The sequence below is a fragment of the Cyprinodon tularosa genome, unplaced genomic scaffold, assembly GCF_016077235.1.
Source record: "Cyprinodon tularosa strain WSP-4 unplaced genomic scaffold, ASM1607723v1 ctg199, whole genome shotgun sequence".
NCBI lineage: Eukaryota > Metazoa > Chordata > Actinopteri > Cyprinodontiformes > Cyprinodontidae > Cyprinodon > Cyprinodon tularosa.
In genome coordinates this window covers 1,773,830-2,057,461 of record NW_024038729.1, presented here as the reverse complement: position 1 = coordinate 2,057,461, position 283,632 = coordinate 1,773,830, and the positions used below count along the sequence as shown (strand labels likewise).

The following is a 283,632-nucleotide window of genomic DNA, read 5'->3' as shown; positions in this document are numbered from 1 at the left end:
TTATGCAACCTCTAAAATAAGCAACCAGTAGTTCAGATTGGATTAAGGAAGAATGTGTCCACCCATGTAAATATCACTATCTGATCTAAGCAGTATTTTATTACTTATTTAGAGTCAGTTTCTAAAAGTAATAGACTTAATTATCCTAGTCTATAAAAAACCTCAAGAAACAACTGATATTAAGCTCTTTTGTTTTTTTAATTAATCAGTAGGGATATAGGTTGGCTTTCATGATGTCTTCAGAAAAGGATCAGATTTCACAGAAATCCAACTTTTACATGTTCAGTTTTGTATTTCAGTCAAAATGAGTTACATATATACAGTTCATAATAGTTTCTTTATGCAGCACCAGTTCAAAATATCTCAAGGTACTTTGCAAATTATTTCAGTTTTTAACTTGATTGACAAACATTTTCAAAAATCCAACTGATTCAAATAGAATTTTATAATATAGCTTCAGTGTTGGTGCAGTTACTGTAGGGAGGCGGTGTGGTTAAAAGGACATTAAAGAAAACAGAAGGACAAAACAGAAAACAGAAGAAAAAAAGTATGAGCTAGAAATTCTTCTGTAGGTAGAAAAAAACAGCAAAAAGTTAAAAACAGGCAATGATCCATCAAGATTTTGTGCTTTTAGAAAACAGAAACAATAAAAAAAGAAGTACTCACTTTGGAGTAATTGCGAGGGAAATAAAAAAAGGAAAGTATATAAAGTTAGTGGTAGGCAATAACACTGGTAATACCATTTGAAAACACAAGCACTGAAACAGGAGTTCTTCTCATGGGAATAAAAATCAGACGCAATCCCCGGTAGCAATTGCTTCTGCAACGACTTGAAATGAAATGGATGCAGCTTGACCAAAGAAACACTGGGCCACATATACTTTTATAGAAAATAAATAGAACAGGTAAAACACCATGTTGGTGACAGCAATAGATAAATAAATAATTCAGAGATGGATGTGCCATCAGAAAACCTATTCTAAAAACAACATTCGATATTCGTCATGCCCATCTGTTCTCGACAGCCTCTGATCAATGTCTATGCAATATTTACTGAACAGAGTTGGCATATTGTAAAATAAGTAACTTACACTCACCGGCCACTTTATTAGGTACACCTGTCCAACTGCTCATTAACACTTAATTTCTAAGCAGCCAATCACATGGCGGCAGCTCGGTGCATTTAGGCATGTAGACATGGTCAAGACAATCTCCTGCAGTTCAAAGCGAGCATCAGTATGGGGAAGAAAGGTGATTTGAGTGACTTTGAACGTGGCATGATTGTTGGTGCCAGAAGGGCTGGTCTGAGTATTTCAGAAACTGCTGATCTACTGGGGTTTTCACGCACAACCATCTCTAGGGTTTACAGAGAATGGTCCGAAAAAGAAAAAACATCCAGTGAGCGGCAGTTCTGTGAGCGGAAATGCCTTGTTGATGCCAGAGGTCAGAGGAGAATGGCCAGACTGGTTCGAGCTGATAGAAGGGCAACAGTGACTCAAATAACCACCCGTTACAACCAAGGTGGGCAGAAGAGCATCTCTGAATGCACAGTACGTCGAACTTTGAGGCAGATGGGCTACAGCAGCAGAAGACGACACCGGGTGCCACTCCTTTCAGCTAAGAACAGGAAACTGAGGCTACAATTTGCACAAGCTCATCGAAATTGGACAATAGAAGATTGGAAAAACGTTGCCTGGTCTGATGAGTCTCGATTTCTGCTGCGACATTCAGAAGGTAGGGTCAGAATTTGGCGTCTACAACATGAAAGCATGGATCCATCCTGCCTTGTATCAACGGTTCAGGCTGGTGGTGGTAGTGTCATGGTGTGGGGAATATTTTCTTGGCACTCTTTGGGCCCCTTGGTACCAATTGAGCATCGTTGCAACGCCACAGCCTACCTGAGTATTGTTGCTGACCATGTCCATCCCTTTATGACCACAATGTACCCAACTTCTGATGGCTACTTTCAGCAGGATAATGCGGCATGTCATAAAGCTGGAATCATCCCAGACTGGTTTCTTGAACATAACAATTAGTTCACTGTACTCAAATGGCCTCCACAGTCACCAGATCTCAATCCAATAGAGCATCTTTGGGATGTGTTGGAACGGGAGATTCGCATCATGGATGTGCAGCCGACAAATCTGCGGCAACTGTGTGATGCCATCATGTCAATATGGACCAAACTCCCTGAGGAATGCTTCCAGCACCTTGTTGAATCTATGCCACGAAGAATTGAGGCAGTTCTGAAGGCAAAAGGGGGTCCAACCCGTTACTAGCATGGTGTACCTAATAAAGTGGCCGGTGAGTATATATCAAAATAGTCTAAAAAGTCTAAAAATAATAATAATAATCAGAGCAAGAAAAAGAGAAAGCTCTGATCAATATGCTTATAGATTGTATTTTTATTTTTGTATCTTCAGATATGGAAAGAAGATTCATTTGATTTGTTTTCACTTTAATAACAATTTTTATTGAGTACTTTATGTTTTTTTGTTACTTTATTGAACAAAAAACATTAAGTTACATTTCAAAGTGGGAATCTCCACTTCTTAAGAAAAAAAGAGAAAATAACAGTTATATAACTTAACTTGTGCAAAGCAACATAAATAAATGAATAAATAAATAAACAGGCAGTATTATTACAACCAATGGCAACATACCAAACCTATCTCGAAAAGTATAACTATATAAATCATGTGTAGGTTTTAAAATCAACAATTAAAAGAGACAGACTCATTCTGCAACAAGACAGTTTCTTGCATCATGTTAACTTTAGCATTTTGTCGAGTCAAAAAAAAAACAGAAATTGTTGACTACTTTATGTTATCAGGCAGGGTGAGAGATTCTGCAAGTTAGGCAGTAATAATGCCTGGATAGTGGTAGTAATTCAAATCAAATATATACTGTATGTGTGTGATATGCAGTACTGGGGTTGAGGGGGGATTAGGGGGGGATGGCATCTCCCTTCTTAAAAAAAAATCTTAAAAATCATCCTCCTTCTTAAATGACCATCACCCCCATATCATCTCCTGTGACATTTTATTACTGAATGTGTAAAATTTCTACTATATATTAACAGTAATGACAATAATATTGGCCTTTCAACATTTGGAGAGCTGTAGACGTACGAGTAGGCTGAATAAAATGATAGAAGTGACCTACCATGACTATAAAGCCGATCCCAGTGCGAAATTTGTCCCTAACTGTGTAATGATAGCCATGCCAGTGCAGGGACAGACTGCAGTTCTACTGCAAGGTGCCTTGGTCAAGGTCAATGACTGGCATGCCTGAAATGTTAGAACCTTACCACGAATATTGCTTTAGGTTAAAAGAATATATTAATTAGGCTATGTATGCTTCCAAAATAAAAGTTAAAAAAATTCCACCATCCCCCTTCTTTAGTTTTACAACTAGACTACTGGTGATATGTGTATGTGCATAGTTAATTTATTATTTAATACAATAAGCAACAATAATTTTACATCACCCCAGGTTGATTTGCATTGCTTCATAACAGAAATCATTATTAAGCTGTTGCTTGTAATCACATGGGCTTTCTCTGCCAGACAGTTTTCTCTTATATTTTTCAGATACCTGTTTCAGGGGCTGTTAAACTGCTATATTACACTATATTTCTTCTTGTTGTTTTAACTGGTTTTACTTGTTGCTTTTATTTGTATTGCTGAATACTTTTAAGTACTTAAATGTTAAGTGACCAAGAAAATAACACCATCCTGTTAAAGTTTATCAGTATTTAGAAATCTAATTGATTCTGGTTTTGAAAAAAAAAGCAGAAAACCACTGCTCTCTAAATCAGAGAGCACTAATAAAACAAAAGCAATGAACATGTTTGATTATTTTTTGTTCTTTAACTTGTAATCGTTGCTTTGGTCAAATTTTTTGTTCATATTTGACAGAAGGAGCTTTTTTTTTGACACAGCTGTTTAAAATTCATGCTGTTCTTGCCTGCCGTGCTGTGGGTTGTGAAGTGACACAGGCACAAATCTTCAGAGGATTTGTTCATGCTGATAAATACACAAGCCTTTAGGATTTCAAATATGTGTTATAGACTTAGCTAAAATAGCACTGCTTGTTTCCGTTCACACAGAGCAACAGATGGATGAGTGGGCTTCTGGGTTTTTTCCACACAGAACATCAAGATGACATTAAGAAATTAAGACAAAAAGGCTCCGTTTCTTGTTTCATTTTTCTTTTTTTAACCTTTAACATTTTCTGAAGATTATGAAGTGATAAGATTTTTAGATATCATGTCAAACATTTGCATTATAACTGCCATAAAATCTTCAAAAATTATGCAATGCAATACAGGTGGTTAACATCAATGGGTACTCTAAGTCACTGTACATAGGTGTACACATATTTCTGCTATGATAGCAGTCTAATGAGCAATGACTGCATGAATGGAGATGAGTGTAGGTACATTTGATTGTGTATATTTATGTTTATATGTACAGAAATTGATTTATTTGCTCATTCAATAGACTTTACAGTAATATGAGCATGTAAATAAAATAACATTCCACAAAATTCAAGCATACAAACTATTCCCCCTGCATACTTTCCTCTGCTCCCTCCGAAAGCTTTCTACAAAAATATGCTTTTGAAAAATAATTTGGCCATAAAAAATATTTTATGATGTCTTTCTGTACAGATTTGGCTATTTTTGGGGTTTGTTATTCTTTTTATTCCTTTATTTAACCAGGAAAAGTCCCATTGAGATTAACAATCTCTTTTTCAAGGGCGTCCTGGCCAAGACAGCAGCAAAAGATTACATTACAGATTACATTACAGTTTACAATTACATCTATCTATAATTAGAAATTCATAAAACAGTTACAAACCATAGATCTCATTTCCAAACCTTTGAGCAATCGTTTAAAATGTCAGATTGGAATCAAATCCTTCAATTTCCAGTCTTTCTGAAGATTGTTCCATGCTGTGGGGGCAGAGTACTGAAAAGCTGTCTTTCCAGCTTCAGTGCGGACACTAGTTACAGACAGAAGCAAAGACTCTTGAGAACGTAGAGAATACGGTCCAGTTGAATGTACTCATAGAGGTATGAGGGGAGCAGACGCAGAATACCCTTATAAATGATCATATACCAGTGAGTGAGTCTACGAGTCTCTAATGCTGGCCAGCCCACACGTATGTAAAGTTCACAGTGGTGTGTGCGAGGCTTGCAATTTGTGATAAATCGTAGGGAGGCATGGTAAACTGAGTCTAACTATTTTAGAACTTGATCTGGGGCATTGATATAGATTGGGTCACCATAGTCCAGAGTGGGTAAAAACGTTGCAGCTACCAGTCTTAAAAGAGAAACAAAGCTTATTCCTGAAGAAGAATCCAATCTTCTGTCTGAATTTGTTAATCAGTTGTTCAACATGAGGTTAAAAATTTATTTTGGGGTTTATTTTCCTACTAAAAGATCCAAAGGTTAACCATTTTACTTGTCTGCTCATTTTTATTCAAAATGTCCAAGTGCAGTTTGGACCATAATTGTTTTATAGCCATGGCAGATATTGGTTTAATACCACAGGTTTTTTTTTTTTAGTTTTTTTTCTTCCAGAAATGTGATTGTGGCTGGAAAAACCCTCTGAACATTATAAACATTTTGGAGTGGCAAAGATAAAATCCTGATTTGAACCCCTTGAAGAATTTACGGAGGTATGTAAAGATTAGGGTGATGGCTAGAAGGCCTTCCAACATTAAAAGGCTAAGTTGTCAACCTATCTGTGAATACAATTAAAAAGCTGGTCAGCAGTTATAATAAAGTTTAAATATGATAATCAAATTAAAGATTTTTCTACATATTTCTGAGAAGGATATGCATAATTTCTGACAGAAACTGCAAACAGCATCAATGTAACAATTTATTGAGGTTGTTAGGAACAGTGATGGTTCTTTATAAGTACTTCTAAAGTACTAATAAAGTTATAAGTGCTTCGATTTGTCTATAAATCACTGAATAACTTCGCTCCAAATTAGATTGCAGACTAGTTGTTTGTGTTTTACCCCCCCAGACTTCTCAGATCCTTTTGCTCAAGTTTACTCTGCACACCCAGGACCAGAGCAAAACATAGAAAAACAGCTTTTAGTTCTTATGCTTGGAAAAATCTGGAACAACCTTCCAGAAAACTATAAAAGTGCTAAAACCCTTTAACCCTTTATAGGGCAAGTTAGCGTTTTTCATCACTTGCATACCCCTTACAAATGGAGCCCCCCCTCTTGTCCCTCAGTGAGGTCTAGAAGCACAAGATCTATATCCAGCCATTCAGCAAAAATACTGCTACATGGCTGTACATCTTATTTTGGCATTTGACCAATTAGATGAGCCCTTGAATGATATATTACATATAAAAAAGTTAACAAGTCAAGAAAAAAGGTTAAAAGCTAATTGAAAAGTAAAGTGAAAACGTTAATAACCCTAGTTAACAATCATATTTAGGTTTATAACCTAAAAAATGTAAGAGCCAGTATCAGTATCAATGCCTCTAAGGTTATGTTATCCCAAAAAATTGTTTTTCTTTTACTCTCAAGAGTGTTTTTCATAATTTCTTATAGAAGCACTTATGTAATTTTTCTTAATATATTCGTGCAAGTTGGCGTTTCTTGTTATTACACTGACATTAATTTTTGCCATCTAAATATCCATATTTTTTAATGTTCCAAAGGTAATAAGGTATTTTCCTGGATTCCAATAACACTATTGGCATGAAGAAGTATTTCACTGAGTGCCCTATAAAGGGTTAATTACAGATTTAAAAACTGCAGGTAAACTTGTCTTGCCTTATATTTCTAGTTAAAGTCCAAGTAGAAGTCAAAGATCTCCACGTGGTTCTGTTTCTGATGAATGGACAGAAAAGGCGTTTTGTAGCTGTTTTATATCTTTTTCTCTCTGGCTGGAGATAGAGGCATGTTAGCGTCAGCAGCGGCTTCCACTTCCACTTGTTTTTCTTTAACAGTATATGTGCTTGTTTCTCTGATTTTTAGAAGTGGCTAAGAAAAAAGGAAATCTGTGTCAAATCCTATTTGTACCCTTGAGAAACAGGATATCAACAGTAAAAATTCTCATTCTGTTTATATAAAGAACATGTTACAAAAATGTTTGAACCAAAATGACATTGATGGATTGATGTTGGTTATAGGGTAAATGAGGAACCAGAGAAGCTACTTGTAGTAAATTTAATTTAAGTATAAAACGATGCTTCTACAATACCAGATGAGTTTATGTTTTCAGATTCCTTTACCAGAGGTGCAAAGAAATAAAAAAGGCCAATTAAAGTCTGTAGATAAAATAATGCAACAAGTAAAAAAATTAAGAGTATGCATTTTATCATCCAAGGCCACTAAATGGTTTAGCAGAATTGAGAGGGAGCAGGGAAGCTTGGAGACTCTTCATCATGAGTTTCATCACTGCTTCCCTTTCTACACTAGAAAAATATCGAAATCTAGCTAAGTCATTTTGTTCTAAAATAAGTGCATTTGTTCTTGGATTGAGGAGGTAAAAGAGACATATTGCCAGTGAAACAAGACAATTTACACTTAAAATAAGAAAACACAATTGCATTGTCTTATGTCAAGTGCATATTATCTAATTATCATATTTTAAGAGTAAAAATACTCATTCCATTGGCAAACTATTTAATTTACCTACTCAAATAAGGGTAAATTTTTACTTATTTCTAGATCGTTTTTCCAGTCTACAGGGAAACTCCGTCCAGACACAAACACTAGGGAATCAGAAATGCATGAGAGGTTTGGAGCCAAACCACATTGTTTTTATGACAGGAACTCATTACAATTGAAGCCACCTCAACCCTCTTTGAATGTGTTGTTCAGAAATAACCAGCCTATTCAAAGAGCAATGAATCAAACGTTGGAGAGAACAAACTGAATCTGAAGAGAGGATGTTTGTCTGGGAGTTAAGGAAAAAATTAGAGTATGTGCTGAAGGTCTTAACAAAGAAAAATAAAGGTTCATTGTTTGTTTTAACTGAACTTAAAATACTTCACATCATAGTCATGGAGGTTGAGATATTGGTTTACACTTCAGGCCTGATGTTTCCAAGGAATACTTTAAGATTGTTGCCTTTGGAAAATCTGAATGACGTTACAGAAGAAGCTTGAAGATGGATGACTTATTTTTTTTTTTTATATTACTCATTTTTATGGCAAAGCTGGAACACAGGATTCATCAGCACACACAATGGAAGGAATGAACAAACTGAGTTATGGGTTAATAAAAAAGGAAAATGTTGCAGATGCTGTCCTCTGCTGGCTGTGAGTTGTCTGTTCTCCTCACCAACAACCCTGTGTTCAGCTTGATCAGCTCTATCAGCCCCTTTCTAAAGTATTCAGATCAGTTGAGCCTTTCACATGGCGTTATATGCTACAAACACAAACTCTATCTTATTTTTATGATCATATTTCAGACAATTAGAATGCCTACATTTTTCTATAATGCTCTTTACATTTCTGACATAAACAGAATGAGAAATGTTACTTAATAATCCATTATGTTATTCGTCTGGGGTGTAAATATGATGTGACAGAGATTGAAATATTTTTTAAGCAACTCCTAAAAATCAGAAAGACAGAAAAACATACCGTTAAAGAAAAGGAAGTGCAAGTTAATCTCGATAAAGAAGTAGCAACAAGAATATAATTGATACCATTAACTTCCTTCTCTCTCCAGTTTTTTTTTTTTTTTTTGCAAAAAAAAAAATGCACTTTTTGCATTTTTCTTCAGTCCAGGGGTTATACAGGAATGAATAACTCTAATTTAATGCTTTTTAATGCTCTTAGAAATAATTTTAATGCCTCTAACAGCTACCCGTCAATCCACTTTTGTTGAAATTGGCATTCTTCCCCATTCTCTAGTTTTTTCTCAGACTCAAGTTTCTTTTCGGACCATACGTCTTTGCAATCAACCGGGAGCAGTTCCACCCAAATATATCGTGATATATGGCTGACGAAATTGTTTTCATAACAAAATTATTTTTTTAAGAAAGCATTTTAAATGCCACAATAAACACATTTATTGAATTTTAATGCCAATTAAGGCCTTAATTTGAAAAACAACAATTTAATGACTTTTAATGATTTTTAATGACCCGCGGAAACCCTGTCAGTCTTCTTTTTCTGTGATTAAAATTCATTAAAGGTTGTCTTTACCAGCTTTCAACATAAAGCTGAAAGAAAAGCAAATAGAGACTGTTATTTTCCCATTTAGAAAATGGCTCCATGTGGGTTAGACTGATTAATAGAACCTGTTGCCAATATGTTGTTCTACAGATTATCAGTTAGATTCAAGTCTTTACTTTGACTGGACCATGCAAATCATGAATATTCTTTAATATGAACCATCCCACTGTAGGGTGACCCCCGGTACCAAATATTTGCAGCCTTTAAGGTTTTATTCCAGTGTTGAGTTTACAGCCTCCCCAAATCCTGATGTTGCCACCATGTGTCTATATTACAGCAGAACAAAGAGTGCTTTGTTCAAGTAAAATGAGGATGTAAGTTAAAACTGGTTATTTTAAAGGTTTTCCCTTTTTGTGAGGTTTTCAGGTTACCTATAGAGCAGGGGTCTGCAACTTTTCATATCTAAAGAGCCGTTTTGCCCAGAGTACGACCAAATAACAATTGTTTAGAGCTGCAAAATATACCATGACTTTTCTAGAAAACCTTTTTTTTTTTTATCTCGTATAGGAAATTAGTTGTTGCCATCTCAAACAATCAATTTATATATCTTTAATGTTAAAACATATAATTTTCAAACTAATTCATAGAAAAATGTCTCTTAAAACATATTTCTGGTTCTTTTAATCTTATTCTTTTCCATCTTATAAAAAAACGCTAAAGCTACGGTATATATTATAGTAAATTATTGAGCTCTTAATATACATTTTAGCCACTAATAAGAGCCGCTGGAGAGGGTCCAAAGAGCCATATGTGGCTCTGGAGCCGCAGGTTGCAGACCCCTGCTATAGAGGAACACATCACAAAGCCTATCCTCTCACTGATAAATATTACAAATATCCATGTTCTGTTACAGCATAACATGGTTCATTTTCAAATGAGTCCTACTTAACCTGTGATTAGAACAAATTATTTGTTTAATGACAGGTTCCATAATCCGTTGACACACATTAAATTTATATCACCTTTAAGTAGTTTTGTCCAGATTATATCACGGCTTTGTAAGCTAGAATTTTTACTTTCATCTGTTCAACAAATGCAATTAGAAACCCTTTTGACATTTCAAGCAGTCATAGCATTCAGGAAGGAGACAGAACTGTGTTTTTGGTACTAAATGTGCAAATAAACCACAAAACAAAAGCAGAACACCATTAAGAATATAAGATACTGGTAGGAAGGTGTCATTATTCATAGTACACATAAAAGGGTTACCGTATTTTCACGACCATAAGGCGCACCGTACTAAAAGGCGCAGTCTCAGTTATGTGTCCCATTTCTGTATTTAACACACACATAAGGCGCACCGGACTATAGGGCGCATTTTTTATATACAGGTACATGTCCTCTACTCCCTTTAAATAGCTCTACTGCGTATTTTAAAAATACAGCGGGGGCAAAACTGAGTATGACTGTGCTTTATTCATGTATTTATTACAAATTAATCAAACCTGCGTGCTGGCCATGAGACAGACACATCGCAGATGACACAGCGCTGTGATTACTCCTAAATTAACTTAAAATCCTGAAACCTGCCGACGGAATATGTTCGCTTTTATTGCCGGTATCCTGGTGCCTGCACTGTAAATTATTTAGATGAAAAACACCTGCCAGCCGCCGTGTGAGGCTGCTGTTGAAGGGATTTACTGTCGGTGTACCGCTGGTATGTGGGGGTCTGAGCGCCTCCGACAGAAATAGATAATCTGGATGAACTGACTGCAATTAAGTTTTCAGGTGGCCTTTCTCACTTAAAAACATATTAAAACTACTTTATTCCCACTGATCACAGCAAATATAGCTGCAAGATTTAGATTATTTAGATGAAAAAACACCTGCCAGCCGCCGCGGTGAAGAGGAGGAGACGCGCCCAGAGGCTGCTGTTGAATTAAGTTTTCAGGTAGAAAAATAGAGCGGGAGCAAAACTGAGTATGTTTGTGCTTTATTCATGTATTTATTACAAAGTATTAATCAAACCCATCAAAGTCATCATCCTCTGTTTCTGTATTAAACAGCTGCGCTAAATCAGACATGCCAGTTTCCCCTTCTTCGCTGTCAGTCACTTTCTGTGCAGCGCGGCTACTCAGAAATAATGCCGGCTTTTGCGAAAGCTTGAACAATAGAGCCAGCAGACACATTAGTCCAAGCATCTACAATCCATCCGCAATCGGTGGCGTAACTTGCCCGGCGCTGCCTTCCACTTATCCTGAAACTGTGGTCTCCGTCTGTCATCCATCGCTCCCACGCCGCTCACAGCCTTACTTTGAACGGCCGCTTCACACCGATGTCGAGCGGTTGAAGCTCCTTTGTCAGACCCCCGGGATAACGGCGAGCACAGCGTTCATTTGATTCATCTTTTTTTTTCACATCGGCTGTGAGATGGGCACGCAGCGATGGTGTTGCGTGGAAAAAAGCACCTGGTCTCCTCACATACACCTGCCTTTCATCATCTCCCCAGCCCGTTTCATTTGCGTTAATATAATATGTCATCAGAGCGCTGTGTCTGTCTCGCTGTCAGCTCCCAGATCAGCTTCTCTGATTGGTTGATGCGGCGCGTCCAGCAGCAAAACTTCAATTTTATGGCAAGCCAAGAAGCGGCGCGCTCCCGACGCGCTGCACCTGCAGCTCAAAACGCGCTGCAGGACCTTTTGCTGCACCTATACGCGCGTCAACCATTGACTTTGCATGTAAACTCGCTGCTTCTGCTGCACCTGCTGGGTCCGGTTCACACCGATGTCCAGCGGCTGAACAGCGAGCACAGGGTTAATTTGTTTCCCCATGTTTTTCACATCAGCTGTGAGATGGGCACGCATGGAGTTACATATTAACAGCGATGGTGATGAGTGGAAAAAAACCCCACCTGGTCTCCTTACATTCAGCCACTCTTTCATCATCTCCTCAATGAGGTGGTCTCAAAAGTCGCAGTTACAACACACATAAGGCGCACCGCACCATAGGGCGCACCGCACATTTTGAGGGAAAAAAAAGACGTTTAAGTGCGCCTTATAGTCGTGAAAATACAGTAACTCAACAGGATTTCAAGTTCTAACTCAACTATCCTTTTTACCCAAAACAAATCCCCTGAACTGATCATCGTTAACACAGGTTGGTATTTTATTTAAAACAACTGTAGAAGTGGACAGCAACGCCCAAAACCCTGTGTACCGGATGGGGGCGGAGTCATAGTCACATGCTGCACATCTACAGTCTTGTTATTTGTCCAAACAAATAGAAATGAAAAAAAAAACAACAAAAAAAACAAAACAAAACAGCAACTAGAAAAAATATAAAACAACACAAACTTTTAACTAAATCACAAACTTGACATAAATAAATTTTTACTGCTATCTTAACTTGCAGCACTGGTCAATTACTACTTCAGGTATACTTTGGCATAAAATGAACACAAGTCTTTCTGGTCTGCAGCAGTAATGGGTGCAAAACGGTGCATGGAAAGCACCTCACAAACAACATTCACTCTTTTTATCTCAAACATTAAGAAAAGAAACATCCTCATGCAAGCTGTGCTCTGCAAACCAAAGCAGAGTTGACATGCTGCACACTGTGGAGCACCCGAACGACTTAAGGTGCTGCACAAATCTGATCTAGTCTCTAGAAATTAAAAACAAGATGTTGCACGTTCAAGCAAATCTAACTGTTACATCTGGTTCTCTAGCAATTTGAAAATGTGGCGATCAGGCGTCATAGCACGGTGCAGTGTAGCTGTAGTGCATGCTCACTGGGTAAGACCTGCTGGGAACGCTAGGCTTGGACTCTGTGGAAGTGGCAGCGGCTTGTGTGGCGCTATGCTGGGGTCCATTGGGACCCTGCAAGCTGCTAGTCGAGTGGCTGAGGTAGGACCCAGACCTGTGGTTCGCAGCTTTCTGAGGGTACTGCATGGAGGGGAGTTGGAGGTACTGTGTCACAGTGGCCTGCTGGCCAGAGCTGTGGAACGCTGTTTGGCCCTGCTGCTGTTGCTGCTGTTGGCACTTCTGCTTGTTGGCCTCTTTTAAATCACTGTCATGGGCACTGCAGAGGGAAAATGAAAAGTCGATGAGTTTCAGAGTTTGTGCCTTTAAAGATTCACCTTTAATTCTCGTTTATGTGAACCATGTGATCTGTTCTCTCAGTAAAAAATTATTCCTATGGTGCTACTTTGAGATGCTGTCATCTCATCTTGCAGAAGTGTGCATACCTCTCAAACTTCAATGTTATTTGTTGGTATTTTATAAGATGCACAAAATATAACATGAAAACTGAATTCACATTACCCCTCTTTTATTTTTACTAGAAAAAAAACATCTAGCAATGAGTCCACATTTCTTAAATAAAGAGAATTTTCCCTTAAAGGTACACTATGCAACCGGTGTTGATTTTCCAGCGAGACTCCCCCCAGAGGGCGAAAGTAAAAGTGCACTGTCGTAAATATGCACAGCTGTTCTCCTGGTTTCTCCGTCAAGCCAGGCGCGGTTGTTTTGAGCTTAGCAGACAGGCTAACGCAACGAATGACTAATGCTGCGTTCACACCGCAGCTGGCGCGACAGAAGCAGCGAGTTTACATGCAAAGTCAATGGTTGACGCGCGTCTGAGCAGCTGAAGCAGGGAGAGAGACACAGCGCTGATGATCAGAGGCTATGATCTCTCCTCTTAAACAGTTTATTGACGCCTAAATTAACTTAAAATGCAGAAATCTGCCGGCAGAATATGCAGTTTGGATTATTTAGATGAAAAACACCTACCAGCTGCCGCGGTGAACCGCGAGGAGGTGACCTGGCCAGAGGCTGCTGATGAAGGGGTTCCTTCTGTCGGCGCACCGCTGGTATGTGGGGGTCTGAGCGGCTCCGACAGAAAAAATATTGAAGGCAGGATAATAATCTGAATGAACTGACGGCACTGATTACGTTTTCAGGTGTATTTTCTCATTTAAACACATATTAAAACTACTTTATTCCAAATGATCACAGCAAATATAGCTGCAAGGCAGAGAAAGGATAGTGAAGCTCCGCCCAACGCGCGTCAGACACACTTTTGCACCGCACAGCCAGAGCGTCAGAACTAACTGGTTCAAGCAGCAAAAATGAAGCAGCAGACACGATTTTGCTGCTTTTGCTGCGTGAACGTAGCATAACTGCACAAGGATCGCCACTGTGCTAGCAACGAGAATGCTTTTAACTGGGGGGTGTAGCAGTTCTCGGCCGTAAAGCAAGACTGACTCTCACGAGACTTCTGAGCCTGTGGGTGCGGGTCGGTGCTCCTGCAATTGCAAGTGCAGTATTTCCCCCACAGACCACCAGGGCGGCCGAGAATACCTTTGTTCAACCTGAAATGACTCATTTAATCATCCAAAACGTTATGGAACACATTAATTAACTGAAAAATGTTGCATAGTGTGCCTTTAATTCCAGCAGGTAAATAAGATGATCTGCCAATGGAATTTGTATTTTTACTCTTTGAATAAGCTAGTTACATAGAATACACTTGAAATAAGATAATGCAAATGTTTTTTTTCCTATTTTAAATGTAAATTGTTCCATTGTCAAAGAGTTTTCAGAAATTTTAAGAAAAAAATGACTTACCGGTGCATAGATTTCTTTTTTTCAGTGTGCTAATCGATTAATCTGACTATTACGGTATGCTTTCAATTCACCAACTTAAATAGATAAATAAAGCAAAACGTTGCTTAAAGAAGATTTTTGTTTACAGAATTAAAGGTGAAACTAAAACTTTTCCAATTGAGGATTTCTGGATAGAGCATATTGACCGACCAAAATTAAAACATTTTTTTTTTTATATCTTACATGCAAAATGCTTATATATATATATATATATATTTATTTCTTATCTGGGTATAATTACTACTCTAAGTGGATCACTCTGTCAGCTAAAGGCATGTTTTAAAGTCTCCATACCCCAGTTAAAGATAAATCGATTACTAAATTAGTTGACGAGAATCCATCAGAAGACAACTATAAGTTGCACATTTCAAAAATCTGGCATTTATGAAAGAGCAACAACATGTTTAAACACAGTGAATAGAAGTTTGGTTTGGGACAAACCATGTAGACGACTCAGCTAACATTTGGAATAAGGGCTCTGGTCAAAAGAGAGAACGTTACGGGTAAAATGTGTGGCAGGCAGTAACCCATAAACGTGTTTTCACATTGGAACATGGTGATGGCTGCACCATGCTGTGGGGGGATGAAGGGCAGAGAGGCAGTTTAGAGTTAGGGGGAAGATAGCTTCCTTAAACTGGGTTTGCAATCGAAGGGTTTGAACCAATCATGGTCAATTTTTTACAAAAAAAAAAGATCTAATTATCAAAAATACAAATGTCAACAAAATAAAAAAACAAATTGAAATGAAATAAACAACAAAAACTCAGCATTAGATTCACCTGCTAGACAATAAACAACACGTACAATACCTTAATAATCAAAGAAGTCTGAGTTTACCAAGTAAAGGAGAGATAAAAACTGAGTCCTGCACTTTTTGCTTATTGATAAAATATCCCCCTAAAGTTTTTTTTATTTATTTTAGATTAAACCCACTGTGCTGGTGGACTAGATGCTGTTGCCATGGGGTCAGGGGGCCGCACAAAATCCTTCTAAGGGTCAAAATGTCCCTCAGGCCATAGTTGGCACTCATATTTATTGGTTAGAATGGCCAAATCAGAGTTCAAATGACAAATTAATTTAGGAATCTTTCCCAAGACTTAAAAAGTGATGATTTGGACACTGTCTAATGTGACAGAGCTTTTGCCATTTTGCAGGAGAAGAACGGGAAAAAATATTCAGTGTGTGTGCAAAAACACAGAGGATCAATGCTAGGTGGCCCTAAAGCTTTAACTAAAGCAGAAACTGACTAAAATGTACCAGCTTAGGTGGAGCTCAATATAAATGCAGGCTACTAGTTTCATACTTTTAATTGAAAGGAATTAGGAATCAGGTATACCTTTCTCTTTAAATCATCTACTGCTTCATCTAGGCCCATCACATAAATCTTAACAAAACCATTGAAGTTAAAGTGAAACGAATACTTTTTGCCGGGAACCATAGGTACGCACATAAGTAGTTTCTCTACACACGGCATGAGGTTCTCCCATGGGTAGCCCGTGAGGCACTGCAGTCGGGGCGGCCAGCTTGGGGAGAGGTGGAGGATGAGGCGCGATGCGGACAGGCAGGCAGCAGCCACCAGCGAGGGGGTAAAACACAAAAAGAAGTGATCTATGGAAAGGAAAAAAAAAATGTGTTAAATTTGTTAAATGTGGAACCTCAGAAAAAACAAGGATTGAAGGTGGAACATTAAAATAACTTTCATTAGGGAACCTAAAACATTAGATTGAAGCCAACAGATTGTTCTGCCTCTAGCTGTTAGAATACTGAAGTGCTGTTAAGAAACTGCAATTTACACTTCTACATATATTTTACATTTTAGTTTTCTTTCGTGTCTTCTGCTATCCATCAATATCATTTTTTTCACTTTAATGGTGTATTTTCCAAAGAAAAACTCTTGTTTTTTTTATGTAACTTAAAGGTACAGTGGAGGATGCTCTTTTTCTGGGTGGATCATCAAAATAAGTGGTCCTCCTAATTGTCAATCATTCTGGTGATGCGTTTACATAAAGCCGTCGTACGCGCTAATCCCCATTTTCGTTTACTGGTGGTGAGTTTGACATAGTGGAAAAATTGCAAATCTTCTTTTGGAAAGTAAGCTTGCGTGAGCGATGCAAACTAGAGCCCTGCACTCCTGCGGGACTCGTGGGACCCAACGCAAAGCAGTGCAGCATGGGACAAATATTGAAAGCTCAATGCGGGTGGGAGCGGTGATAAGCGGCAGTCTGGCGAACTAAAAACGTGTTTTAAAATGTAAAATAAAGTCATAAATTATGGGATGGGACGATAGGGATGGAACGATTTATGAAAACCGTCCGAATCGTTCGGTTCGACTGTCTTGGTTCGATTCGTGTGTGTTTTGTTCAGTTCATGCGCTGCTCCTTTTTCTCATAGGCGAAGCGTTTACACTCAAGAGCAGAAGGTGGCGGTACTGCGACCAAAGCCAACCACCAGTAGTAAACAAGAAGAAGAAGAAGCGAAGCAGTGTAGCAGAAAAAAAATCAGTTGTTGTGGAGAATTGTGTCGGAATGGCGAGTGGGAAAGAACAGGAGTTGGAAGACGCGCCAGCAGCACTTTATAGGTCTGCTGTATGGGACCACTTTGCATTTAGAGTGACCTACGATGACAGCGGAAAGAAAGCTGTGGATAAAAGTGCAACAGTGTGCAAGCATTGTGCAACACGTTTTGTTTTTGCTAACAGCAACATGTCCGTCAGCAACCCCCGCTGCGCTCCAGACCGGCTGCACAAAGCAAAGCCTACAGCCTCCACTGTGGCTCCCGTCCGCTCCCCTCTGAGTTCCTAGGAGATCGTAGAGAGCATGCGCGAGATGATTAAATTCAAAGCAGCAAAACATACGGAAATTATCCAGGGTTTCCGCGGATCATTTAAAACAATTACAATCCATTATTTTTTGGGGGATTTTTTCATTAATTTCATATATTTTTATGGGATTTCGGTGTAACAATCAACATTTACAGAATCGAACCGAACCGAAAACCGTGACCACGAAACCGTGAATCGAACCGAACCGTGGATTTTGTGAACCGTTCCACCCCTAATATATACACATCACAATGTGCTGGGTGGGGCTCCATCATACGGTGATTAAAATTATTAATTATGACTTATTATATTTTTATTTCCTACGTGAATGTGATGAATAGTGGCATATAAGATTATGCACAATATATTATTCTTAATATCCTCAGTAGATTTTGGTAGGTTAGTTGGGTATTGCTGTGAAGCAGCAGCTCGTGCCACCTAATGCGTGTCATGCAGCTAAGCACATCGTATTTAATTAATCAAACTAATGACACGAATTGCCTTGAGCAGTAGGCGAATGTCGGAATCATGCGGGAATTGCGGGTGGTAGTGGCACAAACTATTACAGGTGCGGGCGGGAGCGGGACTGAACACTGCGGGAGCGGGATTGGAAAATCTGTCCCGAGCAGGCCTCTAATGCAAAAGGCATCTTTTAAGCAGAGCGTGCACAAGGAGAAATGGGCTCATGCACGCTCTCGCAAACTTTTAATAGCCGTACCCTCTCGGGAGAGGTTACAGGGTTGTGCATGTGCGTTTTTATTTTTATTTTTTAAATGGAGAGGGCATGTCTTTGTGAAGATCCTTCACAATACCTTAAACATTCTAAGCTGATACGTTAGTCCAATGAAACAAACATCTTTAGAAAAAAAAAAAGTTAACATCTAGCCATCAACAGTTTTGCATTATTTTTCAACATACCTTGCAAGGAGACTTCTAGGAAGTAGTCGGCATACTTGTTCATATACAGCTTAGTCTTCTCCAGACTGGCCATTGGCCAGCCATCATGCAGATCTCCAGCCAAGACGGCAATAGACAAATAGTAGTCGATGAAATGAGCTGCTGTGGGAAGGTACAAATTCCAGTTGAACGTTTCCAGCAGAAGCAGCTCCATGTGGAGTAAACCCTGCCTGGTCAGGACTAGGTTCATGGAGCTCATGCATCCCAGGCCGTTTAAGGTTTCCAGCTTTGGCACACGGTCCTCCCTTTCCTCAAACTTACCTGTAGGAATCAGGAGAAAATTGCCCCCATTAGTCCAATCAAGCTAGTATGAAACTACCCAAATGAAGCGACTGAGAGGTCACAGAGACACATACATGCCAGAACGAGACAGGAAAGAGAAACCATGTGAAGCTGCTGCACCGTGACATCGTAGCGGTCCATGAAGAGGTCCAGCAGGTAGACGGCCAGGTGTCTGGCTGTGGGACAAAGCTGGAAGCGGTTGCTGATGATGGCGATCAGGTCTGCAAAGTATCTTCTGAGGTTCAGCTGAGGGGACTGGCCTTTGTAGGAGGGCAGTTTGAGCTCCTGTGAGGAAGCAAATCCATAATCAATCCATTTTCGCCACTTTTATAATCTGAAAGATTCAACAGGGCAGGGTTGGATTATGCAACGAGAAAACTGATTTGAGGCAGATCTTTCAGTTATCAGGCTCTTCTCCTGTGGAACCAACTGTCTGGTTCTGCTGGAGGTTTCTTCCTGTTCAAAGGGAGTTTTTCTCTCCACTGTCGCTACAAACATGCTTAGTGTGAGGGATTGCCTTCGAGTCAATGAGTCGATGCAATCAACTGGTTTTCTTTAGATAGCAAACTTTGAATCAGTTTGACTGTATGATCTGGTAAACTGTAAAATGCCTTAAGATGAAATGTGTTGTGAATTGGCGCTATAGAAATAAACTGAATTGAATTTGACATAACATTATGACCACAGATAGATATAAAGTACATAAAAAATAAATTTTTAACTAAAGAGATGTACAGTCTGTAATCTTGCCGTCCATATTGGTGCTACTTGGACAAATATCACCATCATAAACATTACTCCAGATCATCTACATAATTTAATGGAAACATCACCACCTGTTTACACTTTCAGTAGAATATTGCACCGTAACTAAGAATCTACTGCTAAGATCTTGATGACAGATACCCCTGCATGTTTCTGGGTGTAGATGCTTCAACGGGTCAGGTTAGAAAAAAGGTATGTGGTCATATGTCTCGTCCGATAGGTAGAACATCAGCAGGGACAATAAAAATATTATAAGCATAATTCAATTCAATTAAATTCAGTTTATTTATATAGCACCAATTCACATCATGTCATCTCAAGGCACTTTACAGTTTAACACGATCATACAGTCAAATTGATTCAAAGTTTTCTATCTAAGATGTTTGCATCGACTCATTGACTCAAATGGCACTAAGCATGCTTGTAGCGACAGTGGAGAGGAAAAACTCCTTTTTAACAGGAAGAAACCTCCAGCACAACCAGGCTCAGTGTGAGCGGCCATCTGCTGGGGCCGACTGGGGTTCAAGGAGACAGAAGCAGAGATACAAAAAGCAACTGTAAAAGGCGTCCCCATTCAGAAAGAGAGCACATCCAGCCAGGCACAGTCAGAGAAACAGGACTACACTGGAAAACAGGCCGATCTCCAAAATCTATAAACAAAGGTGTAGATGGCAGAAGCACAGCAGATATTTTTCTATATATATATTTCATATATATATTTTAATAATCAATTCAAATACATATATTTATATATATATTTTTGTTCAAATTGCAGCTCAACTTGTGGCCCAGTAGCCCTTACTTTATATCTGAGCGCCTGGTAAATATCTGCAGCAACTTGCCCCTTCCACCATTGGTCCTCTAGCTCCATTTAAGTGATCTGGAAGCTCCTGGGTGTTAAAACAAAGGAAGGTAATTAGTAAATTCCTATAATGTGCTGAAGATGATCCTAACATTTAAAACGCAACTTTTGTAAACAAAATACAACCAGTTTTCAGTGGCGTGGACATACATTGTTGGAGCAGACTCACCCAGTTAGCACAGGTGCTGCTGAGCTCTGCGGGCAGCAGGTTCTCTGAGGGGAAACTTTAAAGCAGCGGCTCGCGCTTCGTTCGGACTCATTGTTTATTAGGCTGCAGCAGCGCGAGCTCAGCTACAGGTGCGCTCAAGTGCTGCTCGGAAACCTTAAAACACACCTAGGTGTTTTATAGCCGCTGGTACATTATGTTAACCTGACAACAGCCAGATGCATGTCTCGCTCCGCCTAGTGGAGCTAGACATGCATCTGGCTGTTGTCAGGTTAAAATTATGTTTGTTGGTGTTGTCAAAATTTATTAAAGATAAGGAAACTCAACTTTATGAGTTGTTTTTTTTTTTTTATTTTTATTTTATTTTATTTATTTTTTAATTTATTTTCATTGAACATTAAAAAATGGATGCATAGAATTACAGTGAACGCTTCTAGCGATAATGATATATTTTTTTGTTGACACTTGAAAGCATCACTACGTCATTGTGCAGAGGACACTAGCCCAGGCCATTATGACCAGAGGCGTAGCTAGGAATTTTTTATAAGGGTGGCCAGGCAGTAACCGATGTACACTGAGGGGGGGTTGAAAGTGGATAGGCACCAGAACCTCACGGTCAATCTATGCCATATGGGGGGGAAATGTTAGGACGATTCTAAGGGCCCTTGACTGAGGTGGAGGGGACAAAAGGAGAAGAAAAGATTTGTCCTGCTATATTCTTCAAATATAAAGAGAAAACCCAGCAGTAAAATAAATAATCTTCATATTTTCCATGATTTTTTTTTATCAGTAAACAGTGAAACAAAGCATGACTATATTTAACCCCCCCCCCCCCCCCCCTTGTGAAATTGAAATACATTTTTGGTCCTCGCATCCTGGTTGCATTGCATCAGGTCTCGCCGTCTGTCAGCGGCAGATTGCTCGTACTGGGGCTTAAATGCAATGCACGTCATTTGACGTAGCGACAACGAAATAAACAAGTGAACAAGAAAATATATAAAGAAGCAGCAGTGTGGTTAAAAACATCTGTGGCTGAAAAATGCAGCGTCCCAAAGTCTGGGTTTCAAAAAGGAAGAGAAAGGAAGAAGAAAGGAGAAAGAGGAGAGAGGGAGAAGGCGTCCGATACGTTCACCCAGTTTTTTTTTTAGAAACAATTTTTACCTGAATAGTTTAAATTAACAATAAATTATTAACCTGTTGAGTAAAATGAGACTGATCTGATCTGAAAATGATCTGCTGGGTACAACTACATAGTTATTCTTGCTCAATATCGGAGGGGAATCACATCATTAATGATGCTGCTCAGCTGGGTGCTGTCTGAAAAGGAACATGATTGCAAGTTTTTTTTTTTTTCATTATTTTGTTGATTTGTTTTTAACTTTGAAGAAAAAAACAGGATTAATCGAGCATTTATTGAGCCTATTATGTGTCTGTAAATAACAAAACGGCCAAACAACTGAGCCAGAAATCTCCCAGAGCTGAGAATTTAGCTTTACCAACCAGATCGGGCAACAGGAAAACACCATAGTTATCAGAGGTTTAACATCAGTTAAATGCTAATAGATGTTTAGCATGATATTTACATTAAATAAAATATGTGTCAATATTAAAACAGTTTAGTTTGATCTTTATAGGTAGATGAAATTACAACAATTAAAAGACATCTATAAATATTGATAATTCTCATAAGTGGCCTGAAGCAGCCACATAAAAAATACATGTTTTGTCATTACATGCACTGATTAATGAAAAATATGTTCTCAGGGCCAGCATAAAAGTTGAGGGCCAAATATCACTGACCAGATTTGTGTTCCTCTGTGCCACTTATTTTATGTTATTACTGGAAACATGGGAAAAAATTAAAGCACTTGAAAACAATTATTCTACTCATCTTAAAAAAGAAATGATCGCTTGTTTTTTTTTTTGGTTTTATTTATCAGAAAGCATGTCCAGAACTTTAATACAAGCTGAAAATGTAGGAAAATATGTAGCAAAGGACCGTAATCACACTGTAACATATGGCAAAGGATCAGTAATGCTGTGGGCCTGTTTTTCCACGCTCACAACATTATAAAACAAAATTTAATTCTGTTTAGAATTTCTGTTTTTAGATAAAATTATTTTTATTGTTTTTACATGTTTTTATTCAGGGTTTTAATACGTTCGTGTCTGTGAAACAATGAGCTTCAGAGATTATTTGCTTTCTCCTCAAAGACCTGTGTGGAAAATAATAGCTCTGATCTTCATCCAGCCTTTTGTACATCACCATCCATTGATCTAAATGTTTTAACAACTGTGTTGACCATAAAGTTGTGTGCAAGCAGCTATTTTCTTCTTGCCATTGTTTAAGTAAATGACCATCCACATATATTTCCCTTATTTTGATGACAAGTCCTTTTATCCTCCATATTTTAAAGGGTGACTATGGGAAATGGGCCACTTTCTAACTTTTTTGCACAGGTAAAACAGCATATATATAAACTACTGTATGGAACCAGCTTTAAGTTCAACTCGGATTGTTTTCTATGGTGCCAGCTCACCATATACAGGTGCTGGTCATAAAATTAGAATATCATGAAAAAGTAGATTGATTTCAGTAATTCCATTTAAAAAGTGAAACTTTTATATTATATTCATACATTACATACAAACTCATATATTTCAGATGTTTATTTTGTTTAATTTTGATGATTACAAATGACAACAAATGAAAATCTCAAATTCATCATATCAGAAAATTAGAATATTGTGAAAAGGTTCAAAATTGATGGCCCCTGGTGCCACACTCTAATCAGCTAATTAACTCAAACCACCTGCAAAAGCCTTTAAATGGTCTTTCAGTCTAGTTCTATAGGCTACACAATCATGGGGAAGACTGCTGACTTGACAGTTGTCCAAAAGACGACCATCGACACCTTGCACAAGGAGGGCAAGACACAAAAGGTCATCGCTAAAGAGGCTGGCTGTTCACAGAGCTGAGTGTCCAAGCACATTAATAGAGAGGCGAAGGGAAGGAAAAGATGTGGTCGAAAAAAGTGTACAAGCAAGAGAGATAACCGCACCCTGGAGAGGATTGTGAAACAAAACCCATTCAAAAATGTGGGGGAGATTCACAAAGAGTGGACTGCAGCTGGAGTGAGTGCTTCAAGAACCACCACACACAGACGTATGAAAGACATGGGTTTCTGCTGTCGCATTCCTTGTGTCAAGCCACTCTTGAACCACAGACAGCGTCAGAAGCGTCTTGCCTGGGCTAAAGAGAAACAGGACTGGACTGCTGGTGAGTGGTCCAAAGTCATGTTCTCTGATGAAAGTAAATTTTGCATTTCCTTTGGAAATCAAGGTCCCAGAGTCTGGAGGAAAAGAAGAGAGGCACTTCATCCACGTTGCTTGAAGTCCAGTGTAAAGTTTCCACAGTCAGTGATGGTTTGGGGTGCCATGTCATCTGCTGGTGTTGGTCCATTGTGTTTTCTGAGGTCCAGGGTCAACGCAGCCACATACCAGGAAGTTTTAGAGCACTTCATGCTTCCTGCAGCTGACCAACTTTTTGGAGATGCAGATTTCATTTTCCAACAGGACTTGGCACCTGCACACAGTGCCAAAGCTACCAGTACCTGGTTGAAGGACCATGGTATCCCTGTTCTTAATTGGCCAGCAAACTCTCCTGACCTTAACCCCATAGAAAATCTATGGGGTATTGTGAAGAAGAAGATGCAATACACCAGACCCAACAATTCAGAAGAGCTAAAAGCCACTATTAGAGCAACCTGGGCTATCATAACACCTGAGCAGTGCCACAGACTGATCGACTCCATGCCACGCCGCATTGCTGCAGTAATACAGGCCAAAGGAGGCCCAATTAAATACTGAGTGCTGTACATGCTCATACTTTTCATGTTCATACTTTTCAGTTGGCCAACATTTCTATAAATCCTTTGTTTTTATTGGTCTTCAGTAATATTCTAATTTTCTGATATGATGAATTTGAGATTTTCATTTGTTGTCATTTGTAATCATCAAAATTAAACAAAATAAACATCTGAAATATATGAGTTTGTATGTAATGTATGAATATAATATACAAGTTTCACTTTTTAAATGGAATTACTGAAATCAATCTACTTTTTCATGATATTCTAATTTTATGACCAGCACCTGTATGTGCACAGGATGAACAGCTTCAATTAAAGTTAGGGATCAGTTGTTAAAATATGTCTGCTAAAGGAAAGTCACAATTCAAATGATTAAAAAATATAGATTCTTAAAGATCTTTATATATTCTTGTCAGGGAGCATTTCTCACTCCTCATGGTTCATATTGTACATAATGCAGTGTTAAAGTACATTGACTCTTTCAGAGTTATTACAACAACTGGAGTAAGATATACACTATGTAGAGAGTTAATTTAACATTGCTTTAGAGTGGGACCAATGCATTCAGATTGGTGTTGAATTCAACTTTTTAACACTGCAAAATTTTACTGTGTAGGAAGATCATGCTGGTGGGAATTTACCAGTTCTGTTTCTATCTGTCATGAAAGTGAACATAGAAGTGCATTACAAATGCTTTCATTGACATCTTGAATGTTCTCTAATCCAAATGTGAGATAATTGTTAACAAATGTTAAATAAAAACAGTGTGATAGTGATGCTGAGCTCCATTTCCAGCAGGCAGATTAAAAAAATAAACTCCTGCCAGAGACTTCATTTGATTTTGCATTACTTTGCTGATCAATAAATCTCAGAAAAAGTTAAATATATCTTCCAAGGAGACCCTGTCAGATTAAAGTACCTTTTGAAATTTTGCAATTTACGTATGTATTAAACAAACCTATTTATTCAGCACACTTTAAAACTGAGGTCTTCAACAGGAGGTCCGCGACCCCTAGGGGGTCCACGAAGGTACTGAATGGGAGTTTTGGTTTATTACACTTCTTTTTATATTCCCCCCTGCAATTTTTTCCACTAATTGAAATGTCTTTAAATACACATTAACATGAATTCAACACACTGCAGTAAACAGATAAATGGAAGCAGATGTCTTTCAGTCATCAATGCACACATTCAGCGACACACAGGAGCTCTTTTAAGCTGGGCACCGTTTCATTCACAACACCTGTCCCATCAACAAGGAATCAGAATCAGAAATACTTTAATAATCCCAGGGTGAAATTACTTTCCTTACATTACTCCGTATTTAATAGAGTGACTATAGGACCAGTTTGATATAACACAATTTTATATCACATATATAATTAGGGAGTCCCCGCTCCATCTCTCCATCAGTCCTTGGCCTGGAAAACCTTGATTTAAAATATTTTCTTACTATAATGCTATAATACTTTAATTAGAAATATCATAATCTCATCAGCTCTAAGCAAAAAAATCATTTAGCCAAGTTAGAGTAAGTCAAAGTTTTTAGCAGTCATTAGAGAGATGGTGACAAAGTTATTAACATTACATTTGCTCACAACAAGATTTAACCTGTAAAGTGCTGAAGACTTTAGAAATTATTTCCTCAAGTTAATATTCAACTAACTAACTTTCATTTAGTCTGTTGTCATGTCTTAATGGTAATTTTTGGTACCTATGTAAAGGTGAGATACACCTTTTTTTAGTTAATTCTGTGCTAAAACAAAGTGAATTTTGTAGTACCTCTATGAACCACCAGAGGGTCGCAACCCTCCATGTTGAAGAGGGAACAGAAGATTAGAGCTGCTTTAATTTTTAAAATAGGAACAGAGGGAATGGAGCTGAGACACATCCTCTGTTAAAACTGATAAACTGATAAGGTTGTATATAAAGCAGCCACAGCTCAGAGTACATTTTTCATTTTAATTGTTTTTGTGATTCAAAAGAGCAAAAAAAAGAAGCAGAATTTCCATTTTTCCCTCTTTTCTTTAGGTTGTATTTTTAATACTGTATTGTTAAGACCTGCAGTACATGTCCAAGTTTTTTTGCAAACATATTTGTTTTCTAATGACGAACCAACAGACTTACAGATACTTTCTTTGAATGTGTTTTTTTTTTTTGTCTCTAACATAGCTAAGTCACATAATTGACTCTTTAATTGGTCTCAGAGCAGAAAGTGATTCAGTAACTTGATTCAGGTGTGTTGGGAACAGAGGTGTCAAGTAACAAAGTAGGCTACTTCATTACCTTAATTACCGTAAGTAGAACTTTTGGCTATCCATACTTTACAGGAGTATTTATTGCTTAGACAAATTTTTACTTGTACTTACATTTTTAGCAATTATCTCTACTTTCTATTCTATTAGCTTTCTTTAACTGAAGCTCATTCAGCCTGTTGGTATTCAAAAAACATAAAATCTGTTAAAATAATTAGTTTCATCCAGACAATTAATTTATTTGTGGTTATCCTCGATATTGCACCAAATTAAATAGTTGTTCAAGAGGATGCAAAGTTAAATTGGACAGTCTTACTATTTGTTATAAAAAAAAGTTATAGCTAAATTAAGAATTGTTTAAAAAAGGTTCCTTAATACAGTTGTCCAGTAACCAGTATAAGGTTTAAAGCTTCCGTCCTTAACATTTTTTCCTGTATTACTTTTAATGTTATACTTGTAGTTTTAAAAACTTTACTTTTACATGTTTACTAGAGTAAAAATTTGAAGTTAATACTCTAACTTCTACAAAAGTGTTTTTAAAAAGTAGGATTTATACTTTTACTTGAGTAATAAACATTAATACTTTTGACACATCAAAGGAAAGTAACTCATCAAAAAGTTGCAGGATAGTAGATCTTCAGGATTGGATTTTTCACACCTTTGCTATTTAAAAAAAAATAAACTGGTGGTTACATATTTTCTAAGCTGTAACAAGGCTTTGTTTTTGGTCCATTCTATAAAGCTTCGAACTCAACGCTATTTCTGACATTTTGAACTGAAAAAGCTTCCTGGATGGGAAGCAAAATGTCTTCAAACTTGGAAACAAAGATCAGTGGATTGTTTTTTTTTTTACTTTTTTGGACTGACTGTGACCTGGATGACTGACCAGCATAAACTGGTGGCTGATTTTGAATCTCAAACTCACCCAGTAGGAAAATTCTACTGAAAGTTATTTTTCTGGCAGGGACCTTTAAAAAAAATGAGGATTTTAAATGTTGAGAGAATACATCAATAAACCTTAACCCATTAACTGTGTTCCTTGGTCCTTTTAATGTTGTACATTATTATTTATTTTTTTAGCAAACCGTTTGAGGCCTTCACAAAAGGCTGCACTTATGCTCAGTTTGTTTTTTCACATGCGTGCACTGATGAACGACAACATTTGGTTTTATTTAAAGTTTTCAAAGTGAGACAGAATAAATGCAAATTAGCATGTCAGTTTTTTCGGATTATGTCTGTGAAACATTCTGAAAACCCTATAAAGTTTTATTACATCTTTTAATGTTATTACATGAGACTGCAGCATGTAGATTGGAAACTGACCTCAGCGAGATTCATCTTTTCCAGACAGATTTCTGTTTTTTGGAGTGTTATGTTTTATCCAAGGAACAGAAAAAAAGAATATGATTTGGTATGGTATTAATTGTAGCAATACAAGCAGGCAGTAATGATCAGAGTAACGGACTATAGTGTGTCCCACGGCACACACCTAATTTTAAGTAATCCTTGCCTTTTTGCATACCCAAATGGAAAAGCAAATAACTAACTGTAAGCCCAAATTACATGTCATACATGATTTGAAAGCTTCTAGTTTCTGAAAAATAGTGTGACTAAAATACAGCCTAAACTGCAGCAGTTAAAACATAATTGTTTTTTTCTTCTCGAAAACAATAGGTCTTTTTGACAGAATGGATTTGAGTTCTTTTTGAATAGCAGCAGCAAAGATATGCATGGCAATGTCTCATTGTATGATATATATTCTGCATTATTTCAACCACAACTGCAGAAAATTTCAGACCTCTAGGTATAACAGTTCCAGAGCTATGGGACTTTTAACTTCTGGTGTCACCAGCGTCTCCAAACCTCTGCAAATATGCCAGATTATGCCAAATTTTGCTTATTGCTTTTACACAAATTTGATGGCTACAAAAACTTTCTGAAGCAAACATTTTTCAATTTTTCCTAACTTTCCATCTATTCTCTAACAGTGTGCAACGATCAGGATCGAATCTGCCTGTGTGATACGCCTGGCAAAATATTTGTGCTGCACTATTCAAATTAGCCATGCTTACCCTTGTTTTAAAGGTCATTTAATTGGCTCTAGAGCCAAACATTGACTGTGGACTTACACAATAGCAGCCGGACTTTATGTGGAATAATATTAGGGGAAGCATGCATAAAGATGGTGGCTGAGAGGGAGCACATGTGATGCTGAGATGATTGTCCCGGCATCAAATCTCTACAAAAATCGATGGGTACACTTTTGTTTTGTAGGCTGGAAGGTGAGGAAAACAACCACACCAAAGATAACCAGACATGTTTATGATTAAGGGTAATTAGCAAGACGGTTAACATTAGTTATAAGGATAGAACTTTTGTGATGGGAAAAAAAAAAACTGACATTGTGTGGCAATTTTCTGATGATGGAATGTTTTTATTGCTAATATGCTGGATTACTTTTTATTTGTAGTCCCTTACAGACAAATAGAATATAAACAATCTAAGATTGGATTTATAATACGGCCTCAGGATCGCTTCAAAAGCAGGAAGTCAAAGTATTTATTTAAAAAAATTCAGATTTAACATGTTGCTATATTTTTATTAATTGTGCTTCGGTGCTCATGGTGTCCAATGAACTTGGCGGTTGAATTGCAAAGAATCTAAGCCAGGTATCCCCAAAGTCGGTCCTCGAGGGCCGCTGTCCTGCAGGGTTTAGAGGTTTCCCTGCTTTAGCACAGCTGATTCTGATGATTGCAGTTCAGCAAAAGTCTGTTAAACAACTATCAATGTAAATCAGCTGTGCTGGAGAAAGGAAACCTCTAAAACCTACAGGACAGCGGCCCTCAAAAGACCGACTTTGGGGATGCCTGATCTAAGCCTTCTAAAGATGTATAATGTATCTATATTGGTAAAGCTTAACCGGTGTTATTTTCAAGCGTACTGCTCTGTGTAATGTAAATATACAAAACAAAGCGCCGGTGATCGGGTGGATGTTAAGAGTTAATGACATAAAAACTTTCAGTAACATTAATAAAAACTTAATTCCTGGATTTTACACTATGTTATGAAGCCACTTTGGGTAAGAAGCTCCAATCTGCAAGAGGACCCTTTACATTTTCAACTGGAATGCCAACCTTAATGGGCAATCTTTATATTCGGTATTTTTCTGAGCGCACAGCATTACTGTTTTTTTGATAGAATCTTGGTGAAATCCAACTTTAGTATGTGAAAAGAAACTGTGAGTGGTGGCTTATCTGCTGGTTGTATGTTTGATTTTTTATTTCTTATTCTTTTTTCTTAAGCTGTTTGCTCATTAATGTTGCCCCCCAAAAAATTTGAGTGACGAACTGTAAGACATTTGTGACATCCTTTTGCCAGGGCTCGGTAACAATTTTATTTTCATGAAATAATTCGATTCTGATTCTCAAGATTTAGAATCAATTCCTTTCAATCAGATTTAATCTCACATTTTTAGTATTAACATTTATTTGTTTTTCATTTTAATGAATTACAAGACTGTGCATTTATGCAACATGTTGATACTAGAATGACATTACCATTCAGCAGTAAATGAATAAAGTAATAGATAATGGTGGTGAAATGACAGAGGCAAATGTATTAAAAATATTGTGTTATAGTATTCTATCTTTAGAAATTAATACAGAATTGGAAAAGCTTTTTTTTTTAACCCATTCTTACCTGTTACATCCTTAATACACAGTTTAGCTCAATTCAGTTTATTAATATAGCGCCATATCATTTTGAGGCACTTTACACGGATAATTCAGTCGGATCACACAGTTAGATTCCTTAAAAGTTATTTATCTAAGGAAAACCAGATGATAGAATTGGGTCATTATGTTTGCGGGATTGTCTCCTCCTGGATGAGCGTGTGACAGCAATAGATATTCATTACATAGTGTCATGGATTCTGCAGCAATCCTTCACACTAAGCATGCAAATGGCAACAGTGGAGAGCAAAAACTCTCTTTTAACAGGAGGAAACCTCTAGCAGAACCAAGCTGAGTGTGAGAGCCGTAGCCAACTGCGGGTTCAAAGTAGGTTGACCAGATGTCCGGCTTTGGGCCGGAAAGTCTGGATTTTTATTGCACTGTCCGGCGTGCGCTGCAGCATTCAACCGGATGTGAATTTTTCCTTCTTTATGAGGCATGAGGCTTGAACAGCAGGTTTATTTTCCATTTTTACTGGACTGCAGCACAATATCCAATCATAGAAATTTTTTTTTTCCCCAGCTTTTTTATTGTCATTATATTGTCACAAGTACAAAAAGACAAAATTAACTCTCTGCATTTAACCCATCCCCTTGGGGAGCAGTGGTTGCCTATGTTGCCTATGCGGTACCCGGGGAGCAGTGTGGGGTTAAGGGTCTTTCATTCAGGGACCCAAAGTGGCAGTCTATGGGAGTGGGGCCTCTGACTCAGAACCTCAGGATTCCAAGCTCTATGCTCTAACCACTAGGCCACCACTCCCTGCAAATGTAAAAAATGTATCAACTATCTGGTCTAACAGATGATTGACTAGGAGGGGTGCTGTATTAGATAAATATATGCTTATCATATATGTTAAAAAGTAAACAAGGATCAGAGTGCTATCAAAGTACATTGAAAGAAAGTTAGCATCATGCCAAAACACAAGACATCACTTAACTCTGAATGGATAGAAATGTTTGAATTTGATTAAAAGTAGTCAGCAATCATGTCTTCTGCACACTTTGTGGATGCGGTGCGAATGTACGGTAAGCAGTCGAGGGAAAGCTGCAATTGAACGGTATGCGAGTGTAGATTAATGCAGACGTAATAAATGTGTGGCAGATAACTCTTTAAGGAGGGCTTTTTTTCATGAAGTTTTGTCGCCCCTTGATGACAAAATACCTGCTGCAGAGCTGTGGATGATAGACCATAATGAAGCACTTTAAAAAAGCCATACTTTTTGAGCAGTTGAATGTGTTTTTTTACAATCTCTGCTGTTCCAAAAAAGTTTAAAAAAACAATCCACTGGACTTTGTTACCAAGTTTGAAGACGTTTCACTTCCCAACCAGGAAGGTTTTTCAATTCAAAATGTCAGGAATAGTGTTGAGTTCGAGGTTTTATACAGCAGCCCAACAAAGCCTTTTTTTGTTTAGAAAACATGCAATTAGAAACGGACGAACGGGTCCACTCCTTTGGAATGGGGGTCGTTTTGCTTCTTTTGTTAGCCTGCAACGCCCCATGTATATTTTTTCTTTACATTTTTTGAGCCTACTCCTCCTTTGTTAACATTCAAACTGTTTTCTTGTTTCTTTATCAATATATATATTTTTTACCCTTATGTATATCTGCTTCCATTTACTTTGTTTTTGCACAACCTACAGCCAATGTAAACATTCCTTTTCAGATTAGAATATAACATTTAACCATTTAAGAGCACATTTACTAATGCAGTAATGCATAATGCCTGTTTATGGGGTGTTACATCCAAAAAGTAGTGTGTATCTAGCATTCATATGCAACAGTTTTCAGGCACTTAATTCATTTAAAGTTTGCCCAAGGCTTTTAATTTCTACAGCTACTTTTATCTGGCAAAGGAGCCTCTTCAGAAGCCATATTCTAATGTATTATGACTGTATAAATTGAGATTAAATTACACACAGGTAGTCTTTTTAGTAATTGGACAGGGCTGTCAACTCTCACCCATTGGGAGTGTCTTCACACACTCTCACTCCATATTCCCAATTTTTCACAGTAAAAAATTACAGACACTAAAACTCAACTTCGTTCCACTTGTTTATGTATAAAAACACCAAGGTGATCAAAATCCAGTCTGCGTTTCTAATGCAACCTTAGTGCTAACACACAAGGACCATGTTTTGCTCACAAGTAAAATAATTATTGGTCTAGTTTAATAATTTCCCGTTGGCATTTAGGAGTAATTAAACCAACACAAATATTTTAACTCTTAAAGCTTTCAGGTTTGCCTCTCAAACCCATAGGAGGTCCACAAAAAGAAAAAGAAGCATTGCATTTTATTTTTCAAAATATCAGCCACCCAAGAAAAGACCTACCCCATCCAGAGAGGATGTGCAGAACAACTCATTTATCCTGGATTCACAGAGGAGAAACCACAAGGATGTTCTTCTTTTATTATTACTTATTCATGTATCTTTATTTTGGTCCATTGAATATGTTTATAAAACTTTCCATCACACCTTCCAAATGAAACATCCAGAGAAGTACTGTCTCCTGTCATGGTGAGCTTTTATAATATCTACAGCCTCCTAGAAGGTCTGAATTGTTTACTGTTTTGTCAATTGTAAGAAAAACTAATAAAATAATGAAAGTGTTTTATGTCTTAGCCTATTACCATTTTATACACAGCGTAGTTTGCATAGGTTTCGATTGCACTGGTTCCTGTATCAGTGCCAGTAATCCAGTAATAGCTTATTAGTTCCCCGTTTTTTAATTTACTTGAACTGCAGAGAATAATTAATCAACAAAGTTGTGAAGTTCTTAGTTTAAAGTATATTTACCATGCAGTTATTTTAGTAGGGCCCACTCTGCTTTATTTCAATTCTCTAAAAATCACCAGAATGTAGAAAATAATGTATATTGTGAGAAAAATGTTGCACATAACTACAGATCACTTATCGTTACCTAATAATTCTGCACAGTAATATGTACTTGCACACACGGACATCCTCATAAAATGGCCAAATCTAAAAAAAACAAACACATCAACTTAAAAAATATATATGAAACTTGGATATTAAGGAGTCTTTTGGGTTGATTAAGAAAGCAATTGTGCCCCAATAATAAGAATAATCCTCAAAAATACAACTTGCCTAATAATTCTGCACACAGTGTATAGCTGCACCTGTCCTCATCTATATGAAATAGCAATTATGAGAACGTGACTTTATTTAGGGGTGTCAGAGTAAAGGAAGCTGATTATAAATGCACGCCCCACCTTTTCGTTCAGTAGTTTCTAAAAAAAAAAAAAAAGAACATAATCGTTCTTTCCTCCGCCTTCCATCGCTTTATGCCTCACATTTATCCTGATAAAATACACTAAATTGTGTGTTTTGAATTAATTGTGGACCTAGTTAAAGAGGAATGGATATTTTAGTAAAGGGGCGTTGAAAGCGGACATGTACAGAGCTGAGTGTTTGTGGAGCTGCAGGCCTGGGACAGCAGCAGCAGGGAGGAAGCTAAAGGCTAGCTCAAGGCTAGCAGCTAACAGGCCTAATCCCCGGATGAAACTATCATGGCCGCCACTCGCTGAGCTGTCAAGCTCCCCACAAAAGAAAAAAAAAGGTAAAGAAAAAAAAAAAACACCCGAGACAACTCTTTATTCTGAATTTAATCCCACCCGACTGCTTTTCACGGACTAATAACTCGACGCCGCGTGAAACCGCGATAGTTTGCGGGAAGTTTATCGTCGCGCTTTGTGCTCCCTAAGTTATTTGGTCTTTGTAAGCTCCTCTTAAGCGTCACGTTAATTCAAACCGCTCCGTTTCTAACAGATAACCACCTCAGATGCGTGTTCGGATATAAACCGAGAGGCTGAGGCGCTCACGTTTCCTCTAACTTTACATCTATGGTTGTAATGCAAGTCTTTATCGCTTTGTTGTGGTTAAGTTTAACTAAACAATAGACTAACACCCCCCCCCCCCCTCGTCTGTTTGTGCTCCGTCGTTTTAAGTCTTGTTTTCTTGTATTGCTTTGCTTGTGAGATAAATAACAGTTTTATGGTGCATTTATTTTAATAAAGTGGTTTCTAATCCTGCAGGTGGAGATATAGCTGTTTGTTTTACTGCTATAGTTGCTGAGGAATGTCCTTGTTTGTAGTAATGTGACAGCCTTATGTCCACACAGCAGCATTTAAAACCTGGGCAAAGCCACAAGTGGACTTGTTTAAAAGAAAGAGAAAAAAAAAATGAAGGAAATGCTGTGTTTTTATATGGCTGTTAATTATGAACCTGCTTTTTAAATGTATCATCCTTCTTAGTGTCATTATAACAAAAGTAAACGGCATTAAATGTGTTTTTACATTTAAGTAATGCTGTGTTTTTAACTTTTCTGCTGCAGAAACAAGAAGAAACATGGATATTTGCACAGCCACCTCCACAGGCCACGCAAAACGGCGTGTCAACAAGAAGAATAGAAGCTGGCAGAGACAGCTCCACCTCAGGAAAACTGTCGTTCAGCCCCCAGCTATGCAAAGCCAAGATAAGAATGGACCAAAGAAGATAGTGAAGAAGTGGGAGAGAACCAGCGTTTGGCCCCCATCAAAGGAGCCCCCCCAGGAAGCCCGGCTGACAAATGACGGGGGAAGTACCCTCAGGTTCCCCTGCTCTCAATGCGAGGACAAATCGGAATATGCACCCAAAGATTTGGTGAGACACTTTGTGGAAAAACACAGAGGGAGTCTTCCAGTTTTCCCCTGTCAGATGTGCACCTTTAGTGCCCATGAATTCTCCTTGCTCCAGGTTCATCTTCTAAGCCACAAGGACACTTTTTCCAGCTGCAGCATGTGCAACGACAACGTTCAGCGCACATGGCCTGAGTATAGTGCACATTTGACCATGTACCACTGCTCCGAAGGCAAGTATTCATGCGAAACTTGCAAAACATTCTCCACATGTGACTTTCGGGGGTTTCTAGAGCACATATATAAACATAATTTCAACGTTGAAGAAGTGGTTGTGGATAGTTCGCTGCAAAGAAACGACAAAAGTCGCCTTCCAGCCTCTCAGACTCAGTGTTGTCAGTTCTGCAGCTTTGAGGCTTCTGAGAAGTGGCTGATTAACAAGCACATTAAGACGTCCCATGTTTGCCAGAATGCCAATCAGACGAAAGACGCGAGGCAAGTTTGTACCGTGGCGATGAAACCAAATGATCCAATCCCGAGAGTAAAGACGAGGTTGACGAGAAGTGCAGTGAGGAACACGTGCTGGCTGACACAGGACTACATTTCTTTCCCTGGAAAAGAGTTTCTGGATAAATACTGCCACCTATCTGATCCGCAAACCACATTGGAAGAGACACAGCAGTTTTTGATGCAATCTGTTGCCGGGGAAACCGACGACCAGAAGTGGACCAAAGCTCTCAAATCCGTTCTGTCGAGCGTTCCTCAGAAAAACTCAGAAAACGGCATCACGCCAAACACGTCGGATCTGGCTGTCCTCACAGTCAAAAACAAGATAACAGTGGCCCAGAATGGCGCTGCTTATCCTAAAAGGTTGAAAATGACCTCCACGGATAAGGAAGCCGCCTGTACCGACAGCGCTGATGGCAGCTCTCTGTGTGCAGGTAGCCAGAATGGATTTGATCTCAATGTAAAAAATCAGGCTGAAATGAAACCCTGCAATGACTTCTCATCGTGTGGCACTGGAAAACAGGAAAACAGAGAGAACCATGAAGTAAAGACCCATTTAGAAATCCAGGAAAACGGGCAAGAACTGGAAAAACCTGTCGAGATCGAGGGGATCTTCACCTCGAGTGATTTAAAGTTAGCAAACGAGAGTGAAGAGAAGACATCTGTAGGTAGAGCCTCAGCGAAAAGGAAGACGCAAAAACGTCGATGCAGAAGAAAGGCTCGATTTAGAAAAGTGCAAAGAAAATCACAAGGGGAGGCCTTAAAGATAGTCATAAAGAAGAATCAGGTGAAGGGGAAGCAGTGGGTGTCTCAAAGCTCTTTGTCTCCCAAGGAAGAAGTGGAGTTAGGTCACAATTTGGAGCTACCTAATCCTCACCTGGTGGAAAAAGTCCAACCGATGCACCATCCTGACCAAAACTGCATAGATGTTTCCCTGGCAGCGTCTCCTCACGTGTCTAAGAAAAGTGAAAACTGTGAATCTTTTCAGCGCAAGGGGGCTGAAGATGTTACTGAAAACCAATGTGACCCGCTTGTATACGTTCCGTCAATACATAAAGAGACTGAGGAAAACGTGGAGAAGTCGGGGGATTTCACTGACCTAAACGGGTCTGGTGAGGAGACGCGCCGCTTAAAACTAGTGGCTCCATCATTGACTGAAGAGGGGACGCCTAAAGATCTACAGCTGCAGAAATCGCTTCAGAAGGATGATCCTAAAGTGACGGAGAAGAAGAGTCCTAATGCTGTCCTCCTGCATGGTAAGATGGTCAATTGTTTTTCCTACACAGTAGACATGATTTGAGAAAATTACAGTTTCAACCTGCCAACAATGTATTTTTTTCTGTAAGTTTCTTCTGGTTTTTAATCCCTTCATCATAAGGATAGTAAGGCAGTGCTATCCCAGTTAAATTTCTCTGATTTGGATATTTGGGTTCATGAAGAAAACATTAAAATCATATATTAAATTTGTCAGATTGAGAGTTGAGCTATGCAATTTAGAATATCCTAAACAATAAACTGTAAAAACAATAAAAAAAATGGTGTTAACACGGCCCTCTAAAAGCATTAATACCCACTGTTTTTATATATGTCATCAGACGAATAAAACCTCCAATATGTTATTGATGTTTTATGATGGCTTAAAAGCGTAACAATCAGTGTAGGTGGTCGGATTTATTTTTTATTTCAAAGTAAAAATCTAAATACTTTGGGCGAGCTTTAGTTATGTGGGTTAAGACTTTTTCAGGCGAACATTTACTCGTTGTTGCACCCTGAAGTTTTTCAGGGTTAACCCGGTTAGTTGGCTAGAAGTCTGTAAAGGTTGAATGCTGTCTAGTCTTATGCTACGTTCACACCTAAAGCAGCAGGAGCAGCTAGTTTACATGCAAAGTTATTGGTGGATGTGCATCAGGGCGCAGCAAAACGTCCTGCAAACGCAGCAGCTAGAGTTGGAATAATTGAACTTTTGCTGCTCAACGCGCCACATCAACCAATCAGAGAAGCTGATCTGGGAGCTTGCAGGGAGACAAACACAGCGCTGCTGATGCAGAGCGCTATGATCACTCCTCTGAAATTTTTAATTAACACCTAAATTAACTTAAAATGCAAAAATCTTCCAGCAAAACATGTTCGCTTTTATGATCCTGGTGCCTGCAGTTTGGATTACGTACATGAAAACAGCCTTCTAGCCACCCCGGCCAACCGCGAAGAGGTGACCGCGACAGCGAAATAATATTTAAAGGAAGGATGGTAATCTGGATGAACTGACTGCACAGATGAAGTTTTCAGGTGGACTTTCTCACTGAAAAACATATTAAAACATTTGTTTACACACCGATCACAGCAAATATAGCTGCCATTGTTACAGGCTAAGAAGGAGAGGGTAGCTCCGCTCAACGCGCACCAGACCCACTTTTCCACAAAGCAGCAAAGATGCTTCAGCCGCGCGCCAGAACTAAACTTGCACGTGCTCTCGCTGCTTGCGGTGTGAACATAGTCATTTCAGCTGCAATGATGCCTTCTATTGTCTCAAAACAGCTGTTTATATTGTTAATAGGGGTGGAACGATTCACAAAATCCACGGTTCGGTTCACGGTTTCGTGTTCATGGTTTTCGGTTCGGTATATGTTGATTGTTAGCCTGACATGTTGGTCGTGTTGCTGTTAGCATAAACAAAACGTGTTGCTCAATGCTTGCACACTGTTTTTATCCACAACTTTCTTTCCGCCGTCATCGTAGGTCACTCTAAATGCAAAGTGGTCCCATACAGCAGACCTATAAAGTGCTGCTGGCGCGTCTTCCAACTCCTGTTCTTTCCTGCTCGCCATACCCACACAATTCTCCACAACAACTGATTTTTTTCTGCTACACCCGGCTACGCTGCTTCGCTTCTTCTTCTTGTTTACTACTGGTGGTTGGCTTTGGTCGCAGTACCGCCACCTTCTGCTCTGGAGTGTACACGCTTCGCCTATGAGAAAAAGGAGCAGCGCATGAACCAAACGCAACACACGCAAATCGAACCGAGACAGTCGAACCGAACGGTTCGGACGGTTTTCATAAACCGTTCCATCCCTAATTGTTAGAATTGTAATAACTTGTTGTTGAGGAGCTTTTCTTAAAAAAAAAAAAAATAAATAAAATTATTGAATTTGGGCTCTACCAGTTCCTACTCAGACTAATATGTCAGGCTGGATGGGCTATTTTAGGTTATATCTCTACCAGCGTTGTCTGTTGGCTTTATTCTCATTGAGATCTAATGAAAACTAATCTAGAACATTAATTTCATAGAATCCCTCTTGAATTTATTACGAGTTTGTTTCAAAAGAGGAATGTTATTTGATCTAGCAAACTATTCCTCATAAGACGGCATCCTGGATGTTTTTAATGTTTCCCATGGAACAAATGAAAGTTGCAGGAGGAGGCTGCTGCACCACATGATGATGTTTACACCTGATGTAAACCATTCCTGCCTCCATAGTTCTGCTGGATGAAGAACCACCACTCCAGTGTCAAATATTTATTTTTTTTAGCCGTTTTTTTTTTTTTTCAGTTAGTCCTGTATTGAGTTTGATGTGACTATTAATCATATATATCCCCAAGCCTGATGCTGCCTCCGCCATACTCTAAAATCCATGCCTACTTTGAGGTTGTACAGAATGCAAGAGTTTTAATTTTTTATAAATGTTTTTTGTTACAGGAACGTTGCATTCTGTACATTCCTGCCATGAAGCAGAGCAGCAGGATCAGACTGATGAAGGGTTAAGAAACGTCGAGGCGTCAGCAGATCTCATCAGCAGCATCCGGTCTTGTCAAAGTAAGACGAGCGTAGACGAGTCCTCACCAGCTGAGAGACGTCAGTGGCGGCAGGTCCCAAAGCACCAGCCCAGAACCTTGAAGTTAGTCGCCATAAATCCCTCCCAGGCGGTAAAGCGTCCGGCTGGAGACCAGCCGGTCGTGGTGCTGAACCACCCAGATGCCGACATCCCGCAGGTGGCCCGCATCATGGAGGTGGTGAACAAGTACAGGGAGGTGCGGAAAGTCCTGCTCTCCCGCCGGACCCTGATGGCTCTCTCTGCTGCGAGCGGCGAGGCTTCGGAGACGGACGTCCTGATCGAAGATCAGGGGGAGAACTCTGTACAGGAGAGGTTCCCCCTGAGGCTGAAATTCCGCCGACTGAGCAGGAAGAAGTACGAAGTTGTGGGCTTGGCCTCCCCCGGCAGGGAAGCCTCCGGAAAGTTCTCCTGCTGGTTCTGCGGCCGAGTCTTCACGAGCCAGGAGCAGATGATGGTCCACCGGCAGCGGCATCTGATGGAGTGGAAGAAGCCAAACTGTGAAAAGTCTTAAACGTCACGCACACTGGATGGAAAAAAAATAATCTGGAAAAAAAAAATGTTATAGACTTTTATTAGGTCTTATGATTTGTTGATTTATTTGTATAAATTGCTGAGGCTTCCTGGAAGGTTTACATTCTCAGGGTAAATAGTTACCTTTTGTTTCTCTTCCAGTACGGCTCAATATAAAATGTTTTGATCAGTAATTATTCGTTGGGTGTGAACAATTGTTTTTCTTTGTCTTGTCTCCAAGGCTTTATTTAAGATGATTTAGGTACACTGTCATGTGGAATATTTTATATAAAAGAAAAACACTGTAATCTGTTAATTTGCCATACCAACTGTTCCTCGGAGCAGGTTACGTACGGGTAGGCTCTGCAGTGTGGTAGCTGTCATATTTATGTTATTGGAGGCAGAGAGCTGTAAGTTACTCATATACCAAATATGTGTATAAAAAAAAAAAAAAAAAAAAAAAAGTACAATAAGCTGTTTTATCCGACATTTATTTATCCTGCTTAGATTTAGTCTTTTTAATGCTTCTTTTATGCATTATTTTTGGACATCAAAGGAATCATTGTATTTCTAAATTCTTTTGTATAAACTTTAAATCTTGTTCAGAAAATATATTATTTACTGTGAGAGTTCTATATTTGACATGCATGTATGATGTGGATGTTAATATCCCTGATAGTGAGACTATTTTTACTTTTTTTCCTGATGTCAAATTTGACAAAAACAAAAGATTTATCAAATTAGATGATTTTTTTTTTTTCCTCAGAGGATTTGAGGTTTCATTGCTTTGGACTTGAAATGATGCTAATCATTGAATTGCACTATAAAAGGTGGATTTATTTTTTTGTCCCCTGTTACCTCACCTTATTGGGCCTTAGCCTTTGACAATCTCAAATCGGTGTCCTGCTGTGACCTCTAGGTTTCCCTAATGTAGCCACTCCCCCTTTTTAAATGGGAAATGTGTGCAAAGATCCCCTTTTTCAGAGGGTCATCAATGATTAAGAAATAAAGTTGTACATAGTCCTGCTAGAGGTACTGTAGAAAGAAAAATGAACCTGAGAATACTCACCAAGTGCCTGGTAATTACTATGCAATAAATCTGCATGGGCGTGATAGCATTACTTATTGAATAATTAACGAAACGTGCTTTTGTTTCCCGTTTTTGAATGATGAAATAAGAAATTTTTATTTAAACAAAAATGTACAATCATTGTTAAAATAAAAAGTCAACCTTCTCCTTTCCTGCAGCAACACTGTGTCATTCCTCAATATCGATGGATTGTTTCCTGACTGAGAATTTAACAAAAATCCTAATAAAATATGAGTTAAAAAGTCTCCTGAGTCTGTGACGCTTTGCTTCTGTGTGGCCAGCTGCTCAACTCACAGGACCTCAACTGAACAAAGAAGGAAGCTGACGTTTAGAGATGGGTTGTAAACTCGTCTTACTTCCTCCTAGTTGTAGACAACACCTGCGCTCAACACATTCTGACTGCATATCCTTATTTAGTCATTTGCATTATTTAAAAGAACGCCATGAAACATCTGTTGCATATAACAGTTTATGGTCTGATAATATAGTAAAATCAAATACAGATTTTTGAATTTTGGTTTTAAAGATAATAAAAAAAAAACAGCTGTCCCAGACAAATTAAAGAAAAAACCGTCAACAGGTGCAGAAATCTTAGTGAACATTTCTTGAACATTGCAGAAAACACCTGATTTCAGCGGTTGCCTCAAAAAGTTGCTCAACAAAATGTTAGTTCAGGAGCTCCATTAGGCTTTTTGTGAATAGAATAGAACTGTATTGATCTCACAATGGAGAAATTCACTTGTGACATTGGCTTTTATAAACAAACACGAAGTGCACAAAGGAGGAAAAGGTGCATGAAGTGCATAGTTTTTTTCCTCCAACATTTTATTGTCACAAGTACAGTACAACGAAATTCACTCTCTGCATTTAACCCATCCCCTTGCAGTTTGGGGCAAAGGGACTTTGCTCAGGGACCCAAAGTGGCAGTCTGTGGGAGTGGGTTTCAAACTCACAACCTCAGGATTCCAAGCTCTATGCCCTAACCACTCCCCTCGCCTCCACTCCCCCAGAAGGTAACACAGACTTAATAATATTTTCAAGGTGTTGCTTTATTGTATATCTCGTACCATGTCTTTCGGTTGTGCTGTTCTTTTTTCATCTCGTTACAGGTGATGAAGCAGACGGAAAATGTTTTGTCATTGTCTCCTTTCTGTCTCCTCTTTCTTTCATCTTTTCTCTTTTTTGTCTTTTTTTTCTGCTCTATTTACATTGCAGTGTCATTATAAACTGTAAAACTCCCTGCATAATTATAATAAAGCAATTTATATGCATGAATCAAGTGGAGCAGTATGGCAACTGCCATACTGAAAGTAAAATCTGTTGGGCTCTTTTTGGCATCAAGACAATTATTCTTATTGTCACATTGCCAGACAGGACACTGTAAAAAAATAAAAAATAAAAGTTTCTTTTTTTTTTTTTTTAAAGTGCAGCCGTGATAAAGGTAATCAGCAGTGATATTGTAAACATGCAACTGTATTAAAGTTACAGTTCCAACATTCAGGTTATATATATATAACCTGAATGTTGGAACTGTAACTATAATCTAAACTATAACTGAACGAAATTTCTTTTTGTGTTAAAGATAGGCTCTGTGTCTGCACCCTCATGCTCTATCTTTACAGTTCCTTTCCCTGAAAAGAGATCACTCGGGACAAACTCTTCAAATAACACTTCATAACTTATATGTATTAAATAACCAGAAGCCAACAGCTCCTGATAGAAATTGTAATGTTGCTTAGATCAGAGAAATTGCTTAGAATGTACAGAAGGCAGCAGCTCACCTCTCAGCAAGTGGCCTCGATTAACAGTTAAAAAGTCTGAAACATCATCTAATTTTACATCTTACACATTAGCAGATGATTAGATATCCATGGCTCCAGCCTTATCAAAATATTACACTTTGTTCTTAGCTGAAGGACACCGCTCTTATTCCATTTCCAGATCTTTGTCATGTACAGATTGAAGGTTATAGCTGTATATCCAGTCAGAGGAACTGCCCTAATTAGATTAAAGGCACACTATGCAACATGTTTCAGTTAATTAATGTGTTCCATAACGTTTTGGATGATTGAATGAGTCATTTCAGGTTGAACAAAGGTATTCTCGGCCGCCCTGGTGGTCTGTGGGGGAAATACTGCACTTGCAATTGCAGGAGCACCGACCCGCACCCACAGGCTCAGAAGTCTCGCGAGAGTCGGTCTTGCTTTACGGCGAGAACTGCTACACCCCCCAGTTAAAAGCATGCTCGTTGCTAGCCCAGTGGCAATCTTTGTGCAGTGCTGCTTTCACACCGGACGCAGCAAAAGCAGCAAAATCGCGTCTGCTGCTTCATTTTTGCTGCTTGTACCAGTTAGTTCTGACGCGCGGCTGAAGCAGCTTTGCTGCTCTGGCTGTGCGGTGCAAAAGTGTGTCTGACGCGTGTTGGGCGGAGCTTCACTATCCTTTCTCTGCCTTGCAGCTATATTTGCTGTGATCAGTGGGAATAAAGTAGTTTTAATATGTTTTTAAGTGAGAAAATACACCTGAAAACGCAATCAGTGCAGTCAGTTCATTCAGATTATCATCATGCCTTACAATATTTTTTCTGTCGGAGCCGCTCAGACCCCTACATACCAGCGGTGCGCCGACAGTAGGAATCCCTTTATCAGCAGCCTCTGGCCGGGTCGCCTCCTCGTGGTTCACCGCGGCAGCTGGTAGGTGTTTTTCATCTAAATAATCCAAACTGCAGGCAGCAGGATAATAAAAGCGAACAAATTCTGCCGGCAGATTTCTGCATTTTAAGTTAATTTAGGCGTCAATAAACTGTTTAAAAGGAGTGATCATCAGCGCTGTGTCTCTCTCCCTGCAAGCTCCCAGATCAGCTTCTCTGATTGGTTGACGCGGCGCGTCGAGCAGCAAAAATTCAATTTTTCCATCTCGAGCAGCAGCGCGTTTGCGGCGCGTCACGCGCGTCAGATCATTCGTTGCGTTCGCCTGTCTGCTAAGCTCCAAACAACCGCGCCTGGCTTGACGGAGAAACCAGGAGAACAGCTGTGCATATTTACGACAGTGCACTCTTACTTTTTGCCCTCTGGGGGGAGCCTTGCTGGAAAATCAACACCGGTTGCATAGTATAACTTTAAAACGTCAGTTCTGACATGCAACAGGCAGCCAATACCAAGGTGTAATAAATTCAGACATCTTCAATGATAATTATCTTAACTTATCCTAACTTAGACAATAAAAAGTCTTTCTAAGTCTAATATATAGTAACTTATATACAGTAAAGGGGTGGTGGTAATGTGTGGTTTCTGGTTTGTTAAATAAATAGTATAAGTTATTGCAGAGTTAATACGCCAGGTTATAGTGCAGCGGCATTATAAGGTCTGATGGCAGCAGGGATGAATGACCAGCTGTAGCGCTCCTTTTTACACATGGGGTGCATAAGTCTGAGTCTAAGTATAAGTCTGTGCAGGAGGTGAGAGGTGATGTGCATGATGGATGTAAGCTTGGACAGCTCCCTCCTCTCAGCCAGTTCCTCCCCAGAGTCCAGAGTGCAGCCCTGGACAGAAGTGGTCCTCCTCTCCAGCTTGATCAGCCTCTTTCTGTCCCGCTCTGCGTTGCTTGAAGCTCTGCAGACAATGGTGTATTTATTCATATATACATATCTATATAAACATATATAGATATGTATATATATACATATATACATTCCAAGTAAATATGATTTCCAATTTTAATTATTTTCATTTATTATTACTTTTGTCAATTTCTATTTATTTTACTGGCAGCTGATTTTTTTTTTAGCTTTAATGGAAGGGGATGTAAACTTTCAAGGTGTCGGTGTGTTAAAGCAGAATTGCATCTAAATGTGAAGGACAGCTCTCCACGACCGGAGTCTGACATCCATGCTGTAAAGATTGAGTTGTTTACCAGGATCGGCCTGAATTTAGCTTTGATGTCCACTCCTTTAACTCCTTGATGCATTTTTCTGGTCCCTGCTGAAGAAAACTACCCACAACCTAATGGTGCTACCACCGTGCTTCAGCATAGGGACGGTTCATTAAAATATATGTGCTGTGTTAAGTTTTTTGCATGTAGACCAGAAAGTTTCCTCTCACCAGAGCTTATTCTTCCAGATATATTCTTGTTACAAACTGCACTCAGAGACCCTCATGACTTTATGTCAACAATTGCATTCATTTTTTTATACCCTTTGATAAAGATCAGATGCTGTTTTTCACTACTAATTATGTCTGTCAATGCTTTTGAATACATGTCATTCACCTAACCCTGATTTAAATGTCTCCATAACTTTATCACTATTCTCTTTGCTTATAACTCTTTTGTCTTCATAATCAGCTCTTAACAGACCAGCTGGACTGAGATTGAGCTTAAATCACACAGTGCTTTAATTATTCCTTATTTCTTAGTGAAAGTGAACTCTTATTTAGAGGTATCAGAGTAAAGACAACTCTACCATGTATGATTTATTCCTTTTCTTTTTAATTTCGGCCTGAGCTTTGTTAGTTGATACAGATAAAATACCTTCGTGGTTTCATAAGTATTTCACTAAATCACTTTCTGTTATAGTTGAAATAGTTGTGCACACATTACAGTTCAATCACTAATATTGATCTGATTCTTATGCAATAGTTTATTTATAACCTCTCTAAGATTTTTCTCCATTGAATTGAATTTAATATTGTATTTTCTCAAATTCTATTGAAAATTATTGTAAAAGGTCTGCTAAATATTAAAAAAATTTATGTGATTTGGATCAAGACTTTCATAATCCAACTTTAACAATCCAACGAAAGATCCTATAAAATCATCATTTTATTCACACTCTGCTTTATTTGTGATTCCAAATCATTTATTTTCTCAACTTTACAGCAGGAGTTTTATATTCCACTCAATCTACAGATAAATAATATGTCTGTTTTGCACAGCAGAAATAAAGACATGCTTGCTTGTTGCGTCTGCTTTGTCGTGCTACATTTCGACATGCTGCTATAATTGTGCTTTGGTGCTCGCTATGTCCATAAAATGAACTAGGTGGTTGAATTCTGGAGCATCTAAGCTTTCCAACGATTTCTAACATGTTTATATTGGTAAACATTTTATGAGTGTAATTTTCATGCATTCTGATTATTATTTGTAAAAGCATTAAAACTGGGTTTTAAGAGTTAACCTCACTATTGGGTCAGGAGCAAACTTTCGCCTTATGTTGAAATAAGATTTTTGGATCATAGAAACATGCTCCACACTCAAGTGTTCAGGACAGTTTTAACAGAAACGAATAAAGTCAGCTGATTTTTTTGGGAATAACATTTTTGCAACGCACTTCAACTTTAGAGGGAGGTTGAAAAAACGTCTTGCAGGCTTTTATTTGCATTTGCTCTGCCACCGCCACACCTGAATTTCCCCACCGTGGGAAAATATGTGTTATGTCTATTCTATATAAAAAAAAAACAGAAGATCATTAACAAGAGATTTTAATACAATGTGTAAAAAAAGAAAATAGCACCACGACAAACTTTTGGTGAAAGGTTTTACAGAGTACGTCTACAAATCACCACTTCATGCATCTATACAAAAATCATCTCTGAATAAAAGTGCCTGATCGAAGAAACCTCTACAGGAGGCGGGCACAAATGCAAACATTCTCATCACTTCATCCTGCGATCTTTTTCATTCAGAAAACCAAGGAGAGAGGTCACAACTGGGAAAAATGATCGATGAAAGAAAATGAAATGTACAATAAAATGTACACTTTACAAAGAGGACCTGTAATCAAAGAGCGAACAACAAAAAAAGCTCATATTTAAACAAACAAAACTATAAAGAATGATGAATGAGGAAGAAGGTCTGCCGGGGGGAGTGGCGGGTCTTGGACAAGTTAGCCAGGGTGGGGTTAGATTTTTTCTTTTTTTTTCACTAGAACACAGAACAAAAGAATGAAACCAAAATAACAGGGCGATATTATATATATTAAGTGAGCAGCAGAGCCAAAGATCCACTTGTTGCTTTGGATACAGAGGAAAATTGGGATTCCGTCTCAGTATGAATGGATTAAGTTATTAATAACATTAAATTATTCCAAAAGATTATTAATTTTACCATAAGAAATGGATTTAGTATTATTCACTTCAATGCCTGGGGAATGACAGAGGTCAGAATCTGTATGGGACACTGGCCCCTGTCGGCCCCTATCTAGAACCTATCCTGGAAATTGCTTTATTAATCAAAGAAAGCTCTGTGTTTTCTACAAATTAAAAAAACTTATTAAGGCATTGAAGGGGCACTGTCATGATGCTTTCATGTATTTGCTTGAACAAAAATTAACAAAAATAACTATATAGTCACATCACTATGAGAACAGAACTGTCCTATTAGAAGAGCAGGCATCCAGGCTATTGCTTTACAACCATCCTCCTTCCTAAGTGTCTTTGAAGGCCAGTCTATTGTCCCATGTGGGGAAAATCAGGATCTCCAGCAGTTCTTGGCTGTTTTTTTAAAAATATAACTACCATAGTGCTCAGTGTTTACTTTAAAACACTGATGGGCAGGGAAGTTGTAAAGTGAAAGAACACGGGCCTCGGATTGTGAAGCTCAGAAGTTCTGAATCAGTCGTCTGACTGATGGAGTCGTCTACGGCTTTACAGGATGACACAGCTTGGTGGCGTCTTTGGTGTTGCTCTGACTGTCGATCAGGACCAGAAGATTCCTCTGGTGGTTCTCTATGATGTGGGAGACACTGCTGAAGTACTGGAGGATAAAAAGAAAATATTTAAACTGTTAAAGGTGGGTTTATTAAAGCCAGAATCCTGGACAGTTCAATGAAAAACTCCTATTTTCTATCTACCTGAAACATTATTCATTTATCAAAAATGAAAATCTTAGGGTTTTTACCGATGACACAAAAATACATTTACTTAAATAAAGTAAGTAAAAGCAATAAATAGGTGGACAAATTAAATTCAATGTGGATTTCCTTTATGCCAAACTGGATTAGACGTATGAGCAGGGCTGTCCCAAACTAGGATGGGCCCCAAAGCAGAAGTTGATCAGGGGGTGGGGGTGGTTTTAAATTGGCTGAGCTTCAAGGATCTTTTGTCTCGGCCTCCATTAGACAGTTTATTATTATTATTATTATTATTATTACTTTAACCAATATGGTGATTTTTTTTATCCTATTTTATATGTTTTTATCTTTGCTGTCAGGCAGGTGAATTTCACCTATCAGGGATTAATTAAGTGACTATCTTAACATCATACCAATGATGGACAGCTGGTTCTAATCTGCTGCTTTGTCAAACTAAACTCCAAAAAAAGGAGAAAAGATTACATTTAGGACTGTAGCTGTGTTAGCACAAGTGTAAAGAATACCAGGTATTTACTTTATTGTTGAACAATCTTCATTGATTGTTGAGAAGTGGAATAAATCAGCCACTTCCTGTAAATGTTAATTTTCAATTCTAAAAAAAACTAAGAAATAATTTAATTTATCTATGCTAGGACCATTGAATCAAACTGAATCATGTCTTTAACTTTAATAAAAAAGCAACAAATTTAATCAGTGGTCTTTATTAAAATGTAAGTATTTATGGGGATCCCTGATTGTTCAGCTCTCTATATGAGCCCAAGTATATAAAAACATAAACCTCTAACGCAATGATAAATAAACTCCAGGTGATCTGCTATATTTCTGGCTGGATGCTCGACCGCCCACCAATATAAATTAATATTCACCATTGAAATCAACATGTTTCCTGGTGCTGGACAGGATTCTCCTTTTTTAAAACCCATATTTGTCAGAGCTTAAAAAATCTAGTTAAATATTCTGGCCTTCAGCTAAAAACAACAGCTGTTTGCATTCAGTTAAAGATTTAGGGTGAAGCTATAGAATTTTGAAGTGCTCAGTTTTTCTGCAATTTATTGAAGCAGGTCCTTAGCATGATGACAAGGCCACCCTGCAGGATAGTAGGCTTAGTTTTGAAAAGCCTCACTTTAGTCCAAATATTTTTTGGCCAGTTAGCTTAATCTGTCCGTTTGACCTCAAAGGTGTTTAGAGCAAAGGTTGGTTCCCCTTTTACGGATCCCCTCTGATGACATGGTCAAAAAAAATGTATAATTGTGGCCACGAAGTAGTATTTCGTGCGCATAAAATACTACTTCTTGGCCACGCAATAAGTTTAACGTGCGCACGAAATACTTATTAATAATATTAATATCATTCCTGGAGAACTGGGTAAGCAAATCAAGCGCGCCTTAGACCTTAGAGAAGGTGCGCTAGATTTGCTTACCCTGTTGTCCAGGAATGATATTAATATTATTAATAAGTATTTCGTGCGCACGTTAAACTTATTGCGTGGCCACGCAGTAGTATTTCGTGCACACGAAATACTACTGCGTGGCCACAATTAAAAATTTTTTTTGACCATGTCATCAGAGGGGCTCCGTACCCTTTAGTCCATTTTGATGTAAATCTGTTTGGTTCCAGAACATCCTCACTAGATTCCTTTCAACCCTGCAGTAAAGAAGGAAAAACAACTCACATCCCTGACAGATTTAGTATACATTTTCCCATTGTGGGACAATAAAGGGATTTTCTATTCTAAAAAAAAAAAAAAGCCACTATCTGATAGGAAAAGAAACAGGTATAATAAAAAAATTGTGTATTAATGTTTGATAAAAAAAATATGGCATCTCTAAAAAATTATGGAATATTCTGAGATCCTTCTTATATTAGCTGACCATCTTTTTGCCTGTTTCCACTGTTGGCGACCTTAAAGGTTTACTTTAAGCCCAAATCTGCCAAGGATATAAATAACTTTGTGCCTTAATGTTGGTGTGCCTTAAAGGTGGTTTTAAGTTAGTCATTAATTTAGTCTTCGGTTGACCCCAAAGAAAAAGTTTAGCTTTAGAAAATGATTAGAACTTCCCTGATCAGCCTACTCTACGGCTGATCCCAACCCAATTAAAAACGTTTCCAGTACAAACAAAAGTTAAAAACAAAAACGACTAATTAAAAGGAACTCTGGATCTGTCAGGTAGAGGAATCAAGTGTCTAACCAGAATTATTTCAGGATGCAAGGTATAAAATGTATTGTTTTTAGGTTAAACTTAATATTTTCTCTGTAGTGTAGTGGGAGGAGACCCAGAGGGAGACGCAGGACACATTGGAGGGACTGTTTCTCAGCTGGCCTGGGAACGCCTTGGGATTTTCCCAGAGGAGCTGGCCCAAGTGGCTGTGGAGAGGTCTGCGCCTGCCTGAAGCTGCTACCCTCGCAACCCAACCCTGGATAAGTGGAAGAGTATAGATGTATGGGTTGAACTTTAGGGACAATTATCTGAATATTAGCAGGAAGCATATATGTCATGTTAAACCTAAGAAAGGCTGCAACAATCACTGCTTGCCAAAACAAATCTGTTCATTTTAGAGAAAATATAGAGTAAATCATCAATCTCCTAAACCTGCTCTTATGAGTTTTCTCATGTACTGTATAATACATGAGGTGGGCTTTATTTTTTTTAATAAAAAGTATGCAAACTTGTTTCCTAGAAGAAAAATACATTTTGTGAACCTAAAATATAATAGTATCTGCAAGTTATACACGTTATATTTGTGCAAATCAACTGTATTAATAATTTTAACTGGCTTTGACTTGATAGTGATGATAATCTATTTTTTGGTACCCATCCTTGCAGCTATGCTTAATGCATGTTTGTTCGAATAGTAGACCGAGACACATGGACACAGCTGCAGCTTTAAAAGTGCAGCTTTTCCCCTGCACCTAATATTCTGTCCAACTCCAGGAGGGCGTGTATGGCTTGCAACATTACACAACATGCATGAGTAAAGCACACAGCTGTTTCCAGCATTTTCCAAGCCAATTTATGCCATCCAATAGGGACAGTCTTTAAAAAAAGTAATTCACAATCTGTTGATCGTAATGATATTTATGAGCTAAATACTTATGTTTATATTTTTATACCCTCACCAGTAGGAGCTGTTGCTCAACCCCCATGTGTTTCTGCAAGCAGCTGTCCACATAGTTATCTTTTTTTCTAGATTGTGCAGACACGGCATAGAAATGCATGAAAGCTAAAATAACAATCTGACCACAACATTGTAGACTAAACGCAAAGAAATGCTGCTGAGGAGTGATTCTCAAAGTAGTACTTACAGGAAATCCCACTGACTCACCCTCTGTGGTACTGTTTGAAACAGCGCTGACTCATTCTGAGCAGCGATAACCCGCTACGAATCACCTTTTCAAGGTTGAAAGATTAGTCTTATATCTATTACCTGTTTTACCTTTTAGGGGACTTTTAAGCCGCTAGAGCAGGGGTCAAAAACCTGGTGCACCAAGGGGGCCTCTGCATCTCCTTAAAACAGTCAACTAATTTTATTTTATGCTGCTGCTCTTATTTTTGTTAACATTTATAAAGCATTTCGTCGTATCAATAATTTAGAACATGTAGGCATTTATTTGGATTTCAAAATGACAATATCTAAAAGCAAATGAGAAATGAAAAGAAATTATCGAAATGTGTTTATTAGCTATGAAATTCAGATGAATACTGACTCCTCCAGTTCATAGGTCAGTAATGGTAGCCCTTCCTATGACTCAGTACCAATGAAGTCACCCTCGGTCTTAAAAAGGTTGGTGACCCCTGCACTAGAGTTATGCTTAAATTCAGAGATGGCAAAAGTACTCACTTTCCGTACTTGAGTAAAAGTACAGATACTTGTGTTAAAAAATACTCTGGTAAAAGTGGAAGTACTGATTAAACCTTTTTACTCAAGTAAAAGTAACAAAGTAAAGGCTTGTAAATTTACTTAAAGTATAAAAGTAAAAGTAGAAACCACTTTTTTCATGCCGTTGCCAACATTTTAAATGGATGTCTGCCAATAGGACTAGATCTCCGTTGTGTTCATTTTCAATCATCTCGTCGTCCATACTACTATGCTAACGCCACCGCCACCAAGCTGCAATGATTTGCCGCGAATGAATACCGCCGAATCTGTCGATTCATCTTGTAGTGGTGCGTCAAATGCAACGTAGATTCCCATCCAATTAGATTGAATTTGGTTTTGATTACGTGAAAAATAATAACGGTAACTCCATTGAAATGATTCAAAACTAAAGTAACGAGCCAATTTTTTAAAATGTAAGGAGTAGAAAGTACAGATATTTGTGTAAAAATTTAAGGAGTAGAAGTGAAAAGTCGCCATAAAAATAAGTAGTAAAGTAAAGTAAAAATATCAGAAAAATCTACCTGAGTACAGTAACGAAGTATTTGAACTTCGTTACTTCCCATCTCTGCTTAAATTTAAGGGAAAAATGAAAGTAAAGCTCTGAATAACAGACTATGTAAGTGAAGGAAGCCATTTATATTGTAAAATTAAAACTGCATTGAATTGGACGATGTATCTTTTAGTCAGATCATTTTAATTTACAGATTCTAGTGATTCAGTTCATTCAAAAGAACTGATCCTCAGTTGGGATCCCAAGATTCTTTCTGCTATTTTTTTTTATTGCAAGTCAAAACATCTCTAACAATAGACACTCTTTGTCTGAGTGAAAAAAAACCCCGTAATTAAGGATTGGTCACACTGATCTCCATGTTTCCTCCTCTTTCAAATACTCAACTTTCTTTTGTGGACTCAATCAGCATGTTTTGTTACCAAGAAATATATATATATATTTTTTAATTTTTGTAAACTTTTTTAACATTTCACACCGCCTATTTACAATTACAATAACTATAAAATTGATGAGAACCAATTTTTTTTTTCAGTTTTCAAATTAAAACTGAACACACTCTCCAAACAGCTATGCAGCCTGATTAATTAAATTAATATTGACAACTTAATATGACATTTACCCAAATAGAAGTGTACTAGGGTATATTTCTGAATGTTACTACATAAACAATAACCTGTTTCTATTATTAAACGTACAAATGTAAATATTTTAATAGTCTAAGCTGTACCTCCTCTCCTTTCTTCTCTCTTCCCAGAGCATACTGCCTTGTGCTCGGCACAAAGCGTATTGGGATGTTGTAGACTCTTCCATTGTAAAAGACCACTAACGTGTAGGGCTGCTGCACATCCTGACCAGAGCTCTTTCTCACCAGGAACGCTCCGTCCTAAAACAGAAAACGCTCATGATTAAGCCTAACAGCTTTACCGACAAACACATATTCTCATCCACTTCATGAATCAGCATTCATACCATGTTAGATCGCAATAAAGCGTCATCTGCAGTCTTGCGGTCACATGTGCTGGCAAACCAGGGTTTGTTGTAAACATCACCATCCTGAAATAGAATCAGTTGCTTAGCTGAAACATTGGAGATTATTCCTCCCTATATAAATGAGATTATAAATGAGTAGCACACCTTATCTTGGTCTGTTGAAGCATTTTCTGCAACAGTGCTGCCCTTCTCAGCTGGTTCTGGGATACAAAACAGAGGAACTTGCATCAGTTGATATTAAACATAAACTGAGTGTGAATGGTGGTGAACAGGAAAGAGGAGCAGAACCTACTGGGTGGTGTAATCTGTGGAAGAGGGATTCTGCAGCAAAAGATATACAAACAAACAGCCGTAAATAAATAAACAGCAAGACACGACTGAAGGCTTTAATTCATCATAAAATTGTATGTTTCCTGACTTACTTTGGTCGCTTTTGATCCAGGGAGAAAGCTTTTGGAGTTGGTTTCGGTTCAGAGTGCATCGAAGGCAGGGAGGCACCTTAGGAAACACAGACATCCTGAAATTAGCCATGTTTCGTCTTAGTAATTAGCATGAAGATGGCTTCCAAAAATAAACATGGACAATTCTTTGCAGATGTATTAAAGCCTTCATATATAGCCTTTATATTTTCTGTATACAGTAAGTCAAACACTAAATCGCTCATATACATGATTTACAGGGGAAAGTTAAGTTTTCTTGATGTTTTGTAAACAGACTTGATTGGACTTCATTTCATTTTGGGATATCAGAATAAGGAGAACTGAATAAAAAGGCATGCCGCACATTTTTTAGTGAACTATTTATCTGTGAATAAACTAAAAGCAATTAATCCATGTGAGGTGAAAGGATAAAGATAGTCGGCTCTTTAAAAATCTTCTTTTTAAATGACTTACTTTCAAATTGTCTTGGTTTCAAATCTTGCCTCTGCAATAAAAGTCATCATTAGTGATCAACATTAGAAATTAAAAAGTCATTTATTATTAGGAATTCAATTCAAACAGCAGTCCACCAATTAAAGCTTTGTCTACAGGACTTTATTAGGTTATTAATATATAAACACATTCTTACCGGTAATACAGGCGGCTTTGGTGACCTCCTGTAAATATAACAACAGATCAATATGCGTCTAGTAAACCATAATGACATGCTACAGGGTAAGCCATGCTTACTCTCTTGGAGTTGGTTTTGGTAGACGAGGCGGGGGAGGACCACCTGGAGGTTTATGATTGGAACCTATGAGAGATCAAAGCACACCGTTGTCTTTAAAGTGCCTTTTTACTTTTACAAAATTGCCTCTTTATATCACAGCAAGCTCAATTAACTCAAAGCATGGTTTTAAATGCCTTTTTTCCCCACAAGTTTCTCTTTTGAACCAATACTCACTGTTATCTTGATCACAAAGTTCATATTCATCATCGTCTGTGGGCTGCTGGGCCTGTGAAATATGCAGACATGCAGTTTGTGTCCAATTTCTGCACAGTCTAGAATTTCAGATCTACTATTTAACATCTGATAAAAACATACAGAGAGGGTGGATCCCCAGTTGTTGAGCCTGTGAGGAGAGATATTTATATAGGAAGTATTAGTAATGACATTTTCATTTTAGAATTAAAAAATTGAACGAGTCTGACATGTTTTCAGATTGAACAGTTCCTACCTTGGGCTGGGCTTTGGTACAGAAGGACACTGTTTGGAAGGAGGCGGACAAAATCTACAAAACAAGAAAGGAGATTTTTATGGTTTTCGTCTCTATAAAACAAACAAGGAGTTATGCTTTAAAAAAAATACTTAAAACTACAAGCATTTCAAGCAAACATTTGTCATAACTCTAGAAATTCCTATTTTTTTCCATTAAAAACCTTCAATTTTAAAGTAATATATAAATGGGAAGTTACTCAGGGGTCCACACTGGAAAAACAATCTAGAAATAAGTAAAAAAAATCTTAAATTTAGTGTATTTACCCTTGATTCTAATAGATAAATCACATAATATGCCAATCAAATGAGTATTTTTACTCTTAAAATAAGGTAATTAGATAATATGCACTTCAAATAAGACAATGAAATTGTGTTTTCTTATTTTAAATCTAAATTGTCTTGTTGCATTGGTAAAAAGTCTCTTTTACCTCCTCAGTTCAAGAACAAATGCACTTATTTTAAGAAAAAATTGCTTATCTAGATTTAGATTTTTTCCCGTGCACATCTACTGAAGGCCAAAAGCTCAGGGGTCACACATCTAGTATTTAAAACCATTATGTTAAAAAAAAAAAGAAAACCCCGAAAATATAAATGAATCAGCAATCCAAAGATATTAGAATTACCTTCCTACTTTTAAAGTGATTTATTCTGCTGCATTGACTCATAGGTAAAATAAAACAGTCTAAATTGTATGTAATTCAGAGAAATTCCTCTTCATAATTTCTACAATGTATATCCTTGCAGTAAAAGTATACAAAACTTAATGTAAAATCAATATTAATAATAAAGCTAATTAACTGTACCTCCTATTCAACAAACAAACAGTCAAACAACACTGATAAGGCAAATAAAATATTTTATTTTCATTTATCTTCTTTCAATGCAATTTGGGAGGATGATGATCATTATCTCCCAGTTTAATTAAAAAAGTTACTGCACTTTAACCCGTCAGTCTCAGAAAAGAATAAAATATAAATTGTTATTTTTTAAAGTTAGATTGACACCATAAATGTAGTGATCTAAACCCCTCTGCTGTAGCTCTGGCTGAATGCATAGAGATGCTGATCTATTAGATATTGAAACTCTGCCCTGTTCTTACTTCTTCTGGAGCCTCTAATATCTTAATAGAGTTTTTAGATTTTTCTTTGAGGAAAAAAAAAATCTTTCTTTTCATATTTATGGACCATTTTGTGTTGGTCTATAAAATCCAAAACATATATTGAATATAAAGGCTGTAACAAGACAAAATAATTATCAGACAATATCAGAAAGCTTTGGATAAAAAACGTACTGCCGTTTAATTTATCATACGAAAAATAAAAATATCCAACTGCGACAGTACTGGTCAGATGATGCAAAATGCTGCGTGTGGAGTAAAAGATAACGCCATCCTAACCATCCTAAATAGCATACACAGTGTATCTACAACCACGTCAATAAAGTCTGATACTGACCTGTTTCTCTGGGGAGGTGAAGGTGACTTCTGCAGAAAGGTTAAAAAAAATAAAATAAATTCTGTTTCCTATGTTGCTGGAATATTTGTTATTTATAGAACAGACAATGAGGTTACAGTACTTTACCTCTTTTTCAGGTTCTTCATATAAATCTGTCAAAAACAAAGGCAGAATCAGTCAGAAGAATCGACTTCGCATTAGGAGCCATGAGTGTTACCTTTATCCCTATCTATGTAGCAACCAAATCAGATGTCAGACATTATTATTAATATAATGAGTGTTTAAAACCTTGCAGAGTATAAATGCATGTAACGACATTTTTAAATGTTTAAACTTTTAGCCGATTAGCAAGCTTCACCATCAGCCTTTAGACACTTAGTTCATAGTCTTGTAGCGTTTAAACCTGACTAACAATTATAAGAATGCTAAAGATTAAAGGTTTGTTCTCAAAAAATGATGTGGATAATCTAATAAAAAAAATCAGACATTTCTAAAATGTTTATAACTGTTCTGTAATGTAATGATAGCAGAATATTTTCTTAACCACTGTTGGGGTTAATTTCTGATAAAAACAAACAGTTAATCAAAAGTGCCCGTCGACTGACAGTGAATTATTTTTTTCTTTTAATGAACCACTGCTGTGTAATTAACCTGATTACAGCTGTTTTAGATGCAGGTTTAAATTCTTTCAAGCTAAGCTTCCTCATTGAATCCTCAAAAAACTACATGTTTTGGTTGGGTTGGGTATTTCATTAAGTTGTTATTTATGCAGGTTCATCATCTAGAGTAAATGCTGTTGGTATTCTGGGCTACTCTTAATTTGTCATAAAAACCTGATGCATGCTTGTTTTTGTTGCAAGATTTATTAAGTTAATGTTTGAAATTATTGTAAACTTTGGGCTGTACATGCATGTATTAAGTCATGCATGTATTATGTTGTTTTATGGAGCCTAGGTGGAAGTTCAACTGAAGAAACTGATTGCTCTCCTACATCCACCTACGACACAGCCAATCAGCTTTCAACCACACCTTCACAAAAACCAATTGGCATCCAAAGTTAATCTCAAAAGACCTCGGATCCGCAACTCGTCTGCTACCTAGTCGCAAGCGGTGGTTGCGCTGTGTGACTTCATTCAGATGACCCCGTTTCAACCCACCTCCAGCCCCTCCTCCACCATCGTAGCTAAAACTTCATCAGAGTATCATTACTCCCAGACTCTTACTGCATTCCGCGTTTCATTTTAACCGGTCCGGTGGAAGACCGCCATGTTGAGCCTGGTTCTGCCAGATTTTTCTTCCCAACCGGGATTTTTTCATCTCCACTGTCGCTACACTCTTGCTCATCATAGTCAAGTTCTCTCAACTTGTGCAATCCAAACTGGACTTCCATCTCCAGGTCCCTGATAGAAGCTCTAGTATCAGCTCACGCAGTCCACTGGATCTCTCCATAAAGCTCAGCATACCGTCTCGCTAACCAGCAGTCTACAGACTGACCAACTTCATCTATCTCCACTGCAAACAGCCCTTTTCTTTACTCCTGTTCATGTATATGTATCAAAATTAGGCACTATGTTTCCTGCTGAGGTCTGAGCGCCAAAGACCAAGTATCAATAATTTTCTTCTAATTGTCTTTTCTCTTTGTGTGAGTTTTTCAGATTAAAATGTATATGACCTCAGCTTATGAATATCTTAGACATCTTTTATTGTCATTTTGTATACATACTGTAGAGTGTATACAAAACAAAAATTCATTTTGTTCATTTACAGCTTTCATGACATTTCCATTAAAAGTGCAGCAGTGATCAAATGCAAACAGTGTGGGAGAAAAAAGATGGTGCAAAAAAAAAAAAGCATTGATATGGACATTCGGAGCATTAAGAGTTTTATCGGTTGCAGTAGTTTATACCATGGATAAATGAGACTGCAGTTTAGATTAGAGTTCCATGACTGATCTGCACACTCGCTGGATTTCACTTTCCTTGCAGCCAATATCCAGCCTCTCTGTCAGTAGAGGATTGTTAAAACTTTTGTTCTATTGTTCAGTCCATTTTAGTTTTTTTTTGGGGGGGGGAGTGTAACTGTGTAAAAAAATAAAATAAAAAATGCAGCCCCAAAGGGGACTATAACCTATACAGGACAGCCCCAAGCCCAGATAAATGCAGAGGATCGTGTCAGTAAGGGCATGTGGGGTAAAACTTTTGACGAATTGAAAATACAGTTCAATCATGTGATTTCCATACAAATCCTACAGTTTCTACACAAATGACTCACTGTGGGAACGCCTGAAATAAAAAAAAAAGCCAAAGAAGCAGAACTGCACAACACTGACCAACTTGTACTGGTCCATCCCAGCATCCATTCCATCATTACATGCCTACGTTTCTGCATACTGTCCGGTTCGTCTCCACAACCCAGCATACAAAGGGGTTAAGTTAACTTTAAAAAGTTGAAACTTTCATTGAAACAGAACGTATCCTTAATTTGAATAAAAGCATAACTTATGCCACAAACTTGACTGTAAATATCCATGGCATCCGCTAGATAATTAGTCATAATGTTCTTGGTACTTTAACACAGGATACTAAAAACAGCTCCAGATAATGAGAGTTTTCAAAAAATCTATACTAGGAACTGAAATATCGATATTATATCGGGTAGACAAAAATTACATCATATAGGCAAATCGATTTTTAACAGGGGACTGGTGGCCTAGTGGTTAGTTCATTGAAATCCAGAGGTTCTCAGTTCAAGCCCCACTCCCTCAGAGTGGGAGTGGGTCCCTGAGCAAGAGCCTTAACCCCACACTGCTCCCCCGGCGCTGCACAATGGCAGCCCACTGCTCCCCAAGGTGATAAGTTAAATGCAGAGAGTTCATTTCATTGCTTTGTACTTCTGACAATGTAATGATGGTAAAGTAGAATTCTATTTTATTCTTTCTAAATCAGTAAATACAGATTCAGCTGGTTTTGAGTTATTTGTTGGACTACAGCTGGGTTACTGGAAGTCCTGTCATGAAAGTGGGACTTGGACTTCCCCCCTCACATCCAACTAGGACTGATAAACAAATATAAAGGCCATAAAATCCATTCATCCCTGCATAACTCTATAGTACTTCACAAAGTTGCACATTTATGAAAGAAATTTTCCCTTTTAAAAAATAATTTTTGATGTAATAACATTTCAGAACGAAACCCTCAATGATTAATGATGGATTATTTGCAGGAGGTTCATTATTTTTTGTATTTTTTATTTTATTAATTTGTTGATGGCTTTTATATTGACAGAACAACACAACAGATTGGAGAAAAAAATTATAACAAAATCACACATAAAACCAAGCAGAAACTATAGACTTTTAACGTCGTACTAACTACAGACAGAGGTGATGCATTCTTTAAAGAGTGACTATTTTATTTCCAAAAGTTAAATGTAAAATATTAGGTTTCAGCTGATTATAAAATCAATTACTGCGAACTGGTACCCACCATTAGGACTGGATGGACGGTCTGGTAAAGCTGGAGGTAGAGTGGGATAGTCGCCTCCTGCTCTCTTTCCACCTTCAAACATAAAAATAAAAAAGCAAAACTAAATTGTTGAATTTTCAAAATTAGATATGTGAGTTCACATTTTCTTGTATCCTTGATGTTCTTTCTGCTTTTTACTGCACATCTTACTTGTGGATGAATTGTCTGTGGGTTCTATGTAGTCGTCCTCACCATTGGGATCTGGGTCTATGTAGTCTTCCTGTGGGAAGAAAAAAAGGTGTTCATAGGCATTTAGGAATGTTCAAGGCAGTTTAAATGGCGGCAAAGAAAAGTGCCTTACATCTTTGTCACTATCTGGTTGGGAGGGTTCAGGAGGCAGTTGTCTGGAGGCCTTATCAGGCCGGAGCGGCTTCCTGGGTGGTCGGCTTGGTCGAACATGACAACTGTCTGAAATGAAGAGGAAGAAAGAAGGAAAGAAACATCTCATTTTGCATGACTACATATTTCTGGTGTGTTTTGACAGCATTTCAGGAAATTTAAAGAATGTTTATTGCAAAATAATTTGGAAATGATTCATATTTTGCAGAAAGGATGAGTCAATAAAACAAATCAGACTAAATTCAGTTCAGTTTATTTATATAGCGCCAATTCACAACATGTCATCTCAAGGTACTTTACAGTTAATCAGATCATAAGTCAAATTGATTAAAAGTTTTCTATCTAAGGAAAACCAGTTGATTGCATCGACTCATTGACACTCCCTCACACTAAAGGCTGATTTATTCTCAGAAACCAGGTCGTCTACATGTGTGTCGCAGACCTCTCCAAAATTGTAATGACAGTGCTGCTGACGTGGCATCTGATTGGTCAAATCTACATCAGTTCTACACTATCCATATTTCCTGTTTGGTACCTTACCGGTTTGCTCTGTTTGTATGACCGCCATCGTGGAAAACGACTCGTGAAGTTGGACCAGCTAGAAGAGCGAGGTGCGCGAGAACGCTGGGACCCTTTTTCCACCTGGATCCTCGCTCTTTTTCGCCCTCATGTCCCTCTGTTGTCACACAAACTTGCCCCCATTTCCTCAATGCCTCGGCTGTATCTAAAACCAGGGGTCACCAACCTTTTTAAGGCTGAGGGCTACTTCATGGCTACCGAGTCATAGGAAGGGCTACCAATACTGACCTATGAACTGGAGGGATCAGTGTTCACCTACAGTAAATCTCATGCATAAAAAGTCATTTTTATTCTTATTTTATTCTTTTATTCATTTCTTATTTTTATTTCGATATTGTAATTTTGAAACTACAGAAATATGATGAAATAGTTAACATGATGAAATAATACATAAATGATTAAAAAGAAGAGCAACAGAATAAAAAAAAAAATTTAAACTTAACCCACTGAGTGAGTTGTTCTGTTTTCAGAAGACGAAGTGGGCACCCCATGTGGTCCTTGAGGGCCCCTTGGTGCCCGCGGGCACCGCTTTGGTGACCCCTGATCTAGACCCACAGCTAGTTCATGATTGTCCCTCTTGCGTTGCGGCGTGGCGTTCAGACCACGCTTCAATATAGGGCATAAATCAAAAATATCTGCGACAAGCTCACTGCGACACACTGCTGCAGGAGTATAACCAGCCCTTAAGCATGCTTGTAGCGACAGTGGAGAGGAAAAACTCTCTTTTTACAGGAAGTAACCTCCAGCAGAACCAGGCTCAGTGTGAGAGGCCATCTGCCGAGGCCGACTGGGGTTCAAGGAGACCAAAGCAGACATACAGGAAGAAGCAGAAATAAAAAAGGAAACTATAAAATGCGCCCCCGTCCAGGAAACAGACGGCCAGGCAGACGAGCTCCGAGCCACCTGCCATGTCATGTCCCATTACCAACCTAGATATTCCCCCCTTGGCAGGGCAGCAAAGGGACGTCCAGTGAACTCCCTGTGGACTGGGGGAGGCTCATAACTGTCATCAGGTGTGTCCTCACATGGATTGTTCTGGAAGCAACATACAGTACCTGTCATGCTTCAAAGAGTATTTTCAGCCAAAACATCTAAACATGACAGGCTTTTTATTTCTATCAGGATGACTTACATATTCTGGATCAGAGCCTTCATCATTTTCTCTGTGGTCTGCAAACACAAAAATTCGTTTAATCTTAAGTAGAAACAGAAACTCATTGAATTCCCAGGATACCTAAAAAAAAAAGAACCCAGCAATAACAGCTAATGGGCAGGTGTTGGAACATGTTTTCTAATTTTAGCAAAACACCTCGGCTTTGAGTGCTGTGGGGTAAGCGGACCGTGTCGCCAAACCCGCAGAACCCTGAAATACTCTTTCAGCAGAAGGATTCACATTATAAACAGAAACTGCTCTGAATTAGCTCCGAGGGTTTCTCAGACAATCGCTTAGGGAAGTGAAACTCTATAGAACCAAAGGCTCTTATCAATTAAGAAAAAAATAACGATAAGACATTTCTATTGCCTCATTTGAAACCTGTAAATTTGAACTTTGTTTTTTTAATCGTTCGGCATTCAGGGTTAATGTTTTTTATGTGATAACTGTAACTTTTAAGGTTGGTTTTAGGCTATTTAAAGGAATTGCTCTGCTAATTGAGCTCTTACCTTTGTAGTCTCTGGCAGGAAGGTTTGGACGTGGTTTGGTTTTCAATCTGTTATAAAAAAAACAAACAGTGGGAATACTTATGTATGATCAAGGGTTTATTGTCCTCTGCCACAACTGTTGGGACACATTGGCTGGCAATACTGTGAATACAGAATTTAAAAAGACATTTCTTCAGGTAACTGTTTGAAAAAAGGTAAAAATAACAGAATTATGGCTTTCTAGTGTTTTGTTTTATTTTTGATTATTATAATCTACCTATAATTAAAAACCCAACACTTTTTCTACAGAAAATGAAACTTGGTTAGGGCTCCTTTAGCCTGATGCATGTATTGGCGTCATTGAGGCAATCATTCTGCAGCTCCGAGCACAGCCTGCTTTACAGCTCTTAACGTCCTTGGAAGTAATTTGAGCTGACCTTGGACTTGATAAAACAGAGCATACCAATACCAACGGTTTAAAAAAAAAAGAAATCTCTATGTAAGCTTTAACCTGAACCTCAAACAACTTTCCTCCCACTCTTCCTTCAGGATTCATAGGACCCACATTTCCAAATAAAATGCATGTTTCAGCATGTCATTTTCATCTGAAGGGAGAAATTAGGTAATAAGCTTGGATCCACAAGGAATGTAGCAGATGTCGCCCATGTTTTGGATATTTCTGTCTATGGAGGAGTTTGAGGGACCAACTGCAGCCACAATCCAAGCATTGCTTATCTCCACCAGACATACAAATGGGTTAGGTCATGTCTTAATGAATGTATATATTCTCACAGCTTTTCCTTCCACTAAATTCCCATTAATATTGTTTTATGAGAGATTCTATGAACATCTAACTACTGAAGCTGTGATATTTTGTGGATGTTCTCATCGACCGCCTGCTGGACATCTAGCAGTTAAACAGTTACCCAGTTACGATGAGATCTTTATCAAAAAATAAACAAATTATTTTTTCTGGACCTGTTCAATAATAGATTATGGTAATTATAAGCCATATAGTCATTGCAATTACTGGAAATAAAAGCTTGAAATGCTCTCAGTGTGATGAATCTATGCAATATAGTAGTATCACTTTTTGATCTAAATTATTCAAGTTAATCCGACTTGTGTGCACATTCACAAAGCAGAGTGCGGATGAATAGCATGTGCACCATGTGCTTGTGCCTCTGCTCATGTGTCTTTAGGCGGACTCATTTCAGGAAAGGAAAGTGAGAGAGCAGCCATCTGTTTTAGGTATTTTGGTCCATGTGCTGTTCTCTCTTTCCAATGTTTGTGAAAGAGGAATTGGCATTCTCCACTGATGCATGTACTGTACGCAAACCACATGGAGGATTTTTAGATCAGAAGACTTCTACAAAACCTTTCTTCCCATGAACAAATTTCAGTCTTGCACTTTTCTGGATTTAACTCTATTTATGAGCTCTTTCAAAGAAGTGCAAATGGTAAAAATACTGTATAGATGTTATATAAAAGCATTAAAGCACAAATACAAGAATATGGCATGTCACAGTGACAGCTGCAGAGATTTCAGAGACTGACCTTCTGATTTTATTCAGCAGACTGCCCTCATTTTTCTTGATGTCTTGAACCATTTTCTGAAGTTGCCTGAAAGACACAATACTATTAATCAAAGCTTTGTAATTAGAATAGAAATTCCTTTATTTTAGATTAAAATATAGTTTAAAAAAAAAAACTAATTTAGGTTGCTAAGTTCTGTTTTTAGAAATAAAAACACATACATCTAGTTGTTTAGGAAAAAAACAGCCTTACAATGTTTTGTCCGCTTTTTTTTAGTGCAGCTGTCGTAATTCAAAATCAACCTCTTACCTAATCTTTGCTGTGGCAGGCGCCGCAAGTTTAGTCAACGCATCCATATTCACATTTAATCCAAGAGTTGTCATTTTCTGATCCGTACTCCTCTCACAGATTTAGATTGTGCTGCCAGGTTATTCACAGGTTAGCAAATGAATGCTCTGTATGTCTGTCTTTAAAAAAAAGGGAGTGCTTTTGTTCCAGTTGCTTGAGTCGGAAAAAAAAAAACATCACTTCTCGTTTTTGACCACACTTTCTTGCATCACATGTTTTCTGATTTTCTTCTATGTTGCCCTTTTCCAGCCGGAATTTTTTTTTTTCTCACAACCCCATTAGACTATATCAAACATGATGAAAACTTGAAAATATACTTTAAATCACATTAAAATATGATAAGTCGAACAAAGGGAAAGTTGCTGTTTAGATGTGATGCGTCGAAACAATAGGCCATTAAAATATATTCATGCTATGACGAAAAAATAGAACCTATCAGAAGAATTCATATTTTTAATAGAGTGATAAAAGACATGTCTACGTGTAGTCTGAGGCATCTTTCAAAATCTGGTCATGATTATTTGTCATGTTGCAATACCAGGTTTTTGCTATTTATAGAGAATGTGTCTGCGGCCTGTCCTGCCACCGGAAGATGACCACCACATAACGTTATGCATTGTTATCACGGTGATTTTTTTTTTCATTTGGTAGAAAAAAAACTGTTGCCTCAGCACATAACAGCGGTCATTATTGACTGAGAAAAACATGAAACCTCTTTGTGATACATCCATATAATTCACTGACAAGCCTTTTCAGATGTTCACAAAATTGTTCCAATTTGATTCTTATGAGATAAAAAGTGTCAGGAAGCGTCATGTGGTTAATATGTGAGGCCACTGAATTTTAACATCCTGTTTGGTCATTTCCTAGGAAAATTAATGTCACAGCCTTAATATGAAAAAAAAGACATGCAGAGGATTACATCCTTTTTACATTTAAAGCCTAAAATAATCTCCCCAGATTATAGATTAACTGGATCCTTGAAACTCTAAAAGCTTAAAGTGGCAAATCTTTAAGGTTTGAGCTTCCTCTTCTGTGGAACAGACTCCTCGCTATTTTCTCTCTATTATTTCCATGAATCAGTGGTGTCAAAAGTACACACATCTGTTACTTTAATAGAAGTATAGATACTGCAGTTTAACACTCTGGTAAAAGTTGAAGTATCAACTTGACCTCTTTACACAAGTAAAAGTGAAAAAGTATGTGCTCCAAAAACTACTTAAAGTATAAAAGTATAAAGAAACCTTTAAAAAAAAAAAAAACAGCCAGATGCCAGTATATGAATTGAAAGCTCAATTTTTCGACTATTTGGAAAATTTCTTTGAGATAGGGTCAAGGATGAGGGAGGTCTTGTTGGTCTCAACTGTGTCCGACCTTTCAGACATTTCAACATCTTTTTCTCAACCCGACATTGTAGCATGGCATAGACAATTTGCAGTTTGAAGAACACCTGCTTGCTTCTGATGATTTCCTTTAGCTAACCAAAGAGTGTTTGCGTTGTATGACTCATCCAATTACACTAGTTTTCACTAGATGTGGATGGAGCCAATGATCTGCATTGCATGGCGCATATGATGTGAAATAAACATTTATAAACATTAAATCAAAGCCAAGAGTAACGAGTAACGTTTGTTTTAAAAATATAAGGAATAGAAAGTACAGATACTTGTGTGAAAATATTATGAGTAGAAGTAAGAAATAGGAAGAAAAATAAGTAACGGAGTAAAGTATAGATACCTAAAAAGTGTACTTAAGTACAGTAACAAAGTATTTGTACTTCGTTACTTGACATCTCTGCTATGAATGAGGATATATCTAACTTTAATTTTATTTTTGTTTTGACACTGATAATTAGAAAGTATCAGGCTAATCTGAGCGTTCTCTTTATTTATAACCTATATACATGGAGGACACTGATTGCTTTAAACTATTAATTGAATACATATTTTCAATTAAGGTATTGTTTTTTTTTACATATTTGTAGTATTTAACTTTGAGTTCTCCATTAGCGTTCTCTCACCACAGAGGTTATACGTTCTGGGTTTGGCTGTGACTATTTCCTGACCAGTGACTCACTTAAAAAACGATCTAAAAATTAGTAAAAAATTTCTTAAATTAAGTGTATTTACCCTTAATTTGAGCAGGTAAATGAGATAGTTTGCCAACGGAATGAGCAATTTTACTCTTAAAATAAGATATTTAGATAATATGAACTTGAAATACGACAATGCAATTGTGTTTTCTAATTTTAAGTGTAAATTGTCTTGTTCCATTGGCAAAATGTCTCCTTTACCTCCTCAATCCAAGAACAAATTCATTTATTTTAAGAAAAAATGACTTATCTAGATTTGGATTTTTTCCAGTGCTGTGACTGAACATCACTATGTGCTCCCTCTTCTCTCACACAGAGTGCTCCTACATTTCTATGATTCTTTTTGCTTCTTCCATGAACAAATACTTTAAATTTTCTGCAACTTGCATAAACTTTAGTTTTTAATTTCCATGCAATAAATCCTAGAATCTTAGATGTGTCTTTTCCCTACAAAGCCATTTATCTAGCATCTTTTTGTGTTTCTTTACCATAGATGACTTTTATTTTTATCTCTCCTCCCTGAAAAGAGACAGTGATGGAGCTATTACCACCATTAACTTAATACTATGTGAAACGTATACCTTGGTCTATTGCTCATGCCTTTTTTGTTTTGTTTTTTAAATCTGCTTCCTCTCCTTTAAACCTCATATTGGTTGTGGCAGATGATCATACAGAGTCGGGTTCGGCTGAAGGCTTCTTCCTGTTTAAAAGAAGTGGTTCCTCTCCAGCTTTACCAGATGTCTTCTCAGGATGTTTACTAATACAGACAACTTTTCACTGAGTGGTATTACACGCTCAGCTGAATTTGGCTGTATTGCATGGTGACCATAAAGCTGTAATTGATTTGGCTTAGAATTGGATTGTATATTATTAATAGCAGTTTGTCTTGTATAAAGTTCTGAAATGTTTGTTATATAAATCAACCCAACTGAACTGAGCTGCTTGACTATATCACCAAGTAGATTTGTAAGACCTACAGTATTCTATGTTGAGCCGTGTGAGCCAGCGGGACATGTTGCAACATCGCTTTCCTGTAGCATGTGAGGAATACTTTGAGTTGCAATGTGTAGCTGTTGCACAGAAAAATCACGGCACAATAAAACGGCAGGTCAGTACTTGCTGTGCGGCTTTTCAATTTTCAATTCCTGGTTGAGCAAGTGCACAATGAACAACAACAATACTGGAAACCAGAAGGAAACTGGTGAGAACAACAATTTGTATTCGCCCCATGGGAGTCAAGAAAAACCCTGAACTGAAAAAAAAATGCACTAGTTGAAGGAAACCTTTAATAGCTGGAGAGGTATGTAAGCAGAGTCCTACAGTTTGTGTTAAATAATACATCTTGTAAACATTTTGTAAATGTTTTTTCATTGGTTGCTTTGGAAACCTCTGCTCCAGTTACTCTTTGCAGCTTCTGCAGCTCTACTTGCGGTTGACTTAGCCTTATTCTCATCAACTCTGACCAGCTTTTCTGTAAATGCTGAAAGAGAAATATTTCCATTGCATGTGGTCACAAAAATCACCAGCACAAATATATTTTTCTTTTATAAATTATGATGGTCTTCAACAAAGGGCCAATTTGTGGGATGCTGATTTTCTACCTGAGCTTTGGATCCCAGCAGAGTTACTATAAGCCCCTTTGCCTATTTAGTATAATTAACGCTCTGCTGGTCGTGGTACGTCTGCATTATTACCATATTGTGAACATTTATATAACTAATTTTAGTAACTAAATGTGCTTTTAAATCTCTCCTCCTTCTTCTTTGTGATTCACTAATGTTTTCTAACAACCCTCTGAGGCATTCACAGAGGAAATTAATTTATACAGCTTGAATTACACAGAAGTGGACTCTTTCTCCTAATGAGGTGATTTCTAAAGCCAATTGTTTGCACATAATCTTTTAGGAGCAATAGAGAGAGAGCACAGCTTAAAAGATGCCCATCCAAACCTTTGGTTGTGATTGGACTAAATGAAAAAGGTTCATTAGCTATGCCTTTTTTTGCTGAATCTGTATGATATCATTGAGCTGAAGCTGCCCCTCCTGGGGTAGTTTTTATGTCTTTGTCTTTGAGCTGCAGATGTATTCCACAGTCAATTGTCAGGGGCTGCCTGCCTCTCAGTGGGACACATTCCTGTGAGTTACGCAGGATCTCAGACTGTGAAACTTTATTCAAATATCTATGGGAGGAATCTGGCTTTTATATTATTAATATAATCATTTTTTTTTACTTTCCTATGTCTTACAAGTTTTGGGTTTAATTCTTTTCCCGAAACAAGAGTAAGATGCAATTGATCTCCAAACTTTTTGAAAGAACTCCTGCTTGTATGTTGATAACTTTTCCTATATGTCGCATATCTTATTTAACATGCAATTAATTTTTATTTAGAGAGCACTTTATATTACTGAAAAGTTTGGCTCAGAATATGTTAAAAAACAAAAAATTGCATAACACAAACACAAAACAGAACACTCGAATACAAAATAGGTAAAAATAAAATGTTTACAGCATTTCTTTAATTGCGTATTTCTCAATCAAAGTTTATAAAGAACTATTTTTACTTACCCATGCAGGCTTACACAGGCAAATAAGTGGAAAATATGAATCTATCTATCTATCTATCTATCTATCTATCTATCTATCTATCTATCTATCTATCTATCTATCTATCTATCTATCTATCTATCTATCTATCTATCTATCTATCTATCTATCTATCTATCTATCTATCTATCTATCTATCTATCTATCTATCTATCTATCTATCTATCTATCTATCTATCTATCTATCTATCTATCTATCTATCTATCTATCTATCTATCTATCTATCTATCTATCTATCTATCTATCTATCTATCTATCTATCTATCTATCTATCTATCTATCTATCTATCTATCTATCTATCTATCTATCTATCTATCTATCTATCTATCTATATTTATATAAAAACACTACTAAACTATTTTCTCACCCCTCATGAGGTGGGTTGTATCATCCTCAAGCCCGGGCCTGGGAGTTTGAGGGTTCTGCTATATATCTATATATCTATCTATTTATATATATATATATATATATATATATATATATATATATATATATATATATATATATATATATATATATATATATTGTAAACACATGAATCGCCTTCTACTGTAGTTACAGTGAGCTTAGGGGGCTGACATCTCCCTTTTAAGTCTAATTCTACGTATTTTATTTCTGTAAAGATTGTATAATTGTGCATAACTAACCAAACTAGTTGTTCTTTGCAGAACCATAATTTCTAGTGAGATGGAGGTGTTGTTACCATTAATGGATCAGTGTTGAGTCTTGTTTTAACCGGCTCTAGCAATGAGCAATAGTTAGAAATGAAACTTCCTGTTCATTAAGGTTTGCAAACATCTTCCTGTACAGCTCCCCTGAGATACAAGCTTTCTTTCAAACAAGATAAGATCTGAACTTTGAGATTTTGCAAAGTCTTGACTGTTTTCTTTTTCTATCGGACTGTTGCTGTGTTTGAGATCAATGTCCTGTCCAGGACCAATTTTTACCTAAGTTATAGTTATCTGACAGAAGGCATCACTTATGAAACTTCAGTTTACAGAGGACTCAATAAGTATCTGAGAGGCTGTGGCTGCAAAATAATCCCAATTCATCACCCTCCTGCCATCATCATAAAAAGCTAGTGTAAGGAGTTTGTTCTTTTCTCCAAACATGAGGATATGCATTGCATCTTACAAGCTGTATGCATCGAAATCTAAAGTTTATAGCGACACATTTCTACTAACCTGTTCAGAGAAAGTTGTTCCAAAAATTGTGTGATTTATTCAGAGCAAACGTTACAAACTTGTGTCACACATCCATAATATTTATGGCAAGAAAACCATTTTTCATTTCAACTATCAAAACATCTGTCATCACATTGCTGTAGGAATTTTTGCAACCTCTCAGAGCAAAATGCAATCTGACCTAATGCTGCATAATATGCTTCAACAGTCAAACTAATTTTTTTATGATTGAGTTTGAATTACTTTTTACTTTCTTTATTAACCATTTTAACCAGTGTTTGTTTCTTTCTACCTTGTGGGATTGAGGCGGCAAACATGGAGGGTTTAGATAATCTTCTCTTATAAAGGGTAAGTAGGGCAAGGCCAGTTTATATGAATAGCACATTTAGGTTAAGATGGAAATCCTAAGTGGTTTACAATAAAAAACATAAAAAAAGGTGGCTTGCAAGGGTATAATACGAGCTGAAAAGAAAAGTGGGTCCCAACCTTAATCTGCAGTTTTACAGTTTTGCGGAAGTTTGTTGAGACATTAATCCTAATCCTGAAAATGTTCTTCAGCTGATATAAGGTTGACCCAGATTTCTGGCCTGATCAGTGGTTTTTAGCTGTAGCAATCCTTCTTTGGTCCAAAAACTACCACCACAGATTTTTTTTATTTTTTATTCAGGAGGAGAAAAGTTTTGCACACAACTGATTAGTTCTTTGAATCTACTTTAAAAATGGAATTACAGTCACCAGCTAAAGAGATTATTTACAGTTTTGTGCAATCAGCGTATATATGGTAACTTATCCTGTTTTCAATAGTTGATTAGATTAAAATGATAAAAAAAGACAAATTAACTTAATTTGAGCTGTTTTTATTTATTTATTTAACAATAATCCCTGGTTGGATCCTCATGTTTCCTTACAGCTTTTATTTGATATTAAATCATCCTACAAAGTACATATGAAAGGCTGAACAAAAAAGTGCAAGATGAATCTTTACCTGCTGTCCCTACTTTTTTGTTTTGTTTTCTTTTTCAAAGATAGAAAAAAAAAAAGGAGGGGTTACTTACGGCTGCTGAAGGAGGCTGAACTTCCTGATTTCATTCTCAGTCAGATTCTGTAAAAAAAATAAATAATGTAAATAATCTGAATCATTTATAAAATTATAGCCTTCACAAAAAATTGAACTGGTTTTATTTCAAAACTCTTCAAAGTTTCCCTGAAACACTTTTTTTCCTTCCACTCAACCTTCCATTGATATACTTGGATACAGCCTGCTGAGATATACCAGCTTCTTCAACCTTTTTGACCCATCCTCTTTAGATTTTAAATATTGATTACATTTTTTTAATAGAAATAGAGAAATAAATAATATCTATTATATATTCTAATTTATTGATATTTGCATTTTAAAGGATTTCACCATTAATTAAACCAGTTAGGGCAGATATATAAAGAAATGCATTGGTTCCTTAATAACAGTAGATGGCAGCACATGTCTGAAGGACATTTCACAAACAAAGCTTAGTTATTTCATGCAGTTTACACATTAGATATACTTACAAACAGTAAATATTACACTTATAATGTTTTTTATAGACTAGAATAACAACTAAATCATCAACTGAAATAGCTAAAAAGTATTGCAAAGGGGAACACATTACTAAACAATAAAATAAAACATATGAAAAGGGTGTTTGATTTGCTATTTTTGACTGAACTCTAAAAAACTCTGATAAAAAAAAAACATACCAAAATGATCAATTCAAAATGAGTTTGAATTCCTAAACCATTTAATCCCATTTCAACATGTGTGTTGTTGCAGAAAGTTAATTGTCATTCCTAAATGAAAAGAAAACAATTAGCATAAAATATGCAAGGAGCTCTGCTAAATTATGTATTCCCCTCTTCATTCATAATTCATAGCTGCGGGTCGTTATTCGTTCTAAGTCGCTTCTGTATCAAAATTGCTGTAATGTGATGAAGACCCATGACAGCAGATTTCTGAAAGACTTCGCATTTAAGTCTCCGGGATGAGAAACGACAGAAAAGTTTGTCGTAAGATGGTTATGCATTAGATACACATTAAAAACTATATAGATATCAATGATGTAGAAATGGGCCAATATGAGCTCGGAATCTGAGTGCTGAATGCACAAAGTGCTACTTTATAAGCCTTCTGTCAAAGCTGTTTAAAGATCCAATGAAATGTTTTATATAGAGGAGCTTCAGAAAGCAGCTCCCCCTACCTCAGGTTGTTGATATGGGAAAAGAAGCACAAACGATTGTGTTACCTCTAGGAATAAGCCCATTGCATAGCTGAAAGCCCTTTAGGCAAAGCTTGTGATTTAATCATTTGTAAATCAGAGAGAAGGATCACTTAATATGAAAGGCTTTGCTTTGTTCATATGACTGAACCTTGGCCTTAAAGAAACACACTTAATCATCGCACTGGCTTACAGGAGAGCAAAAAGCATTCGTATAAAATCAGACTTAGCCTTTTGACACAGAATAAAATATCAAACAGTCTGCCCCAGTGGATACTCAGGTACCTCTCCTTGCTTGAATTATTTATAGAAGTGTGTTGCTTAAATGACACACAGGGGCTCCTTTTTTGCTCTACAGAACTGGAGTCTTCACATTCAGCTTCATTTTAATTCTTAAAGTGCTTTTTCAGGTAACATCCAGTCAAATACGTGACCAGAAAGTGACTCTATGTAGTCCTTTACATCTGAAGTGTTGTAGAAAACACCTTCTTGGTGTTGCCACCATAATGTAGTCCTTATGTAAGCTATGTTTTACAAGACTTGAAGTTTCTGAAAATGGCCTCCATTGGCCAATTGGCCTAAGGGTATTGGTCAGACTAATAGAAAATAAGAGAAACAGTTCTTTCCCCTGACACTAACCATACAAGCTCAATTTATAGGTGATTAAATTAAATATTGTTTTTTCTATCTAGTTAAACTTCATTGATCTCATGTTGGAGAAGTTTACCTCTGCATTTAACCAATCCCCTTGGGGAGCAGTGGGCTGCCATTGTACGGCGCCCGGAGGGCAGTGCGGGGTTAAGGGTCTTGCTCAGGAGGCTGTGGGGATCAAACTGGTCACATGCAACTTTCTCAGAGCACAAGCGCGCTGCTCTAACCACTGGGCCAACACTCCCAGATGCACAGTCATGAAGCAGAGCCAGAGAGGAACTGGGGCAAGTTTTCATTATAAGTGCAAACTGCAAAAACAATGTAAAAATGAGTAAAGATTTCTTAGAATAGGGGTATTTATCCTTAATTTGAGTTCTGTAAGTAGATGAGTTGCCAGTGGAATAAGTATCTTTACCCACAAAATAATACAATTGGATATTAAACAATTGAAATGAAAGACTGTAGTTGTTTTTCCTTGATTTAAATGTAAATATGTCTTATTCCATTAGCAAAGAATGTCACTTACCTCCTCAGTTCATGAACAAATGCACTTATTTTAAGAAATATTCACTCATTAACAGTACATTTTTTGATAATTTTTTTGTGCAGGAGCTTAACCTGCCACACAATTTTCGGGGACTCCTGCTGACATCGGTCTACTACATGTTAGCAGGGAGAAAAGGAATATTTTAAATCTGAGTGACAGGTAATTTTGCTACTAACCGGTGCAGGAGTGTGAAATTTTCATTCACTTGTGCCACTTCTTGCTAACAAAGGAGAGACTAAAAATACTCCTAATGCATCATCTGTGAAAAACTAGAAAGACTGCAGAACTGAGAGATAAATATGTCTATTAGTACCAATTAACGTCACAGAAATGATGCTGCTTTGATCCTATGTGTAAGAAAGAGAAATATGATGATACAGATTAGATTTTAGTCAAAAATGATTTCTTATTTTTGGAGGAAATAAGAAGATAAAAAAGGAAACTTGAGAGCAAACTGTCTCTGAGTTTTTAACATGTTATAATCCAATGCTCTCCAAGTCTGCTGATTGAAATGGCTTAATTAGGTATTTCAGCGTGCCATCAAGTTTGGCAAATGAGCAATTCATTTCATTCAGGTGTTACTGGTTCAAGTTCACCCAGACGCTTAAAGCTCCCTCTCCTTTCCTTCTGATTATATATTAGACTATTTAGCACAGAACATGTTTTTCTAGTGTGAAATCTCAGTTTGAAGCAAACATGGATTGAGGCCATTGTTTCTGTTCATGTTCAGTTTGCTACTGAAATGACAACCAAACAGCATCATTGCCTTTGACAGGTTTGTTCAAGCTGTTGTTGCTAAAAATGAGTTTTCATTTGGCAACAGACAGAACGGTTTCTCAGCTATATGCCCACATTATTAGCTCCGGTTCTTTCACAGCAGCTGCACAAGGTCTCCTGACTGCTGTTAGCTGCTAGACCTCCAACATGTTCACAGGTTGGCTTTAAATGTCTGAAAATTACAGATGTGACAAGCTAATTCCAGGGCGATGTGTTTATTTCAGGTTATAACTCTGGCTTTTGGTCTGTCTTTGCCTTTTTTTCTCTCCATCATCCATCACGTTGTAGCACTAATGTATATATATATATATAAGTTTTTAAAACCGTTAATAATAAAGTCCACTCTTAGACTGGTTTTCTTGACACAATCATCAATAACTATAGAATAAATTCCCCTAACATGTTGCTAAAGATGTGTGCACGGGCTGTCCTTTTTGACTGGTCTTTGTTTGTAGTGTTCATGTGATACATAAAGCTAAAAGTGACTTCCTTACAAAGCTGCCAAACACAGGCAGCATCCCAAAGATACAGGGTGACACTTCTTTGATCTGCTACATGTATTTTTTTTTTACCTTGTCTACCTGTGTGAGCAAATCTGACTTCAAAAAGAGAGATTACCTTTATCTTCACTGCACTGACTGCCTGTCATCCCCAGCCCTGCTGTAGTATTCAGAATTAGTCAGTATTTTTCACACTTTTCATTCTCCCTTCTAAACTGACAGAAAATTGGAGGCTAACTTTTACAGTTTTTCATGGCAGAGCCTGCTGTTATGAGCAATATAACAGCATATAAGTTTCTATATCATCAGTATTGATGTTGATAATTTTTGACATTTGATCATTAACTTCTTTAAGTTAAAACAGCTTAAATCCTGTCAAAAAAAGTTTTAAGTTTATCTTCTGTTTAAGGGTGTCATAGGATGAAATAATGTTGTTGCTGTATGTTTTTTTAATTTGCATGCTTTTAACCAAAAATGAGTCCCCTTTTTACTTGAACGTGTTGAACCACGAATGAGGTGCAGCCAATGATTTGAATAGGGCTGAAACAATTAATGGGATTAATCGTGATTAATTTATTATTGAAATTATTGTCAAGTAATTTAGTAATCAAATAATCGTCAACTGGAGTATGGAGACTGTAGAATATGTCTTTAGCTGATAGAGCAACTCACTTAGAGCAGTAACTATATCAAAAGAGTAAAAAAATATATAAACATTTTGCATTTAAGATAAAAAAAAAACTTTTGGTCTCTTAATCTGCTCTATCCAGAACGCCTCAAATGGAAAAGTTTTTGTTTCACCTGGTTTAATTTAGTCAAATATCTTCTTTAAGGATTCTTTAGCTATCCGAATTTTGATTAATTAATCAAAGAATAACAGAGAGATTAATCGATTTGCAAAACAATTGTTAGTTGCAGCCCCAGACTTGAGTATCTAATAGGAAGTGTTTGAAATGAGCTGACAATGAGCTCTTTTTTCTTGTTTTTCACTTTCAAATGTTTTCAATATTCATATGTTTAAGTATCATTCAAAGTTTAGTAAAAAGATAAAACAGTTTTAGACAGAATATTATAGAAATTTCGCCATCTAAGCAAACCTGTGTAAAAAACAATTTCCTTGTTAAACCTTGTGGTTAATTACTTCTTAGCCCCTTGAACCCTACGGACCCACCGGCGGGTCCAGCTGCTACGAGACCTCGTAATTTTACCAAACCCCCAGTATTGATGTAAAAAACATATTTGGCACAGTTTGGTGACATTTATGGATAAATGTGCCAAAATGGCCTCTCCGCCTAAGAAATTTCTCACTAATACCTTTCTAAAATAAATATGATTCATCTGATTGAGTCCAAATTTGGTATATTTTTACACAACATTTAGATTCGAAAGTCTGTACTACTTTTTTGTGCTATAAATAATATTTTGGTAGTGTTTTGCAATGTTTATTTCAAAGAAAATTTTGGCGAGGTTCAAAAAATGCAAAATATTTTGTATTTTGTCCCTAATATTTCAGGCAGGGTCAAAGCTACAATGGTGCTGACACCAGAAAACCATTCTATGACATCTTACCTTTACAGACGAACCAAAAGTTTCTTCTTAAATCTAATAGCTTTGAGGCTATAAGTTATTTACTTTTGTGTGTTTTTGTCAGGCAGAAATTTATTTATACCCCCTTAGGGTGTAAGAGGTTAGGTTTAATTTTAATAAGACAAACATACTGCCATATCAGGACAATGAGTGTATCACTTAATCAGAGCTACTCTGACAACATGAAGTAGTCAAGATGGGGGTGGAGGTTGGTTGGGGAAATAAATGCAGATATTAGGGAGGCAGCGATGAGTTCTTGCAGATTAACGAAGTCAAAAGGGCAACAGAAACAAAATCAAATAACAAAATACTAGCAATTAAATACCAGGGTAAAGCACACATGAGGAGGCAAACAACGGCAAGAAACCAGCACTGAAGAACTGCATAGGGAGAGTATATATGGGAGAAAGAACAAAGACTGGGGGTAATCAGCTAATATGGAGCAGGTGTGGATAAAAGTGACTTGAAGGAGCTAGGGGAAAGGAGACATGCACAAGGCGGCAACAGAGAGTAACTCAAAAAATACAAAACTCCATAAATATAACACAAATGGAGAAGAAACCAATGAACAAGAAAACCCAGAATAAGATAAAATAAACTGGAACTGAAAACTTTAAAAATAAACTCTACCAGAAGTACACATGGGGAGAACCAGAACAGAAGTAGGCTTAAAACTAATAATACACAGAGATAATGATTTCCATTTGTCAGAATAAGAGCTGTTTTTAAGATAGTTGGACACCAGAAAACAAAGTGAAAGCCAATACTCTGTCATAATGTTGAATCTCTCCAAGAATGTAAAGCCTCGACAGACCTGCATACAATGCTTGCCTCGATACAGGACAGTATCCATGATACATTTCGAAAGTCACAGGCAAAATGGACATCCATTGTAGAGGTCAATGGTAAGAGACTTAGACTCAACTTTATGTATCCCTTGGTATTACTCCTTCAGGGAAATTCTGGTTCCAGTAGCTTATGTAGAGGACAACGAGTTAGAGCAAGATGCCATTAAAAATGGCATCTTGAATGGCAAAATGGCAAACGACAGACAATATAAAAAGAATGACTCCTGACCAAAAAGCACATCCTTTAATGTGGTGTGTTCAGTATGCTAGTTTCCGGAGCTCATACAGCCAATTCTCGAGTTGTTCTCTGACTTTCATATCAATGTCTTTTCATCTGAAGGTTGTAATTGGGGCCGGATGGTTAAAACTTATGGAGCTAAATCAGTAAGAGCTTGAAATGAGATGTGACATTGTAAAATAAAACACTGATAAACAAGACACTGAAAATTCAAACATTAAAAAGTCAGATATTGAAAATTCAAACATTAAGAGCTTGGAGATATTTAAGTGTTCTTAAAGGACAATGGCCCCAAACACTCTTTAAAAGTGGTTTGGAATAAATTACTTAGACAACATTTATTGTCAAATTTTGTATACACAGTGTGTATACAAAACTAAATGTTTTGTTCAGCTCTCATCGCATTTCTATTCCTTAAAGTGCAGCAGTGATGAAATGTTAACATTGTGGGAGAAAAAACATGGTGCAAAAAATGCATTGATATGGTCAGTTTGATGCAGTCTGTGACATGATTTAGAGTTTTTTCAACATTCAGCTGTCTGATGGTGGTGGGGAAGAAGCTGTTTCGGAACCTGCTGGTCCTGCATCGAACGCTGCGAAGCCTCTTCCCACAAGGCAGCAGTCAGAAAAGTCCACGTTGGGGGTTTGAGGGGTCATTGATGATGTTACGGGCTCAAGACAGGCAGCGCTGGGAAAAAAATGTCTTTTATGGAGGAAAGAGGAGCCCTGATCATCTTCTCTGCAGTTCTCACTACTCTTTTCACCTTCTTCCAATGTGTGGCGCTGCAGCCTCCACACCACTAAGTGTGGCAGCTGGTCAGACGGCTTGTGAAGACCAGTGAGTTGTTGTTTACAGTCCAGGTGAGGTAAATAATTGGTTAAAATGAAAGCCTTCCTAATTATGCATGACCAGGGTTTCTGATACTGGCATGTTTCAAGGAATAAAACATGTCTGCACAAATAGCGATAAAACAGGATTCTTTATGGCCAACAAAATGTTTCCCTCAGCAAAACTTCAGGTTGGGCTCTAGATTTCTCCACATCACATGTCCTTTCTGGGCTATGATTAGATCTTCACTGATGTAACACCAAATCCTGCCAGAATCTTAGACATGTTTTTGCAAAACAAAGGAACAGACTATTTATTGCCAGAGAAAAAATATTTAGGTCGTTGGTCCAAATTACAAAAAAAGCTGCTCACTTACCAATGAGCAGAAATGATGGAAAGTGTTCCAAATTCACTGAAACCAGGCATCTTTTACAGCAACAATGTAGCTTTAAAATGTACCTTTTATACACTGATATTTCTGATAAATCCTTATTTCATGTCTGATCATCTCAAAGTTTAGAAAAGCATTCTTAGGCCCTGTTTACACACAGATGTGGGTAGTTATACTTACAAAAATACTGTATATTATTAAGCAGCACATTCGCACAATTCTGCACTGCAAAAATATAAAAAATCTAAATAAGTAAGTTTTTGTTAAAATAAGAGATTATTTTCTTGAGTAGGTTTATTTAATGCTCTGAACTTCCATATAAATGTGTTTTTTGCACCATGTTTTTTGGTGCACCATGTTATCACTGCTGCACCATAGAGAATGGAACTGTTCTGAAGGCTGTAGAAAACACAATTTTCAAATAAAAGTTGGCTAAGTAAGTACCGTATTTTCACGACTATAAGGCGCACTTAAACGTCTTTTTTTTCCCTCAAAATGTGCGGTGCGCCCTATGGTGCGGTGCGCCTTATGTGTGTTGTAACTGCGACTTTTGAGACCACCTCATTGAGGAGATGATGAAAGAGTGGCTGAATGTAAGGAGACCAGGTGTTTTTTTCCACTCATCACCATCGCTGTTAATATGTAACTCCATGCATGCCCATCTCACAGCTGATGTGAAAAACATGGGGAAACAAATTAACCCTGTGCTCGCTGTTCAACCGCTGGACATCGGTGTGAACCGGACCCAGCAGGTGCAGCAGAAGCAGCGAGTTTACATGCAAAGTCAATGGTTGACGCGCGTATAGGTGCAGCAAAAGGTCCTGCAGCGCGTTTTGAGCTGCAGGTGCAGCGCGTCGGGAGCGCGCCGCCAACGCGCTGCTGCTGCTCGAGATGGAAAAATTGAAGTTTTGCTGCTGGACGCGCCGCATCAACCAATCAGAGAAGCTGATCTGGGAGCTGACAGCGAGACAGACACAGCGCTCTGATGACATATGATATTAACGCAAATGAAACGGGCTGGGGAGATGATGAAAGGCAGGTGTATGTGAGGAGACCAGGTGCTTTTTTCCACGCAACACCATCGCTGCGTGCCCATCTCACAGCCGATGTGAAAAAAAAAGATGAATCAAATGAACGCTGTGCTCGCCGTTATCCCGGGGGTCTGACAAAGGAACTTCAACCGCTCGACATCGGTGTGAAAGCGGCCGTTCAAAGTAAGGCTGTGAGCGGCGTGGGAGCGATGGATGACAGACGGAGAGCACAGTTTCAGGATAAGTGGAAGGCAGCGCCGGGCAAGTTACGCCACCGTTTGCGGATGGATTATAGATGCTTTGACTAATGTGTCTGCTGGCTCTATTGTTCAAGCTTTCGCAAAAGCCGGCATTATTTCTGAGGAGCCGCGCTGCACGGAAAGTGACTGACAGCGAAGAATGGGAAATTGGCATGTCTGATTTAGCGCAGCTGTTTAATTCAGAAACAGAGGATGATGACTTTGATGGGTTTGATTAATACTTTGTAATAAATACATGAATAAAGCACAAACATACTCAGTTTTGCTCCCGCTCTATTTTTCTACCTGAAAACTTAATTCAACAGCAGCCTCTGGGCCGGGTCTCCTCCTCTTCAGCGCGGCGGCTGGCAGGTGTTTTTTCATCTAAATAATCTAAATCTTGCAGCTATATTTGCTGTGATCAGTGAATAAAGTAGTTTTAATATGTTTTTAAGTGAGAAAGGCCACCTGAAAACTTAATTGCAGTCAGTTCATCCAGATTATCTATTTCTGTCGGAGGCGCTCAGACCCCCACATACCAGCGGTACACCGACAGTAAATCCCTTCAACAGCAGCCTCACACGGCGGCTGGCAGGTGTTTTTCATCTAAATAATTTACAGTGCAGGCACCAGGATACCGGCAATAAAAGCGAACATATTCCGTCGGCAGGTTTCAGGATTTTAAGTTAATTTAGGAGTAATCACAGCGCTGTGTCATCTGCGATGTGTCTGTCTCATGGCCAGCACGCAGGTTTGATTAATTTGTAATAAATACATGAATAAAGCACAGTCATACTCAGTTTTGCCCCCGCTGTATTTTTAAAATACGCAGTAGAGCTATTTAAAGGTAGTAGAGGACATGTACCTGTATATAAAAAATGCGCCCTATAGTCCGGTGCGCCTTATGTGTGTGTTAAATACAGAAATGGGACACATAACTGAGACTGCGCCTTTTAGTACGGTGCGCCTTATGGTCGTGAAAATACGGTAAGACACTTCCAATGGAACAAGACATTTTACATTTAAAATAGGAGGAAAACAATTGCATTGTCTTGAAGTGCATGTTATCTAATTAAATATATAAATTGAACTTTATTGATCTCACAATGGAGAAATTAACTCTCTGCACTTAACCCATCCCCTTTGGTGGGGGCTGAAGGATGTACAGTTACTCCACCCGAACGCTTTCATTAGGTTTTTGTACTTTCCAAGAATGGGCTCAAACATATACACTATATTGCCAAAAGTATTTGCTCACCTGCCTTGACTCACATATGAGCTTAAGTGACATCCCGTTCCTAATCCATAGGGTTCAATATGACGTCGGTCCACCCTTTGCAGCTAGAACAGCTTCAACTCTTCTGGGAAGGCTGTCCACAAGGTTTAGGAGTATGTTTATGGGAATTTTTGACCATTCTTCCAGAAGCGCATTTGTGAGGTCGCACACTGATGTTGGACGAGAAGGCCTGGCTCTCAGTCTCCGCTCTAATTCATCCCAAAGGTGTTCTATCGGGTTGAGGTCAGGACTCTGTGCAGGCCAGTCAAGTTCATCCACACCAGACTCTGTCATCCATGTCTTTATGGACCTTGCTTTGTGCACTGGTGCACAGTCATGTTGGAAGAGGAAGGGGCCAGCTCCAAACTATTCCCACAAAGTTGGGAGCATGGAATTGTCCAAAATGTCTTGGTATGCTGAAGCATTCAGAGTTCCTTTCACTGGAACTAAGGGGCCAAGCCCAGCTCCTGAAAAACAACCCCACACCATAATCCCCCCTCCACCAAACTTTACACTTGGCACAATGCAGTCAGACAAGTACCGTTCTCCTGGCAACCGCCAAACCCAGACCCGTCCATCAGATTGCCAGATGGAGAAGCGCGATTCGTCACTCCAGAGAACGCGTCTCCACTGCTCTAGAGTCCAGTGGCGGCGTGCTTTACACCACCGCATCCGACGCTTTGCATTGCACTTGGTGATGTATGGCTTGGATGCAGCTGCTCGCCCATGGAAACCCATTCCATGAAGCTCTCTGCGCACTGTTCTTGAGCTACATGAAGTTTGGAGGTCTGTAGTGATTGACTCTGCAGAAAGTTGGCGACCTCTTCGCACTATGCGCGTCAGCATCCGCTGACCCCGCTCCGTCAGTTTACGTGGCCTACCACTTCGTGGCTGAGTTGCTGTCGTTCCCAAACACTTCCATTTTCTTATAATACAGCTGACAGTTGACTGTGGAATATTTAGGAGCGAGGAAATTTCACGACTGGATTTGTTGCACAGGTGGCATCCTATCACAGTTCCACGCTGGAATTCACTGAGCTCCTGAGAGCGACCCATTCTTTCACAAATGTTTGTAAAAACAGTCTGCATGCCTAGGTGCTTGAATTTATACACCTGTGGCCATGGAAGTGATTAGAACACCTGATTCCAATAATTTGGATGGGTGAGCAAATACTTTTGGCAATATAGTGTATTTATTGAATGCTTTCCTATTGTTGAGAACACAATAGAACCATCATACACTGATATTTATATTTATAGATGTTAGAGAGATGCCTTTTAGTGCAATATATATATAGGGCCCAAAAAGATTAATGTATAAAAAAAAATACTGAATAACAGCCAATTCTGATGCCAAAATCCATATATCATGCACACTAGAAGTACAATCTCAATTCCATCCATCCAGAAAAATATGGATATGCTGCATTTTAAATATAGCATAACATATTTTTTTTCCATCAACACCCTTGTTTATAGATGTTGGAGATCGGCTTGTTTTCCAGTGTGGTCCTGTTTCTCTGACCGTGACTGAGTGGAAGTGCTCTCTTCGTCCTCTGGAATGGGAGCTGGCTCGGAGCTCGTCTGCCTGGCTGTGTGTTTCCTGGACGGGGCCCGCCTTTTATATCTGCTTTTTGTGTCTCTGCTTCCGTCTCCTTGAACCCCAGTCGGCCTCGGCAGATGGCCGCTCACGCTGAGCCTGGTTCTGCTGGAGGTTTCTTCCTGTTAAAAGGGAGTTTTTCCTCTCCACTGTCGCTACAAGCATGCTTAGTGTGAGGGATTGTATTTGAGTCAATGAGTCAATGCAATCAACTGGTTTTCCTTAGACAGAAAACTTTGTATCAATTTGACTGTATGATCTGGTTGAACTGTAAAGTTCCTTGAGATGACATGTGTTGTGAATTTGGCGCTATATAAATAAACTGAATTGAATTGAATTGTAAACTTTCTGGTAAACTTGGAGATACATTTTATTGCATGCTGCATATCCCAGTAAATCTGTTTCGCCTTTAAATCTGCAGCTCTCCCTGCTTCTCTCTGTGCTCTGTTTAAAAAGATTTATGAACCTATTTACTTATATAATGATGCCAGAAACTAAATTTCAAGATATGTAGAAGCTCTGCAGTCTGAATCTGTCTTTAGAATAAGAAAACGTGTAAATTTTAAGCTGTAACTGGAAGTCATGGTCCTCTGAGAAGCCGAGCTTTTTTAACTAATGAAGTTTTCTCAAGCTTCTTGCATTATAATACTAACTTGTTTAAACTTCCATTTTTAGATGAAAAAGCTCTGTATGTCAAACAAACAGATTTCCAGTGGCATGATCTCTAATTTTTTTTAACCAACCCCTCTCCTAACTTTTCCTCAAACCACGTAACTACTTTGTACGCATTGAAATGCAACCACAAATCAGAAGTCTCAAAGCGACAGATCCGATGATTTTACACCGAGATGAGGGACAACGGAACAGCAGGAGAGAGGAAAAAAGAAACACTGACTCCAAACGCTCTGAACACAGATAGCTGCAAACAACTCTGTTACCTTTGGCCAAAGTAAATGAGCAGAAAGGGGAAAATGGTGGACTGTCCCCACCAGTCCTTCAGAAAGTTACGCCTGTGAGTGGGCTGCAACTGTGCCGGGGTTAAGAGTGGCAATGGGATTCAAATCACAACCTCAGGATTCCAAACCCTAACCAGTAGGCCTCCACTTCCCCATTAAAGTATCTCAGTTTAAGTAAAAATACTAATTTAATTGGAAATCCTTTTATTTACCTGCTCAAATTAAGGCTAAATACACTGTTTAAGTTAATTTCACTTACTGTACATCCAGGTCGTTTTTGCAGCGTGTTGTTTTGAGAAAACATAACAAAGTACTTCTGACACCAGAAGTGAAACAATATCAACATGCCAGTTTGGGGTTTCATCATGTAGATGTCAGCTGTATCTTTTTTTTAAAAAGATGACTCATAGATGCATCTCTCTATGTAACCCAGATGTGCCTCTTTCCACCCATGTTGCTGTCTTTAGCTCACATGATTTGTCTCTGCATGCTCTGTGTTTTGTTGTCAGTTTTGGTGTCTTTATGTGACATTGTCACATTGGCATTAAAGGCATACTTCTTTTCAGTGGTGCTGTGTGCATTTGTGTGAATGTACATGGTTTAAAAATCCTTTATTCGAGGTATAACGCTTGTTTTTGTGTGGACTAGGCCTCAAACTGCATTCCTCAAAGACCTGCAACCTTTCAGTATGTCTGATTTACCACAGCTGATTCTAAAACTAGTTTAGCTCTGTAGAGCTTTAGTACAAGGAATGGAACAGATCTGAACGTGGCAGGACTACAGGCATCAAAAGACCTGAGGTTTTTTCCTCCACTCATACCTGTTTGACACCAGGGTTGACTTTCTGAACTATTTTACTACTGTTGTTAAATAAAGTGTTATTTCACTGCTCTTCATTTAGTGCATTGGTGTTTTATTGCAAAGTATGTCAATAAAGTCATCTTTTACATTGCTCCTATTAAAGCTAACAAAACTTCTAACAGATTCAAAGTCACTTATTCAAACTGTGAGCTTTTATTCATGGTAAAAAAAAAAAGAGGTTTTACATATGAGGGCATCCTAAAACTTATCTGGTCTTTACAAGATTCTAAAATTACTGAAATTGAGCCTCAATTAAAGAAAAAAAAAATGCTGTAGTCTCTCAACCGTCATGGATTTTCTAAAAAGAAGTCCTGATGAAACAGATTGGAACTAATCAGATAACTACAGATGTAAGGAATAAATGTCTTTTTAAGATAAAAAAAAGCTCTTACAGCGCTGGGTTGCTGAAACTTTAAAGATATATTTAAAGATATATCCAGGTCTTTCTGGATAAGATAAAAGGCATAAAAACATTTCTCTGTGGTTGCAATCATGACTGTTATAGTTACAGAAAGGCGCTGTTGTTTTATGTGTAATCTCATGCAAGCCTTAACTCCTGTCTCCTGTACTATGATTTCATTTAATTATTCTGTTTTACCAGGAAAGCAATCCGTTGAGATTTGGACTCTCTTTTACAAGTATGATTGGTCTGGTCGGATTTAAATCAGAGTCTGAGTCTTATCAGACTGACTAATGCTCTGTTTAAGTCAGTCTGTCTGTCCAGGCTTGCTCAGAAGTCATTTTTTGTATAAAATTCCCAGCCTTTTACATGCATCAGGAGGATCATTGCTTCAGAAAAATCTTCCTTTTAACACCAGCTACATAAATTTATTCAATGCGATCTAAATCTTGGTTGATTGGAAGTTTAAAATCTCTGTTTACATGGAGACTAAAAAAAGATGTGATAATGACATCTGTACACATGTACCAGTCTTTCGATCCGAATAAATCATTTGAGCATGCACAGGACCGTCTTGTTTTCTTGAAACACTACTGCAGTAGAAGAAGAAGCTGTTTTGTTTTGCAAACAAACCCTTACTTGTCCACTCATTGCCAACGTTAGCTACACTTTGTGCCCGCTTGCACATTTCTTTTTCTCCGGTTCTTCAGTCATGTCTGTTGATGGAGATGGTCTGACTCCAAAGATGCTTATAGGTGAGTACATGGACGGCAATTAGAATGGCGATTGGATGAAATTACATTTCTTTCCGATCGTACATGTTTGCATGAAACAAAAATGTTTCATGCAATTCTAGAAATGGGACATTTGGATTAGAATGTTATTGGTTGCCATTTAATGTTGCTAGTACACTGGAAAAAACGATCTAGAAATAAGTAAAAATGTCTTAAATTAAGTGTATTTACCCTTGATTTGAGTAGGTAAATGAGATAGTTTGCCAATGGAATCAGTATTTTTACTCTTAAAATAAGATAATTCGATAGTATTCACTTGAAATAAGAGAATGCAATTGTCTTTTCTTATTTTAAATCTAAATTGTCTTGTTCTATTTGCAAAATGTCTCTTTTATCTCCTCATTTCAAGAACAAATGCACTTATTGTAAGAAAAAATGACTTATCAAGATTTAGATTTTTTGCAGTGAAAAGGCAGGGTTATTAATCCATAAAATCGATTGATCAAATGTTGTGTTTCTGAATGTTTAATTAAATATTATTAAAAAACAATATTTTTTTTATCTATCCAATGTTGGGCTTCCATAGGTCAGGGTGACATCAGTTCATCACTTTTTGTTCCTAGATGTGTTGGTCTACTTATAATTCATAACACCATTAGCTGCAAACACTTAGTTTGTTATATTTCACAACTGGAATTCCATATCCTATCAATTAAGGCTTTCTCCCAAAGGGGCTGATTAGAATAAAAGCTAGCTTTTGAAAATAATCTATTTCATTTGACATTTTTATGAGATAACATAAGGGAGACAAATATAGATTTATCGGATTCGGAAGGGAGAAAATCAGAGATTAAATTTTTAAGTCATATTACCCCGCCTCAAACATGTATCTAGGTAACCCCGTGCTACAGTATGCAGCTCTTGGATTTTTAGCAATGTTTAAAAGCATGTTAAAAGCCCTGTTCAACATCGGTATCAAGTTACTGGGATTTTTCACTCATGGGAAAGTTGACAAGCCTCGCATATTTTTTTTCTTTTGTAAGTAATTTTCTCAGAGTGAAAACTTCAAAACGATTTGACGGGAGCGAACAGCCTTTCCCCGATTGATGAACAGCAACAGCTGCTTTTCTAACCTCAAGCTGTTGCCTTTTTTTGTTCTTCAGCAATACTATGTTACCACACACCTACACATCACAGACAGTCATCTTTACATGCTTTGCTTTAAGACACATAATCAACTAATAAAGTGAATTAATTACACTAATTAAGTTCAGTAAAAAAAGAGTGAAACTTTCTTTTTTAAATTGTGTGTTAAATTGTGTTGCGTTTATTATGTTGTGTTGTTTATTTTGTGTTATATTTAAATGGCTAACCTTAATTAAGATTATTTATTTTTTATGCTTTGAACTGAAAGAGTCTGAATTCATATTTTAAACAAAAACAGAAACCAACAGTGTTTTCCAAACGGTTAAAGATGGTTCCTATAGCCTGTAGGGGTAATGTTAGCTTGTTGTACCTAGCAACTGTTAACAAAGATGTCCCTTGTCAAGGACTAGGGGTGTAAATCACATCCATCATGGCGATTCGATTCAGTATCGATTTCCTGACCCAACGATTCGATTATTTTCGATACTCAAGAATACACCATGATTCGATTCGATTCGATTAATTGATTAATCGGTTACATTTTTTTTTTTATTATTATTATTTTTTTTACACCTTACAGGCTAAACAAAGTTTCAAGTTTGAAATAAATCAATGAAAGCTGTAATATCATTATGCATTTTCTTTAGAAACAACAGCAAATAAGAGAAGTAGAAAAGTTGCATCAAAAAATACTGCAAAAATACTGCACAATATCAGTGTAAAGAGTTCAATGCAGAAACTGTCCAACATATTTTTTTAGAATGTAATAAATATACTCAGGAAAGAGAGATGTTGCATAGAGAGTTAGACAGGAATAAAAATAAACTAGATATAAGGGAATTGTTTCAAAGGTCATCTGGGGATGTAGTTTTTGGGAGTATTTTTCATTTTCTAAGAAGAACGGGTATTTTAGGGAGAATATAATAGTTTGTCTGGTCCATACTCCATTCTGGAAGGTGGCGGTAATGCACCTATAAGTTGTTTGCCAACCGCCATTAAAAAAAAGAAGAAGAAGGCTCCAGAGTGACGACGTCACCGCCCCCTTGAGAGACGCTCCGCTGCACCTCTACCAGATTGTAGCTGACCGCAAACAGTGCAGCAGACAGGAGGCCGGCTTGTTTTGTTTTTATGACCGAAATTGCGGAAAACAACGCGTGAAGTTTGACCCGCTAGAAGAGCGAGGTGCGCGAGAACGCTGGGACCCTTTTTCCACCTGGATCTCCACTCTTTTTGGCCCTCATGTCCCTCCGTCGTCGGACTAAACTCGCCCCCCACTTCCTCACTGCCTCGGCCGTATCTAGACCCACAGTGTGTAGCTCAGACCACGCTTCAATACTGAGCATAATTTAAAAATGTCTGCGTCAAGCTTACTTTAACACACTGCTGTAAGAGTATAACCAGGAAGCGAGGTAGGAGGGCAAAATAGGTTTAGCGCCACCGCAGCACGGGAGGGAGAATTACGTCCAGGAGCAAATGGATAAAAATAGACCGGAGGAAAAAAAAAACATGGATCGATTATCTTGCGGACGTGTCGATGCATCGGATCGTCGGCTTTTGGATCGATGCATCGATACAAAACGATTATTATTTACACCCCTACTTTTAACTATGGTCTGGCTGCTGATTCCCTGCCTCTCTACCTTTTAATGTATGTGGGTGGACTTAAATTCCTCTTGTTATTCATACAGCATTGTAATATTATAATATAGGTGTCACGTTTCTGTTTCTGTTATGTTTTTCTTTTGAGTATTCAGTCTTACTTTACTCCTTGTTTTCTAGTGTTTAATCTTATTTTCTCCGTGTTTTATAGTCCTAGTAATTTAATTATCATTTTGTTGTTGTTTCCAGTTTTCCAGGTTTCTATCTTTTGCTCTCTGCTGCCCTCTTATGTTCTCCTTCTTCCCTAGCTCTTTCCCTCTCTTGTTCTGTGCACACCTGCTCCCAGTTTCCTCATTAGCCCCCTCTTTGTCTCAGCCTCCTTTAAAAGCCCTCTCTCTTCAGTTCCTCTTTGCTGGGTCCTCGTCAAACACTGCCAAACATGCTCCAACTCCTTCTCTCTGTGCCTTCCTCCTTATGATTCCCCTGATGTCTCCGTGGTTTCTGGTACGTTTAGACTAGTTTTCATGTTTTTGATTTCTGGATTTTTGGACTCCTGGTTTCATGTTTGTTTGGGCTTTGTTTTCTTTTTGGATTTTTGGATAACCTGCCTCTGTTTTCTGTTTAGTCATTATTAAATCCACAACAGATTCACCTCTGCCTCCCTGCCTCTGCTTTTGGGTCAACTAACCATAGCCAAATCGTGAAAATAGGAGGGAAGAAGATTTGAGCATACCCAGTTGTTTCATTACTATCATTGCTTTTACATTCTTTGATGCAATAAAAGCCTCTTAAAAATAATTGTGGTTTACATTAACATGGAAAGTCTGGAGATTTTCCTGTTTCATAACATACCTACTTGAACTAAATTTTTTTATTTAATTTTATTTTTTTTAACAGCTATTAAACCTTCAGCAAAAAGAGCGTTTATTTGTAGCACACCAAGCTTCCTCCTAAAAGCATTATTAGCAGATGGAAGCTGGTGAGAGGTAAATTAGAAATCTGAGCTTCGATTGTTTTGTTTTAAAAGAGAACAAATAATGTTCAGATTTAAATGGATAGCAAGTGTTTTATGTGTTTATTTCCAATTAACACATAACACGTCTTACATTAAGGAACAGAAATATGCTAAAACTTTGTGAAATATATGTCTACATCAACTTCAATCAGATTGCTCTAGATTGCTTTGTTTCTACAAATTTTGGATGATAAAGGACGAGGCAGTACAACATCATCTTTTAAGTTCACAGGGTTTTTTTTACTTTACGCCAGGCTGATTGCGTGAGTCATCAGCAAATATTCACAACATTGTCACAGCTCAGATTCTGTCAAGCTGGGCTCCAGTACAGCAGTGTTTTAGGTTATATGCCAAAATCAGACGTCGAGTGTTGCCACAGAGAAAAAAGTGTCTCAATGTTACTGACTATCAGCAGGATATTGCTGCTCTAGGGGTATTTGATGAAAGCAGGAGATCATTAGTGTCATTTGGAGAAGTAATTTAGTAAATACTATTACTGTCCGTCTATGCTATTGAGACAGGCTACAGACAAGGTAATACAGTGGTGTATTTATTTAAAGGTCCATCTAGTTTGGACTTGTCACAAGCTTTTAAATAAAGGATAAATGAATTATAATCATAATCTCACCAGATTGTAATCTAAATCGATTTCTTCTGTAAAGGAAAAGAGATGTGGCAAAAAAACAGGCAGCAGAAGTTTTGATGCTAGAAATATATAATCCAGGCTTTTCCTGTCTGGCACCAAGTTCCAACCCTGTTTTCGAACTGACCTGCTGTTTACTATTATTAACCTTAATCCTAGCGGTTCTGTTGAAGAATAGATTTTTTTTTTTTACAAAGACACAAGTTCCAAGTTGGAGCTGCAGTAAAATGGTTTGTTTTAGTATCAAATCTTATAGTTCAGTTTTTTTTTAAGAAAGCCATATTATTTATAACACATCATGATCTTTAAAGTTTGAAAGACTTTACTGTGAAAGTGGTCTTTTTTTGAGTACTAAATTACAGGGGTGGAAAGTAATGAATTACATGTACTCAAGTTACTGTAATTGAGTACTTTTTATGAGTAATTTGTAATTTTCTGAGTAGTTTTTGAAATATGTAATTTTTACTTTACTCGAGTAAATTTTAACCTAAGTAGTTTTACTTTGCTACATTTAAAACCCCCTCACGTTACTGAGTAAAAAAAAAAAAAAAATACTGATGGTGAAAAATTTAATGTGGCCCTGCCTTGCATTTACCCTTTGTATTGTCTCATAATCCAGTGCTGCGCTTCGGAAGATGGCAGTTGCTAATCACAACTTAGGGAGTATGGATGAGGAAAGGCCTGAAGAGGAAACATATTCTGGAGACGAAAGCCAGAAAAACCCTTTGCCATATTTGGAAGGATTATTTGTTTTCAAATGCACAAAAGGGAACAATGTGATAATGCAGTGCAGCATGTGCCTGCCCAGCAAAACGGAGCTTTCTGCATCAACATCCAATTTACGAAAAAATGTGGCGGTAAGTTAGTTATCATGGTGTTGTCTGTTGGACAGTAGGATTGAAAATTGTTTGCACTTTATGGTACAGGTTCTGACTGTCTTTGTGCTGAAGAAGTATGTTCTTTAGCCCAGCTGATCTTTTGTAAGTGTGGATGGCCACTGAAATACGCCTTGAAATCGATTAAAACACCTTGTGGTCAATTCGATTCATGACTCATCCTTTTTTTGCATTAAATAACTCAAAGTAACTTTTACTCAAATTACATTTTAAATGAAGTAATTTTGTACTTTTACTTGAGTAAATTTTGAGATGGGTAATTTTACTTTTTCTCTGAGTAGAATTTAGGCAAAGTAAAGATACTTTTAATCAAATTAAAATTTTTTAGTACTCTTTCCACCTCTGCTAAATTATAAACATACCTACAGCCATAGTTATTGCCGTGTTCAACCAATAAACAGGCGGCATGCAGACCTGTTTTAACATGCATACTTTTTGCTGTGTAGGAAGCTTGGCCTTTAAGCAAGTGAAAATAAACCTGTGGTGTTCGTGTTGAACCTGCTGGCAGAGTTAAAGATGGATTATTCCTGTAACAGGGGAATTCTCTCCCTTGGTTATCAACAAAGATGTTTCACAACAAAAAAGTTTGCTAGTAAACCCTGTAAGGGGGCTTGCACCATCAGGATAATCCCTCATTAAATGACATCCAAGCCTTCTTTAAATCCCCTTTTATATACTCAACCTAGAACAAAGAGCTACCTTTGAAAAACTGTCAAGTCATATACAACTAATGTGCTCTGTTAGATTTAAAAGTAATGAGAGCTGAAAATCAATAGTAAATAGAATATTATTTTTATCTCTGTTTTTGCCTTTTAAAGTTGGTTAGGCTTAGCAAATATATGCTGAAAATAAAAAGTTGCCGTCCATTTTTTGATCTCAAACCCAACAATCTTAGTAAGATATGATAAAGTAATTGGAAGGATTTTAACGTCCTGTTGAAGATGTACAGTAACAAAGCAAAACAATAGCCATAAGCGTTTGCACTATTTTGTCCACTATGCAAAAGAATGAGACCAAAACTTTGTTGAAAACACTGCCAAAGAAAACCCAAGTATTTATTAGAATTATTCTTCTGATGCTTTATTAGTTTGTCTTGTAAAAAAAATGAATTGTATTGTTGTATTCAATAAATATCCAGCCAGAGCTAACACAGACTGGTTTAAGCCGGGGGTACACTGTGCGATTTTTTTCAATTGTTACACGAAGCTACGGCTCACACTGTACGACTAAACCGCAGGATAGGTGCGATGTGCAGATGTGCACGATGCTCATGCTGCACATAAATCGCTCGGACTCAGCTCCGCAGTGAGATATAGCTGCTCTGACTCGTCTATCTGGAAGCCAAACAAATAGAAGAGGAATATGAAGCTCACTTAAGTAAAACGCGCTGCGTTGGCAATTTGTCCAAATTGGTGCTGAAAGCCCTAAAAAGAAAAGGCGACGACGTATTTGGACAAATTTGGAGCAAACGTGGCTACTACGGTCTGTCAATTTTACAGAAAGAACTCCATTTCACTCATTGCACCGCCATGCTTCTGAGAGGAAGAAGAAAAAGAAGAATCCTTGTTTGCCCACTGAGCGATTTGCCCACAACAGCCAGGAGAAAATCAAACAATCAATGAACTGCAGGTGGTCATGAGAGGCTGATAGCCCCTCTTTACCCCCACGACTCACGACGCACGATCAGGCTGAAAGTCAGCTCGATTGAAAGATTCTCGCACGACTGGAAAATCGCCCCAAAATTGCACAGTGTACGCCCGGCTTGAATATCAATTTGTTAAAATGGCCTACTCAAAGTCCAGACCTAAATGAATTCAAGAGACGGGTGCAAGGCCTAGAAATGTATATTCCTGATGTTCCCCACCCAGTTCTAACGATCTTGAGCTACTTTGCAAAAGCTATAAGCAGACATACCTCCAAAGACCTGCACTTAAATATAAAACAAATTCTAAGCAAATTTAAACCTGGGCTGATTATTCTGCTGCCATTCAACAAACTCAAATTCAAACTCACATATCATCATTTTTCAAGTTTGGAAACATTTGAATATTACAAGATCGCTGGACTTTACTGTGAATCTGGTCCAGCCTGGAGCACCTTATATTGAAAACTAAAAATGTATTTTAAAATCTTGCAACAGACATCTGCATGTCAAACAATACATGTGACTAAGATTTAAAAGCAAAGAAATGAGGCACACTTTGTTGATCAGGTCCTATCTTTTTTGTTAGGGTATGCAAATTTGGACTGACAGATGTGGAGTGTAAAATGTTCCAGTGCATCAGAAATAATTTACATTGCCACAACATAACCATCGGTCTTATTTTTCCTATAGCTAGTTATTACCAGAAAACATTAAAATTGAAGTTTAATGCGCTACGTGCAATTTATCACTGCCCTAAAGTCTTTAAATAATTACTAGCCGAATTCTTCAGAAAGCAAAACAACAGCCACAAGTGTTTGCACTCTTTTTTTTTCCACTTTGCAAAAGACTGAGACCAAAACTTTGTTAAAAACACTCCCAACGAAAACCCAAGTACTACTAAGGGGAAATAGTACAGCAATTTTCTGGCCATGGTGTTATAGAGCACAGTTGAATCCAATATTTAAAAATGGAAAGTGTATCTCTCAACTTAAGCCAACTTGGCCTTGCACTTTGATAGAAGCAACCAAGAAGTAAAGATAGTAGCTGTTGTCAGTTTCTGCCCCCACACTGTGAAATAAGCTGCCATTGCCACTTAGACAGGCTGACACACTTCATGTATTTAAATTTTCTCTATGAAAAGATGATTTCTTTTGTACGGAAGAGGATTAGGGCCACTGAAAAAAAAAAAAAGTTAACTGATTTTTAAATTTTATTTCAGTTTAACAGTCAGAATTCTGACTATTTTCTCCGAATTCTGACTTTAATCTCAGAATTCTGACTTTTTTCTCAGAATTCTGACTTTTTCCCTATACAAAACTGAAAAAAAATGTAAAAATCTGTTAACTTTTTTTTTTTTTTTTCCAGTGGCCCTAATCCTCTTCCGTACTTTTGGATTCTGATTGAGTGTCCAATTTTATAGAAACTAATAAGTCTTCTGAAGTTTTATTAGTTGGTCTTACTTCACTTCTATTAATATACAGTGCTTTGGTCAGTAGTGTTTAAAACAAACAAACAAAAAAATAATAATAATAATAATATATATATATATATATATATATATATATATATATATATATATATATATATATATATATATTTTTTTTTTTTTTTTTGTATTGTTGTATTCAATAAACATAAAGTACAACCAGAGCTAACACAGAGTGGCTTAGGTTAAAGAATATCAATCTGTTAAAATGGCCTATTCAAAGTCCAGACCTACAGCAATTCCAGAAATGAGTGCAAGACCTAGAAACGTATATTTCTGATGTTCCCCATCCAGTTCTAACGATCTTGAGCTATTTTTTGCAAAAGCTATAAACAGACATGCCCCCAAAGACCTGCAGTTGTTTAGTTTGCAAAGAAAGGTTACTACAGAATATTGATTAAGGGTTTCTGAAAACACTGCATACCACAGTTTACAGATTCTTATTGACCTTTTCAAAATGTGTACCTTTGAAAAAAAACAACATATTTTCCTTTCATTTCATAGCTTCCGTTAGTCTCTCACTAAATCTTAATCTAATGCAATCAAACCTGTGCTTCTAATGCCAGAAAATGTATAAATCTTTAAGGTGGTATAATTGTTTTGGCAATCCACATTATTAAGGATTAATAGTTTTATAACAATTTTACAGATACAATTGCAAATAGATCCTACAAATACAAAACAGTTTATGTCAAATTTCCCCCCCTTAATTCAGCAAACAGAAAGGTTGAGTTAAAGTTGTTTCTTTAAACTCCAATGGTTTTTGACATTTGATTAAAATAAGTGTAACCAAAGTCAGGACAGTGATTCTAAAAGCAGAAGTTACAACAGATTTACTGATATCTGTAGGAGGAAGGTCAAAGTGTGGGAAGTAGTGCAAGCAACTGGGTTCACATCATTCATGTCATGCAGTGTCTAACCTGTTTCTCTACTCGTTTGGATTCACACTGACAGCGAACTACTGTATGCTCTTCTGTTTTGTTAAATAAAGTTGAAAACAAATTGGAAAACACAAACAAGTAAGGTTATTTAAAATTTTATGAAGCAGGTTAAGAAGATTTGTTAGCTTTTATGTAAAATAAAATACAGCCCTGAATATATGAATGTATTCCACCACCTGTGAGATAAAATTAATTTCTGCAGAATTCAAGCAAGAATAATAAAAAAGGATTCTGACTTACCAGAAGTCGGACTCCATCAATTTTTAATCTGGTCACAGTTGCAGCACAGTCTTGCATATTATTCTGATGGTAATCACAAATAATTTAATTCAGTAACACTTCCTGTAAGCTACCTGATCCGCAGCATTAACCCTTGAACACTGAATTATTGAGTCAAAAATGCTTCCTCCAATTAGCTACTTATATTTTATGTCCTTTTTTTCATAAACTCACCTTACACATAAAAAGAGCCACTTTCACCTGGTCCCACCCTTCACACTCCTCTCTGGACGGCAAATTCATGGTTGTCACCGCAGGGATCTTCTGAGCAGCAGCTCGTCTCTGGACGTTGTGATTTCAAGAAGAGTTTTCATATGTTGATGGTACTTAGAATAAAAATACATACCCAGATTCATTCTTCATCATACATAAACATGGAATGTGATGGAACTGGAACTAAAACCCCGATTAACATTTCCCCGTTGACTGTCTTACGGCATCAACAAAAGGGAAGCTGGAACTTCCTGAAAAATATTCTATATTAAAACGGAAAGAAATCCAGCGTTACACAATACTGGAGATATATGTTTTCACATCTCTGTTAAGGGGATTATTTACTAATCTAATTTTAAATGCATATTTCTTTATATGCTCTTTTTCAATTAACTCTACAGACTTTTTTCTTACCTCTACAGTGATCATCACACAATTGAACTTATAGCAATGTCAGAAAGACCCACTATTATACTTTAAATTTCAAAAATGGGTTGCAGTTGTGTTTAATGAAATATTACAGTGATGAAAAATTCCCAAAGCTTATCCACAAGTGGGCTCTAAAGATAGTAACGTTTCTGATCTAGAAACAGTTTGAAAATTACAGTTTGACATGTTTTGCTTTTTTTTTTTTTTTTTTTACCCCAGATACTTTTTGACATCTCTGTCAACATCAGTGTTGCTAAAGCAGAGAGAGAAACAGTTTGAAGTCTTGCTGTAAACGAAGCACCATGATCACAGCACTCTGCTCCTTTCACAGTAGAAAAATGATGTTGACAAGGTATTTTGCATTTGCATTACTGGAATTTAGTGAACAAAGGTTCAGTCTTAAAGTCTTTCAAAAAAAAAAAGAAAAAGAAATAAAGGCATTCTCAACAGATTTAGTTAAATATCGAAAAAATTCTAAGCAAATTTAGAGCTGGGCTGATTATTCTGCTGTCATTCAGCAACTTCTCATTTAAAGTCTTGTTGTTTCCTGTGTTAATATAAAAAAAAACCTTTCATATCATAATCTTTCAAGTTTAAACTTTTGAATATTAAAAAAATCACTGGACTTTACTATGAAATTGGTCCAGCCTGGGGCCCCCAATGTCTAAAACAAAAACTTTAAAATCTTGCAACACATATCGTCATGTCAAACAATACATGTGACTAAGATAGAAAAGAAAAGAAATGAGGACGCAATTTGTTGATCAGGTCCCCTATTTTGTTAGGTTATGCAAATTTGGATTGACAGATGTGGCGTGTACATTGTTCCTGTGCATCAGAAATAACTTACATTGTCACAGCATCACCATCTGTCTTATTTTTCCTATAGCTAGTTTAGTTATTACCGGAAAATCTTGGAATAGAAGTTTAATGCACTACATGCAATTTATGACTGCCCTGAAGTAATCAAATAATTACTAGCTGAATTCTTCAGAAAGTACTTCAGGCTGCTGTCAGTTGGTCAGGCATTCTGCCTGCCCAGAACCTTCCTCATAGGAGCCGTGCATTAAATTAGGGTGACCAAACGTCCGTATTTCCCGGGACATATCCGTATTTCACGTCCTGTCCCCCCGGGTTTTTTTTTAGAAAGTGAGGAAATGTCCTGATTTCACTGCGCACGACGCTCCGTGTGACGTAATCCCTGAGCCGCGTCAGTGCGGGCAGCCCTGTTCTTAATCAGAGGCTCTGTTCGAAAACCTTGGCTGCATCCTCCAAGGACGCGGTCTACCTAGACTGGATCCTTCGAAGTCCTTGAAAATCAGGAGGCCGGAAGAGTTTTGGCTGTGAATTCGAACAGGTCCACCCTTCGGCGGGTTTTACCGCCGTATGCTCTGTTGCTTAGCAACCGTGACAGTTGACACGCAAAGCAGGAAAAGAATGAATCCGAGGTTTTCAAAACTGTTTGTTTATTTATTTATTTTTTAAAAAGTTAAAGTGAACAAAGACTGATGAGAATCCAGAGTGGAATAAAGATTCCAACCACCGGGAGCAGGAACAAATCAAATCAAATGTAATGATAGAAACCTTAGTCAGTTAAATAACCTGCTGCTGTCATTCTGCACATCTCTGATGTTGCTGCTATTTTCAAATATCCATTACTGTAAAAATGTCCATAGCTGCATATTGGTTATTTATTCTCCAGTTTTATATTGTTAAAACACTTTACAGAATTTTATTTTTTATATTTTAACTCTTCCCTATTATGTTATTCTTACACATTTTTTTAAGGTCCTCATTTGTGTGACCATTTTCAATAATCTGCTGTAAATTTGCCCATTGTGGGACAATAAAGGGATTTTCTATTCTATTCTATAAAAGGGGTAGAAAGATATAAGTAAATCTAAACAATGTATCTACAAAATGTATCTGCAAAATCTCTAATATTCAACAACAAAAAGTACTTAGTTAAGCATATTGTGCAAAACAACAATAAAACTAAACTCCTATCAGATTTATAGTTCCTGCAGATTTATTAGAATCTGTCCTTAAATTCCAGCCAAACTCATTTACACAGTAACAGATAAAAACCTTTAGATAAACCAAACATTACCGCCACATATCTGACTCTATAACCATTAAAACAACTAGTAACAAGTAACATTTCCTCTCATCACTGAGCAAATCCCGATGATGAGACATCTGTTCTTTCAATCAATCGAACCCCCCCCCCCCCCCCCATACAAGGTGTCCTGGTTTTCCCAAATGAAAATATGGTCACCCTAATTAAATCATTTCAGTAATATCACCAAATGTCTTTGTAGTTACATTTTTGTTGCGCTTTTTGTTGGTGCCGATATCCAGGATTCATAGTGACATTTTTCAAAAGAATAAAAAAACATCTGAGGTGGCCTGGCTTAACTGGAGATGATATTGGATATATTGGAGTATTAAACAGATCAAAAGAAGATGCTCAGGAGACATAGAAAAAATAGATTTTTTTCCTTAAGTTAGACAGCCTCTAAAACACTGCAAATAAAAATTGGGACACAGATGTTAGTGCATAATTGCAACTTTGATTGTACAACAGTATTATTGGTAATAACAAATATATGTTTGTTGTGAGAAACTATCTGCTACACAAAAAGTGTTTAAAAAGAATTTTCAGCATAGTTTAAGAACCAAGTATTTGCCTGGTTCAAATAGGGATCATGAAACATTATTTTATTAAATCTTGTTAGACGTTTGATTTAAGGTGAGTATTGATTTGTAAGGCAGATTTCTTTTAACTCTTTGTTCACTGTTTTGCTGACATGAGTTCCCATAACTTCCTTGATTAACAAAAAATGGAGATGGTGGAGAATTGGAGCACATTGTTCCTCTGAGTGAAATACAAGCCACTTATCAACAGGGTACACGAAAATAGGAAACATCTGTGGTCAGACGTAGGTGATAATTTGTTACATTTACTCAGTTATATTTACTTGAGTAACTTCTTTAAAAATTGTACTTTTAGGAGTACTTTTACTCCATTTTACTTTATAGCTTTACTAGAGTAAAAATATGCTTGATTTTAACAAAAATACACCAGAGAGAGACAAACACCTACAGTTTATATAAAAGTGGGACATTTTTTTGTACTTCAGCTTCATTGGTTTAAAGTTTTTGCAGTTGTTAACAGATACATCCCTATTTTTGTTTTTTGATTGATGGGCTAAGGAATTACCCTGCATTTGACAGGATATGTGTCGAGCTACTTTAAAAGCTGAAACACCCCAGAAATCAGGATCTTAAACTTTGTTACTTCCATTTCTTATGAATTTGTAAGAGCCTTGCACAAAAATTCTCTACCATTTGGTCTACTTGGTTAGATAAAATAATTAAATAAGTTTATTCATTAGAAAAAGACCAAAATTACGGAAGCCAAGAGCGGTCGTAATAAACTTTTTTTTCTCCTTTGCCTTCTTGAGATAATGACACAACTATCTTGTCATCACCGTTAAACCATTACTTATAACAAGATAATTATCTCGTTATTACGTGAAAACAGATATTGATTTCTTGAGATAACAAGATGAGTAACTTAAAGTACTTAAAATAGCCCTGGATTCCCAGTCCATCCATGCCTGTGGGGCCCGTAGTTGTGCAGTCGCGGTACCGAGTGTAGACAGATAATAATTTTTTTGTTTCCTTTTTCTATCCACTCATTGTCAGGTCGTGTTGGATGATTGCATTGCATGGAATACAGTAGAAACAAATCTGACTGAAAATCTTTAATCTGGACCCATTTTAGTGGTTAATGCATCTTATACCTGTTACAGGCGTAACACCAGGTCTGTTCAGAAAACAGACAGAACACTGCAGCTGAGGCACCAGAGGCATAGATCTAATTGCACATGAATCAGAAGTGGAAACAAATCATCAAACCAACTACGTTGTCTCTTTGTGTTGTTGGATGTGTGTATATATTATATAAAACTGTAACTGGAGCGTGTAACAAAAGTAATTTCCCTTTGGGATTATTAAAGTATTTCTGATTCTGATTCTTTACCTAAAAGTTAAACAGAGGATTATTCACATTATTACACATATAAATCCTCTCCCACTGTTGTGGCACTGAAGGATGTAATAGGTTTTAACACGCACCAACCATCTTGTAATGATGAGAAAACATTTTCTTTAGATGAGAAAATGATCATGTTATTATGGCAAGAAAATGGCTTTCATTATCTTTAGATAATTAGAAAATTAACTTGATTTCTTGAGAAAACCTCTGTAAAAAAAGAGGGACACGACCGCTTCCGGCTTCCGTATAAAATAACCCTTTGCTTACTGAAGAAAAATACGGTAAATCTCAAATGTAATTTTCTAACAACACACTTTGATCTTCCATGCAAGCTTCCAGAACTTATCTAACCCCTCTGTATTCAAATACAAATACATAATTCCTTTAAAAAATCATCAGCAACATAAATGCAAAGGACTTCAATGTTTCTTTATTAAACATACAGCACACACTGATATGGTTGTTTAAAAAAGGAAAATCTTTTTGTAGTCAATAAGTGGCAGTAAATCATTCAAGTACCTTATTTTTATATAACTCCAACCACATGGTCTGATTGTATGAGTGATATTCTAAGTTTATTTACTTTTTTAAATTTAGGTTGTAGAGCTTGAAATTACTTTTTCACTTACTGGTTAGTTTGACTTATACTTAAGGTAATGGAAAAAATAAATATGGTCTTAGGTTCAGGTGCACTTCCTGTTTTGTAGGTGCTGATCATACAGTGGAAATTTGTAAAAAAAAAAAAAAAGGGGAATGGGGATGTGCATGAGAAATGTTGCTCAACAGTCCGTGCAAGGCTAGAAGTGGCATGTACAAATTAGGCATTTGAGGGCAAAAAAGGCTGGTGACAAATAAAGCATATCTAAAAATACGCTGGTTATGTTCTATTCAACATCCCACAATGGTGGCATATTATCTGCAAACGTATATCAAGGCCCTAAAGAAGACAGCTTCAAATGAACAAATAAAGTTAGAAGGTAATTATCATGCTAATGATTCAAATAGTATATACAAAAAATAATTGCAGTGGGTTGATTCTAAAGGTCAAAATAATGATTTTTAAGGTTACCACAGTCTGAATGCAATGAGTCATTGGCTTTTGCTACCAACCCTAGTAACAGTGGAGAGGAACCACTTCCTTTTAACAGGAATAATACTCCAGTAGAAGCAGCTTCAGTTTAACGGTTGAGAAATCAAGAAGCAGACCCAGAACACTAGAGAAACGCTAGGTCAGGAGCCCATTCAGTAAAAAGAAAACTAATGGTACACAAAGTGAATGTTAAGCCAAAGCTTTATTGATTGCTCTGTCCAGGAAGAAGATGCAGTTAAAATAGAGGCAGGGGGCCATGTGTACTATCCAAGGGAAAGACCAACAGAACAATATAGCAAAGTTAAGGACAGCAATATCTCTGTTGGCAACTCAAGGAACAATCCGCAGCTATGAAGAATCATTGAGCAAAGAAAGCCTCGGCAGGGTACACAACGTTTATAGCAGAAACAGTTCCTACAGTGACCTTATCCAATAAAACACTGAGCATGGAATAACTTGGCCTAGGGTACTTTAAAGTAGTAGTTTAGAGTATTTTATCTAAGGCAAACACAACAAAACACAAAAGCACATTGCTAGAATTACTTTCCTGTAAGAAAAAACGGCAACAACAACTACAACAACAACAAAAAAACAGATGGACAACTCATTTTTAATTGCATCAATGAAAATAAATAATAGACTTAGACAGATTTGATCCGTCATTTTGTAAACACAAGTGTAAAACAAAAAGGAATTTCGTTTGTTCTAACATTTGTATATATATGTATATAAATAATAGATTATTTCAATGAAATATAGATTGAATAAGTGACAAGAGTATCAAACAGAATACTAGTATGCACTGGCTAAAACAGTCCAGCTTTCTAAGAATGTTTAAAGGTAATTAACTTAATAAACCTAACCTATTAGCAATCTATACTTACAGTGGATTCAGTTATAAATTTATCAGATAAATACTATGATAACAAACAAAACAAAAACAGTTGAGAGTATATCCACCTGCTTATACAGTTCCAAGTAAGATGAGAATGTACCTTTGTTTAGAGCTTCTTCTTCCTCTGCTTCTTCCCAATGCACTTCTACTTCAGGTTTCGACTGAAACGAGTGGGAAGTAGAAAGCTTAAGGGTTAGATTTATCCATAGTTTAACTGCATGGAATGAAATTCTATAGAAACAGGGTGTGAGAAAGAAACAGTAAAAAAGTAATGTACTGTAGAGTGCCAAAGCCAAGCTTTGAAAAACATTGATTTTGTTTTGTCAGTTTTTTTGTAATATTTTGTTACAATTTCTGTATAGTAATGAACAACATTTTACACGAAAGACAGAAAATGTAAGTCAGAATTGTGTGGGGAGCAGAAAAAAATAAAACAAATATTCACAAAAACACACATAGCTGCAACCCAAAATATTACAGTCAAATATCAAAATCGCTGGGAACGGTCCCGATCATGTTTGCTCGACCATGTTGTGTCAGCTGTTTAATTGTTAGTCAAAAGGAGAAAACATACAAGTGCTAGCTGGTAACTTTGTTATCTGTGTGTGGTGATGCAAACACTTTTACTCCTCATTTATTGAGGTATGCACATCACCTAAAACACTGCATAGCCACTATGAAAACCAGGCACTGCGTAAATATGCAAGGCTGACTGTGTGAATAATGATGAGGCTGACTTTGGAGGGGCAGGAGCAGGGTCCGAAATTAACACCTGCCAAATGCGTCTAAATATTTCATTTGGCGAGTTATTGCCTAGCACCATTGCTCCGGCATTATTCTTTCCTCTTTTACTTTAGTTAGTCTCCCCTCTGTCCCTTTGTTCCTCTGCTGTCTGTACCTCACATGCCAATAGAACAAGCATGGGCAAGTCCAGTTCAGGGGGGTTCATTTGCACCTTTGGATGAAATATTACTGAAATTCTAAATTACAACTTTATTTGATAAAACTACATTAGTTTGGAATATAACTTTGTTTGCTTTAAACATAATGCCTCGGTGAAACAAAAAAACATCTTCCTTAAAAATATTAAATTGTTAGAAAATTATTATTTCTTTTCCCAGCAGGTAATAATATGCTTGGCCGGTCCGCTTAGCCGGTGAGTCAAAATATTTATTTCTTCCCTTGGCAGGAATAATTGAACTTTATTGATCTTACATTGGATAAATGTACCTCTGCATTTAACCCTTAGGGCGGAGGTCTTCAACAGGGGGTCAGCGACCCCTAGGGGGTCCACAGAGGTACTGCATGGGGGTCTCGAAAGTTTTGGTTGATTACACTTTTATTTTTTCATATTCCCCCCTGCAATTTTTTTTCCAAATATTGTAATGCCTTTAAATACACATTAACATGAATTCAACACACTGTAGTAAACAGATAAATGGAGGCAGAAGATGTCTTTCAGTCATCAATGCAGACATTCAGTAACACACAGGAGCTCTTTCAAGCTGGGCACCAATTCATTCACAACACCTATCCCATCAACCAGGAATCAGAATCAGAAATACTTTAATAATCCCAGGGTGAAATTACTTTCTTTACATTACTCCATCTGTAATAGAGTGACTATAGGACCAGTTTGATATAACACAATTTCATACAATATATATATAAGTCGGGGGTCCCTACTCCATCTCGCCATCAGTTTGGGGGCCCTTGACCTGAAATACTTTGAAGACCCCTGCCTTAGGGAGTAGTGGGCTACCATTGAGGGGCGCCTGGGGAGCAGTGTGGGGTTACGGGTCTTGCTCAGGGACTCAGAGTTGCAGTCTGTGGGGCTTGAACTCAGAACCTCAGGATTCCAAGCTCTATGCCATAACCACTAGGATACCACTCTCCTATCTCTAACGAATAAAAAATCTGATTATAGTCTATGTTTTGATTCATTTGTGTTTTGGTTTTATATTTGGGCTTTTATTCTGATTATTTTTTGGGTTTATTATTATTGTTTTTAAAGAAACAGCGTGTAAATGATTTAGCTTTTTATTTGCAAACATCAAGGTTTACTTTCATGAATACATATTCTAAGTCTAAGCCTAAGTCTAATAACAGACACATAGAAAACAAAAGTATTTCATAGTTTAGAAGAAGTTATTTATAAACACATAGCTGGTTGTGCACCCAATAGAAGATGCTATGTCTCTGTCTTTGATTAAAGGTGGGGTATGTGATGTTTTCTGGAGCATGTTTTTACCATACTGATTGAAAACCTCCTCACGAGCCCATTGCGCCAACTGAGATAGAATGTTTGGAAAAAAAACGAAATCTTTTAGTCCAGTGTAGAGGGCGTAGTCAGAGGAAAACGCAAACCAATAGAAGTAACTATCATCCCTACTTCTACTGGTTTCAAGGACTTCGAAGGATCCAGTCTAGGTAGACCGCGTCCTTGGAGGATGCAGCCAAGGTTTTCGAACAGAGCCTCTGATTAAGAACAGGGCTGCCTGCACTGACGCGGCTCAGGGATTACGTCACACGGAGCGTCGTGCGCAGTGAAATCAGGACATTTCCTCACTTTCTAAAAAAAACCCGGGACGCCCGGGACAGGACGTGAAATACAGATATGTCCCGGGAAATACGGACGTTTGGTCACCCTAATCAATACTTCTTGAAATGACAACCGTGACAACTTGTTTACGACCATATTGAATTGTTCAACACTCTTACCGTACTAGGAGAAGACGACGCCATCATGGAAGTTAGCCTGTTATGTTGTGGTTAGCTAGTAATAGACATGAGCTTCTCGCCTCATCCCGAGTCACGTGCACTCGCGAGGTCTCGGCCTGTTTCTTTCTCGTTCTCGGGAACATCCGAACATTCTCGACTGACAGCAGGCGCGTTCATGTAATTTGGAGGCGTGGTTTCGTGGGGTGGGCTGAAGGTGTGTATTTTCAAAAATGTAGCTGGCAGGAACCGTTTATCCAGGATCATATACCCCACCTTTAAGGCAACCAAAAGGGGAAAAGCTGGTTAGTATTTTATGTTTACCAGTACATGAAGACATGTTGATGGTGGAGGAGAATTTTAAAACCAGCAAAGACCAATGTGCATCATTTTACTTGTTTTTTTTTGTGTGAAATGGAGAACCATACATACTCTATGCTCAGCGAGAGGGAAGAGAAAGTAATCAGGGAAAGAGAAAAAAAAAGTAAAGAAAAAGAGTCCTTATTGCTGTAGTTTTTACCAGGTGGAGACAATTTATGGAGAGCTTCAAAGGGGATACAGAGGTAGTAAGCATCTGTTGGACATGGAAGTACACTATATTGCCAAAAGTATTTGCTCACCCATCCAAATTATTGGAATCAGGTGTTCCAATCACTTCCATGGCCACAGGTGTATAAATTCAAGCACCTAGGCATGCAGACTGTTTTTACAAACATTTGTGAAAGAATGGGTCGCTCTCAGGAGCTCAGTGAATTCCAGCGTGGAACTGTGATAGGATGCCACCTGTGCAACAAATCCAGTCGTGAAATTTCCTCGCTCCTAAATATTCCACAGTCAACTGTCAGCTGTATTATAAGAAAATGGAAGTGTTTGGGAACGACAGCAACTCAGCCACGAAGTGGTAGGCCACGTAAACTGACGGAGCGGGGTCAGCGGATGCTGAAGCGCATAGTGCGAAGAGGTCGCCAACTTTCTGCAGAGTCAATCACTACAGACCTCCAAACTTCATGTGGCCTTCAGATTAGCTCAAGAACAGTGCGCAGAGAGCTTCATGGAATGGGTTTCCATGGTCGAGCAGCTGCATCCAAGCCATACATCACCAAGTGCAATGCAAAGCGTCGGATGCGGTGGTGTAAAGCACGCCGCCACTGGACTCTAGAGCAGTGGAGACGCGTTCTCTGGAGTGACGAATCGCGCTTCTCCATCTGGCAATCTGATGGACGGGTCTGGGTTTGGCGGTTGCCAGGAGAACGGTACTTGTCTGACTGCATTGTGCCAAGTGTAAAGTTTGGTGGAGGGGGGATTATGGTGTGGGGTTGTTTTTCAGGAGCTGGGCTTGGCCCCTTAGTTCCAGTGAAAGGAACTCTGAATGCTTCAGCATACCAAGACATTTTGGACAATTCCATGCTCCCAACTTTGTGGGAACAGTTTGGAGCTGGCCCCTTCCTCTTCCAACATGACTGTGCACCAGTGCACAAAGCAAGGTCCATAAAGACATGGATGACAGAGTCTGGTGTGGATGAACTTGACTGGCCTGCACAGAGTCCTGACCTCAACCCGATAGAACACCTTTGGGATGAATTAGAGCGGAGACTGAGAGCCAGGCCTTCTCGTCCAACATCAGTGTGCGACCTCACAAATGCGCTTCTGGAAGAATGGTCCAAAATTCCCATAAACACACTCCTAAACCTTGTGGACAGCCTTCCCAGAAGAGTTGAAGCTGTTCTAGCTGCAAAGGGTGGACCGACGTCATATTGAACCCTATGGATTAGGAACGGGATGTCACTTAAGCTCATATGTGAGTCAAGGCAGGTGAGCAAATACTTTTGGCAATATAGTGTATATTTTGCCATTATGTTAGATACAGGACCGTCTCCTTCAGCAGTTACTCTGTAAGAGATGGCTGATTTTTTGTTAGTTTGTTAAAACAGCTACTATTATTATAATAGAAGTCATAACGGGTGACCATATGCTTATTTTTGGCCATATTATCCCAGAAAGTTATTTCATCATTTATTTTTTCTAATTTGTCAAGGTTAATGGGGATTGATGTCTTCCCGCTAGTCAGAAAGAATAGACCAAAGTAATACCAGTTTCTGTTTATGATTTATTCACTTGAGGTGCAAGTATTTTAATGCTAATAAATGTGAATCCAACCCGTGTTTCTGAACACCTGAGAACATATCTCAATCGTGCTAACTAGCGTGTATATAAGGAGGCAACGGATCATATCCCAGATGATCACCCCTGATGGTATTCAAGCCAAAGACCTTAACCAGGAATATCTTTGTTGTTCAAATCTGTCATCTTGTGAATCTCTTTTAATAATGACTCTGTTATTGTTCCAGACAACCAGTGAACCTCGGTTCGTCTCTGATCTTCATGGAAAAGGTCTTACCTGTGTGCAGCGGTTCTCAGTCTTCACCACCTGCCTGTCAGCTCTCTAGTGCGACATGTCTTGTAAGTACCAAAGCTCTCGAATCTCACGCACATTCTACTGAATCTCTGGGGTAGAGTCTGCAAAGCCTACAGAATCAAACCCCTATAGATCCATGCAACAAAAAGCTGGGTCCAACCCAAGGGTGTAACTTTGTGATTAATGTTGGTGGGGACACTCGGGTGGGGGATGATGGACCTACAGTTACTCAACCCGAACTCTTTCATTAGGTTTTTGTATTTTCCAAAAACGAGCTCAAACATATATTTATTGAATTCTTTCCTATTGTTAAGAAAAGAAGAGAATTATGATACACTAATATTTACATTTATAGATAGAGAGATGTCTTTTAGTGCATTACATATATAGGACCCAAAAATATTAATATGTAAAAAAATAACGAATAGCAGCCAATTATGATGCCAAAATCGATATATCATGCATCCCTAGAAGAAAGTCCAACACCTCACTGACAAGCTGCATAGCCTCTGTACCCCCGCTGCTGTGTGTCTGGTAATACCATCACACTGGGTTAACGTTGATGATGTCAACAGTAAGACAGAAGTCCGGAAAGTAAACAATGGAGACCAACATGGAAGGAAGCCAGGGGAAAATCAGTGTGCTTTATTCTTTCGGTCTATTATCTGTCCGAATCCCTTCCACTAGTGCTGCACCATGTTTACTGAATGTAAACAGAGTTGTTTTGGCTTGTTATATCAGAAGCGACTGGCACGGTGTGTTGACATCCGTAAGTTGCTCTCAATGGTGTCACATCAATTCGCGGGCCACCCTGTTTTTGTTGTTCCCACACCATGCCGATCAGAGCCGAGGCGATATTAAAGCGGGTCGCTTACCCTAATGCTCTATAAACCTTGTTGGTACATGGTACTGCGAACTCCTTAATAAACCAGAGTATTTTTTATAAAATAAATAAGGTGGCCTTGGTCCTAAATCATTAAGAGAGTGTTATTAGGTCATTTATGCAAATACAGAGCCAAATCCAGGACAATAAGCCAAACCAACAAAAAATGATTCACACAATTAGGCTTGTTTAATGGCCATTTTAGTTCATTTTCTAAACACTAAAACCTGTTAACTGAGCTGAAGAGAAAATAGCAAAGATATAAAACTCAGGCTCTACTTTAAGTAGAGTGACTGTGGCCAGATAAATGGCCAAACATCCCTCTATGTGCTTTACCACACTTGTTTTAAAGGATCAGATACTGTCAAAGGGAAACTCAAAATTCACTATTTAGAACTACACAGTGCAGGCCATTAACACTGAGCAAGTGCAATAATCAGATAAGAATTATGATGAGAACTTTGCAGTGATAGCAGCAATCATTATAAAGACAATTTGTCTGAAAGATTTCAGAATGTTCTTCGTTTCATTTTGGATAGGGGCCAGCACCTCATCTACCGCTGACTGATTGGAGGGGTAAACAATCCACCAATTAGTCGTGTCTGTCCTCTGACATCCATTAACCCCCGGCACTCCGCACTAATGAGAGTCGTGTAATAATTCCCATCAGTTGTGCTTATTAAGGTGAAGAAGAGAACAAGGCCATTCTAATTGGATGAAGTATCAAGGTCTGTGAGGGTTTCATTTTGTACAAAACTAAACAACTCATTTACTATTGTGCATATTAAGTAGAGCTGCTTTGTACTTAATTACAGCTGAAACACAGGAAAACATTTTCTTGTGCATTGTTGTGATTGGTAGCAGAATGTCTCTTGTTGTAATTACCTCACTGGAAAATAAAAGCTATAAATTGGTCTTGCATCTCAAATCTATTTTCAGTCTGCGTTCGGACCACTGTGAATGTAGTCATATTCCCGCTGGCAAATGCTACTAATCATCAACAGCTTGCAGTACCTGTATGTGTGCAAAAGTCGTGTGTGAGCGGTGGACCCCTCTGGGGAAACGCACAAAAAGACTCACATCTTTTAACGCAAGTTTATTTAAAACAGAGAGCAGATGGTGCAGACTTGGTCTGGACATAATGAGACGGTGAGTGGCGGGACAAACCGGACATGGCAGGACAGCTGTGATTAAGTTCGGGAGGCGACCGGAATTCAGTCCTCTCCCTGGAGGGAAGTTTGCTGGTGCCAAGTGATGTTTTTACAACTTCATGAAAACTCCTGAGCAGATTTTTTCAGAAGTGTCTGGATCAGACCATATCTTCTGTTTTTTTAGACCAACCCTTGGCAAAAACTAGTTTATTCAAGTATACTAAAAGTGCACTAATTTCATACTTAAAATCTGGCAGTGCGCTTAGAGTTTACTTATTCTAAACTATATTTCATATACTTAACAACAGTATAGTCAAGTGTACTTGTCTATACTATTGTTTACATTTATTGTTTGCTAAAGTATACTTTAAGCATACTTTAGTAAACTTCAAAAATATCCCAATTTAGTTAGAAGAAGTATTACTTTAGTAATACTTCAAGTACACTAAAAGTACATTGTTCGGTATGCTTTCTAAACTTATGCTTAAATATTCTTAATAGAATTTACTTCAAGTATACTACTTTTTGCTAAGGGAAACAGTGAAGTCCTGAGTAAAAACAAAAAAACTATTTTGAAAAAAAAGAAAATTTTTTTTTGCCTCTGCATGGTTTTCTTGCATAAAAGAACGCTCTACAAACACATTTCAAATATATCTAGGTGCATCCTCTTCCTTTTCCTCTTTTTGGACATCCAGATTTGGACATTTTTGTGTGCTTTATTGGCGTGCTAACGTAGCACTGAAACACCTGGTAATATTTTTGCAATTCTTTCTCATGATATTGTTGTTTTTGGCAGAATAAAAGATTTTAATCAGTTGTGGTGGGTCATCCAGTTATAGTACTTTAGAATAAAAAAAGCCACACATCATCACAAAACCAAAACATGTTAAGGTTATCTCACCAAAAACTTAAATTAAAGGCATGCAGACACTCACTCAGTTTTCTAAATACGTTTCAATACCTATCCAGGAATCTTAATTAGTTTTGTCAGCTTTCATTAGAGCGATCTGTAATCTGTGACCTTGGAGCGCTGTTGTTTTAGGCATCAGGGGGACCCTTCTCCTAAGCACATTCCCCGTCACATGCAAACCAAACACCAAGTTGTTGTGAGTTTTTTTGCAAATGAATCATCTTAAATTTACTTGTTTCACTTCTTTGCATTAAGTTCCTGGACTGAATTATATATGCCTGTTTTTTTAAACCAAAATTTCCCTCCCCTTTTTTCATTTATGGCTTTAAACAAAAATGGCTTCCTTCACCCATCTTTCAAAAAATCTTTCCTATCTGACCAAAACTGACCAATAGTTTGTTCATCAAAGGGGTGTCCTTTGTTCTTGAGGTGCAAGTGTGCAGCAAAATCTTGCACAGACCTACTGGCTGTCCTGTGTTGCACCATTTGTTTATTTCCTTGATTATAGAAGTTTGAAGAGCCCTAACTGCAGTGGACCAGATGAACAACGGCGCTTATTTTTGCTTGGGATGTTCTGTTTTTGGGATGAACCATTTTTTGTCAGAACTTCTACTTTTGCTTTAAATGAATTAGTATGTTAGGTCTAGAAAAAATCATTCTGAGTTTCTCAGAATCTCCCGACAGAAATGGAAATACAAAAATATTGTGTTTCTGTTTTTTCGCCTGTGTTTGATGCAATGGCTCCTCAAAAAATGCCCAGTTTCAGCCTTTATTCCAGATGTAAGAGGACGCACATTTGTCAAAAGATTTTTTTTTTTCCTGAGGGCTCACATTATATTAACCCCAAATTACTGGGAATCGAGAGGTTGTGTTTGTGGAAGAAAGACTTAAAAACCTTTTCTGCCTAATCTCTTTCTTATTTTATCTTAAAATGCAACCCATTCATAACTTCATGCTATCAGTCTGCTTCTGTTAAATTAATTACTTGTTTCTATAGGTATGGTATTAATCAGGTGTGCTTAATGAAATAGAACCAGAACAGCACAGCTAATTTCTCTTATGGTGGAATTATGCTTTCATATCAGGCCATGTTTTCTAGATAATAAATTAAATAGTTATTTGTATTTTATATTAACAAGGATTTAATTGACTGAAATGTTTAACCAAAATAGCAAAAGACATTGGAACTCTGCTGGGAGGTAAAAACCTTTTCTTGACACCAAACTTCCAGCATGTAAGTCCCTGCTGAACAGCTTTTATCGAAAATGAACAACTGCATATCAACAGTGTTTTTATGTTTTCTCCCCCTCTGGTATTTTTAATCAGTCAATCTTGGCAGGTGGTTTTTTTGGTAAACACCAAATCCTCAACACCTGTTGCCAGAAGACTTCTCTGTCTGGCTTTCTGCAGCTTTGTTTTAACTGAAACACTGTCCCAGAGAGCAACGAGACATAAATAACCAACTGTGCCACGACCAAAGTGGGCGTTATTCCCTGACAGACGCTGCACACAACAACAAATAAAAAGATCATAACAGTAGGAATTCCCAGAGGTTCAGCTATTCTCTGAAGATATGTCTCAGGCTCCTGTTGCGCCCCGTCCGAAGAAGAGATCGAAACCAGAGGCTGGTTTTTCCAGGCGTGAAGAGGCAAGGTTTCAGGATGTTAGAATATTCCTGGTAGAGAGGAAAATGGGCCGCAGCAGAAGAAGCTTTCTGACCCAGCTGGCGAGGTCAAAGGGCTTTATTGTGGAAGACATTCTCAGGTTGGAAAAAAAAGATTTTGTTCTTGAATGACTGAGCAGTTGTTTGCCCCTAAAAGCTTTTCTTTTGTGTAGAGCTCAAACCCAGAAGAGCAGCCTTTTCTTGTATTTTTGGCACCTAAACTGAAGTTTCTGATGGACTTCTATGCAATTTTCTAAAAGCCTTGAAGATACGACTTAAAAATGTGCTTCAATCAGTCCAGCAGACAGGCTTATAAAGATACTAAATTAAAGCTTATCTTTTCTTTCATGTTCTTTTTCTGTATCTTTTGTGCCAACTGTGTCTAATTAGCCAGTTATCTCACCACTGAGACCTCATAAAGATCTATTAATTATGGATTTTGGTAAGTATTGTAACAATACTAAGGTGTCACAGTATTCAGAAACAGAAATTCAGCTGAACAACAAAACATATCTAAAAGCAGCCATTCCTCTTATTTCTTCTAAACCTAAATATTGACTTTAAGTATATAGGGATGTTAACTATATAATTTAACTATCAGTTGATCTTTTATTTTATATTGTTACATATAGTTCAGAAATTATAAAACAAAAGCTGAACTTCATCATTCATCATTCTAGGTAATTGTTGCACAGAATCTAACGTTTTTATTTTTCTGTACTTGATGTTTAAAGGCCTTGGGGAACTAAGTAAATCTACTGAAATAAAGCAGATAATTTGTCACTTTAGCTGTTTTAATGTGAGCACATATTGACCTCGCAAAAAAATAAAGTGCATTTCTTTACAGACATGAGGTCTTAACCTAACCGGCGACAATGAAGTCCAGCTGATTTTCCTGGTATTTGCAAATATCCAGAAATTCATGAGATTGTTCAGCTATTTTAGCCTTTATTCTGCTTACTGTCACAACAGGAACTCTGTTTTCTTGGATTTCTTCAGGGTGAAGAAAACAACCAGGGAGGCGAAGACAAAAAAGTCTGAAAAACAAAAACCCAAACAAAACAAAAAATTGTGAAATCAGCATTATTATATCCAAAAACAGAAAACTAAGAGGGGACAGAAAGCTCTTTATTCCGACTTAAATTCCTAAAAGATTTTTTTGCAGCCTTTTTAAAACACCATCAAATCTTATTTTTCTCCCTTTATGTAGACTGATGGCAAAAACGATCATTTCATTCTCTAGATGGCCTTTGTATGTATTTATTTACAAGCCTTTTAAAGCTATACTCTTTTATTTACCCACTACTTTGAAAAAAACAAAAACACTTCAAATTATAGGAATGATATGATAAAAAATATATGTCTGGTATGAAAATATAACAGGTTAAATATCTAATACATGTTAATAATGACATACACTATAATTTATATTACCATAAACCTTATTTCATGGTCCCTAAAGAAAGAAAATAAATCGAGTCAACCATCTTCATATTGCTGTCAGTTAGAAAACATCACAACAAAGGTAACAAAGCCCAGAAAAACTTTTCTAATGACTTTGGTAACACTTTTTTTATGCCAAGCCTCGCTTAAGAACAAAAGCTTTGTCTGCCTGCTCCTTGGAGTGATGAATCCTCCATTGTGTGGTAATTATGGAAGCAGCATGCCTTGTTCGGTTTTTCTGTCTCCGAATGAAAGTGTCTTTTAAATCACAGACTGTGAGCACAGCAGAAGTCCTCTGCTTGACATCAGCCACATTTTAGAGTTAGTTTCCTTTGAGGCCGGTTGATTCTCTAGATGCTTCCACCTTTAACTATCGCCTTTGCTGTTCAGTCCTGTAAAAAGGATGCTTTAGGTTTTTGTTTCCACAGCTTCACTTTCATTTAAAAGGAGGATATGAAAAAAAAAATGTAAGTGGGGTTGAAAATCAATGAGAATAGGCTCAATTAAAAAGCCCAGACATGTATACAGTACTTTATTAAATGTGCATGTGTGAGGAAGAGATTGTTTGAACATGTTTCTCAGCTTTCCTGCCAGCCGTACGCCAGCCTGGCCATGGCAGCATTCCCAGAAACACAGCTTGAGCGTTCCTACGGTTACACTTGGCTTGATACAATTGTTTGAAACCAACGACAGGAAGTGGAGCATGCCTGCCTCAAACTGACATTAATCCTGCAAGCTCACCAAACTGATATCAGCTGCAGTTTGATAGCAGCACCTCCCGTGTCCGGTCTTGCTCATGTTATAGACAGAAAACTTCGAACATATGGTCTGACACTGTGAAATGTGCTCGCACAGACACCACAAGCAGACACACGCGTCTCCCCACTGATCTGCGTTTCAGGTCCAGTGCACATGGATGTGGGTCCAAATATCGACATGTTTTTCCCGGTTGACTGATGAGCTGTTTCTGAAATGGGAGTAACCCAAATGTCCACACATGCTGCCTTGGAACCATTACTTTTTCTTTTAGCCAACAGTTGTAATAAATTTGAACAGTGAAAAATAAACAAAGGATTTCCAAACTTACTAATCAAGGAAGACTCTTAATTAATCCTTTATAAACTCTCTAAAAGAATGTAAAGTATTGCATTAAACTTAAAAATGTTTTTTATTTAAAAAATATTCAGTCAGAATTGCTTTTTTAAAAAGTATATTTTTTAAACATTGTTTGGAAGAAATATAAATATTTGAGTCATAGCCACCGAAAAGAGGATGGCTTGGCAGTAAACGGATGTGTCCATGAAGCTTGACGCTTTCTGACTGTAGATGGTTAGCTTAAAGCAGCCATTTATAATGAAATATGTAAAAGCAAAACAAAATAAAACAAAGAAGCATAAAAAGCTCTTTTGCTGTCAACCTGTGGAGAAAACATTGTTTTTACCCTCCAGCAAAAAAAAAAAAAAAAAAAGGTTTTCTCCAAGTGGAAAAGTTTATCCTCCAGGATTATACTCTTAAGGGAAATATCCCCTGGATTTAAAACTTTAAAATGACTTCAAGTTTTAGTTTGAATTTCTGTTTCTATGATTTTAATTATGATAATGTTGATTATTATACTCCATGTTATCGATGTACCTCAGCACCATTTGAAATGATGGCTAGGCTTCAAAGGGCTTTCAGAAACTGAAATAGAGAAATTGTGTATATAATAGAAACAAAATAATTTATTCATATATAAATAAGTTGGAGCTGCTATCAATACGTTTGTATAAGATGGAAATTGTTGCCACTCTGACAACTTTTCTGAAGTTGCTTAATGCAAATTTTTGGTAACATTTTCTTTTACAATACATTAACAACTATGTAATAACATGATAATAACATTGCAAGTCACACTATAGTACTTAATAACAAGAACAGCTTTTTTTGGGTAATTACCCCAAGATTACAGTATATAATTTCAAAATACTAACCTGCATGTAATTATTAGTATATCCTAATACCATTGGCCACCACCTATCACTGGCCTGCAAAGTAAATAACTTATGATCAGGTAAATAAAGCTTTATAAAACTGAACTCAAGATATATATATATATATATATATATATATATATATATATATATATATATATATATATATATATATATATATATATATATATATATATATGAGTTTAGTTAAGAAGATTGGCTTTGGTTTTCTGCTATATACCAAGTGATAAATGGCACTTTATCAGATAAGAACACATTCATTTATGGCTGTCTGCGAAATGAAAATGAGTTACCTGGTAATAACGGTTTAAAATCTAAGTCTGACTTTACTTTGTCTGCCTAAAATTTGAATCACAGCACTTACCAAAATTCTCCATAAAGTTTTTATTGTTACCTAGTAATATAGTATAACTTGCTATTTTATTACCATGTTATTACATAGTTATTGATGTACTGTAAAAGAAAGCGTTACCCACATTTTTTTATTTTTGTGAGATGTTTCTTAAATTTGTTCTTAGCTATTAATTAAACTATACACTTTAAGCTTAAACACAAATAAAATGTAAAAATGCATAAAGGATTATAAAATGAGTTTGCTTAAATACTTTTTTATCAAAAGCTCATTGTCATTTTATGCCATATGTTAGTTCAATGTGTTTTTACTTTGATACAACAGAAACACTAAATTCAATTTAGATTAAACTGGTTGATGTTATATGTATTATGTTGAATTTAAAACCGCATTTTCCAAGGCAGTTAAAATCGACCTTCACAGTTTCTAGTTAGTCATAAAATACTCTGCAGACATTTTCTGTAGCTTCTCCACCTACAGAAAACACCACTGATTAAGATAACTTTTGATGATGCAACAAAGATAATAGAAATGTTTTCATGACGATTTTTTTTTTTTTACATTTAATCAGTCAAGCAATTAAATTTTACCTTATCTCTATCACAGACACAGCTCAATTTCCCCAGCATAACAGCTGCAGGCTGAGGAATAGAAGATCTAAAAACCTTAGTTTAATGTTATTTTTCCCAGCACTGGTTGGATCATGAAAGCTGTCATCAATTCAACCTCTAATATATTCAGTTACAGTAATATAGTATAATTTCTTTCAGTATAATGTGCTTAAGAGGAAGGACATTTAATTATGATCTATATAGGGTAACAAAACAGGACGCTGCGGCTGAATGAAGCAAGAGAAGCGGAGGAGGAACTTTATGTAGAAGAAGCTGCAGAAAAAATGGCGGTTGTGGTAAATGTGTAAAAAAAAATTAAATAGAAAAAAAGACCTGGCTATGTCGAATCAATACTTTGACTTACCAATAATAAATGTGATGTTCAGTGTTGTAAAACGCTGAGGCCAGGTCCAACTCACCTCTCAACAAAAAAGCTTTGGAGAGAAAAGAAGTTCTAGACTAGCCATGTTCAAAAGCATCAAAAAATTGATAAAATCAGCTGTTTTTCCTTTGAATAAAAACTTAAGCAATCTGACTGTATGATTCAAGTGTCTGTAGAGATGAAGAATTTAAATTGGGGCTAAATAAATAAACCAAACTGAATTGCAATTCAAACCAGAACACCTACAAGCTGCAGAGCTGGAACCATTTCCAAAATCTCAGCAACAATTCTGAGTGATTTTCTGATCAGTATGAATATAGAGGCAGTTTAAGGAAGACAAAGATGATATTACAAAAAAGGCTTATTTTAACAAATACAACTATATCAGTTAAAGTATTCAACTAATTAAAGGTCAAGTAGTTTGTTTTTGTTATTGCTATTTTTGCTGCCTTTGCTAAGTTATAATACATGTATTCACAGGGGCCAAATGAGAGGCGAGAGGAGGCATGTGCTTGGGATAATTGCACAAGGCTGGATGCCTTGATTGGTTCTTGAAACGAATCAGAATCAGGGAGCAGGAAAAAAAAAAAAAATTAAGTCTCTCTTGAGATGAAGAGGGCATTGGTTGAATAACTTCAGAGTCTAAGTAAGAAAAGAGTCACTGACACTTCTTGGAGATTGTTGTTTACCCAGTGTCGATTGCCCAGCCACAGCATGCAAGGCGGTGATGCAGAGACTTGAACTGCATTTTAAAGGCTTAGGAATGTATTCCTTCACTCTGCTGAGACCAAAACGGACAAGGGATGGTGTTAAATTGAGCGCTGAAGAATCACATGAATCCTTTATGAAATATCTGAATGTCATTGCATGCTTTAAGAAAGTCATGAGTTATAAAAGAACACAGTGTTTTCAGTTCAATCAATCAATAGATTTTTTTGTGTGCCTTTATTGATGTTTGTATCAAAATTAGATTACAGCTGAGAAAATTCACTAATTTATATAGATTAAATCTTATATTTAACGCCATGCTCTGATGAGAACGATAATCTGACAAATGCTGCACTGGTGGTATTTATCCAGCACAATATGATATGCCAACGTTCATACAGATAATATTCTATAAAATATTCTATATTTCTATAAAATTCTGCTCACATTTTTAACATGTAGATTGCAGTGCTACCGACCATTCAGATAATTAGGATTCGGATATCAAAGCTGTTTTTAGGGAGCTGGCCAGACTCTAAATGAAACTAATGACATGTCATTGAACCTAATGGGTGTTTCTGTCACCCACGGAGTCAGTTCAGTGTGAGAGAAGGAGAGACGTTCATTGCTAAGTATTTATGGCTATTTCTGGAAGACTGAATGAACCAACAAAGGAATAAAAAAATAAATAAATCAAAACAAACCAAAAAACATGGAGAAAAAAGTAGTTTATCATTACTCCTCATGTTGACTGAGTTTAATGTCTCACGATACTAAACTTTTCAACTCGATACTGATACTAAGTAAAATATTCGATACTCGATGTTATTTTCGATACCACAAGGATAAAAACAAAGACTCCAAAATTCAACAGAAAAGTTTTCATTAATAAACAAAATACAATTAATAGATAAATAAATACAAGAAACAATATTTTGAGGTTGTATGCTGTGAACAATATTAAGCAAGCTTGATAAAAAACTTACAAAATTAAAATGAAGTGTTCCTTCCTTGGCTATGCTTTACACCAGGGGTCACCAACATGGTGCCCGCGGGCACCAAGGGGCCCTCAAGGACCACAAGGGGTGCCCTTAGAGTCTTCTGAAAATAGAACAACTCAACAGTGAGCTACTTATGAAATTTCACTGTATTCTGTTGCTCTTCTTTTTTTAATTGGGTTATAGAACATTTCATTGTTTAATCATATATGGCATTTAAGCATTTTTAGAGATTTCAAAATGAAAAAGTCTAAAAGAAAATTATAAATTTAAAGAAACAATAAAGATATGTTTATGATGTATGAAGTTTAGGTGAGCGTTGACCCTTGCATTGGTAGCCCTTCCTGTGACTCAGTACCCCTGAATTAGCCCTCAACTGTAAAAAGGTTGGTGACCCCTGCTTTACACACATAACAATGAAACTAGCCAAACTGGTTAAAAAACAAAAATAATTCTCAGCAGCTGCACCTGTTACAGAAAAAAGTCTGAAACTGAAAAGTGCACAGAATTATTCAATCACATAGTGTTCAGAAAGTGCATTTTCCTCTAATCTGCGCATAAGATGAATGACTGTTTAGGTGCCACTGGTGGTACAGTAGCACTGTATCGATACTTTTTAAAATGAGTATTGTATCCGGACACAACTTTTCAGTATCGATACTTTTTTGAGTATCGATACTTTTGACAACCCTAATAGAAACATAAGTTTATATTAGGGCAAAAGTAACAGTCTTAAACTGAAAATGGATGGTGAAATCTTTTTGAAGAATGACCAGGAATTCTTTCTTAATTTAAACATAAATTAGGGTGTTGTTCTTTAATTTGGTATTCAAGACTGGTAATCAAACTCTTTAATAAAGACGACACATTATTACACTTTACACCACATGGTTTAAAACTAACAACACTACAGTTATTTTACAAAATACTTACTTTATTTATGATCTGAAGCATGTTTTTAACAGTATCGATTTACCTTTATGATGATAAACCTTATAAGGGCATTGTATAGACTTTTTGTGTTTAGTGTATTTACACATTAAAAACTAGAATCTAAAGTAAAGCGACTGTTTTTTTTTTATCCTTTCACAGTGATGCAGTCACACACGTGGTGTCAGAGAACAGCCAGTCGTCTTCTCTCTGGGCTTGGCTGAAGGGTTTCTCTTTGTCGGATCCTTCCACAGTGAATGTGGTGGATATCAGCTGGTTCACTGACAGCATGAGAGAAGGACGACCTGTTGCTGTGGAGACCAGACACCTGATTCAGGTTTGTTGAGGTTATTGTTGATGAATCAGTATATCAAAAAGTTGCAGATATTTATTTATATTAGACACAACATATTATTCATTGTCGTGTTGAATGGTCCACATGGCCACGCATTTTCATACAAATATTCTACTTTAGAGCAGGCATGTGCTTAGGCAGGAAAACCTCACAAACCTGCAGGTCAGCGGCCCTCGAGGACCGACTTGGGCACGTCTGATTTAGACTCTATAGTTACATTATAAAGTGGAAGAAGTCTAACAAGCCTAGATCATCACCACTCCACCATAACATGTGCTGTTGTTCAAATGCCTTAAGGAAACATTTGAGTGAACAAAGTGAACTGAATCAATTCATTAACTGATTCTTTGCCACCTCATTAAGCTGAGGTTAGCGTGAGTGCGTTGGTCCCTGTGGGCCACAGAGCTGCCTTCAGCATAGCACTGCCACTGATGAATATTACACTAACTAGTAATGTTAAAGAAGAGGCTCTGACTCACACACTGACTGAATGATCTGCATTAAGTGAACTATTTAGTGAATGATTCTTTTGAACAAATCAGTTGAAAGACCCGATACTTGGTGTTCAGTACACTCAAATGAACTGCTGTTTCCATCACTAAAAACACAAACTCTGACAGCTTTTATGAGGTGTTTGTGCTAAAAATGCTCCTTTATACTTTTCACTGAATATAGAGCTTTGCACTTGCAGTTTCACTTTGGTCATGTTTGTCCAAAATCATTTGTTTTCAAGCACTAAATCTTTTGGAAGATTGTCTTCCTCTCTGAAGGACCCTCCATGTTCACATGAATTTTTAAAAACTTTTCTAAGAATTGTTACACCGGGACCTAATGATAAACCCTCTATAACAGGGGTCTTCAATGTTTTCCAGGCTAAGGACAAACTGATGTCGAGAAGGAGCGGGAACCCTAATTATATATATTGTATGAAATTGTGTTATATCAAACTGGTCCTATAGTCACTCTATTACAGATGGAGTGACGTAATGAAAGTAATTTCGTCCTGTGATTATTAAAGTATTTCGTTGATGAATCAGAATCAGATGAAATGGTGCCCAGCTTGAAAGAGCTCCTGTGTGTCGGTAAATGGTAAATGGCCTGTACTTATATAGCACTTTTTCAAGTCAGGAGACTTGACCAAAGCTCTTTACACTACATTCAGTCCTTCACCCACCACACTGATGGTGGCAAGCTACATTGTAGCCACAGCTGCCCTGTGGCTCACTGACAGAAGCGGGGCTGACACTGAAAGTCAGAGCCGGGGCTTAATAACCTGACTCCGCCAGATGGATTTGCTCCGCATATCCATCTGGAAACCTTCCGTTGAAGTAATTTTGGGAGGGGGCGAAAATACTGGTTAGCTGATTGGCCTATGTTGGTAATAGACGGGCCAAATAAACCAATCAGATCAACGAAGCATATGACGTACTAACAGAGCGACGACGAAAACACAACCACAATCCAGGCTACTCTTGCTGTTCTTGCCGAAACCAGTCGGGAGAAGAGCAAAAACATCTTTTCCTCTGAGAAAAGCCTCCAGAGCAGTGTTTTGCTCTTCTTTCAGTGAAGAAATACTCTGTAATTCCTATAAAACTTGCTCAATAGCCACGCTAACGCTAGTTTCATTGGCTGAAGCCGCCATGTTCTTTAGACTGAACAGTCGCGCTTCTCGTTGCGTCACACCTCAACCCGCCTCAAAGCCAGCGCTGATTGGACGTTCGTTTGGTGAACGGCTCCAAATTTTCTTTAACGAAGAGTCTCCAGACTGATTAGCGAGTGAAATCTTGAAAGCTCGCGAGATCAGGATGGTCTCACGAGGCTAGGGGCTTAAACCATCAATCCTTTAATTTCAGGGCAAACTCTTACATCCAACACCACTGTCGCCCCTGTGAATGTGTGGATTGATGACTGAAAGACATCTACTGCCTCCATTTATCTCTACTACAGTGTGTTGAATTTATGTTAATGTGTATTTAAAGAAATTTTAATTAGTGGAAAAAATTGTAGGGGGGATATAAAAAAAGTCTAATAGACCAAAACTTTCATGACCCTCATGCAGTACCTCAGTGGACCCCCTAGAGGTCGCGGACCCCCTATTGAAGATCTCGGCTCTATAACATTAAATCTTTTGGAAGATTGTCTTCCTCTCTGAAAGACCCTCCTTAGCCACAATGATCTATCATAATAACAATGATGGTGATCTGTCACTACATACATTGAATTAGCAGCTCCTATAGCTTACGCTCTTACTTTGAAACTTCTGCACTAGGCCCTGTTTACAGAGAAATATATGTTTTCTGAGGTTTTAAATATATTTAGAATATAATGGAATCATTTAAAAACAACAAGAACATGACTCCATAGAAGTAATGTCCTTTCCTTTTTATGTTATTCTCTATTTATAAAAGACATGACTAACACCAGTTGTCTCTTCTTATACTACTGACCCTTTTCCTCTCGGATAACAAGAACGACGTCCTCCGTATTGTGTGAGGGTATCAAATGAAATCCTTCACTGGATGTCAGGGCTTATAGCTTCCTGCTAATAGAGACATAAATACCATTTCACCGATGCATAAAGATTTTCCCTGTGAATGACGCTATGAGAGCAGGGTAGCACTGGTCCAGAAAAAAAGATACACCATCTATATTTCATACCGCAGAGAGAAAAAAAAGATGTCAAAGCGTTGCCAGTGTGAAGAGCCTGGGATCAATATTCAATTCAGTGAACTAATTACAATAATTTCCTACATTTAGAACAAAGATTCCAACTCTGACTTGAAGAGGTTCTTGTTTTTTATGTTTGTTTAGATGAAAGTAAAAAAAAAAAAAAAAAAAAGTATATATACTAGATGAGATCATTCCAAATTTGTCATATAGATTAAGCCTATTTCTTTTCCTGCCACTCATTTTCTTTCTACATTTTGTATTTGTTATTAAAACTTATAATGTCTAAATTTACAAATCAGCTTCTCGTATCCTTTATTGCTTATATTAAGAGAAAAAATAGACTCCTCCAAAAAATCTTAACAGCTATAAGCCCTACATTGTGTCCTTTCACCGTCTTATTACCATTAAGCCTTTCTTGATGAGATTTACCATTTGGTTTTTTTTGCCGTATGAGTAAATATTACACAGTCAAAAACACACAGTGATACTGACCAACTGACTGAAGGTTTAAGTTTCCTGCAAAATGTAGCTGGAGCACAAACCTATTATATAATTTTCCTAATTTTACAACTCTAAATTCCAAATAAATTCAGATTAGGTTGCCGCTTCTTCTGAGCATATTTGCTCTTTCTTCCTCCCAAAATTAATATAAAGAACTCAAACTGCAAAAAACAATTCACTATGACCTGATGGTTTCTCTGGTTTGGAGCCTGACCCTTCCCTTAATGTATTTAAGTCGAAAGTAACATAAAAACCTGGGACACTCAAGTTTAACCAAAGGGAGACTTAAAGGACTATAATCACTAATATAGGACCTCGCAGAGCTGGCTGTCTCTTTTGAGCCCAGAAGTAAACAAGCACAGCAGATGCAAAACATGCAGGTTATTACCGCTCTTTCTTTGTAAAATTTTCAAAGTTTAAAAATACAGAATAAATGTACCTTCAGTCACATCAAAATTATCCTTCTCTATATTTTTCCTCCTCACTAAACGTCATTCAGCACAAAGTTCTCATAAACACCAGCTTCACACAGAGAAAGTTCTGGTTCCGTGCTTCTGAATACATCTGTGTCTCTTTCCTGAATAGAGTCATTAGAAACGCCACTAACCAATTCTTGTCCACTTTTGTTCCCATAGAAAGTACCTCTAGTTATAGCTGAGCTGGTGCTTTCAGTAACTACCCAGAATACTCTTGGTTATAGTCCCATAGAAAGTACAGAAGAAAGTGCAGAGGTGGATAACCCAGGTCCAGAAAGTAAAACCTGCAGAGATCAGTTCCAACTGTTTCCAGCTCCACAACACAAACTAATCACCTGGTTAAGTGAACGGGATGAAGGAAAAACAAGGTAGTGTTTTTACTTTCTGGACCTGGATTATCCACCTCTGTTGCTAAAAGCTTAGGTGCTTTAAGGATGAGCTTGTGTTGCTTCCTTGAATGGAGCAATTCCTTCCCCACAGAAGTACTCCTGCCCCAATGCCTCCATGCTTTTTCTGTTCATCTGAGTCACTTTACTGGGCAGAGGCTTTACATAAACTACCGCTGCTATTAACATTGTCACTGGAGCCCTTTAATGGTGCCTCCCCATGTGATTTAAAGAAATTTTCCCTCCTCACAGTGACTTTTTGACAGCTGAACAAAGAAAAGTCTGCAACAGCAAAATATGCATTAAAAGTGTAATCTTCTTTAAGCAATAAAATGACTACTTTTCAAATTTGTATATTTTGCTGTGTAATTTAAAGGAATAGTACACCCAAAACATGATTAGCCTTCATTTTCTACTCACCCCCATGCTGAACAACACTCTGGAGTACTTTTTTGATATCTCAAATGCATCTGGAGATCTGGGAGGCTTCTTGCTGTCTGCTGACATTCAAATAATGGAGGTCCATGGTGCCCGAGACAGAAAGGTCCATAAAAGTCCACAAAAAACATGTAAATATTCCTCCATACTGCTCGTCCAATGTATTCCAAGTGTCCTGAGTGGGTAGCATCCAGAATTTACTCGAAACGAAGTCATTTAGAATGTTTTTAGAGCATAAACAGTAGTGTATAGGATTTCCTGAAAGCGCGCACATGCGCGTTCACGACGCTACGGAAGCCGGCAGACCACTTTTGTGGACTTTTTTTATGGACCTTTCTGTCTCGGGCACAATAGACCTCCATTATTTGAATGTCAGCAGACAGCAAGAAGCCTCCCAAATCTCCAGATGCATTTGAGATATCAAAAAAGTACTCCAGAGTGTTGTTCAGCATGGGGGTGAGTAGAAAATGAAGGCTAATCATGTTTTGGGTGTACTATTCCTTTAACGCAATATTACCATCAATATATAAATTTAAATATCCTCTCAAACTAAGACTACCATGCCCCATGCAGTTACACTAAGCCCCTGCAAGGGGGTTAGCCCCCCCACTTTCTGAACCACCATGTAATCTTTGTTTTTGATTGCAATTGAAGAGAGTGATGATTGTTCATGATTGTTCAGTCTGACTCTGCTTCTGCTGGAGCTTTATTCCCTATAAAAAAGTAATCTTTCTCTTCTCGCCAGATGGTTACTCAGAGTGCGTGGACGCTGGAAAGTCAATAATTTACTAATTTGCAAGACTTTAATTGTATTGTATAATAATCTGGATGAAAGTGGATTGTGTATAATTACATCAGGCTCTACACTGGAAAATATCTAAATCGAGAAAAGTAATTTTCAATATAATAAGTTCATTTGTTCTTGAATTGAGAAGGTAAAAGAGACATTTTGCCAATGGAACAAGACAATTTACATTTAAAATAAGAAAACACAATTGCATTGTCATATTTTAAGTGCATTTTATCTAAATATCTTATGTCAAGATTAAAAATACTCATTACAATGGAACATCATCTTTTTTAGCTACTCAAATTAAGGGTAAATACACTTGATTTAAGAAATGTTTATTTATTTCTAGATTGTTTTTCCAGTTTAAATCTATGAATATATTTTATTCAAATGTAACGGAAATTATTTAAATTATTTAAGCAGAATTTGATCGGAACTGGATTCCATGTAACTTTAGTTGAACTAGATCAGTTTTTCTTGCAATATTTGTGGGGCAATATTCGTGTAAGAGCCAATTAGAGACAAATTCATTTATAGTTTTAAAAAGCGTTAAAATACAAGATTGATAATTTTGTTTGTTGTTAAGATTATAATTTAATTTAAAAAACTCTAATATTAAAACCATAGAATATTGAAATGCAATTTGAAATGCATATTTTTGGGCTTCCTGCATGCTGTAATTTTATACGTGTATTTTTTATTTGCTTTTACGTACTGTACGTAAGGACTGAGGGGAAAACAGACATGCTGGAAGCAACTCAGTTTTTGACCGAGTTTATTTTATACGAATATGGATGTTCTCTTATTTTTGTTTTCTTTTAATAAACATCACAAGTTGAAGAACTTTATCTGGAATTGCTCGCGTTTCAATACTAGTTGCTAAACTGTTTTTCCATGCGGTACAGAAGAAACTAAAGGAGCTGGAGTCCCGCTACAATTTGTATTTCAAGGAGCAAGAAAAAACAATTGAAAAAACTAAAAGATTAGTGCTAAATCGATTTAAGAAGCATTGCAAAGTAAAAAATTCTTTAAAGCTTTACAGTGTGTAGACTTTACGTTTCAAAGTCAATGTTTCTGTAAACATTGTGAAATATGGTATTTTATTTTCCATTAAGCAGGGCGGCTGTTTGGCCCATTTAAGGAAAATGTGGTGAGATTCAATAATCTATAATTTGAAAAGAATAAAACATGTAAATCAAGTACTGGAGTTTGTGAGGATGTGTGTGCTTTGGAAGACACATGGGTTTAATGTCTCAAGAGGAAATGCGTAGGTGCAGGGCCAAACCACTTTCCACAGGAACTGGAATCTTACTGACCTTCACCCCAAACGCTGCTCTGAGAGGATTTCATTAACCCGCTCCTTTGTCAGTGTCACAGGCATTAATGTGGAAGGAGCAACAATTCTGGGCTGTATTGACGGTTTCAATGTTAACACAATTCTGTGTGAGATGTAGCAAAGCTTATGGTGCCCTTTCATCTCAGCATATGGCGTGCATGGAGAAACTAAACCCCAGCGTGCAGACTGCTCACATTAGCTTAGTTACATCTAAGTCGCAGAGCAAAGGTGGAGAGGACACCGGAGGGAAGCCCAGGAGGGGATGTGTTTCTACCTCTGAGCTTTAACGTCCTCCACTTGTACAATATGCCTGCATAATAACTGAGCCCAGATGGGAGAACCAAGCTCAGCATGCTGATGCACGGAGGTTTTTCTCCATGGACCCACAATGCCATGTTGGATTAAGCAAAGTGCTGTTAAGGTGGAATAGCAAAAGAGAACCCCATCCTGTTGTGCTTTAAGGAATCACAAATAAGAAATGTTAAAGGAGGAAAAGTTGTTGAATGAAATAAATTAAAAGCTTTTACTTATTTATAATTTTTTTTAAGGGGGGGAACAAACCAACCCATCAGTGTAACATCCATTAACAAAAACGGTTTTATTATCCCACCATCTTCACTCCTGTATGACGCCCTTACCAGAATTTTAAAGGTTTAAAGGTACCCAGGAATAGTTTTCTGGTTAGAAAGACTTAACAATATTTCACTGGGATTTTACCTCACCAATAAAGATCTCATAGAACGTAACTGAAGTTGAAGAAAAAAGGTCTAAAAAGGTCTTTCTTGATGGAAACATTGCCCTCATCCAAATCATGCCACTGCAGCTTACCCTGTGTATTTGGCTCTATCCATCTTCCTATCAACTCTGACAGCTCCCCTGTTCATCTCCACACTGTGATCTTTGCACCACTATACTTAACATTCAGACCAAACTGTGGTCTTGTTTGCTCAGATTACCTTCTTCCACATGTTTGCTGTTTTTCCTATACAAGAGACAGGACTAATTATTGCTTTCTTGTGATAAATTTATAGTTTGCTAGTCTTCATAAAAGCCGGATTTAGAAAAGAATAGAAAATCCCTTTGTTGTCCCAAAGTGGGGAATTTATACATAGTATAAATACCGGTAGTAAAAAATGGTCACACAAATCTGGACCTTAGAAAAGCGTTTAAGAATAACATAATAGTGAAGAGTTAAAAAATAAACAAATACTGCACTGTAAAGTGTTTTAATGATATAATACTGTGCACCCAGAGAATAAATAACTAATATACAGCTATAGACATCTATAGGATGAAATGGACAAGTGGGAAGTAATTAGTTACATTTACTAAGTTGTATTTACTTGAGTAACAATTAAAACGCAAAATGTATTAAACTTTTAGGAGTAGGTTTACTGTTTCCTACTTCTAACTTTTACCAGAGTAATAGTCTTCTAAAGTATTGCTACTCCTGCTGGAGTAAAATCTCTGACTAATCTGTCTTCTGTGAGTAATTTGAACTCAGGTAAACATACAGTAAACAATAGGATGGAAGTTTGTTACCCTGACCTAACATATATATATATATAAAATCATAAATCATAAAAAGTATTTCTTATGCACAAATTTGTTCCTGTATATTCATGATATTTATTTGTATTCTTTATGAATCCGAGTCTTTAAAATGCCAGAACTTGCACATATTGTCTGTCTGACAGCATAATTTGTAAACATTAAATGATGTTATTATCCAGCAGTTACTCTGTACTCAAGTAACATTTTTACTGAATACTCTTTTTACTTTTACTTGAGTAAAAATAAGGTCACACTTCCTCCTGAAAGACAGGTAAGGTAAGTTCACCAAAATAAACCACAAAAGTTAAATAATCAAACAAAACCTTTAAAAGTTATAACCTGATTTAAACCAAGATGTTATACTAAATGATCTGTAAAAATGCAAACATAAACAAAGCCGGGATAGTATATGAATGCAAACTACAGTATAATGAGATGGTTAAATCAAGTAAACAACAAAATAACAAATGTATAAACTGAGACAAATGGTCTTTGTCACAATGTGGATTACTATTTTTATATGGACCATGCTTGGTAAATTGCTCAGGCTTGGGATTCTATTTTATAACCTGAGCCACACAGGTGGACAATATTTGTTGATTATAATTTATTTTTCTGAATTTTTTCAGAGGTAAAATAGTAAAAGGGTATGTAAAACATTTTTACTGCACGTTTTTAAGGAGTAAGAAAATGTGAAGAAGCTCTGTGATTTTTTTGTGTGGCATATATCGCCTCCATGGATGGTTTTTAAAGCGATGACATATTACATTTTATGATGATGTGCAATTGTTGCCCCGAATATTAAAAATTAGTTTGGTAATCCTTTTGCAGCTTATATTACAAACGTGGAACGCTTTATTCGAGGAATGAAAAGGCAATTTACAGGAGGAAAATTGGATGATGACAAGCAGATTTGTAATGCCACGGGTTAGGTAGTGTAATGGATTTGGATGCCACCAGACTGTGAGATGAGTGTCATTAGCCTGTTGCCCCGGGGACACATAATCATAAAAATAACTTCTCCAAGGCAAATGGCTGCATTTAGATGTAATTGAATTTGAACTCTTGGCTATGTGTTCATCAGGAAATGGCTTTACACACATTTACAGATTTAGACTGTCAGCAGTTCGGACTCAGAGGAAAACATGACTATGAGTGTTAGTGTGAATGAGTTTCTGGTTATTTCTTGTACACAGGACATCCTGCCGGAAGCTCCTAAGGCTGCCCCTGTGAATAAGGTTTCTCAATACGCCTGCCAGAGACGGACAACCACAGAAAACTACAACAAGATTTTCACAGTAAGAAACTCTTTAAACGCATTGACTTTCAGCCACCTGAGGCCGACGGTCTTACTTTGCAATGGAAAACTCTCCCCTAATCTGTTCTGCTCTAATTGGGTAGCTGGCTTGATTCACTCGCCAGCACTCTGACACAAAACAACATTAACCTCCGAATGAGCAGCATCTGCAGCCACAAAACACTGGAGGCAGAACAGCTGACATGCCTGTGATCCCTGCCGCAGGAGGGCAGACATGGACACGCCCCGAAGCTCCGCTGCCATATCCATCTCCCACCTTGTCAGTGGATTCATGGATCTGTCTTTCTGCCATCTGTTGCTGCGGATCACAATGATAGGAAGGAGGAAAATCAGCAGCTAAAGAAGGGGTTACTCAGATTTACTAACTGAAGTGTTAATGAGTGGGAAAGGAACAGAGGCGGATGTTGCATTCATAACCATTTGCAGCAGCTGCAGGTGGTGAGTGAAAAATGAGTTGAGGAAGAAAGAAACAAGCTGGTGTCAGCATGTAGTCAACACAATTCCCTGATTTGAAATTAATAATTGCACATTCGCCGAGGCTTCTAGTGACAAACGGTTTAACTGAGTCTTTTTTTCCTTGGAATTAGAAAAAACACTCAGAAAATTCACAGTTACAATCAATGCAAACAAAAAAAAAACTCTCCATAAGAAATATATGGATTTATCTTGCATATACTAGTATGACCCACTGATTTTTATTGTGTTCTTTTTGAGTCAAAACAACCCTGATCCTTTGAGGCAAGGGCACCAGTGGTTATTTGCTCCTTAAATCAAGAATCAGGAAATATTGTTCCCAGCAAAGGGTGCACATGGTATGCACCAGTGCTTTGATAGGGGCTATATGTCAAAGTAACAACTACAGGGATGGCAAGACACAACGTTTCCAAGCAACACTGCTCAATGTTACACTGGTTGCCATGTTTGTCCAGGTAAACAAATTACGGACATAATGAACCATAAAATCTAAACGAAAACAAGATTAATCAGATCAAGCGGAATCTTTAATTACTCTGTGGTCCATTTCTTAGGCTCATGTTGAGACTTTGTTCCCATTCAGCTGTACACAGGGGATATCATCGCCACATAGAAACTCAAATATTCCATAAAAATAAAAGTTACTTTTAAGTCATACATCCCATGTTAATTTACAGGACAAATTTGGAAGACTGCTGACTTGCAAGTTGTGGACCTTCATCAAAACGCCCTATGGAAAGAGTACTCTACAAAAGATTGCTTTCAAAGAGGGTTGTAGAGTCAATCAGAACATTTAAATATTACATAACCAGGCTCAAAATGAATATGTTTCAGCCATAATATGTTTGCAGCTGTGGCCGTGCTGAGAAAAGTCACCTACATTGAGTGCAGCAGCTGACCCTGTTAGGCTGCAGGTCCGGCTGCAGAAAAGGTGCTAGAGAGAAATTAAGTTCATCTTGGTTCTTTCTCTTCTCTTGGTGGAGTGATGTTATTCTAAAAATCATCAGGACAAGGAATCATGAGATGCTGTAACTTTTCCCGGGAGATGTCTGCAAAACCAACAGATGACCAGCGCATTGAAATGTATTCCGAAGCATCTTAATAATCGACTTGACTCTGTGCCTCTCCACTCTTACTCTAGACTCTGAGACGTTGATTTTTAAGAAATATCGCTTACTTTGGTCCACTGGGCAACTGTCCAGATTTTTCCCCCCCTTAGCATAGGTAAGACACTGACCAGAGGTGGAAAAAGTACTAAAATATCATACTCAAGTAAAAGTACCAATACTTGGATGAAATATTACTCAAGTACAAGTAAAATTACCCATCCGAAAAATTACATAAGTAAAAGTAATAAGTAGCTAATTTAAAATGTATTTTAAGTAAAAGTTACCTAGTTACATTTAAAAAACAAGCTGTTCAACGGGGCAGGGGCATGTAGTGAAAATAGGACAAGGAGTCATAAATCATAAATCCAAAACTATTTAGTTGCTGCCAGTTCAGTCACCTTTGGCAGACACATATGGCATTGCATGATGATACTGTTGGCCCTCTTGAATTTAAATGAAAAGCAGTCTTTCAAATGTGGCCAAGGATTTTCGTTGTTTTGGGCAGCAGAATTCGATGTTTCAGCTAGCATTTCTAATGAAACGTTCTCTAAACCGTTTTCGCTCTCCTGGTCCACCTCCATCTCGTTCCCAATCTCCAGAGATGGGAAGTAACGATGTACAAATACTTCGTTACTGTAATCAAGTAGATTTTTCTGATATTTTTACTTTACTTTACTACTTATTTTTATGGCGACTTTTTACTTCTACTCCTTACATTTTTACACAAATATCTGTACTTTCTACTCCCTACATTTAAAAAATTGGCTCGTTACTTTAGTTTTGAATCATTTCAATGGAGTTACCGTTATTATTTTTCACGTCATCAATATCAAATTCGATCTAATTGGATGGGAATTTACGTTGCATTTGACGCACCACTACAAGATGAATCGACAGATTCTGCGGTATTCATTGGCGGCAAATCATTGCAGCTTGGTGGCGGTGGCGTTAGCATAGTAGCATGGACGACGAGATGATTGAAAATGAACACAACGGAGATCTTGTCCTATTGGCAGACATCCATTTAAAATGTAGGCAACGGCATGAAAAAAGTGGTTTCTACTTTTACTTTTATACTTTAAGTAAATTTACAAGCCTTTACTTTGTTATTTTTACTTGAGTAAAGAAGTTTAATCAGTACTTCCACTTTTACCAGAGTATTTTTTAATACAAGTATCTGTACTTTTACTCAAGTACGGAAAGTGAGTACTTTTGCCATCTCTGCCAATCTCCTACAGAAAGACTTGGCGCCTGGTAGCCTAGATCTACATGCTGATCACGTCACTCACTGTAGTGCTTCCTGGCCCGATTTTTTGTCTTCCTTTCGGTTTTCCAACGTTTTTTTTTTCTCAGTAACGGATGGGATTTGTAAGGTAACGAAATACAATACCTCACTCAAAACGTAATAGAGTAAAATTAAAATTACCGATTTTAAAAACTACTTGAAAAATACAAAATACACAAAAAACCTACTAGATACAGTAAGTTGAGTCAATGTATTTCGTTACTTTCCACCTCTGACATGTCTCTGGTTCACACAGGCTTTGACATGAGTAATGAGGCATTAGAAACTCATGTGTCTTATTTTTTTTGCATTTTGTTCTTGATGTCTTGACTCAAGCCTCAGTCTACTCCTCATGAAGCTTCTTAAATGCACAGTCCTCTGAAGGCTGTGATTATCCTTGCTGTTTGTACTCTTTTTGTATCATATTTTTCCTTGAACTCAACTTTCTATTTATATGTGTGAACACAGAATGACGTAAAGACCCGAGAATCTTTAACAATGACCTTGTGACTTATCCTTTATGTTGCTTTCTGTTTGCTGATCAACTTGCAGATTGGGATAAATCAAAATCCCTTTTCAATGATCTCATGTAATGAAATGTATTTCCCAAAATTAATATTTTGGGAAATAGAGATCTGACATATTTCACTTGAGTTATGATGAAACTGTTTCAGTCCATGAAATGAATGAAAAAACCATTCAAATCAGTCACAATATTCTTATTTTTTTTCTGAGCTTCTTTTTGTGGGTAATCTGTGAGTTGCCTTTTTGTTCCTAATTTGCATTTTGTTGAGTTATACAAAACATTTCTTTATTAATTTATTTTTTTTGGGAGGAATATGAAGCTGAGAAACGCCCATGTGTAATAAGGTGAGCCAACTGCCAACTCTAAGTGTGGGAGTATGGAGACCCCTTGATGAGTTTTTGTAAGACCTATTAAGCACTGCTTATGAGGGCCTGTGAGGCATCTGCTTCATAATGAGTCTTTGCTTCCCAGAGAGGCTAAATGTTCATATTCTTGGCGCACGTGCAGAGCAATTTGCCCACATGTTTTTGCACGTGTGTATTAAAACTCTACGACTCATACACATACTTTCACATGTGTTTGTCTACACCAATGGGCAGGTGTACATGTGCACAATCACCATGTTCTCACCTGAGGGAGGCGGCTGTTCAATTTCTTATCCACGGTTTCTTTCCACGGCATTAACTCCATAATTAGCAATCCCTCTCTGTTTTCCTATCCCCATGATTAACTCATTATCTCTGATAAAAACACATGGACAGAGTGTTTCTGATTATAGCAAAAGGTTTTTATAGCTTGGACCTGAGAAAACTAAAGGTAAAACACTTCTTCCTTCCAATCATCAAATACAGAAATATGAAAAAAAACAAAACAAAAACTGATTTATATTGACCTTTGAAGTTAAACCAAGTCCTTAGAAATTATAGTTAACTAACCAGACAGGAGCTCTGTAATGGAGTGGTGTGTGATGCTAATGAGGAGAAACCAATTGATCCATATTGATGATTCACGACGTGCTTCACTGCCTGCTTGGTTGCAAAATACTCTGACAAATGGTTGCCTCTCTGCCGTATTTACATTTGTATATCTGAAGCACTGGCTTCATGCTAACATCTACTATGCCTTGCTGAACTATTTTTACCTCTTTAACGATTTCTCATGTCACATTACAGCCACAAATCTCAGTGCATTTAATTAGGATTTTATGAGACAGACTCATACAAAATAATGCATCAACATGACACATGAGAAAAACTATACATGATTTTTTTTTTACACCTTTTACAAGTAAAACATGAAGGTGTGGCATGCGTTTATATTTAGTCCCTTTTATTCAACTGTTTTTCTTCAGGATAGATAGAAAAGCTGTTGAAAAATCAGCAGGAAAACAACGATATACATACAGCCACACAATAAAACCAGAATCAAAGGATATTAATCTGTAAGATCATTTGATGAGAGTTGAAAGTAAATGTTCATTAAAGCAAAAACCATAATCCCTCAACATCAAAGTTGACTTCATACCATATCACCCTTTCAGTGTATTTTTATAAGGTATCTAGCTACAGGATCAATGTAAATCAGTTATTTTACACTGGGTGAGAGAATTTGTTAAATGAGTATATTTTTTTACATTTGTGAATTAAAAATGTCCCTGTGATGCTTCTGTCCTTTCTGGACTTTTTTGGTTCTGTTTAAGTTTTCTTTTTGATTATTCAGTTACACTTTGATTAATGTCATTCTGTGTTTTCTGGGTCTTTTGTTTCGTTTCCGTTTTGTGTCATTCTAGTTGTTTTCTAGCAGTGTTATATTTCTTGAATTACTCTCAGTTGCCCCCTTGTTTCAGTCCTTTTTCCCCTAGCTACCTTCTAGTTGCCTCTACCACACCTGCACCCTATCAGCTGATTAGTCCATTATTTGTTCTATCTCCCATATATACACCCCAGTGTCTCCTAGTTTTTGGTTCCTGAGTTTCTTGTCGATTCTTAATGGGTTATGGCGTCTGTACTATTACTTTATTAAATTTAGCAAGAAATCATCTCTGCCTCACTGTCTCTGCATATGGACCCTCAACAAGTACACACTAACAGTGACAGTCCCATCAAAACAAATCAAAGCAATTCTAAATAGTGTGCAGTGGAAATTTTCTTGAACATCTATTAATTAGAGTTTGCCCCTTGAATTATGGAAGTCAGTAATGTGAGATAAAGAAAATAACCTGAATCCTTTGCTGTTCATTACAAGAGTTATTCATGTATTTTAAAAGAGAAGTAAATTTATCAGTGAAGATTTTGCCGAATTTTAAAGTCTTGTTGTACAGTTGTTAACCAACAGCATTGGGGCTGATGTTTTAATGAAGAAATGGGGGCAAAATTTTACAGCAATTAATATAGAGAGTGTCATGACTCAGAACAGAGGACCCAGTATTCAAGGCAAGACTGACAGTAGGATTACTCAAAAGCATTAATTTAAAACAGATCCGCAGCTGATGGGGTGTCTAAGGCAGAAATCTCTGCAGGAGAGAAACACGGGTTAGTGACCACGATAATTTAGGTGGGCTGCCAACAAGATGTTGCCCCACCCAGAGTGTCCCAGATGCTTCAGCCCCGGAGAACATGCAGGAGTCCGAAGCCAGGTCAGGCAAAAAGATCAGAACAGGAACAGGAAGGCTCAGAGGTCCAGGAGCCCAAAGACAGTTTGGTCAAACCGTTCAGAGGAGAACAGGCAGACTCAGTGGTTGAGAGGCAGAACAGGTCAGGGTCAGGTAAACAGAAACACCAAGGTAATGCTAAAAACACTCAACACTGGCTAGAGAGAACAAGAATAATGTGGCCCTGATGACTGGATTCAAGCGACTTAAATAGAGGCAGAAGCAGGTAGATCAGATGAGCAGTGATGAGCAGCCGGGCAGAATTGGACAGGTGAATGAAATGAGTAATTAAAATAGTAATCAGTGCCAAGATTGTGACAGAGTGGAGCTTGAATAAAATAGAAGTTGTGTTTTCTCTGACCTATTGCTTCTGAATTCTCTGGTCATCTTTGCTGATGAGGTTTCAAAAGAGCCAGAATCATGTGGATTCTTAAGTGTGAGGCTTTTATTTTCTCTTAGCATAACTCTGAATTAAGGATATTTTACCTGCAAAAACAGCTTAATTGAGTTGGATTATTTTTTTCATTTTGAGAGGTCCTAGTTAATATCTGTCACTAAGTAAAATTTTTAAGGTAAGTTTCATGTGCTGGTAAACTGTAAACGACAGACTTTAATATTGTGGCTCTTTTTATGGACACAGGAAACAGGAAAAAGTCTAATCACTGCTATGAAATTGATCTCAGAGGGGAGAAGAAAGGTACAAGTTGCTGCCTCCCTAGGCACCCAACTCCATTTCCTCTCTGACTGATTTCATTTTAGATTTTATTTCTTTTCAAACATTACATTACATTTTCTCCCACTTCGCTTTCCATCCATTCCCTTATTTGTCTTTAATTGAGGCTATTAGTTCCTCCCTCTCCCATTTATGTACGGTTTGCTCTACCTTTTCCTATGTTCTTCTCTGGATGTGGCGACGCCTATTAGTCTGGTTGCTGGTTTATTGTTAAAGACACTTCTGGTACTGAAATAAAAAAAAGATCACTCAAAAAACTTAAAACTGGAAAGGAAGTTGCCTTCGTACAATGAAAAGAAATTCCCCAAACTTTACCAACAAATCACAGAAACAAACTCCATGCGCTGCTGAATAATTATTCGATTCTTCTTTCATAATAATAATAAAATGGTTAATTTTGTGCATGAAAATAAAATAAACACCTAAGTAGTTATGGTTCCTCTTAGATTTTATTTTGTCTAACATCTTTTTAATTGTTACGAAATTTCATGGTAAAAAACTCCTCAAAACAACGGAGGTTGCAAAAATAACATAAAAACAAGTAATCTGCCTTTTAATGGGTTTGCATATAGAGGAGTTAATTAAAAACAAATAGAAAATAACTTGGAATCATTTCTGGCTTGAAGGGCTGAGAGGAGCATCTGGTGGAGCAGGAAATAGGTGGCGCAGAAAAGTGTCAGGTACAAAAAATAGGACGAGCATAATCTCTGCAAAATTGCCCAACTACTAAGACGTCAATCACACACTGTCTGCAAGCAGCTCTCCATTCCACAACCATGTGCTATTGATTTATTTATTTCTGCTCCCCCCTCTCTTTTACACCTGAATGACTCCTCTTTTCCCTTTTGTCGTTTCCGTATCTTCCTCCAATATCCCAAACTTTCATTGTCTTCTCCGTCACTCCAGAAAATCCTCAATACATTTACACACGAGTCGATCTCCCAACTTTTTTTGAGTATACAGCTGTCCTCACCTCACCACATGCCCGTCAAAAGGAAGCACAAACTGATGCTTATTTCCTCATTGATTTTGTGAAACAACTTTTTTGAAATAGCTGCAAAAACATTGCGGTGGATTTACTAAGAGTTTGAGCTTAAGCTTCTGAGCTGATGGGTTAGCTTTCTGCCTGGTCCTGATGAATTAACACAGTCTCAGGTCATCACATGACCATCATGCTGATATTCACTGCTGTTTAAATTGTTTGTCAGATGTAACAGGTCACATAACTTAAAACATTTCCCCTTTGTCCCGTCAGTAGGAAAATGTGAAATAGCCTTTTTTTCCCAGTCTTTCTTTTTGTTAAATCATGGAAGCTCTCCCTAAAGTACTTTTTTTAAAAAAATATATAAATACTTGTCCTTAAACATTCATAGAGAACAATTCAGCAAAAAATAAATAAAAATAAAAATAAATAAATAAAAAATCACAAGGATTATAAACAGTGGTGGACCAAGTACTCAACAGTAGTACTTGAATTAAAGATTAATACTGATATGAAAACTTACTCAACTACATGTAAAGTTAAACATATACATAAATTAGAATTGAATTCAACTTTAAAGGTATAGTGGAGGATTCTTGCACATTTTTGAATAGAGCCACCCTCTTCACTTTAAAAGAAATGCACATGCACAACCCTGTAGCCCTTCCGAGAGGGAACGACTATTAAAAGTGTGCAAGAGAGTGCACAAGCCCATTTCTCCTCTTGCACGCCCTTTCTATAAGTTACTGTTTGGATCGCTCATACAAGCTTATTTTCCAAAAGAAGATTTGCAATTTTCTACTTTGTCAGACTCACTGACATTGGTAAGTTTTCATTGGTAAGTGAAAATGGGGACGAGCATGTAGGACGGCCTTACGTAAACATATCACCAGAATAATTGACAATTTGGATGACCTCTTATTTTGAGGATCCACCCAGAAAAAGAACATCCTCCACTATACCTTTAAGTACAAAGCAACGAAATGTAGTTAGAGTACTGCAGTACTTAAAAATAATCATATTCAAAAGTACATGCTTTTAAAAATTACTGAAACCTTCAACAATACAAATGTAATTTTCTAATATCACTAAATTTCTTTATAATTTTCTGAGTAATTTTAAAGAACCTTGTAACTTTCATAAACCACAAATGTATTGATGTGTAGAACCACCTGCTACAGATATTAGAGAGCCTCCCCTGCGCCTTCACAATAAGAGCCTCTCCTTAGAGCACGAGGTTTACCTCTGTCGAAGTGTAATGGAGGGAGAATACCTTATTGGTAGTGGTGGCCAGTGGTTAGGGCATAAAGCTCGGAATACTGAGGTTTTGAGTTCGAAACTCACTCCAACAGACTGCCTCTCTGGCTCTTTGAGCAAAACCCTGAACCCCTGATTGCTCCCCGGGCGCCCCATAATGGCAGCCCACTGCTCCCCAAGGGGATGGGTTAAATGCAGAGGTACAATTCTCCAATGTGACATCTATAAAATGTAATACATTTTTATTATCTATAGCACCTGTAAAGAACTTCAGCATAAAAAGCCACAAAAAAAATAAGGGCGGCTATTTTTAAAAAAAATCTAAGATAAAAAGAAAACGAAAGTCTTGAGTCTCCTCACACTTTCAGCATCGAATAGAGATTTAAGGTTGAATCTACTACCACAAAGAAACCACAACTCTGATTTGAAAAGCCATCCTATTGAATAACTTGGCCACAGGCAACCACTCACACACTCATTGATAAAATTCAGAAACTGAAATTAACATCTTCCCCTTAGTTTCTCTCATTTGTGGTTTTGTCATGCAAATCTCTAAACAGTGGTGTCCAAATTCAGTTCTAATAGCTTCTATCTGCCATGTCGAAATTAAAAACAGCAACAGCGGATTGCAAAGCTAAGCTGAACTAAAAAGGAACAAGAAACTAACAGCTTCCTTGAAATGTAGTGGACTAGAAAGTACAATACTTCTAGCCTGACGTAGTCCTACTCAATTCTAGTCAGAATATGAGTCTGATACTGCTCCATGGAGCTGTGATTATGGGGCGTGTTTCGAACGAACCAGGAAAAAAAATGCCTCTGCACTCAATTGGATAGACCTACAACCAATAAGAGCAACGGAGAGCGTGACGTATGTTAAGCGACGCATAGTTGTTGTCAACAAAAATCAAAGTGTGCAGTTGCACGCCTAGAATAAGAAGATGAGCGTGAACGATTTTTGCCGGTGTTGCAACAAAAATGTATTTGCTGTTGATATCTTCTAGAACAGACCTAATAGCAGAACCTACACACCTCAACTCTCCAGCGGAAGCCATTGTTGTTGTCACCCAAGCGCGTTTTGGTGACGTGGTTGATTACGTTACTGTTGATCATCTGTCCATCATCGTATAAAGCCCGCCCTGACAATTTGATTGTCCTGCCAGCTATTGGGCGAGCATACTCGCGCTACTATTGAGCAATGCCAGACCGAACTTCCCGACCTGAAACGTTGTGGGCGGGACTAAGTTCGGAATGGCACCCAGGCTACAATACTTCACCCCCCAAATAAAATGAATCAAGTTAAGATACTAAATACTTGAGTACACAATCAAGTAAATTTACTTTTTATTTTCCACCACTGAATATAGGCAATGTTTTATTTTGCTTCTTGCTTTTTATTCACAAAATTCCACTGCAGGTATTTAAGAGGTTTATTTACACCTGTAAATATGCTTTCGACCATCTGTCATGTTTTCATCAGGAAAGGACAGAGTGGCAGGTTTACATGGAGATGCATTAAAGCAGTACTTTCATCCTGTGCTCTTTACTTCTCCTGCTGGTGACAGTTTTATCCAGTACATGTCCTTTTTGTCCCTCAATACAGTCTTGTTATGTTATGATACAGGAAGATAATAAGCTTCATCAACTCCTTTTATGTTATTCTTGCTGCCTGACACTTCAACTCAACTCCTTCAACAACACAGAAACAGAATATGGGGAAACTTGAGCCCCTTATTCTGTATTTAATAAACAAAACACACAAAGCATTGAGAGTTTCAGTAGATTTCTAGTTGAAAGTGTTTTTTCAGGCACCGTGTGAAGTGCAGAGGGCACAGTGTGAGCACTGGCCTATTTTAATCCAAGGTTCAGCTGTCACTTTATTCTTCTGGGATGGTGGCTTTACTTAAGCAAGCACACATCATCACAGGACATGGTCCACTGGAGCGGGTGAAGGGCCAAGCTGGCTTACTAAAAAGCCTTATTTGGTAGCCATCATGTAAAAAAACATTCCTACTTTAGCCACATCTAGTGAAATAACCTGATTCTGATGCCGAGGCCGTGGGAATGGCCCCCGCATCCTCCATCCACGTAACCATGATTTTTCTCATACTGATTATAAAATTATAAAATTATCTTGGGATTATCAATCTAAGACTCATTGAAAATGGATGGAAATAACATTTAAAGCAGCCACATCCTCACAGCAGCATATGGAAATCCTTTACAAATGATGCATTAAAAGCCTGAAATAACCTAGTGTGGTGTGTTTGTGGCAGTTTGAAATAAGTAACAGATGCAATGATTGCACAATGCAGCTGAACAAGAACAACATTAATAAAGTTAGACAAGAACGAAATCAACCTTTCATTTATAGACTTGTGTTCTCATTTAGTTCTTTGCTTTCCTTGCTGCGTCTCTTTTTCCACGTGCAAAGGGGCAGGGAACTGTGCAAAAAAACAAAAGAACTTAAAGGCCTGTCCATTATAAAGTGGTGGTGGGGGGTAAATGGGTGCACTATATCAATGTCCCTACACACCGAGCCTCCCTGCTGACCCCTATCTGCTCATTAATCAGATAAGCGCATGCAAGCTGGATCTGTAGCCTTGAGCACTAACACCACATAGCTGCTGCAACAGCATGACAGCTGACAAAACTTCACTGATCGCCCGTTTGTAGGAAGATCTGTTTTTCTACTGGTTAAACAATTATATTGACTGAGTTGTTTTCAGAGCTTCATTCATTTAAAAAAAACTTAGTAAACAAGGTTTAATTAGTTTTATTTGTTGTTACAAATTCAAGAAATGTCTTTTTACAATAGCTAAACCTAATCAGAAACAAATAACTTTCTATGGGTCTCTCAACTTGAGCCATTTTTGATAAAAAATGGCAGTCATGAACATTTTCTCATTGGTAATATTGCAACATTTGGCACAGCTTTTCTTTGAACCAAATATATAAACCATTAGCAATTTATCTTTAGACACCAGTTTACATCGTAAATTGGTGAGTGCAGATCAAAAGCATTACAATGAAAAAAAAAAAAAGAATCCTTAAAGAAAATATGCCTAATAAACTCTATAGAGTTTATGCATGGATTGATCTCTAATTTGTTGTGTGGAAATACCAAGCAAAACATAAGGGCAGTGCAATTTTAAAACTGAAATTCTTAAAATCTTAAAATGTTCTTTAACTAATAAAAAACAATAACATTACATTTTACATTTGATGGAGTGTTAGACACAAGATCATAAAGTTTAAAACGGCTTTAAAATTAAATCCAAACAGCAACTTAGCCACAAAAATCTAATTATTTTTTTGTTTATGTTTTATTGTCATTACACTGTCACAAATACAGAGCAGCAAAATTATCTCTGCATTTAACCCAGCCGCTTCCATTGTGCAGCACCCGGGGAGCAGTGTGGAGTAAAGCGTCTTTGCTCAGGGACCCAGAGTAGCAGTCCGTAGGAGTGGGGCTCGAACTCAGAACCTAACCACTAGGCTGCCACTCCCCAAAGCAGGCATTAGCGGAAAGGATCTTGCCAAAGGACCCACACTGGCAGCTCATACCCCTCAGATTGGATATGAACACAGGCCTCCTGTTTGCTGGACTGGTGACTTACCACTTGAGCTAGACAGGCGTTTGAGTAAATTCTAATAAATACAAGCGAGACAAAATTTCAGTTGTTCAAATTTAAACCAGACTGAAAAGACTCTCTGCTCCCTTAAAGACTTCTGGAGCTCCTAGCATAAAGAGACATGGACATATTTAAAGAAATAGTACACCCAAAACATGATTAGCCTTCATTTTCTACTCACCCCCATGCTGAACAACACTCTGGAGTACTTTTTTGATATCTCAAATGCATCTGGAGATCTGGGAGGCTTCTTGCTGTCTGCTGACATTCAAATAATGGAGGTCTATGGTGACCGAGACAGAAAGGTCCATAAAAGTCCACAAAAAACGTGTCAATATTCCTCCATACTGCTCGTCCAATGTATTCCAAGTGTCCTGAGTGGGTAGCATCCAGAATTTACTCAAAACGAAGTCATTTAGAATGTTTTTAGAGCATTAACAGTAGTGTATAGGACTTCCTGAAAGCGCGCACATGCGCGCTCCCGACGCTACGGAAGCCGGCAGACCAAACCAGCGCATTCAGCTCGGCAAAGAACTCATGCTCTTCCTCAACACTGAAGTCCTCAGACATTTTTCTTTCGTTGTTTCTTTCTTTGCACAGGTAAACAGCACATTTCTTCTTCTACGCTTGCATTATTGGCAGAGCAGACGCTGAATGCGCACTTTCATCTGGTTTGGTCTGCCGGCTTCCGTAGCGTCATGAACGTGCCGGCGCGCGCTTTCAGGAAATCCTTTACACTACTGTTTATGCTCTAAAAACATTCTAAATGACTTCGTTTCGAGTAAATTCTGGATGCTACCCACTCAGAACACTTGGAATACATTGGACAAGCAGTATGGAGGAATATTGACACGTTTTTTGTGGACTTTTATGGACCTTTCTGTCTCGGTCACCATAGACCTCCATTATTTGAATGTCAGCAGACAGCAAGAAGCCTCCCAGATCTCCAGATGCATTTGAGATATCAAAAAAGTACTCCAGAGTGTTGTTCAGCATGGGGGTGAGTAGAAAATGAAGGCTAATCATTTTTTGGGTGTACTATTCCTTTAATGCAAGTCCAATGGATGGTGTTGCTTCTTCCTCCAACACACAAATGGCTTAAAGAGATTATAATGCTGTCTTCATTTTCTCCTGTTAAACAGGTTTATCTGTTTCAGTGACTTACCTGCAGCTTAGTTGTCTCAGGAATCATGTCAGCTTCTTGATGTAGAAAATGTTGAACAACAACAGTTTCATGTGAAGATTAAGCCTGGTTGAACACCAAGAAGTGTAAATCTTAATATACAAAGACATTTCAGCATTTCAAAAAAAGAGTTGAACCACTATAGGCCAGTTCCACAGATTCCAGTCTTTCTTATTCTATTCTCTACAACATTTTGGTCAATGATTTTAAATGGTCTACCAACACAACGCTGTTTGAAATAGTCTTTTAGTCAGTTCTTTTTCTTTAGTTTGATTTCCTCATAAGAATATTGATAAAAAAATGAAGCTTTCAATCAAATATTTGAGGAACTTAATTCTTTTTTTTTTAATTATCCAGTTAAACATTGCCATAAAATTTTTTCTTTAAAGGGAAAGTCCGGTCAGCAAGGAATATTCAATGGATCATTATTTATAACTAAAACTAAAACGTTCGCGGGGATTTAATGAATCAGTAAAAAAATGAAAACAATAATTTTCGTCGTGATCCCTGGGTCCGGGAGCGGCCGTTTTTGACAAATTATAGTAACACCTCACTCCTGCCATCTTCCGGCAGTTATGTCACGGTGCGGTAAACTGAGCGCCATTCTCCCCGTTTTACAAGCAAAATCAATGGGAACTACTAGACACATTTGCAATCAACAACAATTATTGAAGATTTCCAGAGGACTTCACCATTGAAATTCACCAGAGCTATAGTGAAACTGACAATGACTATATGGATGGCAGTTGGATGTTGTAATACATTAGGAAAATAAAAAAAATTGTTATGTCACCTTTCGGATTCATGATTCACCACAGAAGGTTTGTCGTTTGATTGCCAACTTGAAGAGGGAGGATTTCGCATCGAACTGCTGGTCAGAGAAAAAACATGTAATATGTAGCCAACATTTGGAAGAAGAATATTTTCAAGATGACTTGGATAATAGCGCGGTGTGACAAACACCAGATACAGCACTGGGACTTGATCAACAGCCGATACCGCACCGTGACGTCACAAACCAGTAGGTGGCAGTAGTGTTCTTTGACAAACATGGATGCCTCCTGTAAAGCACATTCAAATGTTATATTTAAAGCACTTTTAGAAGTTTGAATTTTGAATATGACCGGACTTTTCCTTTAAATTAAAATTAAGAATTTGTTAGAAAAGCCTTATTTCCCCACTTCATTTTGTTTCTTCTACTTCCACCAAAGTGTTACAGAAGTTTGAGACAATTTTGTAAAATTGATGATTGCTTCACACTTTGTCAAATATGGTTTCATTATTAAGATAGTCTCCCATCTGAGAGTGCCAATTTAAAAACTTTGACAGGTAAAAGTAAGTAGTTATTTATTTTTTATTCACTTAGGGTGTGCAATATGATTACCGCTCCTAATGAAGGTATAGGCTGCAATAGTTGTGGAAAAACTTTGCTAATTTACACAATCCATATGTGCATATGGTGACTGGAGTAGAGAAAATGTGTGTGTGACAGATGTACAGTCTTCTTGGACCAACTGGCAGCACATATTTCTCCTTATTAACATTATGTTATTGGCTTCATTTGGAAAACATGGGATAGAAAATATCTTATCTTTAACAGAAAATAAAACCATAGCTTATTAGGGCACTAGATAATTCAATCCCATCAAAAACGCCCCAATTTTACCCTGTTGTACGGAAGCTGGTGTCAAACTTTTAGTCTAAACACATCTCTGCAACATGCTCATAAGACACCCTCCTACAAACCCTTGCTCAACACCAGTCAGCCTTATAACCTGTTAAGTAACAAGCTTGAATTTCCTATTTGTTGCATGCTGTGAAGAGAGCCCAACTGTTTGTGTGTGTGTGTGATGTAAAGGGTCGTTTTCTCCCCAAGTGCAACAGTAAACGGGTCAGTGCCTCTCTGGGGTGAGCAGGACTGAAGGCTGCAGCTCACTGACCTGAAGCTGCATGTCTACGCTGGACCACGGGTGGTGCAGTGACCTCATATCTGTGCTCAGCTGGAGGAGAGGAAAACCAGGAGGAAATGTGCTGAAGTTGAACTCTGCTTAGTTTGTGCCCTGGATTTCACTCCCCTCAACTTCAGTCCTCTTTTAACCACATCCGCTATTTGTTATTCAGGCATAGTGCATCAATGGACCGATTCAGCTGTTTGTTGGTTCATGGATTTTTTCTCCAGCATTGTGTGTCTTATAAATAATCCCTAATCATTCATAGGTTAGCTTTCCTTTGCTTACCTCAATGTCTTGAGGAGAGTAAACTAAAGTTCACCTCAGAGATAATGCTGAACAAGAAGAAACAAACCCCAACTGATAAGTCTTCATGTGGATACAGAGAACGAAACGCATTGCTAATACAGAATAAATAGCTCTACCCTTATTTTATCCCACGAGTTCAATCGTGGAGCAACATATTACGTACAATTTTATGCAGCTGCTTTTGATTTGAGTTGTAATGTTGTCAGATTAAATTTTTCTTTACTATATTTTGTGATCCATGTTCTGAAAGGTGCTGTAAAAATGACATGTATTGCATATTTGTCTTATAAATAATTTGACCAGCATTAAGTAAATACAGTACTCACCATCTTGACTTGTATCTCTGATAAAGCTTATCTTTTTACTTTTGTACTCGTCTGCTATGAGGACACCACTTAGGCCCTGATATTTAGAGGATATGAATAAGGAGAGCTCAATTTGCATAGCAAAAAAATGCGATTGCACGTGCAAAAATAGTTGGGTGTGTTGCAGGTGATCAAAGAAAAAACATTCGGTCCTAACCATCAAAATGAGAAAATCGCATGTTTTACTGACAGAGTGAGAGTGGCTTTAAAAGAAAGACTAACCCTTTGAAATTCTTCTTCTTAATCCCTCAAATTCTCCTGGACAGGAGATTCAAAATATGTTAATATCCAAGTAGCATTAAGAAAAAAATCCAAGTTTATGTTTATGATCATAGGACTGCAGGTAATGTAAATAAATGGTAAATGGCATGTACTTATATAGCGCCTTTATTCAAGTTAGGAGACTTGACCAAAGCGCTTTACACTACATTCATTCACCCATTCACACACACACACACTCACACACTGATAGTGGCAAGCTACATTGTAGCCACAGCTGCCCTGGGGCTCACTGACAGAAGCAAGGCTGCCGTACACTGGCACCACCAGGCCCTCTGACCACCATCAGTAGACAATGCAGGTGAAGTGTCTTGCCCAAGGACACAACGACACTGAGAGTCGGAGTCGGGGCTTGAACCGTCAACCCTTCGATTTCAGGGCAAACTCCTACATCCAACGCCACTGTCGCCCCAAAATAACTGTAGACATTGTCCAACTGTTTTAAAGACTTAAAGACACAAAAGGCTCAATCTTTGCTGTTTTTCTTTAAAGGAAAAGTCTGCTCATATTCAGAATTCAAACTTCTGAAAGTACTTTAAAAAATATGAAATTATCACATACTGTTTTATAAATGATAAGTGTTTTCAATTAAGAGTAATTTTCATTTGAATGTTCTTTACTGGAGACATCCATGTTTGTCAAAGAACACTACTGCCACCTACTGGCCGCTCACACTGAGCCTGGTTCTGCTGGAGGTTTCTTCCTGTTAAAAGGGAGTTTTTCCTCTCCACTGTCGCTACAAGCATGCTTAGTGTGAGGGATTGTATATGAGTCAATGCAACCAACTGGTTTCACTTAGATAGAAAACTTTGTATCAATTTGACTGTATGATCTGGTTGAACTGTAAAGTGCCTTGAGATGACATGTGTTGTGAATTTGGCGCTATATAAATAAACTGAATTGAATTGAATTACTGGTTTGTGACGTCACGGTGCGGAATCGGCTGTAGATCAAGTCCCAGTGCTGTATCTGGTGTTTATCACAACGCGCTATTATGCAAGTCATCTTGAAAACATTCTTCTTCCAAATGTTGGCTACATATTACTTGTTTTTTCTCTGGCCAGCAGTTCAATGCCAAATCGTTGTCAGTTTCACTATAGCTCTGGTGAATTTCAATGGTGAAGTCCTCTGGAAATCTTATACAATTGTTGTTGATTGCAGATGTGTCTAGTAGTTCCCATTGATTTTGTTTGTAAAGCGGAAAGAATGGAGCTAGGCTTACCGTACCGTGGCGTCACTGCCGGAAGATGGCAGGAGGGAGTTGTTACTGTATTTTGGCACAAATTGCCACTCCTGGACTCAGTGATCGTGAATAAAATAATTATTTTTTTAAACTTATTAACGCTTAATTCGTTAAATCACCACGAACGTATTAGTTTTAGGTATAGATAATGATTTGTTATTCCTTGCTGACCAAACTTTTCCTTTAACATCCATCTTTTAGAAAAATTTCTCCATTAACCAAAGCCTTTTACTGTAATGGAATATTTGTCTTTTAAAGCTTTAAAGAATATTTGGACTAAGTATCAGACAGAGGGAATCCCATTGCCAGTATATTGATGCTTTCTGCAGTTGTTGATTGTAGTTTTCAGCTGAGAGGCATTCTTTAATAAAGCAAATCTTCCTGAATTAATGCAAATTAGAAATTATGTTCTCACCATATACACCTTTATTATTATTTAGCTTTTTGTTTATAATTTCATTTTAAATATTCTTACCACTAACAAAGATGCTCTTTGTGTGTTTTGTTATGATATAGGTAAAGAATGTAAACGGTTGTAAGATAATGAAACACTATTTTCTAAAATTTTAAATGTAAGGAGATTTCACAAAGACAATGTGGCAGACAAAAAATTAGACTGCATAGACAACCCTTGGTTCTTTAGAGGCAGTAGAGCACTGCTTTATGTCAGTAATAATTAGTTGTGTGAAGTACTGAAAAATCATTTAGTCCAACTGTTTTAGCTTCTGAAGTCTTTGTTCTCTGTCTAACAGGACTGCACAGATATACTGTCAAACCTTTTTAAGTATAAAACATATTTCTTTGTAAAATGTCAGAATAAAATTGTCAGAAACTTTAAATGGAAAAATCAGATTTCCACGGCAGATTTTGTTGTATCATAAAAGGTTTTCTAATAAAAGTGGATGACAGGGAGGACATTATGTTCTCTGAGGCTAACGATAAATCTAAAACAAAATTGTTCTAGGAAACAGAGCCGAAAAACACTAAGATGGCTTATTTTAAAAGATCCCATAACACTGGGGAGAAGACAAAGAATGTTTCTGTTAAAAATCACATAATAATAGAGCTGCAGATTGGAGAAAGACAGAATTATAACTTTTTATCAAAAGCCTTTATTTCTTATTTGGGGAGGAACATGAAGGTAGCTTGATCTTATTAACTTTACTTGATATCTATTTCCAACTATATGCTTTAAATCAATATTGTGCAGCTATCTTTTCCTCTGAAGTGAGTGCTGACTTTTAGGAATAGCATGTAACTTGAACCTCCTCTATATGTGCTCTATCTTAGAAATGCTTTTTATACCTGACAGTGTCCCTTTGGGTTTGCGCTTATTTTACAAGATACAACAAATCAGCTTCTTTCTGATGAGAAAAGTTGAGCCTCTTGAAAAATATGTCCATGCCCTGAACAGAATAGGTCTGTCTTTGGGCTTATTTGGCATGGATTCCTGCATCAAAACATATTTATTTGAAGGTAGTTAGCCTGCGGTTCTGCAGAGATTCTTTTAATAATGAGCATTATCACCTGCAAAGATGGGTCCATTGTCTCTTATCTTTCTCTGGACCATAAGACCATTTTACTGGCCACCAAGGAGCAGTGATACCAGAGTCATTAAAGCACCTACTGGTGCTTTCACTGACACGGTGTGGGGAAGTTTCATCTCCTGCTGCAAAATAAAATCAACCCCTCTCAAATGTTTGTCAGCAGAAGGCGACATGTAGTGCTTTTAAATTCTTTATAAAGGGCTGTCCAGAATTTGGACCACTACCAGCAATCATCTCTGGCTGTGGAAATTTCAAAATTGACCTCAAGTACCATTGCCTCTGTGTATTTCTACTCTTCTACCAGCCATGGGAGCCTAATTTTTAAATGAAATGCAACATTTTATCTCATCAAAAAAGATGAAAAGACGTTGGTTCACTGAGGAACAATACAGTCCTTTTACCTCCACCTGATGAAAATGCTTTTAACACCTTCTTGACCGTAAATTGCAAGAGAAAATGAGTAAACAAATGGAAAAAGCTTTTAAACGGCCAAAGCGAATACAAAAATTGTTATTAGTTTTCGAAAGAAACAAAATCATCTTAAAAATTGAAGAACCAAGAAACTTTAACCCCTGGTTCTTCAGGCTATTTATAAGGAAAATGTGTCATAAACAACAAGGTCTTTTATAAATTGCTAATTAAAATGACCCAGAAAGTATCAATAGTAAAATCTGCAAGTAGCTTCCATTAGAAATAATGCATTGAGCTCAAAGAGGAAGCATCAAACCATAGCAATTTGACGCAAGACATTTTTTTTTTCTCCTTTTCTAGCTTTTCCATTTTTGGAAAAGTTAAATAAAAAATGACATACAGGGATTTGGTGTTGTACAGTATGGTTATGTACACCCCAGGATATGTTCAAAACAACTGAAGGACCTTTTAAAACCATAGAATTACACAGGGTACACCTTCTTTTTACCACAACGGTATAAAAATCTTTTTTTTTTTTGGGCCCAGACTTTGGCCTTTTTGTATGAATACTCGCAAAATGACAGGATGCTGCCTCATGGATCTCTCTGTGTGGTCATCCAAAAGAAAAGCAACATTCAGAGAGTCCTAGACAGCAACAGTGACAGAGAAAAGACACAGACTGAAGACAGAGGAGTGAAATGGAGCGTGCAGTTATCTGTGTCTAGTCTTCCTTTATGGCTGAGTGCAGTGAATACTCACCTGGAATATTTTTGCTTGACCTGATTCTATCTCTTTTTCTTATAAATCCCTCTTTTTTGAATCATCATGACTCTTAATATGTTATATTTTACAGGACAAAAACCTTCTACCCTCTCCTGCTTTATCCTTCAACCTTCCTTAATTTGTCCTTACCTATATTCCTTTAGGACGCATTTGAAGTTCTGGCTGAAAACTATGAATTCAATGACATTGAGGGACGGTGCTTGGCCTTCAGGAGGGCTGCTTCTGTCCTGAAGAGTCTTCCCTTGGCTGTGCAGTGTGTTGGGGCCACACAGGACCTGCCATGCCTGGGTGAACATACTAAGGCTGTCATGAAGGTAAGGCACAGAGAGACACCAGGAAACAACTTTCTGTCTCTGTTCTAATTTAACTTCAATATATTCACTGCTTTCCAAAAGTTTCTATATCCAATTTACATTTTCTTATCTAACTGTACACTATTGCTTGGATCATGAAATGAAATATATGCATGGCTTCATTTTTTTTTAAATAAAGAAATTCATTAATTTTTACTTAAACCTAATTTTTCTAAGACCCAGAGCAATTATCATTCTAAAATGTTCACATCTACATCCTCCTCCAGGACCTTTCTGTTGGTTGATACCAGGAGTTAGCATTTTAGGCATTTTACAAGTTAAGAAATGTCCTTTAAATTATGAGTGGGTATTAGGTGGAAAACAGACCCTTGGTCTTAAGAGGTCCATCCCACAAGTTGATACTTCTGTAGTCTCACAATTATATTTTGGAAGCATAAATCTGGCTACAGTTGAAGGTTATGGGCCTGTCAGAAACAGGACTGGAAGAAAAGATGTGAAGCAAGAGAAACTGGTGATACTGAACTGGTAAAACAATTTCATTGCTAGATTTTAGAGACTGAAAGTAGAATCTGAAACCAGTCTGAAAATGTCTTGTAGAGTTAAGGATGTGTTTTTTTTTTAATATTATCAGTTAATGCAGAACTCAGCCAATTCAGTCCCCAAAATAATCTGTTGCACCTGCACGATGTTTGGCACAATCTGAAAACCTCTGTGTGAGTTTGTGCGTTTGCATCACTCGGTCTGTTCTCTATACCAATGCATGGACCAGACCAAAAGTGTGAATGTACTTTAACAAATTTTCACTGACTTTGATCAGATTCCCCCTTACTGTTAAAGAAAGGCAGTAGTGGGATGATGGCCTTGGTGTGTTTACCATGTTCCTTTTATATCACATGGTTTTGAATGTGGGCTAAAAAATTCCCCTTAAAGGAATAGTACACCCAAAACATGATTAGCCTTCATTTTCTACTCACCCCCATGCTGAACAACACTCTGGAGTACTTTTTTGATATCTCAAATGCATCTGGAGATCTGAGAGGCTTCTTGCTGTCTGCTGACATTCAAATAATGGAGGTCTATGGTGACAGAGACAGAAAGGTCCATAAAAGTCCACAAAAAACGTGTCAATATTCCTCCATACTGCTCGTCCAATGTATTCCAAGTGTCCTGAGTGGGTAGCATCCAGAATTTACTCGAAACGAAGTCATTTACAGTAGAATGTTTTTAGAGCATAAACAGTGTATAGGATTTCCTGAAAGCTCGCACATGTGCGCTCACGACGCTACGGAAGCCGGCAGACCAAACCAGATGAAAGTGCGCATTCAGCGTCTGCTCTGCCAATAATGCAAGCGTAGAAGAAGAAATGTGCTGTTTACCTGTGCAAAGAAAGAAACAACGAAAGAAAAATGTCTGAGGACTTCAGTGTTGAGGAAGAGCATGAGTTTCGAGTAAATTCTGGATGCTACCCACTCAGGACACTTGGAATACATTGGACGAGCAGTATGGAGGAACATTGACACGTTTTTTGTGGACTTTTATGGACCTTTCTGCCTCGGGCGCCATAGACCTCCATTATTTGAATGTCAGCAGACAGCAAGAAGCCTCCCAGATCTCCAGATGCATTTGAGATATCAAAAAAGTACTCCAGAGTGTTGTTCAGCATGGGGGTGAGTAGAAAATGAAGGCTAATCATGTTTTGGGTGTACTATTCCTTTAATCCCTATGCCCAGTGTGTACTATATCTGGTTATTCGTACTGTTAAAGGAAAGCTCTTCGTCTGCACCTTGAAGCTTTCTCTCTCCAATTCTTTTTCCTGAATAGAGATCACTCGGGACAAACTCTTCCAATAACACTTCGTAACGTTTATCTATTAAATAACCAGCAGACATGACAACAGATTTTGATCAAAATTGTAATCTTACTCAGAACAGAGAAGTTGCTTAGAGTTACAGAAGGCAGCTGCTTACCAACCAGGCTCACTTCTCGGGAGTGGCTGCAATTAACAGTTAAAGAAGCATTTCATACCACTGCAGTTTGCCATATTCTCACATTTTGCAGATCAGGAGACATCCATGGCTCCACACTTATCAAAATATCACTCTTTGTTCTTAGCTGAAGGACACCGCTCTCATTCCATTCTCAAATCTTTGCCACGTACAAAATGAAAATTATAACTGTATACAGCCAGACTGAGGATCTGGCCTAATTAGATAGACTACTGGGGAAAACATCATTTCTGAAAAGCAACAGGCAGCTAATATTGAGGAATAATAAACTCACACATCATCAATGATAATTATCCTAACAGTATTGTAAACTACAAATGAAACTCTATATGGCTTATTTCTAACAATGGCTTTCTTTTTATATTATCTAACTCTTCCATAAAACTCAGATTTATGAACTGCATTGTTAATGATATTCCTGTCAAAAGCTTACTTCACATGAACTCTGGATCTCTACAGCTCCGGTAGAGCTGCCATAGGCCTTTGGCTGTTTGTCTGATCAATGCTCATCTTTTCCACTGCTCAGTTTAGGACCAAACTCATGTTATAGTATATTTACAGGGGAGCCTTCGTCTTTCTTTTTTAACTCTCCCTGATCTGTCTGCTGTATCTTGATAATGTAGTTTGTTCACTTAATTTCACTATAAAACCATTTGGGACCTTCAGAAAACAGCTCTATATACGACAAGAAAAAAAAAAAAATCACACACTCTGTTTTCTTATTAGGTACATTCTGATGACAAATTGATTTCATTAAGAGTAAAAGATGCTGAATACAAATACATGCCCAGGCAGATTTAATTTTTTAAAAACAACTTAAAACCATCAATCTTTTCAGTTTACTTCACAATAATCCAAAGACCTAATGAAACACAATACAATGTTGGTTTGTGATAAAATATAAAAAGGTTCGATTTCGATGATCACTTTGTAAAAAGGACAACAGTGATTTTTCAACTTTTCAGAGGAAGGTCGACTCCTCTGTTTAGTCTCATTTACTGAGGAATCCAATCCGAATAGAAAAAGAAGATTGATTACCGGTTTTGCTATAGCATAATTCAGCCGGTGACAATGAGGGGTGCAAACAAAAGAAATAGATGTTTTATGCAGTAAAAATGACCTTCAGTTTGTAAAATAATTAACGATAATAATAATAATTAAAGTAATAATAATTAAAGTACAAAACCACATAAATATTAGTAATTGTGATTTTCTACAGACAGTTAATATTTCGTTGTTGTACAAATACATTTTCATGGATCCTTAAATGAGAAAATGCAAAACAAAGATATAAATACCTGAAAGTCCTATCTATATTCAAGTCTACCTTTCATTTCAGGCATTAACTTAGAACACAAACCCCGAATATATCCAAAGGAAGCAAATGTGTAGCTAAGATAGAGGTACCTCGGTTTATTGAGTGGCTTAACTAATCTACAGAATTAGATATTAAAGAAAGACTGTGGTAGGAACTGAAGCTTTCCTTCTTAAATCTTTTTTTGCATGGTTATCTTTGACTAACCAAGCAGCAGCAAAGCAAACCCTGAAGGATTTAGAATGTTTCTGTTTGAAATTTGAGCCTGATTTAAATTACTACATTGCTTCCTCAGCATAACATCTAGTTCCACATAAGGTTTTTATTCACCCGTCCATTTAAGTAATGTGTGCCATTAGAGAAATACCTAAAAATGTAAGACAATGTGCTCCTAGAAACAGGATTTTTGAATCACTATCATTACCAGTTTGTATCTTAACTTTTGCATTTTTTTTTTCACAGTTTATGAAAAAATAAAAACATTAATTATTTGTATGTTAGCAAAATATCTTTTTGAAGATATCTAACAATTCAAACCAGTTCATTTATTATTTTTGACATATCACAGCCCATAATAAATCAACTAAATTAAGCTGAAACATATTTACTTCACTATGAAGTATAATATACCTAAACTTTTACAATGTTCAGGGTGTCAAAGAGTTGCTGTGTGAAAGAAGGCAGAAATAAAATGAGCAATAGTTAACATTAAATGAAGGTGCAGCTGACCTTTTGATTATTACTCATGTCTGAGTTTCTTACTCTATAAAACAAATAAGAGCTCTATAATTACAGTCATTTAGGGGAAAAATTGCTGCGCAATTGCAGAGTCAAGGATGAAAAGGCACATAAGCCACATAAAGAAAAAATAAATACATGCAATAATTATATCAAATATAATGAGCAGAATAGTCAAAAGATGCTGTTCATGCTTAAAAGAAACTGTGGGACAGGAGAAATTTCAGGGCTTAACAACAAAAGAAATAAATCTACAAACTCTAGCCTTTGTACTGTTTTTGTATTTTTCAAGTTTTCATGATAAGGCATTATCCGATGCAGAATACATACAGAGCTTATCTCATTTCATGGATACACAGTAAAGTAAAAAAAAAAACATGGCATACATCTGTATGACAGATAAACTTACAAAAAACATATTAATTTAAATATTAATAAAAGTTTACATAAACAAAGATAAGGGGGCACCTGTAGCTTGAATAGCAGGTTCGGTGCACATAAGGAGTAATGAGTATAGTAATACTATTTTTTTATTAGCACTGATCCTTCATGCTCTTAATGTTATAGGGGAGTATTTTCCCAAAGATCCACCATCTCCATTTGCACATGCAAAACCCTCGATCTGCGCTCAAGAGAGAACACAAGCCCAATTCTCCTCGTTTAACTGCAGTTTTGTGAAATGGATTTCTCCAAATAGCATGCCAAACTTAACCTGTCGAGTAGAAACTTCACAACTGAGGCATCAGTGGGAAGCCTGACCTGTGCATATGTAAGATACTGCCTGAAAGAATCTCCCAAAAACACTCTGGTCTTGTTTCTCTCTTCTCCTACACTTCGTAGACACTTTTTCTCTTAAGACACTTGGTCATTTTCGGTTAGAAAGATGAGCTTTACTGACTGGCTGAAACTATAGCTCACCACACATATACCCCTAAAAGTGTGCATGCCCAAAAACGTGTAACTTGAACAATTGACAATTAGGAGGATCATTTATTTTGATGATCCACTCAGAAAAAGAAAATCCTCCACTACCTTTAATACTTCCTACTCATTGCTGATATGAGAAAGTCCTCAGTTCGGCCCTGTATCTCATAACCGTTCCTTTTTGTACAATCTATTTTCGCTGCCCAGATCAGAACAGGGCTGATTACCAGGCAATAAGGGCTGTATTATGAACTGTTCTCTCTTTGCAAAGACACAATAAAATGCCAACTAGGTGAAATCCATCGATCCCCGTTCATTTAACCGGAGTGAATGGTTAAATACTTTTTTTCCCATGACAATTCTTAGTCGACTTTTAATAATCAGGGTTATATTTCTTATGCCCAACATAAGCTTTGTTTCCATTAGCCATTACAATTACAGAAATTGTATTTATAAAAGTAAATTTGCAACAATTAAACATTCTGTTAGTACACTTTCTTTTCTCTAGGATGTGTTTTTTGGGCTGTATCAACAATGGTGTATTTTTTCACATGATTAAAATTATTATTTGTAGTAAAAATAGACAAAGAAGCCTAAAGGTGGTAGTGGAAAGCTGATAGCAATAAATGTACTGAACATCGGAATGGCCAAATATGATTTTTCTCTACATTAGCAGAATTTTGACAATCTTCCACACATTTGAAATAGAAACAATGCTAAGCCTAATGCTATGGACAGATCAACAAAATGATTGACATGATCCTTCTCTCTATGAAAAGCATTAATAATAAAAATACTTGTATAATTTTTTTATTTAACGGTTGTTTTTGTTCCAATAGTTGTACAACTAATATTTCTTAGTTTATGATATTTTCTGCACCTAACAAATAATTTCTAGAACAGAATAGAATTAAATAAAATAGAACATAAATACATTTCTTGTCCCAAAGAGAAGATATTTTCAGGATAAGGTTAAAATATTTCTTCGTATTTTGTCACATTTTCCTGCTGCTTTAAAAAAAGATTAAAAAAAACAAGCATTTTTAAAAACAGCTTTCAAAAATTCCAACAAATGTAGCTGACAGTGTCTGTTGATGTTTTCTTTCATTACAAATTTCAAACCTGCCACAGCTATATTATACCTGGATGACACGCTTGGAGGTAAACAGACAAATGTGTTTGGATGTTGTGCAGAAAGAATCAGCCAAGTTACCTCATTCTCTCCCTTATTCCAGCTCAGGTCAGACATCATGGCAGGTTGTCAGAGAAAGTTTACATGGAGGCAGTGCAGCGTCCCTGCAGATGAAAAAGTTAAAGAAGGGCGAGCACACAATCCAACTTTCTGACATGTTAAACCTAACATCATCACAGCAGGTCTGAGAGCAAGCCTCCAGATCTGTCAGAGCTGTCAGCGCCGAGGCAGAATTATAAAACAAAGTAACATAAATGTGCCGCAGAGACCAAATTAGACAGTCTGTGGATGACCTCTCCTCTTTGTTGTTTGTCTACGATGCAGACACCAACCACACACAGAAAGCTCTTCTGTCCCAGTGTTGTCTCTCTGAACAGATTGCTGCGCAAAAACAAAACAAATGACATGACATGAAAAACGAAGTGAAACCAAACTGAGCTAAGAAAACAAAATACTTGATGTGCTTCTGAATATTGGACTGACACTATCAGCTTCTCTTCACATATTGAACATCTAAAAAGGACATTAACATAAAAGTTTGGTGGCAGTGAGGCCGAGTTAGCTTCAACGGGTTGTGCGTAACATAAAAACTGTGCTTGTAAAGGATTGTATCTTATGGGACCAGGAAGTGTGGTAAAGCATTATCCTCTTGTTTGAGGTTGGCCTTAGCTGGAGGCTTGAAAAGCAGAGGTGGACGGTTGGATGCTTCGCTGAGCAATGAAGGCTGCTGCACCCTGCTCTGTACTCACAGTCTCAACCTTTGGATCAATAGTTCATCCATGCTGGTTGCCTTTCCTTTATGCTCATGCTTAAAATGCGGACTAAGCCCTGCAGCATTGAAAAACATATCAGTCTGAATGCTGTTTTCCCCCTTTTTTTTAAGCTGACAGGTATTAACCAGGTTACCGCAACTTGGTTTTCCACTCTCACACAATGAAGACATATAAAGTGGAAGCGCAGACGATTTAATTTGGAGCAAAGTTGTTTGGAAGCGCATAATAGAACCTGATGAAAACATCACCCTGGGCATTTAACGATCGTCATTAAACCGATGGTAATCTGGGGTTTCAAAGCAACAAAGATGTTATTTCTGGAAACAAAATGGAAATGAGGACACCTGATTTAAGTGGAAATGGTTTTCAAATGAGCAGCAATTTCAAGCCATTTGCTGATAGCAGATGGGAAATAAAAGCCAGGGAAACATTGCTTATCTCTAACGTTTGATTTTACGTTTTAAAGGAGATTCTTCAATATGGACGTTCATTTGAGGTTGAGAAAATACTCTCTGATGAAAGGTGTCAAACCCTCAAGGTTGGTAAATGAAAACTAACTTCATTCAGCTGCTGATTTTTCTTTTTTTCAGTAATGAGCTCAAAAATAACTCTCCAATGTTTGAAAGAGAACCCCTTCTGAGAATGTCTTCTTGATTATGTCCTTACGTCGTTCCTTTCCAGCTGTTCACAAGCGTGTTTGGGGTTGGACCAAAAACAGCTGAGAAGTGGTACCGCAGAGGGCTTCGCTCATTCAGCGATGTTCTGGCAGAGCCCAGCATTCATCTAAACCGGATGCAGCAGAGTGGTACATCTCAATTTCCCCGTCTTCAGCAAAACACTTAAAAAAATTATAGAGCAGGGAATTCAACACAAAATTGCTTCCAAAAAACACTCAGTCAAAAGAAACTTAATCATTACATTTACAGTAAGTCTGTATATCCAATATTATTGTTATTATTTTTATTCTTTTTTGATCAAATAAGAGTTTAAAATGGTTTGTATGAAACATTTTAACACTTTGAAATGCTGCTTATCAGAATCTTCTGTGACCAATGCAAAGTAATGTATTGGTAATTGTGATGTAAAGGGAATATTTTTATTTTTTATCAATAAAAACCTGAAAAGTGTGGCTTAATTTTAAATGATTCAATAAAAGAGAATTCTATTTTTCTGAACTGAGAACTGATTGATTTATTCCCGAGACCTGACGACTTTTATTCCTTAGACCTCAAAATCTAACAATGTTTTAATAGAGGCCTGACTTTTTAACTTTTTAATAAGATCTGATCAATTTTATTTCAATTTTTATTCATAAAATGATACCTTGAAACAAATAACTTTGTTCCTGAGACCTACGGATTTCCCAAAATGTACACCATAGCCAAGGCAGTCTTTTCCTATTGTGAAACATAGTGATGGCAGCATAATGAAGTGGGGATGTTATTGTTAAGTAGTGAAAGGAAATATGCTTATAGTTAAAAGATGGATGAATAGAGAAACGTGTAAGAATGTCTTCTAAAGGAAACCTCTAAAAGTTTTCCTTATGGACAACCAAAGTATTTCAGTGAAAACTTATTTCTGTGTTAGAAGTCTGATTGAGAATTTTTTTGAAGATAAAAAAAAAAAAAAGAAAGCTTCTCCCTGATGCATTTTATTTAGTGTAACTCAGCCTGAGTTTGTTTTGGTAAAGAAATATGCAGACGTTTTTTTCCCCCCTTGATGTACAAAGTCGGTAGAGACATGCAGCCCAAAATTATATAACATGTTTGTAGACTTTTCTACAGTATTTAAGCTCACAGAGGTAAATAAAAATTAATAAAACACCTTATTTATGCTATTTTAATGACTTTATTTGTACTTTGTGTTCTAGCTGCTGTAATGTCAGAATTTACTCTAATGAAGCTCAATAAAGGAGCATAGTACTATTTATTGATCAATTTTTCTTATCAAAACAGCCAAAAATGTGTATCCTAACACGGAATCAAAGATGTTATACTTTGATTCCGTACAATCCTGTTAACGGCAAAGAGGTTTATGATTATGGACTAAAAGTGAATAGATGCTTTTAAGACACTAAAGGGTAATAAATCAAATAGACATGAAAAACTAACTTTCCAGAAATCGCTGCTCCGTACAGTACGGTAAACCTTCATGACTCGATGATTGAAAACCTCAAATTGCAGTGTTCACAGGTTGCCATTCATTTCAAACTCCTTTCAATAGTTTAGAATGCTGACAGACACGTCCGTCAAAACGGTCACAATCCATCATACCACTTTGAGCTGAGAAATAAAATAGGTTTCTGATGTGGAAAATGTCTTTGAACTCTAATCGCCTCGCTGTATTCTGGAAATCTTTACTGAGCAGAAACAAGAGCCATCCCATTAATTTTCTGCAGCACCGACAGAAAAATCATTAAAGGTTTTGTAATTAATTGGAGGTGCATAGCTGTTCATCTGTGGAAAAGAAAAGAGAATTAAGTGCTTTTTAAGTGGCACAAAGACAGGAGAAAATGCAAAGTGAGATGCATAAAATGAGATAATCATCAATGCATCAATTATAATTAGGAACAGTTTGCAGATACTGTAATCCTCTTGTGTCAGTCTTGTGCACGCTGTTAGTCGGCTTCTATCAGCAAGTGGAGCATATCACATTTCTACCATACTTTTAATCCACACTGACTCCCTGTTTCCCCAGAGCAAATGGCTGTGATTGATGGCTAGCTGCCAGACTAATAACCATGTGGTCTTTTCCCTGCAGGTTTTCTGCATTATGGAGACATCTCCAGGGCTGTCAGTAAAGCGGAGGCGCAGGCCGTGGGGAACATTATTGACGAGGCTGTCCATGTGATCACACCGAATGCCATACTAGCTCTGACAGGTGGCTTTCGGAGGTACAAGGCTTGTCTCCTTCTTTCAGAGTTGATATTGTAGATGAAATGGAACAACTCCTCCATTTTTTTTTTTTTTGCCCTTCTCTACTGTTAAGTGACGTTTTGTTATGCAAAGAAAATTGCGGATTTCAGGAGCTGTAGTCGATTCCCTTCTAGCTTCAGTCAGAACACTGTAAGTAAAATTGGTTTAAAGAATTGGTTTGACATTAAAACTGGAGCTGATACTTCCCTATTTTTTTCTTCATGGAAAAGAGGAGGTCAGTCTAGTTTTGCACAGACTGTAGGTCATTCAAACACATTACATTGTGAGTATCAGAGTGCATAGCAAGTGCTCTTGTAAAGCAACTTGCTGAGTGCAACTTTCTGGTGACAGACAACACCTCCCTCCGCTCCCACCTCTTTGTGCTTCTCTCTTTTTATGGGTACTGCTTTGTGCCCAAGTAAGCACGGTGCACTCTGCTCTGTCGCACTGTAAAAATTTCAGCCATAACCCAGCAGCGTGTGAGGTAAATAATTCAAAGAGCAGTCTGGCAGTGAGGACATGCTCTTGCTTCTCAACAGGGGTGAGAGAGCGGCAACGACTTAGCTGATGACCTTTAATGCTGTCTGGGCTATAAACACATTACAGTTTCTTTCTCTCCCCTCCATAAAACTTTTATAGTTTATGTTTTACATTCTAAGAGCTGTATTGTTTAATTAGTACAAAATAACTTTAGACTGAGTTATAAAAGTAAATAAAGCTTTATCAATCTGCAATACTCAGTTAATAATAATTATTCTCTGCCATTTTCATTAGTGAAAAGAATGAACCGTTCTATAAAATCCTTATCTACAGTTTCAAGTGCTGATTTTTAAAAACCCTTTAATGTATAAAAAGGCAACAATGCTCTGCAGTGATAAAAAGGGCTACGTTACAAAGTTTTCTAAAGATCAAACTTTTCTGTCCTTTTTTCAGCAGACAGGATCCAATTACATCCAGATTCAGTTCTAATTAATGTCCCTTATCCATCCATTTTCTCCGCTTATTCTGTCAGGGTCATGGTGGGGCCGGTGCCTATCTCCAGCAGTCTCTGGGCAAGACAGGTTGCCAGTCTGTTGCAGGGCAACACAGAGACACACAAAGACATACAACCAGGCAGACACGCACTGATACCTAAGGGCGATTAGGAAATGCCAGTTAACCTAACACTCATGTTTCCATCATTTCTAATCTGATTATTTAGATTCAGATCCAAATAGCACACAGTCAAACTCAATCAAAATTATTGTACAATATCTCCTGGTTATGTATATTAAGAGGTCTAGCCAATAGTTGCAAATTATAGCTTTTATACCAGGCAGACACAATCTGACAACGTGTTTTCCAGGCACCTGGCTAGCGGTGGTAAATCACCCATCCTGCAAACAGGAAGACTTGGTTTGTATCCCAGCTAGGCTGCCAGTTTGGGTACTTAGGCAAGACCCTTCATGTTAAAGCTTGCTTTGAGGAGTGGTGGCCTAGTGGTTGGGACATTGGACTTGAAATCCTGAGGTTGCGAGTCCCTGAGCAAAAAGATCCTTGACGCGCACTGCTCCCCGGATGTCGCACAATGGCAGCCCACTGCTCCCCGAGGAGATGGGTTAAATGCAGATTTAATTTCGTTGCTGTGTACTTGTGACAGTGTAACGACAATAAAAACACTGGAAAAAAGATATAAACTACTTCTGTCAAACTGGCAGGAATCTCAATGCAATCCTGATCGACCCATTGGGTTGAGATGACACAAGGGTGATCCTTTTCCATAACTGCCACTTTATAGGTAACCTTATTTTTTCGCATCATTGTAGTTTTTTTTATTTTATTTTTGACACTAGTCATCTTTATTTAAAAGCAGACTGACAGAAAATGGGGTGGAGTGGTGGGGATGCAGCAAAGGTCACCAAGACATGATTTGAACCAGTAGCAGCTAGATCAAGGACTATTGGTATTTCAATCTGAAAAACTCACATGAAATGAAAAGACAATTAGAAGAAATTTATTGGTACAATTACTTGGTCTTTGGCGCTCAGATCTCGGCAGGAAACATAGCACTGAATTTTGATGGATATGCATGAACAGGAGTAAAGAATAGGGCTGTTTCTGCCCCAGGACTAAAACTGGTGGTGGAGTGGAGATAGATGAAGTTCAGTCTGTAAACTGCTGGTTAGCGAGACGGTGTGCTGAGCTTTATGGGGAGATCCAGTGGACTGTGTGAGCTGATACTAGAGCTTCACTCAGGAACGTGAAAGATGGATGTCTAGTTTGAATAACACAGAATAAGAGAACCTGTCCATGATGAGCAAGAATTAAGTGACAGTAGAGAGGAAAAATTCCCCATTGGGAGGAAACATGGCTTAACATGGCGGCCTTCTACCAGACTGGTTGAAATGAGACCCGGAATGCAGTAAGAGTCCGGGAGGAATGACACTCTGATGAAGTTTTAGCTACGATGGAGGAGGTGGGGCTGGAGGGGGGTTGAAACGGGGTCGTCTGAATAAAGTCACACAGCACAACCACCGCCTGCGTACTAGGAGCAGACAAGTTGCAGATTGGAGGCCTTTTAAGATGCAGATTGGCTTTTGTGGAGGTGTGGTTCAAAGCTGATTGGCTGTGTTGTAGGTGGATGTAGGAGAGTAATCCGTTTCTTCAGTTGAACTTCTGCCTAGGCTCCATTTTAACATTTGCAATGGGATCATATATCATAGCTGTTGGTGTGATTAGGCCAAAGAAAGGGAAATGGGAGCAAACAAAACTCATTGAGGAAGCCAAGCGATGTGTTCAATAGAGCTCGAAAATCTAAACCTTTCTTTGAATTCCAGAGGTGACCACCAATGGATTGGTTGTGTTTGTGACGTAAGGTGACACAGAGTAGACAAAGGGTTTTTTTCCGATGAAAAGAGAAGATAGAAAAATATTGTTTCTAAAGAATGAAGTAGCAAATGCTCTTTAGAAGTTTGTAGGTGACATTTAATTTTTTTATTTATTTAGCTCTTAAGGAAGAAATGACAGTCACCAGTCAACTAACTTAATTCACAAAATACTGTCCCATGTATTAATTATTTATAATAGTAAGACACAATCTTGGGAATTATATTAGTTTGGTTAACTGTTTAATTTCCATTTTAAAAAGGACTATTACTTTGTTCATCATTTTTTCTCCTCTTGTACTGTAGCTCCAGAGCAGGCCCCTGGTTACTGCTTCTACCTAGCTCTGGTGCTCTCTGCCTGGCTTCTTGCTCTGCACTCCTGCTACTCCTGTTTTAGCTCTATAGTACCTCCTTGCCTTACCTCCATGTAACCAGGTAATCCATCCCAAAAAAAAAAGGATTTTAAGGTCTGTGAAGGGACTGTGATCCATTTAAAGCTCTTGGACTCCCTGAACTGGGTATGGACTGGGTGTTTATTACTTATTTTCCTCTCGGTCTACCATGTTGAGTTGTACAGACAACAAACTGACTAGCAGTTAGAAACTCCTTCTATCAGATGATAAGGTGAGGCGGTGAAGCAAGCAGGTTTTTTGCATCATGTATGAGCAAAAAGTCGAGCGACCTACCATGGCTGACTGATGTAAAAGCTTAAATGTCATCATGTTTGTTGTGAATGCACCATTGGGTGTCTGTACATGGTTCATGTGTTTTACCTACCAGATAATAGTAGTTGATCCAACAAGATCATGAGCATGCTGATGAGGTAATCCATTTTAGGTTTTTATGGAGGTAAGCCATTTTATTTAGGTTTGTTGAATCAGTGATTTATTTAAAAGGTGCAGGATACCGGCCCCCAAAGACTGAAGTTTGATATCCTGTCATAGAAGATGTGCACTTTCAGGATAAGCATGTGGAATTGTGGAAATAATCTCAGCAGTATAGGTTTTCCTGAAGAGAAGTGCATCTTTGCCCAGGTCCTCTTTCAGGCAGCACAAATGCACTTGGTTACTATGAACTGTAGACACAAAAATGTTGGGAACAAAACTGTCCAAAAGAGAATGAAAAATTGACCAAGAAGGTTTTGTCAGGTTGCAGTTTAAATAATAACATGTCTTAAATGGTTACAAATACAACAAATCATATGTAACATTAAGATGTATAATGATTGTTTTTCACATGCTCAGGAATCCCTCAAAATTCTAAACTATACATAGTTTTACATGTTTTAGTTTGTTATTAGAATTTAGCAAAGCAACTCACCTGTAATAAAAATGTTATTCTTTTAAAAATGGTTTCAATTTTTGGTTACATTTTTTTTTTGTTGCTATATCTTTCCCTTTGAAGCTATGGTTTTAAATTCCTATTTGGTCTTTACAGTACATGCCTTTGAAACATTAAAATTAGGTTATATATCCCCTCAGAGGGTCCATATATTCTTCATAACAGCTGGACTGCAGCATACACTCATTCCCATGAAGACCACATCAAACACCACCAGAGGAGAACAATTCAACCTCTTCAACGTACAGAAGGACAGATGACAGCTGCAGAGATGTCTGATTATGTAAATAATGGCTCCTCAAGGAGGGAATGTTGTAAAATGAGCTGAGGAAAGTGATTAGAGCATCATGGATAGCTAACATCAAGATTGAAGGGGAGGAACTACTTCAGATTTATGGGCCAGTAGCTCGCTTCAGAGTGTGAAGCGGCCTGTGAGAGCAGTTAGGGATTTAAAACCGGCCAGATGAAACACCCATTTAACTCAAGTTAGATTTATGTGGAATTAGGGAGTGTCACATGATCCCTTATTGGAACCATGCAGAGATTTAATTGAAGGGTAATGACTTGTACACTTTAAGCCAGTGAGTTACTAATTTAGCATGTTCCTGCTGAAAAGCAGATCTCCAGACGGCATCATGATGCCTGGAACAGTTCAAACGCAGTCTAGGCTGCCAGCTGCACCACTAATAATCTTCAGATTCTCTTAAGTGTGACATATTAGCAAAGTTTCTTCTTCAAAGTCCCGTCAAAGCTCATTTTAATTACCTATAATTTGAGCATCTTATTAGTTTTCTCTTTGTGACCAATAGCCCTTGTCAAAAATTAGAAGTACAGTATACTATATACCTTCTCAAATAGATATTTTAGGCTCTATGGGACCTTTTATCTTTGGATGAGATACACAGAAATAAAACTCTGCTCCCCAAAGTTTTGGAGAATAAGGGCTGTGCTTCACAAGCTCGAGTTGTCATCCACTTCAGAGAGAAACAGCATGGCAGGGATTTGTTGATGCCACTGACATTAGGCTTATTGAAAGGACAGCTGTGGAAGGCGGGTGACAAGCCTTAAAAGCGATTTTGTTGGGGTGGGGGGGATTAAAAATAGATTAGGCGTAAAAATGCAGCTTCTACCAGCCCTGCATGTGAAAAGAATCGCACAGTGTCAGTGGAGCTCTGTATTTATTTCTGCGTGTTGCCAAAGAGTCCCTGCTGTGGATCTTGTGTAACATCAGATTGTCTGGAATATTAACTCAAAGTGACACTGATGAGGGGGGGCCGGCGGTGTCTGCTCTCCAAAGCCTCAAACAGGCACTGATTCTTATGCTTTGTTTGCCTTCAACAACAGCTAAGATAAGGATCCCTTATCGGTTTAATTCATGGTGTCATGATTGTTCAGCCCAACTCTATTATCAGCTCACAGGAGGGGAGAGCAAAACAAGTTGTCTGGTCTTAATGTATGATCCAGAGTGCAGAGTGCCTCTGCTTGCTTTCATGTTGCATTCATTAAAATTAGACAGAGCAGGAGATAGAAGGTGGGTTAATACATTGCTCCAGATGATTTGGTTTCTTCATCTATTTCCCAGTGATGGATGGACTCTCGATCTGCTCCTAATTACTGGTCTTGTTTGTGCTGTTAAACCATGACCTTCAATGTAGAATGCAGCTGTTTGCAGCAGATTGTCAATCAGCAAGGATAATACAAAAAGTAAGCTCATCTATGCCTGATGTCATGGTTCACATCAAAAAGGAGAGTAAAGGACCTCTTCCCTCAGGGTGGAGGTAAGCTACAGTCTTAAGTGTGTACTTCAAGAGTCTTATCGTTTTTTGAATGAGTAATATAAGTTTGCTTGTCAGATGGATAGAAAAACTTGCATTGAAATTGGAATTATCCAGCAGTTGCGGCTTCTGGTCTTTGAAACAGGGGTAGCCCAATGGTGTTGATTAAATCCAAGTAATGTATTCTAATAAAAATGTTGAAAGACAAAAAAACCCCAAAAAACATTAGTATAACAGGTAAAAACAGAGGACAAGTCGACTGTTTATCCTGAATGATCGCTGAGTCTCATGGGGAGAACTCCCCTCTACCTGGCCACTGTCAGTCGAAAATCTTTTAGCGTGCAAAAATTGGTAGAAAGCGCATTGAAAAGACAAGGTGATTTATGTCCGAACAACGTCTACATTTGGTTTAAAAGTTAAAGGTGAAAAGCTGTTATTTTCAGAGCCTTGAAAAGGCATTGAAAATTCAGTTTGCAACGTCTTTTTTAAGTGTCTATACCGTATTTTCACGACCATAAGGCGCACCGTACTAAAAGGTGCAGTCTCAATTATGTGTGCCATTACTGTATTTAACACACACATAAGGCACACCAGATTACACGGCGCGGGTTTTCTATACCGGTACACAGTGTTGTGCCTGAACGCGTTCATTGAACGAAAGTTCATGAACTCGTTCATATTTTGGGCGAACGTGAACTGAACGTACTGTATTACTGCCTGATGAACGTTATTGTGAACTCGTTCATTCTGGTGTCTGTGAACGGCACGCTCTCTCAGTTCAGCTCCGTTCAATAGGTTGCCAGATTTCTATAGAGTCCTCCAGGCGAAACCCCAGCTAAATCAAACCATAAATAGGCCTTAATATGTAGCGGGAAAAACACCCAATCTGGCAACACCAGCTACCAGCGTCGTAGCCTACAGCCGCGTGCGTCATCAAAACAAAATGCAGCGCGGAAGCTACAGCAGCATGTAGGCTACCGTGGAGGCGACAAAGCAGCAGTATGATCACTTAAAACAGTTTTATGACCAGGTGGTCGGTGAGGACGATGGCAACAAGTTTGCCCGCCGGCTTTCAGTAAAAAAATCCGCACTTCAGTAACCTTAAATTCCTACCTCTGCCTGGTCCCTCAGTTTGTGTTAGTAAAATCTTCTTGAGGTCTTCAACAGGGGATCCGCGACCCCTAGGGGGTCTACGGAGGTACTGCATGAGGGTCTGCATGGTTAGTTGATATTTTTATATTCCCTGCCTGCAATTTTTTCCCCCACTAATTGAAATGTCTTTAAATACTCATTAACATGAAATCAACACACTGTAGTAAACAGATAAATGGAGACAAAAGATGTCTTTCAGTCATCAATGCACACATTCAGCGACACACAGGAGCTCTTTCAAGCTGGGCACCGTTTCCTTCACAACAACCAGGAATCAGAATCAGAAAAACTTTAATAATCCCAGGGAGAAATTAATTTCTTTACATTACTCCATCTGTAATAGAGTGACTATAGGACACAATTTCATACAATATATATAGTTAGCGGGTCCCCGCTCCATCCCGCCATCAGTTTGGGGGTCCTTGGTCTGGAAAACATAGAAGACCCCTGTTCTTGAGGGTTTTACTATCCATGTAACTTGTTTGTTAAACCTGCCTGGTATATTTTCCAGGATTCCTTTTTAGTATGTATTAAAATGGAATTTCAAATGGAAAAAATTATTAAAAAAAAAAAAAAAAAAAACATTTGCACCTTAAAGACTACTTTCCTATTTTTCTTTTAATAATTACTCATAAAAAAAGGCCATTCAAGCAGCACATTTTTCCTGATGTTTTTGAGAATATACTTTCGGGGTGAAAGCTGCAGCTGCTACTAGTGTGAAGTGAATGGACAGCAACAAAGCGTTAAAGCAACAATGGGGAAATGCTGTCCCCTCAATGCTAATGTAAACCCTGGTTGGATAAGGATTCAAAACTGGATATGAAGATGAAATCTGACGCACAGTTTCAGAGTTACAACTGATAAAATAATTGCTGTCTGTGGTTCTACAGTAGGCTATGGTGTAATTGAGCAATATATGAAAAAAAAAAAAAAGAACTATGAACTAGTTCATTTTTTGGTTTTGAATTATGAACTATGAACTGAACTAGTTCATTTTAAAATGTGTGAACTGAACTTTGAACTAGTTCACGTAGAATGAGAACTTTCCCAACACTGCCGGTACATATCCTCTACTACGTTTAAATACCTCTACTGCGTATTTAAAAATAGAGCGGGAGCAAAACTGAGTATGCCTGTGCTTTAATCATGTATTTATTACAAAGTATTAATCAATCCCATTGAAGTCATCATCCTCTGTTTCTGAATTAAACAGCTGCGCTAAATCAGACATGCCAATTTCCCCTTCTTCGCTGTCAGAGTGACTTTCCGTGCCGCCCGGCTCCTCAGAAATGATGCCGGCTTTTGAACAACAGTGCTAGCAGACACGTTCGCCCAAGCATCTACAATCCATTCGCACACTGTGGCATAACTTGCCCGGCGCTGCCTTCCACTTTTTGTGAAACTGTGGTCTCCGTCGGTCATCCATCGCTCCCACGCCGCTAGCAGCCTTACTTTGAACGGCCGGTTCACACCGATGTTGAGCGGTTGAAGTTCCTTTGTCAGACATCCCAGAATAACAGCAAGCACAGCGTTCATTTGTTGTTTTTCACATCAGCTGTAAGATGGGCACGCATGGAGTGACAGATTAACAGCAATGGTGATGCGTGGAAAAAAACCACCTGGTCTCCTTACATACACCTCCCTCAGCCACTTTTTCATCATCTCCTCATCCATCCAGCCCTTTTCATTTGCCCTAATAACAACTCCAGCTGGAAAAGTCTCTTGAGGCAAAGGCTTTCTCTTAAAAATCACCATAGGCGGCAGTTTCTATCCATTTGCGTGGCAGCCAATCCACGCCCACACTTCCCCCTTTAACTTTCTCATGGCGGTCTGAATAACGTCTGCAGTAACAACACACATAGGGCGCACCGCACTATAGGGCGCGCCGCACATTTTGAGGGAAAAAAAAGATGTTTATATGCGCCTTATAGTCGTGAAAATACGGTAATTGGACTTAAGTGGGACAAAATCTGCCCGACCAAAGACAGCCCACTTTTCAACTCCTATTGATGGACTAATGCAAGACTATGACCGACCGACCAGATTTAGACTAAAAACCAACATCTTAATAACGTCTGGTGTTTATGGGTGGGTTATGCCAGGCGACTGGAATTCGCCTAATTCATAGGATGGTTGGACTCTGCCACCGCAAGTAGAGTGTAGATTTCTATAATTTGGGGCTAGCTGGAACCAGAGCCAATGTTCCCTCAGGTAGACAACAGTTAGAGGAGGTGGTTTTAGCTTCTGAACTGAAGGCATGTACCACTCCCCAAAACTCACTAGTACTGTACCACAGTATTATCCAGTGGGTAACACCTTCAAAGTTACAGAATGAGACAGAGGTGACCAGAAAAAGGTCCACACACAAGCAAGCACTTATGTGTTGGATACATCAGGGTCCTGTGGTACTCTATTTGCACGTTAAACATGTTAAATATGTGCATGAAAAGGTGGTTTATGAATGTCTGTATGAAGTAAAGCTGTAGTAGGAGGATTTGTTGCATGTGTGGATTTTTGGCAGACTATTGATGCCATACACTGGATGGAATATGGATCTCTTTTGGTCTAGAAGTGGATCTCAAGAATAAGCAGGGAGGGATACTAATAAAGAGGATGTGTGGATTTCCCTCCTAGACCTGCTAGCTCTGTTACTCAATCTAGGGTATCACAGTGCTTTGATTTATAGATGGTTCTGGTTTCATTTTCCACACCACCCTCTTACTTTCACCCTCTGAGCTGAGCTGAGCTCTCTCTTCCTCCTACAGATGACTTCCTTCTGTGGATTTTCCATTTGCAGCAACAACACTTCCCACTTCTTTATTATTCATACATGTCGCCTTGTCATCCATAGAAATTTGTAAATAGCTATGTATATTTTATAGGCCTTATGAATAATTTAGCAATTCCCCTCACACCATAAAAAAAGTAGGCAGGCTGAATTCACACCAGGTATTCATAATGTTCTTCAATTCAGCTTTGTGTTGCACCACATGCAGATAAACTCAGGGCAGCTACTCTACATATTGCATCTGTAAACAACCGAAACCTCAGATTCAGTCAAACTAAAAGAGAAAACAAAATAAACTCCTTATATGAAGCCATCTGCTATTCAACTTGGGCAGCATTAAACAGATTCTATCAGGTCAGTATGTCCTCTGGTTCAATGGCTAGGCAGAACAATAAATGGCATAGAGATTACTCTATCTATCTATCTATCTATCTATCTATCTATCTATCTATCTATCTATCTATCTATCTATCTATCTATCTATCTATCTATCTATCTATCTATCTATCTATCTATCTATCTATCTATCTATCTATCTATCTATCTATCTATCTATCTATCTATACAGCTAGAAATCTAAAATGAATAATTTAGATGTTAATGCAACACTATTTAACTATTCTTGTTTAAAAGGATATATGTTCTTGTTCATTCCACAATTCTGTTTATGCCACCATGACCAAAAAGGCCCAAACTTTTTTTTCTTATTGTGGTGACTTGCTCCCTTATTTAGCTACCTTTGAAGCTTTCCTGCAAACCATTCACAGCCTTTCGCCATTCCTTTAATACCGCTCACTCTGACTGCCGTCAGTCATTTCCTCGTGGCATGAAGGAGAGATCAAACACAGAGCCTTGTGGATGCAGAAGCGTCTTTGGAGACCTATCGCCCACAACATTCCCTGAAATTTTGCTTTGTTGTTAGCAGTGACACTGGAGCATACTTCTGGAGGATTTCTCCTGTTGTTTATTAAAGGCTTTCTGTGTTAACCTGTGTGTAATGTACGCACTCTCTGTCTGCCTGGGTGTATGTGCTAGTTAATGATCAGTTCGAAATGAATCATCGTGTTTAGCAGGAAGGAACTTGCTGGTAAGGACAAGTCCATCACCATAAGGTCCCCCTCCCCAACAATGTATGACACATTCCTCATCCTGCCTGAATGCCAGCCAGATCAGAAACCTACATGAGAAAGAGAGAAAAACAATAAAATCCTTGTAGATAAACTCTTTAATCTGTTTTAAATTGAAACTATTTAGACTCCAAATGGTTCTTGTAAGATTATGTTATTGTGTTTTAGACATTGAGATTTCTTGCAATAATTAGTACAGTATTCCTCAATTATATTCCAGTGACCTGTGACGTTTAGATGTGCCTCTGCTTCAAAACATCTGAGTCAAAATTTCAGGTCATTAGCAGGATTCTGGAAAACGTTACTGAGTGCTCAGGAGATAATTTAAGAATTTGATTCAGATGTGAAAGCAAAGACACATCTAAGGTGTTTGTGATGCATACAATTTACACTGTCCATAATAATACCCTTGAAACCTTTCCCTGGTCTCTCACATTGCAACTACAATCTTAGAAAATAGAAGTATTTATATGCATTTAGCTGCCCTGAAGCCAAATTCCTCCCCATTATTTATTTTTTATGCTAAATTGCTCATGTTTAGTCAGATTAGATTGGGAGCATCTGTGACAACATCTGTCATCAGCTTTTAAAGCCTTGTAACAGATTCTCAATTATTTTTACAACTTGGTTATAAACAGGGTTTTTCTTGTACTTAAATTGAACTTTTTTTAACCCATTCCATTGCAGCTCTAACTATTAAGGGTCTTCCTGTTGAAAGACAAATATTGACCCTTTTGTATGCCGTAAAAGTAAAAAAGCAATCCACTGGACTTTGTTTCCAAGTTTGAACACGATTCGCTTCCCATCCAGGAATCATTTTCAATTCAAAATGTCAGTAATAGTGTTGAGTTCAAGGCTTTATAGAGTGGACCAAAAACAGTGGATTGTTTTTTTATTTTTCTTAATTGCTATGACCTGGATGACTGAGAATCTTCACCAGCACACCCTTTTTTAGCTTCTGATATTTTCTCCTGTTATTGCCCTCTGTTAATCTTTCTATCAACTCTTTGTGGCTTTTACTGTTTATGCTGATAAAAGTTATCCCTGCGGCAAAATGTTGTCCCCACCCTATTTCATGGTGGTGAAGATTTTTTCAAGCAAAGTAATTGTTTCTCACTAAAATAAGGAGTAAAATGTAGCAATTTTCCTACAGGAGCGTCTTGTTGTACCTGTCTGACTGTGTCATTTACATGTATGTTATAAGGTGCTAGCCGTTCTTCTAGCTTTCTTGTCAGTCTTTGTTTTCATATTTTTTCTCTCACTGTGCAATAACACATGCCAACTACTGTGTAGCCTTTTTTAATTTTTTTTCTTATTTTATAAGGTCAGTACATCTGCAGTACAAGTAAAAGAATCCAAGTCAACTACTGTGTAGTCTTCCGTTAGCTCTTTACTGTGCAGAAATTTTTATATCAAAGGGGTAACGTATTCCAGGACATTACAACCTTATTCTTTTTTTGTGCTTTTTTGTACTATACACACTCATTTTATTTTGTCTGTTGTATTTTTTATTTTTAATGGTATCTTTGTCAGGATTTGATTGTGGTTTGAGGACCCAAATGCAGAGGCAGAGAGGCAGAGGTGAGTTTCTTGTGGATTTAATAAAAGGTAAACTGACAGCTGAGGCAGGAATCCAAATATCCAAAAAAATCAAACATGAAAAAAGTCAAACAAACCAGAAACCATGGAGAGTTCAGGGGGAAACAATCTCGATGAGGAAGACAAAGTGAGATGGAGTTGGAGGAAGTTTGACGAGGAACCAGCACTGAGGAACTGCACAAGGAGTGTATTTATGGCAGACTGAACAAAGAGAGGACTAACGAGCAGATTGGGAGCAGGTGTGAACAGAGCAGACTGGAAAGGAGCTAGGGAAAAAAGAGAACACTAGAGGGCAACAGAGGCCAAAAAATAAAAACCTGAAAACCTAAACTATAATCAGAAAACACAACAAAATAAAAATTAAACCAATAAAACTAGAAAACATGGAGCAAAGTAAAACTGAATGCTCAAAAGAAAACATAACAGAACCAAGACTGTGACAATCCTGCTTTAACTCTTTGTACTCTATATAAGCTACTGGAACCAGAATTTCCCAGAAGGATTAATCGCAAGGGATAAATAAAGTTGAGTCTAAATCTAAGTCTAATTCCAAGAAGTACCACAAATTTGAAGGCGTGTGCTATAAGTGCAAATAAAATGAAAAACAATACAATTCAGCCCTGCTTGCAGAGAGAGAGTATGTAGTTTGTAATAAGCTGGAGTTAATCTTTAATTAGCCCTCCATTTTCCTCCTTAGAGCAGCCTTAGCAGCTCTGATCTTGCTCATCATATGGTTGGATCTGGGGGTGTTGTAAGGCTCCTAGTTTTGAGACCTTAAGATGGTCTTCCTCTCTCTGAGCAGGCTCTGTACATCTGCAGTCATCCAAGGCTTCTTGTTGTGAGATATTCTGTGTCACCGGTCCAGAGTGGCAATGTCTGTATAGAAGTTAATGTAATCTAGTACTGGTGTGGTGTCCTTCTCCAAGCCCTGATATTCAAACATCTCCATAAAAAGTCTTCTCGAAACAGTCCTGTAGCTACTGAGGTAGGCCTTCAGGCAGGGATTTAATAATTCTTGGTGTAGATGGGATGTGGTATTGCCCTGACGCCCTGATTAATGTTGGACTAGAATCTGTCATATGTTTTCCTCCCTTGCAGCACCTATGATGGATTGATGTAATTTAGGGATGATTTTTTAAATCCACATGGTTTTGACCCCCCATTTTATTATAGATAGCTTCTGGATGCAACTTCTGGTGACTACTGATGGTGCCGTGTCCAAGGGCTAGTTTAGTATTTGCATCTGGAAGGATGTACATAACGATAATGAAAACAGCCATAAATTCTTGCAGTGGTTATATAGGCCTACATTATCTAATCATGAACTGCAGTAGCTGCTTACAGTCTTGGGGTCTGTGCGGAAGCTGTTGTTTATACAAACACACAGCCCCCCCTCCCCTCTGTTTTTGCCAGAGATAGCTGTTATATCCCTTCGCTGTAGCATGTGGCCTTCTTCAGGTCACTCTTCCATTACAGTCTACTTTCAAGAATGCTCAGCTCATTATATTTTAATGTATTAAATAGTTGTCCTGTCAACAGATTAATCAATTTAGCTATGGATCAGTGCAGCTCCTCTGGTCCATATTCGACTCTTTAGAGTCTTGCCTCTGAATGTGTATACCTACTGTATTTGTCTTGATGGGTTTGGTAATGCATCAGACTCTTTTAATCATACCTGTCAAGTTTTTGAATTTAAAATACCAGAAACTCACAACTGTAAGTTGTCTGACTATTTCAAGATATGCACAAGAAATCTACTTAGCAACCAATTGCAAACAAAAAAAGGTGATCTGTGTATGACTAGTGATGATAGTAACATTTTCATTTGGAGATGGAGATTTTTTTAGTATAGAATTTTATGAAACAATAATACGTGAAATTTAGAGGAAACTGTTTATATGGGAGGTAGATGGGAAATAATGGTAAAATACACTTCTGACCCAAATGCAGAATCAATTCAGTTAAGAAAGTGAAAAGGATTTATTGACCAAACAATGAGAAACAGACAGTACGATTTCCTTCAGGAGTGTAAGGAGGTTCCGTGAATGGCGGCGTTTGGAATGGGAATTAGAAGGGAATTTGAAGAAACAGAGCTTACTTCTGAAAACCTTGAGCGGGCTGTGGAGGGAGGATGGTCTTGGTCCCAAGTGGGGAGATTGATGGTTAACCTCTGATAGTGTGAGATGGATGGAATTACAGAGTTCTGATGGAGCCAGGTAACTTGCTGGTAAATCCACTAGAAGGTGAGTCGGTGAACTGAATCCTCTGAAACCAAGCCTGAGAAAAAACCTAGAGACAACAAGGACAGGGATATAGCAACTTCAGGCAAGTTCACTGGAGATAATCAAACTACTAGGCAAGGGTTCAACAAGAGGTGGCCAGAAAGAGCGCTGAGTGAAGGCTCTGCTGCACTTTTAATCCCAGCACTCTGATGTAGCTGACAAGCTCCACCTGTGTAGGCAGCCCAGGTACTCCACCAAGATCCTCTCAGAAGAAGATGCATCCCTCATACTCAAACACACACATGGGAACCCTGATAGTAATTACATAATTGATTGAACAATGTTTTATGGAGTGTGGGGGAATATTGTTAGGGTAGGGTTAGGGTTTGTTGACATATGATTGTCTCCTATAAATGAAAATTGTCTTAGAAGTGGAAGCTTCAATACAAAAAGGTACGCAAAAAACTAGAAAAATATAGTTCAAATACCCTTCACCATCATCAACATCATCATCTTCTGAACCTTTGCTGATCCCTTCTTTCAGTCGAGTGCAATATTATGGTTAAGGTTCTCAGTCATCCAGGTCATAGTCATTCCATAAAAGTTAAAAAACAATCCACTGGACTTTGTTTGCAAGTTTGAAGCCATTTCGCTTCCCATCAAGGAAGCTTTTTCAATTTAAAATGTCAGAATTAGCATTGTTTTCCAAGCTTTATAGAATAGCCCAACAAAGCCATGTTTTGGCTTAGAAAACATAAAAATTCAACTGGAAGAACAGGTCCGCCCCTCAGAAATGGGCTCGTTTGAGGTCTTTGTTAGCCTCCTTCAGTCTTTCCCAACTTTTGAAAACAGTTGGTTGCACAGGATATTTTAGGAGTACCAGAGCAAAGGGTGATGATTACATCACCAAACATCCAGATTTATAATTTATAAAATGCATTCTATTTAACGATTAAACCATGCTTGTTGTTCATAAGATCATATTAAATCTGGTAGAATAAAAATCATTACAGATCTAATTTCTTTATTGAAAAAATGTGTAAAAGTTGAAGATAGGTTAAACATAATTCTAATCCCTTTCCACATTACATTAGCTGCATTCAGATCTAGTCTGAATTTCACTATCTGTATTCTTTTAGGATTCACTCCTTGTTCTGTGACTTACATCTGTATCAAAATACTTTTTTCTTTATCTGACATCCTCTGTTGAGATGTCCAGGTTTTGCTACCACACACAGCTATAGTAAGACTATGATTCTTTTCCGATCTATATGACTGACAGGACTTTAAAATACATTTTTGTGTTATGGTCATAAAACCATGAACTGATTAAAATCTGTTCTGTTTAAAAGACACAACTTTAAAGTAATGTTGTTAGATATAGCTAAAGAAATGGAGACATACTATTAGAGTAGAAGTATGGGTGTGTAATTGATTGAGCTGCCAGATAGAGGCTCTTATATACTGTTTGTGTGTGTATATGTTTTCTGTGGGGGTTCTGCGGAGGTTTATCTGACATGTCTTCTTGGCAGATACAGTAATCCTGTCATCATAACCTTACAGGGCTCAGACGTGCCTTCATCACAGTGGTACTGAGAAAACATTTTCTGCAAACTGGAAGGTTCATTAAATCAATCCAAGCAAACCCCCAAAAAGATGCTTTTGTTAAACAGCAATTCAATGCAAAATAAGACTCTCATGCCCATTGCTTGTTATAGTTACTGTAAAGTGCTTTTTCAATCCAGTAGTTTTTACTTTAACAATACTTTGCTTTTTGATTTCTAGGGGGAAGGACTTTGGCCATGATGTAGACTTTATCGTGACCACACCAGAACTGGGACAAGAGGAAAGCCTTCTGATCGACGTGATTGATTATCTGAAAAAGCAAGTAAGTAGATGCTTTCAAAAAGATTTTAAGCTTTGTGTTCAAAATACCATGAACTACTCAGAGCAACCATAATGATATCCATATATTACTGCTTTCTGAAGTCCAGTTTTATTTTTTATTATCCTTTTCATACTAGTTTTTAATGTTCTTAAATTTCTTTTGGTTTTGTAACACCATCAAATTAGTTTTTTTGTTGTAGTACAAAAATTAGATATATTTTAAATAAAAAATGCAAACATGATTTCCCATGGCTTTCTGTCAGCAATGCCTTAAAAATTCCATAAGGTCAGTTCAATCTGAATGCCTCACGGAAAGAAAGAGACAATTAAAAGAATTTTACTGATGCAATTATTTATTATTATTAGTCTTTTGTGCTCAGACCTCAGCAGGAAACATTAGCGCTAAATTTTACTTTAATATACATAAGCAGGTGCATGAGAAGAAGGGATGTTTCCACCCAGGCCTGAAACTGATGGTGGAGTGGAGGTAGATGAAGTTGGTTCTGGTTGGCGAGACAATCTGCTTGTGCGCAATGATGAGATCCAGTAGACTGTGTGAGCTGATACTAGTGGTTCAATCGGGACCCCGGAAGATGGATGTCCAGTTTGGTTAATACAGGTTAGCATGAAACTGTCCATGATGAGCAAGCATTTAGCGACAGTGGAGAGGAAAAACTTGAGAAGAAACCTCTGGCAGAACCAAGCTCCACATGGCGGACTCCTGCCGGACCGATTGAGATGAGATGGGGGCCGCAGTAAGAGTCTGGGAGGAATGACACTCTGATAGGGACAAGGTTTAAGAAGCCCCATGAAAAAGCCAGATGGAGCTTAGCTACGATGGTGGAGAAGGGGGTGGAGGTGGGTTGAATTCAGGTCATCTGAGTGAAAATGAGACATAGTGCAACCACTGATTGTGCTAGCTGAGCAGCAGGTGGAGTCGTGGATTTAAAGAACTTTTAAAATGGACTCTGAACGCCGATTGGCTTCATAGAGTTGTGGTTCAGAGCTGATTGGTTTACGTCAGAGGCAGGTGAGCCTCTGATGATGAGGCAGGTAATTTAGTTTCTTCCGTTGAACTACCGCCTAGGTTTAATTTTAACACTTTCAACACATAGCTAAGTGGTGTACAAAATAAAATGATACAAAACATTAGCACAGACGTAGATATTCAATGGCAAGTAGAAATGACTAGAAACTATTCTACTGCTACCCCTGACAAGCATCAGCCTTCTTAGTTTTTAGCAATGTCTGTGAATAATCTTAACTTTGTGGTCTCAATACTTGATGGAATTGCTGTTTGTTTGAAAAGCACTAAAATGTATTCTGTTTTTCGGATTTAAAGCCCCTAGGTAAGAATCAAGATCATTTAAAGTATGTTGAAGTGAATGGGGAGTCAGTCTATGTAATGTGTTATTTTTGGTGTGAGATCATGTTAATGACATGGGTAGCAGTGGAAATTTTGATCATGCGGGTGAATGGCGTGCTATAGTCCAGTTTTGTAGAAATAAAATGCAAAATAAATAAAAGTATAAATTAAGATTTCCACTTCAGAAGATGAATATCTAATATAAAAAAGTTTACAACTTACCCCAAGCTTCCTGACAGAATAGAACTCAACTTTATTTGTCAGGCATTGTCACAAGTATAAAGCAACGAAATTCACTCTCTGCAGTGTGGGGGTTAAGGGTCTTGCTCAGGGACCCAGAGTGTCAATCTGTGGAAGTGGGGCTTGAACTCAGAATCTCTGGGATCGGGGATTTCTCTTTAATGATTCAGTAACTTGTTTAATGGCAGTAACTCATACATTATTTTTTTTAAACAGGTGCTGTAGGTGTTGATAGCTTTAGGCAGGAAGGACTTCCTGTATCTTAAAAAAATCTTCTGAACAGAATACTCACTGTTGTCCATAATTTTCTTAACTTTATGAAAAATACTACTTTGTGAAATAATCTTCAGAGGTTCAGGAGGAGTTCCTATGACGGAGGTGGCCTTCTTAATTAGCTTTTTGAGCTTTTTAAGTCATTAGCTCTAATCCTGTTACCCCACACTCTCCACAAAAGACTTATAGAAGAAATAGTTTATATACTTAAACAGTCTGAGCATCTGCAAAATACCTAAGCGATTTCTCGAGAGATGTATAACTTAAATTACTTAGCATCATCTGAATAGAGGTGGTACATCTGTAAAAGATGCTAAAATGCCGCAGTGGGATGGGAGTGTGATTGATTAAAAAACTAAAATGTAAAAGGTTTCAAAACAGAAGGCTGAGGGTCACCATAAAGATCTTTATCTAGGAAACTAGAGCAATCAAAAACACTAGATATGCTGGCAAAAAATTATCTTTCCCTTTAAGAAAATGTGGAAAAATTGAAAAAAAAATAAAAAATAAAAAATAATACAGTAAAATATGGTTGGTGTGTGTATCTGAGAGAGGGTCTGTACCTGTTAAGCAAAATCATGAAAAACACTTTATTTGGCTTTAAGATCCAAAGGAAGCAGCAGCAGCACAGTCATTTCCACTTTGCATAAAAAAAGAAAGAAACAAGAAAGCAAGAAATAAGAAAGAAGAGCAATATGCTAATGAAAACCGGATTTGTTTCTGGCTCTAAATGGCTTTGCAAAAACAAAAAATTTGGAAATACACGCTTTTTGTTGTATACACCATACCACTGATAACTGTCTCTAAAGGCTGAATATAGGATTTTTTTTCCATAAACTACTACTTACAAACTTAATTCTATCCAAATTTTTCGATTTTTTTCGATTTTCTAATTTTAGTTCTTTTTTTTCGATTTTGTTTTTAGTTTCTAATAAATAGGAAGTGAATTTCGATTTTCTGCCAGTCAGTGCTTCATTTGACCTCTTTTAAAAGAAATGTAAAAGATGTTCATTTGTGTTAATCATGGTTTCAAATGCTTCTAAAAATGAACTCTAATCGAAACTTAAAATATATTTTTAACACAGACGTCTAAAAAGCATCAGAGCTATACTGTACCTTTCAGCTTGACTACTGATTTCACACACAGTCAAATGAGTTAGAAAGCTTTATAAGGAAAGACATGTTTACACAGCAGCATCAGCACATTCATTCTGTACTCATACTGTAAAATATCTTACAGAGAAGCACATGAGGCTGTGTATGAACAGCGAATCTTTCAAAACATTTATTGCAAATGAGTGAGTGGGTGAAAGTGAGAGTTTTTTTTCTATTTATTTAACAATCAGTCATCAGGAATGTGGACACATTCAGACACGTATTCTCATTATCAACCAAAAAGCCTCACTGAGTTTCCCTTAAGAGTCTCTAATAAAAAACTGTGATTTTCCTGCATCGTATGAATTCTGCGCTTCCTCCTGTGCAGCGTCGACAGATGCTCCTCAGCCGACACCTCCCAATTTTCCAGCTGTAAAAGCGCCTCTCACACAAAAAATAGAAATCTACCCCCGTGATGCACATGTGTGAATAGTAATGTGCCAAAAAACAGTCTGAACCAGATTGTCAACACCTGCCCAAGAACATCTTTGGTGTTGATGTGTGAAAATGGGCTTGAGTTTGTTACAAATGTGTTCACAAGCCATGGTGCTGTCTGCCAAAAATAATTCAGTAGAGCCCTGATCATGTTTGAAGCTCAAATCTTTGCTTCAGGCAATTTTTTTTGTTTTTACACAGAAGAGCAGAGTTTCACCCCAAAAAGTTTGATAGTTGCATAAAAAAAACATATAACTATCACAATAAAAATTGCAATAGAACATACCTCCAAATATTTTCACTTCTTAGGTGGATTTTTTTATGGATTACTTAAGACTTTGTAAGAAGTGAAGCTTTAAGGTCCAAGTCATTTTTTAAGCTGCTTGGATAAGTTTACCAATTTGTTCACCTGACAAAGTGTCATGATTGTTCTTTCTGGGCTTTTTGGTTCTGTTTGTTTTTGAGTTTGCAGTTACACTTCGATTTATGTCATTTTCTGTTGTCTAAGTCATTGATATAATTTCCATTTTGTGTAATTCTAGTTGTTTTCTGGTTGTGAGCACTGTCTTGTATTTCTTGTTTAAGCCCCTGTCACACCTTTACGATTTAGCCAGAGTATGCCTGACGTCCAAGGATCTCTTAAAACTCTGGCACACGCTGAACTTTCTATGTATTTTTCAGTTGTGGGCCTATACATAGAGTATTCATAATGAGTGTAGAGCGTATGTCCTATGACAGCCTAAGTTATGAATAACGCATGGCAGCATAATGCCCATAAAATATAACAAGTCAGTGTCCTGAGGGGGGGCAGGAATGCGCATAAAAACTTCTTTTTTTTTTATCGCAGTATTAATCTAGCTGCTGTTTACTGCTGGCCAAAAAAAAAAGAAGAAATAAATAAAAACAAAAAGAAAGAAATATGGTTTTCAGTCACAGCAGATTCAGCGTCACATTTGCTCTGAAGTCTGTTGTTTGTGGGCGTGAACGCAGGAAGGATCCATCAAGCTCAACTTCACGCTCACCCTATGATGGGGATGAAGTCTGGAGGAGTACTGATGGTTTCCTCCTGTGAACCCCCTTTTATACCAAAATGCTGCCAATACGCCATTATTCAGTAGCTGTAAGTATATCAACATATTCTCATTATCAGTTCGTATGAAATCGTACGAAAAGTTATGCACACTATTTCGTACGTTTTGGACGTTTTTCCTCAAAAAACCACATCAGTGCGCATGCGCTGGCAGACAGAAAAAAAAGCAGATCCGCGGACGGACGTAAAACTGGGAAAAACAGTGCAATCATCACTTATTCATGTCTCTAACTACGCTGCTTGCTGTTTTATATCTTAGGGTTAGGGTCAGGGTTAGGGCTAATTGTAATTTATATTCTATATTCATGAATGGTGCGTCAGATGCGCATGCGCATACGACGAAAAAAAACTTCCAAATCGTATGAAATTACGGTGCATAACTTTTCGTACGATTTCATACGAACTCATAATGAGAATACAATGAGTATATCAACGATCAAATACTGTAAGTTACCTGTAGCTTATTGCCTACGTATGAACATATCCCGGCATATGTCAAGAAATTTTGAGCATGCTTTCTCGACATACTAGTCGTATGTCGACGTTTGCCCGCTGGCTTCAGTGTGCTCATAACTTATACAACACGTACCAATAGCTTAGCCAACGTATGCCAGTATTTCTGCCAGATTTTTCATATGTCAAGCATACGTTGGCTAAATCGTCACGGTGTGATAGGGGCTTTACCCCCTGTTGCCCCCTTGTGCAATTCTCTTTTTCCTAGCTCCATCCTAGATCCTTCTCTCCACACCTGCTCCCAATCAGTTGATTACTCCATTCATTGTTCTGTTTGGTTTATATATTTCTCCTATGCAGTTACTGGTTGCTGATTCTCTTCATTCCTTCATTCCTTCCTTTACCTATGTCAGGGGTTGGCAACCTGCTGCTCCATAGCTGCTTCCAGCTCTTTAATTCCTCCTTGCGGCTCCCTGGAGCTTTTTCAAAAATTTATAAAAATGGAAAAAGATGGATTTATTTTTTTGTTTGTTTTAATATGGTGTGCAGGAGGTCAAACAAACATTCATTATGTTTTCAAATGCTGTAAAAATTTGTATGATTAATAAATTTAAACAATAATTGCTAAACTTCTGTCAACGAAGATTGGCGTCATAGCCTGCAACACACGTTTCAGCACGGTGCCGTGCCAGGCAGGTGGCTGTTCTCAAGAAAGCGGCAGGTCTGTCTTGGACCATGGATCCCAAAGCAAAAAAAAGGAAATAGCTGATGAGAACAGAGAACTTAATCGTAAAGAATTGCCTGGATGTTTGCTTTGTAATGAGAAGTTGCCAAATAATAAAAAGAGTAATTTGCAAAGGCATTTCCAGGGAAGGCATACTAAATATGCAGCCGACCATCAAGCTGGGATTGAGAGAAAAAGTGTGATTGTAGAACTTCTGGATAAATTAGAGGAGAGCAAAGATAGATTTAAGAAGTGGTTTGCATATCCAAACTCCATTAATGTTGCTAGTTTTCATGCAAGCATGGAAAACCGTTCCCAGATCTAACAGGTAGTGCAGGCATGTGTACTTTCTTCCATTTCTCCTCCTAAATCCTCTAAATAAAAATAACACCAAAAATCAAATTTATTTAACTATGTTTCAGCAGAGTAGTCACATGATTTGACATTTTCTCCAGGATAAGCATCTAATCATGAATTCATCATATTGTATATACAAGCCCACATTGTCCTTTTTTTTTTTAAAGTGGGCTAACACACTAAGAGCCCATGTTGCTATACAAGGCTTATGTACGTTTTTTTTTTTACATTTTTGTGGCATACAGATTTATTTATTTTTTTTTTTTTTTGGTCCAATATGGCTCTTTGAGCAATTTTGATTGCTGACCCCTCATCTATGTGTGTTCCCCTTTGTTCTTGTTCCTGGATTAGTTATTTCTGGATTTATGTTTTTGTTACCATTTATTATTAAATCTGCAATAAACCACCTCAGCTTTCGTCTCTGTAAAACTTAAAACATCCTGACACAAAGTTTTCTAATATAGCTTTCATTATATCTTAAAGTGCAAAAACCATTGTAGCAAAGCATACTGAAACTTTTTCTTTAATTTCACTAAAGGACACGACAAGTGAAATCTAGGTATTGGCCCCTTTTGTTGTGTGAAATTGAACAAAGTTTAAAATGTCACTGACTTTGATAGGTAACGTCCAATTGGTTATACTGTATCACAAACTTGTATGAGAGCTTTTAGGGCTCACCCTGTAATGGAAAATGGATCATTTGATTGAAAATAGTGAAGATGGAAAGGTGGTTGAAAGGATGAAAGAAAAAAGGAGGAGAGCCTGAAAGTCAAAGAGAGACAGGTAATGAAAGCAAAGGGAAGCCATTAGAAAATGAAAATGTGAGAGCCACAGATAAAACATGGGGAAACACAGTAATAGCTATGTTTACATACACTTTACATTTTAATTAAGGGAAGCATTGAAATCATAACAATTACTTGTAATAAATGACAAATCACGTGTGCTGCTGGGGAATCCAATTTAAACTCACTGCAGGTAAACAGTTCTCTAAGCACACTGAAGCTGGGACTTAATTGGAAATGAGCAAATATTGAAGCATTTTTTGTATTAAACCATTAAAGGTCTAAATAATCTATTACAGGGAACTGAGTTATATTTTCTATATCGTTTTTGGGATAAAGCTTTGTTTGTATGTAACACTAAAGATGTCCAGCTGGTCTAATTTTAAATGGTTAGACATATAAACATATAATTTTTTATTTATGTATTTAGAATAAACAAAAAAAATCAATATTGTTAGATTTTCTTATTTAAACAAGGATTAAATAAATAAATAAATAAATAAATAAATAAATAAATAAATAAATAAATAAATAAATAAATAAGGTCTGTTACATTTACATCTGCAGGTCTCTGGATATATGTTAATACCACCTTTGCATATTTAGACACAGATTTGACTTAGAAAGTTCATACAGAAAGTATTAAAGTACCTATAAAGATATTTTTGAAGTTATCATTGTTAGATCAAGATCTAGACTTTGAGACATTTTTACACATGCATAAGACTCAATGAAAACTATGCTGATGTACATCTGGCTGCATGTTTGGAGTCTGTGTCCTACTAGAAAGGGAATCTCCACTCCTTTTTTCCAGCATTTTATTGTATGTACCATCATTATCTCTCTACTCTCCCCAGCATCCTTGTCCCTGCTAAAGAAAAGCGTTCCCACAGCATGATGAAGCCTCTTTTATATTACATCACATTTAGGTTGATATGCAGTTATCATCAGACCAGCACTTCTGTTTCAACATCTTTGCTAAGTCCCCTGCAGGGGTTGTGGGAAGCTCTAAACTTAGACTTCTTAGACTTAGACAACTTTTATTGTCATTTTGTATGCACAGCATGTATACAAAACAAAATTTTGTTTAGTACAACTTTTAGATTGTAAAGAATATTTCCATTCCATAAAGTGCAACAGTGATCAAATGTAAACAGTTTTGGAGAAAAAAAAAAGAACATGGTACAGAAAATGCATGATATGGAAGTTCAGAGCATTCATTTATATGGTGCAAATATGCAGTAATTTGGGTTTGGTGTTATCGGTGTGATGCAGAGTTTTTTTTAACAGTTCAGCAGTCTGATCTCAGTGGGAAAGAAACTGTTGCAGATTCTGCTCGACCTGCATCGAATGCTGCAAAGCTTCTTCCTAAAGGGCAGCAGGGAGAACTGTCCATGGTGGGGGTCTGAGGGGTCAGTGGTGATGTTACAGGCTCCGGACATGCAGCGCTGAGATGAAATGTCTTTTATGGAAAGAAGAGAAGCCCCGATGATCCTCTCTGCTATTCTCACTACTCTGCTCACTTTCTTCCAGTCTGAGACGCTGCAGCCTGCACACCACTCAGTGAGACAGCTGGTCAGAACGCTCTCTATGGTGCTACTGATGAAGGTGATAAGGATGAGTGGGGGCAGGTGGGCTCTGCTCATCCTCCGCAAGAAGTACAAGCGCTTCTGTGCCCTTTTGACCAGTGAGGCGGTGTTTATATTCCAGGTGAGGGTGTCTTTGATGTACACCCCCAGGAATTGGATGCTGTTGACCACCTCTACAGGTGAGCTGTTGATGAGCAGTGGAGCATAGTTAGGCGAGTTTTTCCTGAAGTCAACGATGATCTCCTTCGTCTTCTCCACGTTCGGGATCAGGCTGTTCTCTTTGCACCAGCCCACCAGCTGCTCCGCCTCCTCTCTAACTCGTGATTTCCAATGGTTTCATTTTGTTGTTGCCTTTATTCTTGATGCTATTAAATCAGAGCTAGATTAGAAAAGTAAACACTTGATTCAACACATTGCATTGTTGATTTCTGCAGCTCCCCCAGAGTTATCTTGGGTCTTTCAGTTGCTTTTCTAATTGATGCTCTTTTGGGTGGTTTTTCCCTTGGACAGCAATTTCTTGGTGGGTTTTTCTTTGTTCACAATGGATAAAACAGATTTCTTTGAGATGTTTTAAGATCGGACTTTGATTGTACTTCTACCTAATTATGTTTTAAACTTTTGCCAAACTTTCTGAGGTATGTTGATACCTATTTGTTAACGAATATAACAAAAAAGCCTAAAAAAATACCAGTCTCTGTCACAAAAAAGCCCTAAAATAGAGGAGTAAGAACACCTCTTGTACCATCCATCCATCCATCCATCCATCCATCCATCCATCCATCCATCCATCCATCCATCCATCCATCCATCCATCCATCCATCCATCCATCCATCCATCCATCCATCCATCCATCCATCCATTTTGTTCCTCTTATCCGGAGCCGGGTCGTGGAGGCAGCAGTCTAAGCAAAGATGCCCAGACCTCTCGATCCACGCACACTTCCTCCAGCTGCTCTTGTCCCACATGATAAAAATGCAGTGATAGAAAACAAAGCTGACTTTTCATCTATTTAGTATAAAGGTTTTATTTCATTTAATGAACCTGTGATATTCTCTTGATCTATAAATAAATATATATTCCCATTTTTATTAATTATCTACTCTTTTGCCAATTTTATTAGGCAGCTAATGGTGTGTTACTAATGTCAAATTCCATTATCTATGAGGACATAACCATTTATAATTATTCCCAATGCTCTCTACATTGGGTTGAAAGTCTGTATTATCTTGTCTTTTTTTTTAAATAGTTGTACAAATATCTTATATACTACTATACTACTATATTTTTAAGGTGATAGTTTATATTCACTCCATGAATCCTAGTCCTACATTTAGGTTAATCAATCATCGGTCAGCGCATTTGATACCCCATTAAACATAACTGTCCTTATTTAACTTAATGTCAGAATTACAGATTTCACATTGTTCTATAATAACCTTGAACGTTTATTATCAACTAACAAAGTACTACCAACTCTTTTTCAGAAGGTACATTCTCAAGTAATGGTTACATGCATTGTAAGAAAGGAAACAGGGGATTTTCAACTTTTTGTGATGTTAACTGCTAATAACAATATAGGCTGATTTACTTGCATTAAGACAGAAATAGAGTCATCTTCGCCCCTGGTTTAATTAGTGGAAGGTAAGCCCAGCATTATTTCCGTCCCTGGTAGAGTTGAATATAAAGATAGGTGTCAGTGTTGGTTGATGTTGCAGTGGACCCAAATGCAGCTTAAAACCAGCAGAGGTGATTACTTGTAAAATCTAATGAAGTAGTAAAACTACAACATCCATAGTCCAGAACTTTTCAAAAAGAAAACTAAAGAACAAAAAAAAAAAAACTAGGAGACATTAGGGAAGAATAAACCTAAAGAATGACAAGGATCCAGCAATGAGTAACTGAACAGGAGGTGTATATATGGGAGAGATAAACTATGGAAGCGCTAATTAACTGATAGGGAGCAGGTGTAGGCAGAAGTAACTAGAAGGACCGAAGGGGAACGGGAGGACACTAGGGGGCAAGAAAGAATAACCAGAGAGAAACAGCAGGATCTATAAGCAAATAGAAACAAACTTATTATAAGGCTAAACTGCAATAAAACAAAATAAAGAATGAGCATATATATATATATATATATATATATATATATATATATATATATATATATATATATATATATATATATATATATATATATATATATATATATATATATATATATATATATATATATATATATATATAAACTGTCCGAACCGTTCGGTTTGACTGTCTCGGTTCGATTCGCGTGTGTTTCGTTCGGTTCATGCGCTGCTCCATTTTCTCATAGGCGAAGCGTTTACACTCCAGAGCAGAAGGTGGCGGTACTGCGACCAAAGCCAACCACCAGTAGTAAACAAGAAGAAGAGCGAAGCAGCGTAGCCGGGTGTAGCAGAAAAAAATCAGTTTTTGTGGAGAATTGTGTCGGTATGGCGAGTGGGAAAGAACAGGAGTTGAAAGACGCACCAGCAGCACTTTATAGGTCTGCTGTATGGGACCACTTTGCATTTAGAGTGACCTACGATGACGGCGGAAAGAAAGTTGTGGATAAAAGTGCAACAGTGTGCAAGCATTGTGCAACACGTTTTGTTAATGCTAACAGCAACATGACCAACATGTCATGCTAACCCCGAAATCCCTCATACTCCGTCAGCAACCCCCGCTGCGCTCCAGACCGCCTGCTCCCCTCTGAGTCCCTTGGAGATGGTAGAGAGCATGCGCGAGATGATTACATTCAAAGCAGCAAAACATACGGAAATGATTCAGGCTTTCCGCGGATCATTTAAAATAATTACAATCCATTATTTTTTGGGGGATATTTCATTAATTTTTATGGGATTTCGATGTAACAATCAACATATACCGAATCGAACCGAACACCGTGACCACGAAACCGTGAATCGAACCGAACCGTGGATTTTGTGAACCGTTCCACCCCTAATATATATATATATATATATATATATATATATATATATATATATATATATATATATATATATATATATATATATATATATATATATATATATATATATATATATATATATATATGGTTGAAACATAATATGGTTGAAACATAAGTTAATTGCTTCTCAGACCTGTACTGTCTATATACTGTATTTTTTTGCCCTCACTGGGTTTAAAAATAAACCCCTCTACCCTCATTCCCCATTGCATCTGCAACACTTTGTGTCTGCACCCCACGAAAGGTCTATCCTTATGAAAATTACCTCCTACTTATCATCTATTATCATGGGGAACTCTCACATCTTACAGCCGTGTCCATTCACTGTAGGGAGACAGAACAGAGTAAAGGTGTGAAAGCATGTGCAGAAATGTGAGGACAGCGAATAAGATGGATCGGGCAGGTGTTAAAAAGGCTTTTATAGCCTAAGAAAGGACAGCGTGATACGACTGGAAGCTTTCTGCTCAGTGGGGATGGGGATGAAGAGCGGGTGCCTGCTCTGCAGGCACGAGGACACAAGAGATAGTGATTAAGTGGAGGTAGCAAAGGTTGACTTTAAGTCATGTAACCTTGTCATCTGCAATCGAGCCCCCAGGGGCCACAGTACCTTCACTCAGGCCTAATGTTATAGGCGGGCCCTACGCTTCCCCAGCCCTCCTACTCTATCCCGTTCCCCTTGTACAGCATGAAGATAAAAATACTTTCATCTAAAAACGTCCTTCTGAAAAGGGGTTCATCATTTTTGTCTACCCCCTTTACCACTGGTATTCAGGAAGCATAACTTGGGGGCAGACTCAAGGTCAGCCAGTAACTTCTTTAGCAGACAGATGAGTTTCACCTTTGCCATACTAATGGCCGTGGTAATAGAATGGAAGCCATTGAATCACCTTTGTCTCAAACTATTATATTTTCTAAACTCAACTTTGGGTAACCTCATTTATTTGGACACATTTTTAGTCATTAACAAATTCACATGGTCATTATCAAATTCAAAGGATCACATTTGAATATTGATGACTTTATAGCTTTACTTATTTTGACAAGTATTAAAATGACAAATTCAGATCATAAGTAGGTATTAACTAGTTACGGTGACATATTGATTATAATCAGATGTATTGGGGCAGAGAAATTAGAAAAACATGCAGGATGAGGGTCAAGGTTCCCCATCACTGTGTAAAAGGTACCCAAATAATGTGAATTCTATGACAAAAAAAATTGTAGTGCGTGGCTAATTAGTCTACCTTCAGCAAGCTTAGTTTGGCTGAGTGTGCTCACATAGAACTAGCAGCTGTAGCCATATAACTTTGCGTTTAACTCATACATCAAGCTGGAGCAGCTTCGGTAATACATTTTTGTTTTACAATAATTAAAAATCACCTTTTGGTTAACAGTCCCATTTTCATTCTTTTTTACATAGAAATTTTCCATGAATTTCTGCCATTCTTGGTTTTAAACTGTTTAAAATTGTAAATTTACCTTTGAAGAGCGTGGATAAAAAATCTGCAAGTTAAGCACTTTAAAATGTTACTCCGTTATTTCTAAGGCATAGAAGAAATCAATTTAAAAACACACACACCCTTCTATAAGACCACAAACCTATCAACTACATGAAATTTGAATCCTTTTTCTTGCAAGGTTTGGAATTTTAAAACTCTAGCTTCTATTAAAACTACTGAACATTTTACTTGCATATCTTGTTGGAAACATAGAAACTATATCTGCATCCATCCACCCATCCATCCATCCATTTTCTTACACGCTTAATCCCAAGTGGGGTCATGAGGGATGCTGGTGCCTATCTCCAGCTGTCTACGGGTGAGAGGCGGGGTCCACCCTGGACAGGTCGCCAGTCCATCGCAGGGCAACACAGAGACAAACAACCATTCACACACATACTCCAACCTAACAGTCATGTTTTTGGACTGTGGGAGGAAGCCGGGGTACCCGGAGAGAACCCACACATGCTCAGGGAGAACATGAAAACTCCATGCAGAAAGACCCCGGGCTGGGAATCAAACCCAGAACCTTCTTGCTGGCAAGGCAGCAGTGCTACCCACTGCGCCAATGAAATCTGATAAACAGCAAAAACCTTACTGGTTTGATAATGTGGGGTACATTTGTTCCCCTTATTTAGATTTGTATCCTAATGACTTTCTGAGGTTGTTGGCCCCATAACATCCAGTATGTAAGATATCAATGCTGATTTATAATTGAATAGTAAGGAGGCTAAAATGAAGTAAATAAATGTAGTCATTTAACTGCATTAAATATGCACTTAAATGCATCTGATTTCATGAGTATATTGCACATTAATCAGTTGTTGTTAAACCAGATCTGAGACCCAATCATCCCTCTGGACCAGCAGGAGGATGCTGGTCATCCCCTATGAGAGAAACCGCTGTTCAGGTTTCGGCCTCGGTCTATTGAGGTATGCAGCAAGAAAGTAGAGCCCTGATTGGATAACAGGCCAAAATACGTCACTTCCAGGAGGCTAAACCTCTTAGGGTTCCATAGAGGAGGGGCGAGTCTTGAAGCTGTCTGCTTGAAGCTGATTGGCCAACATAAGGATTTTGACGGACAGTGGCCGGACAGCGAAGGAGGTTTTTCTCATAAGTCAAGTGGGAATTGCAATTCATACTGTATTACATTCTTGTACAGAATTAAGCAGCAGGGCTCGACACTGCTGATGTTAAAGTTTAACATCCCTGCCTGATCATGTGCTTTAAACATATTGAGTTATAAATTATGAATTTAGGGATGGAAATTCCCCCAGTGAATTTGGAACTTTTAAAATATAGTTTAAAGTTGGCCTGTTTTTTCTATAAAAAAAAAAAGAAAAAAAAAAGAAAATTGAAAAACCTCTTTCAATTAAAATGATTTGGCATAAAACGCCATTTGGGTTTGTTCTAGATTTAATCAAATATAAAATTTTAGGACCTAAATTAAAGCTGGGCAGTAATGGCTACTTTGGCACACAGTTACATACAAGATGTTCCTCTTTGATTTCAGTAAACAGAATCCACAGTGGAAAAATTGTCCTTCAAAGTCAAAGCGCAGTTCAAAAAGTGCTTGCTAACATGCATTCATCTACAAGTTGATGGCAGGTTTTTAGGTTTTCTTTTTTGTGAGTCAGAGGGAATGGGAGATGAGATCAGGACCCCTAATGGGCCCCTAACAACATCACTCATCCTCCGGATGCAGATGGCTGCTGAGGCCACTCGTCCTTCTCTTGGAAAAAAAAGGCCCTGGGAAATTTAGTTAATAGAAATTATAATAGCATCGTCTTTAGAAAGCCTTTTAAGAAGACATGTTTACTTGGCTCATTTTTTTTCCAACCGGAGCTCAAAGAAAAGGCTTTGGGGAAAAATTGTCTTCCTGCTGTCCTCCTTTATAATTCTCTGTGTAAACATTTCTGAATGAATAAGCTTACTCTCAGATGCTAGCTAGCACTACCTGGTGTGAGTCAGATGATTACAGAAAGCTTCTGGGCCAAACAGTCCCTGCAAATGCTGAGATAGGAGAACCTTGTGACATCCTTTTATGGGGGATTTGTTTGGGGCCTGTTCAATTAACTGTTCAGTACAGTAAAGTATGTCAGTTTGACTTTTCTTTGTTTTTTTAAACTTCTTGCTGTAGTTACTAAGTGTTCTGTTTAGCAATATATGCTTACTGATTTTATTGCTACCATATAAAGAATTGCAAAAACAAGAAAAGGTAACAAATATATATATATATATATATATATATATATATATATTTAAATAAATATATTTAAAGCAAAAGTAGTGCATGACAATAAAAGGAAAATGCTGCATAGTTGTTTATTTAGTTAGTTTAGTATTGAGGGGCTGATCTACAGAGAATGAGGTGGGGGGGTTTTGGGCAATTGGGGCCACCTTCCCCCCTGCTTTATAGCCATGGCCCACAGACATGCCCCCTTACTTTTGTACATTATTCTCTATGTTTTGATAACTTAATTTACATATAAAATATTTATTATATACATCAAATAGGAAAACACCAGATTACTGAGAGCATGTAATCTGGATTATTACTTTACCAAATCTTCTGCTCTCACCTTCTTCATTCACTCCGCATGGCTCATATTTCCCGTGTTTTTGTCCTCATTATAATACTTCTGGATTTTTTTGTCGTCCAATGCAGAAGCAGCCAAAAGTCACAGCTGCCACTCTCTGGTTTAAGGGAGAACTGCTTGTTTCATGAAATTATGTTAAAGAATCCTTTAAAACAATCCAGCATCCGGGTTTTGATGTGGATCATCATTAAACTTTAATGGATTGTTCCTTAGACTGAGGTGGACCTTTGGTACAATTTTGTTTTTTAACTTTTCAAGTTATCCGGTAGACAAACTCACACAAAAACATAATCTTCTTGGTAAGGAAGAGGTCTAGCATTGCCACCATGCCAAGACCTAATGCATCTCTTTTACCACTCCAAGTATTTGTAAAATCTACTGAAAACTGCAGTTGCATGTGACTCACATTTCAATTTTAAATGTCTGAAACTTACATTTTGTTAAAAATAAATAAATAAATAAATAAATAAATAATAAAATAAAGGTAAAAAAAAGAGAAAAAGAAAAAAAAAAGAAAAACAGCATCAGCAATCAGTAACATTTCTAATGTATTAATGGCTAGTTACAGCCCCAACATGAACAAACAGCAAAAAAAAAAAAAAAAAAAAAAAAGGTGATAATATGGTGATAATATGGCATTCTGGATATATCTGTAATGTTTTTTTACTCCAAAGAATTTCTGTAATTTTACATGAAGATTCTCGCTGGAAAAGTTTGCTAAAATGTCTTAGTATGATCAATGCAGTGAGCGACTAGCTTTCTTTTCTCTGTCTGCAGGAGACGGTTACTGCAGCATAAAACAAACAACCTATTTAAAAAATAGCAAGGAGACTTCAAAGAGCTGCTGGAGTTACCCAGATGTTCATATATGATTTTATAAAAAAAAAAAAAAAAAAAAGTAAAGCTATTGTCATATGAATATTTCAAATGTTTTCAGAACATATTTATTTTCAAGAAGTTTGCTAGAGTGTTATTTTCCTTATATGATTTAAGTACTCCAAAGTTTACTTGCAGTCCAGTTTGCAAACTAAAGTTAACTTCTTAAGCCCACATCAGAAAGAACAGACATGAAGCAGACTATTGGAGAAAATAAATGCTGTGGTTCTTTTTAAACATACCACATGGGTTTGGTGTGAAAGCGATAAACTGGTTGCAAAGGACTTTAAAACAGGCCCCTGGTAATTCTTCCACCAGGCCGTTGATCCTAAACACATGCACAATCAGAACATTTGTTAGATTGGTCGAGTCAATGTCCAGGCCTACATCCAGCTAGGAAACTGGCGTAAGATTTAAAAATGTATATTAAGTTAAGCTATTTGCAAGCAGAAAGGTCACATGTTTTATTTTACATGGTGTAAATATAAATGCGTGACAGACATTTTAGATTTTACTCAGTACCAAAATTGCAAAATCATTTATTATTTTCCTTCCCCATCCCAAATATATATATAGATTTGTGCTTAGCCATCATATAAATCAAATATGAATTCATGAGTTTATGGCTATAATGTGAGAAAATTTGCAGTTTTCTTGCAAAGTGTGTCCTTTCTTTAGTACTGCATAAATTATATCTACCATACTGTATGTGCTGTAAAAGGATGTGGTATGGGATATATTTTTAGCCCTAATGTATAGGTTACTCTGCTGCCTTAACTTGTCTGCAGTCTGGTACAGGAGGATTTTAATTTAAAATTTGTCAGTATTTTAGTGCCTTTAAGCTGTCATTCCTGCCTCATTTTAGTGGGTACTTTCAGTGCCTTCAGCCACACTATTACTGAGCATTAGGCGAACTTTAACAATCCCAGCTCTCTGCTATTATTGGAGGGTGAATAGTTATCTGTAATTGCAGAAAGCGAGTTATCAGGGATGCATACAAGGGGTGGGGGGTGGATAGAGAATTTCTTCCAACAGTTGCACCAGAAATGAGTCCACTTATGAAGAAAATTAGAGAAGGGGATGTAAAAATGGGCTTGCCAGTTATTTTGAGGATTTTCTCCCCATCTGTCACTCATGCTGTCCTAACTGCAGCTGGAAATCTCATTGCCTTTTGAGAAATCTTCCTTTCTGGAGATCTGTGCTCAGGAGCAGCAACTCACACTATGCTGACAAGGTGTTAAATGTTTTGTAATTACCCTCTCTCATCAGATGAGCCAGCAGACAGGCCGCTTCCTGGATTTACTTCTCAAGTTATTGGTCTTTAAGGAGAAGGAGGAAAGTTTATGGGCACTGTGCGGAAAGTAGTATCCAAAACAATCACAGAGGGGACTGGAATTAAATTGGAAATGTGTAATCGTAGGTGCACTAACTCTTTTGGATCTAAGAGAGTCTCCCTAAGGAAATCAGTCCATTGACTTTTCTTTTTGCCTCAATCTAACTTCCCTACTTTGTACTCGACCATGTCCCACTTCTTTATTTACTAAAGCATTCAATCTTTAAAACATATTATTAAACCTTAATTCAAGGTTCATAGTCTAGCATCATTTGACTGATTCCAAATATTAGTATGGTATATATGTTATAAAAAAAACAAGAACTTAGATTTGATGTTATGCACAAAAAAAACAACAAACCCCCGCTGCAGTCGTCTTGAGCTGGTACACTCTGGGCAGGTCACCAGTTCGTTACAGGCCAACACAGAGACACGCAACCATGCACACACACACACACACACACACACACACACACACACACACACACACACACACACACACACACACACACACACACCTAAGGACTATTTGGAGATGCAATTAAACTATCGGTCATGTTTTTGGACTGTGGGAGGAAGCCGGAGTACCTGGGGAGAACCCATGCATGCATGGAGAGAACATGCAAACTCCATGTAAAAAGACAGTGAATTCAGGAACTTTTTGCTGTAAGGCAACAGTTCTACACATTGAACCAACTTGCAGCTCTGCACACATATTTGTTTCCAAAATCAAGTAAAGTTGTGTCTTGTGTATGGAGTTAAATCCACTCTATTTTACGAAGTGTGAATATTATCATTAGAGAATTCTACAAATCTCGGGGGTTAAATTTGTATTTTAATCTTTCTGTGTGATAACGCGCATGGCTTTCAGATGACCACATTAAAACACTGACTTGTTATGGTTCTTCCCATTTGTTGTGACTCTGAGTTTTCAGTTTTCTGTTATCAGTTGTTTTGTTTTTTATTTATTTTCCATCATATTCAAGCATTCTTTAGTTACTCTCTGTTGCCCCCTTGTGCTCGTTTTCTTTCCCCTTGGATTCCCTCTTGCCAGTTCCATCCAGACCTGGTCCTTATTCAGCTCATTAGTCCATCCTTTGTTCTGTTCTCCTTAAATACTCCACCTCTACAGTCACTCGGTGCTGGTTCCTCGTCATTGCTATACTTGTCAACTCAGCTCGTCTCTCCGTGGTTCCTCAGGCTCGTTTTCCCCTGATATCTCCATGTTTTTTGGTTTGTTTAACAGTTTAGTTGGATTTCTGGATTTGTACCTCTGTTTCCTGTGCTTTTCAATAAAATCTGTCAGAACTCATCTCTGCTTCATTCATCTCTGCATCTGGGTCCTCAAGCAACCTCACCACCCATTGTTGACATGACTATGTATTCTATAAATTAGTTTGTAGCTAAATTGTAAGAACTTTATGTTTAGGGTAGTCTTTCGTTTCAAAAAGTTTCAGAGGGCATCTTTACAAGTCTTTTTGTCAAGTACGCGGACAGATGGACCCAGTATTCAAGGAGAGAAAGTCAGTAGGAAAGTTCAAAACCTTTATTAAATAAACAAACAAAACAAAAGCGGAGATGTGGCTCGCGGACACTGCAGGCGGGGGGGGCGGGGCACCACCCAATCTCAGACACTCTGTAGTGGGAGAAACACAGGTAAGTGACCATGGTCATCTGACAGAAGATTATCTGAGTTGGTCACTTACCTGGTTTAACAGTCCAGACCAAGAATGTCCCCAAGTGCTGCAGTCCCAGAGGTCATGCTGGAAGCCGATCCTGGTCAGGGATCCAGAACAGACAGGAACAGACGGAACAGGCAGGATCCAGATCAGGCAGGAACAGAAACAGGTGGCAGGATCCAGACTTCTAGGCATCCACAGGCTCCCAGGAGGGTTCAGAGTCTGACTGGGACCAGAAGCATGACCAGGTGGTCATGCACAGGAGCAGACACGATCAGGTGCAGACAGGCAGGCTCAGTGGCAGAGGGTAGCTGAGACAGGACGTGGAACCGGAACTTGAAGCAGGACTTTAAACTGGTCTCCTCCCTGTAGCCAGGCTTACTGGATAAAAACTGAACCTCCCCACATATTGAGCCAAAAACCCAGAGGACTCCGCGGGGGAGGAATGGTGGACGATCAGGAGAACCTCTTTCCACTGGCCACCAGGATCCAGGACATGAACCATGAAATCAAAAACTGAACGGACTAACAAAAAGACAAGTAATGATCTGGGGAATAAATTATAATTGAGGCAGGGAGGGAAAAACGACAAGTTAAAGGAATGACTAATTAAGGGAGAGCAAACAGGCCAGATCATGACACTTTTTGCTTTTGTTCTTAGGGTGATGCACCTGTGGCATAGAATGTAATAGAGTAGAATAGCATAGTATGACATGTAAGTAAATAAGTGATGCATTTTACATTATGCATCAATATATAAACAACGTGTATGATCAGATAAGAGAAATATTGAAGAAAGACTGGATATAGATGAGACGGTGTTGATAATAATCATGGTATCTAGCGATAGTAACAAGCAGTAGTTACTTTGGTCTGAAAAAATTCACACTAAGAGTAAATACATGACATATGTCTCTTAAAGCAAGACAGTAAGAATTTTACTTTTTACAGATGACAATTTTTAAACCATGGATATCATGGTTATCATCTGGAAGGTGTGGGCTTTCAATGATGTGTAACACTTGCCTGAAGGGACCAGTCTGAACAATTGATGAGCTGGGTTGGAGAAGACTAAGGATGTTTGTAATTCTACAATGCATCTGGAATTGGCAATCATCTCCACGGAGGACAGAGATTATCCTGAGATCTTCTGTGCTACATTGATGAGCCTTTGTAAGGCTATTTTATCTGCTGCTCGGCTCCCAGCCTACCAGACTGAGGTGCAGTAAATTATTACACTGAAAAGTGGCATGATCGAAGAGCATTAGCAGCTTGTGGTTCAGTCGGATTTTTCTAAGAACTCGCAGGAAATAAATACGCTGCTGGGCCTTTACTTTTATCACCGTATTTCGCAGACCATGAGAGGTTGTTAGAGAGAAAAACTCTAATGAATTGGGTGGAAGTCACTGTTTCTAACTAGTCCCCATGTATGTGGAGAGAGAAATAGTCCACTTCATATGTTGAACAGTTCGACCTCCTGTCTGTAGCCAGATTCCTTGACAAGGTCAGGGACAGAACAGTTATGTCACCAACAAATCCAATAATTGGATGGACAGTGATTTGTTTAAAGTGAACAGAGTAGGACTCTTGATTCAGCCTCGATGCCAAGAGACAAGGAAGAGTGTAGCCCAACCTCACTGAATGGGGGTCTGTTGGTGAGGAATTATTTTATCCAAGTACAGATGAAGGTGGGGAGGAAGTGATCCAGCTGACTGCTGATGAGAAGTTCTGGAGTCATGGTACTGAATATATAAAACTCAATTCTTACTAGTACAATTTAGTTTTTTTACTTTCTGAAAGTTACCTTCTGTTGAAATAATAATTTAGAATCTCTGTTATTGTTCCAACTAAGAATGAGTTTTTGACACAAATGAATCTTAGTGAATTTCTAATGGAAGAACACAGAGGAAAGTGCTTTTAATAAATATTAAAATGGCCTGCCATAGTGGACTTCATATAAAATTGCGCATTAACTCGAGCAGCAATCTTCTCTTTCACCATCTCCCCCTCCTTTGCTGCCGTAGTTCTGTTGCTCTTCATTTAAACACATTCTCCATTTATTTAATTAATTTCTTCATTAAAATTTCAAATTCGAGTAGGGTGAAAATGGGATTTCCTGTTGTCTGTTGTCACGGTGATTCATCAAATTGGGGCCCCACTGTCGATGGCTTTTCTTACTTGTTACGCACCTGTTCAACGCTGAGTGGATCTACTTTGAGTTGATTAAACTAACTCGCAGCAGCCTTTGTGACACCGAAAACTCAGTTTCCAATCTTAGACTTGATTAATTCAAAGTTAAGGATTTGAGTTCGTTAAACCTGCTTAACGAAATGAACCTCGGGTATCAGTGAAGTGTGAAGAGCGATACCGATAGCCTTGTCTGTGGATCTGTCTTTCCTATAGGCGAACTGAAAGAGTGGTTTCCTTATATTTCCTTATATCTGTATATAGTTGTTTAAATAGATGTGCCATTACTTTCAGGCATCTGAAAATAGCATCTAAAGATAAACAAAATTGCGGTCAATCTTTGTGGCTCTGCCTTTAAATTGGTGTGAGAGGCAAATTGGAAAAGTAAGTTAGTGCAATGTTGACAGCTGTAAGTTTGTTTACTGTCTAAACTGTTAGTTTGTATCTTTTATTTCTGGCAGCAAAGTTCAAAAATCCTTTATCTTTGTGAGAGTTACCGTCAAAAATAAATAAATAATAATAATTGTTCATACATGTTTAAATACTTGGAACCTCATGGCAGCTCCAGATAAAATAATGAAGAAAAAAAAAACTAATTGCCTGCAGCAATGACATTCACTGGATAAATTTAAATTAGTTTTGCTTGGAGAAGAGACAGAAGATCAAAGTTTTGTATAAATCCTCTGGGAATATAATTCAGAGCAAATTTCATGCCAGTCATACCAATGATTATTGAAGGTTCATCTGCAGTGAAAAGCTGTCCAACTGACCATCATAATCAGCAACAAACAACTATCAGTCTAGACACCCACTCTCATTTAGAGGCCAAAACACTTACTGAGAGGATGCTGAGACTATTTATATACTTATCAGCAATCATGCCAGAAAAAAGGGACAAATTAACCTCAACATCACAGCATCCACATCTCAGAATCCACTTGTTAACGAGATTTCATCCCCGGTGAAATCTGCTCCTTCCTCGTTTCACTACTTTAAAACGGTAAATATCCAACCTTGTTTAAAGAAACATAACCTTGATGCAACCATTTTGAACACCTCAGGGCTTGTGTCTGAGCTGCTTTTCATCTCGAAGATTAGTTTCAGTCTGGTTTTGAGGCAAGCCTAATTGCTCATGGAAAGCACTATTTTCTAGTAAAACAGACAAGTTTCTAACAGAACAACTGCATTTTTTCCTCAGGTAAGAATTTTACTGAGAAATTCTAATTTTAGTAGAAAATGTGGCCTTGTACGTTAGTCAGTAGGCAATAGAATAGAATAGAATTCAAATTTAATATCATTTACAAAAATCCATTACTGTAAAAATGTCCATAGCTTTGTATGGTTATTTATTTTCCAGGTGCACAGTTTTATATTGTTAATACTCACATTAATAATCACTTTACAGTAAAGTATTTTACTGTTTATTCTTTCACTCTTTACTGTTATGTTATTCTTATACATTTTTCTTAGGTCCACGTTTATGTGATGATTTTTTCGACAATCTTTTTGCTTCAGTAAACACCAGAATTTCCCTATTATGGGACAATAAAGGGATTTTCTATTCTATTCTATTGCATTTTATTGTATTCTATTCTATTCTATTCTATTCTATTCTATTCTATTCTATTCTATTCTATTCTATTCTATTCTATTATGTCTATGTCACAAGTACACAGCAACAAAATGTAGTTTGCATCTATCCAGAAGTGCTATACAGGATATAAATATTTATTTACATGTGTATAGAGACTATGTATGCATTGACTATAAATGGTATATATGATCAGTGGGGTTATAATTCAGGATAAAAAATGAAAGATAATAGCAGATAAAAGATTTATAGATTATATACAGCTATAGATCACCAGATCATACTAATATCTTTAAAATCCAAGCGGCATCAAGGTATTCATACAAACAATTCTGACATCCATACAAACATTCATTAAAACAGAATGGTAATAATTATTATTTCTGTTGTGTATTATGTCATACTGATTCACATGCTGTGGCTATTGTAATAGTTAAGCAGCCTCAGAGATGCAAAGCTCAGTAACTATAATTTGGCTGCACTGTTCTTAGTCGTGAACTCTGATGAGAAGAAAGCCAGAGGAGAGGATCTTTTGCAAATGACCACATGCGAATGTGAGGGAGAGAACAAATTAATGTGATATCTGATCTGGTTAGATAACACTTAGACTGAACTTTCTGGCTTGTATGCAAAACAAAATATTTGATGGAAAATAAACATGGACCACAAGCTTGGTGAAACATGGATGTAGCAGCCCTATGTTATGGGACTGCTTTTCAATAGAAGGGAGGCAGGTCAAAGTTGATGTGAGGATTAACTGAGTTGAATACAGGACCGTTTTGGAAGAAAACCTGTTACAGACTGCAATAGATTTAAAGCTAGAGTGGAAATTTTTTTCTTCCTGCAGGACATACTGTAACTCAGAAACTTAAAGATGGAGTGGCAATGAGATGGTTTGGATAGAAACATTTTAATGTGCTAGAATGGCTCAGGCAAAGTTTAGACAAAAATCTAATTGTAAATCCCTAGGCAATCTGCATCCTTTCTAATTTTACTTGAGCTATTTAACAAAGAGTAATGTAAATTAATGTGATAAGTTTTGCTAATATGGTAGAAACATAGTAGCCAGCGTGCCATTCCGAACTTAGGACCGCCCACAACGTTTGAGGTCGGGAAGTTCGGTCTGGCATTGCTCAACAGTAGCGCGAGTATGCTAGCACAATATCTGGTGGGCCAATCAAATTGTCAGGGCGGGCTTTATACGATGATGGACAGATGATCAACAGTAACGTAATCAACCACGTGACCAATGCGCGCTTGGGTGACAACAACAATGGCTGCCGCTGGAGAGTTGGGGTGAGTAGATTCTGCTATTAGGTCTGTTCTAGAAGATATCGACAGCAAATTAATTTTAAAAGAGGAACAGAGAAACGCGATCAAGGCTCATCTTCTTATAGGCGTGCAACTGCACGCTTTGATTTTTGTTGACAAAAACTATGCGTCGCTTAACATACGTCACGCACTCCGTTGCTCTTATTGGTTGTAGGTCTATCCAATTGAGTGCAGAGGCATTTTTTTCCTAGTTCGTTCGAAACACGCCCCATAATCACAGCTCTATGGAGCAGCATCAGACTCATATTCTGACTAGAATTGAGTAGGACTACGTCAGGCTAGAAACATAGCCCCTTAAAGTTGCTTGTTGTATCTGCAGCACAATCTTCTTTTGCCAAGTACTGACTTGAGATTTTTTAGATTTTTCTTGGATTCTATCAGAGCGTTGTATAGTATTCTGCACTACTTTGTGTGGGATTATTATATAGAATCCTAAATTAAATGCATGCAATGGAGTCAGATGCAGGAGCTTGCCCTTAAATCGAAGGGATGTTGGTTCAAGCCCCGTCTCCTGCTTTCAGTGTCATTGTGTCCTTGGGCAAGACACTTCACCTGCATTGCCTACTGATGGTGGTCAGAAGGGCTTGGTGGCGCCATTTTACGGCAGCCTCATTTCTGTCCGTCATCAGTGTGTGCGTGAATGGGTGAATGACTGAATGTGGTATAAAGCGCTTTGCTCAGGTCTTCTGCCTGACTTGAAAAGTACAGGTACTCATACAGGCCATTAACCATTAACAGGTCAAAAGCATGAGAACATTTTGTTGTGGGATTAATTTTATTAACCAATGTTTAATGCTTTTGATCTTATAAAAGAGATATTGATGAACCAAAGGATTTTTTTAAGAGGAAGCTGTATTTTGTCTTTAGAGTTCAATAAACAGAAATTATTGATGAATAAACAATTTATTTTCTCCTTTTTTTCATCAGGGACTTCTGCTCTTCACTGATCATCAGGCTTCTACCTTTGACATATCAAAGCTTCCCAGCCACAAGTTTGAGGCCATGGACCACTTTGCAAAGTGCTTCCTGATCCTACGTTTGGAGAGCAGCCAAGTGGAGGGAGGACTACAAAGAAGTGACGGGGACAGCAGAAACTGGAGAGCCGTGCGTGTGGACTTAGTGTCACCACCGATGGATCGTTATGCTTTCACTCAGCTTGGCTGGACTGGGTCCAGGGTATGAAGGATTTCAGAGACTCTATGACAGTGTGGTTGCTGACTGAAGGTTTGGGTGTTAAATAAGGAAAAATTAGTCTTCCTCATTTAGTATTTTGTTTCTTGCTTCTTATTTTTAACTGAAAATAACATCATTTTGGAACAGCTAAAAAGAAATTCTGGACTTTAAGACATTTAAACCAATCCTAAAGATACAACTGTAAGAATATATTATTTTAAAATTCCCAAAATAAGGGGCTTAAATGAAAACTAATTGTGGTCAGTCTCACAGCCTTAATGGAGACAGTTGACCTAAACTTCTTATCTTCTATTTCACAGATGTTTGAGAGAGACCTACGAAGGTTTGCTCGACTGGAACGACAGATGCTGCTGGACAACCATGCCTTATACGACAAAACTAAGGTACTATTTATGTTAATGTATAAAAAGAGAATAAATCTGACCGTAAACTTTAGTTTTAAAGTAAGAAAGAAAAACTGCTGAAGTATGAAAAAAATAGTATCCAAAATGGTATCTTTGAACATGGCTTACCAGATAGTGACCACTGAAGAATTATTTCAGTAGTTTTATGCTTATCAATACAGAATTGACATTTTAACAAGTATTACAGTAAGAGTGGTCATTATTGTGGGTAAATATGTGGGTGGAATGGTTGGGGAAAGCATTCTTTTAAAAGTGTGAACCACAGACATTTCTTACTGCAAGGTACATATAAAAGTATAAAGGGTCTGGCTGTTGACTCTCCACAACTTTTTTTCATTATTGTCACATAACCTGGGTGTATTTGTTCCATTACCTCCAGTTTTTTCATAATCCTTTGTCCAAAAGGGTTTCTAGGCTGCTTCCGGTAGCTGAAAAGGGGTGGTTCACAATGTTAAACATTTTAACAAGTGAATGAAACACCTTGTTTTATTGTAACATAAATATTGTTGCTGAATACCTACTTATGTTTCAAATAATACATCATGAAAGAATACAACAGCTTGAACATCAGTTTCAATATAATGAGACAGTAAAACATGCAGTGGCATATGTTAAAATAGGATCATTTTAAAAAGGGAATGCACGAGATGCAGCGCGAGCCACCCAGAGTTTCCCCGATGCTGCAGCCTCAGTAAACGGGCAGAAGTCTCAGCCAGGTCAGGGTTCAGAACAGAACTGTTCTGAGATCCAGGAGTCCGTAAAATCAGAAACAGGAACAGAAAGATCTAGGGTTCCAGGAATCCACAGAGCGTTTAGGCAGGTTCAGGGTTCCAAGAGTCCAAGAGCGAATTCAGGCAGAAATGTTCAACTGGAAAACAGGCTCAGTAGTTAAGAGGCAGAACTAGACATGACATCAGGAAAACTACAGAACTTTAACTTTAACTCCCTCCACTGAGCCAAAAAGAAACAAGGCAAGCTCAGTGGATAAGAGCCAAGACAACAAAACTTTAAACTAGCTCCCCCCTCGGGGCCAAAACAGGAACAGTGCACGCTCAGCGGACATGAGCATGAACACGATCAGCAAAACACAAAGACAAGACAAAAAACCCTCTCTAACCACTTACCTCCAAGAACAAGCACAAGAACCACGGAAATCAGCCATGATCTCCAAAACTAAAAACAAAAAGTGAATCAAAACAAACTAACAAACAATGATCTGGCCCTGATGGCTGGGCTGAACCGTAAATAAAGCAGCAGGAGCAGGTGGATAAGATGAATGATAATTAGTAACCGAGGAGGGTTAGGCAGGTGAGTGAAATGAAAAGCTATCGGGGCAATGATCATGACATACAGCTCAACTCAGACACTAATAGCCACTCACTGTAAGGTGGAAAATGTAAAAAAAAAAAACAACAGGAGCACCTTGTGGAATGAGCAGAGGAGGGCTGCTGTTCTGTCATTGTGCCACAGGTTGAAGTATTATTACAAAACTCCTTAATGCATCTTTAATAAAATCAAAATGAAGTTACAGACTTTATATTAGTTGTACATTACACTACCACCAATTTCTTTTTGAATTCCATTTATTTTATGACAGACATAACAAGACACAAACCTTCCAAGCCGCTTCAATTTTGTCACATCATCCCACAATAGTTAGCTTAAAGTCTTCAAAATGGTTTTATTTTGTATGAGATGGGCCTTTGTGTTGCTTTTATTCATCTTGAATTCTGCCACAGTCTGTATTAATGTTGCATCATGATGACTGACCTTAACTGAGGTATGTGAAGCATATAGTGCTTTAGATTTTACCTCTTTTCTGACCTTCTAAATGCACTCTTGGAAGTATTTCTGGTAGGTCAGACTTCAATTTGCTACTTTTCCATGTTTCTTGTATAATAGCTTCTCTGTGTCCCAAACCTCTTAAACATAGCATTGCACTCCCCTCTAGACAGATCTTAAAATGTATGAAAGCATTTCTTTTCTAGAATTTCTCTATTCTACTTGCCCTTTTTTCAGTTGTAGCAAGAGCAAGTAGCAAGTGCACCTGCTTCACATGGAACCTGCTTGATATTCTTTAGATCATTACATGGTATGCTGCTTCTGAAGAGTCTTCCTTTAGTCTGCTTCATGTTAGTACAAAGATTATTTTGAGTAATGTTCTTCATTAAACAGGTGGGGCAGAATCAGGCATGGGTTTGATCAATCACAGTTACTTCATGATTTGAACAAATATATATATATATATATATTTGTATTATTCCATAAAGAATCACATTGGTTTGGGTTATATTTTCTTAATCTAATGTATCTCAATCAAGGACATTCTCATTGAAAAACTTATTTTGAGTGTTTAATCAAGTTATCTCAGTTTAATAAGAAAATTTGTTTCATGGTCTAGAATTTTAAATTGAAAAAAACACAAATCATGAGGGGAAATTACTTTCCACAATAATTTAAAATGGATTGATAGATTGATGTAACACATTGAAAACCTACATTTTCATGTGTAGTTAAGAAAACTTGATTTAAATTTAATATGTCTTAGGTGAGTGCCTGTAAAAATATATTCTAATATCAGCAAACATGTTGGGCTGTAAATCTAAACCAATTGATTTCTGTGTCCTCAGTTGAAAGCGCCGTTTCAGATTTCTTTTATCCACAAGACTGATTTACCACCGTAATACTCTCAGATCCACTCCTGAAAGAAATCCTCTCTAAATGTTAACTTTAAAGATACTGACATGAGTATTTGGATGACAGACTTGTTATTCAGCAAAAGAAAATTTATAGTGCTAGCAGGAGGACAACACAATTCCAGGGAACCATCAATCTCACTGACGGGCATCCTCCGAGCTGGTTTTTATCCCGAGCTCGTGACTCTTCATCGCAGCCTCTAAGCCAGCCCCAACTTATTTCCAATGCAAGGAGCAGACAGGCAAGCCGATTGAGTTTCGAGTCGAGTGGGACAAGGGTGTAAGGCGGATCAGCGTGCAGATCGACAGGGAAGAAACCCTGTCACTACAATGTCCCGTCAGCTGCTCCCGGGGGACAGAGGTCAGAGTCCCTGAGATCACTGGGCGGCAGCTCCCTGACAGATATTATACGAAGCCAGCCAACTCAGATGGTGTTTATTCAAATGCAAGGGCAGAGCCGTGCCTGCTGACAGTGCAGTCACCCATGCACTGGAGTGGATAAGAGGAAAAAACACACAATCTTTTCTTTCTTTTCTTTTTTCTGAATTCTTGCAGATTTTATTTCCTATATTTTACAATGCTTTAAAAGTGATCAAACAATTTTTAGTCTCACTGCTATGACTAAAGAAAGCTGTCACATTTTTGTGACCTGTCAAGGTCAACAGAAAACTTCACAAGTTGCATTTAGACAGCATTATAGAAGAGAGCGACCCGTTTTTCATTCCGTGCTCCACATCACAGCCGTAATTAACCTAATGAAGATCAATTAAGTGTCCCGGTGCCTGTCCTCTCTCCGCTTTCACACAACATGGTTCATATTCATTTTCACTTTGCCTTGGGCGGAAGCAGATGTGTGTCTCTCAAGTTTTTTATTTATTTTTTTTGTCTATGCATACTGCAGTTAATTGGTTCGACGTATGGCTTAGGACAATGCGGTAATAGGGCTTTCATCTTTTTCATGTCTCTTCTAATTGGCCAGCAGTTTTTAAGAGGGTTCTGTGTGGCTTGTGTAACTGGTGTCAGAGAAACAGGGGAAGCAATGAGGGCTTATGTCTGATTAAAGGGGAAACATCTCAGCTAAGGACCAAAGGCGGTCATTTAGAGGACTTTAATCATCTGGGCCTCTGAGAGACTCTCAATGGACACCAGCTGGTCTCTGTCTTATTATAAAATGCTTTAAAAAAGATTAGAAGTCTACAGCATCCTAATGATCTCCGCTCAATTATGAACAGGCTCTGGGGAAGTCCTTGAATCATTGTGGGAGGGGGCTTCACAACTGTCACACAGAAACACAGTGACTGGGGGTTCATACGTGTGAAATATATATTTTATCTAACACATTTTATGTGAGAACGTTTTATTGGCTGAGAGTGTGGGTTATTGGCCATTGTTGGGACATAATCTGAACCAATTACGGAAAATAACCGTACAACATGAGGCTTTATGGGTATAAGGCGATGGATGTTGACAGCTGCAGCCATAAAGGCCCACATTAGACAATAATAACACTGGTGTAGAAAGTATGAACAGAGGAGTCTATACAGTTTGCTGCTTCATCACAATAAAACCTACCTACTCTATATTTGGGTAGTAAGATTTGAAAAATTTAATTAATTTTCTTGATGTGATTAGTGTTATCCTATTTTTTCCCCAAAGTGTGACAACATGCGTTTAGTCACTCTTATATTAGATTAGTGATTTTATTTTATTTTTTTGTCCAATAAACTTGTAAAGCTGCAGCATAGAAGAGCCTAAGGGTCTTTATTGATTTTAATCAGACGGAAATGTAAAATAAAAGCTTTTTAAAAAGCTTTTTCAACACAAGTGTGTCTTTGATTTTTTTCTGGCCCGCTTGCTTGTGTTATAATGTCTAAATCATGCTCCAAATAACCAAAAAAAAAATGTTAGAAAGCTTTGATTTACACTTTCCTTTTTTAATATTTTGAGACCTATTTAAAGTGCTGCAAAACTATTTAAAAAGGAGGCAAGTTGCATTTTATATTGGACAAAGCTACCCTGTGTAAATATGAATTAAAGTTTTCCATAGATAATTACTATCTTAATATTGGTGATAGAAGCAATGAAGCAATTGTAACAACTGGCAAATGTCTGTTAACATCCCTGTGGACAAACTTTAAACCACCATTTTTTTTGCATACTTGCTGCAAATCAGTCACACTGGAGGGGTTTTAATCATAACCTTTACTTTCTTAATTATATTCTTGCTGTATCACTCAAATGTGCTTAAGCATGAGGTCCCACATTGATGACCACTCTTCTTTTTGATTTTCTGCTGTGGAGGAGAAATCATGGCTCCATCAATTACAGCTTGTCCTCTGTGTCCTGAAGAAGATGCAGCCTCCGACTATTGCATTTCCAGCCCCTAAACACTGCTGGAGAATGGCTTTTTCTATAATCAGAAATCAAGGCGAAATCACAAAGAGATGCTTTTTCTTGTATGTGATAAGAGTTGTTTTTTTTTCCTGTGTGGCTTTCTATTGTAGATTGTTTGCACCAAACAAGGCAAAACAGAAAAAAATGAAAATCCCAGTCATTATACCACCCCCATTTATTTTCATCTTGAAGGGAGGTTTTGTTTCCTATTTCCAGAGGGAAATGGGAAATAAGGTTGTGATGAACCCATTTTAGTGTAGAAAAACAGGTTTGTGTAGGCAAGGGTCTAAAGCTTGTTGATATTTCTCATGATGTCATTTAAAGAGGGAAAGGTTATAGTCGAGAAAGAAAACATCAGACTGAAGAAAAAAACTTTTCAATCTGCTGCAGTTTTAGAGACAATCTGTGCCTAACTTTAGAGCAGGGATGTCCAACTTTATTTCTAAATGGAAGGTGTCATATAAGCAGTGGCAATTTCTCCTTGAACACCAGGGAGGCTAAACCTCCCCTGTAAATTTTTGTAAAATGATTAGTAAAATATGCATTGTCACACTTCATTAATGCAATTAAACTGCATTACATATGCACTAAAATACACCTGATTTCATGAGTAAGTTGCACATTCATCAGCTTCTTATTCCACTCTATGACACGATCCACCATCCACTCTGTAGCAGCAGAATGCTGCCTGTCATGTTTGAGCCTTGGTCTATTGAGGTAAGCAGTGAGAAAGTAGAGCCCTGATTGGATAACATCCTAAAATATGTAACTTCCACTGAGGCTAAAACCTCTTAGGAGGCATTTGCTGAAGGGACAGGTTGTGAAGCTGGTTGCTTAATGCTGATTGGGAACCATATTTAAGGATTTTTGACTGGGAAAAGTGATCATTCCGTCAGAACAGTCATCTTGTGCTGAACTCTTGCTGTGGTTTCTGGAGTTTATTCTTTCAGAGGAATTCATAACAGCTTTTTTCACCGATTGTTGTAATGTGTTTAAAAAAAAAACAAGGAGAATATGCAAATTTTGTCAGCCAACATGACATAAATCAGACTTGCCCTTTGCTAAAAAATCCCCCAAAGATATCCTGGTGTGCTCCAAACTAATAAAAAATCTCTTTCAAAAAGGTTTTATTGCTAAGATTCAAACAGTAAAAGACAAACTTTCAGATAAAAGTAATTAGCAGATGTGTCAAGATTTCTTTGAAAATACATAAGAACTAAAAACGTTGATTTAGAAGTAAAATATAATGTTTACATGTGAAACTGTTAACCAAGTAAAACATCAACTCTATTCCTATATTTTAGTGATAAAGCACAATAGCAAAATCAATTTTCTGGACAGTCAAAGGATATGAACTGGTGTTTCAAACAGCATGACCAGTGGATGTAGCCCACTTCAAACATGCTAGTAATATGGTTATAAGCATGATCCACTCTATATAGTGGCAGTAGATAAACAAAACAACTTGGTTAGGTTCTTACTTATAATTTGAAGTTAAAAAGATAGAATAAATAAAGTTACTATAGTGCCATCGGTTAACATTGAGCACGACATTGACCTTAATACGACTTCATCTGAGCTCTATGACCTTCTTCACTGTCAGAAGTAGGTTAACTTTAACAAGCCCACAAATTCTACCAGATAGATTTCTAACATGACAGTAACATGAAAAGAATCCTCGCAGATCCAGAATAGAAGTGTTTTTTAACAAGGTCTGGTGATAAAGGATAAATTATTCTTTGCAAAAAGGATTCACAAGGCTTAAAAACTAATTTAAAACTATGCAAGCTTTAGGGGTTATTAGAAAATAAAACATACAAGGAAAGCACTATGGTCTAATGTGCATAGTACAACACAAATGATATTTGGAAATTGGGTTATATTGCAGATTGGACCTTTAGTATCAAACTGAACATTTTGCTGCTAAATGTAATAAGATTATTTATTATTTTCAGTGGTCAGGGATTAGTGAGATATTCTCAGATCGTCCCTGTTGGAGACTGAAAGATCAACACTTTTCCTGCTCTCTCGGGCTCTCTCTCTGCAAGACAGAAAAGAAAGTAGAAAGCAGGCAAGATGATGAAAAATAAAATATTTAAGGATACAGGTGTGTAACTACAGGGCTACCTTAAAAAGCACCAATTAGGACACAGTACCAGGTGGGACAGAAATGCAAATCAAGCATGGAGGATGCAAGATCTGACATATAATGATGGAACCCATGGCATACAAAGGTACAGGTAAGGAGTGATTACTGAATAAGAATTTGCCTTAGCAATGAGCATAAACTGATAAACTGAGGGAGAATGGACAACAAGGACAAAAAACCCAGGATAACACAAGGAAGTAGAAAACAATAACTAAACCAAACATGAAAGATTTTACAGTAAAAGTTAAAACAAACGCCAATGATAATGCTGTGTAATATTAGAAAACCATGAAATATCATATTTTCCTCACTCTTCTCTCTCCCCCTTACCCTTTCATTAAAATCACAATTGCAAAGCTTCAAAATGCATTTAATATATATTGTTCAGCTCTAACTATAGGCCAAGCTCATTTGAAATGACAGGATAACAACAGGAAATTATGAAGCATGATACCTATAAATTTAAAATGATCAATAAATGCTTCAAAGTCAAAATGTGTTTGAAATTTAGAGAAATTAAATAATTCGTATTTTTGTTTTAATACACATATTTACCCTGAGCAAAGAAAAGCTGACCTGAGAAAATTTTTTCTCTCTCTGATTTATAACCAAATATTTTTCAAGAGTGGAGATGGATAATAAACAATGCACAACTGACATTTATTTTACCTTTGAAACTGTTTGCACAGAAAGTGTTAGAAGCTATTACAACAAACGTTGGTTCCTGAGAAGCATTCTTGATTAAGTGAAGTAAGTCTGAGCTAGTCGTGTTGGCTTGGGTATTGAACCGTCGAAGGGAGGTTGGTCTGCGTGCATGTGTCTGTCCTCTGCTGTAACTCTGAAGGTTTGTGATAATTAATATGTGTTGTGGGTTTGATAAATGAGGACAGGTGGAGGATTTCATCATTCCTAGACAGACTGACTCCCTCCCCGGGCAGGAGGGTTCCATGACCCTGCCCAGCACCTCGAAAAACACACTCCTCTTTACGTGTCAGGATCTACCCTTGAAACTTGCTGTGTGTGTGTGTGTGCGTGAATGATCAGCGATGCGGCTCAGTCGCTGCTTCAATCAAAACCCAGGTATACCTGTTCAAGAAATGTTCAATTATATTAAATTCACTGTCATTTGTTCTGACTGTTCATGCATATTTTCAAAAATCGTATGCCGGGAGTGTTTTCTCTACTGCGAATAAGTGTGTCTTTTTCACCAGGTAATTACTCTACGTCATGTGTAGGAGTGTGATTAATGAGGTTCTGGTCAAAAGGCTGTGAGCATATATGTCCTGGCTTTGGCTCTCAAGCACAGACTCAGATATGAAAGGTCCATTTATATTTTCTGTTTTTTCACTCTGGCATTAAATCACACCACACTTTAGCCTCCAAAGAACAAAAAGGAGAGTCTTGCTGATATGCAGAGGTCAATAGAGTATCCAGAAGTTGCACACAAGCAAGTGTATCTAAGAAATTACTCAAATGCTTCTCAAGTACTGTGTAATTGTTGGATCATAACATCTCAGTTAACTAAGAAAATGTAACTAGTTGCTTTCCACCTCTGCTGATAAAAAAAACAAACAAACAAGCTTCTTTTGTTCAATAACTTTTAACAAACTTGTCTGACTATTACTGATTTAGTCATCTGGTCTATAATACTTTGTCAAACCACATACTTTATTTGAAATGTGTTGACTTGCTCCTCACGTTTCGGTGCATAAAATAATTAAAACAATATAATCAAATGATATCAGAAATCTTAGCCTTCTTGAAATTCTATAGAAAATCACTGAAAATGAACCTCAAACAATTTTACTGCAAAAAAAGAAGAAATTAGTAAAAAATAAGATTGAAGGAAATACAAAATGACAGTTGATCTTTAGTTGTTTTAAGAGCTTTTATTGGGATTTACAGTGTGGAAAATACGTATTTGAACAACCTGTTATTTTGCAAGTTCTCCCACTTAGAAATCATAGAGGGGTCTGAAATTGCACGTATACTGTGTGAGATGTAATCTATAAAAAAAAAAATTTAAAAAATCCAGAAATCAGATTTTTTTAAACGCTTTTAACCATTTTTAACTATTTCTGCTTTTAACGCTTTTAACTATTTCTGATGCAATCTTGACTAAAAAAGCAGTCTAGATGTATATAAAAAAAGTCTTGCAATATTTGCAACTTGTTTGTAAAAAGAATCAGAGATGTATAGATTCTGTTATACGATTTGGGCTCACAATTACTTATGTAATGTATGTCTCTCTCCAGAACTTCAGAAGAACATTTATGGAAATAAACAAAAAGAAACTGGAGATAACTTCTGATTTTTACGATTATTAAAACCATCTCTGAGGTATGACCCTGAAAATTAACAAAAGAAGCCATTTTCCCATAGAGGAATCATAATACCTCATTAGGATTATTAGCAGATTTAAAAACATAGGCACATGGCCAATCTAAATTAGGCACAAATTCTAACACCAACATTTATATTAACAGTCTCTCTGGATTCATTGTAAGGAGTTGAAATTACTTGACTAAATTAAAATCCTTCTACAGGTCAGTTACCCAGCTTTTTAAATTTATTTTTAAAGGCATAAAATTGTTAATTTTAAAGTGCCGACAATTTTAAGACAGCTCAGTTAACCACAGAACACTTCAAGTACCACTTCTCCAGTGTCAAGCACATGGCTGAAAGCAGAATTTAATTCTACTCTCAATGTCAAATAATTGTATCTTTGATATCAAGTTCTAGCAGCCTACCCTCCCCCTTTCCCATCACCCTTCTAGCAGTAGATGAGTGGACAATAGCAGGGCAATTGCACTGGGCTTTAGGGAACAGGCGTTTAGAAAGTTCCCTCTCGTCCCTGGCAGGCTGGTTTGAGCTCACAGGTGGTGTCTGCTTTAAGGACAGCAGGCCTGCTATTTTACAAGCTGAGAATAAGGGTGGAGAAGTTTAATTTAGCCGTTGTTGGCATGTGGACTCTAAGGGGTGTCGCATACTGTAATACACAGAAACAAGAATGTACCTCCTGACAGACAAGCCAGCTAAAATGGGGCTATGGTGCGACTTCTGTCCTCTAAATATCCTGCTGACATGTGGGAAGAAATGGAAAAAATAGAAATTTAAAGAGCTATGACGATACATACATTGTTCATTAACATTTGTTTTTTGACATTTTGCCACTTCTGTCATGATTTTATCAAGAGCTCGGACCCACATGCAGAAAACCAATACAGAGAGACATGGGGAAAGTTTAACAGGTTTATTGAAAAGATTGTGATGAATCCAGTGTAGCTCTGAACACTGCTCAACCGGAACTGGAAAGTGAGGGGAAGACACTGCGGTTAGTTCAGGCTCATTGGGAAATTTGATTCTTGAACTTGAAGAGGAGAAATAGATTGCAGACTCATGTTTCCAGAAAATGGTTGACTCTTTAACTCCAGTTGGTGTGGGGGTGTTCCAGTGTTTGTCTCATTCGATAGAGGGCGGACAGGGAATGCGGTTGTTTGTAGGTGTACGGAGAAGCTGACTGCCACTTAGATTTCCTGCGGTACTTGAACGGGTTGTTGTGGAGATGAATCCCCTGCTCAGAGAGAAGCCCCAGACATTCCTTGGGGAAATGGGTTGATCAGAATCACACCCTTGAATCCTCAGCTCAGCTTGATTCTCAGAAGATCCTTCCAGGGGAGAGATGGTCCGAAACATCCAGTTGCAGGATGACTTCCTGCCGAGAGGCAAAGACAAAACCAACAAGGTTTAAACTCAGGTACACAAAAACTCAGTTTGACTCAGCAAAACTCAGCTTGGCTAGAGTACCCAAAACTGGCAAACACTCTGGCGTCGAGGTAGTGGCAGTCAGCAGCTTAAGAGCACTCTGTTAACGAGGTAACTCCGCAGGTGTGAACAGTCTGAAAAGTATATAAGGTATATGTATTTAGCCCCTTTTACTTTAATACCCATTAATAAAATCCAGCAAAGCCAACTTCCTTCAGAAGTGTCCTAATTAGTAAAGATATTTATTTATTTCTAGCTTACTCTGCTTAACCTCAAAGGGTATTCCGTTAAGACCTGGAGATTACAGACACAGGTTACAGAAAAATGGTAAAACAGAAACACAGCAGATAGGCCAGAATAAAGCTGTGGAGAAAATGGAAAGTGGATTGTTTTATAAAACAATATCCTTGAGTTACTGTAAATATATCAGAGTGCACTGCTCAAAATTTTGTTCAGAAAACAGACATCAGACCTGCTAAGACATGACTGCCTTCCTTAACTAACAGGCTGGATAAAAACTTAGCAAATATGACTTCTTTGGAAAAGGCCAAAGCCAAGATTACTAAATGCCCTAATCAAAACCAAATCTAGTAGAGATAAAGCCCAAAACAACTAAAGCTGTAATATGGCAAAATGAAAGTGATTATACATAGTATTCGCTGAAGAGGTTGAATATTAATACTCGCCTTCTTTGAGTTGTAAAATCTTTATACTACCTTTATTTTCTTGCATTTAAAAAACATTAAAGCATAATTTTCTTAGGCAACAAATTCTATTAATATATATTGAACATTCTGTGGTTCTTATAAAATGACAAAAAAAAGAGGAACGTTCATTAATATCTCTGAGAGGTACAAAGGTTGTGATTCAGTGAGAAAACTTTATTTGTTCTTTTACTCAAGACGGAAAGGTGGTGCAAAAAAATTAAAGTTTACTGGTTAGAGAAAGTGTCATGATGGGTCTCTGTGTTTAAACCCATATGCAGAACACCACAGGAAATGGAGTAAAAGTTTAACAGTTTATTAAGAGAAGCACACAGGAGTTATGAATGAACAGGTTCTGGTACTGATCCGGGTCTGGAATCACAGAGTAATCTGATGAGGTTCAGACTGATCGATGGAGAGAGGGAAACGGTTGGGTCCAGAGACTGTGGATTCAGCAGAGAGCTCAGCAGTGGCAGCGTTTAGCTTCAGGCTAACGAGGTTCAGACCTTGAGTTGTTCTCCTAGTCCTCCCTTGAGAACTAGCTGGGGAAGTCAGACTGATAGTCTTCAGGTTTGGCTTTCTTGGGCAGGCAGGCAGGTTTCCAAGCACAAGCTCCTCCAGAGCTATGGACTTCAGTCGGGTTTTCCTGTGAGCAGAAAAGACAGAGGCTGGTTAGAATCAGGTTGCTCTCTAGAGCAGACAGAGATTCTCAATGTTAACTGAGGCTCAGGTTCCGCTAACCAAAACTGGTCAACACTCCGGTGCCGAAGACAGGTCTGGCTGCTGCTTATGTAGGAGGTCTCCTGATGGGCTGATGATCCTCAGGTGTGCAGGAGGCTCACTGGTCTAACAGGCTAACAGTCTGGGTCCCTTTGCATAATGCTCACTGGTCTCTGCACAGTGGCTGTAAACTGCTCCCTATAGAGGACAATTTTCATTATAACTTACAGAGATGTTAAGACAAATAAAGACAATAATGATTTTCATAAGGCCAGAGGGTCCCATATTATAATTATTATTTTTGAGCTATTTATCTAAGAGTTTTATCAGGCTTTTATAAATACCTTGAGGTCTAAATCTAGTGGAACAAGGATGACCATGCCTCAAATTTGGAACTTGTAGCACTTTCCTTGATGCCATAACAATGCAATAAGCTTTAATAAGCCTCATGATATCTAATTATAGGAGACTAAATGTAAACTGTGCGCATTTTAAGGAATAGATTGAGCTGCAGCAGAAGTCAAATTAGTAAGAAAAAGGCAAACTGCTTTGTCTATAAATCATTAATCTAAAATGAGTCCAAAGAGGGAAAGTTTATGTTTCTCCTTGTCTTATTGCCACAAACAACATGCTGCATTTCATTAGACATACTTAGTGGCTATCAGGCCGAATTATTGTCAATGTTTATTACTGCTCTGGGAGGAGAATATTTCTGGAACATTACCCTAGTAATTGCTACACAGGCAAAACTATTTTCAGGAAGGGTAACTCATTTAAAGTAGCAGTTTCTTTCTGCCTTTTCCAAAGACTTTGTGTTCTTTGGTCTGTTGTATAAGGCTCGGGCACAGCGCGTTGCATTCTGGGTACGCCGACATATTGGTAGCTAGTTGCTACGGTAAACAAAGACCTAAAACAGCATAGAGACAGAGCAGAAAGACGAGTAAACAGCGATGTTAAAAGCGAAGAAAGGATGCGGAATATACCGAGACACACTGCAGAGGGAAGCCAGGGACCGTTATCTGCAAAAGATGGGCTTCATAAACGGACTTGATCCCTACGAAGTAGAAAGCAAGGAGTGGTGCGTTGGGGAAGAATTTCTACCGCCGTTTGCGAGGGAGGACGTATTTTCGTATCTAGTGTGTTGCCTACACACATGAAGAGTTTCGCTGCTACAAGTCGCTAGAGGCTTACAAACAGCTGACAGATGGAAAAGTTCATGACATGGAAGTAATCAAACCGAATGAGAACACAGTCATCAGAGCCAAGGTAAGCTACCGTCTCAACATGGTGTGGTGTTTGTTGTGGTGATAAGACTAGGTGCTGGCACTAACGTAAAACATCAAAAATGTATCTACTGGCTTTCCTGGTGAAACAACCAAAACTATTAACCCTATTATAAACTATTAATGACAAAATAAACAGAGTAGGACAACTGTTTTGTGTTTCAGTGGACCTGGCTAACCCTCTGGAACACAACCCTACTTCAGCTCATGCTACATGCTACAGATCAGCCAACAACGGTTAACTTGAAATGATACATGAATAAAAACAGTATGTTCTGTAACTTACCAGAATGAAAATGCCGGGAACACACTCTCATGGACGCAGGGATTGAGTTGAAAGTTATATTTGGCCGTCTTACAGCAGCGACCCATGCTAGCCGGCGACTCTTTGTTATGGAGGACATTTGTTTTCCATTGAGACGCCTCCAGGTTGGAAAACGGTAAAAAGACAATCCATTTGGGATTTTTTTCCCCGTCCAGTCACAGCTTGCGCTACTAAACCCTACGACACAGCAACGGGCGACCATAACGACAGCAGAGGTAAAATGAAACGGCAAAAAACTAAGCAAACTACTAGCAGAAGAAAGCTAGTCCTTACAGGCGCGAAGTGTAAACAGTGGGCTGACCAGCTATCAATATGGCTGCCGCGCAACGTGTGACGTCATGTGCCCGAGCCTTATTATGGGCTTTATGTGGTTTGTTAGTGGCTGACTTTGCCCAGAGAAATGAATTGTTCTTCCCACTTGCCTTTAACAGTTCACCAACCACACTGAAATAAACAAGTGCTACTTTTATGTTCTTGTTCAAGTACAACAAAAAAGAGTTTAGCTAAATCAGTTTAAGCTTGCATACAGCTAAGCCCAAAATTATTCATGCCCCTGGGTTTAAAGCAACATTTTAATTTTACCAACATATTTCCTTTAACTTAAAGTAATATTAGGTTAGGAGAGGCCCTGCCCGTGTCTCATTGAAAACCACTAATAAAAGAAACAAAAATAAAACAAAACAAGCAGTTATTTGAAGCTTATGCTGATGTTGATGGAGGCCTTCCAACAAGTGTTAGAGCTTGTTACCGATATTAAATGGTTACAACATCCAGTGAAAAAATGCTAAAAAAGCAGGTGAGCAGTGTTAAGAAGAGCTAGATTGCTGGGTTTAGTTGTTATATTTAAGCTATGGTGGTTTAAGGATTTTATAGGAGAAAGGACTGTTTTGGCTCTTTAGTGCTCCCCTTCCGGCTCACGGGAGCTTTTTTAAAGCAAACAAAATGGAAAAAAAGGGATTTTTAAAATTTGATTGTTTTTTTTAATATATGTGTAGGAGGGCAAGCGAACATTCTGTTTTCCAGTGCTGTAAAATTTTGTATAATAAATAAATCTAAGAAATAAATTTAAACATTCTATCAACAAAGATTTGCGTCATAGCCTATGACACACGTAAGAAAACCTGTAGGTGCAATATAATTAAATTATACAGCTTATTCTTGTTTACATAGCCTACTTACCTGATCTGCTGCTGTTGAGGCTGTGTTTTATTGCACTGTTGCCCCGATAAGGAGGAAAAAGAGGATTGTATCATTACTGTGGTTTGAAGAGGACTACATTTTATTTCCATGTGGAAGTTTGAAGTTACAGGATTCCTATTATGCGCATTCTATTTTCTTTTTTCAAATCCTCAAAATTAAAAATAACACAAAATATCTGATTTCTTTTTTGCATTTCTATAATTTGGGAGGATGTACTGCCTCTGGTGGAGGAGTTTAAGTATCTTTAGGACTTGCTCACGAATGAGGAGAAGATAGAGCGACAAGATCTACTTTCCTACCCTCATTTATGGTCATGAGCTGTGGGTCATGACGGAAAGACTGAGGTCCCGCATACAAACGGCCGAAATTACTTTACTCCATAGTGTGTCTAGGCTGTCCCTTAGAGATAGGGTAAGGAGCTCAGTAATTCAGAGAGGTTGTCAGGTTGTCAGGTTGTGTGGAGGTTTAGAAAACCCAAATGTGGAGATTTAATGCACAGGTTCAAAAACAAAATACAGAAAACCAAAAGAACCAGTACCGCACAAGAGGAGTATAACTGGTAGACAGAACAAAGACTGGGCTAATCAGCAGACAAGGAGCAGGTGTGGATGGAAGCATCTAGAAGAGTGTCAGGAGAAGGAGACTGACACAAGGGGACAACAGAGGGTAAACAAGAAATACATAAAAACTCAACTTAAACAAAACCATGACAGTTCTCATTATATTGAATTCATTGATAGCTAAGTAAATCCATCCACCCATCCATTTTCTAACACGCTTAGTCCCAAGTGGGGTCGTGAGGGGGACTGGTGCCTATCTCCAGCTGTCGGGCAAGAGGCGGGGTCCACCCTGAAGAGGTCGCCAGTCCATCAACATAGAGACAAACAGGACAAACAACCATTCACTCACACCTAAGGGGACTTTAGGAAGACCCCGGGCCGGGAATCAAACCCAGAACCTTCTTGCTGCAAGGCAGCAGTGCAACCCTCTGCTCCACTGAGCAGCCCAGTAAAGTAAATATATTTTAACATCCTTTCATTTTTAGAGATTGTTTTGATTGTGGGAGTTAGGTAGAAGGCTACTGCGTTTATTAATTTTGTCACAAAACAGTAAATTTTCCTAGTATAACTTCTTCCCTACTTATAAACGTATCTTTTTTATTGGATAAATCAAGACTGTGAAACAAATACAGCCAATATTTAACAAATTTAGAAATTTAAAATCCATACTCAACCCCACATCTTTCTGTCTGACCCCTGACTGCACTGTAAAAACGAAAAAGTTATTTGGTGCAAGGAAGCAGTGCTACCCACTGCGCCACTGAGCAGCCCTGACAGTAAACCAGTTAAATTTTGCATGTTTATTTGAACCACTTTGGCAAAAACAGGTTTACGATTCCACAATGTAAAAAAGCAATGTAAACAAGTAATCTTATGCTTAAAGCAATTCAGGTTTCAGCATATATTTTTTTACTTTCCAACTCCTGTTAAAACCTTACAAATAAAATCCATGGAAACCCTGTAGCAGCCGCTTGCCACGACAAATTTGAAATGAGCATGTGCACATAAGGTAACCTCGCTCGAACTGGGTGTCAACTACAACTTCTAAGTAAACTCAACTTAATTTATAGAATAAGATGAACTTTTCATCAGAAACTTATGAAAGTGAGTTCAACTGGCTCACAACAGACAGTTCAAGTTCCAACTGGCAATTTTATTGTCAGTGAATGCAAAAATCTTAGTAAGGTGAACAATTTTGAGTTGTTGTTTTTACAGTGTGTTGTGTTCCTTGTTCTTCATGATGTTTGTTCTTTACCGTTTTAACAACCCTGTGAGGTTTTCCCAGAATAACTGGGTTTACAAGATGAATGTACACAGCAAGTTTCAGGCGTTGTTTTTACCATTAAGGTGACCCTTGACAGCATTGTTTTTGCAGTGTTGGTTTCTTCCTATAAATCCAATTAAAATACATTGAAGTTATTAGTTGCAGTTTGGCAAAATATGGCTAAATTTAATAGCTATTAATATTTTTTGGAAGGCAAGGTTTTTTATAATGCTTTGTGGCCTCAGGCAACTGCAAAACTTTGCAGAACAGGGATCTACTATGCTGACACCTCACCTTAACACAAAGTAAATGTAGAGGTGTAGAATTTCAAACTATGTATTTTCTTGTATGTGTGGTTGGCATGTCAGAGTAGCGTTGAAGTTCCACAGCTTGTTATTGTTAAAAACAACAGTTTCAAATAAGAGTGCCCCTTTATGTAAAATAATTTAGCAGAAAAACTTGATAAGTTTGGCATCTTTGGGGATGTTGTGTTAAAATGTCAACACAAACAGAGTGTTTTTCACAGTTAGTCAATCAGTCATCTCTCTAAGCTCAAATATTATCACTGCAGATAGAAATGTCATCACCATAAGTATCAATGTCAAAACTACAGGTGAAGATGTCCTGTGGGGTAAAAAGATTTCTTCAGCTGCTGGTTTGATTTCAGAAAATGGCCAATTATCACCCCTGGAGGTAGCTAAAGACTAACAACAAGACTCCATGATGTGAAAAACTGCCCAATGAACAAAATGGGTGGCTAGAAAAAGACAAATTCACTGTATTTTAGACATCTTGAAGCAGAGGTGGATGAGGAAAAGCTTCTTAAGCTGGGATCAGACTGGAGAATTTAAATAATCTCAACATATCTCATATTTTCAGCCGTCAGCTGCAGGTTTAACACATAATACCTTGTCTTAGCTCCACAAGAAGCTTACACCTACCAGAGAGATAAGGACAGGAAATGACAGATTACAAGAGTCACTCGGATTTTTAAATAGGATTTGGAAAATTGGACCACCTCAAATGCTGCTAACATGAGCATTCTCACTGCATACTGTTGAGGCAGGCATGGTGCTATGCCCGAGGACTAGCATGTAATAACATGAGGTTATTTTACTTTTAGGCAGCAAAATTTCTCGTCATCTGAGATAGAACAAGGCTATAGGAGATTTTGGCAAAAAAGTTACAGTGCTGTATGAGTTGCACAAAATTTGTGGTGAAAATGAATTTGGAGACTAAGTATACAGAAAGCACTAAAATGCACTTGAAAATTTTTTTTATCTAGAAATAAGTAAAAATTTCTTAAATTAACTGCATTTACCCCTTATTCTGAGTAGGAAAATGGGATAGTCTGCCAATGGAATGAGTATTATTTCTCTTAAATAAATAATTAGATAAAATGCACTTGAAATAAGACAATGCAGTTATGTTTCCTTATTTTAAATGAAAATTGTCTTGTTCCATTGGCAAAATGTCTCTTTTACCTCCTCAATCCAAGAACAAATGCACTTATTTTAAGAAAAAAATTCTTATCTAGATTTCAATTTTTTCCTTTGTCCCAAGAGTCTATAAATGGCTGCACTGACACACTGCAAAAATGATCTAGAAATAAGTAAAAACTTCTTAAATTAAGTGTATTTACCCTTAATTTGAGTAGGTAAATGTGATGATTTGCCAATGGAATGAGTATTTTTACTCTTAAAATAGAAAATTTAGATAAAATGCACTTGAAATAAGACAATGCAATTGCGTTTTCGTATTTTAAATCTAAATTGTCTTGTTCCATTGGCAAAATGTCTCTTCTACCTCCTCAATCCAAGAACAAATGCACTTATTTTAAGAAAAAATTCTTATCTAGATTTGGATTTTTTCCAGTGCATTTTAGATGCAGTGATTACTTAGAATAAATGATAAGGAATATCTTACAGCAAATAAAAAAATAGAATAACACAGAATAACTAGCCTGGCTTATACTTTGTGAATGTCCAAATGTCAGAACTGACTTAAATTTTGGTTATTAGATAGCTTAATGTAAAAAAAAAAACTACAGTGTGCCTAGCATGATCCTTTCCACAAAAACTCAGATTTTAAGACTTTAGAATTGTAAGGTTTAAGTTCAGTCAGTATCTTTGTGCAGGAAACTAAAACGTCTCCACAGACTTAGCAGCAGATGCTTTGTAAAATGTGTGTAAAACACACAGGGCTATTGGTGGCAACATGACAAAATGTGAAAACCTTTAGATAGTAAGTGAACCTTTCACAAACCGACGCACATATAATACATAAAAGGTTGATTATCTGTTCCTCGTGACAAATGCGTGTATTTATTGGCTCCATGCAGTCTGACCTTTCAGTTATTCTTATTCTTTTACAAACTGATATTTTTGTAATTCAAGAACATAACATAATCCAGCTGATCAATAGAAGTGACAAAGGCCTTACTTTGTACAGAATACGCTGACTCATTTTACTTTTGTCTTTAAAGGGTGCTGATTCATCTTCTTTACTCAAAATAGAAATAGAAATTTCATTTCCCAATACTTTATGTACTTAGCTTGAAGAAACAAGCTGCAGTAAATAAAAAACAGAAAAGGCCTCCAGAAAATTTCCACCAGTCTATGCCTTACTTGTCATTGGCCTTTCACATTCATTCGCCTCAGCCTGCACAGAGGCGCTGTAATTAGGATAGATGTGTTTATCAGTTCTCTGTCCATGTTAATACTCTGGCCTTACAACAGGTCTGACTTCATTTTTCTTTTCTCATTTTCATTTTTCTTTTCTTCCTTTAGGAGAGCTGTCACTCAGCGTTACCATTACTAGAGTTTCTTTGTTTGCACAAAATTCTTTTTTTTCTCTCTCTGTCAGTCAAATATTTTTTTCATTTCAGGGATTTACTTTGATCAGTCCAGAGTGAATGGTTTCTCTGGTATGTTCCTGAGTTGTCTGTAATAGAAAATAGTCCTTGCAGAAATATAGATCAAGGTGGTCCAAGAATGGTTAAAATAGAGGTGAGGTTTATGATATATGCTTAAGTTAAAAGTCTATTTGACCACTCTAAATATCCCCAGAATTTGTTCTTTTTTTTTTAAACGGCCCTAATAGATTCCCCCTCCAAAGTGGCTGCCAAATTATTTTTACTTGTCCTCTCAATGTTGCTATGACAGGTGAAAAGTGCAAATATGAAATTTCAATTGTTTCTGTGTGACTGGGTCATTTGCCTTAGAGGTCAGAGAAACAATTAAGGGAATTTAATGAGGAGAATTGGGGAGTGTGAAATGTGAGAGCTGCTGTAATAATGGAGAACTCTTGATGGAACAAGCCTGGTCATGTGAAGCCAGTTAAAAGTGTCCTTACTTTACTGGTTCCATTCTGTTTTACTACTAATGACTGCTTTGATTTTTACGGCAGAATTAAGACAGTGTCTACTCTTTTATTTTATATTATTATTCCTTTGTTGTGAGAAGGAATCTTGGCAATAAATATTACACCATCAGGAGTCTGTTTATGTGCCCTTAAATTGTGCCACATTTGTATCAAATGTATCAGCTTTTTACTAGTGCCCAACTGCTTTTGGTGGAGGCAATGAGATGGCATGGCAAGTCATGTCCATTTTCTTGAAGATAAGGTTAATCATCCCCCAAAGCAATCCCAATTCAGACGGATATCGAGATGGAACTACTGGCAACAGAAATCTCTAATCTTGGGAACTAAACTGCATCCTCTGGGATGATAATGATCTGCCATACTGAGTGGAGGTTAGAGTTCAGATTAACACCAGAAATTGGAAGGAGAGACAAAGGAATCTTTTCTCTACATCCCCGGCCTCAGCCCAAAACTCCTCCCTGGGCACATCATATGATTGTCATCTGATTACTGAGACTTGTTTTGGCTGAACACTGACCTGTTAGGCAAAGGCAATGACATGTTAAGTGTCACTTACCTTGAAGCTCATCTGGGCGTTGCAGCAGAGCAGAGAACAGCCAAGTGCAGTTTAAATTAATGTTAGCATCAATCCAGTGAAGAATCTGATGGACATATAGGGCAAAGAAAGTTAGATCCATTAATGCCCTCACCATGCAACTAACCAGATTTTAAGGTTTTTTGTCTTAGGTGTAATATACAACAGCACAAGGGCGTAGGTTTGATTTCAACTTTGGTAGGGACACTGTTGGTCTGATGTCATTGGTCCTATGCAAAAATGCTTGACGTGAAAATCAGGGTGTATTTTGTTTAAAGAGAAATGCAACATTTCTTTTTTGCTACATTTTTACACATTTTATAAGCGCTACACACAATAGATGCTGTTTATCAATGTTTAAAGCATCACTGGTTCTGACAAATGTGGAATTATGACTTTTTTCCACTTTGAAAAGGTTTGCATTTGAAACCAGCGACTAAGACAGAAACTAAATCTGTGTCTATTTAACAAAATATAGTCTAAATACACTCACCGGCCACTTTATTAGGTACACCTGTCCAACTGCTCGTTAACACTCAATTTCTAAGCAGCCAATCACATGGCATCAACTCAGTGCATTTAGGCATGTAGACATGGTCAAGACAATCTCCTGCAGTTCAAACCGAGCATCAGTATGGGGAAGAAAGGTGATTTGAGTGACTTTGAACGTGGCATGATTGTTGGTGCCAGAAGGGCTGGTCTGAGTATTTCAGAAACTGCTGATCTACTGGGATTTTCACGCACAACCATCTCTAGGGTTTACAGAGAATGGTCCGAAAAAGAAAAAACATCCAGTGAGCGGCAGTTCTGTGGACGGAAATGCCTTGTTGATGCCAGAGGTCAGAGGAGAATGGCCAGACTGGTTCGAGCTGATCGAAGGGCAACAGTGACTCAAATAACCACCCGTTACAACCAAGGTGGGCAGAAGAGCATCTCTGAACGCCCAGTACGTCGAACTTTGAGGCAGATGGGCTACAGCAGCAGAAGACCACACCGGGTGCCACTCCTTTCAGCTAAGAACAGGAAACTGAGGCTACAATTTGCACAAGCTCATTGAAATTGGACAACAGAAGATTGGAAAAACGTTGCCTGGTCTGATGAGTCTCGATTTCTGCTGCGACATTTGGATGGTAGGGTCAGAATTTGGCGTCTACAACATGAAAGAATGGATCCATCCTGCCTTGTATCAACGGTTCAGGCTGGTGGTGGTGGTGTCATGGTGTGGGGAATATTTTCTTGGCACTCTTTGGGCCCCTTGGTACCAATTGAGCATCGTTGCAATGCCACAGCCTACCTGAGTATTGTTGCTGACCATGTCCATCCCTTTATGACCACAATGTACCCAACTTCTGATGGCTACTTTCAGCAGGATAATGCGCCATGTCATAAAGCTGGAATCATCTCAGACTGGTTTCTTGAACATGACAATGAGTTCACTGTACTCAAATGGCCTCCACAGTCACCAGATCTCAATCCAATAGAGCATCTTTGGGATGTGGTGGAACGGGAGATTCGCATCATGGATGTGCAGCCGAAAAAATCTGCGGCAACTGTGTGATGCCATCATGTCAATATGGACCAAACTCCCTGAGGAATGCTTCCAGCACCTTGTTGAATCTATGCCACCAAGAATTGAGGCAGTTCTGAAGGCAAAAGGGGGTCCAACCCGTTACTAGCATGGGGTACCTAATAAAGAGGCCGGTGAGTGTATGTCTGTTATATCTGGATTTATCCAGTTTTTTTCTTTTGAAGATATACAATTGTGCAGAGGTAAAGAGAGGTAAAACCCACTCTTATCTTTTAAATATTCTCTCCGTATCATGACACGCAAAATAATAGATTCAAGGGATGCCAAATACATTTATTATATCTACATGACCACTGGAACTGACACTGAGCATTTAGAATATTAATTTCACTCTACAAGTCATTTAGGCTGTAGTTACTTTATTTAACCCATATCATTTATTTTATCTTGTTTTGAAACAGTTAATCGGAATAATCGATTATTGAAATATCAACAATCATTATCTGGAGTATAGCGACTCTAAAACATGTCTTTAGCTCACAGAGCGACTCACTTACAACAGGAATTATACCAAAATTGTAAAAGAAATACATAAACATTTTGCATTTTAGATAAAAAATGTGAATATTCTCCATCCAGAACTCCCCTACTGCTGCAAGAAAGCTCTGTTGTAAATTATAAACATGTTATTCACATCTAATTGTTGGTAGGGACCAGTGTTGGGCACGTTACTTTGAAAAAGTAATTAGTTGTAGTTACTAGTTACTTCTCCCAAAAAGTAACTGAGTTAGTAACTGAGTTACTCCACAATAAAAGTAACTAGTTACTAGTAAAAGTAACTATTGCGTTACTTTTGCGAGTGTATGAAATTAATAACTGGGGATGTCTAATTCTGAAATCCTGTGTTTGGGTTGTTATAGATACTGCAACATGTAGCTACAGGTGCTGGTCATAAAATTAGAATATCATGAAAAAGTAGATTGATTTCAGTAATTCCATTTAAAAAGTGAAACTTGTATTTTATATTCATACATTACATACAAACTCATATATTTCAGATGTTTATTTTGTTTAATTTTGATGATTACAAATGACAACAAATGAAAATCTCAAATTCATCATATCAGAAAATTAGAATATTACTGAAGACCAATAAAAACAAAGGATTTATAGAAATGTTGGCCAACTGAAAAGTATGAACATGAAAAGTATGAGCATGTACAGCACTCAGTATTTAGTTGGGCCTCCTTTGGCCTGTATTACTGCAGCAATGCGGCGTGGCATGGAGTCGATCAGTCTGTGGCACTGCTCAGGTGTTATGATAGCCCAGGTTGCTCTAATAGTGGCTTTTAGCTCTTCTGAATTGTTGGGTCTGGTGTATTGCATCTTCTTCTTCACAATACCCCATAGATTTTCTATGGGGTTAAGGTCAGGAGAGTTTGCTGGCCAATTAAGAACAGGGATACCATGGTCCTTCAACCAGGTACTGGTAGCTTTGGCACTGTGTGCAGGTGCCAAGTCCTGTTGGAAAATGAAATCTGCATCTCCAAAAAGTTGGTCAGCTGCAGGAAGCATGAAGTGCTCTAAAACTTCCTGGTATGTGGCTGCGTTGACCCTGGACCTCAGAAAACACAATGGACCAACACCAGCAGATGACATGGCACCCCAAACCATCACTGACTGTGGAAACTTTACACTGGACTTCAAGCAACGTGGATGAAGTGCCTCTCTTCTTTTCCTCCAGACTCTGGGACCTTGATTTCCAAAGGAAATGCAAAATTTACTTTCATCAGAGAACATGACTTTGGAGCACTCACCAGCAGTCCAGTCCTGTTTCTCTTTAGCCCAGGCAAGACGCTTCTGACGCTGTCTGTGGTTCAAGAGTGGCTTGACACAAGGAATGCGACAGCAGAAACCCATGTCTTTCATACGTCTGTGTGTGGTGGTTCTTGAAGCACTCACTCCAGCTGCAGTCCACTCTTTGTGAATCTCCCCCACATTTTTGAATGGGTTTTGTTTCACAATCCTCTCCAGGGTGCGGTTATCTCTCTTGCTTGTACACTTTTTTCGACCACATCTTTTCCTTCCCTTCGCCTCTCTATTAATGTGCTTGGACACTGAGCTCTGTGAACAGCCAGCCTCTTTAGCGATGACCTTTTGTGTCTTGCCCTCCTTGTGCAAGGTGTCGATGGTCGTCTTTTGGACAACTGTCAAGTCAGCAGTCTTCCCCATGATTGTGTAGCCTATAGAACTAGACTGAAAGACCATTTAAAGGCTTTTGCAGGTGGTTTGAGTTAATTAGCTGATTAGAGTGTGGCACCAGGGGCCATCAATTTTGAACCTTTTCACAATATTCTAATTTTCTGATATGATGAATTTGAGATTTTCATTTGTTGTCATTTGTAATCATCAAAATTAAACAAAATAAACATCTGAAATATATGAGTTTGTATGTAATGTATGAATATAATATACAAGTTTCACTTTTTAAATGGAATTACTGAAATCAATCTACTTTTTCATGATATTCTAATTTTATGACCAGCACCTGTATATCTATCTATTCCATCCATCCATCCATCCATCCATCCATCCATCCATCCATCCATCCATCCATCCATCCATCCATCCATCCATCCATCCATCCATCCATCCATCCATCCATCCATCCATCCATCCATCCATCCATCCATCCATCCATCCATCCCTCTTTCTCCAGGCGGCACGGTGAATCGTGCCGCCGTGCTGTGCGAAGATGCAGGGGAAACCGTATCTGATGGGGAAACGCAGCTCGACGTAACACCAGTATTTCCATCTGGAAAGCGCTGTTTTGCCGCTGCAGTCCTCCTCACTCCCCATCCTCCCCTCTCTCATGACGCGCGCAGGAGTCCTATCATGAAAAAAGGTTAATTGTGCGACTTGAGTAACGTGCAGTATGTGGTGTCGGCAATTGCAACTGCGTTATAGTTACAGTAAGAGTAATCATTTTAATCACTCGTTACTAAAAAAGGTAGCGGCGTTAGTAACGCCGTTACTTTCAACGCCGTTACTCCCATCACTGGTAGGGACAAGTAGGTCGGTCCAAAGTTTTGGTAGGGTCCTTATGGTCCCTATGCAAACCTACGCCCATGCAACAGCACCATCAGGGAGCCAGATTCACCATGCAAAAACATAGTCATCCATGTGGCTGTTTTACCAGGAGAATTATTTTGCTGATGATCTAATATGATATTCCAGGTGTCAACTATAAAAACTAACTGAAATAAATATTCAAAATCTATAAAATATCCATACAAGATTTGAAGGTATTTAACTTTGGATTTGAATAACTGAAATAAATCGGCATGATAGTCACAAAGACAGAGAGTCCTTTGTTTCCATGTTTCTGCTGCAACTGAACATTTCATGAACTAATATGTTAATGTTCCCATTTTAACTGGAGAAAAGCTTATCCAAGTTGACCCTGCAGGCACTGAAATGCACAGACTCATCCTGGATTTGTAGTTTAGTGTAGTTCTGTTGAACTGACTCCCACTGGCGCTGACTCTGAATTGCAAACTGACACCAAAAAACTAACTCAATAAATATGCCACTTGGTCTGTATCGCAGTGTTAAACAGATTTTTTTTTTTTTTGCTTCAACAAACGTGTTTACCGAAAAGCAGTTAAAAAGTTTAAAACATTTCTTAAATTGAGTGTATTTGCCCTTCATTTGAGTAGTTAAATAAGATGATTTGCCAATGTAATTAGTATTTTTATTCCTAAAACAAGATAATTAGATAATATGCACTTGGAATAAGACACAGTTTTTTTCTTATTGTTTAAGCAAAAATGACTCATTTAGATTTACGTTTTTTTGCAGTGAAATAGTAATCACAAAAACTGCACAGTATGAGCATGACAAAGGAACATCAGGTTCTTCTTATAAAAAGGATCTCAAATGGATAAATAGTACCGGTACGTATCCAATTTCTGTTTAATCCATTCTGCTCACATTTCTCCAGAGGAAAACCTTTTATCAGGATTTACTCCCTCAGGATCAGGAAAGCCTGTATTTGGTTTCAAACATAGAATAATCATTGATATATTTTAGTCTGGAGCAAAGCCATAAAGCTATCACTTACCATCATTGTTGAGGTGAAGAAAAAGACAGCCAAGCAAGTCTTTGCAAACAATGCTGCAAAAAGCAAAGCAGAATACCTTTTTTTAATTACCAGACACATTCAGAAATCTACTACTATCAAAATAGAATGAAACAATTTACAAAACAAATGAACTAAGTATGTTTTGCTTTTGTTTAAATAAGAAACAATAATTTGTTGCTCTGCTTCGCCTCGTTCTTCTGTTCAGAGCAATTTCCTTTTAGTAACACCACATTTTGTGTGGCAAACAAGCCAAACCTGCAACATCAAAGAGAATGGAACAAAAGAACAAAAAAAACATGAAATGCAATTTATATGCTAACTGGATGAGAGTATTTTTGAACAGTTTCTGTGTTAATCATTAAAGTTTAGCTAGCTTGGGGCTAATATGCTTAAGACTGGCAGCAAGTATAGCAAGAAAGAAAGCAGACTAAAGGAAAAACTTAAAAAATAAATAATAATTATAGCTTTAACTCAGTTGGAAGAAGTTTTTGTTTTTTGTTTTTGTTTCATTATTCCTCTAATCCACACGTAAGAATATCCTGTATTCTCACTTTTGATCTGATTTCTAAATAACAGACAAAACATGTATGAGGGCCTCAGTGTACCAGGTGATTATTACAGTATTTTGGCACCCTTCTTTAAAAATGAATGTTTAATGGATTACGGTGGTCATCCATTCATCCTTCACAACAGGACAACCAACCTCAGTGATACATCACACTCTTTCCTACTGTGCAGTGAAGGAATGATGCATACAGGGGTTACTGGTAGCATAAGGAGTTGTGAGCTGTTGAAAAATAGACCAAAAATTAAGCTGAATTACAAGCTGAAAAAGAAAGATTAACACATGTATCAGAGGGGAATTTCAAAAGGGAAACACATTTGAGTAATGTGAAAGAACATTATCTTCCCCTTAATATACTTAAATTCTACCATCTCTTTTTCCCCTGTCACCACCTCCAGCTCAGTCTCTACTTCTCCAGCCTCCCATCCACCCACACAGTGCCTTTTACCACAGCCTAATGGGTGAAAATAAAGGATGGGAAGTATTTATAGATCCCACTGAGCTTGTGTTTTGCATTACTAAAGAATGGAATTCAATAGCAAGCTATTATCCTCTAAATCCTGCAACCTGCAGCCTTTTTTTTCCTCTGGATTTACAGCGTGGAGACAAAAAAACGATTTGAGTGTGTGAACTTGGGAGAAGAGTAAGGGGAGGGATAATGTGAGATAGCTGGGGGTTGAGGTTGGGAATGGGCCTGGACAAGGACGAATCAGCTCAATCTGCAGACAGATCCCCTTCCATTATTGATGAAACCATATGGCAAAGGATTTTAGGAAGGCCTCTTGGTTGGTTGTGTGTTCTTGTCATGTAACATTCATTGACACTGTTCCTGATGTAGCTCTGAGAAGCCCTTAGTCCATAACTCCTATTTTAGTGATTTATTTACAACAGCACTCAATGGAACAGACATTCAGCTTATGGTGAAATCTTAGTTCTTTCTTGCTTTTCAAAATGCACAGATCAAGTTTAGGGGAGTGGCGGTCTAGTGGTTAGGGAATAAAGCTTTGAATCCCAAGGTTCTGAGGTCAATCCCCATTCCCACATACCACCACTCTGGGTCCCTGAGCAACAGACATGTTCACAAGTCATTTTTTGCAAGTCCAAGTCAAGTCTCAAGTCTTGAGAGCTCAAGTCCAAGTCAAGTCTCAAGTCTTGAGAGCTCAAGTCCAAGTCAAGTCTCAAGTCTTGAGAGCCTAAGTCCAAGTCAAGTCTCAAGTCTTGAGAAGGCCTGTCACAATTATCAATTAATCGCACAATAAATTCTAATTACTTGATTAATTAAAATAAGTTCAATAATTTGCATGCTTGCTTGTTTCTCCTTGTGTTTTCATCTTCGTCACTGAGACGGTATAGCTTAAAGGTTCATTATCATTATCTTGAACTGGTAAATGAAAAATACAATTTAAAAAAAGCACACACGCAATTTTTTTTCCAGTTAAATTTTGCATCTTTATTTTTTTCTTTCAAAAACAACAATTTTCTTACAGTATTTACCAGACATTTGTGGTTACAACTTCTTCTAGTTTTAGGAGTAAATTTCTGCTCTTTTATTTTTAAGTGAAAATGAGGGCTGTGGAAAAAAAAACAATCACAATCCTGCTTTTCATTAATACATATGAAGTTAGCAACTACAACAGATAAAGAAAAACCCTAAACAAATAGCAGGACAATAACAATACTTTTATAAAAGAAACATTGTGGCAATAACTTTTTGTAACTTAATGCCCTGGAACAGACAGAACCGACTTGGCGGGCAGTATTTTAAATTCAATTCAGTTTATTTATTTAGTGCCAATTCACAACATTATTCACAACATATTTCTCCTCTACGACTGCCATGAAGTTTTTAAAGCTTGGCTTGTCGATCATGCATGCATGCGCACGGGCGCGCGGGCATATATGTCACGTAGCGTTGCATCAGTGACATCAATGCTACGTGACAGTTTGACAGCCCCTCTGCCCCTTTTTTTTTACCTCTGCTGTGTGCGGGTAAGGCGAGCGACGATCAGTCAAGTTAGTAAAACAAAAAACACTTAAAAATAAAATATTGTTCACAAGTCAGAAATCACGAGTCTCAGTCGAGTCTGAAGTCCTTCAAATGCAAGTCTAAGTCGAGTCTAAAGTCATTAAATATGCTACTTAAATGCGACTCGAGTATGAGTCACAAACTCGAGTCCCCATCTCTGCGGAGAAAAGACCCTTAACCCCCACACTGCTCCCCGGGCGGCGAACAATGGCAGCCCACTGCCCCCCAAGGGGATGAGTTAAATGCAGAGAGTGAATTACGATGCTCTGTATTTGTGGCAGTTTGATAACAATAAAAGCTGGAAAAAACTGCCTGCAGAATTAGGAAAACATGTCTCATTTTCCATGGATGGAACCTGCTAGAACTGCTTAACTACATCACAGAGAAGATAGAAGTTGAGCTGACTTGTAAATGAGTCTGTATCCTCTTTTATTCATGAAACTTTCACAAGCTTACATCTATTAGTTTGAACATTACTTGTCAAATGGAAAGAAAATGATAGATGCTTTCAAACATGAAGCAAGAAAAAAATGCAATTTCAACTCCATATAATTTTCAGTGTGTTTGGGAAAGGCTCGGTTTGTCAAAATCATGGGGTCCACAGATCAATGCATTTAAAACAGAATTAGGTTATAAAACAATGTTCCAAGCCTAAAACATCACATACATCTCTTTTCAGTCCATTAAAATGGAAAGAGGACAGTAACTGTAAAAACATGAATAGCATCAATCAAAGCAGCAGCCAGGAGGTTAAAGGCAACTCAGGACGAGCTGTGGAGAGGCAATAGTAAGCTTGACAAGACAACTGAAGGACAGCACAGACTTTGTCACTAGAGCCATAAAAAAGAAAGCGCTGAATGTTGGAAAAACTGTAAATCATATCTCAATCTTCAATGATCACCATGTTTATATTTGATCACTTCTGCACTTTAAGAAACAGAAATGTCTTGAGAGCTGTACTGAACGAAATTTAACTTTGTATACACCCTGTGTGTACAAAATGACAATAAAGTCTGACTAAGTCTAAGTGCATTTAAAAAATCGTAAAGGATTTAAACATGTTATGGTGTGGGAGAGCAAAATGAAAACAACAGGAGTGTAGTAAAGAAATACATTTGCTTTGGTACAATGCTTTCAGTTTGTTACATTAGAGACATACAAATTTATGCCCTACTTTTACAAAAAGTAAAAATATGGCGTGTGAACAAGAGAAGAAGAACTGTGCTCAGTTTGATCTGGTCCACACTTATTATTGGGCTGTGGCAAAAATGCCCCAAATGTTTGTTTACAGAGTTTTTTTCTTTTTCTTTTTTGAGTATGCCTCAAAAAAAACAGAAAACAAAATGACAATTTCTTTTCTTTTCACAGAGCGCTAAGAAAGTTAGTCATACCTTACCTTTAATTCTAACTGTTGTCCTTAAAGTTGACAAGCCCCAGTTATTTCTAAACTATTCTGCATTATTTGGTCGGGTGAAGTGAAATTTCTTTTATTTTGGTTTTAAGTTATTTTGACAAAATGCTGCAGTTTTTTTTCTCTCTTGGACAGAGTAAACAAATTGAATTGCATTCTTACAGAAGGAAGACGTCACAGCTATGGATGAATGTCACGCTAGATGAAAGCTTTTGTACTGTTTATAGTTCTTATGGACAGCACTGTTTGAACACCATGTATTCTTAGGGCTATTGCCAGTTTTCAATCAATTCTACCTTCATTGTTTTTGCCTAAGTGAAGTAAAGCGACCAACAAAAACACAATTTGAGTTACTTTTTATTATGGATAAAAAAAGCAGTTTTACTTTGCCCATTTTTGAGAATAATAAGAAGTACTTTTCTTACCTTTTACTTTTACCAGAGTATTTCTTTTGTTAAGGTATGTTATTTATCGTTTTGAGAACCTTATACATTTCTCATAGAAACTCCAATGGAACTCCAGACAGAATTCACAAACTGTCTGCAGCAGAGTTAAATTAGTAAGCTAACAGCACATTGGATGATGAACTCAGTAGAGCCCAAGCAATCAGAAGATAACTCAGTTACTGTAAAAACCTAACACAGGGCAGAAGGTCTCATTGTACCAGAAATAAAATACAAAACATCTCCAATATACTGTATACCTAGGATTTTATATGAAGTAGTTCAGATGAAAAGTGTAGAGATGTTTAAAAATAAATCTTTTAAAGTCATTCAGTTGTACAGATGCTCTCAACATATCCCCATAAAGTCTTAGCTCATTAAAAAGAATTGCTAAGTCTCTTGCTGATAGAACCATACCTTTAAAAGACTTACGTTTTCTATTTTAGTTCACATGTATTTATTTACCAAAAGAAAGCAAAGAAAAATAATTAGAATGTCATGTACAATTTTCTTCTTCTTCCCATTTGCACTGCTTTGTCCTTGTCTACCACTGCAAATGATCACAAAATCACTTTGTTATGTAACAAGATATGGATAAAGGGAATGAGTATTTTGCAAGGCAGCCCTGCTTTCAATTGATTTACACAGAACCTTCAGCAGTTGAATGTTAATGTTACATCTAAGACTTTAAGATGCTGAGTACATTGTTCATGTTAATAAACTATGTGGGGAAGTGTGTTGGTATTCCAGAGCTAAAAGTTTAACTTGGTTTATTTAAAGAAGCTGATGGTTTTTTTTTTTAAAGCAAAATCTTTTTATCAGCTACTGTTTTGTTAAAATGTTCATTAAAAGGCAGCAGGTGCCTGCAGATAGATCCATTTTAGCCCACAGATTGCCTTTTTGCTACTTTCCCCATGAGACGCAGAACAAATAAAGTGAATTCACATGGATAATCATCCTGGTTTCAAGAAATAGCAGCTGAGAACTCATAAAGTCATATTGCTTGTGATTACTAAGTTCTGTCATACATCTGGTTTGCTATTTCTGTGGGTTTAACTGCATGTTATTTAGCATATTTGGCTATTTACAATGATCTTTATTTAACTTGACAGGAAAGACAAGCTTCTCCCTTTAATCCAGCCAACAGGGGAGTGATTTCAGTGAGCTGCCAAGTGGTCACACAAATCTTTCCCAATAAAAGCAACATAAAGTAAAATTTCATACCTTTAGTTCAGTGCAGGATCACATTTCATTAGCTATGACATACGAATAAACAGATGTTGACGCTTCCTTGTTTCTACAGATGGTAAATACTTTATCTGATTTCGAAGTTTTAATCCACCACAAAAAAAAAGAAAACCCCTTCTGTGTTGTTTTTACCTGGACTGCATGATGTCACTTCAATCTGAAAAACTCACACGGGAAAAAAAGACAATTAGAAAAATTTTATTGATACAATTACTTTAGTCTTTGGCGCTCAGACCTCGGCAGGAAACATAGCAAAACAGAATTTTCATTTGATATGCATAAACAGGAGTAAAGAACAGGGATGTTTCCACCGAGGCCTGAAACTGGTGGAGGAGTGGAGATTGAAAAGTTGGTCAGTCCATAGACTGCTGGTTGGCGAGATGGTGTGCTTGAGCTGCGTGAGCTGATTAGTGCTTCACCCAGGCACCTGGAAGATGGAAGTCCAGCTTGGATAACACATGTTGTGAGAACCTGTCCTAGATCAGCAAGCATGAAGTGACAGTGGAGAGGAAAAACATGGCGGTCTTCTGCTGAACAGATTGAAATGATACAGGGACGCAGTAAGGAACCCGGAGGAATGAAACTCTGATGAAGCTGTTGCTACGATGGTGGAGGAGGGGCTGGAGGGTGGTTGAAACGGGGGCATCTGAATTGCAGTCAGACATAGCGCAACCACTGCCTGCGCTTAAGTAGTAGACGGAGGCTTCTACCTTTTAAGATGAACTCAGGATGCTGATTAGGCTTTCGTGAAGGTGTGGTTCAAAGCTGATTAGCTGGTGTTGGAGGCAGATGAAGTTTGAACAGTGTGGAAGGATCTGGGCCAGCGAGTGAATTGAGCTCACTGCTGCAGCCCAACTTCCTGAGAACCATGCAGCCCCTGGTGCATCTTTGCACACAGAAAAGGGAAGAAGTTGGTGATCACACCTGAATATTGACTTGTACTCTGATAAAATAGAGTATGCTTAATTTAAGCACTACTGTGGTCATCATGAGAAACAGAGAGTCTCCACCTGAGCTACAGTTATACTTAGAAGCTCTGGTTGTAGGAGGGTAATCTGGCATAAGCCAGACAGACACATGTAGTTCAATTAATTTCCTATAGGTATTTTCGAGAGTTTGTGAATTTACAAATATAACCATCATTTAGCTTGCTTGCTAGGTAAGCAGAAGGGTAGACGGTAAACCCTCTCTGGGAGTTTCTAGCTGTATTTTCATTAAAAAATTTATATATATATATATATATATATATATATATATATATATATATATATATATATATATATATATATATATATATATATATATAGTTGGCTCTTAATTCAGTGAATCTCAAAGTATTTATTCCTACAGTTGCTGAAAACATTAAAAGTTTCTTTAGATTAGGAAAGTGCTGCGGTCTGTCAAGCTATAAGTGTAGACAAAAACCATGTTGCTCAATAAACTGGGAAGATGTAACATATCTCCTGGTGCCAGTAAAAAAAAGTAATAAGTGCAACAACAACCTTTCCTGTTTTTTGCCATATTTTCTGTGCTGAATCTAAACTTACAGCTTTGGGCTGTAAAAGCTGCAGTAACAAAATAAACAAGTTATAGCAAGTTATCACAAATCTACCTCTTGTTTAGTTACTGTTTTATTCTTCTGAATGTAACATGCTTGATATATAATATTATATAAACTAAACTAGTTAAAGAAACAGTTCTACTCATAGTAAAGATATTTACTCCTTTATACATTTCTATGAAAAATAAGTTTTACTTCCTTATACCCCTTTTCAGGCAATTTACATTAATTAATATAATTTCTCTAGTTGTATATACCGACAGGTGTATTTGATGGAGGGTTTTGTTGTTTCTATTTATGTTCAGGTGAATTTAGTTAGTTTGGTAAATGGTGTTTGGTTTGGCTAATGTTAATTAGTCTCTTTTGTGTATATTTGGTTGAGTCATTTATTGTTGTTTGTCAAAATTGTCTGAAATAAATTCCCATTCATTCATTCATTCATTCATTCATTCATTCATTCATTCATTCATTCATTCATTCATAACTAAGATATATGTGCTGATTTAAAACACCAAAGATGGAGGTCCAAAATATGTCCAAATGAGGCTTTATCTCATATTCCAAACATACAAGGTAGCACCTTTTTCTTTACAGAGTATTTGATAGTAAATAATTCACTAATGGTTGACATGCTCAGCGCAAAACAACAGGCTGTTCTGTCAAATGATTTATTTTGCAGTTTGTCATGGAAAATTAAATTGTTTATACATAAGTATAATGAAGGACTAGAAATACAACAGACAAAAGCACTTTTAAACAACTGCTTGATCCCTTAATAAAATAATGTACTGATGGATGTACCTGTTGCAGGTTCCAGTCATTGTTAGAATTGAGGACTGTGTCCACAGCCTGCAGGTAAAGGCCAAGCCCACCAGCTCTGGTACTAAGGAAGAAGGAGATGTCCTGAGTACTAAATAGTCTAGTCTACATTTTTAAAGAGTGCAGCTTTAGTTAATTAATTTCATTTTGAATGAAACAACTCACCATATACCAGAGTCTCCTCCCAGGAGATAAAAAAACAAACAAATCCCCATTCCCAATAAACTCAAATAGAGACAGCATCAAGGTAAGACCCAGTCAATCAACCAATTTACCTTTTTTATATTTTCATTTTTATTTAGAGTGTAGAGACTAAGAATAGAACTGCTATCACTAGTATCAGTTTTAATAAAGATGTTTACTCACACATTCATCAACTTCGCAGCCACATCTGAACCCCTCAGCAGATTTAGCATCCGCTTCAGTGAACACCAAGGTTCATGCTGTATTACAAATGCTATTCCAGTTTTATCCCTCTTGGAATCAGATATTTTTTGTGTTAATTTTTTCCACATTGTATGTTAGGGTTTTCTTCATTATTTTCACACTTTGCTGGTATCTTCTACCTGTATGAGCTGCAATAGGCAACTTTGCTTTTACCCCCTGCTGAAATATAGACAATAATCTACTTAATTTACTAATAAACTAAACAGAAACAAATTATAATAATAGACCAGTAAGATGTAATAAGATCTTATAAAAATCTTTTATGCAAAGTTTTTGTCACAAAGATTTAAAAAATGTCATATAACATGACTATGCACCTTTAAAGAGCGCTAAACAGTGAATGTCCCCTCTTTCCTTTTATGCCCACTAAGTTTATTACTTTCTACAGCATCTAACAGTAAATATGTTACTGTGCCATTGAAATTGTCATGATGGGATTAAGGTTCCTAACCCACATGCAGAACACAACGGAGTCTGATGAAAAGTTTGACTGTTTATTAAGAAAAAACACAAAGTTAAGCACTGATGCTGGGAAACAGGTCTGGGACTGGTCACACAGGGTTCTCTGCAGAGGGGGACAGTTTGGTTAGCCAGGATGCAGTTGATCTTGTCAGAGGAATTGTGCAGGTCTGTACCTGTGATGTGGTTCAGGCTGAGCAGCAGAGGGAGGGAACCAGGAGGGTCCAGAGGCAGGTGGTTGGCAGAGGGCTAAGCAACGACAGGGCTCGACTTCAGACTTGCAAGTGTCCAGGTCCAGGGTTTTCTTCCAGTTCTCTTCTGGAGAGCGGGCAGGCAGGTTCAGACAGTTTGATTGTTCAGATGTGCTTCTGAGAGCAGGCAGGCAGGTTCCAGCTGAGAAACTCTTCCAGAGTTCCAGGGTTCAGTCAGGTTTCTTCCTAAGAAGCAGAGAGGACAAAAAGCTGATTAGATTCGGATTCAGGTTTCAGGGGAGTCAGAGAATCAGACAGGCTGGTTGGTTCAGGCTTTGCTAACTATAACTGGCTTAACACTCTGGCGCTGGAGTGAAGTCCTGCCGCTGCTTATATGCTGGTCTCCTGATGACTTGATGAGCCGCAGGTGTGATCGTCAGCTCAGCTCCAGGAGACCAAGGGCGCCCTCTGCTGGAGAAAGGTGGACAGACCTCCAGATCCCAACAGAAATACCTTTCAAAAATTATAGGGACCCCACACTGCATACTGGAGTAAAACAACAGAAAACCAGAGTTTTAGAATATATTTTTTGAAGAAGCACTCAAAGAAAATACATGGATCATACCGAATACCATTTTCACAAATACTGGAGTGACCTCAGAGTCTAAACCCAAATGAACACATGGGGCGAGAGATTAAACCTTTTTGAAATCAAACATGTTTTTCTCACTTAGAGTGAAAAAAACATCCCATAGAAAACCTATTATACAGAACTCCACTTGAATATTCCCTTGGAGACTTGAGGCTCTCATTGCTGCTCAAAATCAAACATATCAGCAAGAAAAACATGTAAATATTACAGAAAATCATTCCAAAAAAATTGCTTTGTGTTGTCTTTCTCTAAAGTGAATCTGAAAGTCCGGGCCCACATCAATAGAAAGGTGAGAGGATAATTCACAAGCAAAGCCTACGTTTTGCCAGTGGGCTGTTATAATTAGGCAGAAAAAAGAAGAACGCTGATGGTGCAGTATCCACTCACACTGTCTGAAATAGCAAGCTAATTGGTTGTGCAAAGTTAGCCCCTCTTCAACAAACCAATTAATTATTTATCAGCTTCAGTGGAGCAGAGAAAGTTAATTTATTGTTACCATTAGAAGATTCTTTTGTAGAGTACATATGAGAGAAAGTGAAGAGAAACCAAGAGGTGCTGCCAATCTGATTAAATTCAAACAATATTGTCCGGTTCAATAGAAATGTTTGGCAATAAAACTTAAATATCCACTCATCAGTTAAACTTATTTTACATACATTTACAGCCTCTTTATTATCCTATTTGTTCATTTGTAACTTTGATCAATGTAAGGATACAGGCAGAGAGAGTATGTAGCTTTGATGGTAACACGTTTTGAACAAAGCCCTGCAGTCTTTCTTTTATGGGGGAATTATTGGTGATGATCCTGATCTTGAACATGTGCAAAAAACTGAAAAGGTAGCCAAAGTAAAACGTCGGACTGCACTTAATGCAACCTTTTTAGAAGGGCTTGGTAGCAGAGCTGTTGGCCAAACAGAGCTTAGAGCGGGCCTTAATTAAACGACTAAAGTTATATTTACATATGTTATACGTTTGGCAGATTTAGCTTAAAACATTTTCCTGTTTTTGATAGGAATGAGATGGGTATCTCTTAAAAGACCAAGACCAATGTTAAAGGACTATCAATTTGGGATAAATAATCCTAATGGGCAGAAAGCTAAGCAGTGGAAAGGGAATATTTTCCATCCACTGTTGCCTCATGTAAATGCTAAAGCTACGATACAGTGCTGCACAGTGATTAATCTCATGCAAATGCTCCGTCTGGACCAATTAGAGCTCCCTTATAAAAACATGTTGAATACCTCAATTGGTTGACGTAGCATAGATATGGAGCCCATTTTTTGGGATTTTTCTGGTGATAATTATTCAACAGCTTTGATCACTCATAGATTGGGCATTAAGATTTAAATATTCCTCCCCAGATGGTCAAGTGACTATTAAAGATGGAAAAATTTAATAATAAAAAGCAACAACACAATACTGTGTCCTCATGCAGTAATACACAATAAAGATTCCACTTTTACGCAAAAACGGAGACACTGTGCTTTATTAAGACATGAATTTAGAGCAGAAATTTCAAACCGGAAACCACAATGGTTGATGGCATGCAAATATTAAATGTGAAATTTACCTTAAATGTGTATTTGTCTCACTAGCCCGCAGTCACTCTGCTAAGGAGCTAGCATTAGAGTAAAGTGTGTTTAAGCAAGCTTACTAGGGTGTAGAACAGAGGTCATGGATTATCGGACCGAGGTCCGGATCCAGAGCAACCTGCTGGCTAATCCGGACCCAACCTGATTTAAAACATTTATAAATTATCGCATGTTGTCCGTTGGCATTGTGTAATTTCACTTTGGCCGCTTCTCTTGTTTGTACAGTAAAGCCCTTTAGAGCATGCAGGACCAGCCAACACGTGATCCAAATTGGCCAATGAGCTGCTGTCAGTCTGGGTTGCTGCTGCTGCTACTTTTAGACACAGGAGGCAAACCTGTGGCAAGCCGGGCGATGGGAAAGAAGGAGAAGACGATGAGAAAAAGTGAAAGAAAGTGAAGAATTATCGATCTAGGCTCAAAATGAGCACCTTGATATGTGCTAGAGAAGGGCTTTGTCACCATTCAAACCCATGTTTAAAGCCGTGCAGGGCAGCCTTAAGCCCACTTCTGTCATAAAATGAAAAAAACAAAAATAACAAACGGTCAGTTCAGGTATTTTATAAAATATGTGAATCAGGAAATTGCTTTTATACCAAACTGAAAGTTTTTGTTCTCTACTTAAAAAAAAAACATTTTAGATTTTTGATATTTTGATATATTTTTAATTAAAAAGTCAATGTATAACATTGTTGCATAAACACATACATCTTTTCAGTGTTGAGTTCTGTTTAAAGTAACAGATTATAATAAAAAAAAAAAAAACGTCTACGGACCTCTACTGGTTGTTGATATTCTTTATTTGGACCCCACTGATTTTTAATTAGTTACACATGGTGTAGAAGGAATGGAGTTTGATTTCACTGATTTAAGGTTTCACAAAAAGTGCTTTTCTGACCTTTCATTGATAGCAAATTTTAGATACTTTTTTTTATGTAATCAAACTTTTAAAGACACAAACGTATATCACAAGAAAAATATAATCAAATTAATATATTCATATAAATTTATATTTCATTGAATAAATTTTAATTAAAAACAAAGTTTTCTATCTATTGTTGTCCTCTTGATTGCATCACATCATTGACTTAAGAGTCATCCCTATACTGATCGAAACTGTTAAGGAACTAATTCCTTTCACCAAGAAATAATTCAATTCAATTCAGTTCAGTTTACTTATATAGCGCCAAATTCACAACACATGTCATCTCAAGGCACTTTACAGTTCAACCAGATCATACAGTCAAATCGATACAAAGTTTTCTATCTAAAGAAAACCAGTTGATTGCATTGACTCATTGACTCAAATGCAATCCCTCACACTAAGCATGCTTGTAGCGACAGTGGAGAGGAAAAACTCCCTTTTAACAGGAAGAAACCTCCAGCAGAACCAGGCTCAGTGTGAGCGGCCATCTGCTGAGGCCGACTGGGGTTCAAGGAGACAGAAGCAGAGATACAAAAAGCAGCTGTACAATAAAATAATAAAATAATCTCCACAAACAAACAAAAGCACTCGTCCAAGAATTCTCTCTGCTAAAAAAACAGTAAAAGAAAATAGGAAAAGTATTTCCTTCGTTCTGGATAAAAAACACTGCTGAACAAATAAGCTCTAAGCCTCCTGCAGTGTACTGGATGAAAATCAAGGTTCTCATCGTATTGGCGAATAATAAATAGAGACAACAACTTGGTTTTCATATGAGTCCGTAACTAAGGAAAGTTGCTCAGGTCGAGTTCAACACAAAATAAATGCAAAGCCTTATCAAACAGGTAATCTGTCTGCAGTGTATTCATCATAATGGTATCTGGTTTAGAATAGAGCAGGATGGGTAACTTTCATAAAACACATGGATGACAATAAATAAAGTTAGAAGTGGTAAAAATTATTCTTGCATTTTTAAATTTTCATGCACTCTTAGCTCGTGGTACATTTCAGTGAACTGCCCTCAGATCCCTATGGTGGACAAAGTTCTTGGTTTTATGACTTAAAGTAAACATGAGCAGAAGTAAACAGATACAGAGTAACAAACCACTGATTTTTCATTATTCAAAGATGTGCCAAACATTCTCTTTTACTTGTTTTTCAGCCATACAATTAACTAAAAATGTGAAAAACATTTCATCGTTTTTAACATAAACATTACTTCTGCTGGAAGAATAAACTCCTTTAATGTGTCAACCAGACATACTTTCTTTGCCTTCATTGTGAAACTGTTTTACTAAGCAGAGAAATGCTGCAACATTGTGCAACACATTGTCATTGCTTACTTCAAGCTCCTTTTATCAATGACGACACATGCAAATAGAAGTATGAACTTTGAAGTCTTAAACTAATGCTTTGGTGACATTAGGAAGGCACAGAAGAAACATTAAGCTTTTATTACACCTCTCGATGGTGCCGTACACATCTGCTCATTGCCTTTGGGCAGCCTAATCAGCTAAATAACTTTGATTTGCAAATGTTTACTCCTCCATGGGAGCAGAGCACCATAACACTGCAGATGTCAAGTGAAGATTTCATTGTTTCTGATTAGAAAATCATTATTTTCTACCTGTCTACCTCTCTGCCCCATGCACAAGCTGATTAGCAAACTGGAGACGAATAAGTAATGACGATAACACTAAACTCGATAGCTGTTTTATAGACAATGGTGCTTTATGATGCTTGCACTAATTGCTGGTGTGATTAGTGCTGTGTCTGTCCCCTCCTTGGTTTCTCAGCCTGTCCTGTGCGCTGACGGCTATCAGGAGAAACGTGGGTGTGTGGCAGATTGTGGCATGGGGAACACACTGGGGCATAATTGACTTCCTGCTTTTTCTGCCCCCATCAGCTCTTTCCTCCACACTGCAATAAACACAGATTAAGTTAGAAGCAATCAGAGATTCTTTTCCTAATCTCCTGGCATTCAATTTCCAACTGTAAAAGAAAGAAACAGAGCTAAAATTAAATAAGTGGGTGTATTAACTTAGTAACATGGAATGCCTGTAAAAATGGAAAGACATTATCGCTCTGCTTTGGTTCTGAAATTTACCTTACCCCTCTTTTATTAAAAGGTAGGCCTAAAAAAAGGTAAAATGGTGACTGTACTTTTTCAAGTCAGGAGACTTGAGTAAAGCGCTTTACACTACATTCAATCATTCACACAATCACGCCCACACTCACACGCTGATGGTGGCTAACTGCATTGTTGCCACAGCAGGCCGCGGGCTCAGTGAAAGAATCAAGGCTGCCGTACGCTGGCACCACCAGTCCCTCCAACCACCATCAGCATGCAATGCAGGTGAAGTGTCTTACCCACGGACACAACAACACTAAAAGCCGGAGCCAGGGCTCAAACCGACAACCCCCCAATTGCAGGGTAAACTCCTGCACCCAATTCACACATGGTAAATGGCATGTACTTATATTCAACGTGTCAGGATCCGGGGCTTTACCCACCAGAGGGTGCCGTGGATCCAGCCTGGGGAGCTTTGGCTCAGCATGGACAGCTGTTGTCTATTTGCTGATTAAGGAAGCCTTTCCTATATAAGCTGAGTGTGACCTCCCCTCTGAGCTGGATCGTTGTGTTTTACCTGTGCCACCATGCCTGTCTGAATCTGCAACCTGCCAGTCTGTCAACTGGTTCCAATTAAATACTGGACTTTTAATCCTCCCTCTGTGTCTGTGAGTCTGCATTTGGGCTAGTAAAACCATCGCATCATGACAGAACGATCCAGCCAACAGACTAGCCCAGCAGACTCCTTCTACGCGCTCCTGGAGAGCCCGCTCTGTGCCGTCTAGGAGACCCCTGAGCCCGCTCTGTGCCGTCTGGAGACCCCTGAGCCTGCTCTGCGCCTTCCAGAGACTCCGGAGGTGGAGCCACAATCGGTGGATCCCTCTGTTCCTGAGGTGGAGCCACAATCGGTGGATCCCTCTGTTCCTGAGGTGGAGCTGCAGTCGGCGGCTTCCTCTGCTCTGGATGTGGAGCCGTAGTGGGCGGACCTGTTGCAGAGCAGCGGGAGCGGAGACGGCGTCCTTCCCGGGGCTTCTTGCTGAAGCGGAGACAGAGTTTCTCCCGTGCTTCCTGCTGAAGCGGAGGTGACGTTCTCCTCCAAGGCTCCTGCAGCTTCTGAGACTCTGCTGCCGGTTTCATGGCCGGCCACCTGAGACTCTTCCTGGCATCCCTGGTTCGCCCTTCGCCCTCCATGGGCGAGTTTTTTTTTTTTTTCCTTGGGGCGTCTGGAATCCGCCCTTGAGGGGGGGGTACTGTCAGGATCCGGGGCTCCCTCTGTGTCTGTGAGTCTGCATTTGGGCTAGTAAAACCATCGCATCATGACACAATGTACTTTATTCAAGTCAGGAGACTTGACCAAAGCGCTTTACACTACATTCATTCACCCATTCACGCACACACTCACGGTGGCAAGCTACATTGTAGCCACAGCTGCCCTGGGGCTCACTGACAGAAGTGGGGCTGCCGTACACTGGCGCCATCGGGCCCTCTGACCACCATCAGTATACAATGCAGGTGAAGTGTCTTGCCCAAGGACACAACGACAATGAAAGTCAGAGTCAGGGCTTGAACCGTCAACCCTTAGATTTTAGAGCAAACTCCTACATCCAACGCCACTGTCGCCCCGACATGAAATTCCACCCACAACACCATAAAATCTATGAAAAGACAAGCTATACAATTTAGATTGTAAAAGATTAATACACATACTTGAAATTATTGTTGCTGTTGTCAAGCGAAGTTAAGGCATGAAAACAGCTGAACAGTCTGAGGTCTGAGTGCAGATACATTTCCCTGCAGCAGAACTAGCAAGAGAGCATTTGCATAGACTTGAGGTGCGTTTGCATATTAATTTGTCTGACCTTAAACATTGTCCCTTTAGCTGACTCATTTTTTATTTAGTATTAGTATTTGGTGAATTCCCTTAGAAGAGTTTGACAATTGTGCAATCATTATGACTTATGATTGAAAAAAAAAATGTAATACGACAAAATTTAAAACTACATAGAGGTAGAAACAATTATTATTTTTTTTTTTATTAAAGGTTACATATATTTATTTTAAGCTGTAAAACTTGGTAAATCACAAGAATTCAGTAAATTTAAGGATTTATTCAGCAGTTTTAGCGCTATTTTACATTTAACCAGGAAGTTTTATATCGTATTTTCATTTGTGTGGTGCTTCTCCATTTGCTTCTTGGCAGGGTTAGAGTAGAGCAGCAATCCCAGTTTTCCTCTCCATCGCTCCATCTCCTTCTCTCAGCTTCATGTGTCAGTGCATTCGGCCCTGAGTTGGGCAGCCAGCCATGTCCATCAGCTCCTTCCATCAAGCGCTACACTGGGTGGCAGGGAGACGATGACGGGCAGCAGAATCGCAGCAGATGTTTTGCAGGAACTGATGTGTGTTCACGTCCATGAGGGATGTCATTATGCGGTGGACGAAAGAACGTGTAGCTGATTAGTGCCTTATTAATTCAAGGACACAGGCTCACAGGAACACACGCTGGTGCCTCTCTGGCATGTGGCGCTGATGGTTTGCCAGTCACAGACAACACGAGTGTCTTAGACAGATAACCCCTCTTTCTAATTAACTGCCTCTCTGTTCCTCAACTCTCAGCTCCTTCTGATACCCCATAAAGCTCAGAAATACAAAACAGCCTTTTGTCATTTTAAAGGTTGGCTTTCTATGTGTGCCTAAAGGGGAGAATTTAGAGGTACAGAAGGTCTGTGGATTCATCTCCCACAGAGCCCGTGCTGTGTTGTGGTAAGTAAATAAAGCAGCATCTACCTGAGGGCATGTTAGAGTTGTGGGAATTGAGGGTGTAGGAGAGCACAGTGAACAGAGGACATTGACTAAATTGATCATGTTTAGAATCTCATCTTGGCTGCTCTTTTTTATTTTCTTTGACTCTTTTTTTTACAATGATATTTGCCTTTTGATGTTGAGATTTTTTTTCCTTTTCAATTTACATTAACCTTGTCTACCTTACTCCTGGTTGATTTTATTGTTCTTCTACTGTTGCCTATTAACACGTGTATGTTAAATGAAGTATGGCTTGTCATGCTGCAAACTGTTTCAATATGTGCATTTGCTCTCGTTTTAGAGGTAAGAGGCAGAAATAGGCTTGAAGTTATGAGAGCAATGAAGAAAATACAGGCAATGATCAGGAGGTTAATAGATCTCTGGATGGATTTAGCCAAACCTATTACCCACAAATAGTGTGTTCCTGTGAGGGAGTAGTCATGTAGAAAGTAGGAATAGAGAGTTTTTGTTTGCAAAAAAACAAAAAAATAACAAAAGTAACTTTGCATCATAGATTTTAGAGAGAAATTTCACGCTTTTATTCCTGGATGAAAGTATGGTTATATGTTTTGCTTTTGTTTTTTTCTGCTATCCCAAAGTATATTATCCAACTTTCAACAGGAAAAAAAGATTCTTAGTTCAGGAAAAAAAACCCTGACACAACAATAGATGTATAAGTGGATGTAGTGATGCTCACAGCGTTTGCACCTTCAATTCAGTTTAATCACATAGCTGCAATTCACAACACGTCACCTCAAGGCAATTTACAATTCAACCAGATCATCCAGTCAAATTTATTCAAAGTTTTCCATCTAAGGAAAAACCAGTTGATTGCATTGACTCGTTAACTTGAAGGCAATCCCTCACACCAAACATGCTTGTAGCAACAGTGGAGAGGAAAAACTCCCTTTTAACAGGAAGAAACCTCCAGCAGAACTAGACTTAACACTGTGAAGATGAAGATGTGAAAGTTCCTGTAGAGGACTGCTGTCTTTAGCTGGTCATGAGGTTCGATGATGGCATTTTAACATCTGTTAAGCTTTTTAAGGCTTCTCCTAGGTTTTCTAGAGAGAAATGAACTTCCACCCTATAAATGCTCAGGGTAAGGCATGACTATCAATTCCAATAACTCTCACTGGATTAATTTCGAAGGTGTCTATACGGTATGTTAGTTACATTAGAAAAGGAGATCACCTTTTCCAAGAGTATTCACTGGTGTCACAAAGCATCTTTCTGTTGTGTACAAGCTGTTGCTAATTTCTAACCAATTATTGTTCATATTTTAACTCTGAATTTTAGCTTGAGTTTTCTCTATGATATGTTGAACTAGATCTGCTATTGTCTCAGGTTTTGTGAGTCACTTTTTTCTTATAAAGTAGGGCATTATTTCATAAAAAAAAAAAAGTTTATTTGAATTCCATAAATCAAAGTTTTCTGCCAAACAGCAATGATGAACTGCTTGAAAGGATCCTTTACCCAGCTATTGTATTACCTAGGCAGTCTGGTAAAGAATCTAGTTGTCATTCGAAATAGTAAAAGTTAACTGTTTTTTTGAATTGCAACATAAAACTGAATAAAACTAGACTAAAACCTTTTTAAGTTTCAGTCGACTAAAACCAACTAAAACTATCACATATCGTAATGATATGATATAAAATGCAACTAAGACTAATAATAGTTTTTGTCCTTAGTCTACAAGTGAATAAAGATTTGATTTTTATACTTTTATTAACACAGAAATACTAACTGAAAGAATAAATTAGATTTGCATTGATGTTACGGCCAAACTGACTACAGCCCAAATTCAGCAGTATAATCCAATAAATCCTAAATCGAAACTTTCACATTTAGATGTTTGACTCTTTCAAATTTGTAATATTTATCTAAAGTCCCTTTAAGTCTAGCTAATTTTTCCAACCTCAGATCTTGGTACAGAAAGTGAGTGATATACTAAGTTTCTAGATTTCAGTGAAGAATGACTTTAGATATAAGAAAAGGCCATGAATAGATTTATACAATCAGATATACCAAGGTTTTCATCTTAGCACTGATAAAGCAGAGGATTCAGCAACATAATACAACATACAATAAATAGATAAACTTTTAAAGTTTGGGATAAATCTTAACCTGTTTCAAGAGCATAATGCATAGACAATGAGAAAAGAAATTCATCTTTAAAAATCAAGCAACAAAATTTAATTTAGGTCAAAAAGATAAAGAAATTGAATGGAATTGTGAAAGAATAAATGTGGATGTCCAGTATTTTTAATGTTAATGTGTGATGAATCATTAAAAAACCAAAGCCCCTCCACAAGTTTCCCCAATGCCTTGAATAGGCTGTGTGCTGCATAATATGCTGCAAATCGGGGTCCACATTTCCCGCACAGTTCTACGGGTGTGTCATAAAATGATGTTGCCCCTGACAGCTTTAATACAGGAAGTCGTGTTTTTTTCAGTAGCAGTAGGAGAGGCCTTGCCTGACATGGGGTGTGTTGCTGTTATAAAATATGCATGTTGGTCTTGTAGTAAACCATCACGTAGTAAACTGTGTTACAGCATCACCAGTGCTGTTCTGTGAATAAAGCTTTTTCACCTTTCTGAACGCTCCTGTGCCACCTTTGGTGGTTGCTGAAGTTACCCACAATGTAACTGTGGGTAACTTTCCTCCCATCATGCCATTAGTTTTTTTTTTACTGTATCAACCATTTGATTTAGACTTGAAGGAAAGATAGAATCATCATTTTAAACTCCTAGTATAGGTTATTTGTATTCAAATATTAAGTCAATCTTTGAAACATAAAAAAGAGGTGACAGGAGTTAGTCAAGAGTTTTGATTTTAATAACTTTTTTTAACAAAACTGGTTTAATTTGGATTAACTTGTATTCTGGTTTCTTCTGTGGAGCAGCACATTTTAAGCATATTACTGCAACCTAAGGGGCTGCAGTGAGAAAGCCTGTTGTCTTATTAAATGTAATGTAAGTCAAGTTGAATGCATATGCTATTTTGAAATTTTGTTTTGTTTGATTGCATTTATATTGGAAATTCATTTAATCCATCCAAGTGATCTATTAAAGTTAAGATATGGAGATTTTCCTTGGCCACTGAATTTATTTTGATAAATCATTGCCTTGATATGGCCTTCCATAATCACATATCAATTTTTTTTTTCAGCAATATGTATGCCACCCTGCACCATCACTCCACTTTGACCAAAAGCTGTTTCCACTGAGAAAAAAAAGTTGGCAAGTTTTTTTATGGGCACAGCCTGCACACTGAATTCATCTAGTTATAGGATATAGCTACAACTTGTGCTCTTCCTGGGCAGTTGTTTAGTTTGTTTTATAAACTCGGTAAGATTTTGGGTTCTCTGGCAACATCAAGTTTTATTTTCATTTCTGGTAATATTTTTTCTTTTGCTAGTTTTTCATTAGTTCATTACAAAATGACCTTGGTTAATAGATCTCAAAAGGTTTATTTCTAGGCCTTTTTTTATGGGCACAGCCTGCACACTGAATTCATCTAGTTATAGGATATAGCTACAACTTGTGCTCTTCCTGGGCAGTTGTTTAGTTTGTTTTATAAACTCGGTAAGATTTTGGGTTCTCTGGCAACATCAAGTTTTATTTTCATTTCTGGTAATATTTTTTCTTTTGCTAGTTTTTCATTAGTTCATTACAAAATGACCTTGGTTAATAGATCTCAAAAGGTTTATTTCTAGGCCTTTTTTAAACTAAACTATGGCCTAGATTTGCTAAGGCCATGTTCACGCTGCAGGTCTTGACGCTCAATTTAGATTCTCGTATTCGTCGTCTTCCCATTTTTCCGGGAACGGGTCCTGGGGGCATCAGTCTCAACAGAGATTTCCGTTTCCGCTGACATTTCCTCAAGCTATCGCTGCAAAAACAATCTAGAAATAAGTAAAATATTCTTAAATTAAGTGTATTCACTCTTAATTTGAGTAGGTAAATGAGATAGTTTGCCAATGGAATGAGTAATTTTACTCTTAAAATAAGATAATTAGATAATATGCACTTGAAATAAGACAATGCAATTGTGTTTTCTTATTTTAAGTGTAAACTGTCTTGTTCCATTGGCAAAATGTCTCTCTTACCTCCTCAATTCAAGAACAAATGCCCTTATTTTAAGAAAAAATTACTTATATAGATTTAGATTTTTTGCAGTGATGCGTCTGGAAGCTCAAGGCACTTCCAGGCCAGCTGAGAGAATAATCCCTCCAGTGTGTCCTGGGTCTTCCCCTTGACCTACTCCCAGGAGGACGTGCCTGTCCAGGGGACATCAGAAAAAGATGTCAAAGCCACCCTGAGCCTTTCTCACCCTTACCCTATCTCTAAGAGACTGCTCAGCCATCCTGTGGAGAAAGCTCACTTTTTGATTGCTTGTATCCACAATCTCATGCTTTTGGTCATGATCCAGATTTCATGACCATAGTTAAAGGGAAGTTTTGCTCCAATCTCACTTAACCACGACAGACTGGGGCACCAACTCTGTCTATCAATCTCCCCACTCCATTCTCCCCTCACTGGTGAACAGAACCCCAAGATATGAACTCTGCAATTTGGGGCAGGAACTCTCCTCCAACCTGAAGGTGGCAGGCCACCTTTTTGCTGTCAAGAAGGACCTCGGACTTGGAGGAGCTGATTGTCAACCTGGCTGCTTCGCTGTGAACCACTGAGTGCAAGCTGTTGGTCTCGGCAGGAGGAAGCCAGCAGAACCACATCATCCGCGAAAAAGTAGGGAAGAAATCTGCTGGTCCTCAAAGCACCCCCCCCGGCCCGTGCCTGTATCTAGAAATCCTGTTCATAAAGGTTATGAACAGGACTGGTGACAGAGGGCAGCCCTGTCGGATTCCAACATGCACTGGGAGCAAGTCCGACTTAATGCCGGCAATGCAGACCAAACACCTGCTCCACATGTACAGAGACCGAATGGACCCTAGTAAAGGGCCCCTACTCAATACTTCGCAAGGCACCATTGGGGACACGGCTGGACCAGATACTTGGAGGTTGGAGGAAGGCTACCACAAAGCAAACATGGAAAGCTTCATAGCACGAAACTCTGGATTGCAATGACTCCAAAGCAGCTACCAGGCATCTGAGGACACAGGAGAGAGGTCAGATAAGAACAAGAGTTCACTGAGAGACACAAGGATAACACATAGATTAGGTCAGATTACCACACAGGAGTTGCTTATTATCTCCTGGCTCTAGCTCTTTAAGAAGCCTTGCTGATGAAGGCTAGATGGGAAACACCTGTGGAGTATCACCTGCCCAATCACACCCTGCAGAGATGAGGAAAGCATGAAGACATACCTCCAAGATCCACACACCACTCAGTGGCATAACATATAGACCTTTGGATGGAGGTGCAGCATAGAGTGAAGACACCATGAAGAAACATTGTTGTTTAATCACCTTACAAGCGAAATTGTGGGTGTTAAAACACCCACGTCCCCCACAGGTTTGCACAAATACCTCCCCACTGAGCGAAAATTGGTTGAAAACACATTGTAACGATGACATGATTTACATCCAAACAACATCTACATTTAGGTGAAAAGTGAAAAGGCGTTATTTTCAGATCATTGAAGAGACTTTGAAAATTGGGTTTGCAACATCTTTTGAGCTTCCATTATTGGACTAAAGCGGGACAAAATCAGTCATGTCTATCATTTGTAAGCCTTCTACAGCAACCATAGACATTTTTGTATGAAAGTCTCAACTTGAGCTTCAAAGTTGCTGAATATAGGCATAATAACTGCACTTGCAACTGCTTTCAGGTTTGATAAATAATGTTTCAAGTGGTAAATACTTTACTTTAAACTTTTAAGCTTAATTTGTCCAGCAGTTTGACTTCTTTCTTCCATGCTTGACTTGACAGTCACAGATACAATTCTGTTATCTGGAAAGAAGATGATCTTTTCTCACACTTTTGAGTTTGTACATGTTTTTATACAGTGACATTTTTTGTACATGAGGGACTATTTGTGCAAAGTGGATTGCAAGATCAGGAACCTGAATAAAGTGAAACTAAAGTACAATGAGAACAAAGTCACACTTTGTACTGTAGGACATTGTTAGGATTTCCAGGGATTATTATATATACATTTCTCTTTGCAAGATACAACATAAGCATTTGGTTCAGTACATATTTTTAGGGAAAATGTAATAGCTTGTAAGGCCATAATCTTAGAACACACCATCTGAATAAAAAATATATATCTATTCATCTTTGTTGTATGGTTTTATTAATTGTCAAAAGACTATTAACAAATTAACTGATGAATGAACAGTAAACAATGCATTTCCAATTATAATAAACAGTTTAGTTTAAAATACAAAACAAGAAAATGTCTCCATCTGGAAAATATTTAAAAAGGTCTGATGTGAACAGAGCTTCCTGCAGTGAGCACTCAAACCTCCCTGCAGCTCGACTAACCTGTCATTTGCATTAAATATAACAAAACACTATGGAGGGAGACGTGCCTTGTGGTGGTTTTCCCTTCTCTTTCCCGCCTGCTAGTTTCCCTCAGTTAACTCTGCCTCTGGCTAGCAGTGGGATCTGACAAGCTCTGGTGTCAGGTCCAGTTTAGCACTTGAAGGCAGTACGTGTCACAATCAGAGGCCGCTTTCTTTCTCTTCAGGCTGCCTAACTCCCAAGGTGAGTCATGCCTCGTCACCACTCCTATAGAGACATAAGACATCACATTGCGCTGGTAGACGGCCGGCACTTGATAGCCGTGCCGTGATTTGTCAAGGAAAATACTCATCTGGTGAAGAGAGCAATCACTTAGAGCAAGGTTAGTGTTTATGTGTTGGTGGAGAGTGGGATTCTAAATCCATGCAGTCCTGGCATGTCTGAGCATTTGTGCAGCCAGGATCCGAACAGTCCAGAAGTGATATCAACGGTATGAAACAGAGGTACTCTAGAAGTCAGACAAAAGGAACATTTGCACATCAAAAGGATGCAGTTTTCCCTTGTTAATAAATCACATTATTCCTTTTTAAAGTATTCATAGCCTTGAATTTTTAATTGCCTTTAAATAACAACCACAAGCTTTAATTTATCAGGTTTATAGACCAAAAAGTAAAAACGTATTTAGCCTCCCAGATTTAAAACTTTGCAAAACAAATTTGTACTGAATAACAGCTATGAGTCATTTTTGAGTGTCTCTAACACCTTGGCATATCTAGAGTGAGATTTTCTACTTTTAACTTTTTTCCAAATATCTCAGTTTAATCAGGTTGCAGAGCATTTGTCTTGATTCAGACTATTATTGGATTCACAGGGAATTCTAGCAGATGAATTTCCTTTTGTATACACTCTGTGCATACAAAATGACAATAAAGTCTAAGTCTTTTTAGATTTAACTCCACCATCGTCTCTCAGTCTTCAACGGGTCTGCTGTCAGGACTGTCTTGTATTTTGCTCCATCTACCATACCCTGCTGTAACCCCTGACCCATGTTGTTAGACAACTTTTATTGTCACCTATATACACAGAGTTTATACAAACAAAATTTCATTTTGTACAGCTTCCATGACATTCCCATTTCTAAAAGCACTGCAGTGATCAAATCTAAACATTGTGGGAGAAAAAAAACGTGGTGCAAAAAAATGCACTGATATGGAAGTTCAAAGCATTAGAAGTTCAGACTATTAAATATATATATATATATATATATATATATATATATATATATATATATATATATATATATGTTGCAATTTTGCAGTGTTTTGGTTTGGTGTTTTCAGTGTGATGCAAAGTCTGTGATATTATTTTTCCTAAACAGTCTCTCGCATTGTTTAGGAAAAGCTACAACATAATACTACCATAACATCTTACATGAAGGTGGTGTGATGACAGTGACATGTTTAGTTATTTTTATATGACAAACACCTATAGACTCCTATATGGTAGGTGGAAACTGAAAAAATGGGTTAAGAGAGCTGATAAAAAAATTCACAATCCAATTCACAACTCTTTATTTATAATAAGACAATGCAAACTAATCAGGTACTACTTTGTGTTGGACTCACAGAATAGCTCAGAATGACAGTTAGGAATGATTCCACATTTCTGAAGTCGATGACAGAGTGTTTGCTTGTCCTGTCTCTAGAAGGAGTTCCTGACAGCAACGACTGAAAAGGACATCTTTGACCATCTGGGCCTTGAGTACATCGAGCCTTGGCAGAGAAATGCGTAAGCCTCAGCTCCTCTCTAGATGGATGGTACCCTGTGTGTACATCAATGATAACCCCATCTGCTTGCTGTTCTCAAGCCTGTCCTGTGATTTACTCTCAAATGGCTTCTGATTCCTGTATCTCTTCTGTGTTGTTGTTGCTGTTCTCACGTGAATTACCCACTGATGCATGATTCATAATTCACCCTTGTTCACTATTGTCAGCGAATAAAAATGCTCTTAAACCATTCTTGGTCCGCTTGTCTTTAAGTGTTGTAATCACAGGCAGGACAAAGAAGCAAATCAGCCTGCAAAGGATTCGCCTGCAGTGCCTGAGAAGATGCGGGAGAGAAGGAGCCTAAAAAAAAGCACAGCAGTAACAGGGTTGACCACTGAGAGAAGAGAGGGATGAGGGAGAAAGCAGGAAACAACGGGAAATGCAAGGGGGAAGGGAGGTTTTTTGTCGAGCAAAATGTTGTAATCACCCTCCTCCCGGCAGGAAAGTGCTCAGTGTGAAGCTGAGCCAGGTCTCCGGGGGAATGGAGAGGCGGGTAATGAGCATCAGATAGAGGAGTGCTTCGCGTCGCATTTAGCTTCCATTTAAGCCTTTGTCCACTGGAGATCATTTAGCTGACATTCCCCTATCTGAAGACCTGTGGTCTCAGCTCATTGTTCCACAATGAATTCTCATCCCCAGATAGACGAATGAATAGAAGGTAATCAGCTGTACTGGGAAATCACGAAGAATTCAGATGGAAGTTAAATGAGTCCTCTAAACACATGCATAGATCCTTCTACAGTGGATTCATTATCCTAATGCTATCACTTCCATATCCATGACATATTTGATGGTCGCTTTTCATGATTTTTGTCCTTGTTTATCATACCAGTGATTCACTGATGAATAACGTTAATCAGTTCTAATCTGCATCTCAGCATTGAAAGACAAGAGACAAGAGTTCTGGGACCAAACATCTTACTATGTTTGGCCCTCATTTTATCCCATGGCGCCTCAACAAGAACAGAGACAGATGAGAGTAAAGCATTCTTGTGAATAACCCTATTTAAAGATCTTTAACTAGAACAGTTCTCCACTTTGAGGATTTGACCTGGGCCTCAAACTCACCACCTCCTCCTCCTTCCTCCCTCTCCATCTCTGCCTTTCCCCACCAATGTGCAACTCAGCTCTTTTAGCTTCTCTAACACAAACAAACATTAAAGACTCTACACAACTAGATCAACCAGGTTTAAGCAGGATCCAGCATCACGATGTTCTGTTTTTTAATGTTTGGACTTTATAATGAGGAAAAAGCATGTTTTGCTCCACAGAAACCTCCCCAGAGTGAAATGAAACCAAGCTGACCTCAATAAATTTACATCACTCCTGCTCTTTTCCCTAATTGTTTTTTTCAAGTGCAAATGGGATTTCCCTCGACTTTGACACTAAGCATATGAGCTGCATGTTCAAATTCACATTCTGTTTCTGTTTTCTAAACTCAAATACAATTAATAAAGATAAAAGTTTACTCTAAAATAGGGGTTTAAATAATAATCATTTTGTATCGATGCATCGATCCAACAGCCGATGATCCGATGCATCGACACGTCCGCAAGATAATCGATTCATGTTTTTTTTTTTTCCTCAGGTCTATTTTTATCCATTTGCTCCTGGGCGTAATTCTCCCTCCCGTGCTGCGGTGGCGCTAAACCTATTTTGCCCTCCTACCTCGCTTCCTGGTTATACTCTTACAGCAGTGTGTTGCAGCAAACTTGACACAGACATTTTTGATTTATGCTCAATATTGAAGCGTGGTCTGTGCTACACACTGTTGGTCTAGATACGGCCGAGGCGGCGAGGAAGTGGGGGTGAATTTAGTCTGACGACGGAGGGACATGAGGGCCAAAAAGAGCGGAGAGCCAGGTGGAAAAAGGGTCCCAGCGTTCTCGCGCACCTCGCTCTTCTAGCGGGTCAAACTTCACGAGTTGTTTTCCGCAATTTCGGTCATAAAAACAAAACAAGCCGGCCTCCTGTCTGTAGCACTGTTTGCGGTCAGCTACAATTTGGGAGAGGTGCAGCGGAGCGTCTGTGGAGGGGGCGGGACGTCTGGAGCCGAGGTATTGAATTGCACTCATTGCACTGATTTTGTGCAGTATTTTTGCAGTATTTTTTGATGCAACTTTTCTGCTTCTGTTATTTGCTGTTGTTTCTAAAAAAAAAAAAAAAAAATGCATAACGATATTACAGCTTTCATTGATTTATTTCAAACTTGAAACTTTGTTTAGCCTGTAAGGTCTTAAAAAAAAATAAAAAATTAATTAATCAATCGATTAATCGAATCGCATCATGGTGTATTCCTGAGTATCGAAAATAATCGAATCGCTGGGTCAAGAAATCAATACTGAATCGAATCGCCATGATGGGTGGGATTTACACCCCTACTTTAAAACTATGGCAAGTATCTGCACCCAACATAAATCCGATTAAAATAAATACGGGTTTTGCTGTAAATTATTAGATGTAAAAGGAGATCACTTTGAATTTCTTCTGGCATGCCTTTTAAAAGTGAAAGAGTACTTTTAATGTATTCTTCTGGAAATGTCTGCGATAGAGACAGTAGATCATAATCAGGAAGTGGAAGGAAAGTGATATGTGGCTTAAAATATTGTCAACAATTAATTATCTCCATAGTGTTCTGTACATTTGTGTTCAATTTTCTACATTATTACTAAATAAAATCTATTGTGAATAATGACATCTAAACATTATTACCTGTCTGTAATTTTCAATCAGGATCAATAAAGCGGTTCTCTAAAAGCTGTTTGGGAGATCATTTCTGAACAATAAGCTTCAAGAAGATCAAAAAAATACAGTTTAGAGGAGGGGAATAAATAATTATAATTATATAATTATTATTATTATAATTATATAATTATAATATAATAATTATAAGGAAATCCTTTTATAATTTTCTATATTTTAACCACCTTCCATACACACACACAGCACACAATAATAATACACTATAATCTGATAAAATTGTAATTATATTCACATTCCTCAGAGTAGAACTGGAGTCTGGGTTGTGCATTCTATTAATCTGACATCAAATGAAAACTGGCAACACCAAAGCCATTGCAGAGAGAAATCCAAAAGTGACCATATTTGCAATGTCCTGCTAGAGACAGGAAAATAATAATAAAACATTATTTTGCTGATTTTTTATTGAAACATCAGCAAATGTGTGGAGGATGCTGCCCCAGTCAGATGAGACTAAAAAGGATATTTTAGGCAGCATGTAAAAAGATCACCCTTAACGCACCATCCCCACAACAAGAACATTAAAAGAATCTCCAGACCTGCTACTTGATGGGTGTTGCATACAACAGGATGATTGTCTTCAGTGTGTCTCAGGATGGATTGCATGCAAAGTCCTAACCTTATGCAGGAAAAATATGTCCCAAACTTTCTGTAAAGGTGGTTTCATGTTTAAAGTTTTCGCCCTGTGGATTTAGCTGCGTTTAGTCAACATCAGATACCCAACATGAATAATGGGACAAAGTCTGAGGGTTTTTTTTAAATGGAAGAGTCTGTGCAACCTGACCGTTTAGTTTGTTAATTTACCACAGGTCAAGAACCACCAAAACACAGATAAAACAGGAATATTAATTCACTAGTTCCTTGGTTTCCCCTGTTGTACAATGAAACCTGTTAGTTACATAAACAGCAACAAGATATAAGGTCTAGTCTAATTAAGGCAATGGCAGAAGGTTCACAACAGATACACTGCAGCAAAAAACACAACAACAAAAAAAGCTATCAGAAGGTTCACTGCAGGAATCCTCTAATGGTTTCTTTATTGCACCTTGGTGCAAGCAATGTTTATTGCAACAAGGTGCAATAAATAAGCCATTAGTGGAGTCCTGCACAGTGCACACCTCTTTTTTCTTCTTTTTGCTACAGCTGGCTCTCTGAGGTGAATAATTAATCTCAAGTTTTTACTTTTTGGTAACATGAATATTGCCAGTTCATCTGATGTGCTTCATTTAATCCAAGTCACTTTTTTCAACACGAGGTGAACATTACCTAAACTGATCAGAGTGATTACCTTGAGTGCTTCATTTTGGTCTTTGCACAATTAATATTGGAAGAGTTTATTTTACAACAATCTGAAAACCGTGCATGACCACATTAGAGGAGCTTTGCCAACACCCAGCTCTCAGCAGATCTGTTATATTTCTTTCTTTTTCTTCTAGTCAATTGCATTTGCCTATGTTCAATGCAAATCTTTGCATTTGGCTCCTCACTGTCTAACAGTAGCTACGCTTTTCCTCACATGCCCAAAGGTTGAAGTCTGAGGGAGATGAAAGATGTGTGAGGAAATGAATAAAAAATGCTGCTAGAAATTTGCATATATTGTTTGATCTGCTGACAGGATATTTTTTGCTATCCAATCAGTTTTTATTGCTACCTATGCAATCATTTTCCTTCCCCAGTTCACTTTAATAGACGTTTACCGCTTAAAAGCCCTCAATCATCTCTGTCAGACACCCAATTCTTTAAAACACACACATCCATCACAACACAGGAGCTTCATATAGACACATTTCAGCCTCACTTCCTGACCTTTTAATAAACATGGGCACTGTGATCCAGACATGAATGGATTACTGAATGGGCTCGTTGGAAAGGGGGTCAATGGGGGTTTATAAGGAGGTGATGCCAACTAGGACTACTCAAGAAATTAAACATTTAAATATGTATAATTTTTATAATAAATAAAAAAAGTTTGAAAGCCATTTTTTCACTAAATACGAACCTCAGTTTGTATTCAACACATCTTGATTCAAAATGAACATAAAAACCTTGAAGGGGAGCAAATATCCTTGTGTCAGAAATTTTTGTCAAGGCCCTCTGAGTGTAGACAGAGGCTGGGAGGCAGCATGGTGAGTTGATTATTTATTCAAAATAAGAATTTGCAATAAAATACTACTCTGGTATGGAGACAGAGGCCCATAACAACTAGCAAACACAACCTACCAGGATAACTTCCAGTCTATTCAATAAAACCAATCCACAACAATTACAATCAGGATCAGCAGTACGACAAAGCTGGTTATCAACTCACTCACTTAGTCCCAATTGAAATGATCATGAATCTGTGAATAGGCACTTATAAAGGGGAGGGTTTAAGGTAGAGACAATCACAGAGATGGGCACAGAAGTGAGAGTGTCCTATTTCTCCTGTGAGGAACAAAAACTCATCTTACAGAAATAAAAAGAGGAAAAGTCTCAGTGAAAAGTCAAACTTGGTAGAGGCATTTAAGAGACGCCAAATACCGTGGCTTGCTGACTGCGTAAATGCGCAAGTTCCACATCAGGGACATTTGACACAGCCTGCAGCCTATACTGCATATTAATTGCATTGCCCTCAGGAGTGAGGACATAGGAGCAGATAAAAATAATACAGAAAAACATCATTCCATTGTATTCCATTAATAATGTTTGGGCTACAGTAAAGCTGGAAGCTAATGCCACGATTACTTCCTATTAATACAAGAAGTGGATCATCTGAGTGAAATCATCTACATTTCTGAGCTGTGTCAGACCTCAGCAGGACACATGGTAAAATGAAATTTCTTGGCTGCATTTCAGCCATAAATGTACAGAAATACCTCAATGTCTTCTCTACTTAAATAATACTTTATAGCATTTCTTTTCTTCTTTTTTACTTATATATATTTTTTCCAATTTGTAAATTTAACCTTCTGATTTTCATAATGCGGTAAATATGAAATTTCACAGAAATCCAAGTATTGACTCTTTTTAAACGATGTACAGCCAAGGGGCCACACTCCTGCAAGTCAAACAACACACACATGGTTCTAGGAGCTAGCACATATGCATATTCAGGCCATGAAAACCTTTATAGCTTACTTTGAAAGGGTGATCCATACAGTCTTCTCACAATTTGCTGATTTTTATTTTCTTATGTTTTTTTTTTTTATTTGGCTTCATTTAATGGTTATACAATAAATAAATAAATGCCAGTGGTGAATCACATTTTACAGGAGGAAACAAATACAGGTAAAAGGTTGAAGGGTCAAAAACGAGTTCAATTTGTAAATTTGTCATTTTAACTGATTGTGAAATGTAAGTTATTTTATTCTGATGCTGTTTTGTTAAGTTAATTTGCCTTTAATTAAATAGAGTCTTTAATGAAAGGATGCAAGGGTGTGTCATTGTTTCCTGAACAGCTGTTTGGCTGCTGGGTGGAACGTTTTTTAGGATTCAGATCAACCCTTAAAGCTAGCTGCCCCGGAGCAGCTTTGCCACTCAGAGTATGTTACCATGGTGACTAGTCTTGCTAAGAATTAATTCAGCTTCGTGGGACTAGGACGTCAGGGTTGAGGTTTTAATTGTTTGGCTAATCCTAATCCTGATTCCTGGTACAGGCCTCAGATGAGATGGAGGATCTATTTAATACTAATAACACAGTGACAATTTAAATATGGCAACCTAAGTGCAAACTATTGGGAACCACAGGAAAAAAAATTCTATTAATTAACTATTGATTGTGGATGGAGTAGAAATGACTTAGATGCAAACAGCAAAACTCATAAAACCTAAACCAAAACTACAGAAAGAATAAAAAACACAGAAATAAACTAGAAACACCAGGCAAAAAAAGTCAGCAAACAGAACTAATACAGAAAATCCCAAATGGTAAAAATAAGAGTATATAGCAAGAAGTAAAGGACCAAATCAAAACCATAATCAAATCCACAGATCCAGACACCTAGATTTTAAAATAAGTAAAAGTTAACCCACCGATTGTTTTAATATTTCTCCAAGGATATTTTCTGTATTTTTACTTTGCTGGAGGATTAACTACTGTAGTTACATGAAACACTGTTAGGTAATGTATCAAAATAAAAGCAACTGTGTTTTTTTTTTAAGTACCGGTAGTTTATTTACAAGTACACTCAGTTTGACAATGCTCATTATTACAATTTAGATTAGATTGAATTCTCCATCAGAACAAATAGGTCTTGTGGACTAATTTACATTTATCTGCCACAGTATATTAGCTATGTTCTGATTCAACTGAAATTTGAACTTTTAAGCAAACTTTTAAACATTTAAAATAAAAGGAAAAAAATTGTATGCATTTCTATTTGGTTGGAAGTGAAGTAACCAAGCACTGCAGAGCATCTTACGCTGTCCTCCATATTACGTCGTCATGCATTGCTGTAGTAAACCTGAAATAGAGGTTACAAGGTAACACTGATCACAGATCAGTATGTTTAAAAAGTTAATTTGTTTGCAGGTTGTGACTTTTTTAAATCAACTGATGGATTTATGTTCTCAGGGCCAGTTGGCAGATGTAGTTCTTGTCACGCTTTACTGCAGGTAAACCAAATATTTAGCCAGACACAAAGTTACGTTTAAAGGGTTTATAGAAAGGGTGAATAATGGCAGATTAAGAAGGCAAACAGTTACAGTCTTGGCAGACGAATCCTGGTTCAAAGTGCTGGTTTGCAGGGGTAAACAGGGAACTAGGAGATGTAGGCGGTGACATAACCAATAGGCCATGTGGACCAGAGAACCACCAGAATGGGCAAACAAGCAGCTGAGACCAACGGAGGAACAGGTAGCACTGCAGCATGGAGACTAAGGCAACCTTAACTAGGAGAGTTCAGCTGCCAGGGCACACAGGATTCAGCAGAGAAGGAAACGGGCTGAACTGCAGCATGCAGACACAGACAACCTTAGCAGGAGAGAGTGAGACCTTCTGGCAGAGATGAGTAGGCATGGGCAGGTATAAGTAGTGCTTATGAACAGGTGAGCAAGTACTAATTAGTGGGAACAGGTGGAGATAATCTAGATTGGGGTGGTGGCTGGAGGCAGACTATGCTGGTAGGAAAACTGCTGGTGGCTGAATAGTGACAGGCTGAACAGAAAAAGTCCTCATACGTCCAAAACCAAATTAAACAGAACTATAACTATGACAGTTATTTATTGGGGAAAAAAACTTAAAACATAACAGGAACAACATCATTTTCATCACATTATGAAGAATTTTAGAGCAAAAATAGATTTATCATCAAAACTTCTGCAACATTTTCTTCTATATTTACTTCTTTTTGCTTTCTGAACAATTTAGACCATTAAGAGATGCGAGTGTGTGTATGAGGCATATAAAATAAAAACAAAAAACAAGGTAAAGATAATTGCAGTGGCCTAGAAGAGAAAAAATAAGTAGAAAAGGTATCAAAAAGGAAGTGAAAAAAATATTAAAAGAAAAAAATTAATGTTTAGCAACAAACTTATTATCGAGGAAAGGAGAGAAATGTATTTGTATTATATGTAATACATCCTAACCATATTTCTGATAAAAATAAAACACTTAAGCAAAGTCCAATATTTTCTAGAATTATTTTTAATAAAAAAGTTTGGCCCAAGGATTCAGAGTGGGGCCAGTTGTGGCTTCTTCCACAGACCAATGTTAGGTTGGTAACACTTTACAATAACCCTCATTTAGAAATGTTAAAGAGACCATTTATTCATGATTAACAAACAGATGGTCATTAATAAATAATTAACTAGCTGAACCTTGCCTTTATTTATGTGTGTATTTGTGTGACCACTACTGAAATGCATGTAAGAGTTATTGTATCTTTAAATGACTTCTTGTCTTACCTCAGGTTGGCTTATTAAAAACGAATAGGAATTAAAATAGACTCCTTTAAATCACTTTTTAAAAGGAACCGATTTACAGGAACAGAAGTAAAAGAGCTCTCCTGATCTGGTGAAAAGTTGAATTTACTGTAGAACCATGCTGCTGCACGTCTTCTAACAGGTACACGAAAATTTGACCACATTTCCCCTGTTTTAGCTTCCTTACACTGGCTGCCAGTACATTTTAGGATTAATTTTAAAATTCTTTTATTTGTTTTTAAAACTTAATGGCCTTGCCCCTTCTTATCTGTCTGAGCTGTTGCATTCTTACACACTCTCCCGTTCCCTCAGGTCAGCTGATCAGTTGCTTCTGAGGGTCACAAAGACAAAATGCAAGCTCAGAGGAGACCGTGCTTTTTCTGTGGCAGCTCCTAAGCTGTGGAATGATCTGCCTCTGAGCATAAGACAGGCCTCTTCTCTCGCTGTTTTTAAGTCCCTTCTTAAGACTCATCTTTTTTCCTTGGCTTTTGGCACAATTTGAGAGGTTTTACTTTGTTTTATTCTCTTTGTATACTAATTTGTATTTTACACTCGTTTTTTCATTTTATAATTTTATTGTATTTTATGATTGTGTACAGCACTTTGGTCCTGTCCGGTGCATAAAGTGCTTCATAAATAAAGTTGGTATGGTATGGTATTGTATTATCAATAATAATCTAGTCAACCATCAGTGTTTACATAATAGAAACAGTAACACTAAACTGTACTTGGAGTAAATCTCATTAGTAGCATTTATAAAAGTAACTCACCAAACTGATTTTTACCAAAAGCTCTTTAAATGCCAACTAAAATCCTGCACCCATATGAATAAATTCACACTCATAGCCATAAAATGGCTAAGGATATTGCCATATGTCGGTTATTTATTCTCCAGGTGCACAGTTTATATATTGTTAAAACATTTTACAGCAAAGTATTTCATTGTTTATCTTGTAACTATTCACTATAGGTTATTGTGATACAATGTGTTATATTTGTGTAACCATTTTTCATTCAAGCAGTATTTTATAAGTCAATCTCTTATTCAAACCCAAAACACCTAGGTAAAACTCTTAAGAGTTTGAAATATAACAATCTCTTACGGGGATAAAGTTAACCTTATTTTGATTTTAGATGTAGAGATGTAGAAAATACCCCATGGAGTGTTTTGTTCGCTCATGTTCGCTCATAATTCATCCACAGACATATTACAATGCAAAATGACAGAAGGTCGTTCTACAACTCCATCAGTTTGTCACTATATATCATGAGGCTGACTTAGACTGTTGATGATGGGAAGATGGGTTGCGTTTATAAGAAGCGGTCAAAGATTAATAGGAGTCTCTCTGAGGACTATGCAAGCACCTGGAGGAGAAATGCATCAAAGCTTCCCTGGAGATGCGCTGATGCAGTGCCACCTTTCTCTCAAAGTTACATTTAATAAAGGTCATAAATAGTGCCTGTTACATATAGTGTGAATGGGTGTTTGGACATATCCATCAGAAATGAAGGCATGCATCTATAAAACAGCTTTTATTGATTGTATGTTGCATGAAAAGTTTTGGTTTTATCATCTATTGAATCACCCGCATATTTCTCCCTTTGTGAGAAAAATGCATGAGCTGAAAGAAGGCCATCACATATTCAGACCAAACATAGACTCTGTCTGAGCTTTGTTCCTTGGGCATACTTTTCTGTTTTGTTGTATCGGAAGACAGTGATTTATTGGCTGTGCTGGAGAGACTTTAAAGTAAGTGTTGGGGCTAGTCAAAGCCAACTGGGGAAGGTGACAGAATAAGGACACCCAGTATTTTTGCCTCTTATGGCTTGTCAAATAAGTGAAGTCAATGCAAAAAAAAAACAAATGAACAAAGACAGAAGAAAGAAACATTGAGATGTATATTGAAAGGTCAATTTAAAACATTTGTGTGCTTTTGAAAGAGGCTCAGTTTATATAAATTTTAAAAATGTCTTTCAAAGGGGATCTGATTAAAAATTGTGGTGTCATTACAATGAACACTGGAGTTTACAGATAATTACTTTGCAAAGAAAAACTCATATCGGTGTCACATTGACTTTCCAAGTGGCAAATTAGGAGTAATGCACACAAAGCAAAAGAAGCAAGATTTGATTTGAGGTCAGCTGCTCCTTTCATGATGAATGACCTACCTCACAGGTTTTAAGGGGTTGGGTAATTTTGAAGTGAAATTGTCCGCCTCCACACATGGCTCAGGAATGGGAGGAAGGGACAAAGAGGATGAGGAGGAAGAGATGGCCCATCTGTTGCCACTTTCCATCCGGTACTTTTTGTTTTTGTCTAATAAGAACATTCTTGATCTAATTGCTATTAAATTAAAGTACTTCTGCATAGGTGTAATAAGCTGTTTTAAAAGAGATATTTCAAAATTATGATTTATTGTAATTAATAAGATATATTGTTGGTTCTGAAATTATTATCAGTTTAAAAAACATACAAAGTAAAAGTCTTGTACCTCTGAGCTAAAAGTTCAAATAATAATACATTTAATCTATGGGGGAATATGGATTCAAAAGTACATTTGATTAAGCTTTTTGTTCATTTAAACACTTTTAAGCTTAAATTATAGAAGGAAAAAAAATGTTTATACTTTGGTTTATGAACAGATTTACCTCATTATTTAACTTTGTATTATATCTGTTGCTAAATGACCAAAACAAATATAGCACCATAAACCATGACATTAATTTTGGACATTGAGAACCAATGTCCATACTGATATTAAGCATAACAACTGGGTTAGGAGGATCAAGGTTTGCCTGCTTTTTGGACACTGAAGTTTCTGCAACTCTTCCACAGCCCAAGACAGTATCACAAGACACTCCTAAGGATGTGCACAAAACACACACACATACACACACAGAGACAGTGCTTTTAGTATAAAGCAACAGTCTCATACCTGCTTCTCTCTCTTTTCCATGACACTCGTGATTCACATCGAGGAGTAAACCATCTTGGCCCACTTGCTCAGGAACTCCAGAATGAACAAAGGCTAAGTGGACCAGATAGCTGACATCAGAACCACATTGCTGTAAATTGGACTGTTTGCAACATTTCTCTGACTTTAAGGACCTTCAAATGCCTAAAGTCGGGCATTCACTGTTCGATTTTTTTCAATCGTGGCACGCAGTTATAGCTCATATTGTACCTGATCTTTCGGCTTGAAAACTTGTTCCTGCTTCAACTCTGCCTTTGCATTAACCCCCCGAATTCTTCTGCTCCTATGCATGCTCTAGCTTCTGCTCGTTGCTGCTCTCCTGGAACTCTGGAAGCGGCTTCCGCTACAAGCTATGAAGAAACGCTGTAATTAGCATTAAATGGGTGATAATAAATGTTAGATACCACAGGCCCATTTCGCAAAGCAGTTTTAACAAACTCAGACTAAAATCCTCAACTCTGGATTGTATTAGCCTAATGTTGGAAACTGAGTTATCGGTTTCATAACAGTTGGTGTGAGTTAGTTTAATGAAATCTGAGTAGGTTCACTTGGAGTCAAACACATGTGTAACAAGTGTTAAAAGACATAATCAGTGGTGCCCATAGTTCTACTTAAATTTAGACCAAATCAACACTTCTCTGCCTACATTCAGTAGCTCTAAATGTGACTTCCAAATGGATTGAGCTATAAATGATGTAAAGTGCTTTGCCACAGCTGGATATAAACTCTGTTTTCTGAAAAGGCTGATATCATTTAAAAGTAAGTCCATGCACAGCACAGGGTTCAACACCAAATCAGGGCTCTCCCTGTGTGAGCAACTGCAAAATGTGGCAGGTAAAGGAACAGCCCAAAGAAGTCCAAGATTTATATGTGCAACCAGTCTCCAAAGAATTTTAGAATTAAAAGGAGATTAACAAATCTTTGTTAATTGGTTGACTTAGGTTATAATTTTAAACAAATATGTGTATTTGAAAAGGAGCACAACATTTTTTTATTGATCCATGGGCATACCTGTAAAGTTTTTTGATTTGAAAATACAGAATATTCTTACAATATCTCTGCAAATGTCCAACTACTTCAGTCAAGCTCTAGTATTAATTAATGCTAAGACATGTGCACATGAAATCTAAAATAAAAACTTGTCAACCAACTGCAAACTACAATAAGGTAAACAGATTTTGACTTGTAGAGATAGATCATATATAATTTCACAATACAATAATACAGGGATATTTATGGCATTTGGGAGCACAGCATGAAAGACGGGTAAAATACAATAGTTTCCTGGCAAAAAAATGTGAGACTTGACATCAATGTCAAATTGTATCAAAATCCTTCTCCAAAACATATTAAATATGTTAGATACGTTAGGGTGTTTTCACACATTTTTGGCTCATGCTGTACTATGTCTCTGAAGGTTAAAATGATAAATTGTATCATTTTCCAGTTAGTTAGGGTGACCAAACGTCCGTATTTTCCAGGACATATCCGTATTTCACGTCCTGTCCTGGTTTTTTTTTTACAAAGTGAGGAAATGTCCTGTTTTTTTAAATTACCTTAATTGGACCATTCAATTTACAGGCACTAGGGCACTGCGCATGACGCTGCGTGTGATGTTATCCCTGAACCACATCAGTGCAGGCAGCCCTGTTCTTAATCAGAATATAGATTGCGTGGCTGTCAGTAGGCCAACAACATGCCAAACCGCAAATGTATGTTTACCGACGATTTACAAAAGAGTTTCCCCGCTTTCAGACCGGGTCGAGACAAATGGGAGGCCTTGTGCCCATATGTCTCGGTGTCCAATGGAGGTGCAAGGGATATGAAAAGCCACCTGGACTCCGAAAGTAAAGGCAGTCTATTGATATGTTTGTTCGTTTTTGGTACATTTTGAATAATTTTTGCTGTCCAAGAGGTATTTTTTGTTAATTAGCTCATTTGTTAATTTATTTTTTCCAATAGCCTACAGAACAGACATTACTTCGTTCATTGCTGAGGCTGAGTATCATCTGTTATTGGTAGTTAAAGTTATTAACTTTTATTGTTAAGTGAGGGATGTTTAGATGAGCATTTTTAATAAATACATTTTAAATGAAATTATCGTTTGTTATTGGAGTTATTGCTGTTGACTTTTACTGAAAAGCATTTTTAATAAATCAACTGTAAATATCATGTTATTGTAGGATTGCGTAGGTCTATGTTAAGTGAGTGCATGCCACAGACATCTCTATGCATGGGAACAGAGACCCCCCCCCCCAGGCTCCAAGGCATCCTGGTTTTCCCCTATTGAAAATATGGTCACCCTACAGTTAGTACAGTTGCTTTCACACCAGCTTTTTGTCACTCAGAACCAAACACTGTAGAACTTAAAGAGCGTCATGTATCCATGACTGCAAGCAGCACTTTTGGAAATCCAGATGTGCTGCTGCTAAAAACTAACAGAGATAAATTGATACATTTTTCATGATGAAGACAGAGGTGCGCCAGTTATTAGTGGCTGTTGCCTTTTTTTTTCTGTATGGTTTGCATGTACAACTATTGGCAAATGGTAGTTTAAAAATGAAGCACGGTTGCATCATGAAAATTAAATCCTGATGTACTTAGGGAGTTGAATGGAAATACCTGCCTGATTCAGGGGAAGGCAAAGATTGATAGACAGCACAGATACCAACAACCAACAAGGTAACTTATTCAATATATATTTATATTAATGCAACAGAGTATGGTTGCTTTCAGGCATCAACTCGTCTGCACAAACACCAGAGTTTGACTGGAGCCAAACCGAGACCACCTCCTCAGGGTAGTTTGGTGTGCATTAGAGTCCATTGTGCTTTCACACTGACCAAAACAGGATCACCATAGCTTTCTTTACACAATCAAATGGCATTGAGCCCAGTCAAAGGTCTTTAGTTAAATTTAAGAAGGTAAACATAATTCTTTTTGACATGTTTTCTTCCAAATAACAATAAATAGGTATATTCCCTATACCTTCTTCAGTTGTTTTATATGACGTTACTACTGATGAAAACTATTAGCCTTATCAAGACAATGTGCATCTCTGCCTGTATACTGCTGCAGGACAGCAACACTAAACTTTGCCTCTGAGCCAAAACCAGTCCAACATTTTGCGGAATTATCCATCACTCTTAAACAGAGGAAGCTAGGGCCTTTCATCCAATATAATTGTCTGACCTCAAGGTCAGACAATTATATTGGATTGTTAAGTCGGCCAAAACAACTAGTTGGAAGAACAACACTGCATGCAACACAGAAGAGAAAACAGAGAAACACTGAAACATTATTATTCAATATGTGTCAGGAATTTTTGAGAAACTTTGAAGGATTTTCTCCAAACACAACATACCGGTGAATTTCAACCTAAAGACCCAAACCTGATCTATGCAGTGTGGTCTATGCGATCCACAGCAATGAGTGTACAGCCTCCTATAATGGAGAAACCAAACAACAACTTTATAAACACATGGCAAAGTAGATTTTGGACTGAGAGGACAGTTTGAATGAAGTTTCATGGAAGATATCTTTGCTAGAATCCATCACTGATGGATGATGGACGGAAGGCAATCCTTCCCATTTCAGCTTCCAAACATACAATTCAGTTATGCAACTCATTCCTAAGAAGTAACATAAGCACTCCCATTATGATTCAAAAGACCAGTCACATAGCTCATGCATAACAAAAGGCTTCAACAATCCAGAAGAACAAGAGGCGCCGATTTCATTTGCATCAGACTTGGAATGTTTGCAGATAGATGGACCTCCATGCTGCTTAAATACATTCAGACTCTTGGATAGCTGTTGAAACACCTTCAAAAACTGACCAAAAGTCATTTTGTCTTCCAGTTTAAGCCTGTTTGGGGCAGGGACGTAGAGTCAGGGGAGGCAGTTAAGGAAGGGCCTCATCTGTCATCATGACAAGAAAAAAATAACATATAATTAATATATAACTAGTAGAGAACATTATTATAGTCAAAATCGCTAAAATCGCATATTTCCTGTTCAAATAAAAGGGTAAATCACTGAAAGTTCGACATCAATGAGCCGAGCCTCACCTCTGATTGCACAGTCCATCACAATCTGGGTTGATACGTGCAATTGGCACATGCTTGTTGCTGTATCGCTGCATGCGGCTAGTATAATGTTTGCATATACATTTATATACCCTGACTTTCCACAATCTAGCTAATGTATTTAACCATTTCAGTTTTGCTGATGGGAAATAAAACCGCAGTAATGCACAGGGTGAGACAGGGCAGTACTGTGCCTCACTGAAGGGGGGCATACATGAGCCAACGCAGAGGTTGATTGATTGAATCTCTATTGCAGAGATGAGTAAGAGTCAAGTGCACTACCACAAACCATGTTTTACTCAGTCCATAATGGAGGACCATTGTATTGCTAAGTTAAAACTTTTTTAAAAAACTGGACTTTTAGTCCAAACAACAAGTTATTAAAAACAATAGACCAACGCCAGAGCTATAAAAAAAAATGGTACTGTACAGCTAACAAACGGTGACGACTTAATGCAAATCTCTTGGACAGCTTCTTGGCTTTTTGGCCGAGAAGGATCTGCTACAGAGTATTCCTGACGCAACAAAGTTATTCTAAATGGTGCTCACTGTACCAGCCAGAATGGCAGTACGGTGCCATTGTGTATGTATTGCCACAATGGCAGTAGGGCCACGTCTGTTGAAAGTTAATTCTCTGCATAGAAAAGACTGAAAACACACAATCGGAATAGGACCGAATCAGGACGACTTTCCTCCCTGGAGATGATTTCCATTTAGGCTTAGAGACTTTTAAACCTAAAAGAAAATAAGGGGGACTTTTACAACAAAGTAACAGAGTTTTTTTGTGAAGGAGGATAGGAGCATGGACGTCTACAAACAGTTTTCAATTCAATCTTATAAAAAAATTGGAATATTTAACAACAAAATTTTGGCCTTGAATAAAAAATTTGTTTTTCTTTTCATGCTTTTCATTGAGTAATCTGTATTAAATAGAGTTTAGTGTCAGAATAAAAAGCTTTTAAAAACAACTGAATGTTTCACTAAAGGACATACTCTCATTTGTGTTGTGTACTGTATAATTGCGACAGGCAACACACAATAGGTGCTAAGCAAATGCCACTTTCTGTCGCTGCTGTAATTGTAACGTTTTACTTATATTATCTTTATCTTTACCTTTAATATGTACCTAACGCGTGAGAGAGAGAGACAGTGTGTGTGTGCGAAGATACTGATGAGATATGAAATAACAAGTAGTCAACTGAATAACCAACTCTTTTAGTTTTATATCTGTAAATCTGACTCTAAGGGAGTCAGTGCATCACCAACCATGAACCTCACTGCATGTCACTGGTTTGGCCTGACCTCACAATTGTGTCCTTTGAAAGCCTGTTTGTGATAAATATAGAGTATATAGGAGAATGGCCAAAAACATTCACTTCACTTCTATACTCAAAGCCTTCCATGAAGGGCTGATATTGCTGAAAATGGTTGACTTATATTTTCAAACCTTTTGGTAATACAATGTAGAAAGCTATAGCCGAGAGCAAATATTGTTAGACAAGACTTCTCAAATGTATTTAAACATTTTCATGCCGATACAAACAAAGAGTGCCTATAGTAATGTGAAACTTTAAAATGCATGCATGTCAGAGCCCTTTGGTATCACTTATTTAAACTAACTTTGTGTAACAACCTAGACTGTTCCTTATCTAAATTTAAGTAGACAGGTCAGAAAGTCTTTTTTCATGAGTACTCATTGTGTCAATCCCGTTGATTGCTGTCTGTTAAATGGATGTAAAAGAGGAAATTGATGTTATAACTTGGAGAATCCCAAGGCATCTTTAAAAGTCAGTCTGGCACAAAATGAGCCCCTGTCCTAATTTATTTGACTTAATTTATCAACATACTGGCATTCCATTCACATGGGAAACGGCAGCAGTTGCATTAGTCTCTGCCCACACGCTGTTACACATTGCTTTTAATAGTAATCTTTCTTACGAACTGACAAAACTCTTCTTCCTGCTCCATTTCATTACTTGCATTCAGTGATGATCACACACTAAACTTTTATGTAGTCCATCATCTTCAACAAAGCCGATTTAAGGCACAGACAAGGCTGTAATCAAACATGAAGACCATCATGGATCAGACACAGTAGTTTAAAATGAGTTTCCTACTCACAATTTACTTGTCTTTTTGCTTTCATCTCATTTTCTTTATTCTTGTCGCCTCTAATCTGTGGTGCAAACACTGATTAGTCAAGCAAGAAGAGGAGATAATATTTAGCTTGATGCATATCTAAATGATAGAAGCATTTTTCTCTTTTCAAAGGGACAGAGCAAACATTTTCTAATGACAAGGCTTATGTTTTCCACTCATACGGAACACTTCAATGGTTATTACAGTAAGTATGGATATTAATGGTTTGTTTTTTCCAAATATGTGGGCTTGTTTTGAATTCTCTCCCAAGTTAAAGATGGACTTCTGACATGACATAGTGCATTATTAAATAAATAAAAACAGATCTAGCCTTACAATCACACACTAGAAAATATTTTTATTTGAAAGAATAGTGTCATGATCATGGCCATGAGAGCTGGCCTAATTGCTCATTTCATTCACCTGCCTTATTCTGCTGGGTTTCCAATTACCATTCATCGCAGCCAACTGCTTCTGCTTCTGCTTCTTTATATACGACTCAGTCCCAGCTTTTAGGGCCAGACCACTGAGTTTTGAGTCTGAGTTGGAGATCATTGCTGATGCCATAGTTCATGTTCTCAGACTCCAGTGGTGAGAGAGGTTTTTAGTGTTTAGTTCCTGATCATATCCTGTTTCTTATCCACTGAGCGTGCCCTGTTCCTGTCTTGGTTCAGTGGAGGGAGCGAGTTTTAGCGCACCGTAGTGTTCCTGATATTCTGCCTTTTTCTGCCTCTCAGCCACTCAGCTTGCCTGTTTCATCTCAACGTTCTGTCTGAACTCTCTGTGGACTCCTGGAACCCAGAACCAGCCTGTTCCTGTTCTGATCGGAACCCCTGACCGGGCTATGGACTTCTGGATCTCAGAGTCTTAATGTTCTAAACTGTTTCCCTGAACTGGCTCGGATTTCTAGCTGTTCACTGGGGGTTCAGTTTCTTGCTCACTCAGGGCAGCGTCTGCCGCATCTCGTTGGCGGTCCACCGGCTTAATCCTACCTGGCTCTATGCAAATGGCCTGAACTGTTAAACAAGGATAGAATAGAACAGAAGAGAAAATCCCTTTATTTATTGTCCAACAATGGGAAAATCTGGTGTTTACAGCAGCAAAAAAGATGATAGAAAAAATTGTCACACCAATGTGGACCATGTATAACAATAAAGTACTAGTTAAATGATAAACAATACAATTCTGTACTGTTAAGTGTTTTAACAATATAAAAATGTGCACCTGGCCAAGTAAATAGATGTATAGATAAATAAATAATTAAATAGCAGCAACATCAGAGATGTGCAAAACTGACAGCAGCATGTTATTTAACTGACTAAGGTAGAAACTGTGCAAAATCAGCATGAATATAACAACTTATTGAGGTTTTTGCGAAAAGCAGTGGTTATACAGTCTTTCAGCTGCTGGGAGGAAGGACCTGTGATAACGCTTCCTGGAGCATTTAGGGTGTAGCAGTCTGTCACTAAAGGAACTTTCCAGTTCTGTAACAGCTTCATGCATGGGGTGGGAAATATTATCCAACAGAGATGTTAATTTAGTTAGGATCTTTTTGTTTGCCACCTCCTGCACTGAGTCCAGAGGGCATCAAATCACAAAGCTGGCCTTCCTGATCAGCTTTTCCAGCTGCAGATAAGACACTGCTCCAACAGACAGCTCCATAAAAGATGGCCATGATGGTCATGATCTCAGCCCTGGTAGCTTATCTGATTACTCACTTCATTCACATGCCGTTCTCCACCCCACTCTCAAATGATCATTCATCTTATCCACCTGTTTCCTCTGCTATTAATACATATTCATATCAGTTGTTCATGTGTACTTTCGAGCTTTAGTTAAATTCCTAGTTCAAGATCTGACTCTTGGATCTGGACTCTTGGTGTTCATCTCCTGTCTACTGATCATGTCCCGGCCCTTCTCCTCTAAGACCTCAGGGTTTTGGCTCAGAGTGCGGGGGGAGTGTGGGTTCTGCTCCTTCTACGCGGAGCCCTCAGGGTTTTGGCTCAAAATGCGGGGGAGGCCAGTTTTGATTTCCGTAATCCTGGTTTCAAAGTGGAGTGCAGTTTAAAGTTCGGCATTTATCCTGGTACCATGTCTTGTCTCTGTTCCTCTCTACCACTAAGCCTGCCTGTCTCCACCTGAGCATCTGTCTGAGCTCACTGCTGGACTAATTGGAACTCTGAACCTGCCTGAATACTCTATGGATTCCTGGAACCCTGGATCTGTCTGGTCCTGTTGGATCGGAACCCCTGGTCGAGTTATAGACTCCTGTATCCTAGAACTGTCCTCTCTGACCTGGCTTCCCAGAACTGGATCGGTCTCCTGCCTGCTTACTGGGGCTGGTGCATCAGTACACTTTGGATGGCTCTGAGCCACATCTCGCTGGCAGTGTACCGGCTGATCCTGCCTTTGATAAAAAAGATGGACTGAACTGTTAAATCAGGTAGGTGACTCACACAGATAATCATTATGTGTAAGATTATTGTGGTCACCTACCTGTGTTTCTCCCACATCCAGAGTGCCAGTGATGAGGGATGCTCATGACAGCTTTGCTTTTGAGGTAAACATAGGCCCAGTCCTGTTTTTCTCACTTGCACTTGGTTTGGTCCCTAGCACTCCGTTTTGCGTGTTCATGTTTAAGGTTAGTGTCTCTCAGTAGTTATTAATGCTAGGGGGAAGTCCCCTCCAACCCTTAAAATGACCCCTTCAGACCGAGTGAGGTCGGGAGCTGACGTCGTAATGGCTTCCCAGAACTCATTAAGTTAAAGTTAAAATGCCGTCTGACTGTTGAAAAAAACTGCACAAATGTAAGTATATTTTTTTATAATTAACCACACATTTAAAAAAATATGTTGGGATATCTTAAATACCATTGAATTCCTACGGTTGTGTTAAAACATGAATATTGCAAAATCACTATTTCTCATAATATTCGGGCTCTGTGGGGTCAGCAGGATCTAGCTCACGGTTGATCCGATTGAGTTACTTCGTTTTTTGGCCACCGTCTCTCAGCTGCTAAAGGAGGCGCTGGGTCCCTCGGTCAGATTGGCCACTGGCTGGATCCTGCTGGCTGTGTGGGGCTTGAGTGTCCGCTGTCTGGCTTCTAACAAACTTCTCTGCGGTATGATATGCATGACAGCTTTTAACAAAATCACGTTATCACCGTTTCTACCTCGATGCGTGGAATTGCAAAGGTCACTATAGCAACATAGAAAGAATAACGTTATGCATAATTGTCATTGCGCATCTTTACTACACAGCACGGAGACACAGTAACTTTCATAAAGCATGATCATTCAAGTTAATAAGTAATAACTCTGTAATTCCTAAACCGATCCACATGAAACAAAAGAAAAAGAATTCTATAACCTGAACCCAGCCTATTGTCCTAATAAATTATTCAACATATGGTAAAGAGATTATTAAAAGGCAAAATAGCATCAGAGCCATTTTTGGTTTTGCGCATTTCTTCTCTGAAAACACGTTTTTAATTTTTTTATATAAACATAAAATACAGGAAAACATACAGAAAAGGATCTATACAATATTTATCGAAGAAGAGAAAATCATATTATTGTATTTTCAAGTACAAAATAAAAAAGGCATTAGATTTGCAAAAATAATAATAAGTGCCTTTGAGGGCGAATAAAGTTGTGAGGGCTTCAAGATTTAAAATTAATTTGGTATTTGGGTTAAATGAAAGTATGTTTGTTTATTGTTGATATGATTTGCAGATTGTATGTATTTCTTTATTTCAATATCTAACGCGATTAAGGGGGTTTCATTTTATTGAATATACTTCTATGATTGTGAAATTTTCCAAAAATTATAAATGATTAGTTTAGCTAGTTCCTTGTTTGGGTGTGTATAAAAAGTGATAATGCTGTGGCCAGGAGGGTTATACTGGAGTTTAATCTGTGAGATAAATACTGTTCTATTGGTTTTCATAAAGGATGCTGTTACAGGACATGTGAAGAATAGGTGAGGATTTTTTTCAGGTTCTATATTGCAGAAGGAACAATATGGATTTATTTCAAGATATTTAGCTATTTCATTATTTGTAGGGTAGATGTTATAAAGAATTTTGTAATTAATTGTATTATTAATGGGGTATTGATGAGGAAGTGAACATAATTTGCTACAGTCTATTCTATTAAAAATCCATTTCCAGTAGAATTTACCTCTTAGTTTGAGGCATTTGGAGTGTTAAAATGTGTTGTGTATGTGTTTGTTATTGTTTTGTGCCAAGAAAATACAGTCCATTAAGATACAATTTGGTGGTCACGGTTGGAGTAAATTGTGATGATTTTAATAACTGTTAGAATCCATTGGGGATGCACTGTATAATTGATTTGTATTCCTTGTATCTTATTGGAAACTGATTTTTCATCAAAAAGTTGTCGTAGCTAATTATATTACCATTATTGTATATTAATTTAGAGATGGTTGTGATACCTTTATTGTAATATATTTGTTGTTCAATATTATATATGTGTTTGGTAATAAGTTATGGGTCTGGCAGAGTTTCCATGCAGAAGGTTGTGACTCAGGTTGAGCTTACGCATGACATAAGTTAACACATCAGTGAAGCGTACAGGCTATTTATTACCGCCATCTCCTGGGCTGGGATGTAATTTTACAACAAGTGGTGTCCCATTTCTTAGGGAGAAAATCTTCACTTACACTTCCCCCATTGAGTGTACTCCACCTTGGAGGGAACTCACTGTAATGTTCTCAGAACCAAGTGAAAGAAATATAACTGGGCCATAGTCTCTGCCTCACAGACTAAAACTGGTAGTTGGTTCCAAAGAAGAGGAGCCTGATAACTAAAAGATCAACCTCCCATTCCACCTTTAAAACAACAACTAAAAGTTAACCTGCAGATTGAAAGAAAAGTGCTCTGTTAGAAGCATAAGGTACAATGAGATCCTTGATATTGTAGATTTGATATTCTAGATTTAACAGGAAGCCAATGAAAAGAATGATTTCATCAGAATTCTGGGTGCAATATAAGGGATCAACTAAAGGCTTTAAACTACAGTAGTGACTTCCTTATAATAAAGAACTACAATACTCCAGCCTTGAAGTAACAAATGTAGGGACTACTTTCTCAGCATCACCCCTGGATTAGATATTTCTCATTTTTGCAATATTTAATAGATAAAAAAATAACACCAAGTTTTTTTTATTTATTATGTGAGATCATTATTTCCATACAGATGAAGCGACTGACTAATCACTAGGGGTGTAAATCACATCCATCATGGCGATTCGATTCAGTATCGATTTCCTGAACCAACGATTCGATTATTTTCGATACTCAAGAATACACCACGATTCGATTCGATTCGATTCGATTCGATTAATCGATTAATCGGTTATTTTTTTTATTATTATTATTTTTTTTTTTTACACCTTACAGGCTAAACAAAGTTTCAAGTTTGAAATAAATCAATGAAAGCTGTAATATCATTATGCATTTTCTTTAGAAACAACAGCAAATAACAGAAGTAGAAAAGTTGCATCAAAAAATACTGCAAAAATACTGCACAATATCAGTGTAATGAGTTCAATGCAATACCTCGGCTCCAGAGAAACTGTCCAACATATTTTTTTAGAATGTAATAAATATACTCAGGAAAGAGAGATGTTGCGTAGAGAGTTAGACAGGAATAAAAATAAACTAGATATAGGGAAATTGTTTCAAAGGTCATCTGGGGATGTAGTTTTTGGTAGTATTTTTAATTTTCTAAGAAGAAAAGGTATTTTAGGGAGAATATAATAATTTGTCTGGTCCATACTCCATTCTGGAAGGTGGCGGTAATGCACCTATAAGTTGTTTGCCAACCGCCATTAAATAAAAGAAGAAGAAGAAGGCTCCAGTGTCGACGTCACCGCCCCCTTGAGAGACGCTGCACCTCTCCCAGATTGTAGCTGATTGCAAACAGTGCAGCAGACAGGAGGCCGGCTTGTTTTGTTTTTATGACCGAAATTGCGGAAAACAACTCGTGAAGTTCGACCCGCTAGAAGAGCGAGGTGCGCGAGAACGCTGGGACCCTTTTTCCAGCTGAATCTCCGCTCTTTTTGCCCTCATGTCCCTCCGTTGTCGGACTAAACTCGCCCCCACTTCCTCATCGCCTCGGCCGTATCTAGACCCACAGCGTGTAGCCCAGACCACGCTTCAATACTGAGCATAATTTAAAAATGTCTGTGTCAAGCTTGCTGCAACAAACTGCTGTAAGAGTATAACCAGGAAGAGCGGTAGGAGGGCATAATAGGTTTAGCGCCACCGCAGCACGGGAGGGGGAATTACACCCAGGAGCAAATGGATAAAAATAGACCGGAGGAAAAAAAAAACATGAATCGATTCTCTTGCGGACGTGTCGATGCATCGGATCGTCGGCTTTTGGATCGATGCATCGATACAAAACGATTATTATTTACACCCCTACTAATCACCATCTTTTTCTGAGAATCTAGTCTGAAGGGAATATGTTCTGTTTCATCTGCATTCAACAGTAGAAACTTTCATCCAGGTTTTTTTATCCAGGTCTTCAAGACATGTCTTTATTCTATGTAATAGGACATTTTAATCTGGATTTATGAACACTTATAATAGAAAGTATTTTGTAAAATAAACAGACGTGTCAAAATTTTAAGGCATCAATTAAGAAAGAAATATTTTGGGTTGTGTTTATTAATTTAAAGGAATAGTACACCCAAAACATGATTAGCCTTCATTTTCTACTCACCCCCATGCTGAACAACACTCTGGAGTACTTTTTTGATATCTCAAATGCATCTGGAGATCTGGGAGGCTTCTTGCTGTCTGCTGACATTCAAATAATGGAGGTCTATGGTGACCGAGACAGAAAGGTCCATAAAAGTCCACAAAAAACGTGTCAATATTCCTCCATACTGCTCGTCCAATGTATTCCAAGTGTCCTGAGTGGGTAGCATCCAGAATTTACTCGAAACGAAGTCATTTAGAATGTTTTTAGAGCATAAACAGCAGTGTATAGGATTTCCTGAAAGCGCGCACATGCGCGTTCATGACGCTACGGAAGCCGGCAGACCAAACCAGCGCATTCAGCTCGGCAAAGAACTCATGCTCTTCCTCAACACTGAAGTCCTCAGACATTTTTCTTTCGTTGTTTCTTTCTTTGCACAGGTAAACAGCACATTTCTTCTTCTACGCTTGCATTATTGGCAGAGCAGACGCTGAATGCGCACTTTCATCTGGTTTGGTCTGCCGGCTTCCATAGCGTCGTGAGCGCGCATGTGCGCGCTTTCAGGAAATCCTATACACTACTGTTTATGCTCTAAAAACATTCTAAATAACTTCGTTTCGAGTAAATTCTGGATGCTACCCACTCAGGACACTTGGAATACATTGGACGAGCAGTATGGAGGAATATTGACACGTTTTTTGTGGACTTTTATGGACCTTTCTGTCTCGGTCACCATAGACCTCCATTATTTGAATGTCAGCAGACAGCAAGAAGCCTCCCAGATCTCCAGATGCATTTGAGATATCAAAAAAGTACTCCAGAGTGTTGTTCAGCATGGGGGTGAGTAGAAAATGAAGGCTAATCATGTTTTGGGTGTACTATTCCTTTAATAGCCATATGTGTAATGTACTAACATTATTGTTATGTTCTTTAAACCTTTACCCCACCTTTTCACTTAAAATTTGTGTTGTGTTTGTGCCTTTGCAAACTTGCAAAACAGCGTTCTGTGGCGTTCTGTGGCACACATGGCCTCAGTAAACCCGTTCCCCCTCTCAGCCTCCCATCCCATGTATGCGATGTATTGTGATGAACAGTTTGTACTGAAACTGAAATCTGGATTGCAATGTAAATTGTAGCTGACAATAAAGATTGATTGATTGATAAGAGAACTGCTAGTTAAATAAAATAGACCCAGTTTAGCATTTTTACTGTTTTACATTTTGACACACAATTCACTGTTATTTAAAGAAAAAATGCAAATAGGAATCACCAGCGAGAGTACACAGTTGCATCTGGAAATGTATGTTCCGGCTATGCACAGTATGTCATTTCCATGCAGTAATCATTCTTTTTCTTTAACCTCTCAATAAACATTTGCCAGCAAATTTTCCCACACAAGAACAATTCATCATTTTTTCTAACAAAAGCTTTATATATGCATTTCTTGACTTCAATCAGTCATTATAACTTTCAGTATGAGCCTTTGCACATTCTAGGTCCTTGACTGTGCGTCTGCAGGCTACTGGGTGACAGCTGAAGGTAATTCACTTTGCCTCGTTTAGCTTGCTGTTAACAGCTCATGGGATGATAACGGGAGAGCAAGAACTTTAATCATATTCCAGTGCCTTCAAGAGAGATATTGCTTTTTCTCAGTTTATTGAGCTGGTGGGGGTTTGTGTGGGTATGTGTGTGCATTACAGTAAAGAGGCATGGCAGGGTAGAGGGTGTATGTGTGTTTGCCTTGTAGGTGTCATGAATGGCCTGGGGATGTGTATCATCGATCCATTTCTCGAGGCTTCCGGTACATGGACTGGCATTAAAATGATCCATGGCCTCATTCCTGGGCTAATATCACTGATATTGAGATATCAGACTACTTCTTTGTGTGGGCGTGTGAAGACAGGAAGGGTGGACAGGGGGTCAGGCCTTAAACACAATGCAGGACACATTTCCTAGGTAATAATATAAAAGGGACATTTGTTTTTGTCTATGATTCACTTCTGTCTTCTCTCTATGGTTTATAAGCAAAAGATTTCCGCAACTGTGGGCCCCTGTTGGCCCTGTGGTGAGTAAACAACAATGCAGCAGCAAAACAAGGGTAACATACACCATCTGGCTCTGCATCGGTGTCTGATTCAGTAACAGAGATAGGCAGGAGTCATGAAAGCAGGGGAGGAGGTGAGGATTAGATGATCAGAATGACATTTCCTGCTCACCTCAGCAGGGATGCAGCATAGATGCCAAATTTCTACTAACACAAACATGCAACTCTTGGATGCTTAGCCAACTGAAGTCAGTGGGTTAGCGGAGGTTCATTAGAAGGTATATGGGGTACATCTTCTGCCATATGTATAATTACTGTTGGCTACAAATCAAATGACTCACCATAAATCTGTCCATAAGCAGGATGTGAGCTGGCAGCTAGCTGCCCACATGCAGTGGAGTATTCCAAATTGGTGGGATTAACTGGGTAGGTTTCCTCCTTTTTTGGCAGAAAATAAAACCTGGAAATGAATGATTTGTGTTTATTTTTGGTTTCCTCCTGCTGCCTTGTTACCTCTGTTTCTACCTTTTTTTCAGGTTAGACTGTACAAAAGCAGCGGGAGCCCACTTTTCTCTCCTATAACTGTCCCCTAATATCTCTACCTCTTAGGTATTTCCTAGATGTTCACTTAAACCGAGATCAATTCCTTCAGCAAAGCATGTTCCGCTAGAAAACATTCCCTGTAGATGGGTGTGATATGAATCAATGCAAGCTTTTGAAGTAACAACCTTGTTATTCTCTGAACTCCAAACAAAGTCAGACAGCAGACATTATACAGGGGTATTGATCAGATGTAAAGGCAGGAATATACATAGTCAATACACACAGCAAATGGCTGTTTTCTATAAGCTTTCCCTGTAATGTGTCCTATATAAGGGTTTATTCATTCAATTTAAATTACTGATGTATAATGTTTACTTTATTTATTTACAAGCTTGTTTAATGCAGACACACTTTGTTAACAAAGTAAATTAACAACCTACTAATCTATGTTTGCATAGATACTATAATTTAAACAATACTTAAATAAAGTAGACTTGTAGTTCGTTCAGGTGTTTACATTCACTTATTAGCAGCATGATTGTTAAGTAGAATTAATTCTTCACATTGTTTTTTCAGGTTATTTGCAAATATCGAATGGTTTTCATCATAATTCTTGCTCTATAGTTGGTCTTTTGAAGATGTCTCTATATACTAGTTTTGGAACAGGGATGTTTTTTTTTAGGTAATTCGGATATCTGATGTAAACCTTCTAAATTTTTGTTTTTTTTAGTATTTGGGACCAATTTTATTAAAAGTGTTGATCATCTGATACAACTTGTTCACCTCAGATAAAAAATAGTAAGTCTGGTTGGATTGATGAAGAAGCTACACTATCTTCAAAGCTTTAACAAGTCACTTAGAGTGTTTTGGTTAAAACTTGAACATATGAGGGTTTTTGAACATCATGATATTACACATTAATATGCAAACACCAATGAAAATTTGCAACTGAAAAGGGAAGCTAAAATTAAGTTTCTGAAATGGGACTGATCTCCAAATTATTTAGGTTATTCAAAAAGAGCTCTTTATAAGCAAAATTCACTTTGCAAATTTTTTAATTTCTAATTGGGTTT

The 283,632-nt window shown here is 37.8% G+C and overlaps 4 protein-coding genes across 7 annotated transcripts; 2 read left to right on the top strand and 2 right to left on the bottom strand.

The window, feature by feature from the left end:
• Positions 1–12,565: 12,565 nt before the first annotated feature.
• ccnj (cyclin J) lies at positions 12,566–20,889 on the bottom strand. The gene is made up of 6 exons (XM_038284160.1): positions 20,690–20,889; positions 20,461–20,548; positions 18,968–19,178; positions 18,573–18,872; positions 16,282–16,441; positions 12,566–13,247 (listed from the first exon to the last, which is right to left on the bottom strand). The coding sequence occupies exons 2-6, from the start codon at positions 20,527–20,529 to the stop codon at positions 12,914–12,916; spliced, it is 1,074 nt and encodes a 357-aa protein (XP_038140088.1). The 5' UTR covers positions 20,530–20,548; positions 20,690–20,889; the 3' UTR covers positions 12,566–12,913.
• A 12,924-nt stretch (positions 20,890–33,813) lies between these two features.
• LOC119782909 (zinc finger protein 518A) lies at positions 33,814–41,363 on the top strand. 3 transcript variants are annotated; one of them, XM_038284114.1, is made up of 3 exons: positions 33,814–34,124; positions 34,899–36,944; positions 39,383–41,363. In XM_038284114.1, the coding sequence occupies exons 1-3, from the start codon at positions 33,959–33,961 to the stop codon at positions 40,027–40,029; spliced, it is 2,859 nt and encodes a 952-aa protein (XP_038140042.1). In that variant the 5' UTR covers positions 33,814–33,958; the 3' UTR covers positions 40,030–41,363. The 3 variants fall into 3 exon arrangements, with proteins under 3 accessions (XP_038140042.1, XP_038140043.1, XP_038140044.1); XM_038284115.1 differs by having other exon boundaries at positions 33,994–34,123; positions 34,896–36,944; XM_038284116.1 differs by lacking the exon at positions 33,814–34,124 and adding an exon at positions 34,145–34,410.
• Positions 41,364–47,643: 6,280 nt separating this feature from the next.
• On the bottom strand, positions 47,644–96,142 carry blnk (B cell linker). 2 transcript variants are annotated; one of them, XM_038284048.1, is made up of 24 exons: positions 95,909–96,142; positions 95,696–95,758; positions 71,423–71,469; positions 64,159–64,224; positions 62,623–62,669; positions 62,093–62,130; positions 61,890–61,995; positions 60,344–60,450; positions 60,193–60,262; positions 60,004–60,075; positions 56,645–56,670; positions 56,519–56,547; positions 55,024–55,077; positions 54,891–54,918; positions 54,750–54,801; positions 54,536–54,599; positions 54,435–54,462; positions 54,260–54,290; positions 53,789–53,864; positions 53,659–53,687; positions 53,511–53,566; positions 53,346–53,429; positions 53,104–53,259; positions 47,644–47,868 (listed from the first exon to the last, which is right to left on the bottom strand). In XM_038284048.1, the coding sequence occupies exons 1-24, from the start codon at positions 95,975–95,977 to the stop codon at positions 47,752–47,754; spliced, it is 1,515 nt and encodes a 504-aa protein (XP_038139976.1). In that variant the 5' UTR covers positions 95,978–96,142; the 3' UTR covers positions 47,644–47,751. The 2 variants fall into 2 exon arrangements, with proteins under 2 accessions (XP_038139976.1, XP_038139977.1); XM_038284049.1 differs by lacking the exons at positions 71,423–71,469; positions 95,696–95,758; positions 95,909–96,142 and adding an exon at positions 64,447–64,645.
• Positions 96,143–112,042: 15,900 nt separating this feature from the next.
• dntt (deoxynucleotidyltransferase, terminal) lies at positions 112,043–255,562 on the top strand. The gene is made up of 11 exons (XM_038284050.1): positions 112,043–112,266; positions 119,743–119,917; positions 129,283–129,384; positions 150,265–150,435; positions 157,850–157,921; positions 158,065–158,188; positions 160,144–160,276; positions 176,952–177,054; positions 202,553–202,801; positions 203,119–203,202; positions 255,258–255,562. Exons 1-11 carry the CDS (start codon positions 112,076–112,078, stop codon positions 255,342–255,344), a joined length of 1,491 nt encoding a protein of 496 aa, XP_038139978.1. The 5' UTR covers positions 112,043–112,075; the 3' UTR covers positions 255,345–255,562.
• The last annotated feature ends 28,070 nt before the right edge of the window (positions 255,563–283,632 follow it).

What these genes read in the sequence shown, in the direction of transcription:
- LOC119782909 (XM_038284114.1), top strand. Translation starts at nt 33,959, where the DNA reads ATGTACAGAGCTGAGTGTTTGTGGAGCTGCAGGCCTGGGACAGCAGCA. An exon ending in CCCACAAAAGAAAAAAAAAG is followed by an intron (nt 34,125 to 34,898) that starts GTAAAGAAAAAA and finishes TTTCTGCTGCAG; the next exon opens with AAACAAGAAGAAACATGGAT. An exon ending in TAATGCTGTCCTCCTGCATG is followed by an intron (nt 36,945 to 39,382) that starts GTAAGATGGTCA and finishes TTTTTGTTACAG; the next exon opens with GAACGTTGCATTCTGTACAT.
- blnk (XM_038284048.1), bottom strand. Translation starts at nt 95,977, where the DNA reads ATGAATTTGCCGTCCAGAGAGGAGTGTGAAGGGTGGGACCAGGTGAAA. An exon ending in CTTCAACAGACCAAGATAAG is followed by an intron (nt 53,430 to 53,510) that starts GTGTGCTACTCA and finishes ATTCTATTTCAG; the next exon opens with GATGGTGATGTTTACAACAA. An exon ending in CTTTATTGCGATCTAACATG is followed by an intron (nt 53,260 to 53,345) that starts GTATGAATGCTG and finishes TTTCTGTTTTAG; the next exon opens with GACGGAGCGTTCCTGGTGAG.
- dntt (XM_038284050.1), top strand. Translation starts at nt 112,076, where the DNA reads ATGTCTCAGGCTCCTGTTGCGCCCCGTCCGAAGAAGAGATCGAAACCA. An exon ending in ATACTAAGGCTGTCATGAAG is followed by an intron (nt 150,436 to 157,849) that starts GTAAGGCACAGA and finishes TACGTTTTAAAG; the next exon opens with GAGATTCTTCAATATGGACG. An exon ending in CTGACAGGTGGCTTTCGGAG is followed by an intron (nt 160,277 to 176,951) that starts GTACAAGGCTTG and finishes TTTGATTTCTAG; the next exon opens with GGGGAAGGACTTTGGCCATG.
- ccnj (XM_038284160.1), bottom strand. Translation starts at nt 20,529, where the DNA reads ATGGAGCTAGAGGACCAATGGTGGAAGGGGCAAGTTGCTGCAGATATT. An exon ending in TTCCTGTCTCGTTCTGGCAT is followed by an intron (nt 18,873 to 18,967) that starts GTATGTGTCTCT and finishes TGATTCCTACAG; the next exon opens with GTAAGTTTGAGGAAAGGGAG. An exon ending in CCTAGAAGTCTCCTTGCAAG is followed by an intron (nt 16,442 to 18,572) that starts GTATGTTGAAAA and finishes TCCTTTCCATAG; the next exon opens with ATCACTTCTTTTTGTGTTTT.